The sequence below is a fragment of the Rosa rugosa genome, chromosome 7, assembly GCF_958449725.1.
Source record: "Rosa rugosa chromosome 7, drRosRugo1.1, whole genome shotgun sequence".
Lineage (NCBI taxonomy): Eukaryota > Viridiplantae > Streptophyta > Magnoliopsida > Rosales > Rosaceae > Rosa > Rosa rugosa.
The window spans coordinates 5,545,700-5,814,582 of record NC_084826.1 but is presented as its reverse complement, the minus strand read 5'-3'; the positions used below and the strand labels follow the sequence as shown (position 1 = coordinate 5,814,582).

Genomic DNA, 268,883 nt, shown 5'->3' with positions numbered 1-268,883 from the left:
TGATAGAGGTTGGGGGTTCGAACCTCATGTCTGTCAAGGTTTATATATTTTGTATAATTATTCGGCCTTGCCTAAAAAGGGTATAAATATGAAGTTTGTACATAACATATTGTGTATAGCTCCTGCTGCAGCGGTGGGGAGTTTGGCTCTTGTGAAAGAGGTTGGGGGTTTGAACCTCACCTCTTTCAAAGCTTATTTTGTATAATTATTCGGTCATAAAATGACCATTTTAGCCCTCAAGCTTATTTTGTATAATTAATCCAAAAAAAAAAGAACTGAGGGCATAATGGACATTTTGGTGTCAAAAATTGACGTCAACTGAGGGCATAATGAACATTTTGGTGTCAAAAATTGACGTCAACTGAGGGCATAATGAACATTTTGGTGTCAAAAATTGACGTCGTGTACTGATAGTGGGTCGAGTTTCAGATTTCGTGTACCGAAATGTTTGGTTTGAAACTTTGTGTATAAGAATTATTAGTGGCCTTTACTTGGTGTACTGTTTGCGAAATTTTCCCTTAAAAAAAAGATAAGGTGTGATTAGATTAGATGAGTCCCGGCAACTTAAACTCTGATAAGTTTCCCCATGTAAGAGTATTGAGAGCTAGTGTGTAAGTTAGAACGCGCCCCACGCGCGCGAAGAGAGAGAGAGGAAAACAGTCGATTCGTGCGATCTCTCCCGGCCGAACGCCACCGGCCCTCCCGCCGTAGCGTTCCGGCCCGGGAGAGGATGTTGATATGGGTCTGCAGCGTGTTTCCTTGGCAAGTGGGAGACGAGTCATGCACGGCGTGGACAGATCGCTTCCGATCTGTCCTTCCTGGATCGGGGATGAGGGTAGGCGACGTACAGAACGGGACTGCGGCTTGTCGGCGTTGGAGATCGGTGTGGAGGTTGCGATCTCTTTCTTCTGACCGAGCTGTGGATGGTGAGGGCCGGGCTCCTTTTGAGATCCGGTTTGGGTTCTGGGGTGGCCTGGGAAGGGAGGCGGTGGTGCGACGACGCTTGGCTCCGGCACGGCGGCGTGGCGATCCTGGGAGGCAGTCGGTTGCCGGTGTTGTATCCCAGATGTCTGGGCATGGGCTCCCGTTGCCGAGTTTGCTGCAATCTCTGCCTGGGTTGTTATTGTTGGTTATAATTTTGTTGTTTGTAGGTTTTCATGTTTTTTGTTGTTGTCACCGATTTTCTACTTCTCTAGTCCAGGTCTACCTTCGAAACTGTCCATGTCCTCTTTGGATGGCATTTGTTGCTAGTGCTACTGGTTTTGCTTCGTTCTCCACCACCCTTAAACGAACTTACGCCCGTTGGTGTATTTTCGCTCCCAAACAGCGAGTGGATCGATTTCCGCAATCACACTCTGCTAGGTTACTTGGTGTTACTTGGGCATTCTTGAGCCCTGTGTGTTGTGTCCCAACCGGTGTTGAAGGAAGCAAGACGGTGCTTTGGTGGCTGATACTGTTCAAGCTTGGACATGGTGGCGGCGGGGGTAGTCTTGGGATGGAGCTGTTTTTCCCTTGGTGGCTGCTAGCATTTGTATTAGGGTTTTTCATTTTTATGGTTGGGCTTACAAATTGTATTTGGGCCAAGCCTATTAGAAGCTTTATTTCTATTTTGCTGGGCCTGTGTGCCTTATTTGCTGGGGCTATATGCCTCTTTTCGCTGGGGTCGTTTGTACCTCTTGTATTGTGGTGTATCTTTGGACACATCTAATACAAATTTTATTTTCTTCGACCAAAAAAAGATTAGATGAGTCCCGGTAAGGTGGAGTTGAATAAAAAGAGCACCCGCGCATCGCGCGCTATAAATGGGTGTTGTCAAGCCGGAAAGAAAGATAGAAAAGCTCTCTCAGGGTCGCTGTCAGCCGTCTAGTCTGTCTGCCCAGTCACCTCCACCAGCCTCTAGTTGATTCGATTGATTGACATCAAGGTTGTCAGAAAGGCAGGCCATCTTGTCATCGGAGAGACGGGACTAGACCTCAGTCCCAGTCGTCTCTAGCTCACCTCACTCCCGGAGTTTTGGGCCCCACCTTTCACCGTCAGACGTACTGGACGGGTTGCGTACGTACGTACGCGTCGACCAGATTTGAACCAGATGAGAACTGAGCAGGTGCTGTTTTAGTCTTCGTCTGACTGCAAACTCTATCTTTCTCTGACCTAGTTGGTCACCTGGGTATACAGAGTTCCATTTATTTTGCAATGGCCCCTGTGGGTATACACTGTTGCTTCTATTTTCATTTGTCAGTTTGCTGGGAAACTCGGTTCAAAAAATTACCGTCCTTACTATCTAACGAGGAGAGGCTATGAGAGTTGGGTCATTGAGTGCAAATTAATGCAATAGTGAAAAGGGAACGAGGACAGGCCATCAATGCATCGATCACTAGCTACCATTGTCTTTTTGCTAGGGCAATGATCACGATATTAGTGTTTGAGAATTAGTTCCGTACTCGTGAAGCCATTAACCGGGATCTTGGAGCCTTTAAACTTACGTAAGTAGTTTTTGTTCTAATGTTAATTTTTTTATAAATTTATTTATTTATTTATTATTTTTTTTTTTTAAGGAATTCCTAGGTGTTTCATATTTTTTTTTATAAGTCTCACTTTCTTAAGTAAAACGTTTGCAATTAAGTTATCGTAGTCGTCTATAAATTATAATTTTTTCTCCTCTGTAGAAAGAAAAGCATATGACCTAAGTTGCTGAAGCTCTTCAAAAACCTTAGTTGCTGAAGCATATGACCTAATTTGCTCAACTAATTCTCTCCCTTAGCACCCCATTTTTCTCATTGAAATGGTTCAATACATGTATGATTTCCTTGCCATGCCATCTTCGAAAAGGGAGTTTAACTACAACTCAGCATTTTCCGGTTTTGCCCGAGTTGAAGTTTTGGGTTCTCACTGACCATCCAATCGAAAACTCCATTTCAAGAATGAACATATGATTGGTTTCTGGCTTTATGCATAGAAGCCAACCATATGTTCAGGTTTAGAGAGCACATTGTCTGTGGCTACGCCGGTCCATAGACCATGAGAAAGGAAATCGGGTTGCTATCTCATTAAAACACATCATTAGCTACCTTGGTTTCTTGCAAGCATCCCACTAGAGTTTCCTCTAATGCAGCTACTGCTAGGCGCCCGACCCACTCAATGCCTAGTCCACTACAATCTCTGTTTACACTTTACACACAAGGTCATCTCTCTGCTCATGGGCCAAGTCTATAGACCCAATTGATGGGAACTACCAACGACACCACATGGTGGAAACGACCTCTGAGGCTCTGATTTACTCATGACCTCTGCATCCTTGGTGTTCTTTTACAATGCCGCTTTTCAAAAGGGAAGTAAAATTTGCACTCCTCAAATTACAAACTGCACTCTTTAAAAAGTCTATTTTACCCTCAATTACTTTAAAAAAAATATATATGTCTCTTCCTCTGTTTTTTTTCTTTTCTTTTTACCTCTTCTTCTTCCGGCTCTCTCGCCTCCTTCTTTTCATCTCCTCATCAAGATGGTTCCAATCCACAGACATTCAAGAGGTGAAATGAAAAAAAGAAATAAAAGAGAGAGAAAAAAAAAAAAAAGTAAGTGAGGGCATAATAGACATTTTCAGCAACTTTAACAGAAAATTTTGATTTAACATAAAATTTTAACGGTAGGGACCAATTATGAGGAAATTGAGAGTTCAGGGACTTTTTATGTGAAATTCGAAGGTCAAGGACTGAAACGATGAAACCCTATAAGTATAGGGAGTAAACAGTATTTAATCCAAATATGAATCTGCTATATTAATTTATCATCAACCTCCCCAAAAAGAAAATGCCCAGATTCGTTATAAAATAAAGCAGGACATGATACCAAATCTGATGCCCAGATTTTACATTATTTGAAACACAAATCTTCTAAATTTGATTTTGTTTTCTGGGTTTTGTTATTTTTCCTTCTTAGGTTTCAATCACAATAGCAATTCATCATAATAGAGAAGAAAATTGATCAAAATAGACAAAGATTGTTGGATTGTAAAACCAATAGACAGATGGAGAACGTTGTCCTTGCTCAAAATTTCTACAAGGATCCTTCATGAGCAAGATCCAACACCTTTAACGTGGTTGGCTTCGAGAGCAACCCAAAGAGCTTAACTTCCCAGAATAAGACGAGCCTATGATGGTAGACCAGATGCAACTCAAAAAAGGGAAGACACTACCCAAACGCCAAATTCAGAGGAAGAATTAATCATCTTAGGACTTTCATTTTCTTTGTTGTTTATACATGAGAGATAGATGAGAGTGATGAAATTGAAAGAGGGGAAATAATTTTTCTAGAAAGAGACAAGGAGAGAGTCGGAAACTTTTTCCGCTGTTAGTTCAAGAAAGAAGTTGTGATATGTAAGGGTAATAATGGAAATACATATGAGGAGAACATATACAAGAGTGGGAGTGCATATTGTAATTTGGAGAGTGCAAATTTCACTCCCCTTTCAAAATGGGGATGCATAGGCTGTAGTGCTGTATGCTTTTGTAACATGGCCACATGGGGTTTATGTACTGACTTTTTGATAAAGCTCTTATGAGTGAGTCATTATTCACAATTTTTCTTAAATTGAACAAATATATGGTTGCTAAACAAATGGTCATGGCGAAACATAAAGTAAAATGAATAGAAACTGCTTAACTTATATAAATAACATACTTATCATCTTACTCGCAAAATACTAATATATCATGAAAGTTATAAGTTTGAATATGTGTGTAGACCTATCAATGGACCGGATTTTCATCCGGATTCAGTCTGAATTTGTGGTTATTGAACGGAGTTTGGATTGAAAATTTGACCAGTTGATCCGAATGGTCTGAATCAGTTAATCCATTTATTTAATGATTCAAACACGAATTTTAAGTTAATCTGATCAATTAATTATCCGGTCCGCTTTTATAAAAAATTAAATATACTTTTTTTATAAATACAATATTTTGCTTACCTTAATGTATTATTCTAAGGAGTATTTTGGTTATTTAATTTAACATTCGGTGATACTCTTCATTTTGTTTCAATGTTTTATTCAAGTTTTATGGAGTATGATGATAAAATAAATTTAATATTATTATAAACCGATCATATTAGTTGACCGGGTATCTGTTAATATGCCGGATACATATTTGGATTGTGCTATTAACGATCCGCCGGATTATTAGATCGAGTTGAATTTTGTAGTTATTAAACGAATTTGGATTGAGATTGATATGCTTTTGTACATACCAGCTATATGATGAGCAAAAACACATCAAGTACTCGACTCTCAAACCAGGCAAGAGCCAAACAAACACCATTGGGAGACACTTGAGATACGATCCTACAAGATGGGCCTAAGAGCTAACACAGACATTGACCAGAACCACCTTGTGGGATTTGTCCAATGAAGGCTGAGACCTCACATTTTTATCTTTGGGAAGAAGCATTTATTCTCACATGGAAACAGATAAGGAATGACTCTCAATATTTGCTACATACATTATACGTGCATTTACTCTTATTTACGGTAAGCTGCTATTCCTTCTCCTATCGTTATTCTGTTAATATTTCTACAAGTATTGGACGTTTATAGGCCTGCAACCCCGGTCTTATATGACCTTATGTTTGTCTTAACATGTAGCTTGATGGAATACATAGGCAGCTTCTGGTGATTCTTAGTTCTCTCGGAACACAAACGTAATCATTTGGCTCTTCTGAAAAAAAAAAAAACAGAAATATTTAGCGTTTTTGTTTGTTTGTTAAAAATGTGAAACATTTGGCGCTAGAAGGAGGATCGTCGATGAAAAGAAAAGAAAAAAGAAAAGTTAATATGTGGGCGTTTGATTACTAATCACGCGCACTGTTGATCCAACCCAACAGTCTCAACTCCCAGGTCCGAACCCAACTCACAGAGAGTGACTGCTGATGAAGAGCGCTCCACAAATGTACAAGATGGTAATAACCCAACAAAACTACAACACCACTATTCAATTTACAAAAATGGTGAAAACTAAAACTATAGGTCCCCTGCAGCAAAAAAAACCCAAACTTTAACTCGGTTCTGAGCCACCCCCTCTCATTCTCCAATCACATTGCACCACATAACCCAGTTCGTATTCTTTAAGTCCGGCACGGCCGTCTTGTCGGTCCCAATCTTAGGGTTTGCTCTGGATTTTGGTTGCCTGGTCGTAAAGGTAAAATCTTCATCTTTCTTAATTCTATCAAATTGTTGCTGTTTTTGTTTGGTTTTCTGATTTGGGTATTCGATTTTGGCTTATTGGATTCGAGTTCTGGGATGGAAAGAATGAATCTTTATTACGCATAAGTATTTCTAAGTATTGAGAAGTAAAGAATGAATCTTTATTAGCCTGAGTATTGAGAAGTTTGGAAGGTTGATTTTTGTTGTGTTAGTTTGAAGCTTGCTTGAACTGGGTTTCCAAAATTGATTTTGCATTTCTACCATGATTGTTTTCCCGCTGAATTTATTTATTTTTGGCGCCAATATGCTTTCGGATTATCCTAAAGTCATGGCTGTCTGTTGTTGCATATCAATTTTTATACTTGGTTCTTCTTCTTTTGAGCCAAGATGAAACAAACAAAGTGACTTGTCAGCTCAGTTCAGTCCGAGTTTCAGATTGGTTCAACTTTGTAGGTAGAGATGGTTGTTCAATGCATGCATTGGTTTCGAAGATTTGTGATGGTTGTTTGTATTGTTATGCTGGATTGTTATGAACTTATGATGTTTAATTGTGTGTGGCATTTACCATCACTGCTTATTTGTTGCTCATGACTTACTCAGCTTCCGTTTGTGGGAAGATACGGGCAGCACTAGGATTCTGCTTCACCACCTGTCGCTAGAATGGAGAGTTTCGGCGGCTTGGGATTCAGTGAAGTAAACAGTGCTGCAAGGAGGAAAAGGAGCAATACATCCCGTCGTCCTCGGAATGAGTCACAGCTTCCTTTGGATTATCGTGACATCTCTTCGCTGTCGTCAACTCCTCCTTCAGACGATGTAAGTGCACTGTCAAGTGCTGAGACTAACGATTATTTGTTTAATCACTCAAAAGAGATAAACTCATAAATCAATGAACCTATGCGCCCAATTGCTTCTCTTAGTAATGTTGTTGAATCTGATTCTGTCCAGAATATGATTAAATCTGAGGGAGGAGGATATGTTGAATCTGATGAAGCTTCAAATAATGGTTCTTTTCGAGGCAGTAATGAGCATAGGCATACTGGGATTGATTCCAAAAGGTCGAGCATGGGTGTCCTTGGCCCTGCTAATAGGAAAGGCCCCAGCAAGGATGGGTCTTTTGGTATTGTTTCAGATAATTTAGAGAATAAGAGTACTGTGAAAAAGGTTAAGCTTAAGGTTGGTGGTGTTACACGCACAATTCAGGCCAAGTCTACATCTGGTGGTGCATCTAATGTCGGGTTGTCTTCTACAAAATCTTCTCATATTTCAGATGCCCCTCGACCACGGAAGAGGTTGATTCTTCAGGTTTGTGACCATTGACAATTGCTTTAAGATTTTTCTAAATTTGACATCTGTTGTCAGTAACAAATCTTCATGATGATTTCCTTGGTATTGCAAATCCCACCATTTGGCAAGTGGACATGGAATTAGGTATCATATAGCAGAAACTGCATTTTAAACCATATGCTTTACAAACTTCAGATATGGTGCTGGAAAGTTCATTGTTTAGTTTCCTTTTTCTTGGACATCCTCTGTTTTTGGTCTTGTGGATTCTCATCTCCCATTGGTTAATTAGTGAGATAATGTTAATTAAGGGGAAATTTTATTAATCTAACTAGTAACTGCATCCCTGCTACAGGAAAATTCAGATGACAATGGTTCCTTTGGTTCAGACAAGGGAAGTGGGTTACGAGGGGTTGCATCTAAGGATCCATCTAAAAGTGTCTTTGATCTTGGGAAGGATGATAGTTCAAGGGGTAGGATGCCTGAAGAACCTATTCGCAAGAGCAAACGCATCCCTAAGAGACGTGTGCTGGATGGAACAGTTGATGTTGGCGATGATGATGATGATGTGGAAGTTCGATACCTTGAAAAACTCAAAACATCAAAGAATACCCCAGATTACAGTTTGGACTACCAAGAGGATGAGGAAAGAGCAGTCAGGAAAGAAAGGAAGATTTCAAGGGTGTTGAAGGGAAGTGGTGTTGGCCAGTATAGTGTAGATATGGTAGATTATGGCATATCAAGGTCAGGCAAGGAGGGTAAGAAGTCAAGATCGGGAGGAGTCCTTGATGATACTGATTATGTAGAAGAAGACGAACCTGTTTCTGATGGCGAGCCAGAACTCAAGATCAGGAAGAAGTCGAGAAAGGAGTTTGTTGAGTCATCCTCAGATAATAAGGAGATGACAGTAACTACTCGTCGAAGGGCCCTTCAAACTAGCAAAGATGTCTCTTCCAGCATAGGTGCAAGCGTAATTGAGTTTCCCAATGGGTTGCCTCCTGCGCCACCAAGAAGTAGGTGATAATATATTTTAATTATAACATGTGTTAAATACACACTCACATCTCTCATGATTGTATCTGTTGTTTATTGGTAGAGCAAAAAGATGAATTCTGTGCAGTGGAGCAGCAACTGAAGAAAGTTGAGGCTGCTCAGAGACGTAGGATGCAAGTAGAGAAGGCAGCTAGAGAATCTGAGGTTTGGCTTTCTAGTTTCCTTTTGTCTTCCCTAGCAATGCATATGAGTTACTTGGAATGTATTTGTCAAACTTATTCAAAACCTGCTATTATAGGCTGAGGCAATCAGAAAAATTTTGGGCCAAGATTCCAGTCGGAAGAAAAAGGAAGACAAGATAAAGAAACGGCAAGAAGATCTGGCACAGGTAAACACATAGTGGATAATGCACTCTTATTCTTCATATCATGTCATATAACATTTCCTTTAATTACCTTATGTTGATTTGTTATGCAGGAGAGAGCTGCAAATTCTATGCTTCCATCAGATTCTGTTCGATGGGTGATGGGTCCATCAGGATCGATTGTTACTTTTCCTGATACAATTGGTTTACCAACCATATTTGACCCCAAGCCTTGCAGGTATAGTAGCATTTTGAAATCCTCTGGCTTGCTAAGTGATGCTTCTCTTGGATCTTGGATTAAATATTTCTTAATTTTTTAATGATGAGAGTGCTCTTCTGGTCTAAATAGTAGTTTGTGAAGATCATGTTGTCTCATTCCTCAAACTTCACTTTCAAGCATGTCCTGTTTTGCTGCGGATGATTTTACTTTCTTGCTTTAGAACCCTACCTCTAATGATCTAATCCATGAAAGCTATGCTGATACTATAACTAGGCAACTTATTTTGGGTATATATGTGGATTTCAGTTACCCTCCTCCCCGTGAGAAGTGCGCCGGACCATATTGTACAAACCCATACAAGTACAGGGATTCCCAATCAAAGCTCCCTCTCTGCAGTCTCCAGTGCTACAAGGCAGTTCACGAAAATATGCCTTCTCTATCTGCCTGTTAATTCAGTGAATTCGGTTTTGCAGCGAACCTCATATGTGGATATTCCTGCACTTCATATGTACTCTTAATTTAATAGATGTAGTCTTTCTAAAAACCAAATATGTATATACATTGTAACGTCATGAAGATTGAAGTGATTTTAGCACAGTTACACACATGATATGGATGATAAATAATGAATAAAACCAGTATTACATACGACATGACTCAAAGCTTCCATGTAATACCTCCCATATCTTGTTAACCTTTTGCTCTTTCTAGTTCTCTTTGCTTGGAGAAAATTCGAATGTTCATTTTACAGACACAAAGGTTACATAACAAACCGATGGTTTCTAAGTTGAACTTAAGACTCCGATTAACAAAGACGAGACTTATGTCACTACATTGAAATCCATTTCATACCATTACCACTCAAAGGCTACTCTTTTTTCTCTTCTTTATTTTTGGGTACAAATTACCACACTACTAAACAAATATATGACATTTTGGGCGCAAAAGTAATCAAATAGTTTCAAACACACAACCCAATAAAAAAATAAAATTTCCTTTCTTTCTTTCTTTCTTCTCCAGAAGCATCATCGTCTCACAATCAAAGCGGCCATGGCTAGGGCTCCAAGCAAGCACGGTCGCGAACAAGCTCTGGTACCTCACTTTTACTCTTTACTTTTGCAATTATATTGGTATTGTTATCTTCGTTAAGAATTGGAAATCAGAAAAAAAATGAAAAGCTGAAATCTTTATGTCCCCTATTTCATGCACGGCTTCAGAAACGTAATTACAAAACTTAGATATGTAATTTGGATTAATGTGCTTTATCTGCGCAAGTAAATTTGAGTTTCGGTTCAAGAAAGTTTGCATCTTTATATTTTTGTTGGCAAAGTTATTAGGGTTATAGTTTATAATTGTAGTGTATTGCTTTGTTATTGGGTTGTTCCTGTTGGTCCGATGGTCCAGGATTTCCAGGGGTTTTTGAGTGACTTGCAGGACTGGGAGCTTTCACTCAAGGACAAGGATAAAAAAATGAGACCCCAAGAACCCAACAAGGAAATTCCGGTAATTTTCTTAGCAAACCGGTGTAATTTAGTGGTTTCGGTGCTGCCCATTTACTCTATACTATTGCTTTTGTTGAGAAATCGTTGTGTATTTTGTCTTCCATGTGTGTTCATTCTGGGCCTTGTAAGTGTGTTCATTGTTGCATGTGACATTGCATAATTTGTAATCAGTGTTGGTAGTGTTCTCTTCGATTTGTTACTGATTGGCATTTCCTAATGCTGTTGCTGTTTCAGAAATCAGGAGATTTTGGAACTAGTTCCTACTCGAGGAATTATGATCCAATCAATACTATATCCAGTAGTTTCGGTTCTGAAGATAGTCTTCCAGATGCTGCTTCGGAAAAGGACTTGGTAGGAATTTATAGTATTCTGCTGTAGTTATAATAAGGCTGTCTTGTAAGTATTCGGTCAATCTCCATCCTTATTGTGCTATTGTCTTTTAACTTGTAGGGTAATGAGTATTTTAAGCAGAAGAAGTTTAAGGAAGCTATTGACTGCTATTCAAGAAGCATTGCCTTATCTCCAACTGCTGTAGCTTTTGCAAATAGGGCAATGTCATATATCAAAATCAAAAGGCAAGTGTTATCTTACACCCTCTGTTAGTTAATTTTTGTTTTTATAAATAATCCCTATTTATACTTCTACGAATGCAAAGTTAAACTTTTAGATTATAGATAGTGGTTTCCATATTTCTATGAGGTGTTTTTCTTTTAAGAAGTAATCAACTGAAGTATTTGTCTTTTCCACTTTGTTAATTAGATTCCAGGAAGCCGAGAATGACTGTACGGAGGCCTTGAATTTGGATGATCGCTATATAAAAGCATACTCACGACGTGCGACAGCTAGAAAAGAACTGGGAAAATTTAAAGAATCTATTGAGGGTATGTTGAAATTTGAAACAGCACTATGACTTTGTTATCTGATATACTTGTATGGTTTCTTTTCTGATATATTGTACTTTTGATCTGTCTGATGTAATGAATATAGCCAACTGCAGATGCAGAGTTTGCTCTGAGGTTGGAGCCACACAACCAAGAAATCAAGAAACAATATGCTGAGGCCAAATCTTTGTATGAAAAAGTAAGAAAATTCCTATACATATTTGAAATAGCCGATTCTAATGTGTTTAATGGTATTTCATGAATGTTGATTGATCAATTTAAATTGGCTTATCTTTAGAAAATCCTACCCTCCTGCATGTGAAAACTTTTTTTCTTTTAACTTTGTACAGTTAAAAGTTTTCATATGCAGCAAGGTAGTTTTTTTCCTTTGGTTTCAAGGGGAAAGAGAAAGACAGCATTTTGGTGTTCCTAGATCTGTTACTTTCCCTGCAAGTTTAACTATTACGAACTTTTTTTAGAAGATATAGTTGCCTGGACTTTGTTAGTGGATAAAAGTGGCATTGAGTGTGACTTTTGCGCTTGTTTTGTTAATGGGCCAAATAATAACTTAAGTAAGATGGAATATTTAGTTTAATTAATTTTCAACAATATAGGTAAAGCTGGCTTATGAACAAGTCCTGTTATTACATTTTGAATGGAGTCTTTGAATTGTTTGTTCTCAGAGAATTCTTCAGAAAATTTCTGAACAAGAAAAGCAGAAAGTGGGAAAGTTGAATACCAAAGTGAATGGACACAGCATCCAGCCTGTTTCTAGTAGTACTCAAAGGACAGAAATGACTGCAGTTGAGGATCACACTAAGGTATCAGTAATTAGTACCTGCTTGGTTTTTGTTTGTTCCAAGTGTCTTCTACTCCTCTTCTTCTTCTTCTTCCAATGAGTAAAATTGAGTAGTTTATGAAGCCTTACTTAACTCCATTAGTCTCTTATGCTTCTAATTGGTGGACATATGTGCTCTATGCTTCCACAGGCGGCTTCATTATTTACAGCAAAATAAATTTTCATTATGCCTTTTAGTCTCTTGATAGTTGGCACTAGTCTAATTATGATTATTTTGTAGAAAATTAACACAAGTGGGAAGCAAGCGTCGAAGGTATCGGTACAGGAGCTTGCTTCTCGAGCTGCTTTGCGAGCCAAGGTTCTAGCTGCAGAAAACATCACACCACCAACTTCAGCTTATCAATTTGAGGCTTCTTGGAGAGGACTCTCTGGAGATCGTGCTCTTCAGGCTAAATTTTTGAAGGTCTGCAAAAATTCCATTATGTGTTAGATCATAAATATAGACTGCCAAAATGCAAGATTTGTGTTGATCATTTTTATCCCTGTGTTGGTGACCATGGGTATGGTATCTTTGCATGAACTGTGTAGATTCTGTAGGTATTATTTATGGTCCCTTTTGAATGGTTAGCTAAACCTAAATTTTTACCAGTGATCATCTTTGTCAGTCTGCCAATCTGGCTTGTTCGTGCTAAGGGTCCTCAAAATTGGTTGCCTTTTTATTCCATTTCTGTTAGCAATGTTCAAAGGTCCATTATGGAGAAAGATAGTTGCATTTATAGTTGGCATTTCAGAAGCCATGTTAACTTTCCATTATGTTATACTTCTCATTTCATGTTGTTAATTTTGTGGTTTCCTCGTCTAGGCTATATCTCCCAGTGCACTGCCGCAGATATTCAAAAATGCTTTGACTCTTCACATACTAGTTGATATCATCAAGTGTGTGACAACCTTTTTTATGTAAGTAATGCTTATCTCCGATGAGTATGTTTTCCTCAATGAACTCGATGAAAGGCTTACCTGCACCTTTGGTTTATTTCTTCGTCAGGGACGAAATGGATTTGGCGGTCAACATTTTGGAGAACTTAACGAAGGTTCCTAGATTTGACACACTTGTCATGTTTCTTTCATCCAACGACAAGGCTGGTATGCATATTTTCTCTTTGTTGCATGTAGTAGAGTATATCCTATTATACTAACTCCAATTACCTTGTAACAGATCTTGCTAAGATATGGGATGAAGTGTTCTACAATGAAGCAACCCCCATTGAGTTTGCTGAAAAGCTTGATAACCTGCGTACAAAGTACTGCCTTAAGCGATAATGAAATGCATTGTAAAACAGATAACTCGAGCCATAAAGTTTTTGCCTTCACTCTACCTGTACTGTAAATTGAATTGGTGAAATTTAGTAATGCTCCAGCAGGGAAGTCTCTTTCGTGATTGCAAGTCTGCCAAATTCAACAAAGATGCATATTTGAGAATGGAATTCTTGTCATTATTGTTGGATAGTTTACAAATCTACCCAGAATTTGGTAAATGTCAATTGAGGGAGAAGAAACTAGATGCCATGGGTCTCTTCCCGTATGAGATCTGAACTATGTCTAGGTTCAATTCTCGTGTTTAACTTGAAAGATAATTAGGAAATGCCTCTGATTTTGTGCTTTGTGGTGTTTGAAAATATACCTGATGCTCATTTAATTGGACTAGCTCTAAAGTTCAGAACTTGATATGAAAAGGAAATGTTAGTTATGTCCTTGCTTCTGTGTTGTCTGGGATTTTGTTTTGTTTTTTTTTTTTTGTTTGACTTTGTTAAGGGGAACCCAAAGGCTTCCTAGGTCCAAGATAAACTCCTTCGGCGCATGTGAAATGCTCCAACTGTGCATTGCAGCACAGTGTTATTTCTATTTACAAATTTTGAGAGGTAATTTTAAATCTTTGTAGAGAAATAATTTGATGATTCTCCACAACATTGATATAGGAGAGATAATCATTGCATTTCGATATAAGAGCAACCAAAGAATCGAGGTCATGTCAATTCCGAGCATTATTTGGTTTTTCTTATGCCTTCTGAGCATTAAGTTGCTGCTGCTGATGAACAACTAGTAGTACTACTACTGGATCTTCTGATAAATAATACCGGGGAAAGGCTTGCTGCCAACTTTCTTGATCATCGTCATCATATCCTTGTGGTGCTTCAGATCCCTTGCATAGCCGCCACTCCTCTCATTCCCATCTAGGGTTTCTGAATGATTTCCTTCAGGCCCCGTTTCTCTTGAGACAGCACAGCAGTGCCCCTGTGAAAGAAAAAATCTTAAAACATCTGTTCGTCAACCATACGAACTTCCTGAACAACAAGCTATCCCTTGTAGTTTTTCAACTACTCATACCTTGTTAAGAAGAGAATTAGGTGTTAGATTAAATATAAATATTAGATGACTTCACAAGATAATATAGATACAATTATATGAACATAAAATGAAGAATTATAATTTGATAAATGGATCATGAACCATAACCTGAATGGCCACTCAATCCAAGCCTAAGTCTTCTGCGCTTCTCTCATGTGATATTCTCTTATGGGGCAAGAAAAACTATATTACCGATGATGAGAGAGTACAGGGACCTAAGCCTTATATAGAGGCTTGGATATTCAGTATCCTCCCATAAAAGAAACAGAATCACATTCCAATTAAACCTCTATTAATACATATCCATTTTGACAGACTAACTTAATAGCCAAGTCATATTAGATTTCCTACACTTTATTTATTCAGAATCCACATAAATAAAGTCTCTAGGAGTTAGATTCTCAATGATTCTCTAATTGCTTATTCTGCAAATAATAACAAGTTGTTGTGCTGAACGTGAACTTAAGATATAGTCCAAACATTCTTACAATCTCCCACTTGGACTATCGTAAGTTCACTCAACAAGAATGTTATTGAAAATCAGATGTAGCAATCACTCTGAAGTGTGCACCTGAGAAACATGAGTTCTATGAATCTAATTCAAGACTCGGTCAAACTGCAACCATGACATAAAGCTAAGGAAAGAATTATGTTTAACAAAACACAAGCACTCCAAAACTACTAATGCCACAACTGCAATCCACATGAGTCACCAACAAAGATATGACTGAAGAATACATGTGCTTATGTATGAATCTGAGTCTTAATGCAACATGTATATGGTCCTACCTAATGGTTTTGATCTCCAAAACCTCAAACACAAATTTCCATAGAAATTTAATGAAAGTGTTTATCCATCTAAAAGATGCTGAATTGTTGCCTCAATATTCCGAGAGCAACATAAAATCAAATAGCTAATTTATAATCAAAGCACAAAAGGCCTTTATTAACATTGCAATAGCAATTTACCATGTTAGCATGAGATCGTTAATAGAAACTATAACGAAAGAGAAGTCCAAAGTCAAAATATAACAAGAAGATCATTGATAAGTAGAAGCTATCTACTCCCACTAAACCTGCCATACTTCAATGACATTAAACCAAAACAAACATGTATTCAGTACAACTTAATTTGTAGATAACAACGGAATAACTGTATTGCATAGAATTTTTAATGGGTTTCAAGAATTCTCATTGTAGTGCATCCAAAATAAAATAAGCACTTGTTCAATCCAAAGTAAACCTTAAGACATCACCAACTTCAACAAACGGTTTGAAATAAGACTGATTAAGCCAAAAACCAATTCAAATATCCGAAACTAAAGAATTAAAAAATTTATAGGCTGCAAAATACACAATTCATTAATTTTTATTTTATTTTATTTTATTTTTATATGCAAATATCCTTTCATGCCATGAAATTTAACCATTACTCCCACTATGACAATGAGAATAATGAAAGCCAAAAGTTGCAGATTTAATCAATTATTTAATAAATAGAACAATGTCAAAATCAAGTACTACAAAAGATCCTTATAATAATAATAAAAAAAAAAAGATGTAAACAAGAAAATACAATACTTTCTCCCCCTTTTTAAAATTTTTATTTTTTTATTTTATTTTTATTGTTTTTTATTTTAAACAAGAATCAATTTCATATCCAGCTGACTTGGCAAGAAAACATTTTGTCTATGCAAATATATTCTTTAAAATAACTGAAAATCTGCAATTAATACATGCTTTTGGTGAAAATTTATTGTAACTTCAATGATATTCTCATGCACATAAAATCACAATATATGAGAATAAGTGGTGATAAATTTGTGACTATGCATTTTCCTCTAAAGATAAATCACAATATATAGCAATTTTTGAAAATCTTCGTTCTATCATCATTTGCTTTAAAACAATTTGGAAGCATTAAAACATGCATGTTTGCAATCTTTTACCCAAACATGTAGCCCACAATAGCTTGTAAATTGTGGATTCCAAATCATCTTTCTAACAAGAAATTTATACCACATCTAAACCAGAAACATGTGAATGCATAAAACAAATTGCTATTGTACTCTTTCATATTCAAATACTTAGCATAGTCATTACATTCCAAAAATAATTTCAGGAATAGATTATTTAGAACTTGAAGATAAAGGTGATACTGTTTGCTATATATGTCTTACAAGTAATGAGAAAATAGTAGACACTTGTAACCATTATACAAATAGATGTACTGTATTAAGCCCCATAAGTGTTTTTATCAATGTCAAGCAACACCTGTTGGCACGAAGACTTGACATTCTGAAGTTTCTAATTCACAGAACCAAAATAAAAGAAAACATGTTATCCCTGACACAGTCAACACCTGTTGGCAAGAAGAAAAGATCAGTTATCTTTATATGCTTTCCTTTATTTTGTGGTGTGCTGTTTTGCATTTTAAGAACATGAAGTCATTCCTCCTGTTGGAGATACATTCATGATCCTGCTATGGCAAAGACACAAGTTTCTTGATCTTATAACCTCTATGATCAATGAAGGATCACAATGGCGGTTTGCTGTCTGCAACATGTACCATTGAGACACCCCAGAGACCTAAGATCAAAGTTGGTTCGTTTTGTCTCAATCAAGCACAAGGCTTGATGAAACACCAACTATGCTTACAGTAAAATTTAACAAGACTTAATCTTTGGGAGATATTTTCTATATTTTCTTGACAATAAAATTTTACATAAGCAATTAATATAATGATTATCAACATATGCAAAGAACAATGTAGGATATTCAAGATCATATAGGAGCAGTAAGACAAAAATGTATTCATCAACATATGATCATCACTAAATATCCTAATTAAATACCCAAGGCAGCATGCTTTAATTAAAAATTACATCCTTGACTGCTCTAAGCAATAATTGACAATCAAATATAAAATTTTAAAATATACAGTTTCCAAAGTTTCTTGAAAACATACCTTACGCTCCAAGTATTGCATAAAACATATCAGCGGAAGCAAACATAAGTGCAGCACAAAAGTATCTCTGCAATCTGATTTCAAGAAGTGTATCCTTGACGTCGAGTCTCAAAATAATTGACACATAATCAAAAGCTTAATATACATTCTGACATTAGCGTAAAGTAGTTAATGAATAGACAACCTTGAAGAACTTATTTGTAACTAAATAAATGACACGCATTTAAAAGCATTGCGAATTCATTTGCTTAAATAATATCTCTTATCTGTATAAGAACATATGATCAAAAGAAGAAATTCCAATAACCAATCATAACATTTAATATTCATTTCGAAATTCCCCGAAATTCCACTATATTCATCAAAGCCTAGTTGACGCATGTTCAAATTAAGACACGCTAGCTACCGTAAGCATACAACACAAAAGTAAACTCTCAATGGAGAATATAGTTGTACTCTGATTCCATATGGCATTCACAACAATTGACTGAAGATTAAAAACAAGTGTTATAAGAATGCATGAATTTCTCTGAGCAGTTAAAAACATTCATACCATAAAAGGTTCTCTATCCTGCATAAGGAAAATCTTTGCTTTCAATTGCTACAAGTTAGCAACATATAAAGTGATCACATGTTAGCAACCATGAAGCTAAAATTAAGACAAAATATTTCGCGTAATTAGCTATCAAGCCTGTTATCTATCAACAATAATTTTTATTGCATATTTAATATTGTATATGTCATTGCGTAAAATTTCCCTTCTCTTTATATGCATGTACAAATACGAAATTGACACAATATTCAGGTGCTTTATCTTTAATAGCAAAAAAAATTTAAACCACAAAATTTGGAGGCATAATTAATGATATGAAGACCGGGAGAAAAGACCCACCATATACCAATTATATATAAGTTAGGTCAATTGTCACTACAAAATCTAAGCTTTGAACATTAGCAGTGTTTTCTCTCTTCATAAGGTGATCGAGTCCAGTGTCCCACGATACAAGTCTCGAAAACCATAGCTATAAAGGTTGATGGATCTAGAACTATTGCATTTACCCTTTAGCAACCAAGATAATTAATATGCCCTCATTTAAACATTATATATGTGATGACTAGTGTTTACCAATATCAAAATAATAAATCTGTACTGTTCATGAAAAACTGCCAAGTACAAATATGTCAGTACTGATATGAAATTTCTATATAAACACTTCCATGGTCATAACATTGCCAAAACAAATGCATAAAAGCAAAAATTTGAAGATAAAGAAAATTCAAATAGTATATGTGTGTGTGTGTGTATATATATATTTTTTTTCTTTTCTTTTCACTACTTGGCAAACACATAACCATCGATCAATGAATCAAACGTACAAGTAGCTAGTACGCTATAGGCAAAATAACAGGCTTCGACAAATAGCAAAACCATTGAAACCTACAATTCAAGTTTCCTTTAGTTAAATCCCATAAAAAATTGTTAATAACAAACAAGTCGATTTGGTTTCAACAAACATATGACTAGCATATAACATGTATTGGTAGCATATATAGAAAATTTAGTCCAAACTTACTGATACCACACACACAATATGTATATAGTTATCAATTAAAATGACCCTTAGACAATTAAAGAGGGATCTATAACTATATTGATGTTTACAATATCAAAATGGAGATTCTTTAGCAATTTCCATATATATATTAAGTATATGCTACCTGCACGTTTCTTAAGAGCCAATAAAACAAAAATTTTGGTGTCCAAATTATCAAGCTAATATACATGCTCACAGAAGTAGTGTGTGCCTTAAACATTTATTATAATGATGAATCCATGATATTCAATAAATAAAATTAGTATAATCCCAGGACATATGTATACAAAGTATAACATACTAATAGAAAACCCAGCCTGTGAAACGTATTTTGGTCTTCACAATCATTGCATGTATTTTATAGTAACACAAGCATCATTAATTTTTTAGTAATAATGCAAGTTTATGATTTTATGTGCTCGTATAAATGGTAACAGAAGAGTGCAAGAAAGATAACATGAAGCTTAATTGTGTTACTGGACTGCCTTTTGGTTCAATCATACTCTTCCTCCATAGTGGTGTAAACACTATGCTGAAGCTGCATCCTTAATTGAAGTACACGATTAGATTATATCAACTCAATAAGTCTAAAAACCAATCACTGAGAATAACAATTATGCATGCTTATACATCTATATGTACACACACAAATATTGGGGACAGAGAAATTCAAAAAGTGATAGTAATTGAAATTGCTCATCTGAATTGGGATTGATCCACCGGCGGTTCGCCATCACTTAAATATGCAGCAAGGATAATGGCTCATTTTTGTTTATGAGGTGACATCATCGTTTCACTCCTAACTTCTCTTTCCTTTTGGTCTGCCACGCAGAAGTAGAGAGGAGAATGGAATGCCCAGTTGTTATTTTCTTTACCTCTATTATCGCCCTATTATACTCTTAATGAATCGGTAGCTTCCAACTTTTCAACTCCTTGGTTCCTCGTTGCAACACCAAAAGAAAACAAAAGATTTCTGAATTAGACTATCAATAAAAGATCTATAATTTTGTGAAGTTGGCTCTGATACCAACTGTTAGATTAAATATAAATATTAGATGACTTCACAAGATAATATAGATACAATTATATGAACATAAAATGAAGAATTATAATTTGATAAATGGATCATGAACCATAACCTGAATGGCCACTCAATCCAAGCCTAAGTCTTCTGCGCTTCTCTCATGTGATATTCTCTTATGGGGCAAGAAAAACTATATTACCGATGATGAGAGAGTACAGGGACCTAAGCCTTATATAGAGGCTTGGATATTCAGTATCCTCCCATAAAAGAAACAGAATCACATTCCAATTAAACCTCTATTAATACATATCCATTTTGACAGACTAACTTAATAGCCAAGTCATATTAGATTTCCTACACTTTATTTATTCAGAATCCACATAAATAAAGTCTCTAGGAGTTAGATTCTCAATGATTCTCTAATTGCTTATTCTGCAAATAATAACAAGTTGTTGTGCTGAACGTGAACTTAAGATATAGTCCAAACATTCTTACATTAGGATGTTTATTTTTCTGCCCGTGGCCCAAGCATCTGTAACTAGGGCTACTTCAACTCTTCAAGTGTGTCATGGTGCTCATTTCATGTTGTTGTTTTTGTGGTTTTCTCGTGCTGTATCTCCCAGTTCGGCAGTAATTGATCGATATCATCAAGTGCAAGTTCTTCTCATCTCTGATCCTCATCATCTGTCGGTTTTTCTCAATCAGCCTGATCAAAGCTTGCAGGATTATAGCTTTGGTCTATTTTCCTTGGCAGAGAAGACATGTTTGGCGCGCAGTCAATATTTTGGAGAAACTCCGTTTTTTTTTTCTAGTTAGGGTTCAAAGATTTGACACACTAATCATGTTTCTTTCATCCACTGACAAAGCTGGTATGCATATTTTGATTATTTTCTCCTGGTTGCATATAATAGAGTAGGATATGTTGCTAAGAAAAACTAGAATCAAGAATCACATCCAAAACAAAAACTCTTAGCTTGCTGTCATATATTATCATACCAACTCAATTGCCTTGTAACAGATCGATCTCGTTAAGAATGGGATGAATTGTTCTACAATGAGGTAACGTACCCCACATTGAGTTGAATGAGAAGCTTGATAACCTGCATACAAATTAAAGTACTGCCTCCTCAAGCGATGACGAAATGCGCGCGTTGTAAAACACTAAGTCAGCCTTTCACTCCACCATTACTGTAAATTGAATCGATCAAGGTCTGTTTTATGATTGCAAGTCTGCAGAGTTGAACGAAGATCGGTCCATATCTGAGTATGGAATTTATATCACTATTGTTGCATATATTACGGGGTATATGTATTGTATTTGAATTTTGTGTATGTACAAAATCGGGTATATGTCAATTGAGGTAGAAGAAAGTAGTCAAGAAACTAGATGCCGTGGGTCTCCCCACTTATGAGATCTGAACCCTATGTTCAATTTTCTTGTTTTAACTTGAAATGAAAGTTGGTTATAGTGGAAACTGAAACTCGTGGAAGTGGCATACATGCAAGAGCAGAGATCATTGCTATTCAACGTGCCTAGCTAATTTTATTGTTCAATCATAGTCATATGGGGGTCCAGATTAATTTAGGCCAAGAGCCATACCTATTTTTCTTAATGACACCCACCTATCATCGGCTGCCAATTTAGATAGCACATTTATGCATATTGAGTTGTTTCTACCTTCAAGTAACCATCATCATGGGGTCTCTCTTGAACTGCATGCTCAAGTCCACATGGCTACAATGAGTCATTTAGATCACCATAATGCAAAAGTCTTCTAGGAATCTAGTATTTCAAACACTCAAATTTAATAGCTTGCTAAGCAATTAGACCAATTGATGGCTTATTATACTCAACAATTTCTTAGTTAATGACTAATTGGTTGTCTTCCAAAGCCAGAGCTTCATTACCTAAATCAATACAAAGACTTCAAATAAAATATAATGACTCTTGAACCATATTTCCATAACGTGCAAATCGACACTTCGTATGAATGAAAGCTATTTCTTTGGTCTCAGATATGCGGTGTAATGAGCTATGTGAGAGCATAATCGTGCTAAATTCTCGTCCTACATCTTCATATCTGCATTCTAGTCTTATAAATCAAATATAATCACAACAACAGACATAAGGTCTGATTGGCGAGCTATAATTCATGTGATGCACCCTTGAAGCAGCAGAGCTTACCTCAGTCAAAAAGGTACTTAAACAAAGGCTAGCTACTAATGCATAGATTATGAAAGGTTTTATTTTGGAAGTCCAGATGATCTTCTTGTCTCAGCATCTGCATAAAATATCAACAGAATAGATTCTTGGGAAAGATAATTCATATTATAATTCCCCTAGTCCCTAATTCCTTGTAGTGTAAACTTGATTAAGTGTGAGATTCCTCGCTTTGTCTGTACTCCCTTTGGAGGTTCTGCCATTAACAGTATGGTAATGGCAGTTGTGCTTAACTTATAATACTGTGAAAAGTCCTCACGAGCAGGAATGCAGCCATCTTAGCTTGAATCTAATCTCATTCTCAGGTCAGGTTAGGTGTGGAAATTTTGTTACCTGTTTATAACTTTATATAAAGAATTACTTAGGAGTTGGAGTTCTTTTGACATTTTTGAAAAAATTGACTACTTGCCCTCGTGTTATTATCATGAATAAGTGGTCACAATCTTTGGCTAAATAAGTTCTTTAGTCTCTGCAATGCTTTCAATCACTTTCTTTGGTAAATATATTCATTTCAGATGATTGAAATGTGTAACTTGGATAACAATCTCCTCTTTCTGTTTTTGGAAGCTTGTCTTTGTCCCCTTTTGCAGCATGTTTGAATAATGTAGTGGGTCTTTGTCCAAAAAAAAGAAGAAGAAGAATAATGCAGTGTATGTGGGTCAATTCAATTTACTGTTCTGTCTAGTGGTTTGATGTAAGTTTCTTTTTTATTTGAATCCAATCATTCCAATGGGAAACAAGAAACAAAACATAGTTTTCGCCATTCTAGCTAATTGGTTAGAGGAAGCTTCTTGTTTCTATGAAAAAAAAGAATAGTCCGACTCTCACTCAATTAATTTCATTAAGTGTGTTTCTTTTATTTGGTGGAAGATATCTAAAATTTATATAATTTCTCTATTTAAACCAAATAATGCAAAGAAATTTCTTTTATAAAATCAAAAAGAAAAAGAAAAAAAATGTAACCTCATCGGTAGTTGATAACTCACTCATATCAATAATGTTTATAACTCTCGTCTTCTTAATTTTATTTATTTATACCATATCACACGTGCAACATTTGCATAAATAGAAGATTTACTTTACTAATTAAGCGATCACTTAGTTACCACTAACAACTACCTTCTTTTCAACAAAACTTTCACTTTATGAGACAAAGATCTCAAGTGATGCACAATAGGGGTTCAAAATAAAGGTTTTTGCACAGAAGAGTTCAAATTAAAGGCGAGACCAAATCTAGAAAATCAAAATATTGGCCAGAGTCTTCTTCCTCTTCCCATAAAAATAAATTACAAAAAATAAAAATCCTACCTCGTAGATAGCAAGCAAATTAAATAGTTTTGTAGTCTACCAAGTTCTGACAAGCAGTTCACTTTTTTCAGGTAACGAGAAAAGAAAAAGAAAGAAACACAACTGACAACCCCATCACGTGAAAGAGCTCAAATAGTCTCTCCCATGGTCCTCTTCTTCTCTCTCTCTCTCACTGTGTCCTAATCCACGCGCCCATCTCTCTCTTTCTTCGTTTTGATAGGTTATTTCCAAGTCCCATGTTCTTTCTCTTGCTTTAAAGTTTAAACTCCCTTGGAGGTTAAAGCTTCCACTCCCCAGATCCGTCTCTCCACAACAACAAGGTAAACTTTCTGGCTTGTTTTCTCCGTTATTTATCTATTAAATTACTGTTCTGGGTTCCTCTTTCTTTTCTGTTATACCCCAAAAGGTTCCACATTTACTTCTCTGGGTTTGTCATGGATTTCTGTTGTTGGTTTTGTTCATTTGGTATGTTTTTTTTGGGTTCTGGGTGATATTTTCAAGTGATATTTCTCTTTGATGCAATGTCTATATATGTCTGGCTCATTTGGTTCGTCTCTTCTTCTTATTTGTTATAAAAAGATCAGAACTTTTCTTTCTTTTTTGGATTTCTTGTTGGGTGTTCTTCCTTTTCTGTTTTCAAATTGTACTTGAATATATTGGATTGTAGTGTGCATAGATTGTAGATATAAAAGATTACAACTTTTTATGTATGTCCTCCTTTCTTGTTTGGTATTTGTTGTTAGCCTCACTCTTCCTTTTGTGTTTTCTTATTGTACTTGAAAATATATATATATATATATATATATATATATTTTTTTTTTTCAATAATAAGTGTACTTGAAATTATTAGGTTCTGGTGTTTCTCCTTTTCTGATAGGGGGTTTTCTGTTGGGATGCATTCTTTGTCATCTGGTACATTATAACACATTTTGTTGAGCTGATTGAATTGTGCTCATCTTTCTTGAATATCTCTTCTGATGTAGTGTTTTCTATTTTGTATAGGAAATGGGTATCATATCCAGGAAGATTTTCCCAGCATGTGGGAACATGTGTGTATGCTGCCCTGCTATGAGGTCAAGATCTAGACAACCTGTTAAGCGTTACAAAAAACTGCTTGCAGAAATCTTTCCCAAGTCTCCTGTGAGTATAATGCTATCTTTAACCTATGCTTTTAAGCCATAATGCCCACAGATACGTTTAAATGGTATAAGATCTTGTGTTCCTGTTGAACTTTTGCTTGCAATACTTGTCCGACATAGACACAGATAGTAGTTGATTAGTTGGTAATTTGATCACTTGATCATGTAATCTGGCAGTGGTGCTGCTACCAGGCACTCCTCGCAGGAAAGAAACTTACAATATTCCTTTCCCTTATCTCACATGTCCTGCGATGTAGATATTAGCAAAACTCAAACTTGCCCTTTCAATTGTTTATTTATTATCCCTCCACTTTTTTCTTCTTTTCTTTTCGGTTGGAGGCTATCTCTCTCTTTAGTAATAAGAAGATTGGTTTGGATGCTTAAGAAAGAGATTTTCGTTGAAGCATTTGCTTCCTCTCTCTCCCAATTGTTAATCAAAACTATGCCTTGATGTCATCCATAGTTGGGTATTGCTTCTTCCCCATCTGTATAACAAGTGTTTACATTTATGCCAATAGTACATGGTGTGTTTATGTGTGAAGGGCAATTCTCTCCTGTTAGTCTGTCATTCTAGGGTAAATAGGGACACTAATCAATTGAAATTATGCGTGAATTTTTTATCCTAATTGAGAGTTTAGCACTGTATTTATCAGGTTTATGAGTTTTGAACCCAACAACTCTGTTAAGCTAAAATTTGTAAGCTGTGAATTATTTTTGGATAAGTAGCTAACAACAACAGGCTTCCATAGGAATCAGTCACTTATATGTATATATATAATACTCTGTATAACATCAAACCTATCTACTATTTATGATTCTCTCATCAATTACTGGAATACTGAAGTTCAATGTACTCCAATACTTTCCAGGATGGCCCTCCCAATGAAAGGAAAATTGTTAAGTTATGCGAATATGCCGCAAAGAATCCTTTTAGAATCCCTAAGGTATGAACTCTTTTCTTCCATTTCTTTATGTCTTGGTCAGTAAATGTGAGCTTACTGTAAATTAATGTTCTGCTGATGGGGTGCATCTGTTTCTTATTGTCCTCAACAGATTGCCAAACATCTTGAAGATAGGTGTTACAAAGAGCTGCGACTTGAGCATGTCAAATTCATCAATATTGTTGCAGAGGCCTACAACAAGTTACTTTGCCTCTGTAAGGACCAGATGTAAGTGTGACCTATATCCCTTTCCCTTTCCCTTCTCTTAACAATGTAATTTGTCTTGGAATTCTATTGGTAAATTTTTTGGGGAGACAAAAGGTTTATTTAGAAATATTCTAGCGCGTCTTTGATTGGTTTGGAAACTCTAAACCCGCGTCTGACTCTAAACTTGCATTCTTTAGGGCTTATTTCGCTGTCAGTGTGCTAAACGTAGTCACTGAGCTTCTGGACAACTCTAAGCAAGACGCTCTCCGTATAATTGGATGCCAAACTCTGACGAGGTTCATCTACACTCAGGCGAGTTACAAAAACTATTAGCACATAGCAGAATGCCAGTATTTCATGTGTCTACTCAATGATTTAATGCTTGTCCCTGCAACAGAATCTATGGTTTAGTTAAACAATTCCGTAGGAAGATCTGAATTGCTTTTATAGACCATGTTAGGACCCCAACATAAGGACATTTCCAGCTTTCTAGATATTCAAACAATGCCCAACTATATTTGACAATCTTGACATGGCATAACTCTTAATTCCCATTGAAATAGGTTTTCTGTCGGTCATATATTACATGCTTTGGTTAAGTAGAAGATCCAATAGATACAGGATGGAAAATTATGTGCTAGGACAATGTGTGAGATTGGAAAATGAATTCTCCAAATGTCCTGGATATTAAATATTGACTACTCAATATAGTGAGGACATAATCCTCTCTTTGAATCCACTCTTTGGATATAAATTGTTAATCCTACCTGTGTCATTTCTTATTCTGTTAGTAATCAAATAGATGATTGACTACTCAAAATAGTGAGGACATAATCTTCTTTTTGAATCCAGTCTTTGGATATAAATTGTTAATCCTACCTGTGGCATTTCATATTCTGTTAGGGGATGAATCAAATAGATAATTAGAGTTTTTTTTTTTTTTTCAGTTTCCTGTACAAAGTAAATACACTAGATTACTTCTTTGCTAATTATCAAAATGTGGATGCTTCACTATAAACAGGCAGATGGAACTTATACACACAACATTGAGAGTTTGGTTCACAAAGTATGTAAGCTGGCACATGAGAGTGGTGAAGACCATCAAAAGCGCTGCTTGAGAGCATCAAGTTTGCAGTGCCTTTCAGCCATGGTAGTTATATGATCTGGCCTTTTAAAACTCTTATAGACCATTTCAGTGTGAAAATTGCTTTTTATTTGGATATTTTTAATAAATTTCATCCTTGCAGGTCCAATTCATGACTGAATTTTCATATATTTTTGTTGATTTTGATGAGGTTAGTTCTTTTGACTTACATTCTTGGTTTTTCACTACTATCTATAGATAAGTTTACATTTGTTGACTGCATTATCAGATCTCAAGGGAGCCAGTGCTCCTTCTGTCATCAATATTGAGCATTGCCCTTCTTTTTTCTTGTGAATGCAGATTGTACATGCCACTTTGGATAACTATGAGCCTGATGCAAATGATGATGATGATGATGATGAGGGAGCGGAGTCGCATCATAATTGGGTGGATGAAGTAGTTCGAAGTGAAGGTAGAGTTGGTGCAATTGCCGGTGGGTATTCTAGCCCTAGTTGTAAGGTCATCAGGCCACGGCCAGAAAAAAAGGATCCTTCTCTTCTCACAAGGTAGGAACTTTTGAAACTTTATAAGGGAGAGCTTGTCAGTCAAGTTGTAATTTCAAATTATGCCCTTTCCATGAAATTCCCCTTTTTAATAGTTTTGGGTTCATTTGTTTAGAGAAGAGACAGAGACGCCAAACATTTGGGCTCAAATTTGTATCCAGAGAATGATTGAATTAGCCAAGGAGAGCACAACAATGCGCCGGGTATTGGATCCAATGTTTGTCTACTTTGACTCCAGGCACCATTGGGTTCCTCGACAAGGGTTGGCTTTGTCAGTTTTGTCTGATATGTCATACTTTTTGGAGACTTCAGGTGCCTTAATCTTCTTTCCCTGTTAATGTAGTCTGTCTTGGAGATGTTTCTGCAAATATGCCTGCATGTACTTATTCTTTACTGATTTTTGGGTTTAGGAAATCAGCAGATGATTTTAGCCTATGCAATCCGTCATCTTGACCACAAAAATGTTTCACATGATCCACAACTCAAATCTCAGATCATTCAAGTTGCTAGTGCTTTGGCAAGCCAAATTCGATCCGGAACCGTGCTAGAAGAAATTGGTTTTGTCTCTGACCTATGCAGGCATTTGAGGAAGAGTCTTCAAGCTACTGTTGAATCAGTTGGAGAGCAAGAGTCTAACATTAATACCATGCTACAGAGTTCCATTGAAGATTGCTTATTAGAAATTGCTAGAGGGGTAAATTCTACACTTCTGGTGTTTGCAGTACATGCTTGATATGGTCATTCTATTATTACTGACAACCCACTGTGGTTCCTATTAGATTGGAAATATAAGACCATTGTTTGACATGATGTCTATATCTCTGGAGAAGCTTCCATCTGGAACTGTTGCCAGGGCGACCATGGGATCATTGATGATTGTTGCTCACATGATCTCATTAGCATTGATCTCTTCACATTCACAGCAGGTGAGAGGAGTTTGAAAATGTGTTTCTTGTTGTCAAGTTTTTTATGCACTTCTTCCTGTGTCTTTTTTCCTGGAAAACTCTCTTATGGTGTTGCTTGATTAAAGGATATACTTACATGTCACATTAAGGAAGATCAACTGTTAATTGAATGTTTTGGAGACATGATTTGGATTTTAAATTAGTGGGCATGTAGTTTGACACTTTCATTAGTTATATATCACTTTTAAATTACTCTTATGGACATGTGATAGAATGGTTTCCATAGGAACCACATCTGCTGTATAGGACTTGAAATGCTGAACATTTTGTTTTCTGCTCTTGTTGGTACTACATACTTTACAATCTTCAATCTTTCGTGTAGGTGTTTCCTGAATCCCTTCTTGTCCAGCTTTTGAAAGTGATGATGCATCCAGATGTTGAGGTGCGTGTTGGAGCACACCAGATATTTTCTGTTCTTCTCATTCCATGTTCTAATCGGCCCCGACATGAAGTTGCTCCTCTACAATCTGGTTATGTATACCAGTCAAGAAAAGGGAATTCAAATACAGCATCTATTGCTTCAATTACGGCTAGACTTGAAAAGCTTAGGAGGGAAAAAGATGGCCCCAAAGCAGAAAATCAGGAGACTGATGCTCGTGGTGATTTTAAAGATAGAGATACTGCAGAAGAAGATTGCAAGCAAGGGCATACCCACAAGAGTTCCCCGAACTTCTATAAAATTAGCTCTATTATTGACAAGACTGCTGGGTCAAGCCTAACAGAGCCTGTAAGAAGTTACATCATATCCAAAACAGGTAACATTTGTGGTGTATTTTTTGCTTGCTCTACTAATGCTGTATACTTTTTCTCATTGATTCAGGAACCGTACGTAATGAAGTTTAGTGAGGATCAAATAGCAGACTTGCTGTCTGCTTTTTGGATACAAGCCAATCTCCCAGATAATTTGCCTTCAAATATTGAAGCTATAGCTCATTCTTTCATTTTAATGATAGTTTCTTCTCATTTGAAGGTGATTTTTTTTCATATGTATCTTTTCTAAAGAAACCCATGATTATGATACCCATTTATGCATGTATACACTGTCTTTCTATACATGCATGCAACTCTTACATGTTTCTCTAGTTGCTTATGGAAATTTGTTCATAATTTTGTAGAATCCAAATGGCAACCTTATGGTTCGTTCCTTTCAACTTCTGCTATCTCTGAGGAATATCTCCCTTGATCCTAACAATGGTGAGGACAGTAAAATCCTAAAACAGTTGCTTGGCGGGGATGCCAGTTAATTGGTTTTGTGATCAGGATGTAAATGAACTCTTTTATCTCTTGGCAGGGATGTTGCCTCCAGCTTGCCAGAGATCTATCCTTGTGCTATCGATTGGCCTGTTGATGTTTTCTGCTCAGATCTATCACATTCCTAATCTAAATGATCTGCTCAAATCATTAATACCATCTGATGTGAGCATATATTATCCTGATACTGAATGCTCTTCTTACTTAACAAAATGGGGTCAGCAGTAGAATCCAGCTTTTTAAATATTAGGAATGTTCAAGCTCTTTGATCTTCGAGCATGTTATTGATTTATTATTTGCCAGTGACATAAATCTACTCTTAACAATATCTTATATTGTGCAATTCAGGTTGATCCATATTTGGGAATCAGTGATGACCTTCAAGTTTTTCTAAGGCCTGAGGCAGACATCACAAAATATGGATCTGTTATCGATAACCAGCTAGCTTCATCATTACTATTTGATTTGCGGAAAAAATTATATGAATCTGACGATGTCATAAGGGAAATCTTAGTTCAATTTCTAACAGACATTACTGAGGTAGGATGGTTAACTGATGGACTCGGTTTTTTTCCTTCTCGATCCGCTCGTCTCATTTGTTTATTTTTTCTTGTGAAGATGGAGGCAGAGGCTGTGGCTAACCAACTTTTGGAGTCATTCGTACCTGATGATGCGTTCATGTTTGGTCCACAATCAATGCTTGACTTTGATGAAAATCAAATGCCAGGCCATTCGAAAGAATCACTTTCCTTTGATGGGGTACACTCTTTGCACTAGTTATTCTTGCCACTGCTGAATTGGCATGTCACCTGCGACAACTGAACAGTTATTTATCACGACTCGCAGTGAAATTTAGAGTAATGACATGGCTTCCCAATTTTTACAGGAATTTCTGACAAATTCATCAGTTGAGGATGATGCAACAAGTGAAGCATCAGTTGTTGCTGATTTCTCCCGGTTCATTCCTAGAGTCCCTTCATCCTCTTCTGTCTCCCATGTTATCAGTGTTGGACAGCTTCTGGAATCAGTAACCACTTCCTCCCTATTCTGAAAAAGAAATATTTGTAAAATTGACAGTACTGAACAGCATATTGTTTTTATTTAGGCACTTGAGGTTGCTGGTCAAGTAGCAGGAACATCTGTATCTACATCACCCCTCCCGTACAACACCATGGCAAGACACTGTGAAGCCCTGGGCACAGGCACAAGGAAGAAGCTTTCTAATTGGTTGGCCCATGAACATCATCAAAGCAACACTGTCCGTGACATTTTGTCTCCACCATTTCTTGCGGGTGGATGCACAGCACTCCAGAAGGTCAGCCCATATTTAGTTTTTAATTACGTTTGTGCAGCTGCTATGTATAATTGGTAGATGATAATGCTTTGTTTTGATATTTAACTCTTGGGTTAATGTGAATGCAGTTAATTAATGAACCTGGGGTTACCCAGGGAGCTGCATCGGCACAGGACTCGTGGTTAGCTGCTATCAGGTTGCCTCCTGCTAGTCCGTTTGACAACTTCCTCAAGGCAGCTGGTTGTTAGTCGAAGAAAAGCAATCACTAGTTCAACTAGTGTGATGTAATCGTCTTGTAAAGCATTAGGCAGTTTTCACTTGGGATATAGCTCCAAATTTGGTCTTAGATCTGATAATTTGAGGGCTTCCATGCCCTATGCTAGTAGGTACGGAACATCTAATTGTAATGACCTAGTATTAAGCATGATGTAATATGCATCTTTTCGTCTCTCCTCTCTTAGCTTTCACCCGCCTTCCCTCTCCCTGCCAACTCGAAAAAGGTAGAGCCTACTTTTCAAAATGAAAGAAACATGCATACAGCTTGTCCGAACTTCCATTATTTTCAATCTACGTACTCAGGATCAGTGGATGAAGATAATGGTGGAACTATGCAGACTTTCCCCAAGAGTCATACTCCCAACTTTTTTCTTGCAGAACTGTGATATGTTACAAGTGATACTTGTATGGTTTAATCTACTTTTCTTTTCAGAAAACAAGCACTGTTGGAGGTTATGATAGGCATGTGAGTAGTTCTGTGTGGTCATATCACTTTCACCTGATGAAGCCTACCTATCTGTAATCGTAGAAACCTACTCGCATAGTTTTTTGACGTTAGATTCTCTTATGAGGAAGAAACATCTGAAAATTAATAACCTGATTGACACGTCAAAATAAAGCTTTATCATGTAAGAGGGTCTTCCCTATGAAACAAGGCAAAGCTATACAAATCCAGTCTGGATTCTCTCCCAACCTTTTCTCTTTTGCTTTTGTAATTCAAGGCCTTGAGCTCTCAATTGATAAAGCCAGTGCATGCCTTGAGGAGGAAAGACTATACTTCACATCCCATCCATGTAGCTTTCCTATTGTCAGAACTTATAGCAGAAAGTTTTGAGGTAGGGCACCCATGCCACACAATCCGCGCCCATCAATAAGATTCCTTCTTTCAAAAACCATGTTCAAATTGAATGAGGCTCTAATGAGGATGATTAGAATGAGGTATTTATGAGGATTTTATAATCAATGATTGTAAAATTAACTTTTCGAATACATCTTGTCAAATCAATCACTAAATGTTTAGATATTTATGAGTAGATCATTTTTTGCAAATTTTCAACTAAATTAAAAGTCGTCAAGACATTCATAATCTTGATTTCTCATTTATGAACATGAAAGGTTCATATTTGATAGATTTAGTTTGTCAATTGATTTGATCTAATTTGGTATCTTAACGATTAGTAATTTGGAAGAAAATTTTCAAAGTAATCTACTCATACATCCCTAAACATCTAATTGTTGATTTGCCGAAATTTACTTGAAACCATTAATTAGAATGTTCTCGTTTTAAAAGTCCTCATAAGAACATCTCTCTGTCCATAGCGGCCTTATTCAAGACCACCCAAGATATTACAAGATATATATGTAGCAATTCCTACATCTTTTAGGGTTTGTAAACCGATAAGGCATTGTTTAATGCCTAGCTGAATTGGTGAATGTACTTTTCTATGTGATCCTTCATTTGCGGCCAGCTGCTGTTACTTACTTGTGACTTCGGCAATTACCTCATTTCATAACCTAAATTCTCGCTGGCTTCATCTCCATGTCTGTACTCCTTTGTAGCAAAATTGGCTGAAACTTCACGTGATCCCTAGACCTTGGACCCTGTAACTTTCTGGCTTTCCTTGTACAATTGTTCATGTGTGGAGCAGTATCATCATCATAGAGTTCATTTATTTTTTTGGTGATGTTGAGACTCTAAGTCTCTAACCATAGTAGTTGTCTCTTTCTATAAACTATTGATAATGGATAATCTCGAGAGTTTGGATAACACCTGATACACAACAATAAAAAAGACAACGTCATATAAGGTCCAAAATATATCGGATACTGAGAAAACGAGTCCAAACTCTAAACATATTGATTGACCACACGTGCTAATGGACCAGTAAACTGTAAGTTGTTGGTTATTTAGAATAATTGACACTATAGAGGTCACTTGTTTAAATTATGGGATCGGTAGGGAATAGTTGAAAGATTATTGACAAAAAAAAAAAAATATCATCTTTGCACTAATCCGTGTACAAAAATCGCAAGTTAGAAAATTGAGGATAAGAACATACATATATCAAGCAATTTGTCCCCAAAGATATGGGACTAGAACCAATCTCTAGCTCAAACGAGTAGGACTTACCAAACCTAAACAAACATCAGAAACAAAATATCAAAAGCAAAATCTTTAATACAAAAAGGAAAAAGAAGAAAGAAGTAAGAGCAAGTTCACTAGTTGGGTCATCTATTATTCACTGTTTTTGTGTGTTTATTTTCATTCTCTGAGTCACGAAATACATTGTACCGGTGACCCAGGGGACGAAATACACTGTGCAGGTCACCATGGTAACCCAGAAAGTGACCCAGAGTATGAAGTACACTGTGCTCGTGACCCAAATTATGAAAATACACATAAAAAACAGTGAATAGTAAGAGCCACCGTGAGGCACTCCCCCTCTCCCAATGAGTTAGCATCGTCCTTCCGACAGCACTAACCAGTGGAGTGGCCCTACCCAATATGCAACTACAACAGCCACCTCCACAACTCCACAAGCATCCCAGCCGATCACCGTCCCTCCACCATAGCCCCCACCAGCCACCGTAAACACTCCTCTCACCCATCCTTGAAACATCCATCACCACCCTGGAAAACCACCATCGATATCGAGGAAACCCTCCAGCCAACCAACCCAATCAAACCCAACCAGACTCGCGCCAAAACAAAATTGAAAATTTCACTTACAACCTCGATGTATAAAGAGAAATTCAAGCTTTTTTTTTTTTTTGAATAAATTCAAGTAATCTTATGGCATAAAGATTTCACCACATTTTGAAATAAATAGACTTTACTAATAAAAACAAAATCATTTATACAATGATGATCACACGATCACCACAAACATTATATAAAAAGAGAAGTAAATATATTATACCACAGACAAAGAATGATAATGAAAAGGCTTAACTTATGCGAGGCCAGCGAGGGAAAACAAAGAAACATAAACCCTTTCTCTTATAGGACAAACCAATAATTTGAAAGGGAAAGCCATTTGGCTGGAGTCAAAGATTTGCGGGAGTAATCTTTTTCACTTTGTAGATACCTATAATTATGTAGATTTTTCTTCTGTCTTCTATATACTTATGATCCTAGAAGGTCCACTCCTATACTTTTCTTCTCTTCAAATGGAAATGATTAAAGAAGATTCAATGTGTCTTGGCACTCTAACTAACTATTACAAGATGTTGATTAAAGGAAGAGGCAGTCATTTTCTAGGAAGCAGCATCATATCTGTGTTTAAACTTTTATGTTGTTTTGGGCATCTTGTATTACATCAGAGGACAATGTTTAATAATTAAGAGAAGACAATGTCTGTAAAGTAATCAAAGTTAACAAATTGATGCGGGACACAAAAAAGGAAGATCATCTTTACACATTTTATTGCTCCTTGGAGTAGGTGTGTTCTAAAAAGTTCAATTAACTAAATAGAATGGTGCTTTAGCTCTCTATAAAATAGAGTGCATTATGGGGAGTTTAAAATAAGAAGTGTAATGAAAGAACCATGTAACTATTTCTCAGTTGTATAAGAGGCATGTAGTACTTTTTTCTTTCTTACCTATGAAACTTAAGAGATAATTTGTACAAATTTGAGATAGGTCAAATAAAATTTTATGCTCATATTACTCATCCTTTAGCTCTTTTATCTTCTTTGGCTTACAATGTCTAAAAATACAAGTAATGCATGCTAATTCTTAAATATGTTCTTCAACTAGCTATGAATAACTGGAAGATATATTTACCTGTACAGTAATACTTTATTCTCATGTAACTATGTAAGTCTCTTTAGAGCTACAATTATTAGGGTTGAATTGAAGATGGACTATGTGCTGGTCTTAATTTGTTTAGGGAAGTTTTTATATAACTTAAATTATTTCGTACTTGAGCCATTACTCATCTCTAGGGCTGTCACTTGGTCGGTTCGAATCAGTTATAGGTATTACCAACTTCAAAACCAAAGCTTTCGGTTTCAAAATTGAGCTACCAATTACCAACCAAAATTTTCGGTTTTTAATCATAACTACCAAATTCGGTATTTCAGTTTTCGGTATTACTAACTTTAGAACAACTAATTCTTTGTAATTAAAATTAGAACGAACAAAACTAGGTTCTTCAATTTTATAGTCGTAAACTTGGTACTCATCTACTAATTATAGCTTTCTTTTGTATATATAACATCAAGTTTGAGTCATTTTCAATAAAACTAGGTTATTTAATCATCTTTGACTAGGTTACTTAAAATACATGTACTATTAATGTAGTATATGTAGTAATGTTCATATTATTATGAAAAATTTTATGTTTATTTCTTAATGTATATGTATGTATATTGAAAACCATAGTATATAAAGCAAATATTTAGATAATCAGTAGATTCAGTATTTACCAAAACCAAACAAATTTTTTCGGTAATTTTTTATTTCGGTTTTATCGGTCTCAGTTACCAAAAATTCAGTTTACCAAACTTAAAACATCGGTTGGTATTCAGTCGGTTTGGTACCAAACCAAGTGGCAGCCCTACTCATCTCAGTACTATAATTAGAACTTTCCTTTCGCATACAAAGACGAGGGTACACATACTAGCTGGAAATTAAAGAAACTAGCCAGTTTCAGTGGCAGAACTGTGTTTCAGTCCACCCCCCCCCCCCCCCCCCAAAAAAAACCTTACTGTCAGATATATATACTTATATGTGCGTTGCTGTTAACCAATCTAAGGAAAAACTTTCCATTCATGAAGAGGACCCCTGCCTCCTCCTCCTAAATCCATGTGATAATCGATTCATATATGAAAGTTTAATAAAACAATCACTAATAATAAGAATACAGTAATATTAATTAAAAATCAGGTGGTTTTTCTTTTTTTGTTTGAAATGAGAGTTATTTATCAGTTTATTTTGAATTTATTGTTTACTTATGGATTATATTGAATATTGTTTTAGAGAAACGAGAATTGGGAGAGAAATTAGTCGTGTTTTCATTGATAATAGGGACCTATTTATATAGAGGATTACAAGACATAGAATCAGAGTTGTACAAGGAAAGATAATCGTACAATTAATTGGATATCTATGAATATCTTCGAGAATATCTCTAACTCTAAACCCTATTACAACTAGGTCAAGTAACCTAGAGTTTGGGCTAGACACATATTCTGGATTTACTTGAACACTCCCCCTTGTGTCGCCCAAACGTGGTGCTCCTCTCGTTGCCTCATTAAAAACTTTGCCGAGTAACAAAAACCCTGTGGGACAAAAATAACCTCGGTCGAAGAGGAAAAAGAGCACAACACACCCTTCACGTTTCGAGACCATACATGTAGACATCTCTCCCTGATGACTACGGTCATGGGAATTCGGATAACTTCCGCAAATGATGCTACCAACATGTTTCTCTAAAGTGGAATTTAGGCAATGACTTAGTGAGCAAGCCTACCGCACTATCCTCAAATTGAACCTAGTTCACTTTAATCTTGAGGAGAGTCTGTTGTTGCTGATTATGCTTGGTGTTGTCGCTTTTGATGTAGCCTTATTTCACTTATTCAAAATAAGCAGCATTATCCTAAATGCTCGTAGGCTCATCTGTGGTAGACTTCAAACCACAATTGTTCGAACATGCGTAATTATGGATCCAATCCATAAACATTCAAGAACGACTTCGTGAAGAGCAATAATCTCTGCATTGTTTGAAGATATAGCGACTAGGGTCTACTCTGTAGACCTCCAAGATATCACGGTCTTTACCCATGGTGAACACTTAACCAGTTTGAGAAGACTTTTGTGTGGGTCAGAGATATACCCAACATCAGCAAAACCTTCCAAAACACGTCGTTTTGGGATGAGGATAGTGAACTCAGGCCAGTGTTGGCGGCGTTCCTGGTGTGTGATGGGTCAGAATCCATCGTCTCTCTATAGGGATAGAACAAGCTCATATCAATCGTACTTCTCAAATACCGAAAGATATCTTTTACACAAATCCAATGGCGTCGCGTTGGCGCAAAGCTATATCTAGCTAACAAGTTCATGGAAATGAGATGTCCGGTCTTGTGCATTGAGCTAAGTACAATAATGCGCCTATTGTACTTATGTAGGGCACTTCCGCCTCTAGCACATCTTCACCATCATCCTTCAGACGAAGAGCATCATTTTCAGGATCAAGACTACGGACGATCATAGGGGTGCTTGAAGGCTTGACCTTGTCAAAATGCCTAAGCATCTATCAACATGATGCTCAAGTTTCAAACCGAGACATAATCGTGTTCTCCCGAAATCCTTCATCTCAAACTCGGATTTCAAGTGTTCAGCGGTTTCTCTTAACTCTTTAAGGGTTTCCAATGAAGATCATGTCCAACATGAACCACGATAGAATCCGAAACTTGTTATGGAAACGCGCGGGCATATCCCTTCCCAATCAAGTAGTCACTTTTAGTGAGCGTTTCAACATTATTGTAAACACGCTCCATGGTCTATAGCCACTTGACTTGGGTAAATGAAGTTCACCATGAACCTTCATGTAGATTCCATATCTAGATCCCAATATAGATACGTAGTGACCACATTTGTAAGCTGCATGTTCAGTTATTCGGAAACTACTAAACTGACAGGGTAGTGGAGTGCAATGACATCCATTACGAGAGAATATGTCTCATCATAGTCGATTCCAGGGCGTTTTGTGAGAAGTCTTGCGCCATAAGGCGAGATTGTCATCTCTTTTTCTCATCACGCTTTCTAATGAAGACCCATTAGTCAACAGGTTTTATGTCAGGAGGTGTTGACATCACTGGCTCAAAAACCTTCCTCTTCGTTTAGAGAATCCAAGTTAACCTGGATCACATCTTTCCATTTAGGCCAAATTTCTCTACGTTGGCACTCATTCATCAACGGAGTGTGGTTCGATATCATCGAACTCAACAAACTCATGCGCAATGAAATGCGCAACTACATCATCAATTATGATGGAGTTTCTATCCCACGTCTCATGTACACTAGTGTAATTTCAAAGAGCTATATATTCTCAGGAATAGGTTCTGACGTTGAGGCGTCCCCCAACGATAACCATAATCCGGAAGATTCTCATGAGACGGATTTTGAGTTTTAATGATCAAAGGATTGGAATGTGCCAAAGAATCATTCGAACCCACGGGCCTCCCACGCATCCTAGCTGGGGCCATGGCCTGTAACGCCAGAGTGCCACTTTCTTTGGCTTTGGCGCCATGCCTATCTCCGTGTAAGGTGGCGCTACGTCCTCTCGTAGGGACGTTCATCCTTGCAGCCATATTTGCAGAAGATATGTGTGATCTCGTCACTTTAGTGGGGATCGAGATGAGACATAGTGGGGACAAACCACGACAATTCCTGTCGTTCCTGCTGAACATTCATATTCTTATCTCCCCCTAACGACTCGAAGACTGTCTCATCAAAGTGACATCTGCAAATATCAGTAAGGAGATCGCCTAGCAAGGGCAGCGGACGATAGTTGGAATCTCAAATCCAACGTAGTTGCTCATTCGTTTGTAAGGACCCATCATAGTGCGTTGTGGAGGTGCAATTGGCACATAAATGGCTCACTCAAATGTGCGTAAGTACAAAATACTTGTACCTAGTCACTAGCTGTAGCGCAGAGATACATTGAGTGGCGGTAGGTCGTAGACGAATTAGCATAGCTGCATGCGATATTGCATTACCCCAAGCGGATATAGGAGGTTGGTGCGAATTACCAATATCCTGACTACCATCGACCGTAGTCGTTTCCGCGAGACCATTTGGGTATGTTTATGAGAATATGATGTCCAACATCAGTCCCATTGCAATATCCATCGAAAGTCTTCGATGTAAACTCTCTAGCATTGTCAAATCTAATTGACTGAATAGGATGATCTGGGGAGTGAGCCCGTTGTCATATGATATGTGCGAGGAGTGTAGCATAAGTAGCATTTACAAGTGGACAATGGCATAACACGTGACCAGCATGTTTGTGTGTCAACTAACATCATGAAATATTTAGACGTCCGCAAGTTGGTTGAATCAGTCCACAGAATCCCCACGGACTCTATGTAAGAACAGAATGAGTATTTTCATATCATTTGCATAGGACGGTCTCAGTCTTAATTTCCCTAAGAAACAGGCTTTGTAACAGGAGCGAGGGGCCTTAGAAGCAACCAATAAGGATTTTGGTTAGACCTGAGCGTCTGAAACGCTATTTGAAGCAAAGTTGGTGATTGCAGCATCACCTCGGGCGCCATCACCATGATGGGCACCATCCATGGCATCATGTATAGGGACTGTGCCAGCCCTAGGCTAGTGGTGGACTGCTGCGGAGCCAGAGGCAGCGGTGCCGGTCACACTTAGTCCAGGAATGAACTTTTTGATTCATGCTTGCTTTCGCTCGAGAGAAGGATGTCCATGTGAAGTCTTTAGTAGACAGATCATCATATCATGACTAGGATGACCTATCATGTCGTGACAAAGCCAATATGTGTCTAAATCCAAGAGATCTTCTCTCATAACTTTATTGGATTTAATAGCTCGGATAGTGACATAGAGTCCACTAGAGAGACACATAAACTTCTCTAAGATGCGCCTTTGTTCGCAATCGTTAGAGACATTGAAAAAGAACACATTTCCATTCTTGACATGGGTTTTCGCACGGAATTCGTTGGCTATTCATATGTGCGATTTGCCTTGGAGCGTAGAGAGTTTTTGTGACAGTAATCAAGGTGCCATTTGGCAAGGGGAACTTGGGCTATTCCATGTCCTTGAATTAATATTGATGACCCAGCCATCATAGTCACAAAAGTAATATGCTCAGAATCAAAATGAAGTCTTAATGAAAAGAACTCGAAATTTTATTTATAAGACAACGGAGTACATCATTGTCTCTTAACCATTAGGAGAATCTAATCCAAATGCTAGCTAATGCAAAACAAAGGTAGTCGTTTGACTTCTATCGGTAACTCCAAAATAAATATGACCCGGTGAGTAGAGAGATGTCGGTGGAGCAAAGCTCGCTTAAGTACCACTTATCTCAAAACCTTCATAGACATCACACTCATTTTGAATGAGCCTATGTGAAGAAAAACCAAACCAATGGCATTTACTACAAAGTATATGGCAATTGCCTATTACATCTCTTGGAAAAATAAAGACTTAAACAGAATTGACGATCTATTGATCCCAGCCAGATTTGTAGTCTTTAACGCTTCACTCTAGATCATCTTCTTGATCTTCTTGTTCCACATAGTGTGCGTCTCTTGCTTCACAATATGCTTTGTAGGCGGTGACAATTTCTTCACGAGCTCTACAAATGTGTGCCCAATGATCGGATACTTCACATCGAGAACATACATCTCCTTGCTTAGACCCCATTGATTGAGGCTCTTTGAAAGCGTCATTTAGATGGCTCTTAGTGTTGGTGGCGCCACCAACATGGCCAGAGGCGTTGCCTCCCTCTCTCTTTCCAAATTGACCTCTTCGGTTCTGTATTCGCCTATTTTAGCTGTTCATTCCCAAGTAGAGCGACTATATGGACCAGAACGTCCAGAAGTATCCCTAAGATTAGGGTTTCGCTCTTTGTGCCCTCTCTTGGGGGCGCGACTATAATTGAATTCTAAAATATGCTCTGTATCCACAGATCTCGAATTATAGTTCTTCACAAGGATGTTGTCATGCTTTTCAGCAACATTCATAGCTCCAATGAGCTCATGAAACCTTGTGATCCGTCCTGCAGTAACATCGAATCGATAGTTCTTAGCAACCATCAATGTAGAGACGGGGAAGGTAGAGAGAGTCTTCTCAATCAACATCGCATTTTTGATCTCTTTACCACATAATTCCATTAATGATTTAATGCGAAGTGCTTCCGAGTTGTAGTCAAGAACTGACTTGAAATCACAGAAGCGGAGGCTATGCCATCTCACTTCTAGGTCAGGAAGCAGGGAGTCATGGACGTTGCCAAATCTTTCTTCGAGTGAGACCCACAGCCTTCTGGGGTCTTCTTCATTCATACACTCGTACTGGAGCGAATCATCCATATGACGAGTCATTAGGATGATGGCTTTCGCCTTATTTGCCTCTAAGGCTGCTCTAGTTGCTTCCAAAACTTGAGTTTGCTCAACAGTTAGCACGTCCTAACTAGGCTCGAGAATCATATCCAGGATTCCATCGGCCTTGAGATGCTGGCGAACATCACGAACCCACTTGTGATATCTAGAGCCAGTTGTTCCTAATGGAGCAAAGTCCAATTTGTTAAGGTTACTCATCCTGAAAGAGAACAAGAAATTAGGGTTAGTTTCGAAGCGTAAAAGGCTACCACGAAAACATATAAAATTTCTTAGTGTAATCGCTTCCAAGAAATTAGGAATCTATGAGCGTAATCGTTTCCAAGAAATTCAATTCCAAGCGGTATTGATTAGATCGAAACAATGACCTAAGTGGTCGATCATAAATTCTCTACAAACTCTAAGTTTGGAGATCTCAACAAGCTCCGAGCTTGGAGTGAGCATGAACCCCCATAGTTCGGTTTAATTAGATCTCCCCTATGATGAAGAAAGGGGGGTAGAAGAAGGGAGGTTGCAAGTCCCCGAGAAAATGAATAAAAACTTCGAAAAAACATGAACTTTTAGTAAAAAAAATACCTCGAAATAGGTCGCCAGAAAATTTGACTGGAAAAGTCGCCGGTCGCTGGAAAAGTGGTCGGAGGTCGTTGACCGGCGTTGACCCATGAGCTGACCGAGCTGACGTGGCAGTGGGGTCCAGTGCTGACGTGGCATGCGGTCCAATGCTGACGTGGCCGTGGGTCCTAGGGATGACGTGGTAGTGGGTCCCAGGGATGGCATGGCTATGGGTCCCAGTGATGACGTGGTAGTGGGGTCTAGTGATGACGTGGCATTGGGGTCCAGTGATGACGTGGCATTGGGGTCCAGTGATGACGTGGAAGTGACGTGGCGGTGGGTCAGGTGGGTTAGTGGGTCGGGTCAGGTCAGTGGGCTTCTGGGCTTTTCTTCTTGGGGCTGGGCTCATTCTTCTTTCTTTTTGGGCCAAGCTTCTTCTCCCCTTTTTTTTCTTTTTCTTATTTTCTTCTCTTTTCTGCCGGTTTTCCTGCTGTAAGGTTTAGCTGCAGGTTCAATCTCTTCTAGGCCGGTTTTTGGGCTGTTTCTTCCGGTTCCTGCATCTTTGATTGGATGAGCTTCTTTTGACGAAATTTCATAGAAATTGGAGGTCTGGAAGGTGGTGAACCGGTGGAATATTTGCTGCGGGTTGTATGGATCTTCCGGTGGCCGGTTCGGTAGGTTTCCGGCTTGTTCTTGGAGTAGCGCCGCTGGTTCTGGACTGCTGGGGTCGAGGACTTCAAGGTGTGAGTTGGAGGCAGAAAAGGCTTCAAGGTTTTGTATTCGAATTTGGGGTTTTAGCTTCTTGAATCAGGGTTTGGTTATTTGTTTCAGGGTTAGGGCTTCGTGCTGATAATGTGTTTTAGAGAAACGGAAATTGGGAGAGAATTGAGTCGTACTTTCATTGATAATAGGGGCATCTTTATATAGAAGATTACAAGACATAGAATCAGAGTTGCACAAGGAAAGATAATCGCACAATTAATTGGATATCTATGAATATCTCCGAGAATATCTCTAACTCTAAACCATATTACAACTAGGTCAAGTAACGTAGAGTTTGAATCAGACATATATTCTGAATTTACTTGAACAAATATGATTTTTAATTTATTTTCAATATAGATTTTTTTTTTTTAAATTTATGTCTCGACCCTTAAATCCTGATTCTGCCATTGGCCTCAGTTTTGAGTTTTTTCACTTTTCAGGAACGACAGTGTTTGGTCCCCGTTCAAATACAACTAGCTAGTTCATATGAGATCAAATCTGAGACTAATATATTATCATTATAATTCCCACCACGTATAATGATGAGTTTTGTTCGTTCAGGTCAAAAAGAACAAGAACCGGAGCAGGAAAAATCAAGTAGGAACAAAGAAATTGTTTTGAAATTGAAATTATACGCATTGTTCCAGAGTAAGCAGATGCTAAACCAATCAGATGGTGAAACGTATACGAAATTCAGACTGTCTTGTCAAGTTTCCAAATTCCCAATGCAAATGCAGAGAGAGATAAAGAGGAAAGAGAAGAGGGGAAGGTCTATGTATTACAGGCCTATATGGGACTAGGGTTTCACCTCAAACGTAACCTTGTCAAATCGGAACCTCACCGTTTCAGACAGTGGGCTTATTTGTTCTCTGATATGGGTGTGACCTGTCTCTCACACACGTGGCCACGTACACATATCAACAAACTGTAACAGTTACTTGGTGATTCCTGTTTCATGTTCTTTATATCTCTGTGTTTTCTCTTTACTGAGGTTTTCTCGGAAAAGAAAGTAAGTCTGGTCTTTTCCCTTGCGAAAAAGCTCTTCTTTTTTTGTTTAAACCCTTTGGGATTGGGACTTCTTTCTTCTACGGTTCTACCCCTGTATCTACCTAACCCTCACCTTACAATTAATCAATCTCTCTGTGTTATATATCCACCTTGAAGTTCAGTTTCTGAGGCATGGCGGCTTCCTCTCTCTTTGAAACCTTGAAAGCTATTGCCAGAGCTCTAATGGCTAGCTCTCTTACTTTACCTGCAGATCTTCTGCAACAACACTTTGCTTAACTTCTCTACTTAGGCCTCTCTCTCTCATTAGTTTCTTGGATATCATTATCAACTAGAGATTGAAACATTGTGAGGGATATATTATGGATGATTTTTACAGGCTAAACCCTATGAATATAATATCAAGCTCATCGGAGAATGTGAATCAGGTTGAAAATGATACTAGGAATACTGCTACTTGTGGTGGTGCTGGTTATCATGGTGGTCCATTAATACTAAGTGACGGTAACCTCAACCTCAACATGCTCCAATTTGAAACGGATCAGAGAATGAACCAGCTGATTAAGACCCAGATAGCCAATCACCCTCGTTACCCAGATTTGGTTTCTGCTTACATAGATTGCCAAAAGGTAATTTCTGTTTCCTTTTGTGAGCACGTTACTTACATACCATTATCATAGCTCGGATTAGTTTCTGAAAAATAAAAGAGAGGAGAACAAAATGATAATTTTTTCTTGCTTGAAAGTATACATGGAGGGTTTAAGAGGTTAATTTCTTCGTACTTTGTCTGTAATTATAGGTTGGAGCTCCACCAGAGATGAAAAGCCTACTTGACGAAATAGGGCGGCTAAGCCTCCCCATAAGCACTTGCAGGAGTGAGATAGGAGCTGATCCAGAACTAGATGAGTTCATGGTATAACTGAAATTATCTATTTAATTTCAAGCACCAGATAAAATACTCACTCAGACATTATTATATCCATCTTTATCTTTAATCAATTTATTAATCTTTTGTGGTATCTCATTTATACTACTCATGATGTTTCCATTTGCGTTTCCCAATAAGTCTTTGATCTCTTACTCTTGATTTGTCATTCCAACCAGTTCAAAAGCCCCATTCTTGGAAATCAAAATAAATTGAACTTTATTAGGCTTTTACACCTGAACTGGGACTTGGTGAAGAGTCTCAGTAAGAGTAGGAATGAATTTTGTGAAATTAATGACTAGTATGGCGACTCTTTTGCAAGGACTCATACTGTGGGATTCTTCATACATACAAGGAAGAGCTTTCTAAACCGGTTGATGAAGCCACCGCATTCTTGAGCAACATTGAATTGCAGCTTAGCAACCTCTGCAAAGGCACATTTCAGAAACCCAACTCGGACTATCATTCAACTGGTATGCATTGATATAGTTTTAAGCTTAATAAACGGGATAACCACTCGGCTGATATGCATTAATTTAGTTTTGGGGTTTCCCACTGTAAATCATGACTTTTGGTAATTACAAGATGGTGTTTGATGCCCTAGAAATTAGAAAGAGTCATATCTGAGTGGAAGTGACAGGTAGAAAGTGTTACTTTGAGGTTAGTTGAGCTCATAAATTACACTTCTGGTAGATCAGTAATTACCCATATGCTTCCATTGCAAGTGTTATGTTACCATCACTTATATACTCCCCACGTCTCTATTCTTTGTGTGTAGCCTTGATTATAGGGATTGGTTTTTATGGGTAGACAATAAACTTCCCTCAGTTTTCCCCATTACAAAACCCTAATTTCTATAAACAACATAAGACTATAATTTATTATATTAATAATATTAATTAATAATAATAATAATAATCTATTATTATTATTATTATTATTATTGCTGAAATATTATATTGTAGCTATAAACTGAAAATTCTGAAAACTACAAGAAAAAATAATTCAAACTATCAAGTTATGCTTCATGTTTGAACATTCTGGTTAGTGTTAATGACATTTCTCTTTGTAGTTGGTGAAAGCTATGTTAAATTCAGTCACGTCATGTGGTTGTAAATTTAAGTTAAAATGTCTGCACATAACCACAGTTAAATTTTTTTTTTTTTTTTATATATTTTGGTTGCAGTAACAACAATCGAATAAAGGAAGTGATTTTCATACTTTTGTCACTTTCTAATGTTTTAGTAATTTCTATAGTTCTTTGGAAACTCAGATCAATAATTAAAAGAATGATAGAGTATAAAAAAAGGGAGTTGTGTGAGTGCAAAATGAGAGGAATTCAAGACAAACGGATATATGTTAGAAGAATTAATTTCTAAAACCCTATAAGTTTTGCTTTCTTGATTGATGGTACTTTGAGTTGAAATTGTTCAAGTATTTTCAGATTGAAACAAGGAGGTCTTTTCATCATGATACATGAAGTTTTCTGCATTTCTTGATTATTACTAATTTTGTTGTGATTGTGGTGGTCTAATTTGATGCAAGGGAAGAGACATGGCTACAGTGTAAACAAAAAATACAAAAATTGATTAATCATACATGCAATTGTGAGATCTATTAATTTACTAAATACTTTGTGAAGCTTATATTGTAACAAAACTCGTAATATAAATTGTACCTATGAAGTGGCAAAATGCTTTATAAATAATTCCTACTAATTCATATTACCCTTGCCAGATGAAGCAGTTGGAAGTTCAGAAGAGGACTTTAGTTATGGGGAGGCGGAAGCAGCCGAGGGCCAAGAAATCTCAGCGTTTCGTGCTTGTGATAGGGAGCTTAAAGATATGCTGCTGCATAAGTACAGTGGCTACCTCAGCAAGCTGAAGAAGGACTTCTTAAAGACAAGAAAGAAAGGAAAGCTTCCGAAGGATGCTAGGTCTGCACTATTGGACTGGTGGAACACCCACTATAGATGGCCATATCCTACGGTAATGGATTCAATATATGCCAATTATATCATGGAAGTTAAATATCTAAACTTTCAAATGCAAGTAATTTTTAATGGATCAATTAGTTTCCATTTACTATTATAGTATTATTTATGTATGAATAGGAAGAGGAGAAAATGCAACTATCTGTGGCAACTGGTCTGGACCAAAGGCAGATAAACAATTGGTTCATAAACCAAAGAAAGAGGCACTGGAAGCCATCTGAAGACATGAAGTTCGCTCTCATGGAGAATGTTAGTGGTAGCATCAATGGCGAAGGAGGACCCAGTATGCTATTTGACACTGGATTCGGAAACGATGATATCATGTGATCGATCCATGCATTTGGGAATAATGAGCAGGTTGAATGATGTGAATCATCATATTATCACTCAATAACCATTAGTATTAGTTTTTTATTATCAGCTTGCCTAGCTCTAATATTAGTGATTTCTTTCATCTTTGTTATGTTTGCAATAATTAATGGTAGTAAGCTAGCTTGTACATTATAAGGCCTTATGAACAAGGGTGAGGCTATTTCCACCCTACTATATATTTTATTCACCCTACACTACGTTTTTATGGCCCAAAATTTATAATTTATCCCTTTATAATGTAAAATAGAGAAAAGTAAAAAAAGAAAAAAAAAGTTAAACCCATTAACCGCGGCACCAAAACCTATTCACCTCTCTCTCTGCTTTTTCTTTCTTTCCTATTTGATCTTTGTTTGACCTGGAATACTAGGGTTATAGAAGATGTTTACAGTTTACTGGTTGGATATTAACCTCTGGTAATTTTTGCACTCTCTCTCTCTTCTTTTTCCTTCTTTCCTATTTGATCTTTGTTTGACCTGAGTTGTTTACTTTTTGTTGGATATTAACCTCTGGTAATTTTTGCACCTGTCTTTTTCTTTCTTCCTATGTGATCTATGTACGTCTTTCCATCAAAATTGTACACTGGAGAGAGAGAGAGAGAGAATGGGATGGAATAGATGAAAAATTTTCCGGCAAAGTCATCTCCTTATATATGGTGGAGTTGTTAGTGGATGTGATTTCATATGGTTTTTATTTTTTTATTTTATTAGGGCTAAAGTTGGATTAACATAGCTAAAATTATTATGTAGGGTGAATTAAGTATTTCGGGTGGCAATAACTGCACTCTATGAACAGTTGATTTGTAGGAATTGGGTGGCTCTTTAAATTTCCATTCTTTGGGCCATATCCTTTTCTTGGTGTTGGACGGGCCGAGATAGTTCGTATTGGACTCTCATGATCAAATACCGCCTCTTCAACTATCCAAAAGACGAAAACGGAATAGCATTGTTGCATTGTAAGCAAGTTCCTTTTAGAAGAATCGTTAAGAAAGGTGATGACAAAAGACCATTATCGTAGAAACCAACAAAACCGGACCTTTCAGTATATATTGTAGCTATTTGCCAAAAGAACGTATACATGTGGCTGAAAAATGACAATATATCAGCACAGAATAGACAAAATGTTCTGACCGAAAAAAAACAAAAAAAAAAAAAGAAGAAGAAGATGAAGAAGAATAGACAAAACGTATGAATAATGGGGCGTCCTGCTCCTAGAGAATTGAAGTCAGAAAATGAATCGTGCCAGGCAGTAGCAGTTTCGGGTATGAAAGGCTATATGAGTAGGCCAAAGGCGTGTCTTTAAAAGCAATTCTATGCATGGCACACACTTGGATTCTGGTTGGCGAGATTTTGTCCTAATAAAATCCGAACTTAAAGAACTAGGCAAAACAAAAGGAGTACTAGTTAATTAATGGTTAAATTTTTGTAAACTGCATATTTTTTAAGTACAAAAAAGTGTAACAACGGGGCTTTTGGCATAGCCATGCGCCCATGTGTCTCAAAAAGTTGGCTGAAGCCTCAAGAGGCATATGTGTTGACATCTTTGGAGGTTTTCGAGAGTTGAGGACACTAAATCTCTCGTACCAGATGGAACCACACCAATTATGTTAGCCCATGTCGACACCATGGAGAAAGTCAGAAAGGTATTCACATTCAGAGTTGCAGGGGCTGGAGCAGCGGAGATGACAACATCTCCAGAGCCATTATTTAATTTGTAGGCAATCGAGGATCCCAATTGCATGTTGTGTATGATCCCTTTATACAATTAACTTTCTCCAGGTGGACAAGTTAACCTTACCTTAGAAACCCTAAACCCTGGTAAAATGGACGTGCACCAACTCTACATGGTAAAATGGAAAACTAGCAATGGTATTTCTTACATTTCTCTCGACATTCTCTCACATCTCCCAAAAATGAGGGTACTTCTTCTATGATAATGTCTATGGGAATGTTACCTTAGGATAATGAAACGATTTCGAATTTAGTTGGTTATTTTGTAAAGATGCTTTTGTTTCCTCAGGTAGTTTTTAAACATTGATCAACTTGTCCAAAATTCATACGTAGCTCTTACCCTCTTCTGAAGTTCTGATATTGACACCATGTATTGCTTCATTAATGATGGATATTGGAAAGGTCGATGCATACTCTATCTACTCATCATTATATGCAACAGAATGAATCAATATATGCATTTTATACAGTATATATCCTCTGGACTTTTCTTAGATAGAAGGCATGCGTAACTACGTGGTTGTTTTTATTGAGCAGAATGATGGATGACTCAAAACCAAGGATGAGACTCGTGCAATTATATAGAAAGCCTTATAAATTCTTGCCACAGGATATTGTATTTTATTGCAGTAACCTTGAAAATACTTCACGATAAGTTAAAACAGAATTTTCTGTCGCTCTGCAGTCATTATTAGCTCCACTGTGTCAAAGGTCTCAGTTTTTTCACTTCTGCACGACGGGCACATCCATGAAAATGTGCGATGAGTGTTTTTTTTCTTTCATATTGCTTAGTTTTATTGTTAAGAGAAAGAGAAACGATTATAATCATTTAGAATAACATCACCAATAAAATTAGATTTGAAAGTGTCCTTGGCCAGCAGTTTGTATGTGTGAATTGAAGACAAAAAAGAGGGTTAATTAATTATAGACTTATATCCATTTATCTTTTGGTGACAAGTAACAGCAGAGCTTATATGGCTGTCCTAACTAGCTAATTAATTACGAAAACCTTTGACTAGTTGGAGCTTCAAGAACCATATATATGTGAATCTTTGCTTTCCAGATTGGATGAGATCATTGAAAACAACAAGGATATGATGAGATTGAGGTTGCTGATCAGACAAATTTTCTTGATTATAACCATGAATAAATCCACCCTTAGACAAATCACACATTACATGGACAAAGCTCCACCTAGGTTAATTGTTGTTTTCCTAAAAGATCGACTTGATCTCTATGAGATAACAGCCAATAATGCATGAAAGCCTCCTTTATCTGTCCCAAGAAGGATAAAGATTCATGATTTAGTATATTGCACCTGATGATAATTGGATCGTTGAAAATTTTTATGACTGCTGCCTAGCTAGCAAAAGAATGCTATAGACAACAAAGTTCTGGTCTCAATGGGTCATTTTCTTAAGGTATCCCCCCTCCACTCAATGTGACTGGCCAGAAACCTATTTATCCATACATATGAATATACAGAAAAAGAAAAGAAAAGGGAGCTTGAATAAAATAATGGATTCTAGAGGACGAGTTAGAAGTTTAGAAGAGGAAGATAAAAGACACTCGACTTGATATCAGAAAGATAGGTGTGACAGCTCCATTTGCTAGCATATCGGCGATTATAAGGCATTAGAATGACCGATGGACCCTTATATTGTTACTTTTTATGAACATTTTGGAAAGTAATGTGCGCATATCATTCAAATCAATTGGTTGGAGAGAGGATTTCGATCTTATGAAGCAACCCAATAGGATTCATGATAATGTAATGCATGCATGGCCTAATTGTTAGATAAGCACATTATGCTTCAAAATGCTTAATCATAAAAGCAACATATAATGCAGATTTAGAATTAATTTAAAAACTATCTTATATAATAACTCTTCCAAGTAGAGTTTGATCTGATATCATGTTAGACAAACATCAAAATTCAAGAACAAAAATGATCCCACAATGATATGGAGTTTTGAACTCAGTCCTCCTGCAACCTCGGCTCTAATATCATGCATGGCTAGTTGGATACTCGATTACCAACCTTAAAAATAAAAAATGACCAACAACATATATCAAGCTTACAACAATAATAAAAATTGATAATAAGGATCCAATTTCCATGTAATCTTATTAAAATTAAAGAAGGCATGATACATATTAATTGGATATCTAACAATCAGTAGATATGTGACTAAAGAGGTGAGACATGTATAAAACACATAAAACACCAATTAAATGGACCTTATTTCTAGGGCATGCATATGATTAAGCAACACATGAAAATGACCTCATGAAGAAATTAAAAGAGAGCACTTTATGAAAGCTGCTCCTGATCAAAGGCCAATTCCTCGATCATATTGTTGCCATGATTGAGAGGATTGAAGGCTTCAACCTCAGAGCACTTGTTCGGAAGTTTTACAGTACCAACATTAAGCCCAGCCTTCTGATCGAGCGGCGATGAGTGTATCCCCGCCGGTGGTGCATACGAGGATCTCCGGGCAATCACAACCGAGTTAATAACTTCATCAGTAGGGTGAAACACAGAAAGAACCTCAAAACCTACAAGATCAACACAAGGGTCAATCACCGGATACAGAAAAGCCCTAGCACCATGAGCACTCCTCAGCATCAAAATCGCTCCGGGATTCATGTTCTCGGCCAAGTGCTCAATGATCTTCACCTTCGCAGACTTGTCCATCCCAACCAGAGCAGCAAGAAACACCACTTCATAGTTCTTCAAACCACTCGTGACATCCATTATGTCAGTGGTGTGGAACACCATCCTCTTGGACAGGTCAGGATCAGATTCAACCAAGCCAAGAGCCTTGGAATTGGCCAAAGGGTCGATATCATAGTTGTGGAAAGAGGTAGTGGTGAGGTGGTTTGAGGCCAAGACAATCGAGGTAAGGGGAAGAGGGCCAGAACCCACAAAGGCTATTTTCGAAGGTACCTGAGGAAAGTGTTGGGTGAGGATTGAGTGCTCGAGTTTGCTGAGCTTGAGGTAGTTGGAGTAGTAAGGGAAAATGTCGAGATGGTGAAGAGGGTTTTCATAGGAGCCAAGGATGGTGGAGAAATGAGACTCCAAGAGTCCTTCTGCTTCTCCGCAGAGTCTTATGAGGTTTGACCTTATTTCTTGCACACTTTTGCATAGCTTGGTGACATCGATTGGATTTGGTGGCATGCATGTGAGAACGAGTTGGGTGAAGAGAGTGTTGACATCTTGGGAGGGTTTAAGGCTCTCGAGGCTTGAGATTTGCTCGTAGAGTTCGCAAACTCTTTGGACCAAAGCATCGCCATGGCAGCACATGTCGACACTATGAGGATATGAAGGGAAATGATAAGAATTGAAAAATCAAAGATGAAAGATTATTAGCTTAGCTAGCTCTTGAGAGATCAGATGGTGATCCTCCAGGGCTTTGGAGGGTCGTTATTTATGGGCACTTGTGGGGTCAATGGGTCATTGCATTGTGTTGGTGGCACTTGCATTTTGATTGATAGGATTAATTTAAAATTGAATAGGTTATTGACGTACAACTTTTAAATTATAATACGACATAAATAATATCACACGATCTATGTATTAAACATGAATAATGACGAGTCGAATGAGAGTTAAAAGAGTTTTAAAGCAAAATAAAAACATTACTTCAATACTTTAACTTAGTATTTGGAAAGCATTTGGATTTTTAACCTATTCTCTGGAAACTATTTGGATTTTTTTATATACATGAGCAAATTTCTTGGGATTGGGATGAAGGCCATGATCCCAATGCCGAGAGGCACATTTAAGGTTTCAGAGTTATACCATGAACGCCGCGAAGCCTATCCCTTATATGTCTCTTGAAATTTCCGCAGGCAATTAAGTAGTTACTAGCCGGCCAGTTGCAGCATTTGTGATGGGTCGCTTACATTGAATGCAGAAAAATGAGGACCAATGAGTTGCAGTGGAAAGGTTACGTACCAACAGCCTTGTATCTGGGATTAATATGTATACTTAGTTCCTAATTAATATTGCCATTGTGAAACTGTGAATGATTCCATCTTTTTGTGAAGCTACTATAACTCACAAGAAGAGCAGCTGTTGGATATATATATGTGTGTGTGTGTGGTCAACTTGGAGTTTGGCCATATATATATACAAATATACAAATATAAAACTTGGGAGTTTTACTCAACTTGGATGAGTAAGATGATGAAAGCTAAGCTAGGTTGGATAAAGATTCTCTTCTTCATGCTTTCACACACTATTAAATACAAATATACAAATTTAAATGATATAAAAAGAAACAAAATGAATTTCGATGTTTGAGTGTGTACTGCAGGTCTCTTAAGTTACTATCAGCATCATTCATTTCACACCGCTGTATGCTATAGCTAAAATGGCTATCAGCATCATTCATTTCACACTGCTGCTGCTATAGCTACAATGGCAAATTTATTGTCAACCGATTTGTCTTATCCTATTATCTCACAAACCATGATTTGGTCTCCAAAAATGTATTAATCCCTAATTTTCACCAATTAACCTAAAATAATGTCCAGATAGCGCTTTGATGGTTTGCATTCATGCGGGTGGACTGTTAATTGACATGAAACGATCCCGTTCACATTCCATCCTATACTACCTCGGATCTCACTAGAAGGTCTAGTGACCCGCTCTGATGCCAACACACAAAGCCTATACTAACACATGCAGCTATATACTGTACGTGTTCAACACTTCAACCAACCGTTAAAGTAAATTCTAGGTTGTATTTGGATAACTTATACTGGTGTGATAACATCTGACGTTGGATCTCACTAGAATGAGATCTAACTTTACAAAATTGCTTGGGGCATAAAATACTAAAAACGTTAAGTTAAACTCTGAACCCTAAACTCCGATCTCTAAACTCATGCTTGACTAATTCTACATCTTTTAAAATGTTATATTTTTAGTGCTGATGATGATTATAATAACTAATCAGTGGTCTACGTTCTGCATTTTGGCTCCAAAACTATATAAATAGTACTAGCTATTTGAACGTCATGGCCATAGTGTGTTTGCAAATTGCAAAGAAAAATCTATGCTGTTTCAAGTTTCAGCATAAATTATATCCAACTTCAGCTCTATCAAAATATGTTGACATATCCACTGAGTTGTTAACCAGCCCGGCCTCTGCAAAGTTCCTATAGTTGCTTCCACTAAATATAGTTCTTGTTTCTTTCCTTTTGGCCTAGAGATCATAATTGGCCTTATATAAACTGGATGGCCACTATAATCCCAGTCTTTAAAGCTCCTTTTCCAAAATGGATAGCAACTATAATCCCAAATCTTCAACATTATAGAAATTGTTAATGTGTTATACAAAATTTTTCAAATTCCTATAGCATTTGTTTAGTTTTTCTTATTCCAACTTCAATGATATATAAGTAATATACGTGATACATGATTCTTAATTTCTTCTAGCTAGGTAGTGCAAACATTCTGATGTGCAAATAAGACGAATTGAGAGTTCATGAATATATTCGACTAATTCATAAATCCTTCTGATGATCTAGAACTTGCTCCTGAGTTCTTTTCTTGCATGTCCATTGAAACAAAAAATAAAAGTAAGACCCCACTGAGGGAGGTGGCCGGTAAGCTATCGATGTAGACATTTGATATTTTGAATTGAAGATATGGTTTTTGATAATGTTTTTTTGTCCCTTTGTATTTCTACTACTTGTTCCCTTTGGCCAATTGGGCGGTAATGCGACTACTCGACGTTGAAGATACCTTTTCATACAAAAGCTACTTTGAGAATGATAGGCTGGAAATCACAAAATTAATTATGAAACTTTGTTAATCATAAGAGTAAACTAATTTTGGTTGATTAGTTAGCTTCATTTTCCACTCATAAATGGCAAATTCAAGTCCTTTAATGAAGAAACACTTTGACTGTCTCAAGAAATTCGTCAACATGTTTGCTTCCCTTAAGTTAAACTTCACATCGATCTGGTTGATTCTTCCTCTCTTTTTCTTTCTTTCTTTTTCTTTCGTACTGATATTCGATGCAACTTGTTACCAACAATTTTCTTTACAGAATTTATTTTACAATTTTTGTCCTAAATTTTTATATAATTTCTACCTATATCCAATATTTTTCAATATTTTATTAAAACTGTTTGTATTTTATCCAATTTTTTTACAAACCAGTCCCCGTCCATGAATATATCTATTGAAAATTACTCATGGAATGAGTGATTTGTAGAAAAAAGGGGGGTGCCCGTTTCAGTCCCCTTGCCATAAAAATAAAAAATTTAAGATTAGTCAAGTGATGAAAGAATGATTAAGTTAAGTAACTAAGTTACAGAATTGATTAATTTCAACCTAACAAAAACTTAAAGACAAAGTTATGCCCTGTGTGCCATCATGCACTAATTAAAGGTAGTGCTTCTAAACATGCATAATAAAAAAATTAAAGGATCAATATTAAAGCTAGGAGCGTAGCATATTGGCTGGCTAGAATGAAGTCAAATTCAATATGGCCGTTGAAGCAATGGATGTGTGTCTCCCTCAACCAAAAAGCAATGGCTGTGTGTAAACCACACTTCTCCATGTGTCATACAGTGGCCCTGAGAGTGACGAGCCTCTTAGATCTTGACCCATACTATTCACAAGTCCAAGTAACCCCAGCTCTTGGGCCCTCACATAGCTTTCAAATCTTGATGGACAGATTTAATTAGGGACCATATTCGGGTTCGATTCAAAGGGCAAGTGCATGCAGTTGCTTTCGTTTGTAAGAAGATATATGATGGAGCTTTGCAGGTTACGTGTTCTGTAAAGTGATGACTACTGAGGGTGAAGTTTATATAGAAATGACTCGGAAGAGACTGTATAAGCAGGGATGCGAATAAGAGAATGCGTGCTGTGACTATCGGAGTACATTTTACCATTCTAGAGTTGATGAGAACTCCTGCACACGTCCATGTATAGTTCTATCACTAAATAGTTAATCTGATCGAGAATAGTTTATAGTGGTGAAAGTACGATACAGATCCAATTTCCATTTCCAATACCTTTTGCTGAAGTCTCAGCTAAAAACCGGAAGCAGTATGATCAGATTCAGATATGCAGGCCATAACCAGTGAGAAGTGAAGTCTACTTTCAGAACTTCAAACAGGACATGAATAATTTCTATAAATGCATTGTCACTGATTAACTAAAACACCAGCTATTCATAAGGTATGAAATAAACGAATTGGTTTGTTCACTGAAAATTAAAAAAATCAATGATCCGTTTCTCTGGACCATGTCTTCATAAACTGTGAAGCCTCTAGATGACAAGTTGAGCACCGTATTGGCCTTCTCTTGGATAACCATAACAACCAGAAGAAAAATTACAGCAAAATCGCACTTATATATGAATTTAAAGAAAAGGTCAGTGTAAGAATGGTGCATGCAACTATAGTCTATATGGAAGTACCATCCAACGAACTATACACGGAATACACCAATATGAATGAGTCATATACTGAAACTACACTTATGTGGCATCTACAGAATAAAACTGAGTAAAAGAATCGTAATGATGAACCTAATCCATCCATCTTATAGTTCACAATGCTCATATGTCTCAGAGCTCTTCATTGGAAGATACGTATGAAGACTCATATACGTTAGAATCTTCAGAGCTCGTGTATGCAGGGGCTTCACTGACGTAAGAGTCATCAGAACTTTCATACGGAGGAGCTTCACCAACTTCACTACTTTCGGGTATACCAAAAATCACATCATAGACCATCAATTTAATCCTACCTCTTACCCAGCTGCCCAATTGACTAATGTAAGAATCTTCAGAGCTCGTGTATGTAGGGGCTTCACTAACGTAAGAGTCATCAGAACTTTCATAAGGAGGAGCTTCACCAACTTCACTACTTTCGGGTATACCAAATCTAATTATGTAATTAACTCCACTAATCACATCATAGACCATCAATCCAATCCTACCTCCTACCCAACTGCCCAACTGACTTCCCACAAGATAACCAAATCTCCCAAGCCTTTGGTCTCCTAGAAAGCCTCCAGCATAGGTGCCAAACAAGGTGCCAGTGCCCCTGACGATCCCTTCTGTCACTGCACCACCGTAGTATATAGCTTCGGAAAAGTCCCATCCAGACGAGATTATAGGACCTATTATCCGCTTGGCTTGCCGTTTTGCTAATTTTGCTGCCTTTGCTCCTGCTTTCTGTGCTAGCTTGGCTGCTTCTTTAGAACCCATCCCCTGTGACAATGCATCAGCCAAAGCACCTTCGATTGCTTTATGCCTTGCTGCCTCGACATGAGCAGATCTGATGTTGTTGGCATATAGTTTCACACCCTCTTTCACCCCACAAGCTAGTGTTCCAGAACTCATATCAAAGCAGTTCATAATTGTAAACTTCCCACTCTGAGACGAATGCTCTTCCCCAACCAGCTGCCGACATTTTTCAGCTATATAATCAGAAAATAAAATAAAATTAGTCTATAAGACAATAAAAATGCTTAAAATTGAATATTACTTAGTTAACACACAATGCATTAAAAAGCCTAACACGAGTATAAAAGTTTCAGCTAGACTAATCTGAATAACCAACAGACAGATAAACAGGAGAGGAGAACATAAGACTCCAAAAAGCTAAAAACTGGATTTTGCCATTTAATACGTATGTCTCAAAAGCCTAACACGAATATAAATTACAGTTCTTCCAACAAGATCATTTCGCAGATACTAGGTACTTAAACAATGTTAGCTATAACATTACAACGATAACCAAACACCAAGACCCGAAGGATGGTGATTCATCTTCCTAATACAAGCAACCATTCCATACCGGCATACCCTTTCAACAGAATCATATCAACCATATCATGAAAAGACCAGACCAAAAGGACTCTCAAGTACTGCAACTACATTCTATTACTTCCACACACAACAAAATAGCATAACCACAAAGATTATATAAAACAAACAAGATTACATATCATTCACATTGCAATTAACTCAACCTGATCAAATGAGAGGTTTGCTTAAACAACTTATATGAATGTGCGATCCGGGTTAAAAGGTTTAACAACAATGGACATAACCATGCTATTTCGATTCGAGAACCTTGGAGTTTCTAAGCAACTAAACACGAAATGTAAATGATTCAAGACCCAATTCAATAAAAAGCACAGATCTTTACACATTCAACTGAATTCCCAATTGGAAATAAAATCAACTTGGAATTCTAATTGATATTCGAGTTCGAATTAATCCAATGGAGTTAAAGCAAGTGTGTGTGTGGACCTGTGATACTGAGGACGATGATGCCAGCAATGAAGGCCGCTACTTGGATCCTGTTCATCTGGAAATCCATGGGATTTTAGAGCAGTTTGGAACTCTGAATTGGAATTGGAATTGGAATTGGGGAAGGTTGGAACAACAAGGAAGAATCTCTGAAGCCGTGTTTGTGTGAAAAGTCAAGACTTCCAACATTTATGAACTACAATTAATCAGAGCCGTATTGGGATACATCAGCCATTTGGTGAAACGCACCGTATGATCTAGTTCTCTTTGGCTTTTTTTTCTTTTCATTTATTAATGTGTTTGAAAATTTTATAGCGTTTGGAAGTATTGTAAATCTGGAATGGAATTAGTAGTAGTTTAAGGTGTGTACTTCACAATCCAACAATTATGAGTTCTAAAGTTTCAATACTTCAGAGTACTATAGAACACTCTGTTTTTACTCACATAGGAAAAATATTGAGTGACGATAAATTTTTAGTATTGATACAATTTTGAAAAGTGTAAATTTTCAGTATTTATGAAAATTTCATTTTGAAAAGTGTAAAATTATCAATTTATTCTAATTATCATCTATGACCATTTAGTTTAGTGAACCAAGTCTTCTCTCTCTCTCTCTCTCTCTCTCTCTCTCTCTGTGTAAATAGACTGAGTTCCACTTGAGCACTATTACATAATTGATCTTTCCAGTCTCTAATTATTTTTACAGCTTTATAAACAAGATTGATCTAGACAATTACAAAGCATAGTTGAACAGAACTCTGACCTCCCACCTGTTTTATAGAAGGCACATCGCTGGTAATCAAGTTACAGAGCTTTGTAATTGGAAATACAGTAAATTGGATCCGAAGTATATATACTGATAACTAAGGTATACAGAAAGGAGTCTGAGAGTTGTACCTAGGTTCTTCAAAGTCATTACACCACAACACAATCATTTAATCTCAACCTATAATCAGCTGAATCAAATTTTACCGACCAAGTAACAAAAGAATGGCTGTAAGAATAGTAAACAAGGCCCCATCTTCTTTCCAACATGAGATTTTCTCAGAGCTGGATAAAGCTTGGAGCCATGGTATGATCAGAGATGCTTATGTGCACAACGCTTCTCCTCCTGTTCTTATTCACCACATGTTGTTGACCACCTTTGGATGTATAAGCAGACATGACATGCCACTATAGAAATGAAACACTGTACTGTACAATAATGAGAATGAAACCAAATTCAGTTTCTCATTTCAATGCTAAGAGCTAGAGATATTATACAGGTGCCAATCTATATCAGGAACAAAACCTTTCTTCATCATTTCCTCTTTTACTATTTTGTAAGTAGTTTGGTTTGGGACCAACCCCTTCTCCAACATTTCATTAAGAAGCCCATTTGCATCTTCAAGCTTGTCCTTCTTAGAATATCCCTTGATCAACGCATTATATGTTGCAGTATTTGGTCGCTTCCCTCCTTTCTCCATCAGTGCCCTCAGATTCAAAGCTGCACTGAGGTTTCCTTCCCTGCAGTATCCATCCATCAAAAAATTGTATGTCAAGTGATTTGGACTCAAACGCTTCTTGAACATCTCATCCAAGAGAGTTCCTGCCTTTCTTGACTTCCCTTCTTTGCACAATCCATCTATTAACGTGTTATATGTTATGCGATCAGCTCTCAAGCCATCAACCTCCATTTCATGTAAAAGCTTCATGGCCATCTCCACGTTTCCCTGTCTGCACAAACCAGCAATCCGGCAGTTGAAGGTCGAAGTGTTTGGGGAAACTCCTCTCTCTAACATTGAATTATACACCTCATATGCTTCCTCCATCATCCCATCCTTGGAGTAAGCATCAATTAGTGTATTGTACGTAATAACACTCGGCTCCAAGCCTTGTCTGCCAATGTCTTCGAATAACTCTCTAGCTCTCTTCATCATCTTCTTCTTACAAAACCCATTAATAAGTGCATTGTACGTAATAACATTTGGCTTCAAACCCAAGCCACGCATTTCCCCCAGCAAATCGCAAGCCTTGTCAAGCTCACCACTGCAGCACAACCCATTAATCAGTGAACACCATGTAAACTCATCTGGTTTCAAATCCTGCTTCGTTATCGCCTCAAAAACTTTGACCGCAGCTGGTACATTCTCATCTTTACCAAAGCCACTAATCAAAATATTGTAAGTACACTTATTCGGCCGAATACTATTTGCCATCATTTCCTTCACAATCGCATCAGCTTTGTACATCTTCCCCAACCCACCCAACTTGCAATACCCATCAATCAAAGTATTATAACTAACCACATTTGGTGATATCCCCCAAGCCTTCATGTCATTAATAATAACATCCTTTGCCTCCTCCAATTTCCCAACTTTACACAACCCCCTAATCACCATATTAAAAGTGTACAAATTGGGCCTAATTCTCCTCCTAATCATCCCCCTGTAAACAAATTCAACATTCCCAATTTCACCTTCCTTCACCAAAGCCCTTAACAAAGGGTTACAAGAAAACACCACCAACTTAAACCCATAATCACCGGCTTTCTGAAATGCTTCAACACCCAAATGGGTCTTCAAATTTTTCGCATATGCCAACACCAACAAGTTAACAATAATGGAATTTGCAGCCAAATGTTTACTACCCAACGAAAGCGAGTTAAAAATTGCAGAATTTGATAGCTTTTCATTGCTTCTAACGAACCCATGTAAAAAAGCTCTAATCTTTGAGTACCTTTTGGCTATTGCTAATGAACCCAAGAGTCTAAAAGTGAGTTCTAGATTATGTGCAGCATTGAATTCCTTCTGGCAACAATGTAAGTACCTGAGTATCAGTACTGGGTCTGCTCCAGAATCCAAAACCTGATGAAAAACTGAGGTAAAGTCCGAGTCTTTGAGATGGGTTCTGAGCTCTGACCACCTCTGCTTTGCTAATAGCTCTGAAACCAGTGGAAGATTCAATTTTTCCGATGTGGGATTTCTGGGTATGCAACTTAAAGAGCAAAGAGTCCTCACAATCTGTTTGCTTCTGTGGAGAATTTGAAGTACGGGATGCATTTTGCGCCACCAAACCTACCCTGGATTAGTGTTATATAGCTCTTTAAAAGCAGCAGGGGCAATTTCGTCAATTGAAAAGGCAAGGGTTTATGAAGGGCTTTAGTCTTCAAAACGAAGGCACCCTTCTGAGTTTCTGAACCCAATTCAAGTTCGCACCGCAATGGCGGTTCTCCTATAACAGAGAAAGACGAGAACTTTCCCCTAAATTCAGATTGTTCATTAGAGTTTCAATTGAATTGGGTACCCATTATGTTGAAGCTTCTCTCTTCTTCCTCCTCGTGCCTACAGGCCGGAGCCCACAGTTTGGGCCCTAAATTGGGCGTCCGGCCCGAAATGACTTCGCCGTTACTCCGAGCTCTGAACTCCCTCACCGGCCGGAATCGGCCCAATATGGCTCGCCGGGCGTTTTTTTGCTCGGATTCAAGCGACGGCTCCGATCAAGTTGTTGAGTTGGAGGCCAAGGCTGGGACTGAGGGTGAGGCTGAGGCTGAGGCTAAGGCTTCTTCAGCTATAGTGTCCACAAACCCTAGACCAGAAGATTATCTAACGGTTGGTGAAAGCTTATTCAATTCAAAGTTTGAAACTTTTTTTTTTTTTTTTGGATTGCTGAATTTACATTTTTTGTTTCTGCTATGAAGGTTTTAGCTTTGCCATTGCCGCATAGACCACTCTTTCCAGGGTTCTACATGCCAATTTATGTGAAGGTAGTATTGAGTAGAGTGAAAATCATGTTTGGCATTCATTTTTGGATCACAATTGGTGTTAGCATTTTGGTTGTAGTTGATGGAATTGAAGTAATTGATTGGTGTTGTGGTGTTTGTGTAGGATCCGAAATTGCTAGCGGCTTTACAGGAAAGCCGGAAACGGCAAGCTCCATATGCTGGAGCTTTTCTGGTGAAGGATGAGCCAGGGACTGATCCAAGTTTGGTATCAGGTTCTGATACAGAGAAAAGCATATATGAATTAAAAGGGAAAGCCTTGTTTAATCGATTGAATGAAGTTGGTACGCTTGCCCAGGTATCAATTTTACCCCAAGATTAATGTGGATCAACCTCTTGACTGCATGAATTTCCTTTCGGTTTTTTTTTTTTTAATACTGTTTTTACTTGTCTTGGTATATCAGATTTCTAGTATCCAAGGCGACCAAGTAGTGCTTATTGGTCATAGGCGACTTCGAATTACAGAGATGGTAAGGGAAAATAATCAGTAAGCATGATTATTGAAATGAATGTCTAGATAAGCCATGTCTAAGCCCTTGTGTATGTCTCATGAGTCATTTGCAGATTCTTAAGTGAGATGGCTGCAATATTTTGCTCTAGTGAACCTTTTACTATTCAATATATGCTCCTAGATACAGATTAGTATAGTAGTACTTTTGAGATGAAGGTTGGTAAACTGAGCCAAGTTATTGCTTCTCTACAGGTTGATGAGGATCCCCTGACTGTAAAAGTTGACCATCTCAAGGCATGATGTCCATATTGTACATCTTTTCAATATCAACTTTAACTTTAGGAAGTTCCACTTATATGACAAATTTTTCTAATCCTTTATTCTGATTGGGCTGTTCCTTACATTACAGAATAAACCATATAACAAGGATGATGATGTCATAAAGGCTACGTCATTTGAGGTTATAGCAACCTTAAGAGATGTTCTGAAGACTAGTTCTCTTTGGAGAGATCATGTTCAAACATACACTCAGGTTCAGTTTGTTTTCCATTATGTTGGAATCTCTTGTGGTCTTTGTTCCATTATCCTTTATTTTCTCCATTGCAGCTTTTTTTGCTTGTAATTTCTGCAAAACTTTGGTGTCCCTTCATCATGGTTTTTCCTATAAATAATGTGATGAAGTAACTGGCATGTGACTCAATATTGTACAACAGTGATTGGATTACTGAGAATTGCTTACATAAATGTCCTAGTGACTTAGTGGGTTAATTCATACTTGGTTTACAAAAATTTTCATGATAGCTTTCTTATTCTTTTTACTCTTTCCAATTTGTGCAGCATATAGGTGACTTTAATTTTCCGAGGTTAGCAGATTTTGGAGCTGCAATATCTGGTGCAAACAAATTGCAGTGCCAGCAAGTGCTTGAAGAGCTAGACGTAAGCATCAGTCAATCTTGCTTAGGGTTTCTGGTATCAGAGAGTTCAATCTTGTTTGCTTTTTTGAAAACGTTCCATCCAAGCACTATATGTTGCGACTTGTGAAAGATGTCCATCTTCAAATCTGTTTTGCCATCTATTGTCTAGCCTTTTTATCAAGCTTCTTATATCCATAATGCTTTTGAACACTACAAATTTTGCTCTCAGGTGTACAAACGTTTAAATCTTACACTAGAATTGGTGAAGAAAGAGATGGAAATCAGCAAGCTTCAGGTATGTCATGCTAATATAACTTTGCTGTGTACTTGTCACCTAGTCTCCATTGTAGTTTTATACTCATTTTCTCACTCTCTTTTATGGTTTGTATGTAGGAAACTATTGCAAAAGCGATTGAAGAGAAGATAAGCCGTGAGCAACGCCGCTACTTGTTGAATGAGCAGCTTAAAGCCATAAAGAAGGTATTTGCTCCACTATCAGATTTAACTTTTATGCCATGCCCTGTCAATACTGCATCTCTGTCAGATAGTTTATATAATGACATGTGGTCGCTGATCTTGCTTCGTTTCTTTTTTTCACCCTTGGGCCGTAGTGGAATCTAATTGGCTTGACATGCTGCAGGAACTGGGATTAGAGACAGATGACAAGACAGCACTTTCTGGTTAGTTACTTTTTGTAATCCTTTTTCACTTGTGTACACTGATACACAGATCTAAATATATATATTTATTTATATGTATATATACTGTTGTTCCACCATTTCCAAACTCACATGTGGGCATGTATTGATTGTGCGTGTGGATATGTTATATAAGTTATTATAATGAGAACCTATGAGCTGTTAAAAATGTTATCATGTCCACTATGCATCCCAAGAATTCATATTGCATGTAAAGCTAAGTCCTGTTAGGATCATGCTTGCAATAACGTGGACAAACATACAGCATGTGCTTTCTTGTCATCAGTTCTAACCTGAGTATGACTTGAGCAATTTTGTGGAAGTCATTGGTTGTTGATTCTAAATATTGATTGTTCATATACATAAAGGTAACTAGTGCATCACTTTTGTATCCTATGGTGCAGCAAAGTTTAGGGAGAGGCTCGAACCAAACAAGGATAAATGTCCACCTCATGTTTTGCAAGTTATAGAAGAAGAGCTTGCAAAACTACAGCTGCTGGAGGCCAGTTCGAGTGAATTTAACGTGACACGTAATTACCTAGATTGGTTGACGTCAATTCCCTGGGGAAATTACAGGTTTTTGCACCACTCAGATTAATAATCTTCTTTTTATTTTATTTTAAGAAAAACAAAATTTAGTTAATCTTGTTGGAGAGGATCTTGTTGATAATATGTTGGTTAGACTAAAGGACCATTTTAAACACTCATCCACTTGTGAATACAATAATGCTTTAGACCATCTCTAGACTTTGCCCGTAGTCTTATATATATGGCTGTGGGAAAATAAACAGGGATTGGCTGAAACTGATCAGATGCAAAGTCTTTTATTACCTTTTTATTTTTTCAAACTTGGCTACAATCAACATGGACTCTATTGTTGGCATATCTGTACCAAGTATTTATTTCTGTAATCTATAATGAGATATAACAGATACTAGCATGAAACACTTTTAAGAAACTATAAGAGGAACATTAAGTGAGTTACTGTTGTTTCAATTTTCATTACAAATGGGCACCCTTATTGATTTTCACCTTTGGCAAATTTCCAATATAATAATATCTCCTATCTCAATTCTGATTGCAGTAATGAGAACTTTGATGTTCTTCGGGCTGAAAAAATTCTTGATGAAGACCATTACGGATTAAACGACGTAAAGGAAAGGATATTGGAATTTATTGCTGTTGGAAAACTCAGAGGAATCTCACAAGGTTGCTATAGTTTTATTCTGCCACTGTTATGGCCTTACCTCCTGCCCTTGATGCATGGTTACCTGTTTTTTAGACACTAATCATAACCCTCATTTTGTATTTATTTATCTCATTTGAAAAAATGCTGCAAAATTGTGCTATTTATCATAAGGAGTAATATTGATTATTGATGTTCTGGTTGTATATTGACAGGAAAAATCATTTGTCTCTCTGGCCCTCCTGGAGTTGGCAAAACCAGCATTGGTCGTTCAATTGCACGTGCATTGAATCGCAATTTCTTTCGATTTTCTGTTGGAGGGTTATCTGATGTCGCTGAAATCAAGGTATTTTAGAATATTCTTACACTATGAACAGGGGTCTATGTGCAGCTACTTCTTCTAACTTTATTTGTACAAAATTGCATCCAGGGACATCGCCGAACCTATATCGGTGCTATGCCAGGAAAGATGGTTCAATGCCTTAAAAATGTTGGAACAGCTAACCCTCTAGTTCTAATTGATGAGATCGACAAGGTAATATATTGCTGGTTCTCTTGCTTCGTTTTGTAATTTTGTAACTGAGTGGCATGATATTCTCTTACAAAGATCATACATGTTTTCAAGTTCCAAAATAAATTGTCCTGAAATTGCTGTTTTGTGGCAGTTGGGAATTGGACATGCTGGTGATCCGGCTAGTGCTTTGTTGGAGCTTCTTGATCCAGAGCAAAATGCTAATTTTCTAGATCATTATCTTGATGTTCCAATCGACCTAACAAAGGTTAGTTTTATTGAATTTAAGGCATCATTTAATCTTCAATTTCACCAGTAATATGGAATGAAAAGGAATCTAATACAGGTCCCAACTCTCAACCCAGTGGGAGTTGTGTATGCTTCACTATGCTATCTCCAACTCTGTACTCTAAATACTTAAACATGACAAATTCATCATAAAGAAGATGGAAGAGCTGATAGTATTTTGGGACATAATTTTCTTGTTGTGATATTTGTGTCTGCAGTAGACTCATTTCATATCTTCACACATTCACTTTTGGAGTTGATGCATTTGAAAGTGTCAATCTAAGTGGTGGCATGGAAATAGGATCAAGAATAGTTTCTCATCATGCTTTGAAAATTTTATTGCAGGTTCTGTTTGTTTGTACAGCAAATGTTGTCGAGAATATACCAGCTCCTCTCTTGGATAGAATGGAGGTCATTTCCATAGCTGGGTATATTACTGATGAGAAAATGCACATTGCTAGAGACTATTTGGAGAAGACGACACGTGAAGCATGCGGCATCGAACCTGAACAGGTACCGGTATCCATATCTGTGTGTCTGGCTGTAACTATTTATTAAATTTGCATACTAAAGTATTATGTATTCAGGTTGAAGTGACCAATGCAGCACTTCTTGCTCTCGTAGAAAATTATTGCCGAGAAGCAGGTGTTCGGAACCTCCAAAAGCACATAGAAAAGATCTACCGTAAGGTTTGTCAAAAATATTTGGATGTAGATTATTTTGAAGTTTTATAAGATGGTGAAGCATGAAAACATATATCAATAACATTCTTAAGGTTTTCCAGTGCTTTTCTTAGGTCCAGGGAGCTACTGCTTGCAAAATGATATATGAACTTATGAATGATATGCTTTAACGTATATTTTATATCCTGGCAGATAGCTTTGCAACTTGTTAGGCAAGGACAGTCAGATGAACCTGTAGATGCTGGCGAAGTACAGTCTCCCGTCAGTAAAACTGATCTCCCAGATGAACCTGCAGTTGTTGCAGATACTGATGAAGCCAAAGTAGAAGATTTTGCTGGCGTTAAACAGACTGCAGATGAATCAGCAGAGGGTAAAGACCATGAACATAATACTGAAACCTCTGTGGGAAGTGTCACTATCCCAGATGAAACTGGAGCTTCTGAAGTTCAGGTTGCAGATACTGGTGAACTTATGCATTCAAAGGTACGTTACTGAGTGTAATCTTATTGGGTAATGTGTGACTCATGAAATGTTGTCCTTTTGGTTTGTATTTTTCCTCGTCATTTGCGATTCAATGTTTCTGGGCCAGATGTTTCTACCTTCTAAAATTATCTGTCTATCCAGAAGGATCTGATCGGTGTTGTTTTATTTGCAGGATACAGAAGAAACTCAGAAAATTCAGGAGGGTGAAGCCAAAAAACCAGTTGAGAAAGTGTTGGTTAATGAATCAAACTTGGGTGACTTTGTTGGCAAACCAGTTTTCCATGCGGATCGCATCTATGAACAGACTCCGGTTGGAGTTGTCATGGGTCTTGCTTGGACTGCCATGGGTGGTTCCACCCTGTATATAGAGACCACTCAGGTCGAGGAAGGAGAGGGAAAAGGAGCGCTTCATGCTACTGGTCAACTTGGAGATGTTATGAAAGAAAGTACCCAAATTGCTCACACTGTGGCCAGAGCAATATTGCTCGAGAAAGAGCCAGAGAACACTTTCTTTGCCGATTCCAAGCTTCATCTCCATGTGCCGGCAGGGGCCACACCAAAGGATGGGCCAAGTGCTGGTTGCACCATGATCACATCCATGCTGTCCGTTGCCATGAAGAAGCCTGTCAAGAAGGATTTAGCAATGACAGGGGAAGTAACACTAACTGGCAGGATCCTTCCAATTGGCGGGGTATGTCATGTTTCCTCTATATTCTCTATTTATGAAAATTTTTCTAGTAATTATTTCAGTTTCCTGGGCCTCATCTATCCAATGAGTTTGATGGAAATGGATGTCTGATATTAACTTCCATATTTGTATATTTGCCGTTTTTTGTACATTCTGAATCTCAAACTCATAGAAAGTTCCTTCTTATGAACAATTTTAGGTTAAGGAGAAGACAATAGCAGCAAGGCGGAGTGGAGTGAAGACCATCATATTCCCTGAAGCCAACAGGAAGGATTTTGATGAGCTTGCCCCTAATGTAAAAGAAGGTCTTGATGTTCACTTTGTAGATGACTACAATCAGATATTCGCTTTGGCTTTCAGTGATGACCAGAATCAAGAAAAATAAGCCAATCCTTCCCCACTAGTCCTCAAGAGAGAACTTAAATTGTCATACATCATTTTGCTGCGACCCCCATGTCAGGACCATGCCGGTATTCATCAGGAGAGTCCCAACTCCGAAAGACTCATTAGAGCTGAAATATATCAGTTGATGGGTGTGATGTACATTTTTTTTAAAAAATTGATTCAGTTACCTTTTTATACTTGTAAAATTGTATCACCCATTTGCCCCATTTTTGTAACATAGCATTGTTCTTCAACAGAACATTGGCTGTCTGAGGCGCAAACAAAATGAGGTAAAACAATTCTTGGAGTAAACCTGCTTATTCATTAATAAATCTCAATAAAGATTGGAGTCTTTTTCAAAAACTGGATATGGATGATCCAAACCACCTCAGATTGGTGGTTGTCTGTGTGTCACTTTGGTTGCATATTACCTTTCTCAAAGACACGTTTCATTTTTCCTTTTTAATCCGACTCGGATGGAATGAGGCTGTGTCATAATCTGAGTGCCATTTGACAAGGCCAATTCCTGCACAAGGAAGATCTTCATCTTATAGTCATCGACTCATTGACGCTTGGATTCAAAAAGCAATGATGGGGTCCTGATTAGATTGAGACCCCTTTCCTTCTTGGAGGGTCAGCCTCATTGGGCAGTTTGGGAGTGGGTCGCTAACCTTAATTATGAGTGTCAACTGTTTTTGGAAGAAAAAAGGAAAGCCTTTCCTTTTTCGGCTGGGTGTCACTTTGAACCAGATTGAGACGCGTTCTTGAGTCCTTTGCCAATAACATATACTGTATATTTTTGTTGTCATAGTGCTGTGGGGGCGGTGGTGATGCTTTCTCTATCTCTCTTTCTCTTTCCAGGACACTATTCAAGACCCAGAGAATCAAGATTTTGGCTTTGCCAATTTCCACCATGACATCCACATGTGTTGGTTTCACATTTGGATCCATATCCCTATCAAGTGTTGATAATCCTAAACAACTTCTATGGTGACAACTATAATTTTGGAGTTCAAAATCGAATAACAATTTTATGTTAGCAATCTTACAAATTTTGTCAAGATTTTAAACATTAATGGCATAGAATTCTCTAATAATTTCTCGCTACAGTGATCTTGAATACCTTAATAAGTACTATTATTGTGCTCTAATGTATCAACGATTTGTACTAAAAGTATCAATGAGCACACGAAGTGTTACACCGAAAGCATTAATGTTTTGGACTAAAAGTAGCTTGACTCTATAGTCTATACCTTGTCTTTTAGAGTAATACTTTGATAACCCAACTATAAACAGTATTCTCAGGTATGAATGATTGGTATTAGATCTTGTATGGTATTATTGCTCACAATCACAAGTACTATGAGCATTAGAATATGAATTCATAAGAATCCTACGTGAGATTTCTCCACGTCCACTGAAGTGATGATCTTACATAAACTAGGCAATATCTTTGACCTATAAACACACAAAACACAATCTCAATCTTCCTTAATTTCCTGTGATGTCATATCACGCGTGCGTGTGATCAATGTAATCAAGAAAAGTGATTTGGATAAGACCTTTAGTATGATTAACCCTCACAAATCATTGCCAATGATCAAAAACCAAAGCTCGAATTTAACCTACTTAAAGGCTTAGTTTGGGATTGATTCCTGGAGTGCTTTTGAGATTGCTTCTGCTTTTGGGACAAGAGCATGGTGTTTGGTAAAATTTTTGAAAGCTGCTTTTGGTTGGAATTGCTTCTCTGTAAAGCTGAAATTGAGAAGCTACAATTTGTAGCTTTTAAAAACTGCTTTGGGAAAACACGGAGGAGCTCTCCACTGTTGTTTAATGAAATTGGACTTCCTGCCAATTCTGTCCTCCTGATCTCTCTTTGCCGTCATTATCATTATCATTCCACATCTCCTCCTTCCTCTTCTTCGGTGCCTGGTTCTCCATCCTCTTCTCTCAGATCGCCTTCTTCTTCAGCTCGTCGCTGTTGACGTCCTTCAATTCCTGGATTCTCGCCGGCCTCGCCTCCTTCCTCTGCGCAGACTTTGGGTCTTCTGGGTTATGCTTCTTCTCTGCAGATAGTTAAAGTCCCTGAATTCGATTCAGATAAAACTCCTAGTCTCCAACCCATGTGGGTCTTCTTCCTCACCAGCTATTAATACCCAATTCCAGTCATTTTTTTCTCTCTATGTTGATTTTCAATCAAAGCTCTCAACTTTGAAACCAGCTATTAGTTCCCAATTGTCCTCATTTTTCTTCTCTGTTGTTTTTCAATCCAAAGTTTCAGTCTTTAAATCAAAGCTCGCAACTTTGAACCAAAACCCACATCATGTCTATTGCTTTGGACAGAAATGGGAATAGTGGGAATGGTATGATCCCACGGTCCGGGAGGTTCATCCATGGGATGCCTTGTATTTCGATCTACGACACAAAAGGGTTTGATCAGGATTGTCGTTTGGAGTTGGAGGAGGACTCTAGTATCTCGAGGTCCTCGTCGGTTGGTAATAACAGTGACGAGTCTAATGGGTCGTCGGAGGGTGAGGTTCAGAGCTCGTTTAAAGGGCCTTTGGACACCATGGACCAGCTTGAGGAGGTTTTGCCTGTCAAGTAAGTTAGTTGGTACTTTGTTCTTAGTTGAGTTTTGATTTAATTTGGATTTTGATTGCTTGGTGTTGTTGGTTTGTTGAATTATTGAATTGCGTTTTGGAATTTGGGTTAAAAATTTGATGCTTTATTGGTTGCTTAGCATGTTAGAGGTGTTTGTTAGATACAGACCTGTTTTAAAAGAGTTACTAGCTTGTGGGTTTTCTTTGTTAGTGATTCCATATTATACAGAAAGCCCCAAATGGGATTTGAAACAAGAAAGAAAAGAAGTACCTATTAGCTAGTATTGGTTGGGGTAATAGTTTAATGCTTGCTTGCTTAGCATATTACTAGTTCTTATTGAATAAAAACTTGACTTCGAGGAATTATTAGCTGGTGTGTTTCTTTGTTCATGATCCAATATGTACTCAAACCCCAAATATTTGTATTGGATATTTAGAATAGAAAGCTCACAACTTCATCAGAAATTTGGATTTGCTTGTTTATGCTTTGTTTAGTCTTCGTGAAACTAGAGGGAATGAGAAGAATTTTCTATGTTTGAGCCTTCTGGATGTGGTTGTTATTGTTGTGTTGTGAGAAGTCCCAAGGGAAGTTGATCAAAGCACATTATTGTTGATCAAAACTTGACTTCGAGGATTTTTTGGTGATATTGTTTCCAGCTATACATATCAAATGTTTGTCGAATTGCCTAGCTTAGCATGCATGAACTTCCCCAGTCTGGTTTCTTTCTCTTTGTATTTTAATTTGATTCCTTTTCTGAACTATGAAATCGTCTGCTTTGGTTGTGAAGATTATTCCCAGCATTTTCAATTGATTGGAGCCATTACTTTCTTATTGTTCCTCTGATCGAGTTCTTGAATCAATATGTATTTATATTCTCTGCACTATTTGCTTGGATATATTGTGGTTTTCTGCTTCCTTGTGCTGACACATGCACAAAACTCACACACAAAAAACATGAATATTGGAATACATATTTTGTTTTTGTACAATAATGATGAATGTACTCTGTATTGTATTCTATTAGAAAGAGGGCATATGTTATTTGGTTATTTGGTTTGGCATCTTTCAAGCTCTTATGTCGTAATTCAATTGGTTAGTTCTAAGGTTGCCTTTTCCCAATCTATTCTCAGCGTCCTTATTTCATCCTCTTTAGATGCTATGGTATTTTTCAGTGTCCTATTTTCCTGAATCATGCCTTGTAATTTTTCATCAAGTTCAAACTGAAGGGCAGCAACCTCTTCCTGTAAAGATTGGTTTAGTTTGTGAACAGGTCTAATCATTACACTAGTTTGGTTTGGCATAAATTATTTTGAAGCTTGACTGTCACAGTTTGTGTGCTTGTATGTGTCAGAGTATGACCAAGTTGAGGAAGCTAAACCGAACTATGGCTCATCGCCTGTCCATGCTGACGACACAGGTGTCGCAGTTGGTGAAGATCGAACGCATTGAAACCACGGTTGCCAAGATCGACCAGTTTGCACCTTCTAAACAAGATAAGAGCAAGCGCTCCGAGATTTGACATATTTGGGACTTTATACTCATTACTTTACGAGAGTAGGAATTTGATTTCTTGTGATCATTCTCATAGCATTCTCTGGTTTTTTTAATTCGAAAAACTTATTTCCAAATGTAGTGGTGTGATCTAAATATTTAAATAATAGTCCAACGTCCGAGTTCTCGTGTCATGTACTTGTGTTTTCTCAATGAGATTAGTGATGTCTCAATAGTTGTTTTTTTTTTCCCTTTCCGTAGAGGTGATGAACCGACCGGTCATAAAGAAATATTCAATCATGCACATTCTTCACTCAGGGGTGTTATTGAGCGCACTTTTGGAGTATGGAAAAAAAAAAAGGAGTATTTTACGTGATATGCCACATTTTCCGTATGAAAAACAAGTGAAGATAGTTATTGCTACTATGGCTCTTCATAATTACATAAGAAGATATGCTCAACGAGATATTGATTTTGATGAAAGTGGAAATTATTCAAGTGAAGAGATGGAGGATAATGAACATGATGGAGATGGTCCAGGAAGACAAGAAATAGAAGTGTTAAGAAATGCAATTGCACAAAGTCTAATGAATGCATCTACTTAGCATTTAGTTGCAAATTTCAAGTGATTTTAATATATTTTGTGTAATGGTTTCCGTTGAACTATGGTCGGAAAATTAATCCAAATATTCTAGATGAGATTTTGTGTAATAGTAAAACATAATATGCATATTGAAGGGTTTAAAGTAAATATTTTATTCGGTCCAACCAAGGTTTCAAGAATAATACATGAGAATTTTTTTTATTTGGTATGGTTACATAATCAAAAAATAAAATTATGTATTTTAGTAGCATATCTTAGCATGTATGACCATTTTGGTAATTATACCCAGCCAAAGCACTTTTGCTTTGCAACTTACCAAACACCTAGAAATTGCTTTTGGATCTCACAGCACTTTTAAAAACAGTTTACCAAACACCTCAGCTGCTTCTCCTCACAGCAAGTTCGGAAGTGCTTCCTCTCACAGCAAGTTCGGAAGTGCTTCCCCTCACAGCACAGCAATCCCAAACTAAGCCTTAGTAAAGGAAACCCCTTTGATTCCCAAGACTGGAAAAAACTTCAAGCCTGCAAGAAAAGCTAAAACCCAGAAGGACCCCATTAAGATATCATGCGTGAACCTTCAGGATTAAGCAGTTGGCACAGATAAAACAAGGGAGAAGATCAGAGACCGGGTCCATGATGGGTCATTTTTCCACCAAGAACATGAAAAAGAGAGAAGAATGTTACTGGTTTTTCCGAGTCTCACAGATCGAACTGGACCCTCAAAACCAGTTGAATCTTAAACGATCACTCTCAGAACTTGTGGTTGCTCTTATTGTAATCTAAAAGTTGTGAGATTAACATCACGTGCGCTATTAGTCAAAAGTGGGTTTTATAGTTTTATATCTACAAATCGATGAAAATAGCCCCTATGACATTCAAGCCAAGTGACTTCATATTTTTCTAGCTTTCACTTGAATATGGAAATAGTAGGCGCCTAACTATCATACTCGATAATGGAATTATATATTCAAGCAGCAGCCAACCAGGTGATCCAAACTTGTGGCCCTTTTAACAAGGATCCAATCTAATCCATATATATCAGATATGTCACCATCGAATCCACAACATGCAATGGTACAACTTTAATTTTTCTTCTTAAAGTTATTGTCGTCATCATTCTTACAATTATGCCCGCTTACTTGACTCGAGCAGATGCTCGGATCTATCAAGAGATTTCGAAATAATGAAAAACTTTACGATACATGCAGGACTTGTTGGTAAAGCTCATTAAATGAATATGAAATACTCTTTTTTAGATTACATATAGATTAGGGGTTGTGTATGGTAGTGAGATGTTTATCATACACTTATTTTATATCTAATTAAACAAAAATTACAATTTAGTTGAACTAAATTTATGATATTTACAACAAAGTTACCACATTCATTTAAACTGTTTACATATAATTGAACCAAGTTACTACATTGATAACAATTTATTCATAAACTTGTAAAAATGTCGTAGGTGGAGTAATTACCTCTAACAGAACTAAAATTACACAAACAATGACTCTACTTACTAGAATGACAACAAATTTGTTCTCATACTTGTAAATGTGTGTATGACATGTATGTATCGTAAAATTTCTCATAGATCGATTAGAAGTTGTTGTTGAAGCTCATTAAGTGAATATAAAATACCCTAGGATTACATGTAGATTACTAAAGCGACGTAAACATGTTTATCGCTAAATAATGTAAGGTGTAAAAGTAAACATAAACACAGAAAGATCGAGATATCACCATATTCCCACAAAAACCTTTGCTAAATCTTGTCAATTATTCCTTTGCAAGAATTCCTTAATAGAAGCGGGTTGTAGTATAATATATACCATAAAGAAATATTAACAATCATGAAAGGTGTTCAACGTTTGAATTGATCCTCTCCCTCTCGATCAATAAAAAAGAAAACTGTACATACAATTAGCAGTCACGTTTTACACCTCATTCACCTAATTAGGCATAAGTAGTGAAGCTATAATCTTAGAGCAGCCACCAACTTTAATTGATTACATGAACTTTGATGATGTACCAATCACCAAAGTTTTGATTAGAACATGCATCAACCATAAGTGGATATAGAAAAAGCAGCCCAGTTTTTTCATTTCAAGACTTATATTCTTTTATGCCTACATCACTCATCACTTAACTTCTCTAGTCAACTTGCCATTTGTTATCATTATAAAGTGTTTTTCTTTATTTTTATTGTTAAAATCCCCTTATTGATGTGGGATAAAACTTAATGCTCCTTGTGTTAATCACCCACTAATACGAAATCATCTTCTTACGTCTCTTGAGCTTACATATTGGAGCATTAAGATAAAGCAGCCTTGTATTATTATATGACTCACGCTCATCAAATCTCATAGAGTTGCCTTCACTAATCGATCACATGCCACAATTCTTCTGAAAACAATGATTATAATTGCGCACACAATAAAAATCAACAATCGTCGACCATGTCCCAATGAAAGAAAGAATTTCATAGAACCATTGCAACTGACATTCTTATGTGAGGCTAAATTGTACCCATAATTGGAAAAGGGGATTAGTCTATGGCTCTAAGCATAAAAAGATACTGTGTAAATTAATTAAAGTATTAAACGATTGTTGAGTTCTACTTGAGTTGGTACGAATTCGAAATAGAATGACTCAGCCGATACGCGTTATCATAATACAAGTTACCACATTGTGTATATTGAGTTAAAATTCAGCTCATTCAACACGATATCTTAGAAGCTTAACTCGAATCAAAGATATGAGCATGATAGAAATAAATTTGTATCAACACCTTATCATTTTTCTTTCTCACACAAGATGTGGCATCCAACACTAATGCACAAGTTATTGATGAGGTCATCTCCAATGCTCTTAATCCCAATTCCAAAAACTCAAAATAGGTTAGATAATCACATAATTTCAATCAAATATGATGTGCTAGATGCCAAAACAAGGTGATGTGAAAATGATCTAAGTAAGAAGGTGCTCCAAACATCGGATTCTTATCCAAACTATTAGGTTATGTTTGTTTCACCGGACTGTCATACCTCTCCTTAATTTCTATAAGAGTCCTGGACTCCTCAAGCCTGGATTATGCTATGTTATTCCCTAACCCATGTTTGGTCAGTTAGGACTAAAACTAGAGCCAACACCATTGACATGAAGACCCGAGAGGCTCCAAACGGCAGCTGATTGGAACTCTGCCATCAGGCCACCTCCGGCAGGCGCAGCAGCTGGGTTTGATCCATCTCGTCATCGCCGACGTTTCTCTTTCCTCGGCTGGTCTGGTTGCTGGTTGTGGAGAGAGAATCGGACCTCGAAAATCTTGGGTTCTCCTGCAGTTTCTGTACAAATTCCGGCTGCTCCGGCAATGTTTTGAGGTGCATAAGATATGAAAGTTGATCTGCTCTTCGTGTTCTACATGCTAGTATACATGGTTTTTGAATTTGATAAAATTTTGGAAGACTTGATTTCTGGGTATTCGGCCACCGTTGCTATAACCTTCTGTGGCAGTGATTCTAGGTTCAATTGGGGATAGAAAATGAGGTTGGGGACCTCGGCAGAGACCTCCTGGACAAACCCAGGTGGGCCGACGAAGTCGAGGAGGTAGAGGTCGCTGATGTCAGAAAGAGGGAGGCTTTGGGTCGCGACGGGGCAGTAGAAGGTGAGAAGGAGAGCTTCCATAATCCCATGGTTTTTGGGGGGTTTATGGTAGAAGGTGTTTATGAGAATTTGGGACTCTAGAGTCTCATTTAAAATAGTCCTTGAAGTTGCCAAACATGGGATTAGTGTAACACAAGCTAATAAGGATATCCAATCCAATCCAATCCCATGAAACAAACATAGCCTTATTTCCTTTTATGGAAGTGTTGACTTTTATAGACATTTTGGAATCCCAAAAAATCCTAATTTGCAACAAATTTTACAACTAATACCATACTTTTCCCTAACAAACCAATTAATACAAATTCAATGGAACAAACAATGTCAATAAGAATTCCTAAAGGAAAATTTATAGGGAAAGCTTTGGCTCAAATGAACTCAATTAAAGCTTTGGCTCTAACAATTTATAGGACTATTTTCTTTTTAATAAAATCATATCGATTTGTCATTTAACTGAAATCAAAATGGCTGTTACATACCCTCCTTCTGTCATTTATGGACATATAAAAAGTTGTGGTGGTACCGCACACCGGTACATAGAAATAGGTCAACTCATTGAACACTCCACACTCACTTATTAAAAGCAAGCCTATAAACTATGGATCACTATGATATAGTAGATAGGCAAAGTAAAAAAAAAAAAACTTAAATAAAATTTAGCCCTAAAAGACTTGCCCACTCCCTATGAAGCCTAACGGCCTTATCCTAGCCCCAAAAAGAGCAAGCCAACCCAATAGCCCTAGGCAAGCTTGACTGCAACATTGATTCGACGCTGTCAAGACCACATCGAGGGCAATCGTGCAATTCTTGAGAGTGCCGACGTCCTCCACCTCCACCATAGAGCTGACTCCCAGCAGGGCCACCCAAACCCTGAAACCCATCACCAAATCTTATCGGAATTAGATTGACAAGGGGAGTCTCGTTTTGGGGTTGATCATTCTTGTTCCATCCTTCACCGGAAAATGCAGAGATGTTCCCTATATCAGATATAGCTGTACAACAGATGACCACAGAATTCCTCTGTGTTTCCTTGGTAGATTAGAATAAGTTAGGTCAAAACCCGGCTCGCGAAGCCTATCGTAGCGCAAAAAACCGCCGCAATCACAGGTGATCCTCCGATCGAAGACTATGGCTCTTTTGTAGAAAAACAAGGAATACTTGAACGACAAACGCCTGAGTTGCCATAGATGCCAGCACATGGACGACTCCCAAGAAGTAGGATGACAGTGATGGCTAGGAGCAGTGAAGCCGATGGCTACTAGGGTTTAGGGGAGCAGTAGCCATTCTCTAACTTACTTATTCAGGACTATCAAATAATAGAAGTACAATATGATGGATTTGAAGGGTTCATACATTATTTTTTACTTTCATATTAAGTTGTGGATTGTCATTTTTCACTCTCTCGTACTTATATCTTTAGTAATTGTATCTCATGTGAATAAATTTTCGCAATTACCTCAAAAAAAAAAAAAAAAAAATTTCATACGGTGTATCTGTCCATGAATTAAAAGTAGTTGGGCTTCATATTCAAGATTTATAACATGCTGATTAAAAAATAGACTACAATATCTATCTATCACCACTCTTTTCAACTATCAATAACTGTTTAGACAAATAATTATTACGTACAATTGACACCGGTTTTCTAAACTTTAGTCGCCTGATTCAACATTTAAAATGTATCTATATAATTTTTTTGAATAAACAATAGAAAGATTTTTTTTTTCAACATTATTGCCAATATTATCGGCATAAATCAAATTGTAGAAAGTACCATAAATCCGACACATTTATAAGTGTATAACAAAATTTAAAGTTAGTTACTCTAACAAACAAATCTATACTTCCAATTAGGCTAAATCTAACCCATGAGAATCTACCATTCCAACGTCCATGAAATATGATTGAGAAAAAAGAAAAAGAAAAAAAAAGTGAGAATGAAATTAGAAGGGAAAACGGAAAAAAAAAAAGGAGGGAATTTTGTAGGGCCTTGAAGCAAGTTGAAGAGTCCACGTGGAAAAGACGACCCAAGCAGTCCTGCGTCAAAAAGAGTCCCTGAAGCCGTATATTAACCAGAGTAGAGTCGGCTCTGCTTCATCACCTTCACTCACACCCTCGCTCTGTTTTCTCGCCTTTTTTCTCTCCAATCCATTTTTTTTCCCTTCCAAGGGTCAAACTACTTAAACAAAACACCATTTTGAGACCAATACAAAAATGGATTAGCATACTACTCGAACTCTGGGTTTTGGCTTGGTTTTGTTCAGGTGTTCATCCGAAAATACAGGACAGGAGAAATAAGAAGAAGAAAAATGCTTCAAGAGGTTGGTTTTGATGGGATTTCCGTGACAGGCAATACGGAAAGTGGTAGTGAGTCTTCTTCTTCTGCTTGTTCTGAGCAGTTTCAGAATTCAATGCATGAGTCTATCAACTCTGGTTGTCATTATGATGAAATCTCACAAGCTGCAAATAAGAGGCTTAAAGAAACTCCAATCGACTCCAATGAAAAGGTTCCCCCTCCCCCCTTTTTTTTTTTTGGTAACTATATCTGTATTTATATCTTGGATAGGTCTTGAATCTTGGTTACTTTTTCTGTGGGGTTTAACATATATCATTTAGTGTTGCTTTGAAACTTGGTGTTTTCATGGGGTTTTAATTTGTTTCTTTGGGATTCTTTTATTTTTTCTTTGTTCATGAACCTAAGCATTTTGATGTTATTTGCAATTTTCTATTTTCTTCTCCATTTTCTGTTTCATTGTTTCATGATTTCAATCGTATTCATAGCATGAACAAAAGGTGAACAGAAAAATGATTACAGAGATTAGGGTTGGCTTTCTTTGGTTCAGATTATTTCAGTTGTTTTTGCAGTGTCTTTGTTAGTAATGCATCCGTGTTACTATTACTACGTTTCAAAATTTGTGAACTAACATCTGTGTTCTGTTCTGGTTGTGCTACATTCTTTGCAGGCTCAACTGGCTCAAACCCTTCTAAGCTTACCACCACTTGGTTTGTCACTTGGGAGGACGCCCTCTTTCTTGGACTTGAAAGAAGAATTGCCCCGCAAACGAAAGAGTAAGCGTGCAGCTGAAGTTAACGTTCAATCGATGTCCGAGAAGGAAAAATTGAAAGCTTCTAACTTCTGTGCCTCGTTACTCAGAATTGGTTCATGGCAGGTTGGTAGTCTCGATCTGGAACACTTTATATAGTAAATAAAATGAACTTTTCCATTCAATTTTGATTGTAATATGTGCAGAGAGTAAGTGAACATGAAGGAGACCTGGTTGCAAAGTGTTACTATGCTAAGCGAAAACTGGTGTGGGAAATCTTGGATAGTGGTTTGAAGAGCAAGATTGAAGTGCAGTGGTCTGATATTATCTCTTTGAGAGCTGTCATTGAAGAAAACCAACCTGGCATTCTAGAAATTGAGGTTATGCTTCTTTCAACTAGTAATTAGAATTATACTTTTTAGCAGGCTGCATATTGCTATGGTGTGGTATCTTTGTTAAAGTGGTGATACTTTTGCAGCTAGGCCAGCCACCAACATTTCATCGAGAGTCTAATCCACAGCCAAGAAAGCACACTATGTGGAATCCCACAACAGATTTCACCAGCGGTGAAGCTCTCATTCACAGGTAAAAACATCTTTATTTTTGTTACTGTTACTGCCAAAATACAGTTTTAGTGTGCACAAACAATGAATAGCTCCCGTCTGCACATTTCTGTATTTTGAACTGTTCAAACTGCGAGTAATTGGGCTGAGCTGATGTACTTGTTCTCTTTCTGTAGGAGGCATTATCTTCAGTTCCCGCCTGGTTTGCTTGACAAACACTATGAGAAGCTTATACAATGTGAAAGCCGGTTTTTAGAGTTGAGCCAAAGACCTTTCCCAAGCCAAAGATCTCCGTACTTCCAATCACACGATGGAGGTGCAAATATTTCTTTTGAATTTGGTAGCCATGGAGCAGAAATCCCCTCCAAGTTACCGTTACAATTCCCAATACATCTGGATCCTCAACAAATTCATACATATGAACAAGCCAAACCATCTCTTTGTTACACAGATTCTACTTCACCAATATCAGGTATTTACATCTCCTCCTTCACCGTAGCTTTTCTTAGGCTTTGAACACTACTTAAGTCGAACGACACACTAATGTTGTCTTCCCAAATATTTTGTGACGATATAGTTATGGATTTTTCTTCGCCTTTAGATGAGGTCATCGGCAACCAAGGAGTTGAAAATCAGTGTATGCCATCATCATGGGATCCGCAAGTCATTGCATATCTTCTAGGGAGAGATCAAATTCCAGCACCGGTTTCTACAGCAGAAGCTCAGTTCAATCCAGCCATTCCTTGCCAAAACTTCAATGAACCAATACCTTATAATCAAGAGTCCCAAATGCTGTTCAATATCGAAAAGCAGTTGTTCAGTCACTTGCAGATTCAGTGTCACAGCAATTCACCAGGCTCATCAATAGCATTTCCAGAGAATTTGAATCATGGAGCGATTACTGGTACTAATCAAACAGGCTATGACCAGGAAATGAGTGCTAACACAAACTTGATTCCGGGTGCAAGGGATCATACAGGCCAGACGCTTCCATTAGGCTGGGTGATGGCACCTCTACCAAACAGCTGGGGTATGCCGCCTCAAGTTGTTCCTTCGAGGCACTCAGGAATGCACCCAGCTGATAACAACTCGAGGTATTCATCTTTCAATCAAAATCCAACAACAGATGACTTTGCCGCTTTCAACAACTCGGAGAACCGCTGGAGATGACTGCCTCACAAGGATCAACAAATGGGAAGATCTACAAGGGATGAGTGTATTATATTTCTCAGCTTCAGCCCTCTGTTAGGTTTTTGTTTTAATCTTTTCTGTAAAATTCTAGTTCAGCTAGATTAGGCAGTCTGATGCCCCCTTTAGCTTTAGTTAGTGTCTAGCATTTCCTTTCCGAAATTGATTTACTCACAAGCATTGAGCATTGGCAATGGTTGGTCCTTGAAAATTCTTCATGCTTGGGTTCAAAGGTTTCAGCAATGATCACACAATTGAATCTGGGTCATTGTACACAAATAAAACAAAAAAGAATCATATATATACAGAGGCACACCTGATAAATTGCTTTCTGTTACAATATGAAAGACCCAAATCACAGTGCCAGAAATATAGAGAATGCCAGTGTAGAAGCATAGTCTCATCTACCTGGAAGTTCAAAAAGTAAAAAGGCTAGCTCAGCAACACACTCAACTTGGGTCAGTCATTTCTCCTACTGTGAAAATATTGACACCATAACTAGACAATAAAGTTTCAAGAATACAAGATCATACATGGTGCAGAACCAAGAGACTGCAAGATTTGAACCAGTAGCTCCCTACCGCATAAACAAAGTGGCTTGAATCAGCAAAATCCAAGTCTTCAAACTTGAGGGTCTTCGGCAATAGCTACAGGACCTTCTTCAGGCCTGGCTTCAACTTCAGGCTTGGCTTCAACTTTTAGGTCCAACCCTGCAGGAGGTTCTCCATCTCCTTCTCCTTGTGCATTCACCTCACTGAAACTCCTCTTCTTCGAATTCGACCTCTCCTCCTCAGGCTTGGCTTCAACTTGTTCATATTCACTCGCCGCCTCCTTTACCTTCTCTTTCCCCTTCCCCTTCCCCTTCACTTTTCCTTTCCCATTCGCCTTCCCCTTGCCCTTGGCATTAGCATTAGGATTGGCATTGTCCTTAACATTAGAATTGGCATTGTCCTGAACACTGGCATCGGCATCTTGTTGAGGAGGAAACAGGGGCGGTTCGCGGCCGCTTAGCTTGCAGAACACCCTTTCAACAGTTTGATTGATTTCCTTTCCCATTCCATTGTTATCCAAAATCAACTCCCAAACCGACTTGGAAGCCTTCTCCAGCACTTGGGTCTCAAGCTCCTGCCTCAGAGCATCAAACAGCTCTCTTTTCGTCTGCTTCTCGGCCCCGGGAGTGTTGAGAACTCGGCTTTGCTCCGCCATTTTGATAGTCGTGCTCTTCAGCTCTTCCTGCAACCCACCACCACCGTCATCAAAATTTACAATTGCAGCTCCAAATTGATCAATGTAAACAGAAAAAGATGAATAGGGAGAGAGAAAGAGAGGGAAATTTACATTGGCTTTGAGCTGGTTGATGATCTTCAATCTGAGAGAGTCAATGGTGCCGTCGTTCATTAGAGACTCCAATACATCTTCTGGGCTTATCACCGAAGAAGAACCCATTCTTCAATTCTCCTCCAATTTTGCAATTACGAAACCTCAAGCCCTAATTCTCCGATTCCGATTGCGCGCGCTCTCTCTCTCTCTCTCTTTCTCTCTCTGCAAGAGCCCTAATTTGCAAACCTTCGTGTAAAACGGCGTTATAGCTACAGTTTCGATTTGGAAAGTTTCAATTTGTATCATGAGAATGGGCTTGGTCATGGGCCTTCACTAGTAAATTGAGCCCAAATGCAAAGGTAACTATGTAGTTCCAATCCAACAAAACTAATGACACATTTTACTTGCATAAAAATGTAAAATTTACATGAAAATGAAACTCCTGACTCCTGAGCATAAGGGATTCTGTTACCTCAACGTGATCGCACCCTAATGGAATGTGGTAACTTGCATTTTAATTCTTCTATTAGTAAGATACAGAATTTTGCTACACCGAGTAAATAAATGTGACATAAGAGGTATTTAAAGGTTTATTAAGTGAGGTTAGCAAAGGAAGTTTTGGATGGAAATCATGATTTTGAACAAATCTTTCTTTTTTGACACATATTTTTGTGTGCTTAGCATTATTTTGTTCTGCATGGTGTGGACATCATTAGTCTCGCTTGCTTGCATAGATAAGTTAGCCTGTCTAGCTTGTATGGACGTGCCTCCCTAATTTGCATAGATTGCTTGCAAGAGCTTGCCTTCCCAGCTTGCATTGCATACTTGGCAGGCCACACCCCCAATTCCATTTATTTTATGATCCAAGTTTCTTAAACCAAAAGGTTATAGTGAGTTAATAGATTGAGGGTGTGGCTAGTCAAACAGATTAATATATGTTTATGAAATTGATTTCAGTTGACTGGCCACACCCTCAATATATATCTGTTTCTAAAACTCACTATTAGAAGAAGTCATAAACTGAAATCAATCTCATAAACTTCAACGATATCTTCTTTTGTTCAAGAATTAATCAAAGCCTTTTGCCAATGGCCTGTCAACATCCTCCTCGGCTGGAAGTGATGAGGCCTTCCCAATGCGAGGCATTAATGCTAAGTACTACTAGAGATGCAAGTTTGCTATGCACCCAGTTCGAGTTACAAATCAAAGCAACACTTGGGATACATTCCTTCTTCCATATCACGACTCGCTGGCAGTGAGGAAAGATGGTTCGGCAGGCGGCTCAAAAGCTACTATTTCTGATATATCAAAGTCGCTTTCCCGCCTAGAAGTTCCAGACAAGGCTCGTGAATCCCTGATAGACAAAATATTACTAGAAGTCTATAATGCTACTCCTCGTGATAGCAAGGCGAGAGTGACTATGGCGGTGTTCATAAATGTTTCAGTAGCGCAGAGCCAACGTACTAAATTTTAGGGAGTTGTATGCATGGTCAGTGCTAGGGCACCCAATTTGTATGGATAAGGAGATTATGGTTGGTTTAGAAGAACATGGACATGTTTTTTTAGTTTCTTTGATTTTATCTGCTTGGATTTTTAATTTTTTTTTCTTGTACTTTTAGTTTCGAATCAATGTGGCAATTGCTTTTTTTGGGGTACTTTTGTTCAGACACTGCTGGGATTCCTCCGCTAGTGTGATCTCCTTTGTTGTCCTTTCTAAGTTCAAGAACTAGGCCCAAAACTTCTCAACTTAAACTCTCTAGCAATTTCCCTCCCGCAGTGATATTGGCTTTACTAGAATGATATATATGTCCGGGCGTATTTCTTCTAAATGCTTTGAGGCGTGACTTTTGCTTAAGCTTTTACTGAAATAAGCTTATATTATTTCATTACAACATTAGATTGTCACCAAAACTTCTCTGATATCAAAGAATCATATCAAGTACTTAGACATTCTATCTTTTCACTGAATATACAAATGGCACATAGCGTACTCCTGTTGGCTTTGAAGGGTTATCCTTCCGCTGATTGTTCTGCTGTCAAATGACTGAAATCTATCACAATTTTGACGCATTGGCATGCAGCAAATATTCAGCTTTGCTAAAGATATGCAGGGTTTATTTCCAAATCTCGAAACAAAACTCATTTAGCGGTCATCTTCATCTTTATCCAAGGAAGCTGATAAATAACTCAAGATAAAACCGTCTAGATCTCCCTCAAGGACAGAATCAGGATCAGAGACTTCATAATTGGTTCTGAGATCTTTCACCATGCGGTATGGCTGCATCAAAAGCAGCAATTTAGCAAACAAAAGTTATTGCGACTTAAATTGTTGATGTATATTGTTGATGTATGACCGGAAAAAGAAGGGCTTGTTAACAATCGGAGGATGGGCATACCTGGAGCACGTAGCTGCGTATCTGGCTGCCCCAGGTTATATCAGTAAGAGATTGTGAATATTGTGCATTCTTCTGAGTCTGGCGTGCCATTTCAAGCTGGTCCACTCTTGCTTGGATAACAGCCATTGCTGAAGCCTTATTCTGATGTTGTGATCTGTGCATTCAAGAAAAAAGAGACCTAGGTAATTAGGGATAACATTGGCAATCCTTAGTTTCAACTCTCAAATATGGAAAGCAAAACATGAGAGGTTAGGGTTGCACAGACATGTGTAAGCCTTTCGTACCTTTCATTTTGACAAGTGGCAGTTATTCCAGTGGGAATGTGAACAATCCTCACAGCACTATCAGTCGTATTAGCGTGCTGGCCTCCAGATCCCCCCGAACGAAAACGCTCGATACGCAGATCAGATTCATTAATTTGTACATGAGCAGATACATCTCCCAGGATTGGAGTCACAGCGACAGCAGCAAATGAAGTATGTCTGCGCTTATTACTGTCAAAAGGTGAGATACGTACCAACCTGTGCACTCCTACTTCTGCTTTGGCATATCCAAAAGCATATTCACCATCAACTTTGATAGTTGCCCGCTGCAAGAATAGAATGATCTGAAGTTAAAAACATAGCACCAACCTACTATAACTTCTGATTGAAATAACCCACAAAAATGGAAAAACTAAATTGCACGCCAATCTCTAATTTAAAGGCTTTATTAGTGTTCAATATGAAACGAGTGGCCTATCAATAAGAAAATTTTCCTTTATTGGTAAGTAACTACTAGATATGTTTCAAGGATTCATTTGACTAATAAGAAGGATTGGTGATGAATGGTAAGAAGGTGAACCTTGATTCCCGCAATCTCACCAGGCATTTCATCCACCACGGTCATTTTATATCCACGGCGTTGAGCCCACATTTTATACATCTGCATGACCATCGCTGCCCAGTCATTGCTCTCTGTACCCCCAGCTCCCGATTGCACCTACATTACATGACAACAATGAAAGGTTTGATTATCGTATATCGAGCAGAAATGCCAAAACTATGGCCAATATATGTTAAATATAGGAAAATTTGAGATAGAAAAGCATCTCACATATATCACAGACCTCTATATAACATGAGCAAGGATCCTGCTCCCCAGCTAACAAAGCTTGGGTCTCTTTCTCCTTTGAAGTTCTTCTCATCTCAAGTAAAGCCTTCATGGATTCCTGCAAAGGAGAATCCAGGTAACTAAAAAGCACAATGCATGCTGTTCACAGTGTTGAAAGTTAAAATACATTACTTAAAAGAAAACTATTTAACTTCTATGGTAAGGATTGAACTTTCAAGAACTTAACCATTGCTTTTTGGCATTAATGTACAGTGTTACATTTATCGAAGGCTCAACCTAACAGAGGAAAGCAGCTATTGGATTCATTTCTACAATGTACCAATTCTATGTTCTCCATTAAACTACAACCAGTTCACATATCAGAGTACATCCCAAATCTAGAATAGTCAGTGAATAGAACAGAAAATTGTTGCTAATTGTTCAAGATGGCACAAACCATGTAAAACATGCCTATGAGAAGTATTGAGAGCCCACCGATTCCAACTCCACGTCATTCTCCTCCCGAGCAAGCTTTATCATGTCCACATGCTCAAGCAATTCCTGCTCAAATGCCTTCACTTCTTTCATTTTTCCCATCAGTGAACCATGCTCGCGACTTATCTTCCCGGCATGTACAGGATCATTCCAAAGGTCTGGCTTGTTCAGCTCCACTGATAACATATCCAACCTCACCAGCAACTTCTTCCACTGTCACCACAAACAAGAACTTTGCACTTCAAATTCAAGTCATATACAAACTTAAAACCAAAAGTTGATTATTGATTAGCAGCAAAGTTGTAATGACAGTTGCTAAGTTTAAACTCACTCTATCACATACAAAGTGCATTAAACCAAACGATGATTAGCAACGAAATTATGCATAAAAATGAGACTCATAAATTACATAAGGACAACAACAATCAGTGATTTGAAGCTGTACCTGCAAACGCTTCTTAATAAGATGAACTGATTGGGCAATTGCAGCAGCGTGACTCTTCCAATCACTCTCATCCTCTGCCATAATTGACCACTCACTATTAAGGATTCGATCAACTGTGAGCCCATCAGCGGTCGAAGGCTCCTGAGCAGCCTGAGTCCCATAAAATCGAACCAAGCTACAAGTTGCAATTCCACCATGAAACCCACATAAGCTTCTCACAACTGGAACCCCCAAATTAGAAGAAAGCCCAAAACTTTCACCGGAAGCAATTGAGTTTTTGATGTTCTGGAGAGACCCAGATAGGGTTTTAGAGGTTTTGGGTGAAAATGAAGAAGACCCAGGATCCAAAACCCCCGGAATTTCAACTGAGCTTGTGACATTCTGAGGTTTTGGGGGTTTATTGAGATAACCAAATTGAGATTCAGCTTTAGGGTTTCGGCAGAGAACCCCCCAGCATCTACTACTACTTGCTCTTTTTCTGAACAGGAAAGATGACATTTTTAGGGTTTAGCAGATTTTCTTCTTCTCCAGGGTTTTAACCGGAGCTCCAATAAATTTAGAAGAAGACCAAAACGACGACGTTCAAGCACATAAGCTCGCGCATTTAAGCGCAAAACGGCGTCGCTTTATTGACAAAAATGTCCTTCCCTCTTATTCTTCAACCCGCCAATGTCTTCTTCACCCCTAAAACCCTCACCAGCTTCCCCAAAGCCTTGAGCTCAATTTCAATGTCAGACCAACCCGAACCCACAAAACCCACTTCCCAAAATGCCCTCCAAGCCACGCAGAATTACCCTGTGCCCCTCTCCCCGCCTCTCCCACCCATCTCAAAGAACATAGAGCTGGCGAGAGCCATGTCCGCCTCTTCCAAATCCAGCCTCTTTTCTCTGTCGCGGGACGACGTCGTTTACGAGGACCAGTGGCTCATTGTTGTCAACAAGCCACAGGGGATTTACTGTGAGACTGTGCTGGAATCGGTCCCTAAGCTTCTCTTTGACTCGGCCGAGTCAGGTTTGCTCTCTTTTTTTCTGGACCGTTCATCTTTTGGGTCAGCTTGTTTGTTCTGTTTTGGATATTGGGTAATGGTTAATTGCTCAAAGTTAATAACTTTCAGTCCTAGTTAACTCAGTACATTGGGATTGACATGTTGGAATCGCTATGCTAATATGTAGTTGATTAACTTGAAGTTCAATCTATTTAAAGGTATCCAAAAAGTTCAAATTTTTAGCTCTGAATGCAGTTTTTCATGGATTTAGGTTTGATTCAAAGCATCAAAATGTGCTAGTGCCACACATTTGGTTATGTTCAGGAAAAGCTGTGTAGTGTCATTAGATAGTGAAATGCTCCCTACTTGAACTATTGAGAGGGTAGAGGATAGAATAGGAGCTTGAGTTTTTATTACACTCTTCCATGAATATTGAGTCGAGTTCAAATTACCAGTTGCAGGGACTGAAGCTATAGTGCCAGAGCTCCATCTTGCAAACCGTCTTGATCGGGACACTAGTGGAGTAATGATAATAACCAAGTCACATAAAGTAGCTGCCAAACTTGTTAAGGCATTTACTGATCATAAAGTTTCCAAAACGTACATTGCACGCTGCATTGGCTCAGCTCCGAAATGGGAAAGAATCACTGTTAGATCGGGTCATGGTCGGTCAAAGTTTGGGGCCTGGAGGGTGTATGCTGCTTCAGATGTAGGCCGGACACTTCCAGGTGGATCAGTAGTCAGAGACATGGAAACATCATTTGAAGTAATATCAATAAATGGACAAGGGATCTTCAAAGAGCCATCTGAGTTTAGAACAGATGAAGATAATATTGTAGTAGTTGAAGAAAAATCTGTAGTAGATGGAGATGCAAAGAAGGATGAGATTCTGGTGAGAGCACGTCCTCGGAGTGGAAGGACGCACCAAATCCGCTTGCATTGCCAGTATCTTGGAATTTCGATAAGAGGGGATGTTAAGTATGAGGGTGTCTACGAGTGGAAAGGGACAACATATGAAGGCCATGAACTTCATGCAGAAAGCTTGTCTTTGGAGCACCCTATTACTGGTCTTCCTGTATTATTTCGAGCACCCCTACCATATTGGGCCAGCCAGGCGTTGCAGCCATAGTTATGTTTGGAGGTTCTTGGTGTTACATGTCCCGTTCAGTTTTCATGCATAAAAGGAGAAGTTGTAGGATATAGTCTTGGTGTAAATCACTATGTACTGACTGCAGTTGATTCAACTTGAAGGGAGCTGAAATTTTTAGACTTTGCCTGTTTGCAAACCCGTACCCTTATTCACTTCATTACAATTAACTCTCGAGAGAAGGTCTGATGCCAAAATTGAGCTGTCATATGCCTCGAGTTACCGCAGCAGCCTCCTCGTCGCCTGAGCTCCTTATATTCAATTTTGATTGATCATACAGGCAGAATGGTTTGGAATTCAAATGTCATGAGTCATGACTACTCTTGTAAGTAACAAATTGCCAGGAAATTCTGATATACCATTTTCTTTTCAAATTTTTGTGCGCATAACTAGAATTTGCGATTGCTAGCTTGTGTTGATGTTGTCAAACTTGTTTTCCCTTAGATTCATGTATAAGTTCATCTCATAGTTGCTAAGAAATGAAGAAATAGGCGGTGATGTGTCATTATTATCATTATGTATGCTGAGCAGTATACAATTATATGCATGTAGTGCGTTGTCAACAACTATATGAATCATGAAGTGGGACAACAACACTTTACAGGAAGTTTACGATCTTTTCTTATCATTTTGGATCTTCTAGCTGAAAATTTAACCATTTATATGATTCTTTTTGGAGATATAATTATCTAATAGAGAAACGTAGTGTGCTGAACAAGGTAGAAATATCTGACTCAGTAGTTGAGCTCCAAGTCCTTTTGTAGCCTGTGAAAGTGAAAGAATCCGTGACAAATTCATGTTGATGTTGATCATATATAATATTGAATTCATGTTTGGAAAGACAAAGACTTTCAAGGTTTGTGGGTGTAGTTAGGATTAGGTTCATTTAGGATAATCAATTAAGGGCGGTAAACGTGTTACTTGGATAGAATAAGAGAATATAAAATTAAGATCTTTTACCCTTTTGCCAAGAATAGTGCAGCAAGTTTGATTCTTATTTTTGGATTAGTGAAGGCTTATCATGATCATATGGAATATTGTAGGTTCATTAGGTTTATAGACTAGGATATAGAACAAGGCTCCACAGAAATGAGATTTCTTCAATTCATTTGTTATCGTTACCCATTAGTAGTTGGTGGGGAGGCTTGGGCAAATGTGTGCTTACCAAAGACTTCATCAAAATGGTGAAGTGACCCAAGAAAAAAAAAAAGACCACCGTACTTCAACCGGCTTAAAATTCCCTCCATCTAAGAAATCACTTGCTTGGTTATAAGCACACGCTACTAAGCTTGGGAACAAAAACAATTAGGTCCTAGACTTCTCCAACCACAATTGAATTAGCTTGCACTTTCATATTGTTAAAAAATGTTTCATATTGATGACAATGACAGTGCACAAGCTTGACCCTAATTTTTAGGCAGTGTATCTACCTTCAAGGCCAAGAAAAGGATAATTTGCAACAATTATGTCGACTTCTTTATTTTTCTTCAATTTTCTTTGCACAAATGTTTCTTTACTGCAACTTGAATTCATTTGGAGTTCAAGTTAGCATCACATTGTACATTAAAAACAGTTGCTTAAAGATAATAAAAGCTTCCAGAAGAAAATGGGTGAATAATTCAATTTGAATTTGTTTAGTACTCTTCAAATTACGACCAGACTTTGAATTCACAATTTTCATCCTGGATTTCAACCAGCTTAAATCAGCAAGCTGAAAATGCTAGAACAAGCTAAAACTGTGATATTCCATACAACAGTACTAGTTTTTTTTTACCCAAAAAAAACAATACTAGTTCAATTTTGATTTATGCACAAAATGACAGAGATGGTGTCTTGACCTCATCGCAAACGCATTACAAGCAGAATGACAAAGTTGGGTTCCTAGAAATGGCACAGTAAATAGTTTAAACGTTTTTTTCTCTAATGTCAATTATCAAATTGAAGATATGCTCAGAATGTGGAAAAGGTGCAACTTTCATTAACATAATAAGAATAAGAAAAAAAAGGTGAAGTATTCTAATATATGAAATCCAAAAACTTGGAAATTTTGTGATCTTGTGAGTAATTATTGAGTTCATCTTTATCCATGGGGCTGTTGCTGATAAGACCAAAGTTTATCCATCAGTGAGAGAAAAGTACAGATCTCCCATTAATGCTGTGACAATACCTCTACCAATTATTCAAAACAACCAGTTATACTCAGTCCAAGCTTAGGAAAAATCTTCCCCAAGTCCTACCTGCCTGTCAAACAAGCTAGCTTTATAGATTCTTATGGACATGCAAAGCAATTACCGACACATATCATTTGGATAACACCTTTGTAGTTTTTAAGAGGCTGTACATAAAAACCCACCGTTGCTTCTTTGCCATATATATGAATGCTCAGAGAGAAGCTTAGAGAAACTTAGAGAAATCTACCTTTTGTGTTGTTTCATATTGTTGGAAATGGCTTTGCTGAGTGAGGGCCTAACTCAGGTTCTGATACCTGTGGCTGCCTTGATTGGACTTGCTTTTGCTTTGCTTCAGTGGTTTCTGGTTTCGAAGGTGAAGGTGTCTTTTACCTCCAGTGATGGAAATGGCTGTAAGGACAAGTTGATCATGGGAGAAGAAGAAGAGGGTATTGACAACTTTTCGGTTACCCTCAAGTGTGCTGAAATTCAAAATGCCATTTCTGAGGGTGAGCTTTCTCTCTGGTCCTCCTCTCCTTCCTTTGTTATCTGTCTTTTAAATCCTTGTATTATCATTGTTATGCTTAAGAGGAAACACGGCGACTATTATAAAAAGTCTTTGAGCTATCATGCTAGTTTCATGGTGTTTTTACACCCTGAAAAGAGTAGGAGCTAAGTTCTTGCTGCCCTTCTGTGAAGGATCAGTTTTGTTCTTTGATTTTACTTTTACTGTTGTTTTATGTTAATATTTGTACATTCTTCTTTCCTTTTCCTTTTATGTACTCTGTTGAAATTTGATCTTTGAGATGGCCTTTGAAACTTTGAACCCAGTTGGCAAATTGTACATCAATTTTAGGGTCCCCTTTTGTCTTGTGCATGATGCTCTTTTTGGCCACACCTTCATTTTTTACATATGTTAAGTATGATTCTAAAGAATTATGAGCTATCATGTTAAGGGAGTTGGTGCTTTAGGGAGACACAAAAATAGAAACAGATCCATGAGACTCCTCATAAGTTAACAGAATTGGAATTCAAAAACACGAAGGGAGGCATGTCAATAATTTGATCTTCTATGGCATATTGGCTATACATCAAATGCATTAAAATTCAGCACTAAACTATGATACAAGTTTGTGCAGTATATAAGATTGGATCTGGATTGAACTTTATTTGACTCTGATGATGTTGATCTTTGTAATGTTCCTAGGGGCAACCTCTTTCTTATATACCGAATATAAGTACCTCAGTATCTTCATGGGTGTATTTGGTGTTGTCATCTTCCTCTTCCTTGGTTCTGTTAAGGGCTTCAGCACTGAAAGCGAACCCTGCACTTACAACACAGGGAATATGTGCAAACCAGCTTTAGCCAATGCCTTCTTTAGTACTGTTGCGTTCTTGCTTGGTGCTCTTACATCAGTCATCTCCGGTTTTCTTGGGATGAAGATTGCAACGTATGCCAATGCTAGAACAACTCTTGAAGCGAGGAAGGGTGTTGGGAAGGCTTTTATCACTGCTTTTCGGTCTGGTGCTGTGATGGGATTTCTTCTTGCTGCCAATGGCCTGTTGGTTCTGTACATCACTATTAATTTGTTTAAGCTGTATTATGGGGATGACTGGGAAGGACTGTATGAGTCGATTACTGGTTATGGACTTGGAGGTTCTTCAATGGCATTGTTTGGAAGAGTTGGGGGAGGTATATACACAAAAGCAGCTGATGTTGGTGCTGATCTTGTTGGGAAAGTTGAACGAAACATCCCCGAAGATGATCCACGAAACCCAGCTGTAATTTCCTGACTAGTTGATTACTCATTTCTTGTAAACTATTGCACTGATTCGCTAATTCTTTGTTTCTTATTCAGGTCATTGCAGACAATGTGGGTGACAATGTAGGAGACATTGCAGGCATGGGATCTGACCTGTTCGGATCATATGCCGAGTCAACTTGTGCAGCATTGTTTGTTGCATCTATATCCTCCTTTGGTGTCACTCATAACTATGTAGCCATGTCTTATCCCTTGATTATAAGCTCAATGGGGATTGTTGTTTGCTTGATAACAACCCTTTTCGCAACTGATCTGTTTGAAATTAAGAACGCGAGTGCAATTGAACCTGCCTTGAAGCGACAGCTTGTTATCTCAACTGTTCTAATGACTGCTGGGATTGCTGTGGTCACTTTTGTAGCTTTGCCATCAGAGTTCACTATGTTCAGTTTTGGGACCGATAAGACTGTCAAGAACTGGTATGCCTCTGTCAGGCTCCAACATCTCGTTCTTTCCAAGGCAATGATTTTATTCTCCCATAATATATAATATTTGTTATTTGAATTAAATGTGGCCTGCAGGTACCTTTTCTTTTGTGTGTCAATTGGCTTGTGGGCTGGTCTTGTTATTGGATATACTACCGAGTACTATACTAGCAATGCATACAGGTGAACCATTTTCTTTTAGAGTTATAATCACAATGCAATTATTCACTCATAGTCTTCAAAACTCTGATGCTTATAATTACCATGTTCAATTGCAGTCCAGTGCAGGATGTGGCAGATTCTTGCAAGACCGGTGCTGCAACAAATGTGATCTTTGGTTTGGCTTTGGGTTACAAGTCAGTTATCATTCCTGTTTTCGCCATTGCATTTGCTATATATGTCAGCTTTAGCTTGGCTGCTATGTATGGAATTGCTGTGGCTGCTTTGGGAATGCTCAGTACTATCTCCACTGGTCTTGCAATTGATGCATATGGCCCCATAAGCGACAATGCTGGTGGCATTGCAGAAATGGCTGGGATGAGCCATGAGATTCGTGAAAGAACAGATGCTTTGGATGCTGCTGGAAACACCACTGCTGCTATTGGCAAGGTGAAACAGTCAGGAGACCAAGTATTGACTATGATCATTTGTATCGCTTCTTCATTTGATTTTGACATTCTTTTGCTCTTATGTGTCAGGGTTTTGCTATTGGATCAGCTGCTCTTGTTTCTCTTGCTTTGTTTGGTGCCTATGTCAGCAGAGCAGGAATAGAAACCGTTGATGTGTTGACCCCGAAAGTCTTCATTGGCTTGCTTGTGGGAGCTATGCTTCCATACTGGTTTTCAGCCATGACAATGAAGAGTGTAGGAAGTGCAGCACTCAAAATGGTGGAAGAGGTTCGCAGACAATTCAATACTATTCCGGGGCTCATGGAAGGAACAGCAAAGCCAGACTATGCAACATGTGTCAAGATTTCTACTGATGCTTCCCTCAGGGAGATGATCCCCCCAGGCGCTTTGGTCATGCTTACTCCTCTCATTGCTGGTACCTTCTTCGGAGTAGAAACTCTTGCTGGCATTCTTGCTGGTTCACTTGTTTCTGGTGTTCAGGTAGGTGACCTTTAACTGAAGCTGTTCAATTTTCTTATAGTCTTTCTTTAACCATTTCTTATACTAACTTGGTTTTCCTTCTAGGTTGCCATTTCAGCTTCAAACACTGGCGGGGCATGGGATAATGCAAAGAAATACATAGAGGTAAAGCTTTTGTTCTTGCTACTTATGGTTCTGTCATGTTCAAGTGATCGAGTTCCATTTTGAGTCATTCTGATTTCTTTCTTTTATGTGCCTGCAGGCCGGTAATTCCGAGCATGCCAAATCCCTGGGTCCTAAGGGTTCGGATCCTCACAAGGCGGCTGTGATAGGTGACACCATTGGAGATCCCCTCAAGGACACTTCTGGTCCTTCACTCAACATTCTCATCAAGCTCATGGCAGTTGAGTCCTTGGTTTTTGCACCATTCTTTGCAGCTCATGGAGGCCTAATCTTCAAATGGCTATGAGATGGAGCTGTAACAGAAATCAGGTTATCTTCGGTAAATATTTACTGGCTGAGCAGTAATGCCATCTAGTTACCTGATGTAAATTAAGTAAAAGCGGTATCATGCATGGCTACTAATTTCCAATTTTACTAAACCTAAAATGATGCATATATTGGCATCATCCCTTCTGAATTTCTGTATCTCAGTCTCTGTATCATGTATGTATATGGCCAGTTCTTGTGAGTTGAATCCGACGCTTAATATCTCATATCCATCAACTTCATTATCGAGATGTTTGCTTAACTGCTTCATATCAAGGTTAAACAACCACTAACCCGAACAAACCGTAACTTTGTAGCCAATTATAAAACAACCGTAACTTAAAGAGTGTAGTATGAAGATTGAGGGCACTATTTTGATGGTTCGACTCGAGCCCTCGACTCTAGTAATCTCAGGTACTGCTTGCAATGGCTTAGTACAACAACACTATACAGTGCTGAAGCAGATGTGCTCGGTGCTCACAGCTGAACCAAGGTCAACTATAGCACTAGTAGTGAATTGGATTTAACTGGGTGCCCTGTGACTGTTTGACAATAATATAATGAGGTTTTGAGTGACTTCCAATCTAAGCATCCAAAGTTGCAGAGCAGAACAAAATGAGTGCCGGCCCACTATGAAAATATCAAAGAATTAAGCCTGCTAGGACTGTGGAGCTAAGTGCCTTTTTGTATGTCCTTATTCTAAGCAACGTCACAATTATATGCGAATATTTCTAGGAACGTTTATTGTTTATGCTCAATCAAGATCAGGGACAAACCTGTTGATCTGAAGGTTGGTGCTAATTGAACAATATAAGATATATCCGTTTTTTTTAAGAATAGAAGAAAATTTATTAATTCAAGAGATTACATCAACGTAGATGATACTGTAAATCTCAACTACTCAAATTAGAGAAGAGGACCTACTCATACCCCTAATATAAAACAGCAGTTATAGATACCATGAGCCTATAGTGACTCAACTATAACCTACAAACAATCAACCTATCTTAGGAGTGTCAATACATTCTTACAGCCAACCTCATGAAGAGAGTAACCCCTTCCAACACCATATACCAAAACCGCCAGTATACGTGTAGGGGCATCTCCTCATTACATTGACAACAAGAAAACATCAAAATGAAAACAACTAGTCCTTAGAGACATGAAACCAAGACAAACTAAGCCCTTGCTCAATTGAGGAAGGACTTATTATACCTAACCAAAAACCAAAAAATAAAAACCTACTAACACAAAAGAAAAGGCTGTCACGAACCTCTTTCCATTCCCTCAAAGGTGATTCTAGCTTCCTAGAAACCACCACATTAAGATGGAAGCTTGTAAGGACGGTAAACTCAAATCTAAATTTCCAGTTTCTAGGCCATGGATAGAGGCACCACGAGCCCCAACCCAAAGAGAAATCTCACTATTCCTTTCCGTAGCCACCAAACCCATATCAAATCTCAATAAAACCTGATAACACGTTTGCGAGTCACTTAGTTACATACTGTCGACAAAATTCATAAGTTATGTCAAGTACTTGTCGAAGATGAGATGTTCTTTATTACTACTTAGCACATCATAACTCATTAGGCGCATGATCATGGTTCATAAGTCATAACCATGTAACATTACTTGGCAAATAATGTTTGCAAAAACTATAGCATTGGAGTGTGGCCTAAGACTTTCATAATGGTATGGCACAATTGGGAGGTCCATGCCAAAGTCCCATAAAGGAAAGTTGAATATGAATAACCTTTTTGTTCCTCACAAAAGAGGCTCAGCAATCTTTTTTATTCTAATCCTAGCTTAACCTACCCTAATCTGCAAATTAAGTATTAAAATTTTCTTCGTAATCCTAGCCAAAATGGATTACGAAGATAAATGTCATCAATGCCAATCAGGATTTAGTGATTTACCCATTTTGAACTTTTGGTTGTAAACCACCAGACTACCCAATCAGGGTAGGTAGCTGCAGGGGCACTTCCGTAAACTCACATGGCCTCACACCTACGTGTCGCGCCCAATTGTTGCAGTCTCCATTTCCGTTAAGGCCCAATCCCGCACCGCCATATCACACCAATGACCAGCTGAGCTGATGTGGCGATTTCCCACTCGTCCACGTCATCGAACTCAGAGTCTTACCCGAGCTGAAATGAACTTTTTAACCGCAGCAGTAAAATCCGAACCGGTAGAGGCTTATATAACGGACCCCCGATTGCTACGACTCTCACTCTGTAGCTGCAACTGTCTCTCTCTCTCTCTCTCTTCTGCGTGGTGAAAACAATGGCGTCTAGGGCTCGAAATCCTAGCTTGGCGTCCTTGATCCTTCTCTCTCTCCTCGCCGTCGCCTCCGCCAAGGTCTTCTTCGAAGAGAAATTCGAAGGTATACACAAATCTCTCTCTCTGATTCTCACTCTGTATCTGTATGTGTGTTCGATCAGTGTTTGTTTGCATTTTCGGTGAGGTTTTGTGTGTGATGTAATTGCGTTCGGTTTATGGAGGATCGATGTTGACTGTGAGTCTGCGATTCGATCTGGTTGTTTTTGCATCGTTGATTTCTGTGCGGAGGTGTTAGGGTGAATTGAATTTACTGATGTGGCATGGATCTGTTAGAAATTTGATGTATTGTTGAGTTTTCAGCTTGATTTGTGGTTTTTGGTTATGGTCATAATTGAAATGGTGAATGTGTAAGTGTACGTGTACGTTTATCTGGTCAGTGACTCAATAGGAGTTGTAAGGTTTATGCTTTTGCTTTATAGTCAATACACGATTGGCACCGGATGGAGATATCAGTAATTAAAAGGTTTATGGTTCGGTTTCGGTTCAGTGGTGTTTATTCTTTGTGTAGTGGCAGTGTAGGAGATAGTCCCATCCAAAATGGCATCATGATGAGTGAATGTGTGCTGTGTATTTGAATTTCCAGGGCTTGGTAGGTGAAAAGGAACTTTGAATTGATGCTTGTTTCTGTTGCTGAATTTGTCAATTTACCAATAAAATGTTTGTCAACTCAGTGCTGGATTTTGTTGAAGGCTAGAAAACTGAATTGGTTTTCAGCTTTGGTAATTCAATGAGGAAAGCGACATGTCTTGGTCAGAGCAACAGAGACATGGAGTATTAGTGTCAACTAGTAGCATATCTCGTTCAACTAGGATAATAATGACTGTAAAAAGCAAGTGAATAAGTTTATTTCCATGGTAAATGTAATATTTCTACATCTCTGAGCTCTCTAGCTCTTTTGCGGTAAGATATTTTTCTTGTTCTGTTATCTGACCTTCATTTCTTTTGTTTTTCCTGTATGATTTCACAGATGGATGGGAGAAACATTGGGTTAAATCTGACTGGAAGAAAGATGAGAACCTAGCTGGGGAATGGAACTACACCTCTGGCAAATGGAACGGCGACGCTAATGACAAAGGTAGACTTTTAAACCAATAATGTCTGCGGATTTCCTTGGTTGTGTTTGAAACGTGTGGAATAGTGTCCGGATGACCATATTCACTGACTTTGGTTCTTGTTCCAGGTATCCAAACCAGTGAGGACTACCGGTTCTATGCCATATCAGCTGAGTTCCCTGAATTCAGCAACAAGGATAAAACACTAGTGTTCCAGTTTTCTGTGAAGCATGAACAGAAACTTGACTGTGGTGGTGGCTATATCAAATTGCTCAGTGGTGATGTAGATCAGAAGAAGTTTGGTGGGGATACCCCATACAGGTTTGTGATCTCACCTTTTGGTTTGAGTGTCAGCTCATTTTGTTTCTGTAATTCAATTTCCTTACCTCATTTAAATTGTTAATATTGATTTATTATTGGTTTGCAGCATCATGTTCGGGCCAGATATCTGTGGATACAGCACCAAGAAAGTGCATGCAATTCTCCACTACGACGGAACAAATAAATTGATCAAGAAGGATGTACCTTGTGAGACTGACCAGCTCACTCATGTCTATACCTTTATCATCCGCCCAGATGCTACCTACAGCATCCTTATTGACAATGTAGAGAAGCAAACTGGTAGCCTCTACAGTGATTGGGATCTTCTTCCTCCAAAGAAAATCAAGGATCCCGAAGCCAAGAAGGTAAATCTCAACGGTTTTTATTTTATTTTTATTTCAACAAAGTAATCGTTACTGAAAGGTTGATGAATGAATATTGACTATCTATTGTTGGCAGCCTGAAGATTGGGACGACAAGGAATTCATCCCAGACCCTGAAGACAAGAAGCCAGAGGTAGTCTCCCAGTATAATAAGTGTAGTACTTTTTTATGGCTTATATGTGGTGAATATAACAGCCATACCGACTCTTATTGTCTATTTTGTAGGGATATGATGACATTCCCAAGGAAATCTCAGATCCCGAAGCCAAGAAGGTAATGACTCCACTTGTGGTTTTGAAATATTGCACCTATATTGCAGAATAATTTTGTTGCTCACTGACGTGGTTTGGTGTTTCAGCCTGAAGATTGGGATGATGAGGAAGATGGTGAATGGACAGCCCCAACCATCCCCAACCCTGAATACAAGGGTGAATGGAGCCCAAAGGTTTTTGAAATTCTGATTTTTTTTATAATAGGCTCATAATGTAACTTTTAGAACAGTTGTTCATGATTTGCTCCCCTTCCTTTCAGAAAATTAAGAACCCCAACTACAAGGGAAAGTGGAAGGCACCATTGATTGACAACCCAAAATTCACCGATGACCCTGACCTATATGTTTTCCCCAACTTGAAGTATGTCGGAATTGAATTGTGGCAGGTAATTTCATTTCTTACTTCCTAGTTTGCTATTTGTATTCCCATGATATTCACATTCTGATCATCATTATGTGTAAAGGTGAAATCTGGAACTCTGTTTGACAATATCGTGATCACTGATGAGCCGGAGTATGCCAAGCAGCTGGCTGAAGACACATGGGGAAAACAGAAAGATGTATGTTTATCTTAGATACCACTGCCTAGCTGTTTTTACGATGTGCTTTTAGATTTCTTATCGAATTCCCATGAATTTCTTCAGGCTGAGAAAGCAGCATTTGAAGAGGCAGAGAAGCTTCAACAGGAAGAGGAGTCCAAGGATGAGCCAGCTGATTCTGATGTAAGCCTATAAACCATTACCGGAAAAATCTTTGTTTATCTTCTGTGGTCCTAACTGTGAACTGTTACCTGAAAGGTCTTGGATTTATCATGTTCTTGTGTCTGTGGTCCTAACTTTTGCCCTCCCTGTGTTTTGTAGGCTGAGGATGATGAAGATGATGCTGAAGAGGACTCTGATGCTGAATCCAAACTAGAAGAGGCTGAAGAGGCCGTGGAAGAGGCTGCAAAACATGTAGGCTTTCTTTCTTTCTTGCACATTGTTGTTAGTCAACTCAACCGCATAATTAGTACGTTAACTGATCGTTTTGTGTTTTGCGTTTTCAGGATGAACTGTAGGGAGAGAGCTATGCAGAGTTTTAGAGATAAGCTTGGGCCAAGGGCACCCATTTTTTTTTTTTTCTTTTCATTTTTTCACTTCTTATTTGTTAGCTGTAGGAAGAGAGAACTGTGAGAGGGAAGATACTGCTGAATGTTGCTTATTAGCTCTTATGTCTTAAAATCTTCATTTAGCTGCTGTTTGAGCCATGAGAACAATCATGAGTTATTGTGATGTGGTTTTCATAATCAAAATTCAGGAAAAAAAAAAAAATAGTTTTATGACTTCTGAGACTCTTTTTTATCTTTATATTGCTATGTTTCCTTTGTTTGTCCAATATGCATGTCCTGTTTTTGGTAGGGAAATCCCACATGGGTCCCACCTGACACAGTGTTAGTATGGGCCCACGTTTTTTGGGTCCACTTCTGTGGTCGGTGGCACCTGAGGAAAGGCTGGATAGCTCTGCAAATGAGATTGGAAAGATAGAGAGAATTTTCTGATAGATCATCGGAATAGTCTGTTTATGGTAAAATTCGGACTGTTCTGAAACAGAGAAGCAACTCTCTCAGTGTGGACTGGCATTTATGGAGTTTTGAGGAAACAAGTGTGGTCCTATTTATCAACCTACACCTGTCACCTTCAACCATGACATCGTCTGTGATGGGTGGTTGGAACTTGTGAGTTGTGAGCAACTAAATTACATCTTTCAGTAAGCTTTTATTGAATATGGGTTTCAGTGACCGTCATCTTTTGCATTTTCTTTGGCTGCGGAGGACTCTGCTGCAAAAGGATAGGCCAAATACTAGTTTCAAAGGTATAAAAACTGTGTTGAATCGGGATATGTTACAAAATTCATGGAATGCAAAGATATGATATCAGCCTAGAAGAACATCAAAACTAATTTCCAGCAGTTATGTACCATAATGACTTTGCTTTTACATTCTTTCGAAACAGAAAAAAAATGACAGGATTGTAGTTCAGAAGTGTCACTTGTTGTCAATCAATGGAATAATTTTCATCAAACTGTCCACCTGAAATGGTTTAGTCAAATGGAAATCCATTCCTGCTTCAAGTGTCTTGCTCACTTTCTCACTCATTGCATGAGCTGTTAATGCTATAATTGGAAGATGAATGTCATACTTCTTTTCCTCCTTCCTTATCAGTCTTGTTGCCTCATATCCATCTATTATCGGCATCTGTAGAAACAAAAACGATTATAAGAATTACATAACATATACGAAGAATAGATCCTAGAAGACATGTTTTCAATTATATTTTCATACTACCTCGCAATCCATGAAAATATAGTCGTAAGGAATGGATCTAGTCTTATCCTCCTCACTGTGATCACTTAGAGCTTTACAAACTTGATCAAACGCCTCTTTCCCATTCTGGCAAACTTCAACAACGGCTCCCAGTTTGCGAAGATTTGAACTAGTAATCCTGCGCAACACTTCATTATCATCGACAACCAAAACTTTCTTTCCATACAACAACTTCAGACTACTATCACTTTTTTCTACATCACCTTTATCTATGACTATCTCTACTTGTTCCACCGACTTGTCGTGTTGCGCTTCTTGAGTGTCTACTTTTCTTGTTTCGAGCCTTGGTAAGTTACACCCCTTAAGTTCAGGTATTAATCCTAGAACTTTGTACAAGCGCGATCCATGAAATGGTTTGTATATGATATAATCATTTGGAAGGGCAAGCTTATGCTCATCTAGCTGCATTGTGTTTCGCGTGATTGAATTGTCTAACCACACAACCTTGCATTTAGAACTTTGAATGCCTTTCCTGAAGTTAGCCACACAGTCATATAGCTCAGAGAAAGCACCAGCATTTGTGTCAACCACTATTAGGACAATGCCTGCAAGCAAGCTTCTTGAGTTGGTCTTTTTATCTTCTTCAATTTCCTTGATACTTTGAGACTCATCACTTGGTCTTGAATCGGAGTTGTTGGATGGAGATGTGTTTATATGTTCAAGAAACTCTGATGGGGTCTCCGAATAACTGAAATAGGAAAGGTCTAACTTGTGTTTGATCTTCCCAAGTGTCGGAACAAGTTGTTTAGCATGCTTTACAGTGGTAACTTTTATGTTCAAGTTTCTGATATACTTCACCAACACCTTTCTTCGTTCATTGCCTCTTATAAAGAGTACAACACGAGATCCTTCTAGTTTAGGTGAAGGTGGCAAAAGGTGTATTCCAAAAGGTCGAAGTGGCCATTCCTCTTCCATTTCACCGAACTCTGGTTTATATGTCTGAAGAGAAACATCAAATCTGAAGCAACTTCCTCTCTCACCAGCTTCTTTATCAAGAATTTTTATCTCTCCACCCATTAGACGCACCTACAAAATTCAATTCTGTTTTATAAATATGCAATGTCATATCAAACTTAGGAGATCGACTTCAACAATAAACGAAAAAAATTTCACAGAAGAACAAACTACTAACACTAATATCTAGTTAAACCGGTAATTAAGCAATTGGTTAACAAAATTCTGTCTACAACTTGTTAATTATTAACTTGAAAATGTTTAAGAGTTCTGTCTAAAAAAGAATATATCTAAAACTTATCACGAGATACGTGTTTGAGAAAGCTGGGAAGTTATCATTGATAAAATCATTAAGTTATTGCACACAACAACTTTAACAAGTATATAAAAACTCTCACTGATATATACCAATTCATAGCTAATTACGGCTTTTTTTTTTTTTTGGGAATAAGTCAAAAAGCTAAGTTTAAATAACTTAAAAACAAAAAATTATTATGTGTTAAAGCTCCAGAGATTGTTCTAAAAAAAAAGTCCAGAAATTTACTTACCAAAGATTCAACAATACCAAGTCCCAAACCAGAACCTTCTTTTCCTGTAGCATTGTCTGTAACTTGAACAAAGTTTTCAAAAACAAATTCTCGTTTGTCTTTAGGAATTCCCTCGCCTGTATCATCGACCTCAATGACAAACTTTGTGGTATTAGGGTCTTTTTCAGCCCTATGAAGGACATTGAAATCTTCCTCTCTCTTGTAAAACCACCATGGCCACTTCAACATACGACTACGATTAGAAGCAATTATTGAGTTTTCATAACTTGTTTTCGCAACCATGGCACGAACTGTGATATGACCTTCGGATGTAAACTTCACAGCATTACTAATCAAGTTGCACAAGATCTGTTTGAGTTTTCCTCTATCACCCCTTACATGACATGTTTTGGCAAGTGAGTTGTCACAAGGATCAAGCAATATATCTACATCTTTCTTTATAGCAATAGGATAGAACATATCAACAACGTCCTCGAGGAGCTGAGCTAAATTGAATTCTTCTATTTCAAGTTGCACTTTCCCAGCTTCAATTTTACTTATGTCCAGAACAGTGTTCAATATGCCTGCATTCAGTAGTTTTGTTGTAAATCAAACTATTATAGACATAATTATATATATATAAACTTATGGTAATGTTCTTATAATATTTGACATGTCATGTTACCAAACTACTAATTTTCCCTACACATTTTAACAAGAATCCACCAAATTCATGGGCTGCATTTACAATTTCACAACATAATGCATTTTTACTAGTAAAATGGAAGTCTACTTACCTATGAGGTCCTTTGTACAAGTATCCATTTGTCTCAAGTTGATTGCTAGCTCAGATTCTGGTTTGGCATCTTGATGACACAACTCTATCAAACCAGTGATGGCTGCCAAAGAAGCGCGCACATCATGGTTTGCTCTACTAAAGGCTTTAGTTTTGTTCATACTTTTGCGCTCTGCTTGGCGAGTTGCACCTTCTTGTTTTATGATACGTGCGCATAAGATCATTTCTCTATTTGCAGCTCTTATTATCCAGAATATAAAGAAGCAAAGAGAAATTAGAATTATGCACAACAGAAGCCCAAGTAAAGCTCTATATATGTAGACTTTTTTCAAAAGTCTATTAAATGTTGGATAAGTCAGTACATATACCTGCAGGAAAGAAAAAAAAGAGGTTCTTAATTATATCGGTCAAATTAAATTGATAAATACACAAACGCATAAAAGGGATACGTACCGATGGGATTCCAACAATCTTGAGGGTATCACAATACACTGTGTACTTTATTCCATTTATTTTCAATAAATGACTAGATGACTGATTGCATAAGAATCTATCAACAACACCTATTACAACACCATAAAGATTCACTGCTTGCACTGTAACCGTGTTGTTGCTTATCTGAAATTGGGTTTTGGGAAGTTTTGATTGCACAATCACTTGGCCATCTGAAGTAGCTAGGTGAAAATAACCGTCATGAAAATCTACAGCGTTAAAATGATCAACAACAACCTGTGCTTGCATACCGAGCGAAACCACACCTCTTCCGTCTACAGCAACACTACTAAAAAACAAGCTATTTTGAGCTCCATCACATCCGGTTCCTAACCAAGAATACCCACTCGTGTTGTTTAAGGCTTGTTGGAACCAACTAGCATTTGGTGTGAACATAGAGTTTGAATCAATATTTACTGCAACACCATATAACATCCCAGTGTCCCTATTTACTGGTTGAGTATACCAATTTCCAGAAGATGTAGTATTAGAGAACACTACAGTAGTTTGACTACCCAATCCAAATCGACCCCATTCACGATATTCAGAGTTGTGAAGTGAGAATAATAGGTCATCCATTCCAACATAAGTAACCTGTGAGATGTGTGCAATTGTCGAAAGTGCTAGAAACAATGTTGGTGCAACCTGAATAAATATATTTTCAACATTAATATTATGATTCGATCATATGAAGCAAAACAGTACTTACCAAGCATTTATAAAAACGTGTCATAATTTAGTACTAACCGTTGTTTGGATGGTACTGAAATCTAGTTCAGTTCCATTGAGTGATGAACTCAAAGACCTTGCCAGTTTTATTGTTGACGGATTTAATGGACTTAGCAATTTTGCAGTGGAGTGGATGCTGAAATTTGATTTGCTGAGTGCTTCATGTGAGAAGAACATTATACGGTTCTCGATTGTTCTTGTCATCCTAAACAACATTGAGATGATCAAGCATGAAGGGACCTGCAAAATAAGCTTATTAGTTTGTAAAGTACCCTAATTTGTATAGGCCTCATAAGTTGAAATATATATACAAATTCCTTAATGTGGAGAATTACTACAGTATTTTCTAATCACTAAAAATATATATATATATAAAAAAGTACCAGAACAAAAACAAAACACAAAAGTCTTGAACAAAGCTTCAATATTGAGTGAGACTTCATTATCGTAATAGTGGAAAGCCTGGCTTTACAATCTGCATTTCATGGAAAATGAAAAATTAATTAGTAATGTCAGATGCATACAAAAGCAACCAAATATGTATGTAGCAAACTACTATATATGATACATGTCCTGGATCAAGAGACACATAATTTTTCACAATTTTTTACACGTCATGTAATTCTCTTAGATCCAAAGACATTCGATGGTCAAAATTAAGCATGAGAATGACATGTCATGAGGAGGTTTCAGTTGAGGCAGAGTTCAATGAGAAAATTATTGAACGAAGATGGAGCTTGGTGAAGACTAATATGATTATCTACTCCAAACCTTAATTACCTTCTCTAATTACCTTCTCTTCTTATAATAAGAAGAAACTGCGGATAATCCTTTTTGTTGCAAATCCGTCGCACTCAAAACCAGAGCTAAACAGGAGCACTCTCCAAAATAAAAGATTGTGGAGAAGTCTTTGAGAATCCAGAAGGCCAAGGAAATGCAGGCAGACAAAAGCCAGCTAAATAAGAAATGAAGCAAAAGTCTTTTGATTTATAAGATATGCATGAGCAAGTTGCAGATAATCTCGATTGATACTCAGTACAATGCAAGAGGACTCTTGTTAGTCCAATCCCATATGAAGCATTTTGACTAAAATCCAATACTAAATAAGTAGGAGAGTGTAATTTGGAAACAAACTCTTCTACTAAATAAAATCTCTGAAATTTTTCCAAAAACTAAATCTGATCAAATTTTTTTTATAAGTTGTAACGTAATTAATATTCATTCATACAATGGATCTCCCGCTGTTCCAAGAGTCCAAGTGCAAGTATATTACCTATTTTGTTTTGTTAACATATAACAATCTGTTCTAAGCATTTCTTTACGTGTCTATTGTTGAGCAGACAATAATATTTGACTTCCGACTTTTGGTGCTGTTTGGCTCCAAAACCAGTCTGAGTAGCAAATTGTCTCTTTTGAGTGCGCGAGCATCGTCGGGCCCTTGACCTGACTTCTTACCAAATGTTGTGGACGAGGAGAGCACCAACCTCGTCACTAGGTTCTTTTCTCTGCCTTTCGGAAAAGAACTTTCGCTTTATAGATAAGGACTTGCGGCGTGATCTCTTGCGTCACCGAGTCGATATTTAGTGTTGTAGACTAAGCAGAGCAATCAACGGGAAGTAAAGAACTTTCGCCTTATGGATAAGGACTTGCGGTGTGATCTCTTGAGTCACCGAGTCGATACTTAGTGTTGTAGACTAAGCAAAGCAATCACCGGAAAGTAGGAGAAAGTACGGGTTTGCTAAAGCGTGACTTTAGCTTCGCTGGGTTGCGAGGGCGTTACCCTTGCTTCGCTGGTTTCAACTAGATTGAAGGTAGGTTTGCTCCAGAGAGGCTTTGATAATCTGAGAGATTAATGATTGAGAGGTTGTTTTTCTATATCGTCTTTCCTCTATATATATATATAGGCTACTCGCTGCAGATTCTCCTTCCTAATATGAATGAAATACTATATTTTAGGCCCACAGTTATTGGCCTTGAATCAAATCAAAACACTTATTAGTTTTGATAAAAATGTCGTAGGCAATAAGTAATAATTACCTGCCTCTTGACATAGCTAGATTATAGGCAAGATTAATTGCCTCTTGGAGTCTTGGACGTAATATTCTTGGATGCAAACTGTTGGATATTCTTAATTGCATACATATCTTCGTGAGGACTCTGTAGCTCAATGGTATATGCAATCAGGAAGGATAACATTATATATATAAACCTTGTTTATTGCAATTAAAGGTGATTGATTCCTTAATCAATAAGAGCCCATGCTTGCACGTCCACATCCTTCCCTCTTGCTCTTGGTAAGCAAACCAACTATCCTTAATTATCAAATATTTAATAATTAATAGTAAATCAGGGAATATTCAGATTAGCTCCGAGATTGCTCGATCTCAAAGCAGGCTTATTTAGCCTCTAAATAATATATTTCGAGCTTATCGGAAATATATAGCTTGAGCCACGGATATTGGCTCGGATTCTCTTGCATTCCACTCAAGATACCCATTAAACACTCATTGACATATGACAATTGTATTTGATTTACAGTTCAAGAAGCAATAGTATCGCTATCGCTGAGCCGAGTTTATCTTCAGTGGACTGGCACAAATGACAAACATTTCATGGAGGGGATCGAATATTTAAAAGAAATCTACATGACAAAAGCTATAACCCGTTCCCCTGTTCTAGTGAAAAAAAAAAAAACAAGTTGGAGGATTAAAGCAGTCTAGAAGAGAATTCTGGTACACCAATGTAGAAATTCCTAAGGTCTTCAAGCAGAGCACTACCATATCCTCATACATCCTCATGGCCGGATAATCATTTACAAATAAATGATATACTAGTCATGTACGTATGAACATGATTGGGCTGCCATCATCGATTACAAATAAACGATCTGAATAAACATATTAATATGTTTAATCAGATTATATTTGACAATTGCACACCCGGTTAGGAATGCAAGAGAACAGGACTCTCTAGAAAATAGGCTTCTGTGAGGCTCTAACACGCGTCCATTCCCCCTCAAACAAACTCTACCTTCATCAACTACTTCCTAACGATATTTGGCTCTTGCTCTTTTTTGTGTCTTCTCTCATTTTCTTTCTTGCATTTCAGACGTTGATCTCTTTCACTGAATACTTGAACCATTATCACTATGGCAAACCAATCTGAACCAAGCACTGCTACCAGCACAGATGATCTGAAGTTGCACCGGTGGGCGGTATGGGCCATCCCACCGGATAACATTTGTAAGAGAGTTAAAACGGTAATGGAGGCCCTCCGGAAGGAATTTGGTGGGCCTGAGGTCGAGCCCCACATCACCGTTGCGGGCTCCATTCTCTTCAATCGCTCAGAGGCCATTGAGAAGTTCATCGGTGCATGTAATGAGATAAACCCCTATGTTTGTCAAGTCGATCAACTTGAGACTAGCAAATTCTATTTCCAATGTGTTTCCCTCGTCTTTCAGACAGATCATCAGGTAATTGAGCTAATTGTTGGTCATTCTGCACTCTAAAATTAATGTTTATTTATTTTGAAATAATTAAAAAATCACAAGAAACTGTAAGTAAGAATGACATCTAGTGTAAATTAATTCTTTAAACGATGGTAACAACATAATTTGATTTTGTTCTCAGTTGACACAGGAAACTGGACTCTTGGCTGCGCGTATGTATTGCAATAGTGGTAAGATCTTTGCAACAATTTTCATGGAAAATCACATATCACATTACGTACTATATGTGGTTAACATCCTTTTTTTTTTAATCAAGATGAGTAATAAATTGGATTTCTATTCTGGTTCTTTGATCGATGCGCAGCTAATATGCCACATTTGAGCTTGTTCTATGGGGATCTTACAGATGAAGAGAAGAAAAGAGCAGTAGAAATAGTGAAGAGTGTCGATGAGGGACTTTGTACCATTAGCTTCACCATAAATCGGGTGCAATTGTACAGGGTTAACTTCGAAGATAAAACTCAAAAATCTTGGGAGATGGTTTCTGAATGCAACCTTCGACCCAAAATCTAGAATATATGCTTGTTTACAGCAGCCTCATATTGTAATAACTAATAAGAGTACTGTAATTGCTCGACTGTCTCTTGCACCATCATCAACAAGTACTAAAGTTCTACAAGTTTTCATGTCATTTATGATGATCAACGTACGTGTTCTTATTGCATGTCTATAACTCAATGCTAAGTTAGGAGATGTAGAAATTACACCAACATTTGAAATATAATCCGTTTGATTAAATTTACAACAACAAAAAAATTGAAATGAAAACATTTGCCAATCGATGCACTTTTGAGCAAGGAAAATACATAGAGGGAATGAGATTTTATGATGTTCAAAGTATTCGAAGTTCAACTTATATTATGTGCTAACTATAGCAAATTAATTTTTCATCGAATCACACAAATCATATTGCTGACCTTGCGGTAGCCCAATTATACTCTAAGAAATCAAAAGAAAAAAGAAAATAAATAGGACTCAAAAGAAATTTTCTACCCTTAATTTCAGTCATTCAAGTACACCTTTGGCTTTTTCACCAACTCTCTTCTCATGGCAAACGTAGAACCAACCACCGCCGGAGACCAATGGTCGTATTTTGTGGGAAACGTGTTGTAGTTTACCTTATTTTCATTTTTCAATTTTGATTGAAATATGGAACATGTTAGAGTAGTTCTGGGGTGTGTGGAAGCTTACTTTCTAACAAAGAATAAGGGTCTTTCTGCTGTTGTTCTTGGTTTGCTTTTTGAATTGAATAGACGTTACATTTTTTCACTGAAGCATAAATGTTAGTGATTACTAGTCACTACTAAGTACTATTTCTAAATACTTGGTAAACTAAGGTTAAATTTATATGCCATTAACAACCAACGACAGTAAGTACTCTTCTGAAAGTTGACATATCCAATTTCACATTTAGAAGCAGTGAATTCTTGTTATTTGTTAATTTTCTGAGCATTAAGAGAATGAAGATTTTAGATTGCCATTGCTGATACTGCTCACTCTGAAAATTTTGAATTCATTTAAGCATGAAGATCGATTACTGATTACATGGATTTGCGATTTGTACTGCAGGTAATATGCCACATCTGAGTCTCCTTTATGGGGAGCTGACAGATGAAGAGAAGAAACGAGCTCAAGGAAAAGTTAGTGTTCTCTGTTCTGGATGAGACCATTACCAGCCTCAATTTCACCATAGATCGCCTTGCGTGTACAAATGTCACGATGAAGACAGAACTCAACAGTCTTGGGAGAAGATTCTTGAACTCCTCCTTAATTAGGTTCTAGTTCAATATTTGAGCTTCTCGCTATACTAGTTGAGCCTAGCGAGCAGTTAATTGTAATTCAACACTTGAGTGTGATCTATATAGTTCGATACAAATACAGATGTTGAAGTTTGATGCTATATAGGTTTTGGATGTATATGTTTTTTAATTAGCAACTCTGTAGCTTCATGTTTGATGCTATATAGGTGTTGAATGTTTATGTTTTTTAGCAACCAGAGGTCATGATCATCCATTCTGCGTAGGAATAAAAAATGGAGAGCAAATGATAAATTAACTAAGGACAAGAACTATGCTTTTGATTTGTGTCAATGTGCATGATAGTTTTTTGCAGCTTTTGCTTGGCTGTGTTTTCTGTTTCTATGTATAGTATTTTGATCAATGGAGTTCGAACTTAGAACCTCTTTCAAGGATGGGAAAAGAAATACAATGATACTACGAGCTTTAGAGTTATTGTTTTATTAGGTCCCTTTTACTCGGACTATGCATCCACACATGGTGAAGAAAATTTAAACTGAATTGAGCTCTATTTTTTAGCTTTTTCATGGAGCCACATACATTTATCTCAGTATCAGCTCTTCATGGATTGCCACTTACTGTTTCTTACATAGATCACTCCCAAATGAATTGTTCAGAATCATCCTCATTGAAGCTAACATTACGGTAGAGTCAAATTATCAATGTACTAGGATTTTTTCTATTGAGTGTGCTTATTTTAAGAAGATTTTCCTTCCTAAGAAATTAATCTTGGCATTTTCTCTGATCCACCACTATTGTTCTTCTCGATCTAATTATCAGTCTGATGCCATCCCAAGAACAAGAAGCATTGGAAGCGTTCAAGGATGCGCAAGAAATGCACATGTATGCAGTGTGGGCTCTTCCACCCACACATGTGCTCCCACGAATCAAGACGGTGATGGAGGGCCTACGGGCCGAATTCGGTGGGCCTGAAATCGAACCTCACATCACCGTCTTAGGATCCATGTTAAGGACGGAAGAAGATGCGATCCAACAATTCAAAGATGCTTGTAACATTATCACCCGTTTTGAATGTAACGTCGATCACATTGAAACTAGTCGGTTTTTTTACCAGTGTGTCTCCCTCATCATTGATCCAATCGAAGATGTAGAGCCCTACATTTAATCATCATATTATATGGATTAAGTAGGTATTTCTTTTAGTTCATACTGCCTGCTAATAATGCATGTACATTTGTTTTCTCAGTTATGGGGTGAAATCGGGCGCTTTGTTAGGATCTTCGAACACACTTTCCGTAAGTTGAACATGTAACCATGCACAAATGAATGAACTTATTCGGACTTTGGATGTAGAGAAATATTGATGAACCATGATTCTTGGATGGGCCGATTTTTTTTTTTTTTTAAATGTTGTTCTTACCTAGTGACATATATTTCATGGAATGAGAATATTAATTTGATTTCTGATTGACGTGATGCAGCTTGTTGTCCACATTTGAGCCTCCTTTATGGGTATCTAACAGATGAAGAGAAAAAAAGAGCTAAAGAGAAAGTTACTACTATCGATGAGGGCTTTGCTAGCCTTAGCTTTGATGTTACTCGCTTTGTATTATGCAAGATGAACATCCAAGATAAATCTCAACACTCTTGGGAGAAGATTCTGGCAATTGACCTCCAACCATAATTAGTTAGTTTCCACAATATATGCTTTGTATGCAACTTCATAATCAAATAATTGTATTATGATTTATTCAAAAAATAATTGTATTATGACTACTCTCTCTAGTTCTCAGCGGTATTTTTAATACAAAAACATTCATAGTTTTAGATTAAAACATTGATGCTCATCCATTTAGGCCAATAACACACAATTTTTCGTGAAAGTTGACATTCTCAAAATTTTTTAAGAAATTCAAGCAAGTGACAAAAGATAATGAAGATCTAGAAGAGATACTACACTAATTTAAGAAACGTGCATTACCACTCATAAGATATAATAATCTAAGAGATAATTAAGAGCTAGAGTGATAGAAAAAAACAGTCTCTTAAACCAATTTATTTAATCTGAAATCTGAGATCATTGTAAAAGAGGTTATGGTTGCTCAACATATATGTTTTGAAGTTGAGAAAATGGAAAACTCATAAAGGAAAAAGATTTTGACCCGTGGTCTTTTGGACTCGATCTAACAAGAGAACTTCAGTAATCACAATGAACAGCACAATTCGGCTTGTGTGCGTGAAGCGTGTCAAACCTCTGAAAAACTCTATAGCACACAATTTTTCATGAAAGTTAGATGCTTGAATAGTGGAATTTTAAGGAAATTTATGTTGTAACCCTAAGAAACCGATCATACATAGTTGGAGCATTTATTTTAATTTTAAAATAGAAAACTATTTCATCCGTCGCCATTCGCCAAGTTCCTCGGGAGAGGTCATTTCCCAATAATGAAAAGAGTGGATAAAGCATAAACTCTTCTATGGACCTAAATCAATTGGTTTTGCATATCATCTCCCTACTACAAAGTACAAACAAAAATAAATAATATAAAGAAGTTGGTACCTATTTTTTTGAACACAATAGAACTTGGTACCTTCAACTATCGCAATAGGGGGTCGTCCCTGAAAAAAGGCATGCAAAAGAATAGGACTTCCTGAAAAATGGGATTCTATTAAGCTCTCAAGAGCAATGCTTCAATCTCTTTCTTTCTAACCATAAACTGTGATCATCTCAAAAGCAAGAAGCTCCTTCCTTCCTACTCGAATAATTTGTACTCTACGTCTTCCTCTTCACTTTCTTCTACGTTCATTATATATTCAATTCGATCTGATGCCAATTAGCCCTGAACAAGAAGCTCTTGAAGCGCAGAAGGATGCGCAGGAAGTGCACAGGTATGCGGTATGGGGCCTCCTACCAGAGAATGCGAACACAAGGATCAAGAAGGTGATGGAGGCGCTCCGGGAAGAATTTGGTGGGCCGGAGATCGAGCCCCACATCACCATAGTCGGATCCTGCCTAATGACGGAAGATGAAGCGATCGGCTCATTTAGAGAAGGTTGTAACTCGGTCAAGCAAATCTATTGCAAAGTCGAAAACTTCGAGACTAGTAAATTCTATTTCCAGTGTCTTTCTCTCGTCATGGAAATAACCGAGGACGTAAGTTTGTTTTTTATGTTAATGATTTGTTCCATAATTCTCTATCTCTCTTAGGTCTTCGCTATAGCCTGCTTGAGATTTGATGTAAAATAATGTACTACCTATTCTTTCTCAGCTAAAGGCTCAAACTCGTTGGTTTGCCGGATGTATGAATCGCCCTTTCCGTAAGTTATTTACATTTTCATTTTCTGTAAAATATTGTATGTGCAAAAAATTAGCAAATAATTAATTTGCGGCTGCACACTTGCCAAAAATACTCCGAAGATCAAATTTGCGTTGTTCTTCTTTGAACCAGGGATTTCGAGATGAGTTTATGTAATGAATGAGGATTTGTTTCTTGGAATTGATTGATTTTATGTGAATTTATGATGCAGCTGCTATGCCACATTTGAGCCTCCTATATGGGAATTTGACAGCTGAAGAGAAAAAAAGAGCTAAAGAGAAAGTTCTTGCTATGGATGAGAGCATTGCTGGACTAACATTCCTCTTAAGTAGGATGGCATTGTACAGAGTCAACTTTGCAGATAGAACTCAAAAATCCTGGGAGAGGATTCTTGAGGGCCACCTTCGAGTCAACTGATTAGTTCTCCAAAGTGAATAATGCTTTACAACTTTTACAACTTATAAATAAGGCGTTCAGAAAAATTTGGGGCAATTTAATTGTACCTTTGAAATGATATGTATAAACCAGATTGTTCGAATTATGTAATCGCATTGTGTGACACAGTGATCGATGAGACTCACTGGTATGTGATAGTTCCATTGATACATTATAAATTTACAGCATGAAATTTGACATATACCAAAAGAAGAAAAAGTTACCAATTTATCGTACAAAGTACAAACTGTCTAATTCTACCAAGCCCAAGCCAAGAAGAGAAATTTGCAAAGAAGAAGAAGCAGAGAAAAACAAGATCATTTGCTCCCACAATTTGTTTTCGGCTTCTTCACAATCAACACAGGACACTTCACATTCTGTGCACAGTGGTTGCTCACACTTCCAAGGAAAGCCCTGCAAAAAGCAAATAGCAAATTTCTTTCAATACATTCTTCAAAATGGTTTAAAATATTTTTAATCAAATTCAATGTTGGTTCATTTTATTTTAGTCCTCCTATCGATCCAGATACTCTGGTTTATGATACAAAACGATCACACACAAGAATGTGGTAGAATTTTCGTCAAAACACAACGATGTAAAAATACGCTTAGTATTATTTAGTGACATTATAAAATATAAATGGGTGGGAACTGGGAGTCGTGAGTTACAATAGACTAATTATTTTATAATGATCACACAAAAAAATGAAAAAATACGGAAAAAAAAAGTTACACACTACTATAACTCTGTAAATCTACTAATTTCCACCATCAACTCAGATTAAAAAGTAGATCTAACGGTTGAAAACTCAACAAAAGAAAAAAGAGTTAATGGGGGGGGGGGGGCCTACCTCTTGATGAGACCATAGCCATGACTACCCATGACAAGAACATCAGCACCGATCTGCTCCACCAGATGGCAGATCACATCCCTCGGATCACCATTCTCTACTCTCGTCTCCACCTTAACCTAGCCCAAAAGGTCAAAACAAATTCAAAACAAGCCAAATGACATTTCAGCCCTCACACAAACAAAACAATGACACTCACATCCTGCTCAGGAAGAACATCCCTGCACATCTTCTTGGCCTTCTCGACGACGGAGCTGGCCACCTGGCCGCTGTACTTCTCCATCGCCGCAAAAATATCAGTCGAAAACATATACCCTGTATCGCAACCAAAATTACACCACTGAATCCCTTACCATAAACAACCTCAAACAATTAGCAAAAATACCTGACGGACTCTCTCTCCTACCTGTGCCATCTAGGGGCATGTACACAGCTTTCGGGGGCTTAACGTAGACCAGGATAAGGGTATCTTTGGAATTTTGAGAAACCACGTTCTTGAGGCACCAGGAGAGAGCGTACATGCTCTCCTCGCCCTCGTCGACTGCCACCAGGATCTTCCGCTCTGTCTCTGCCACCTCAGCCATTTCGTTGATCGGAAAGTTTTATTTCCAAAGTTAAAGAAATATGAACTGATCGAACTCTGAAAAAGTTTTGGAGAGAGGTAAGGAGGTGAAGTGGTTATTTATAGTGGGAAAGTTGTGGTTTTTTTTTTTCTGTTGGCGGTTTCCCGGTTTGGGCTTTGTTGGGTTTGGTGGTTTTGAACTTTGAAGACAGTGGGCTTTACTTTTTCAGCTGTCTTCTTCGAAGGTTATCTGGTTTTGAAGGTTCCGGAGAATGGTTTCAAGGTTTTGAATTGGATAAGCCTTCCCATTATTAAACATCTGGCCACAGTTATTATATATATAGAAGATTATCTTCCTCATAAAGAACAAAAGTACGCCCCAACGTCAATGAAAGAATTTGTGCTTGATTTAAAAAATTGTGATCTTTTGTTAATGAAAAGCTACTATTGTTTACTCGTAAAATTACTGATATGTGAAAGAATGTACAGTACGTCAACGTATTGGTGTATCAATGGTAAATAAATTTTTCTAAATCCAGTAATAGATCAATTTTCCATGGTAGATTGCCAGATTGGCTTGAACTAATTAAGCTGATCTAATCTACCGATGCATAGTGTGTTTGATTTTTTTTTTTTTTGTTAAAGGAGCAAGTCTCTGTTTAAATAAAGGTTGTTGATATACTTGATCGATGCGCCATAAACAAACCCCGGGGTTTTAAGCTCAATTGATGTAACATGTAGGTATAGCCGTATAGGTACGGTGCAAGCAAATCTAAAGAAAATTCTCCACCATGAAAGGTACTAATTAGTCTCATATATAAACCTAACATTGTTTCTGTTTTAGGGAATCGATATTTGAGAGAGAATTTGTTGTACTTTCATTGATAACAGGGGCCTCTTTATATAGAGGATCACAAGCAGAGAGATAGATTGTATATGGAAACATAATCGTACATTGATTGAATATCTACTAAAATTCTCCGAGATTATCTCTAATACAAACCCTATTACAACTAGAGTAAGTAACCTAGAGTTTGGGCCAGACACATATTCTGGATTTACTTAAACACTCCCCCTTGTGTCGCCCAAACGTGATGCTCTTCTCGTTGCCTCATTAAAAACCTTGCCGAGTAACGAAAACCCAGTGGGACAAAAATAACCTCGGTCGAAGAGAAAAAGAGCACAACACAACCTTCATGTTTTGAGATAAACATGTAGACATCTTCCCCTGATGTATGCGTCTCCCCCTGATAACTACGATCATGGGAGTTCGGATAACCTCCTCAAACGATGCTACCAACATGTTTCTCAAAAGTGGAATTTAGGCAATGACTTAGTGAGCAAGTCTGCCACATTGTCCTCAGATTGAACCTAGTTCACTTTGATCTTGAGGAGAGTCTGTTTTTGCTGATTATGCTTAGTATTGTCACTTTTGATGTAGCCTTGCTTCATTTGTTCAAAACAAACAACATTATCCTCATAAATGCTCGTAGGCTCATCTGTGGTAGACTTCAAACCACAATTACCTCGAACATGCGTAATTATAGATCCAATGTATAAACATTCACGAACCACCTCGTGAAGAGCAATAATCTCTGCATGGTTCGAGGATATAGCGACAATGGTCTGTTCCGTAGACCTCTAAGATATCGCAATCTTGCCCATGGTGAACACATAAGCAGTTTAGGAATAACTTTTGTGTAGGTCAGAGAGATACCCACCATCAGCAAAACCTTCCAAAACACCAATGTTGTTTTAGGATAGGGATAAAGGACGCAGGCCAGTATTGGCGGCATTCCTGGTGCGTGATGGGTCTGAATCCATCATCTATTTGTGGGGACAGAACAAGCCCATATCAATCATACATATCAAGTATCGAAAGATATCTTTACACCAATCCAATGGCGTCGCGTTGGCGCAGAGCTATACCTAGCTAACAAGTTCACAACAAACGAGATGTCTGATCTTGTGCATTGGGGTAAGTACAATAATGCGCATATTGTACTTAAGTAGGGCACATCTTCTTCATCATCCTTCGGACGAAGAGAATCATTTTCAGGATCAAGACTACGGACGATCATGGGGGTGCGTGAAGGCTTGACCTTGTCAAAGTACCTAAGCATCTATCAACACAATGCTCAAGTTTCAAACCGAGACATAATCATGTTCTCCCAGATCCTTCATCTCAAACTCAGATTTCAAGTGTTCAGCTGTTTCCCGTAACTCTTTAAGGGCTTCCAATGAAGATCATGTCCAACATGAACCGCGATAGAATCCGAAACTTGTCTTAGAAACGCGCGGGCATATCCCTTCCCAATCAAGTAGTCACTTTAGTGAGCGTTTCAACCTCATTGCAAACGTGCTCTATGGTCTACAACTACTTGACTTGGGTAAATGAAGTCCACTATGAACCTTCATGTATATTCCATATCTAGATCCCCATAGAGATACGTAGTAACCACATTTGTAAGTTGCATGTTCAGTTATTTGGAAACTACCAAACTGACAAGGTAGTGGAGTGCAATGACATCCATTGCAAAAGAATATGTCTCATCGTAGTCAATTCCAGGGCGTTTTGTGAAAAACCTTGCGCCGTAAGGCAAGATTGTCATATCTTTTTCTCATCACTCTTTCTAACGAAGACCTATTAGTCAATAGCTTTTATGTTAGGAGGTGTTGGCATCATTGGCTCGAAAACCTTCCTCTTCGTTAGAGAATCCAACTTAACCTGGATCGCATCTTTCCATTTAGGCCAAATCTCTCTACGTTGGCTTTCATTCATCATCGGAGCGTAGTTCGATATCATCGGACTCAACCAACTCATGCGCAATAAAATGCGAGAATACATCATCAATCATGATGGAGTTTCTATCCCACGTCTCATGTACACTAGTGTAATTTTCATAGAGCTCTATATTTTCAGGAATAGGTTCTGACATTGAGGCGTCCCCCAACGATGACCATAATCCTGAAAATTCTCATGAGACAGATTTTGAGTGTCGATGATCAAATGATTGGGTTGTGCCAAAGTATCCTTCGAACCCACGGGCCTCCCACACATCCTAGCTGGGGTCATGCCCTGTAACACTAGAGTGTCACTCTCTATGGCGTTGGCGCCATGCCTACCTCCATGTAGGGTGGCATTGCGTCCTCTTGTAGGGACGTCCATCCTTGCAGGCATGTTTGCAGCAGATATATGTGATCTCGTCACTTTAGCGGGGATCGAGATGAGACATAGTTGGGACAGACCACGACAATTCCTGTTATGCGGGTAGGAGAGAGAAAGAGAGAAAGGCTAGGGTCTCTGCCCAGCCGGATAAGAGAGAAAATTTGTGTAGTGTCATGTTACCGAGAAGGCACAAGGGGCAAAATTGGAAACAAGTATCTAAAGAAACATATTCACATTGCTATGTAAAGGTAAACACACGTGTCTGATAAAGAAGTGAATCTGGATCATCCAACCGCATAGGTGCGGTTGCATAAAGCATTCCCCACTGGACAAGATGGTACCCGGACTTTCAAACGAATCAATTAGGTATCTGAACTTACAAAAACGCATCATTTAGGTATTTCTGTTAACTTTCCTTCCAATCTTCGTTAAAATTAGAGGTAAATTCGACATTTCAACACACTTTTCACATCAAAAAGATATTTATACCCTCAATAATTAGACAATAAAACCATGAAATCTAAAAACCTCTAGAATTGGAACACGACCAACCCTAAATACCAAAGGAGAGACCGATAGATAGCTTCCAATTTGGTTTACCTTTTTCTTTTCTTTTTTTCACTTGAAGGATTCTAAAGAAAAATAAGAACAAAAGTATGTGGAATGTCTGTTTTGCCCTCAACTTTAACGGAGAGTGGATGGAAATTTGACGGAAGTACCTAAGTGAAGTTTTTTGTAAGTTCAGGTACCTAATTGATCACTTTGAAAGTTTGGGTACTATTTTGTCCGGTCTATAAAAGTTTAGACCCTGCCATATTTATAACCCAAATAGTTTTCTATAGTAATAGACTAGAGTTATGCAGTCGTTGACTAGCTTGAATTCAAACTGGCCTAATCTACCACCATATGGAGCTTTGGAGCAAGTCTATGTTTGATTGAAGATGATCTAATTGATATACCACTTCATAATATATCGTAAACGACCCCGTTTAAGCTAAGATCAGAGTAAATTAGTAAAACATGTCGGTATGAGTGTAAGCAAATCTAAAAAAGAAAAAAAATTCTCCACTATGAAAGTTATTAATTAAGTAATTAGTCTTTGGATATAAACCTAACATTGTCTCTTATTCTGCTCAAGAAATGACCAAAGGAGAGAGTACTATTCAAAGTCCAAAGGAAGAAAGGAATTTTTACTAAAATCTGTATAAAATATAGACATGTCCCTTTTTATCAGATAAACAACCCAAATGCTACAATTAGTCTTTCGTGAGTCGAACTCACAACCTCCCACTTACGAAGTGAAGACTATACCTCTCTTTATAGAACTGGAATAATCTACATTGCAAGGCGTCCTAAGGACTATAGGAATCATATATAGAATCTCATATCTCTAAATATCAATCTTCACATTGTAGAGCTTGGATATATCACAGGGAGCAGATGGCCACAAACTAACTAAAGTGAAGCAAAAAACAAAAGTGGCATCTACTTTAATGAGAATTATCTTTCATTTATATATTTTGATTAATTAAGATATATTTTTATAATAAAATTAAATCAAAACATTCCTTATGTCCAGTATCATTTGGTCTAGTAGTATAAGTCTTCAATTTATAAATAGGATATCATGAGTTTGACTCATAATAGATTAGTTGTTGTATATGAGTTGTTTATTTTATAAAAAAAAAAATCCTTATAACTACGTAAAGGCATAATCCAATAGTAATAGCAATTATTTAATTTCTCATTCTTATATTTTACTAAATACACAACTCAAAGTACTAAAAATATCCACTGATGGAGAAAATTCTAAACCCTAGCCACTTCGGCATTGGGTCCCAACATCGGAGCAAGTCGCCGACCCTAAGCGGAATAATCCTCTCCGCAACGCGTAGCTTGTGCACAGCCTTCCAATGTCAACCATGTTTGACGAACACCCGATCAGATCTGCAACATTCCGGGGTGCGAATGGTCTTGCACCTCTCAGAGAACAGCCCTTGCCGGAGTGAGTTCATTAGGGAGAACGACTGGAGGGTGGCTATCAGTTGGAAAATCCGACCAGCGAGGGGACGCCTCAAGGCCCTGTGTGGATGTGGTGATCCTGATCAGTCACCGGCTATTCCGACCGCCGCTGGGTGGAGATCGAGGCTTGGGTTGCAGAGGACGACCATCTTTGGTGGGGCTTTGATGCAAGAATGGCTTGGGCTAGATGTCTAACACAAAGGCAGCGGCAAGATACTCGGAGCTCCGTTCTAAGATGATCGTCGTGCACCGTTCTGCCAGTGCGATTATGGCGTCAAGTTCGGCGGTAGGGAAAACGGGTCACGTCGAAAGGGAAGTTGGTCTGAGGACCTGGCTACGAGCAGTTTGGCAGTAGGTGGACGAAGGACGACGACAACGTCGGCTATGATGGGCAACGAGGCAGAAGTGGGGGTGCCCAGATCATTTTGGGGGCCCACATGGATTTGGTGGCCTGAAGTAGTCTGGGTGCCCAAATCAAAGGGGTTTGGGATGTTCAATGCTGATAACTGATAAGAGTACCCTTTGGTTTTGGGCTCTTTGGTGGACCAAACTGTTGGGCTCGGGTTCTTTAGGGTTTCGGCTTTGGGATCCAGGAGGATTGACTCAGACAATCATTTTTACATTCCTTCCAAACCTCCGAGCCCAAGTGTTATGGGCAACGAGATATTTTAGTTTAGTTTTATTTCTGAACTTTGCCTAATTACTATGTGTTAATTTTCATAGTTCTTAGAGCATCTCCAACCATTTAGCTATAAGTCATTTTGACTTTGGTTTTTTGGTAGAGGGATCTCCAACCATGCTCTTGCTTTAGCTATTTTGACTCTTGAGCCATAACTGGAGTCAAAATGACTCAAGTTTGTAGAACGAAAGCCAAATTTCTTTGGCTGAAAAAATGGTGGGCCCCGTTGCATGTGCTACATATTGTAGTTAATTAATTCTCGAAAATGATTAATTTATTAAATGATTAATTTATTAAATGACTTTGGCTTTTGACTAAAGATGGTTGGAGATGCAAAAATTGAATGAATAGTGATGACGTTAGGGGAGTCATATTTTGCATATGGCTTTGGCTTTTGACTAAATGGTTGGAGATGCTCTTAGGCTCGTTGAATAAGTGAGCACTGGTTGTCTAATACCACATCCTAAACTTGCCCTTGAGTCTGGCAAGGAAAGGTATGTATCCGTGCCATTCTGGCTTGAGATGAATGAATTACTTGGTTCAAAAAAAAAAAAATAGCAATTAGGTTTTTTTTTTTGAATAAAGTAATAGCAATTAGCTTAATCGCGGTAATGAGGTCATTGATGAGGGAGACTAGTAATTTTCAAATGTTGAATCAAATGTTAAATTTAATTCATGATAGTGTGATACAATGTTTTTTAAAGATAAATAATATATTACAATCAAAGTGTTACAATTTTTTTTTTTTTTTTCAGATTGAGGGTATGCCAACAAAATTTTGACAGTATATGATTTTATAGAGAAGGTTTGTGGTGACAAAAGATTCTTCGCTACATGTGTATTTTTTTTTTTTTTTCAAAGTCAAGATATGCCAACTAAATTGAGAAGGATTTTGGAGATGGCCTTATAGAGAAGGATTTTGGCGACAAAAGTTTCTTTGGTACAGGTGTGTTTTCTTCAAATTGAGGATATGCCAACGAAATTTCGACAGTACATTATTTTATAGAGAAGGTTTTTGGCGACAAAAATTTCTTCTTTTTTTTCAAAGTGAGGATATGCCAACAAAACTTCAACAATACATTATTTCATAGAGAAGGTTTTTAGCGATAAAAATTTCTTGGAAATTTCGACATTACATGAAGGTTTATTTCACTAAGCAATATTGGACGGCCAAAATGGCTCCAAATCTCCAATGAGATCCCAAACCGTGCGATTGGAAGAGAAACAAAACCCACATAAAATATAGAGGAGAATAGTTGAGTATCAGCTAAGAAAGAAAGACTCTCTCCTCCTCTCTGATTTGGAGCGATTTTCGATCTGTGCGTGAAACAGCTATGTTCTTGTTCGATTGGTTCTATGGGGTTCTCGCGTCGCTAGGCTTGTGGCAGAAGGAGGCCAAGATCTTGTTCTTGGGTCTCGATAATGCCGGCAAAACCACCTTGCTTCATATGCTTAAAGACGAGGTCTTTTGCTCTCTATTTCAATCCTTTTCATTTGATTTGTAATCTTGGGTTGTTGTTTTTTTCACTGTTTGGATGATCTTTTGGAATTGTTGGTATTTCGATTTTGATCGAAATTTCAATGTGGGTTCTGTTTGATTGCTGGGAAAGTCCACAATTTTATACAATTTGTGTTTTCTGTTCAACTATAAGCATAGAATTGATTCAAAGATTTAAGCTTGACCTGAAATATCTTTTTCATGTTATAGAAGCTCTGTCACAGAGAGAATCAGTAAAATGTTGAATAGGAATCAGTAGCATTTTATTTGATTTTCTAATTCTGGGTTTTGCTTGTGATGGGCTATTGCAGAGATTAGTTCAGCACCAACCGACTCAGTATCCGACATCTGAGGAGTTAAGCATTGGGAAAATCAAGTTCAAGGCTTTTGATTTGGGCGGGCATCAGATTGCTCGCAGAGTTTGGAAAGACTACTATGCCAAGGTATTATTGACGATATAATGTCAGATGATATACTCATAAGGCAACTGGTTTTCTGTGTATATGAACTGTTTTGAGCTTCAATTGTGATAGAAAGTCGGTTGTGTCGATTGTTTCATTGTTTGTGCTCAATGGGAGGCGTGGTTCTTGTATTTGGCAACTAGTTATTGCAGAAATTAAGGGTTAAGGGTCCCAGAGTCAATTTCAAATTGGAAACAATGCAAATAATTGTATTTCTGTTTTTCTTGTTTAGTGTTTTGAATGCGCATGCGCATACAAGATTCTAATTTTGGTTAGCTAGCTAGATGACAATACTCACCAGCCACATTAATTGTTAAGTCTTGGGATCTTTGTGCCTCCATAATCCCAGATAAAAGTTTTTGTTTTTATCTGATTCATGGGAGGCAGATATAAATAATGGCAGTTCGCTGATAGCAACTTTTGTGTTTAGAAGTATGCTAATAGTAGCTCACCAGACACACATCCTTTGCTTTTGGAATTTTCTTTATGTAGATGGAAAAATAGTTAACCATGAGATAAACTTGTGTTGTCGACTACTGAGTCATGGAACCACTTTGAAGGAGGACTTTCTTTAGGGAAATTGTACACAGTAGAACTTGGGAGATGTAGTTGTGTATGTTGTATATGTAACCGCCCCTTATAGTGGGGAGATGTAACAGCTGCCGACTGACTATGTGCTTGTCTATCTTTTGGAATATCTCATTGAAATTTTTTTGGATATGACTGATCGTCTTTGAATGAATGGTATAGCTTGAGTCTTTGAGGGTAAATTCCAAGTTTTGCTGTTTTCTCTTACTGAATTCATATTATTTTCTCTTTAGGTTCTGCTCATAAGAAATGCATTTTGTTTTTGTTTATAAAGGTGGATGCAGTTGTTTACCTAGTGGATTCTTATGACAAGGAAAGATTCGCGGAATCAAAAAAGGAGCTGGATGCTCTCCTCTCTGATGAGGCATTGGCCACTGTACCATTCCTTATTCTGGGAAACAAGATTGACATACCATATGCGGCATCAGAAGAAGAGTTGCGATATCACCTTGGTCTGAACAACTTCACCACAGGCAAGGGTAAAGTGAACTTGGTAGACTCGAACGTGCGCCCTCTCGAAGTATTCATGTGCAGCATTGTTCGCAAAATGGGTTATGGAGATGGATTCAAGTGGGTTTCTCAGTACATCAAATAGGAAGCACTAGACAGTAAAGGCCACTTGTCTCACCCTTCATTGTTCTTTCCAGTTGAACCGAACTATTATTGTTGGAGATACTCTGTCGCTTCCTTTTTGTTATCATGAAATGACAAAACATACCCCATCCATGTTATGATGAGCAAAAGCAATTGACGATTTGTGCTCTGATCACAAGATACATTTTCTTTCAAATTTTCTATATCCCTACTCTATTGCGAGAACACTTCAGTGTTTTAGGTGCATCTATGCATCAAATTTTAGGTGTCCTGCAGTTTATACTTCTAATGTATTATGTATATCTAAATCAAATAATAATAGATAAATAGGCAAATGTTTAAATAAAAAAATATAGATTATGAGGAGCTTCAAATATATGAAATCTATATATTGCTACCCCTAATATATTCTCGAAAAAATAAGAAAGAAATTTCATTAGAAAATGAAGGCAAAGAGTTGCCTTTCGATCTCTACTGCTACTCATAACAATTCGAAATGTGGTGATCACCTTATTTTGCTCTGGATACCTTCCTCTGCGCAACACAGACAATGGGTGCAGCACCTACTACCACTCTTCACACTATATTCATCCACGCCTACACAGGCCGGTGAGTCATGGAAATGGCATTGCTACGTACTGTTATATAAAGCTCCTCGATCGATCATCATCTGCACACTGCTCAGTGTTCATCATCATTTCATCAATTAGTTAGAGTTATCCTTAGTGTCAGTAATGGAAATGGCATTGCTAATTAAGTACAACTGCATGTAGTCGCTCCGATCCGCTGCTTATTTCTGTTTTTTCATCTAGGTGCTAGAGCAGCAATCAGTACGATTATCTTCAATTCGTGCAACAATATCCAATAACCTTCTGATTTAATAATGAAGGTTGTACGTATTCCAGGTGCATCTCTCCCAAGACTATCTCAATCCATGGTGCGATCATCATCTGTGCCCTACTCGATGTTCATCATCATTTCATCAATTGGTTAGAGTTATCCTTGGTGTCAGATATATATGGAAGATCTTATGTTGAACCGAGTACCATGGATGAAGAAGACCTTCGGGAGAGATGCACTTGGATTGCAGTTTTGATTGTTATAGCAGAAGGTTATCGGCCATTGTTGTACAAATTGAAGATAGTCATACTACAGGTTGCCATCAGAACTGAAGGTGGTCGTAAAGCAAAAAAGTTTATACAAAAAAAATAAAAATAAAAAATCTGTTCGGTATTTCATTGTTCCGCAAGTCCATGCATATTATAAAAATTATGTTGTACGAATACTAATTAAGCTCATGGCACATGACAGGTGAAAATAAGATTAATGATTATTTAATCAAAAATAAAAATAAATATTCAATTGACATCAGAAACACTACAGCTTGCCAAATTGCGGAAGCTTTGCAGTGAACCTTGTTATCGGCCAACCAACTCGAGCTGAAGATATATGGATGGAATAGGAGGTTCATAAAATGAAATTCTAATATGTAAAATATATAAAAATAAGGGTAAAGCTTAGTTTAACAATTGCAGGGTATAGCTTAGTTAGAATATAGTTTGGCTTTCCAACAAGTATTCCAAGCTTGCTTAACATAACTTAGCAATTGCATGAGTTGTCTCTAAGGTGTAATGATTCTTGTTGAAAAGGAAATGAGTCCATGTCTATGCATGTCATTCTGAGCAATCTGAAATTTAATCCAAGAAGTTACCAACATTTCATGTTTCCAACTTCTCCTTAACGTACTTTTCCAATTTTACTCGTTGAGCATAATTTCGATCCAATTAAAGAAAAGATTCCTTAAAGCACTTCTTGCACTACTTTGCTTTCTACCACAACATGCAATCAGTATAGATTGCCTTTTAAGATCTAGCAAAAGAATATTGTTATTTTATAAGATGACATAAGATTTTTACTCCCAAAATGGTAATGTACGTTCAAAGACTAACTACAAAGTTGGTGGCTTACATTACCAACTTCACTCCTTACAAGTCCATTTGTCCCCCAACCATTTTCTGCTATAACTAGCTCAAACCACCAAGGCACCAACTAATCTCTCTTCCTTTTGGTTTACCAAGTAAAGTGGCAGTGTCTCATGCCTAATGCCTTATTAAAGAGATAAAAACCATCCACTTCTCCTACAATACTGCTTTCAAAAATCAGTTTCACATAGCTTCACCATTATAATGACTTTCTTTAATCTCCCTCCAAAACACAAGTTCCTTGGTTTCACTCTTGTTCTCATTGTTGTATTTTGCTGCTTCTCAGGTTAGATTGTATTTCGTGCCGCTCTCTTCCATTTTCTAACTTTTTTCCAGATAGCTTGATAATCATCGTATGATTGTTTGGTATATATGGCAGGCTATTCAGCAGACAACCCGGGGGAAGGATTTTTCAATGCCTTAACGTGCTTCAGCAATAAGTTTGTGAGTCCAAACTATGTACTCAGTTCCAAAATTTTCTTTCTTTTGGATATTGTGAGTTGATTATGAGATGTAAGCTGTAATCTGCAGATCTATTCCTCTGGTTGTGATAAAGCATATAGATTGAACGAAAGCGGAAACCTTAATGTGCCTCCTGATGCACTTGATCTGTTCTGCCATGGACCCTGTCTGGCTGAGACACAGCAAGTGCTGAAGTGCGTTGATAGCATGTTATCGACCTTCATTTTCAATAATAAGGCTACACTACCAGATATAAGAGGTGCCCTCCATGACGGCTGCAGCTATACCAGCCAAAGAGGTAATCTACATAATAAGATAACAGGTGTAAGATAAATACTCCACTGCCGGATAGCCTGACATGTTATATCGCCAATTTGTTGGACCATTGATTACTTGAAAACTTAGAGTTCCATATTAAGTAACAGTCTGGCAACATAACATGTCACATATCTAGCAAGAAAACATTAGCGAATATAGAAACTATGGCTCTTATATAAATGATTTTCATCGATCGTGTAGGGAACTTCAATGGTTTTGGACCTTTCGGTGAGTATATACAAGGCGAAAATGCTGCAGGGAAGCTACCAAATTTAGTCACCTTCCTCTTCACAATCTTATGTATTACAGGCTGTTGTCTCTTCTTCATCTTATGGTGACTGACTATCAACTGCCATATTATGATATTTCAAGTTGAAACCATACAATACATTATATATGTAAAGATATATATATATATACACACACACACACAATCTGTCTCAGGAACGGACGTCCGTTCCTTAGCTAAGGAACTTTTCGATCACATTTTCACATCTTAACCGTTCAGTTTCTAGGTCCTAATGTATAGATCACTTCTGCAAAATTTCAGCCAATTTGATGATCGTTAAGGCATCCAAAACTGCAATTTACCATTATAAACACGAACGGTTCCGGTTCGACAGATTCGGTCCGTTCGTGTAAATTGCAGTTTTGGATGCCTTAAGATCATCAAATTGGCTGAAAATTTGCAGAAGTGATCTATACATTAAGACCTAAAAACTGAACGGTTAAGTTGTGAATGTGTGATCAAAAAGTAGAAAAAAAATGGAAATTCGTTTCTAAGCTTAGAAACGGACCTCCGTTCCTAAGCAAAGTTACACACACACACACACCAGTTTAATCTGTGTATGGCTTTCATGGCTTTACATGAAATCTCTGAGGATCATTTTACTCCAATTGGATTTCAACAGTAAAATTGTAAGCAATTTCTGGCCTACAAAGCAGTCATAATTCAATCATTTGGTTTAAGGAAAATCAAATCTTATCCAAGGATGCAGATCCAATTGTCTTAAGTTTTTAACTATTAACCAAATTATTAGAGAAATTTTTGAAAGAGTTGCTTAAGATAAAATCACAAAAATGATATAACTTAAGGTAAGAAGCTCACATAAATATCATCGAGATTATGATCAGAAATGAATTAAGGAAAATGGAAAGACATAATTAGAAAATATTGTTTGTGTTAATGAGGAGGAATTTTTGTTAGTGGACGGAGGATTTTTTGTGATTTGCATTTCAATTCTTTCCAATTCCAACAAAAATATCAATTGCCTTTGATAATTTCTCGTTTGACAAGCAACATACTCTCCCAAAATTTTGAATCAAATATACAGGGATTCCCCTTCAATCTCATTCATACAATATAGCTGAAGTTTAGGGTATGATAGAAATGAGTAATGATTCTACATTTAATTGGGGTTTAGGCTTAGGTTTAGGGCGCTGTCAAATAAAACATAAACACAATACATATGATATCCAAGAACCTGATCACCGTGGAGTTGTACTACCGAATATATATAAACACAATATATATTCGGTCCGTTCGTGTATATAATGGTAAATTGCAGTTTTGGATGCCTTAAGATCATCAAATTGGCTGAAAATTTGCAGAAGTGATCTATACATTAGGACCTAAAAACTGAACGGTTAAGTTGTGAATGTGTGATCGAAAAGTGGAAAAAAAATGGAAATCTGTTCCTAAGCTTAGAAACGGACCTCCGTTCCTAAGCAAAGTTATACACACACACACACACCAGTTTAATCTGTGTATTTCATGGCTTCACATGAAATCTCTGAGGATCATTTTACTCCAATTGGATTTCAACAGTAAAATTGTAAGCAATTTCTGGCCTACAAAGCAGCCATAATTCAATCATTTGGTTTAAGGAAAATCAAATCTTATCCAAGGATGCAGATCCAATTGTCTTAAGTTTTTAACTATTAACCAAATTATTAGAGAAATTTTTGAAAGAGTTGCTTAAGATAAAATCACAAAAATGATATAATTTAGGCCTCGTTTGTTTCGCGGATTTGAGGACTTGGGAAAGGAAAGTTATTCATTTCCTTTGTTTGGTAACTACAAAGTCCGGAAATGTTTTCCTGACATAGGGGAAAGTTAGGAGTAAACTCATTCCACTCAAACTTCATGGGATTGAGTTTTCCATCTCATTTCCCAGCATTAATTGCAATAATTTTGGACAATAATACCTAGCATTAATTGCTTGAGTAGCCTGGGTAGTGTTGAAAATTCATTCCAGGTTGTTTTTATTTTAAAATAAAAGGGTATTATTGAAATATTGATATATTTTTACTTTCCTTTCCTGCACCAACCAAATATCGGAAGGGAAATCAAATGATTTTTCCTGGATGCTTTCCCTGCTTTACTAAACACAGGAAAGGAAATTTGACAGGAACTTTAGTTCCCTTCCCCACAGGAAAGACAAGGGAATCGATTTCCCTTCCGTCAACCAAACGAGGCCTTAAGGTAAGAAGCTCACATAAATATCATCGAGATTATGATCAGAAATGAATTAAGGAAAATGGAAAGACATAATTAGAAAATATTGTTTGTGTTAATGAGGAGGAATTTTTGTTAGGAAGATTTTTTGTGATTTGCATTTCAATTCTTTCCAATTCCAACAAAAATATCAATTGCCTTTGATAATATCTCGTTTGACAAGCAACAGACTCTCCCAAAATTTTGAATCTTGTAATTAAAATCAATCATGACAAATATACAGGATTCCCCTTCAATCTCATTCATACAATATAGCTGAAGTTTAGGGTATGATAGAAATGAGTAATGATTCTACATTTAATTGGGGTTTAGGCTTAGGTTTAGGGCGCTGTCAAATAAAACATAAACACAATATATATTATATCCAAGAACCTGATCACCGTGGAGTTGTACTGCCATGTCTTGCTTAATCCCAAAATCAGATGATAATAAGCTTCCCACATCTTCTAAGAAGGGTTGGAAGCACTTGAGACGTATATTCAAATCCTTCAAGAACAGTGATGACTACTACAACCATTATTATCAATACCATGTTCACTATGATGACTACAAGAAGCAGCAGCGCCGCGGCAGCGGGGCAACCAAATCATCAACAGTTGAAGCACCAATGGTGCATCACCAGGCTGCTGCTGCACGTGCTTTTACCAGTACAAGAGAAAGTGCTCATGTTCATCATCGTAGCAAAAATGAACCTCGGGATCGAAATGCCTTGGGAGATCATGACAAAAATGGGGAGGGTGTTGATGTTGATTGTGAGAAGTTCATAGAGTGGTTCCGCGACGGGTGGAAGCTTGAGAGACAAATTTCTGCTGAAGAGTTTCGCGACATGCTGGATCGAAGTGCTTAGGGTTTTGGGAAATACATACAAGTATAGGGTTTAGAAATTGTAAAACTAGCACCTGTTGAAGAGTTGGCTGATCTACCACTCCGTGCTGCTTTACAATTTCGAAACGCAAAGTTACTTCTAGTCTCTGCATTTCCCTAGATCGTTTATTTTGTTCAACTTGTAGTCCATTTTACTTTGATTGATAAGTTCTGTGTGATTTTTGCCAGACACAAGAACTTCTTTCAGAGTGTGCAAGTTATTATGGTGAAATAATACTTCTAAACAATAGATCTTTTGTTCTTTGGTTAATGTTATTCGACTCTACATTGTTTATAGAAGTTTGAAAGCTTCAAATGCCCTAAACCCTGAATCTAGCACTTCTTAATCAGACTAATGATTTCAACTTTGCAGACTTAGAATTTGCAAATCTCTGCAAATTTCAACAGAACATTTTAGATTATATTCTAGTTACTGATGCAGTAGACATTGAAGAACTTTCGGGAAATTAGACTACAGATGAGGCTTTGATGACTGCAGGTACACTTAAAAACCGTTTTCTTTCTGTTTATGACTTTGCAATGGTTGCTCATGAGTGTGATATTACTGTCAGGTTCAATTTGTCAGTCATCGATAAAATAATGTAAGAAGACCATAATTCTAAGATCCAATCCGTCATCAAAATGAATGAGAACCCGATGCAGCATGAGTAACTCCCTTTTCCATAAAACCACTATCAGTAAAGTATGCAAGATTTTGAAGTTCATGAAATTACAATTTGTACAAGTCTCAAAACCTACATCAAGTGGTTCATGCAGTAAAATTGACCAATAAAGACAACAGTGTCAGTAGAGGCATGAAGATTGAATTGGCACGAAGAGATCACTTCTTGGATGAACCGAATCCACCAAATCCCATCATTGCTGCAACGTCAGGGTCAATTTCAATTTCCTCCTCGTCTACCTTCTCTTTCTGAACCCAGGAAAGAAGATTCAAAAGAATTATTATAGAAACGAAAAAAAAAAGTAGCATGATATTGATTTTTCAACTCGGGCCAAACAAAGATTAAAAAAGTACAAGAATCAATTCTACCAACCTTCTTCTCTTTCTTCTTTTCTCGACGTTGTCGCTTCCTTTCCTCTTCTTCTTGCTGCTGCTTCAAGATCCGTTCATCAAGATCTGAGAGGGAAAAGGATTAATCGGATTTTTTACCACTCACCCGAATCTTAAACATGAAATAATTGGTCTAAGTCTCAACTTAAGTCTAAAATGATTCATTTGCTTCTCAGTGCTGCAATGTCTTACCTTGCTCAGTGAAGGGCAGATCAGTTTTCCGCTTCTTGAGCTTTTCAAATCGACTCTGGACCTGCATACCATTAAATGAACTCACAGTTTAAAATACAAAATATTTACAAAGATGCAAATATGTCCTTTAACAAATTAACAGACGAAAGAACTAATATGATTTCTACAAGTTCTGTGGTTATCTTCTTACATCTCCAGAAAGTCGCATATATGTTCTAATTTTTCTTTGGTCTGAAGGAATGCCCTACATTTGGATTTCTGTGTATCTATTTCCAATCTTTAGGTAATCAAGATGCGCCATTCTCAATAGATAAATGATTCTTAAACTAACCTGTTCAAGAGATGCCCGCTCTACCCGCATAGACATACCCAAAGCTCTTTGATCTACAACAATGAAAGTAATTATTAAACAGCAACCACAAAAAGATACAAAGGACAATAGAAACATTTTTAAATGAGCATTTATATGGAGATTACATACGTTTTTTGCCATTGATATGATCCAAGTAGTTTGCAGAATCTTTTACAACGCACTCACAAACTGAACAAAAGTATCCAGCCTGCAAAGAACTCAATCAATCAAAAAGAGACAGAGGAAACAAAATGTTGCAGTAACAAGGCTAGAAAATGACTCGGCTCAGATTCACTAAAAGATACCCAAGAAAATATACAAAGTCTTTGGTGAGCACAATTAAATTTAGGTTAACTGCAATATGATTGCTGGCCTCTCCAATCAAATATAAAAAGATTGTTTCAAAACTCTTGATATCTTTCAATTTCAATCTGACTACCAATTTGTGCAGTCAACCTAAGTTGTGGTCCCCCAAATAGTTGGTAGTATTGGCCATTGCATCAAAGCAAGACAAAATGTCGGAAATGTGTAAGAAAATTTAGTCACAGAGAGAGAGAGAGAGAGAGAGAGAGAGAGAGAGAGAGAGAGAGCACTACTACATCCCAGTTGAGTTCTTGGGTTAGGTCTAATAACAACCAATAATCTAACTACCTGAAGTATAGCTCAGTAATGCTTCCGGAAGTATAATATGATTCATTTATAAAAAATAAAGCCTTTGACATGTAAAATCATGCTCATCTTTTTAACACAGAAGGTGAAAGATCTTCATCATAACATGATTTATCGGATTAAATGAAAATTTAAAAACTATTCAGCTGTCTGAATCAAGAAAGGGAAGAACCAGAAGTATGAACAAGGAGAATGCAAATCATATTATTGCAAAGAACTATGCAAACATGGCAAGATTTTACCTGCTGGCTTAAAGGTGCTATTGGAGTAACAACCTGCAAAACACAATTCAATGAAAATGAAAAATCAAACACTGACACTGAAAAAAAAAAATCAAAATATTTATTTTATCAAAGCTGTAAGCAACATAATATCCAAATAAAGAAGCTATACAAACTACTGAATATATGGATCATTTGGGATTGTTTCTGATACTACTAAATCGAGTAGGGGGGATAGAAAAAGTATTTCTGTACTCCCTCTTCATATAATATTTTGCACTCTACTTCATTAATCAGATTTTTCCGGGCACAGTGTCCTAAACTCTAGACTCTTGAACTTGATAGGCCAATAGCTGGACGGTATCCATAACACGACCTGGGTATATCCACTGCATCCACCGCTTCTAGTATCATTATATTACAAAAGATAGCAAAGTGAAAACAACTGAAACAATATCTTTTATACGTATCCTGGTATAGATAGAATCTTTCGAAACCTGATATATGCCAACTTCTTTAAGTAACATTAAAAGTTGTTCGGGAAACCAGAGAAACCAGCTCCAAACAGTATCATTTAGGAAAAACAACGCTCATCTATCATCCACAAGGAACTCAAATGTTTCTGCTAAGTGCTAAAATGAACACATCTACTATCTCAATTCACCAGGACATTTAAATTCATTCATGATAGCTAGTCAATCCATGACAGTACATGTGACAAACTAATAAGCCGCAACAGAGCTATCCAAGTCCAAACTGGGCAATAAATTTTGGTTACCTGTGTTTTCCCCAAGCGAGATTCAAGGTCTACTTCATAATCCCTGTGCTTCAATGGCTTCCTCTGCACCGGAGGACCTTTCGCTGCACACGAAAATCAAACACACAAACCAATTTCAGTCTCCACCAAACAAACCAAATTGACCCAACACAAAGAGGCACCAAAAGAAAAGACTAAGCAAACTCACATTTCGACTTACGAGCTCCCTCCTCCTCCTGAAACCACAATGCAAAACCCCAAAATTAAACAAAGAAAGCATATCACTAACATCTCAATCAATGCCATAAACAAAACAGCACTAGGGTTTGGAAAGTAGAAACCTTTCTTTCACGCTCGCGGGCTTTCTCAGCATACTCTTCAAGATCGAATTTCCTTCTATGAGTATTATCTACTCCGACAGCCTACACCCAAAAAAATCAATACTTTACCCTAACTGCGCCAATTGATTAATTCTCAGTGAAAAAAAAAAAAAAGTGAGGGTTAATTGGATGTTGAACTTACACCATTGCTGGCCATGGCTACGCAATTCAATCTATGAGCTCAATTGGAGTTCCGTCCCTCAAGGATGTGATTGAAATTTCGGAGAGACAGAGATTTGGAGCTAGGGCTAATTTACCAGAGATTCGAGTTTATGAAAATAGGATGAAGATGATAGTTATGGTCGGTTATTTAAAGTTACAGAAGGGTTTAATTATTTATTTTTCCGAGACAAGTAGCAAGATTGGGTGTTTGGTCTAGTGGTATGATTCTCGCTTCGGGTGCGAGAGGTCGCGAGTTCGATTCTCGCAACACCCCTCGGTTTGGTCATTTTGATTACCCGCGTTTTTATTTCTTTGTTTGGTCCAAATTAGACAAACAAAAAGTATTACGTGGTCTTTTGACCACTACGTGTTTTTGGCAATAAGATGGCACCTGATTGGTTCACCTGCCAGAGGGTTGCTTTTGATTGGTCAACTGTAAAGAATTTTAATTTTTTTTCATTTTTGGAAATGAATTTGCTCACCTTCCCAATCAACGTTTGCCACGTGTTTCATAGAAAGAGTAAAATAACCTTCGAAACATCGTAAAATACATGGCAAAATTTTACTGGGGCATTGACATCATATAACCATATGAGTAAACTTATTCTCTCATTTCGTCAAAAAAAAGAAACTTATTCTCTCATTTTCATCGTCATCGAATCGTCCAGATCATTTCACCGTTTCGGATCGCAACGTTAGTATTATTAGGGCAATATAATTATAAATTTACTCATTTTTTCACACCATAATAATAATATTGCGTGGTCATACACAACCACAATATACAGTAATTACACGAGACAAACCTTAAAATTTACCGCCGGTGTAAACAATTTCACGATGAACATTAGGTGTTGTACCTTCCACTTTACGTTAGAAAAGATCATTTTTTTTTCCTTCAATTTGTGCTTTTATATTTTCTAAAAAAAAAAAAGCAAAATTGGAGTCTTACGTAGAGGAATATAAAAACAGAGCAGGGAGAGCACAGGAGTCCTCAGAAAAAAGAAGCAGAGGAACGATGAGCTCAAAGACTCTATTCGCTATCGGAGCCCTAGCAGCTCTGCTGTTTGTGTCATCGGTTTTCGCAGACGACGTCGTCGTGCTGACGGAGGACAACTTCGAGAAGGAGGTCGGTCAAGATCGCCCTGCTCTCGTCGAGTTCTACGCTCCCTGGTATTCTCTCACTCTATCTCGATTTTCGATTCTAAATCATCAAATTTAGCTGCTCTACTTATACAACGATCAGGTCTGTATATTATTATTGATCCAGACGAATCTAAACCAGTTAGGAGATTAGTTTAGCTGAGTGTAAGAATCGGAATTATTTGAATTTTTGTAGTTTGATTTTTCTCGAATAACGAATGGAAATTATATACGTGTGAATGATGTCAGCTATGGTTAATCTGAGCTTGATCGATTGGAGATCTGTGAAGAGCCGATTTAGAATTGTAGATCTAGCAATGATTGTAGTGTTCGATTTCTTAATCTTGTGGAAATTGAAATGATGCTGTTATATATGCGGATTAGATTTCAAGTTGTTACCTATGAGGCTTTTAACTTGCATCATTTCGTTCCGATGCGTTTTGTTTTGTTTTGTGCCACAACTTTGATTGTTTATGCTATTGTTGCGTATTTTGCATTGCAGGTGTGGACATTGTAAGAAGCTTGCCCCAGAGTATGAGAAGCTTGCCGCAAGTTTCAAGAAAGCAAAGTCTGTTTTGATCGGAAAGGTAACTTGTTTGAGTGTAATAATTTGGGTAGTTAATGTCCTGTTAAATTTTGTGTCTTGGCGGATTCATCTTTTGATTTAGACTTGATTTTGAGCTGCCTTGTGAGTTTCAATCATTGATACCTAACTGATTGCAATGTTCTTTTACTTCATTTGATGATTCTCAATAGGTGGACTGTGATGAGCACAAGAGTGTTTGTGGCAAGTTTGGAGTTTCTGGTTACCCCACAATCCAATGGTTCCCAAAAGGGTCCCTAGAACCCAAAAAGTGAGTGTCTTTCCCTAGCTTAGTTCACCATGAAAAGTATGGAAGGTTTCTATTGGATAGTTTCGCCAACCGTTTCTGAATTGATGCTCATATTATATGTTTCACCATCCTTGTATATCTTGATAGTGCTGTGGTAGACACTTTCTGATTATGAGTTATACATGTATTAGGTATGAAGGTGCCCGTACTTCAGAAGCTCTTGTTGAGTATGTGAATAAGGAAGCAGGTATTAGTTTCACCTTGTAATGCTCTTCTCTTCAATAGACTAAATAAGCTTGTCGATATTCTGTGGACGAGGTTTTAAATAATTTTTCTTTTTCATTATATTTTGCAAAGGATATTTTGATAAAAATAAAAAATAAAAATTTCAAAGGATAATGGTCCATATTCCTTAAATTATTCTTGATCTTTCAACTTCATGTTTGCAAACAGGGACCAATGTGAAGATAGCTGCAATCCCATCCAGTGTTGTGGTGCTTACACAGGATAATTTTGATGATGTTGTCCTGGACAAAACAAAAGATGTACTGGTGGAGTTCTATGCACCATGGTAAGATCATATCTTAGAATTTCCTTTGGTGATGATGGTATCTTGGTGGAATTTAATTGGTAGTTTGCATCTTTAAAACAAATTTTCACCTTCTGCCCCTCTTTATCTTTTTGTGGCAGGTGCGGACATTGCAAATCCCTTGCTCCTGTAAGTTTATTTTGCTACGCAACGTTTTTGTTGTTGCACCCCAATCCAGTGCGGGAACAAAAGCTGACCTGATTATCTTCTGTGTTCTACCAGACTTATGAGAAGGTTGCAGCAGCATTTAAGTTTGATGGAGATGTAGTGATTGCTAATGTTGATGCTGACAAATACAAGGAGATAGCTGAGAAGTGAGTTTATTGTATTTTGGTACATTTTTACGGCTTTTACATGGACAAAATATGATGGGGGAATTATGTTGGAAAGAAAAATGAGGGTTAAATACATGGCCTGATGCAAAGTCCTGTGCAGGTATGGAGTGAGTGGATATCCTACATTGAAATTTTTCCCAAGGGGCAACAAGGATGGTGAAGAGTATGGTGGAGGCAGAGATTTAGAAGATTTTGTAAATTTCATCAATGAGAAATGTGGGACTAGCAGAGACGCGAAAGGGCAACTCACTTCCAAAGTTAGTAACATTTTAAATTGATTAACATACCTGATCAGAATAATGTCATTTCCTTATCAATTATATTCTCTTATGTAGGCTGGAATAGTCGCACATTTGGACGAATTAGTGAAGGAGTTCGTGAAAGCTGGCAGTGAGGAGAAGAAGGCCATCGTTTCCAAGATCGAAGAGGAAGTTGGAAAGCTCGAGGGTTCTGCTGCAAGGTCAACACAATCACTCCGTATTTTGATAAAGTTTCTTTTTGCACATTACTTCAATGAATATGCAATTAGAATATTTTAGGGATACCAGCCAGTGAATCTTTTGATGGCTATCTTAGATATATTCTAAGCCCATCATATCCAAATGTTCACAGTTGATTTTCTGATCACATGTCAACTTATCTTTCTGTTTAACAGATATGGTAAGATCTACGTGAATGCTGCCAAGAAGTCTTTGGCAAAAGGTGGTGACTACGCCAAGAATGAAATTCAGCGGCTTGAACGCATTCTCGAAAAGGTCTGATCCTTACATTGGATATTAGACTTAATTGCATTTGTTATGTCTTATGATCAATATCATTGTTGTTACTGCATCTTGAATGACATGCAAGGGTTACTGATTTGAACTTGCTTCACCCTTCTTTTTCTGTTGGTACAGTCTGTCAACCCGACAAAGGCTGATGAGTTCACTCTCAAGAAGAACGTTCTATACACCTTCGCTTCATCTTCATGAAGAGGCACTTCCTCACTTCCAGGGAAGGCTATGTAGTAATTTTAGTTTGGGGGAAGTCATCTCCCAACTTCTGATCGTCTTCAAAAGGATAGTGTTTCCGGTGTACTCTCGTTGCACATCTTTTGACTAAACATTTTTGCGCTTCGAGTTTATTATTCGTAGAAGAGATCGAATAGCCAGATATGTTAACAATAATTTAGTGTTTTTGCATCATCAATATCTTATGAACTGAGGACTGCAATAGCTTGTTTCTTCTTGAATGTTATGTCTTCAATCAGACTGCCCTGTACCGTTAGGTCTAGGATGATCACATGATCAGACGGTACTTAACTCAATGTCGCAACAAGCATTGAACTAGAGCTTTGACATAACCCCAAGTTCCTAAACTACTACTCGCTGGTTCTTGAGTAGTACTGTAGTAGTGTAGAGAATAGGATTCTCTGAACAGTTTCGAACAGTAGTGACCACTCGACATCCCAGTCAGAAAACGTGGCTGGCACCACTTTTTCTTCTGTGTGGGCTGTGGCCTCTATCGACGTTCATGTGAGTCATTATTTAAAAGGGAAAACAAACAAAAAGTGATACCCCAGTCAGACCTTCATGTATTAGGAGGTATGAAGTATAAGAGGTAACCCAACACGATTTCGAGACTTGCCTGGCTTGTCAGAAGATTTTATCTTCCCGTTGGTGTTTGCTTTTTCCTTTCAGAAGCGTGGGGTAACCAATGAACCATTCCAGCAATGTGGTGATGACAATCAGACAACGAGACCAGAAATATAATGCTTGCGCAAAGTTCTATAGAACATTAATGTACCGATACATAAGTATACTTATTTTGACACATCATATCAGTAGAGTAGTCACAAATTAATCCATTAATGTATAGAATTAGTTTACCTCTAAATCAAACTACTCTACTTAATATATCACTTATTTTGACACATCACATCAGTAGAGTAGTCACAAATTAATCCATTAATGTATAGAATTAGTTTACCTCTAAATCAAACTACTCTACTTAATATATCGGTACATTGATATACTACAGACAAACTCTAGTGCTATGAAGTATTGAGACTTCAAAGTCGGGAGCATACTGTATTAGTCACTGTTTACTAATTGGTGAAGTTATAATTCGATCAATACTTGCATTGTATAACCGGTTGACAATTAGATTCTACGAGAGAGAGGTGAGCATTGATTCTCTAGACCATTATCTACCCTTTCGAAGTTACCACCTGAATATAAGTGGCTTAGTGGTTCTTGTCTAGTTAGGTGCGCTCCCCAACCTAAGTTCGAACCCCGAAGCTGTCAAAATGGCCAGACACTGTGCTGCAATGCATAATTTGCGCATTTCACATGCGCCGAATAAGTTTATCTTGGGCCTAGGAAGTCTTTGGGTTCCCTTTGACAAAGTCAAAAAAAAAAAAAAAACTTTTGGCACTCTATGATATTCCAGAAATATCATATAATACAGATTTGCATTGAAAAACTACTAAATGCCATATATACCATAGATTCAAAGCTATAAAAGCAAGAACATCCATGGGATATGATTTATGATGAATGTGGGGAATGGGACCATTTGTGGTAACAAAAAGCCCGAGTTATGAAAGAAATGCAATGGGACTGAAGATTGAACTATTTGTGAAACTGGATTTTGTGTTTCAAAACAGTTGCTTTCTGTACAGCCCTATACTTTTTTTTATGCCAGCATAATCCATTGTAGGAATGCATAATTAAAATCTGGATAATGAACCCATGAGCAATAATGAACCTGGGGACCATGATGGGATTTTTGCTGCTGTTTTCTCCAGCCTGAAAAATTATGTGTCCCCAGCATAGTAATGGACTTGAGGACCCAAATCAGATCTCAGAGTTACCAATTCTCAAGATTTTCCATCATAGTCGCCCGTTCAGCTTATTTTTTCCGAAGACTTTGAGCATCCAATTCAAAATCGAATTTGGAGTATTCAACTCACAATAGATTTTACATCCAAACAAGGAAAAATTTCACACATGGTCACTCAACTATGACTCATTCGACACTTTAGTCACTGAAGTTTCAAATATATTACTTTGGTCACTCAACTATTACACTGTCAATCACTTAAGTCACCCAAAGAGTATTTTTTATAATTTTTTTTAATGAAAAAAATTAACAAAGTGACTTAAGTGATTGACAATGTAATAATTGAGTGACCAAAGTGATATATTTGAAACTTCAGTGACTAAAGTGTCGAATGAGTCATAGTTGAGTGACAATTTGTGAAATTTTCCCTCCAAACAATATATTCTCGATATAGGTGAATTGTAACGGTGATGTGAGGAGTGGATGAATTGTTTCGGTAACATAGGACTCGACTCGTATGTAACCCAATTTTGATACTATTAGAACATTATAGCATCCAAGTATCCAGCTCAAAAGTTCAAAAAACCAATGGATTCTGGATAAGTACTTTAATAAAGAGTTTGTGCTAGACTTCATGTTATCAACCAAACGTTATTTTCTCAATCTGGATTCTGGTATACTACACTAACAATTTCAATATCTTGAATTATTTTCCAATTCATGGGGTCACTTGAAGAAATTTATATTAATCAAGTTCCCCAAAGAAGCATCCAAAAAGAGATAATATGAGGGATCTTAATTATTTTGACTAGGAACATAGTTCACGAGAATGTCTCATAATCTCAAACTCCTCCTTTATGTCTATGTGAAGGAAGCACCATGTCCCTCTTTGTAAATTAAGATTTCAATTACACTTTAGTAAAGTCCGTATCTCTAATTAGATCTTACCTAGTTCGTAGGTGTAAATGTTTACAAGATAAAAAGCAGAAATGATGCTACTAGTACTAGACAAGTTTGCTTTTTAGAGTCCCCAAACAAGCAACACCATCCAAAAAGCAAGTTGGGTCACCTCAAAAACCCAACTACCATCTAATGCAAATATCCCAACACTACGTGTTCTTAATCACTATCATTCATTTTCCAGATGTCCATTTACTTAATGATGCAATTAAGCCCCAACTACCAAGATATGTGTTATTTCACCCTCTGGGTCACGAGCACAGTGTTCGTGACCCATAGAATGAAAATATACACTATAAAACAGTGAATAGTAAGTGACTCGGTGAGCTAACGGGTGAACGTACTCTTAGAGCCTCGGAAATAATGAAACCCCGGAATCAAGAGCCATTAGATCAGTCGCTGTTTGTGTTTGAGGTGTGTCCTGTACAGTGATCTAATCTTACAATGACTAATCAATGGCCCAACTCCAGAGATTAAGCATAAGTTATAAGTTTTAACAGAAAAAACCTTGATAGTACAAAACCATCTGTACCATATCTAGTTATCATCTAGCTGACCACATCTTTTGTACTGGCTCTCTTAACATGATATAAGGTAAGCAATATCAACTAGATCATGTGGTAGATCTTCGGTCTGATAATTCAGGTTCAGATTCAGTAAAAGTATCCAGAACAAAAGTAATAGATATATATAATCATATATAATTATATAGATTTAATTGATACCAACATCATAACCAGAGTGACAGTGCTACAGAATAATTTACAGTGAGCTAGGGCAAAGCATCATGTTACACATTGTTGCTGGGAATAAAAGAATTATCCCACAATTTCATCATACCCCCACAGACTACTACTGCAGATCTTCTCTTTCAGACAAAAAAAGAGATCTTTAAGAGCTAACCCACCAAGAGGATCACATAAACAATCCTCAACAAAAGAGTAAACAAAAAACCCAAAAAGAAGATTAAAAAAAAAAATCTATACACTTCCTTCCATAACATAAACTTCTTAACTTTTAACCGATTAGTTCTTTTTACCTGGAAGAGACTGGGTTTAGTGCTCTAGCAAACCCAGTACTCATGGCAGCTCCATACCCCTTTGAGCTAAAACCCAAGCATCCAAGCAATCCTTGCCTGTAAGGCAAGTAAGTCTTCTTCCTCATTTCCTCCGCCTGAGCTCTGTTGGCAGTGTAATGCAGCTCGTGAAGCGACGGAGCCATCCGCCGCTTCCCGACTCCGTTGGCTGGTTTCCCGGCCACCGGCTTCTTCCCCGGAGCAGACCCACTTGCCCCCTTCGCTTTCTGGGTCGCGGGCTCCGTCCCCAAATTCAAAGACTCCTTTTGACTCCCTCCCTTCATGGGTTTCTTCTCCTTACCACTACTCGAGAATGAGATTGTGGCCCAGAATTTGTTGTTACTCCTCCCTTCACTTTTACTCCTGTGGAGAAAATCTTTCAGAAACACCCATCTTTTCGAGTTTCTTCCAGCTGAGGATGATCTTGAAGACGAAGCCGACACCGAAGGAGTAGTCTCCAAGCTCCCAACTTCTTCCTCCTCCTCTTCCTCCTCCTCCTCCTCCTCCTCACCATTCTCCGGCTTCTTCTTCTTCTTCCCCAAATCACCCTCCTTCGGATCTTTCGCAAAGCAACAGTCATTATTACTGATTTCATTTTCGCCGTAAATCTCGCAACCAAAGGGCATGTTTCTCATCGGAGACATGGATCTCGTTCTCCGCCGCAGAGACTTGTCCCTCATCCTCAGATCTCTGCCTCTCAGCGGCCCGAACTCGAATAGATCATCCCCATCTTCCTCGTTGACAGCTTGCAACGGCGCCTGGGGCTTTTCCAGGTGGGTGGAGAGCTTCATGGGCCGGATCTTTCCATTCAAGAACAGCTCATCTGCCGAGCTCATCGGCCCGGTCGCAGTAGATCCATTCGACCCGAATCGAGCTGAGAACTCGAACTCCGACGCCGCCGTATCAAACGAAGAAGAGTTGGGTGAGTTGAGTGAATTTGAAGAGAGGACAAAGTGCATTGGGCTCGCCGGTGCACTGTAGAAGAAACCGCTGATGGGTCCGCGGCCGGGGCTGGAGGGAGCGCTGACGTAAGGGGTGGAGCAGTTGCTGTCAATGTCTTCGTAGAAGAAATGGGGGTCGTGGGTTTTGTGGGTTTCGCCATTGCTAGGGTTTGGAAGGTCGAGGTTTGGTTCAGGGGTTGAGCTATGGCCATTGTTGGAGGTTGGTTTGAGCTCCATTATTTTCCAAGAGTTTGTTGAGAGCAGACAGAGATGCTCAGAGAGTCGGAAAATATAGTATGGAAGACTGGGGTGGTAGGATTGGCCCCTAGAGTTGGTGTTTATTACGTTGATGCCATGGGTCTTCTTAACGTCCGTACTAGAGGTCTAATCTTTTTTTTTTTAGTTTATAATTATTTGGGGTTAATTAACTTGACAACCACATCAGTCATAAATTAATTGAAAACAAAAAATGAAATGAAAATGAAATGCATGATTTAGAGTGAGACAGTGGGTGTGAGCTTTTTGGAAAATTCCTAAACTCAAGTAGCAGTCAATATTTTGACACCAAATTGTGAAAACACTTTTGAGGCATTGTGGACCACTAAACCATCTGGTTTTGCTAATAATTGGAACTTGATTAAGAGAATCATAGTTGTCATTAATTTTCTCTCTGTTTTTTGGTTCTTCTTGAGAAAAACTCTTACGTACAAGTGAAAAGCCGAATCAGATATCATATCCAACAGTCATGTGGTTAGTTATATATGACAAAAAAAGAAAACGCTTAAATTACACATGATAATGTACGTGTTGCTTTGTTACTCCAATCTCAGATTCGTCAACGAATATAGGGACAATTGTTAAATGTAAGATTATCTTTGCCTGTTGTAACGTTTTCTTTTTATTCTAATGCTCATTCAATACAAGATTCTGTGTCTTGGCTTGTCTTTGTTTTAGATTTGTAACGCGATAACATTCCATCAGGACACGAGACCTGAGTCTCTGTTCTTATTCTCTTCATAATCGCCTAAGAATCTTACACCCTTAAAAAACTTGACTCAAATATTACAGGTGGAGGAATTACTTATTTCTGGTTAAGGTCATTCTTTGAAAGCAAAAACTTAGACGAATAAATACATCATTGTCAATGAGGTTCAAGTGATATTCTTGTAAACTAAAAAATTATAAAAATCATTATCGACATGTTTCTCAATCCTTATCAAGTATGAAGGATTATTACGTGTAGTTAACAAAGAGTTAGGATGGCGTCATTTTCTTCAGGGGTTGAAATGTGTCCTCATGTAGGAGTCCATGGAATTCATATCATTGAAGATATGGTGAATTATTTTCAAACTGTTTCCCTAAATTCCTACTGGTGAGGTACGCACTGATTACAGGTCTACATCAGAACATATTAACACTTACAAATACTAATTCGTAGAAATACCTCTACCCAGATATTGTACATATTATAAAGTCCATATTTAGTTATTTTCAAGTGCTTATTAAACTAATTAGTCAATGATTAACTACCAACAGATTCAGCAAAACATAGAAAAAAGAAGAGAAGAAAAGTCAACTACTGTAAACCCTAGCGTTGAATGGAATACATTTTCAATTTAAAATGTTTTATTAAACTTAATTATCAAGTGGAGCAGATGTCTAGAATTCTTTCTTCACATACAATCATAGCGAAATTTATACTCAATATTTCTTTTTATGTGTAATGAATTAAATTCATGTTTAGTTGTGCATGCGAAAATAAATATAATCGTTTCATGTGACACACATAATCTTTAATGCAAAATCAATGAATAATATAGACCGAATTTATGTAAATCTTCAAGTAATCCACATGAGATTTGTACCCTAAAACATGGTTTAAGAGACAAAAAATGCATTAGGGGATGAATTATCAGGGAAAGAATGGAAAAGGAAAACCCCATTGAGAGAAGAAAAGGGATCGACTTGGGAAAATGAGAAAGTGGAGCTCAACCTCTTTCAGAACACACAATAATAAATTTCTGGAGGCAGAGACACCAGACATGGCCGCACGTCACCTTATATTATTTACTCTATCTTTGCTTGTTCTCCTCTCCTACCTTTTCCCCTCTTTAATCCTTTCACCTACAAAACACAGACGTTAGAGTACCGCGGCCATGGCCGTCCGATTGTCCTTGAGATCAATGATCCAGTTTCTTTTTTGTTCTTCATCTCCTTTAAACATGTTATTTAATTGTCCACATTTTGTTTTCTGGTGAGTGGTGCCTAAATTTGAGAATAAAAAACACTGAAACGGTTTTGGACATTACCCTTTGATCTCCAAATACAAGGCATATAGCTCTCCTCATAGGATCCTAACCTTTGGCAGCTATTCCAAGGCTAGGGTTCTGCATCTTTAGGTTTAGCCACCAATAGCTATTGTATTTAACAAGTAAGCCCTATGGTTAAAGTATAATATGCGAATCAGAATGAGGATAAATATACTAGTTAACCTAGTAATCTGTAAACATTGTTTGATGGGGTTTCTTTTCAGGTTTCCCTCTACCCAAGAAATAAGAATATTGGTTAAGACGAGAGAGAGAGAGAGAGAGAGAGACAGAATATCAGCATTGGCCATACCCATCTGGTATGGAAGAGACTCAGGAAAGATGCACATCTATATTTTTTGGTTGAAATGGAAAAAGCCGGAAACTACTCGTCAACCTCTTGTGCAATACTATGTTGGTGTACTTGGGGTCAAGAGTGGAGATCAAAACAAAAAATACCGAATCTGTAAAGACTGTAAGAGAATCTCTAACAGATCAAATGAAGACTGATAGTAATAATATCTGATCAAATTTGAAGAAAAATTAAGCTCAAATAGAGTAATGTAAGATTAGACTAAAAACTCAAATAGAGTAACTAAATCCAAATGAAGTTTGATATTACGAATTTATCTAATAATCTAGGGCTTGTCAACAAGACAAGAGCTACACTATCTTTCTTAAAATTTTAGCTGGCATTATTGGAGTAGTAATTAGTCTAATTAGTAGCCAAGTTTCACCTTCACAGTTTCTTTGTACTACCTTTTATTTATAAGTGACTTGCAATGGTGGAATACTATAACAAGTGGGAGATGCATCTTGCTTTGGTGACAAGACCACATCACAAAACCAGTATCAGATTCAAGGCTAGACCACTTAACCACCACGAGGCTGAAAGAGTATGGAAGTATGGATAACAAAAAAGAACCAATCTAGTTTTGACAAAAGACTTGAGCAACCACCATGTGGGTTTAGCCAAACCTGCACATGTTGTGTTTTCTGAGAAATGTGAATCTCGGGTTACTGTACATAAATCACAAAAATGTTATTTTTCACATCCACAAGCTTCTAGTCAATGAGCCATTAAATGATACCCATGAATTTATTCATCAATCATCATCATTAGGGTGTTATAATATAAGGGTTTTGCATACAATCAACTTTTGGCATCCATGAATTTCCATACCAGCAAATCCAGCAATCCATGGTGGTTGTAGCTTTAACTTTATAAAGATGTAGGCTTTCTTAGGCACTACATCAATGAAAATGAGGTAACACTGATATGAACTCTTTTGTTTGTATCTAAACAGAAATGCAGAACTAATCACTCAAAGAAGTAGAAAGCAGGCCCCCACTTGAATAACCATCTTGATGTGCCTTTGCAAGCTTTTGGTGACACATGATTATCAAGATGATAGATTCTTCATGATGGGTCTATTGTGGTATTTACTATTTGGTTTGTTAAGATTTGGACAATCTTTTCCCTGCCAAGGTTAACCTCTTTAGAAATCTGAAGTCAATGAGAGGAATTTTTACATATTTCAAGTCTTCTAAAAATCAGTTAAATTAAAAATTATTCAGCTATTTGATTACTATAATCTATTTCTGTTTCGGATGGCCAAACCATTTTCATTATAAGTATTTTGAAGAGATAATTTTAAGAAGAAAAAAAAGAGACAAGGATTTAGGTTATTGAGATTGTATTGTGTGTGGTTTTGCAGTGTCAATTAAATGTAGTGTCTGGCTTTTTTGTGGGTTATATAGCAAATATGTAACCACCGAGTACATTAGTTGTTATAGCAGCCCCATAAATGTTGGTCTGTGTTTGCTACTTTGCTATATAAAGGCATAAAGCTTAGGTCTTCTTTTAACATGTTATGGTATAAATGAGAAGTTACTGTCCTGCAACCCAAGTAATTAATAGTCATCTTCAATGTGGTGAACTTATTAGGAAAATGCTGCTGCTGTTCAATTATACAGATAGCCTTGTCTCCCGCAAGGAGGAATTGCACTTGAAGACTATGACACTTCGTTTTCAATTGGTTCAATAAGATCCTTCTAGCTGCACAACTCTGCTTCTCTGACCCAATAAAATTGCATCACACTTGGTTCTGGTTCAGTTGCTTCGGTTTTTAGTTACAGAACTAAGGGAACAAGTATCTGGGTTAAAGTTTGTTCATTTTCCCCTAAATGTTTACTGCTCTTGTTATTGGAGACTTTTCATTTGGGGTAAATGCCTTTTTCTTGGAGGCCATGACAGTTTCTCCGGAACCCTATTTTACCATGGAAATTTACTCTACAACTCTACTAGTCAATTTCTAGTCTGAGCAGTACTGGACCCTTCACTGGCCAGAGGTCAGATTGGTACCATTGCAAAGCTTGAAAGTACCAGAAATCACATGGTTCATTGATGAGATAAAGGGTCCTGACAACAGACCTTAGTCTAATTTACTGTTCCTAACAAACCCAGGATCCTCAAAAGGTATCTGAGAGGTTAAAGATGGAATCTTTTGTGTAGTAACTTTACACAACTTTACATCCCGTAGATATTGCACTGTGCAGCAGTAATAATAAATATGAAAGCTCCACCAGACCAGTACTTTTGGAGTAAGGTATACCGTATAACCTTCCCATAACTCCCAGTAAAATAATAAGAAGTTCTATACTACTCGAAATTACACGATGACGATATACATAATGTGCTGTAGATTCTCAGCAAAGATAAAATAATGACTGACTGAAAATTAGATCAGAAAAAAGATTATCATACATTATCCACCAGGTAAATTATTCAACCTGCTATGATACATTGCAATGAACTTCATAGTACAAGGTCACCTTAGGAGGGTCTAATACAGCAGAAAATCAGATACTAACTCATCTACTAAACAACCTAGTATTCCCTTCTCAATCTCTACAGCTTCCTCAAATGCTTCAATCTCAAAGTCGAGCCATCTCCCACGCTGAGTGCTCATGTCCTTGTCGACAAGGTCATCGGCCATCAAGTCCCCCATATTTTTCCAAACCGAAATCTCTTTATACAGTTCCTCAGCCAATGATTCCTTCCTCTGCGACAATGTCTCCCATCTATCCCATGCTTTCCAGCTTCCAACAACAATTTGCCTGCATCTGTTGTGCAGGCTTTCGTTTACACTGTCAAACAAGAGCTTCTGCTGGAGCTTCGGATACTCTTCTTGATAGTGTAAATTATCAAAGAGATTTGGGGAAATAGCATAGTCGGCATCACCCAATGCAAAATCTTCAATCACTAAGTCCACCTTGCTAAGTATATACTGCACATATTCTCGTTCCCAATCGTTTGATTGATTGGGAGAATGAAAACCAAATATTCTAGTCATATTTTTTCCACTCACTTCCCAATAGAAGGCCGAGTCAGATAACTCGGAAGCACCACATGGTTGGATTTCAAATGTGGAGAATAAATTGATTTGATCTTGAGCTTGAGCAAATGAACACCTCTCACTCTCACATCCTGTAAATGGAGAGCATAATACACATGTTCAGTCATTTTTCTTTCAGAAGTGCATGTATTCTTTCAAAATATTGTAATATATGCGGACCATACAAGAGCCTTCACCAAGCTTGTCTTCTCTAATTATACCATAGGGAAAATTTTGTTTTTTTTAATCGACACTTATGTTTATGAATGTATGTACTGAAAGGTAAAATATAAAGGAAGAGTAAATCTACCATTGGCACTGCTTCTGTTATCTGTGCAGCTTCCACTCTCAAATGAGGGTCCAAAAACTGAAACTGGGTTAAGATGATAATTAAAATCCTTTCCAGTTCCACTGTTTTTGCTGCTACTGCTACACTCTTCCATCCCTTCTGGTCCCTGAAATTGTTCAACAGAACGTGATTAGCGTCTTCATGATGCAAACATGATAACTCGGCTCTTTTGATGAAAGGCATGTTCAAATTTATTGCAACTAATTGAAATAGTATATCCTTCAGCAATAACTTCTTGATCAAATGAAGATTACTAATACTAAAGCTAACTTCATCTCTAACATCTTCGCTCTGTATAGGGCATTTGAACTTTAATAGAGAACCTAGACTGGTGAAGTATGATTTCATATTTTAAAAATGCATATATGATTTTAATTTGGCAACAAAATAAATTGCTTTACGGTCTGGTTGCCAAAACTAATCCAGTCTGAATGGTCTAATATCTTGTTTAAGTGATTGCATCTGTGCAGGACCTACCCACAACCCAAATATTCATCCACATGATAAATAATTTGCTCAAGTTATCAGAAGGAGTTTTAGGAACAACATTTGATTCGATCATTGTTTATTTATTACCGCAACTAACTGATGTACATATTTAGTTTCTGGGTTCAAGGAAAACCACCATTTAAACATTTAGCAGAAACAATTAAGTCCTTTGAAACACCTTAAAGTCCTATGTCACTCCATCTTAAAAAAACAAGGATACAGATCATGATTCAAGAACATTAAGAATAAAACAGTAGCAGGAGAAAAATTTAAACACAAAAGAAACAAACCTGCCACTTTTGGTTTACATCAGGTGACGGAAAATCAAAGTCCGCTATGTCATCAACTTTATCTCTGAGCAAACCAAGTTCGAACTTCTTGCCTCTTGATGTGGTGCTTGCCTCACTGGAAACCAAATCTTGCAAGCTAGACGAAGAACTAGCAGAAGTCCCTTCACCAAACAGGTTATGCTGAGATGACTCAACTTTGCATGTCAATTCTTGAAGCTTTTGTTCCAAAAGAACACTCAAAGCATCACCACCAATCACATTCAATCCAGGTGAAGAAAATGTAAAATGCTCTGGGTAGCTGTGCTGATCATTATTACCAAAAGAATCAATACAAAATCTGTTATTCATACTCACAACTTGGCCAGTGGACTGCAATTCAGAAATGGATTTTTTCAGGGGAGACGTGAATGTAAATGAAACAACATCCATGTCTTGTTTTCTATTATCCGTGCACAAATTGGTGTACCCCTCCATTGCAACATTACATTTTACAGACCTTTCATCCTTACCGATCAATCCATTATCAGCAGCAGTTTCTTCTAAATGAAAGTCCTGACTAGCAGACCGTATCTTCCCAGACACATCTTTAACTGTGGAGAATGAGAAGTCCTTTCCGGTAGCAGTTGCCACTGAGCCCATCTTTCTTGATCCAGTTTCAGAGTTTATAAGAACCTTATTTACAGTCCTATTTGGCCGACTAGAGCCATTAGTTGACCGCATTCTTCTAGAAGGTTGATTAGGAACCACATTCTTTGAAGTCATTTTATCTCTGTTAGATACACAATTCTGCTTCTGGTTGTTCTGCTTGAGAACACTTTTGTTGCTGACAGCAGAAGTTCTCTTATGCACAGGTCTCTGTGTGCTTTGCCGGCTCTTGGAGAACTCAATTTGTTTGACCTCATTCTGTTCCTTCTGGTCTGCGAAACTCCTATTACTGAGAGGAGGGGACCCTTCCTTTCTCTGAACATTGGCCTTTGCTTGTACTGCAAGTGGTACGGCTTTTCCCTTATTCCTTATATCATTGTAATTCTGTTTTTCTGAATCCACAGAAGCCTTGGGTACTGGTACATTATCTGACCCATTATAGCTCCTGTAACCAGGCCTTCCTTTCATATATTTAGTATCACTAGGTCCCTTGGGTCGTTCAGGTCTTGATACTTTAGACACAACTTCCATTTTCTCTTTCAAATCCCGAATTCTCAATGGAATTGAAGATGATCTCATAGATGACATTTCGCTCTTGGAAGATTCTCTAGGACTTGTCTCAATCATCTTTGCAGCTGCTTCCATTATGTAAGCTGCATTCTTTGTTGGGATGAAGCCAGGAGTCTTGATAGGTGACAAAAGCTTATGGTGAGTAACTGGAATTGACTTGGCTGATTTTGGAGGCAAGACTTCTGTTTGAAATCTCTCAATTGGCCGGTTTTGCACCCTCTGTGCCCTAGATTCTACAGGATTCCTTGAAACTGTATCCAGCTTGTTGGGCATATTCATGTAATCCATGGCATAAAAATCACCCCACAAATTAGGATTGACCCTGTCATGATGAGGTACTCTAAGTGAGTGGGAGTCGATTGATAAGGTAGAAGATGAATCAGTAACCGTTGAAGTTGGCAATGAATCAAGACCCATTAATCTAGCAACTACCCCAGGGGCTCTACTCCCACCTCCTTCATCACTAGTCACTGACGAAGCACAATTCCAATCGCTGCTTCCTTTATTACTTGAACTTGCTCCTTTCTCATCCACCTCAACCTGGAAATATACCCATAGTATAAAAAAACCAGATTCTTACCAACTATACCAAACAAACAAAAAAAACACAAGAGGAAGACAAAAATGAGAGGGTAGAGAATCATTTCCTACCCTATTGAGCCGTGTCTGCGAGAAATTCTCCACATTCTCTTTTCCTTGCTGTGATCCTTTACAGTCAAAATGGCATTAAAGTAAGGATTATGATCAACTAAGAAACACCTACTGAACAAATATGCAAGACGCATACCCAAACATACATGAGAAGTTGATACCTACCTGATGATTCAGAATTGCTGGAGAAGAGCTTCTTCCGAGATTTGCCATTCCAATCAAATAAATTGAAAAACCCTTTTGAACGTTTTTTCTCAACCTCCATTTTCTCATCTGCAAACCCATAAGAGTTGGTGATTTTAACTAAACAATGTTACTAAACAGAACCCATGTTGCAATTTATACAAGAATTTGCCATGCTTCAAACCTTTAGATTGCAAAATCCGACCCAACAAAGAATGTGCAATAGAATCGAAATAGCACAATATCAACAATTACTTATCGCAAGATCAACACTACCTACATTGCTCTGTCACAAATTAAAAGAACCCATTAACTCCTAAAGCTCCATTTTCAGAAACATATAGACAATAATGACCATTCAAAATTTGCTTACATAGTGCCACATTATTGAAATCAAGAACAAATCAAATCAGAATAAACCACTAAGGACATTTTCAAATGAAAAGAAAGTACAAACCACAAACCATTTCAGTCTCAGTCTTACCTAAAATTCCTCCATCTGCCAAAGGCGCATTCTCCAAACTTCAAAGCTCACTCCTTTACTTCACAGAAACAACAAATCACTCAAATCTCAAACTAGCCAGAATCAGAAACCAAGATTTAAACACCTTTATTCAAATGGGTACCCTCCAAACCAATCTAAACCACACCCAAGAACCCACATTCCCCAAAACCCAAGTTCCTCTCTTTTCTCTATTTGGGGTTAGCCCTTTGCACTAAATAACAAGCACAGTGGGAAATGGGGAAGACAATAAGGATCTGAAAGAGTAAAGAAAGAAAAAGTTCGAGTCTTTAAAAATGTGAGGAAGAGTCAAAGTGGGAGAACCAAACTTGCAGAGAGTGAGAGACAGAGTGACCCAAGAAAATAGTAAAGGTTTTAAATTGAAGAACAAGAAAGGTCTGAGTTGAGTAAAGAATCGAAAATGAGAAGAAGAAAGAAACACAGAACAGAACAGAACAGAACAGTGGTGGTGATGAGAGCTGTTCTGTTGAGTGGCTGATGAGACCTGTGAAGTATCAAAGATTTCAACTTTTTTCTTTTGGGAAATATTTTTACTATTTTTGATGTACCCACTAACTTATCAGTGCCATGCCACGTGTACTTATTCTTTTGGACGAAATTTCAGTCCCCATTTGGGGAATTGCCTTGATTGGAGTTCAAAAGGAAACTCATTCTCCAAAGAAACAAAAAAGAGTTCAAAGGGAAAGTGGGAAACTTCTTCTTCCTCCAATTTTTAATTTTAATTTTTCATGGAAAATGAGGTAAACTTTGCTTGGACATGATCTAAATGTGTAATTTTCGTGCCTCGGCATGTGCATCAATGAAACTGTCTTTTCAGTCAAAGATTTGGAAATTGAAAAATTGATCCATAAAAAACACAAATAGAAAATACAAGTTTTGATCACATAATTTAAGCACATTATAAAACTGTTTTGATGAAATTGAGAGATTGACAAATATCAACAATGACGATCACCTCATGAATGTTATGTGACAATTTTTTTATTTTATTTTTTGAAAGCACTATTTTTTTTTTTTCGACTCAAGAAATAAAATTGTAAATCATCTATAATCATGATCGGCTATGATATCATTCGAGGCATGACTAAAGCACCCATCTATGCAACCAAAAATGTATTGTACATTATTGATCTACAAACATTACACCAGGAGAGTAATAAGAGATTAAAGGATAATGAAGTGGTCCAAAAATGGGTTTCTGTTGTAGCTCTCCTTCATCAGAGCTGTACCTTGTATCTTTTAATTCACAGTTTTTGGAGGGTGATGGGTGGCGACCTTAAGCATGTTGCCAACTTCAAAGCTTTTCTTTGCTGCTTGTTCATATTCATGCTACAGGTCCACTCAAAATTCATTGTATAAAAAATCTGCAATAATTTGACAAAGAAACAGCATTAGTTTTGCTCTGTCATGGCGAGATTTTGTGGCATCACTCACTAAAACAAATGAGTGGCCTGTACTTGAATCCCTTTCACATTCAGAGAGGGGGAAAGACCAAAACAAATGACTTCAGAGTGGTTGGATTTCAGAGACAATGAGTCCCACGCCAACATATTATTTTAGGGTTGTTAGTATGTCATGGTCTACTAGAATCTAAGGATTTCTTAATTATCATTATTACATTAACAAAACAATATTATGTTAATCACAATGGTTGCATGTGCCTTTTGTCAAAATCCCCCAGATCTTTCTTGTTTGTGGATCATACTACTTAGATCTTATACTTGATCAAACTGAATAAGTATTTTTCCATAACTACAAAACCGACACTGTGACAAATTGACAAGACATTTGGGTTGGCAATGGCATGGCAATAAATTAGTAATTGAAGTTGCCTAAGGTCAATAGGCAAAGGCTCGTGAAGAAGAACCACAAAACCTTGTTTCTGCTTATTGAAAGATTGTGACTCGAGTACAGCTCAGCTTCTGTAACCATAAATCCAAATGAACACAGTTATTGAATCTTCTATTAAACAAAGTGATAAGGGGGGAGGGGGATTCGAACTTTGAATCTCGAGAGTAGGGGTAAATTGACATAATTTCGTCATATCAGTCATCAATTATACAGGACATAAAATTTGAACGGTTCTGAGCTAAACAAATCAGTGCTGATACAGACATTGAAAAACCTACTTGACAAGCACATAGAATGCTACATACATGACAGGTAAAATCTGAAGATCAACATATTCTTTACTTACATCATATGCAGACACCATGGACCAAATTAGCAAACTAATGTCTGATACTCTGATGACAATGAAGTTGAAATCAGCGTCAAAAACATAACTAGGAAGTCTTGAGACAGTTATCACAAGGATTAGATCCATTTTTGCAGGCGTTTTCATCAAAAGACTCTCCGAAGTGTTTGAGCAACATTTGTCTCCGACACTGAGCCTATATATATCAAATCAAAGAAACCAACAACATTTCCCGTCAGTATAAGTGACATAAAGAAAAAGGGCTAGAATTACTTTGGTCAATGTAAGAATAAATATCGAAGTTAACACCTTTAATTCACAATACTCTTGCATTTTCTGAGCTTGAGCCATAGCTGCCTTGAAGCTTTGACTTTTAAATCCTTGTCCGTTTCGCAACATACATACAACCCGACTAAAATCCTTCTTCTGGTACAGGACAATGCATGCTGAAGGAAGATCATCTCTGCCAGCCCTTCCAGATTCTTGATAGTAGCTTTCAATGGATTTGGATAGACTGTTGTGTATAACAAAACGCTAGAGAAAGGGAATAAAAGAATAATTTCAAAAGTAGGTCAAATATATGTGTGCTAAAAGCATGATTTTCAGGTGACAGAAAGTATGATGGTGCATGAGTATAGCAAGAAGCACAAATGATGTCTAAAAGTAATTTTCCAGTTTGGATGCTCCTGTCACTCTATAGAGAGAACATTTTCTTTCGTGAAATACAGATTTTGCAAATGACCAAGCAGCATTTTTAAAATATACAAAAGAGCGACAGAGTTAGAAAATGCAAAGTTATGTGGACTTACAACATCTGGCTTGTCTATTCCCATCCCAAAAGCAATTGTAGCACATACAATTTGGATCTCTCCTGTGTACCATTTCTTTTGGACAGCAACTCTTTGGCGAGCTGCCATCCCGGCATGGTAATGCGCTGTCTTAATCTTAAATTTCTCATTCAGATATTTTGAAACCTCAACAGATTCACTTTTGGAGAGGCAGTATATAATTCCACACTGGTTCTGAAAACGGCTCATCAATAGTTGCCCAAGCTGCTTTAGTGCTTCCTTTGCCTTACCAATCACTTCATATTTCAAATTGGGTCTGTCAAAGCTCCTTTCAAGGACAAGAGCATGGGGAATTTTCAAAATTTTTAGTATGTCCTGCAAAGCATCCACGGAAACATCTTTACTTCATACAGGAGATAAAAGCAAATCCACAAATTCATAATGGCAATCAGCTTACCTTACGAACTGGATGGGTTGCAGTAGCAGTCAATGCCATCACCGGAACATCTCGGAATTTCTGCTTAAGACAACCTAATCCCTTGTAATCTGGACGAAAATCATGTCCCCATTGGCTAGGAAGAATGATTGGAGAATATAAAAAGAGATTAGGGGAATGCTTTTGTTAATAAATAGTTTTGTAAGAGCAGCCAATATAACATCTATTGTTCAGGAGTTTAGGACCACTATAACAAATATTCATATCATGAACTAAGCCAAAAACCAGACATATAACTACTCTACCTCCTCTATTTTTATTGGTTTTATTGGAAATTCTTATGTATCTTCTGTTTACTATTTGTTGGAAACGGTTGTTTGACTTATGTATGGCATACAATGCGAGACAATGGACCATAAAACAGGTGTAAGGAGCAGGCTTTTCTACAAGGATGGACAATCCCAGATAAAAGTATCCCGCTGATAAGCCAAACAATCACCATTGAGACCAAAACAAAGGAAATACCTTACGCAGTGCGCTTCATCAACAACAAATCCTGCTAGCATCCCCTGCAATTTAGTTCAAGCACCAATTACATACATTACAAAACATATGAGTTTTTGAGAGCTACTGCCAGTAAACATGTCAACATGGTATCGATACAATCAGTCCATAACCTGAAAAACCTCACCTTCAAATGCAAGCATTCTAGAACCTCAAGGAAACATGAGCTTCCAGCAATTCTCTCAGGAGTCACATACAGAAGCTTGCATGATGGCTTATCTTTCCTATAAACAAGAAAATGAAAGATAAATATAAGAAGGTACTCATTGAGTAACCGAGTATTGTATGTACTTTTATCTTGGCAAGACTCCAAGCGCGCTAAAGATTGAAGCAAACATAAATGTTATGTGTAATTCTTATGGTGCATAGAAACTGTTTTTATTTTTTATTTTTTAAGAAAATTGGTGGAAGAAAAGAAAGCAACATCAAAACCATATCTTAAGAACATAAAAGTACACATGAAACTCCCCAGAGTCCCAAAAGTCCAAAACAAGTTTGTCATTGGGGGATTTATATATTGATCTTGAACTGAGAAAAATTATATATTTATATAAAGGAAACTAAAAGTGACTTATTTATTCAAAGAAAAGAAAAGAACCTTGCCTCAGCTCTTGGAGTACAGCTGCTGCTTGGGAAGCAGTTTGCTGAGAATTCAAAAAAGTTGCTGGTATACCAAACTTGAGGTTCAGAGTTACTATCTGATCCTGAATAAGAGAAAGCAGTGGAGAGACAACTATTGTCACACCTGGTTTCAGGGTTGCAGGAAGCTGTGCAAAACACAACAATATACATGAGTAAATAACTGTTTCTAATACTGAACTACTTGAACAACTATTAGTCATTTAAGGAGCTAGTTATCAACATCCAACTTATTAGGTTACTGCAAAAAAAATATCAAATGGATTAATTTGTAAAAAAATTCAAGATTACAAACAGATAAGCAAGCAAAGTCCCGCAGATATAGCCATATTCTATAGGAAAAGAGACATTACCTGGTAACATAAGCTTTTACCCCCTCCAGTAGGCATTAGGATAAAGCAATCTTGCTTTGCCATGGCTGCTTTACAAGCCTGATGCTGCAATGGTCGAAAGGTCCTATTACCAAATATTACAACATTGGCCAGCTCAGCATCATCCAGCAACTGTAGTTCTTCATAAGGAAGAGTCTTAAATTCATCCTTTGCTGTTCGAACACACTGCTTCTTACTAGAAATTGATGGAACTCTGTCTCGACTAATGGTGCTTTCACAACCCTACAACAAAAACAAACTACTTCAGCATTTGGCACTATTTCTTTATTTTGTTTTTTTAGACACAACACCTCAGGGGATGTACAGGATTTCATAAGTAAGTTTATGATGGGCCTGTCTTAAGGTTATTTATTTTCGTTTGGGATTGTGATTAATACTTCCTTGCAAACATTAACTAAAAATAACAGAAAACTGCCACAACATTCAAAAAGCTGAAATCAGATTACAGACTGATAAAAAATTCCTACAGAAATCAGACTAACGAGTGAAAACAGGAAAAGTTGTTCTTACCCTTGATCTTTCCATATTCTGGGGTAGGGCAGAATTGCTCTGCACAGGACATGAAGAAGACAAGGATCCATATGTTCTTCTTAATGGAGTTCTTAATTCAAAGTCTTCACTGTCACTCGAATCCAGGACCAACAAATTTGGGTACTTTTGACGTTCAAGTGAATCTTCTGGCATGTTGGTTTTGGCACTAGCATTATCATCGTTACCTGCTTCATTACCATTTCCAAACATGTTATTCAATGCTCCACAAGCTTCAGACTCCATTGCTTGTAAATCATCCCATTCTTCAGTGTCTTGAACGGATTCAGCTAGTTGTGAAAGAAACTCATCACCGCAATGCTCCACAGTAATAAAATCTAGGCCATCTTCACCTAAACAGAAGACCAAAGAAGCAGATAACCAAACAGTAATTTGGTCTAAAAAGTAGTCCATTTCAATACAAGGAAACCGAAACAAAATGTTTCTTACAACATAACAACAAAGTCATTTCCCACAAATCACTTAATTTCTAAGCACATTTCTACCAAAATAGACACAATTCATCTTCTCAGACACATTCAAATCCAGAAAAGCACCCTAAATAATGAACTTCACCTGAACTTCAACAGTACTTTGGTATAAAAAGTAAAAAGCTTTCCATACTAGTTAACATTCCCACCAAAAGAACACACATTGGAATCAAAAGAAGCACAACCCAATTCGATTCCCAATCACTTCCATCTAAAAAACTTTAACTAAAAGCAAAACCCACCAAAATTAAGCACCCAAAATAAGCAAGTCTTTCACTTTCGTACTGAAAATCGAAATGGGTATTAGACTAGCGACGAAAACGAGTACCGTAGAGATCAACCATACGATCCAAGCACTTGTTGGCCGATTCTTCATCGAACCCAAAATTAAGAGCCAAACTTAACAGTCGAGCTTTCTCCATTTCCAGATCGTGGCCGCCCATCCTTGTCCGATTTCTCGATTGCTGATTGGGAATTAGGGATTGAAAGCTCTTATCTCCCGCGCTAAATTTGCTTAAATAAGGCGCCAAAATGAGATACTCTTCTTGCTTCCTAGTGGGCCTCCTCTAGTTTTCTTCAACAAAATTTGTTGGTTCCTTTTTTGTTATATTTTTTCATCTGAAACTCAGATTAGAGGTAAATGCTCATAAACGGTTAACCGTATGACTACACCAGTTACAATCCTATAACAATGTTTTTGACAACATATCGGCACAAGTCTCTCACTTATAATCGAGAGACAGTGAGTTCGACTCAAGAATGATTGGTTATTGTTTAGCTTGAAAAATAACAAAATTTTTCTCAATTGTTGTCTTATCGGCACAAGTCTCTCACTTATAATCGAGAGACGGTGAGTTCGACTAAAAAATGACCGGTTATTGTTTAGCTTGAAAAATAACAAAAATTTTTCCGATCGTTGTCTTATAGACTCTGATTTTTAATTCTCATGCATGGTCTTTTACTCTTTTTGGGTAGTTAACGAGAAGTGAAAGAAAGTAGAAGCTTGAAGATAATTGGAGTGTACAAATGTGGAAAATGGGTTTGTAGAAATCACTACCTCGATCAATATCTTAGTTAAATTTGTAACTCTACTATTATTCGACGTGTCTTGTAGCGGTGTCTATTAATTGGTTGCATGACTAAAGTCTAGAGGATCACATCGCATAGTGTGGTCGCGGTCGATATCTTCAATTTCGTAAAATGATGCTCTATGCATGACCTTAAATCTCAAGTTAGTAATAGGGCCCTGCCAGGGCAATAACCACAAATTTACCCAATTCAAAAGCTTAAACTATTAAGAAGATTATCGAGTATTACAATTTTTGGCGGTTGTATAATCACAATGATTCAAGTAGTTGGGAGATTTTGCATATTAAAATGACTCTGAATCCATCACTATATTCAAAACTCGAGTCTATAATCTTTTCTATATAAAATTCCAACGTTTTATTTAGTTGCAAACTTGTAATTCAATCATACAAACCCTTAACGTATCAATAAAGAACAAAGAGAATGATCCCAATTAATTATAGAACATTCGGGGGAAGCATGTTGAGAACCAACTTGCTTTACTTACATTGCATGAAAAACTAATCATGAAAACTCTACCGTCCTTCTCATACAATTCAATTACACAAATCTTTGATCCATTGATCAATCAAAGTTTCAAAAGTTACTTACAATTTCAAGGCATTTCTTCTTGAACCAGCGGTACCCTTTCTTCAACGACATCTTCATCTTCCCTTCAGCACCATACAACTTATATTTAGCAACCCTTCCTCTTCTCTTAATCTCTGCATCATTCCACCACAATTTGAACGGCTTATTCTTCGACCTAGGCACCTCCAGCACCTCTCTATTTGGCTCTGCCTTCCCAAACCGGCTTTCATCACGTTGTTGTTGTCGTCGTCTAACCCTTTCTATAAGGAAGGGAGGAGGATTAACAGAAGGAGGAGCCCATGACAAGTACTGAGATGAATTGTACCTGTCTACGTACATTGTGCTGTAGTTTTCGGTTAATCTCCTCACGTTCACCATCTCTAGGTTCCGGCCAGTTCCCGCATAGGAGCGGTACTGGATCTCCTCCACCATACGGGGCGGCCGGCTCTCTCCCTCTCTGTCTCTCTGGAGATATCTCCTCCTATATGATTGAGAGAGACAGAGAGAGAGGCAGGAAGAGGGGCTCAGAGACTCATTGATTGTGAGCAATAATAGGGTTTTGTTTTCCTCCTTTATAATACATGAAAGGGTGGTGGAGAAGTGATTAGAGTCTCCCGTCTTCTGTTGAAGACAGACGCAATTTTTGTTGGTGCAAGTTTGTTCTGGTTCACAGTTTTTTTAGTGCCATGTCAACATGGTTAAATTAGATGGTCAATTAGTTAAGTCAGTATTTAATCGTCTTATTTGAAAAAAATGTAAAATATCAGTTTGTTATTCGAAAGAACGACGTTACTTTTAGTAAAAGGAGAAACTAATCACAATCCAAAACAAAGGCATCACGGACTAGTCCTGGGGTCTTGGAATCCTAATACCTAGATAGACGTATGAGATAAACAAACAAGTTTATGAGCAGAACATGCTGAATATAAAACGAGAGGGTAAGAAGAAAAGTTTTCTAACAACGAGGGTAAGATGACAAATCCTCGTTAGGAGGTAGGAGGGTTTCAAAGGCAAAATATTAAAACTCCTAGTTTGATTCCTTATTTTTGGTACTTGGGAGTGGCCTAGAGTCCTAGGCGCCCAATTCACCCTAAACCCTTGCATAATATTTAAGTAACTAGTTCGAAAACTGGCACACAAAATGCAGAATAGTTAAATTAATCATCTAATAGTTAAACACTCTCAATTAAATGGAAATATTTACAGGTGATTACAGCCTAATGCAATGGCAAAGGGTAATTATCAACTAGACGTACAGATAACTAAATTGCTAAATGCTCCTTTGTCTGAGCTTCAGAAGACTCCTTTCGACTTCCCTTCTTGGACTTCTTGATGTTATTCATGTCGGAAACCTATGTTTAACCCAAAAGGAATGGTTAAATGAAAAAAATTAGCATGCATAAATGTCCATTCCATTTGAAAAAATACACACATACGGATCAGAAAAAAGGTTCGGTATTTTCACTTACAATGCAGGATTTCCACTCGAGTTTTCCATGTCCCTCTCCATCAGCAGGCTGAGAATGACCGCGAACGTGGCCAAATATGTGAACCAGTACAGCTGCATCGAGAGCTGCATATTCCAGCTGCAACAAGAAGATTGCATTTGTTTATTTCATGATTACCAATGTGACGTACAGATCAAACAACAAAACAGCAAAAAGCTACCTGATTGGGTGTTAGAGGCCGTTGCTCCCAATTGCTGTTCCTTCTTGTCTTGTTCAAACCAACTCCAAGTATTTTCTGATGTAGTAATCACAGATAAATTGAGTCTAATCTGTAGTCACACTAAGCAGTAAAAAAAAACAAGATTCCTATATATTCACGAATTCCCTTTAAAGTACCTTTGCAAGCCCGGATAGACCACCCCGAGGTTCTTTGAACACATTCTGAATGTCCAGTAGCATCTGATAGTGCTTGAAACACTCTAACTCTTCATATGACTGAGCCAGCTGCCTCATATCACATTGAAAATTATAGCCTAGAGAGAGAACATTAGTTAAAACCTAAAACAGAAAAGATACTTTGCAGATCATGTGCAATTATGTGCACTTTCGAAATACTATATATTCATATATGTGCGTGCGCGTGTGTGCGTGCGCATTCCTCTCTTTTTTTTGCAGAATATGTGCACTTTCAAAAAACTATATTTCAAGTGAAGCTTTTGGATTTCTCATACCAAGTTTTAGGATCCTAGGAGACTGTAGAATACGAGTTAAGCTGTCATCCAGAACATCAGGCACGTCTTCATATAATTTGATCAAGTCAAGTATGAAAACCATCTTATCAGAAGCAATTTGCATAATAGAAACCTGAAATGTGGAGACAAAATTAACTCATTAGTACCAACTTACACCCGAAAACAACTGCACCTGGGGAAATACTTCAGACATGTAAGATAAGACATAAGATAACCCCAATTTAAGCCGGAAAGAGACTGAGCATGCCAAATTTTCTATGTTTAAGTTTATAAATCATACAAGGTGTTGAATGCAAAACGAGCAGGAGAAAGCCAGTAAACTTATAAGACTCATATTTGTCTAATGATACACGATTATCTCAGCACCTTACAAGTACAGTTAAATCTATCAGAGGTTGAGAAGAACAGCCAATATGTAACTAAGAATGAGAATCAATCAGCTATGGATTACCTTGTTTGGTTTGCAACCTTTTACATAATTCGGTTTCCATTCACAATCAAGACCAACAACTTTGCATTCCTCAAGATGACAGGTTGCCTTACGCAAAGCATTAACTTCATCAACCCAAATGACACCTTCTACAACTAACTCATCCAGATGCAAATAGCGACTATGGAGAAGGCTTGGCTCAGGCACTACATCAAAGATCAAACAGAATGATATACAAGTTACAACTTGGAATGGAAAGGACCCAGAAAAAAGATACATGCTAAATTTCTATTGCCACAGATTCCTATTGCGTATTTCTTTCTAGAAGCAGCAAAACAACTAGCAGCATTAAGGGAAACACGTAGGCTTTTAAGATTGACACCTTCCACATGTCCACACAAGATAAAATAATTCCACAAATAAGTGCAAGAACTAGGACTGTAATGACAAAATTTAGCTGTACCTTTGGCATTCAAGAAACCTTTAAGTGAATATCGATCACATAGTTCATCAACCTTTTCTGAGTAACCAGCTTCCATGGCTAAATAAACCTATAAAATAATAAAGAACAACAATTATGAAAAACAACAGTTAACATATCACATAACAAAAAAAAAAAAATACACATCACATATCAAAAGTGATCATGACTAGTGCCAAAAGCTACAGACCAGGTATTCAAGGAGTTGTCTATTACTCTTTGTCTTTGCTTCTGCAACATCCCAGCATCCTTTTTCTGCTAGTTTCTTTAATGAGCTGAAAGTTGATGAGTATTATTGTCAGGGAATGGGTGATGAGGAGGTACTTATTGAAGGAAAATCTGAAGAAGAAATAAATAATACAGTTCTTGGCAAGAAATGCTAAAAAGTACCTCTCTTTATACTTGTGATGAACGTCGGGGAATTCCTGTCGGAGATTGTTTTTGTGTATAATCTCGTAAGCATTCTTTAGCATGTTTCTATCAACATACTCTTGGACCAGAACACATAACATTGGCTTTCCGATGAATGTTGCCCACTTCTCTGCTGCTTTCAATTGTTGGCTTTCTATCATACAAAGCAGAAAAGATTTACCAGACTGGCGGATAGAGAAGTGCGCCAATAGAGTAACCGCAGTCATGTATGTTTGAGACTCTATCAACTGATATATATAATCCTCAACAAATTTTGTTGCCATGCTAAAAGTGTCATCATTTATTGCATTTGGGCACAAAACTTTTTCAATATTCTCTAACTGAACATCAAAAACTTCAAGCATCTTCTCAACTATCCTCTCATCATGGTTGACAGAGCCCCCAACAATATCTAGAAATAACTGGGCAGCAAGGTCTTTTGCTTCCAACGAGTCCCCCGCGGAAGTTTCTTCTTTTAGGAAACGACGAAGAGCAGATATAATTAAATGACTAAACCCTTCAGAGTATAAGTCAAATATAGGCAAGACATAGAGGCACTGAATAACAAAAGTAGCTGGTCCAGGTTGGGGATCATTGCGTAGCACTAGATGGACCTGTTCTTGAAGAGCTCGGAACTTCTTAGTTGCCTTGCATGTGCCTAAAAATTCAATGAGAAACAAGTAAACACGAAAGAAGTATATCCTGAAAAGCTGAGTAGAGTAAAATCTCTTCACAAATTCTTAAATTGGCGTGGGAAGAAAAAAGACAAAGAAAAAGAGTAGCGTAGATTGGAAATGTATTTGTAAGGAAGAACGAGAAACTTTAGCAGGATTGAACCAAAGTATAATACAGAATTTACCTCACAGCTCCATATGATCTAACCTCAAGAAGTGTATAATCATTCATGAAAGCAAATTGCCTTTTAAAAAATTGGAAAACAGTAACAGTAGCTGGTAAGAGTGAACTTAGATTTTAATGAATACTAAAACTTCTAGATGCATCTTGACCCTGTATGCCAAGATTGGCTCGCGGCATAAGTGAAAAACCAGTACAGGAATTTGAACTCACGATTCAACTCATTACCAGAAGGATGAAACTAGGCATTGAGAAAATGAGCATCATGTGGTAATCGACTAGACATCAAAAGCATAACAAGCCACCTAAGAACCAAATCTCTAGTTGAGGCACAAATAAAGTCCTTATGTGTAACTTATGAACAAGTAAAGAGCAGATCCTTGAACCTAGGTGTTCAAGTGTGTTACTGTTACTGTTACTGTTGCTGTGTTCACTCTAAGAGATAGTATTTCACGGGCAAAATATAAATTAAGTGATTGAAGGAAAAGTACCCTTACCAATTAAGTAACATTCTTTCAAGAGGTATATGAACACCAATGGAGAAATGTGCGATAGATCAGTAAATCCATGCTTGCAAATAGTGAATGTCTGATTACATTTGCCGTTCTGGCTGTTATATGTGGCAGCCCTTTCCTCCAATCCCATCGCCAGAATAAATCAGTGCCGGTCCTCAAAACTGAACCAAAAAGTAGTTTGAAACATCAAGTGAATTACACAGCACATATCACAGTTATCACTACTTCAATAAAATAGAACAATCTCACAACAGAAAGCCAACAACTTACTCTCTTACTTGGTTTCGTATAGCACATCCGGTGCAAGTAAAGCCAGCAGTAGTAACCAAGAAGTCAAAACTCAAACCCTGTGAAGAAAAAACAGTTAGCCACATTATCAACTACACAGTTTAATTTACTCTCTCTTAATAAAAGAGTCAAAACAAAAAAGGGTCAATGGGAAAAAGCCTGAAAAAGGAAGTTAACACTGTATACAGACAAAAGATGAACACAAAAATCTACCAGCAAAACAGCTGCTCTATAATATCAAAACATTATTCAACTCCAAAACATGCAAGATTCCATTACACATTTTTCTCAACAACCAAATTTCAAACAATTACAAATTTCTCATCCCAACAAATGAATTTGATAAAAGAAAAGGTCAGACTTAATACTCCAGCCGACCAAGTTTCGAGCTTTGACCAAACCATTCACATACAAAAAAAAATCACACACACACAACATGAAACATACCACAATGTTTGGTTCATGATACAATCTACTATGAATTTACTCGAAATGTGTGTCAAAAGTTCCAAAATTTTCGCAACAAACCAAACACTGCCTAAAACTCACCGGGTTTTAGTTCCGTCTCCGAACTCTGGCTCTGAGCTTTGTTCAAATTGGGCCCTCAATGCTATACAAAACAGAGCTCGCAGAAACGTACCATTCTCTCTCTCTCTCTCTCTCTCTGTAAAGCTTCCGTCTTTGTTTTTCTTCCTACCCCAATTCTCTTCTGTACTTTATATATACAGACCAATTTATACAGGGAAATTCTGCTATTGGTTAAAAAAACCAATTAAAGTAATTATCTTTTTTTTCTTTTTTCTTTTTTTTTTTTTGGGTCAAATTAAAAGTGTTTATCCACAAATACAGAAAAAAAATGAAATTATACAGTACGGGCTGGCCCACTGGATCTTGCGAAAGTGGCAGAATAAATTAATTTTTTTTTTTTTTTCTGGGGGCTAAACGGATCTTTATGTAGAGAAAAGCTGCATGCTGCGGCGGATGCCAAGAAGAGGTCAAGAGGAGAAGGGCCTTTCGGACCTTCTGCATTTTCTGGGTTTTGTGAAGAACTGCGAGTGCATGATGTGTCATACAGGTGAGGTGTAGAGCATCAGTTGTGCTTACTAAACAACATGATCGAGGGTTCTGCGTTGGGCGTGCTTCTAGCTTCTTCATGCATCACGGTGTGTGCTGCTGTGTATAATTAGACAATGGAAGGCAGGCAACGGATAAGATTTGTTATTCCAAGTCAAGCTTCTATATATATAATCTATTGTACTCGATATTTCGTTTAAGATATTGCAACCACCACATACATTATTGGATAGTTTTATGCGCAAGTAAAATTGTATGAGTGCGAAAGATTGTCTTCACTCGCAATATATAAGAGTGATTTCCTTTATGGAAGAAATACAAATTAAAATCCATACTCAGCGGCGTGCTCACTGGAGACTCGCAATATTAAAACTCAGATGGGAGAAAGACTGCAATTTTTTTTTTTTTTTTTTAGGGCACACTGCTTCTCTACAAGGAAGAGACATAGAAACACAAAATCCTATAAACTTAGTCCGACTTGGAATAATAAACTCATGGACTTGGTCATAACTTCAATTTCGAGGAGTTTAACAAGACTCAAGTTTAACTTAGATGGAGCTTACTTCGCTCACTATGGCTGTGTTGATCATCGAGTTTTTAAAGATCAACGTTATCAATGAACTAAATCAGCAGAACTGTTATCTTAATCATGGAGGGATATCATAACAAATTTAATATATATTTAGAGCATAAAATCCCGGTTTAAGATGAAAAGCCTATTGTTCTAATTTACAGCAATAATTTTCTTTATTTACGACAATCAAAACTGGTTTCACCTAGGAAACAGAGAAAATTGTACAAATGCATCCGTGCCAAAAAAAACATCCTATATATTCTACATTACCAAGCTTCCATTTTTGGATTAAATCAAAGAACTGCCCAGGATGCTGAAGCAATAAGCAAATTATTCATGATTCATTATTGCCTCGTCTGCAACTCCTTTGCTGCATTTAGTATTAATTTCTTGGATGTGACTTTAGAGCTTTTAGTGACAGAACTTTTAAAGCTCAGCTTCACCCCCTCATGCATATTTGCAGAAACCAATAATTTACTTGCTGCATTGATTCATAAAGCTCCTCACTTTTTTCTCTCTTTTGGGTATACATATATCGTGGAGATTTTTTATGGGACTTTCTGATACACATATCGTTTAGATCCTAGCGAGAGCTAGCTAGCTATACCCTATACCCTAGTTTATGAACCATCAATATTGACACGTCCAGTACAGTTACCATGCCTGTCTGTATAACCACAACCCAACAAGAACAAAACAATATCAACTTTGGAGATATTTATCAGTTTTTTGTTTGGTGCGATGTTTGAATAAGAGGGAATTGGGGGTAGATCTCCATTTCTCAGATTTTTGCCTTTTCGATCTCACTGCAGTTTGGATTTCGGTAATTTCCAGCCAGTTTTTTTGCGAATATGATTCTTGAAGAATAACATATGATCGATTTCGATAATTAGACTAGATTGCAGTGCAATCATAACGATAGTTGAATAAAAGTGCTACAAGTGCACTTTGAAATCTAACTTGATCAATGCAAGTCTTATTTAATATGCAAGATAATCATGGTATGTGTGTGTCGTTTTGCGAAATGTGGTCATAAAGAAAATCACGGGATTTATGAATCCGTTGTAAAAACAAAGCATGGAGGAAGCTGATGTGTGATTGTGGCGGAGGTTTAGATTTGAAGTTCCTTTTGCAGTTTATTTCAATTGTTTCCGATAAGGATAATTCTTTGCAAGTATGATATTTAAAGAATGACTAGAAAAAATGAGCGTTTTCGATTATTAGACTAATACTTCTGTATAGTATTTTCCAAAATAATTTGAGACTAAATATGCGCAATGTTCATGATATGTGTTAGCTTGCAAAACATTGTCAGAAAGAAAATCATGGGGCGACTTAATGTTTTGCAATAAAAACAAAGATTTTAGGAGGTGTGATAACCAACGCAATTAGTGGTGGAGTTTAGGATTTGATGCATGATTTGAAATTCATTCATCATTCCTGGGACAAAAATGTTCAGTTAGCCTGTCTACTCTCATCAAACTATTCACTGCTATTATCTTGATCATGTTGTAATGCACTACCATAGTCACTATCCATATAAGTTTGTTTGTTTCACTACAAAACGATTTGCCTTACTTTAATTCTTGGAACAAGACAAATGGCACTGGATTGCTAAGTCACCAGCTAGCGACCCCTACAGTACTTGCTACTCAATCTAAATGTTAAATCCTATCATGAATTCATCATTATGACTATGAACTTGAAAAAGGACCACTCGTGTGTAGGGTAAGGTTGCAACTTGGATAGATTTAAGGGATGAGAGGAAGCATGAGCCAAGTGATCGACCAAGTCATGTTCACCTCAATTAATTTGGGTGAAGTTCAGATTTGGGGTTCGAGCAATCAGAGTTTAAGCCTAACTAGCTCGAGTTGAACTTTGGGTTTGGCCATGCATACTCAGTGGTGTAATAAGATTTGATAGATCCTCATTCAAGCTAGCATTTGCATAAACTATTAGCTGGATTACCAGTCTCCAAGAAGAGGATAACCGATAACATATATATGTGGTGCCGTGGTGGAGACAAGCCTCTCATTATGTGTTTCAGTCAGCTTGAAACATTGTCTTTTGGGTATCTTCTGTCTAGATCTCTCGTATATGCTCATTTGTCCTTACCCAGTGCCCACAATGCATTGATATAATCTACGAGGCCAAGTTTGTTAATCTTCTATTTGTCTATCTCCGACTAGCTGTATACAATTATGTGACGAAGGAGACAAAACATATAGTCACATAAACCAAGTGCCATGAGAGACAAACATAATCACATAGTAACGGGAGAATCAAACATATATATAGTTATATACAATCTGCATGATAGGATCGAGACAATTACTCGATCAATTTGGTGGAATGGATAGATCCATTTGACAAACTTTGCTTGTTATTCAACATCATACATATTTTCATCGGAAATATTGAAGTAACTTCGAATTAAGGACGATAAGAAAAGCATATATATGACCCATGCACAGGGATATAGCGAGACAAAACACACGTAAATGCCAAGCCAAATTACCGTCAATGGCCCTACGTGCTAGCTAGTACACGATGGATCCTACATGACCAGTAAAACCCCATGTCATGTTGAGTAACTCGGTGACAAAAACTATCGATCTGATCGTTCATCCTCACGACCTACAAGTCCCATCCTTACAGTGGACGACGGTCTTGAATCGGAATTTGACATAGCTTTGAAGGAGATAGGTAAGTACGAACTAGTCTTTGAACATGCACCTCCCCTAGCCGTAGATCTAGCTTGCTAGTTGCTGCATACGTTTCTCTCGTTTAAAACATGCTGCATAGATTCTAGCCTCGACAACACATGCATTCAGGTCCTTGCACTATAATTATCATCCATACCGACCATACGTACGTACTGTTTCATGGTTAAGGTTCCAAGAATCCAAAGCCCCAATTAAACATCTATGCACAACCCACTATTACTGAACGGCCTCAATCCCTAGCAGTTTGGAGCCACGTATAACAGTATAAAAGCCCCTGTATAATCCACAGTTCCTAGAAACGCTTAATAGAGTATAAATATTTTCAAGTTTACAAATAGAACAACAAGTCGTTGTAGTATAGTGGTAAGTATTCCCGCCTGTCACGCGGGTGACCCGGGTTCGATCCCCGGCAACGGCGATTTTTACAAATTTTCTTTTAAAACTTTTTATTTTTATTTTTTTTGGTTAACTATTTAATTTTTTATACTACAACAAGTCGTTGTAGTATAGTGGTAAGTATTCCCGCCTGTCACGCGGGTGACCTGGGTTCGATCCCCGGCAACGGCGATTTTTACAAATTTTCTTTTAAAACTTTTTATTTTTATTTTTTTTGGTTAACTTTTTAATTTTTTATACTACAACAAGTCGTTGTAGTATAGTGGTAAGTATTCCCGCCTGTCACGCGGGTGACCCGGGTTCGATCCCCGGCAACGGCGATTTTTACAAATTTTCTTTTAAAACTTTTTATTTTTATTTTTTTTGGTTAACTTTTTAATTTTTTTTAATGCGCACGCACAACTTTGATTGGTTACTTACCTCTACATATCAGAACCCAGTGAGAATCAAGGGTAGCACTACACCATCACATGTTCTCAGCCAAGCTGGAGTTCTAAACAAATTGAGAAAGGCAGCGAGCAAATATTTGTGTCTCAAGATTGAATACAACCGAGTATAACTGGGCAAGCAACTACTTTCAGCACCAGCATCAAGATCTTGATTAAACACACTAACTACATTTTGCAATTGCTTCCATGTATGATTGGTTGATTGCAAAACTGAATCTTCATTCAAAACTTGTTTTATCTTTTTCTTTTCGCCTGTACATAAACTCGATCTGTTACTATCTGTAAGGGGTTACAACTTTCTCTGCTAAACTTTAAAACCAAATATAAGAGTAACTATAGCTCCCAATTCCCTAGCCTGTTCTTTATTTGAACTAACCACATTGCTGGGATTATACACATATCAGCGCCAAAAACGGACCCATCACCTCTGTCAATGGTTCATTAAAGCTTTCCTTCCCCTTGGGCAACTATCCTTCCATGGTGTACATTCGCTATATAATGGTCATGTGATCTGCTGTCTGATTACTAAGATTTCACATTGCTAATCAGAGATACAGGTTCAATGATCCACAGGCAGCATGGAACCTTGACTGGGCCGAATGTCATATGAACTTTTGCAAGACATCAAGCAACATCTTTTATGCGAATATCCATCATATCTGGAACACTAGAAGGAGCAACAATGAGCAGCTCTTTAAGGAATACCTGGAGACAAAATAAAAAAATAAGTTCTTTTTTAAACATATCGATGAAAGTGTAGTTAGATATGAAAGTTTAAAAGAAGAAACTTACCAGTTTGAACTGTTCCAATTCTTCTCTTAGTTCATCCTCAATATCCTCAGCTAGAGGGTTTACAACATGTAAAGAGGTTTGATCTTTTACACCACAGCTTACCTGACAACAACACTGAGTTAATGATAGAATGATACAGACAGGGACACTGGAAAAGAAATTGCTTTAGTTAAGAAGCACTAGAGATTTGGTCAGTCAATTAGCTATGGTAGCTGAAACCTTGATATAACATAGGGCTTTGCAAGTTTGCATGCATTCTGATGAAAATACAACAGCAAATGCAAAGCTTCAGACTGAGCAAGCTTATGCCTAACTAGAATGCATTGTATATAATTCATCACGTCCAAAGGTCTCTTTGCTGCATTCTTACCATTAGATGAAAGGATCCAATGGCAACAACAAACAATTTTTTTGGGCGAAAAAATTGTATAGATATGAAAATATTGATAATTTTCTTTTGAAAGAAAGGGAGTGAAATTGGCACCCCGCATTGCATTCCCTTTCTTCATTGAAATAAGGGGGTGATTTCACTCACCAAAAACAATAATACTAATCTAACATTAATAGTACAAGATATGTTTGGCCTCTGTTGTTTTATCACTAGGATTCTACAACTGCAGAGACAAAGAAACCTACTTTATAAGGGTCGGAAACCAGAGCAGAGAAATACCAGATTAAAACCTTCATAGTTTGAGAATTCCATTTGTTGTAGTGCAAAAGAAACACGGATAATTGTGCATAGATATCTGAATTTCTTTGTGATCTGTAAGTAAAATTAGATAGTATGCATAAGCAAACATAAAAGAACAAATAAATATTGTTTTCAACTACATATATAATTGAAAGGGGAAAAAAAAAACACAGGAATACAACTTTATAGTTCTGTAAGAAGCTACCTCTCTTGGAAACTGTTGAAAGCAAGTAGGATCAAAGATTGGTAATTGCTTCCTATGATGTCTTGCAAGTAGTGCTATTAGCTGCAGAGATTTCTATCACTATACAGAATGTACAAACCAGGACAGAGCACTTGAAGAAACATTTGACATACCTTAACCTCCTCAGAACTGTAACCATGGAGATGCTCGCCATTCTACACCAAAGATTGAGCTACTCAATGAATTAACTTGGAAATCTATACTGGTGCTGATTCTCAGTGTACATCAATTATATCATTAAAAGGAAAAAGCATTACCATGATAATACAATAAGAGTGCCTGTGGTAACCTTTTTTCCCAATGAAAACCCCAATATTGTGAAGCAAGCTTGCAGCTTCAAGATATTCAAGATCCTTGTCATCTAAGGAGGCAGCATGATTATCAGCTAGGTCATCACATTTTCTTAAACCTTCAAAAATCTCCTGCAAAAGTCATCTATTCAAAACACTGGACGTTACAAAATAACTCAATCTTCTCAATATGAAATTTTATTATTTTAACATGGATATACATCTGCTTTGGTTGTTCATTAGGCTTCATTGCATTTGAAAATTAAATCCTCAACAAAATAGAGGTGTGACATATAGCATCAGCTATGATGCAAGTGGCTCTATACATACTAGAACGAAGTAACCAGATTATTAGAGCGCATATTTCCCAAACATTAACACAGGATTAAACATATGGGATGATATCTATGATATTAAAGCTTTAGCTGGTATCTACTATTGATCACATTTATCCAAATCTACACAAAGACTGTTGAAAGTCAAGAAATTCACTGAAAACCTTTGCAATGATGGCACACTGAGAAGCAGCTTTCATCCTCTTCTTGCCATTATACCTCATCGCAAGCCGAACAATAGATGACCACCTTGCATTGGCATTCAGATCATAGCCACCGTTAACCTTAGCCAAACTTTCTGCAATTACACCTTCTGCCAATGCATAACCAGAAACCTCCATTTCCTCAATTCCAAGCACCTCAAATATCTCCTCCAACAACACAGCCCCAGCAACAATAAACTCAGACCGCCTTTCGAAGAACTTTTCTCTCCTGATCTTCTCTCCCTCTCCTCCACCACACAAACTCTCAACAACACCCTTCACTTCTCCTCTACTCAACCTCCAATCTTTCCTACCATCCCCAAAAGAAGCCACATTGCTAACCTCAATCACATTGCTCTTATTCACATACCCATCAAACACTGCCTTCTCAACTGCCTTAATAGTACCAGAGGACCCAACAACAACTTCAAAGCCACAATCTTTAATCTTCCTAACCAACCCAGATTCTTTAACAACCAACCTAATATGCTCCCTAATCTGAGCAACCTTTTCTTTATTGTTCCCAAATTTCTGGGTCAAATTCACATGCCCCAACTTCAATGAAGCCCCAAAAACAACTTTCCCCTGCTTCCCAATCACAAACTCAGTAGACCCACCTCCGATATCAACACCCAGAACCAATTTCTCATATATAGGCCAAAACTGAAGTATACCCAGATACACAAGCCTAGCTTCTTCTTCACCAGGCAACACATCAACCTCCAAACCTATCTTCTCACTAACACATTTCAAGAACTCACCTTTATTCACAGCCTCACGCACAGCTGCTGTTGCAACACAGCGGATTTGAGCTTTGCTGATTTTGTAGGAGATCAATGTGTTCTGAAACTTCTTCAGGGCCTCAATAGCAATGAGCTGAGATTGAGCTGAGAGTGTAAAAGGGGTTGTGGATGATGATGTGTCACGGCCAAGAACCACAGGCTCTCTGAGATGATCAATGGTGAGGAACTTGCCATCTGGGTAGGCTCGGATTATGATCATCTTGAATGAGTTTGTGCCCATGTCAATGGCTGCAAAGAGTGTTGAAGAAGAAGAAGAAGCCATGGGCTTTGGTATGTGGGTCTTTGATTTTGTGACAGAACTTGTAACATGGGACACTAAAAGTCCTTTTCCATTATCTTAAACGCACTTTTCCAAGGCTTTGGAATATTTTGGACATAGATAATGCGTATGCACTATACATGAATGTCGTGGATTATGATCTTATTTTGGATGATCATCCATTTGATTCTTTCTTTCTTTCAGTATCATTTGATTTTTAAACCCTTCACTTTTTCGATATTCCAAAAGGATCTCTCTGTTTTTTAATTGCATGATTGTTGGAATATTTAAAAATCCGATTGCTTTAAGATGAAGCATATAACGGCATAATCTTTCTTTGTACTTTGCCGTCTTTGCGTTTAGTACTTGAACAAGTGTTTTAAAATGGTATAGTCAACGAAATTCTTTCTGGGTCTGAGGGAAGCATATAAAATTAGAGAGGCTCTAGCTCCTGATCGGTTCCCAGAATCTTCCCGGAAACAGGGTTCTTGGAAAAACTGTATCGCCGGAAAGTTTCGCAGAATCTGCAACCGCCCCCACCAACCCAAGCCGCATTGAGTATTGACTAAACCACCCAAGCACCAGTCTCACACTCAAAATTCAAAAAGGACTCGAACTTATATAATTCTCTTCTACCGTTTTTAATGCAACTATACGATCAACAATGTCCACGCGGGCAGACAAAGATTGTGACATACTCAAGTTACAGGAAGCTGCAGTTGAGATTGTGTGAGAAATATTCTAATATATATTACCGCTCGATCTTATATTATTGAATGCGACTTAAAGCGCTTCATAATTGTACATGTTAACTCAGTTGTTGGACCAAATTTACCGAGCTGAACTTTAAACCCTAAACAATGAATTAGATTCTTTATCAATTGGATCTTATGTTGTAAACTTTTAGGGTTTCTCTAATTTTACTACTTCTACTTCACTACAGAATAATATGGATATTCTCGTACTTTTGAACATCGTCATTGGCTGCTCTGTGTTAGAATTTCTCCGATTTTACTACTCCTACATCACCATGGCATAACATGGATCGATGATCTCGTACTTTTAAACATCGTCGTTGGCCACTCTGTTTTGGCTAAAAAATGACACCATGTTTTATATATGCACGTTGTGGGGGTGGTCAACGAATTTGACCCTGCAATCAAGGCAATTAAAGAGAAGTAATGACAATAGTAAATGCAACGGTTAATGTAGCTGTAAATGCGACGATAAATGCGACATTCAGTATGACAATCATGGCCGCCAATAAGTGACGGTTATTGCAGGAGTAAATACGGACTTAATGGTGGCGTGCCGCTCAAGTCACTACGGCTTGCTGTGCAAGTTTACTTGCAGCCCACGCCGAGGTACACCTATAAATAGGCTGCTCGACATCAAGGTAATGCATCGAATTCCAATTCACTCTACTCCACTACTAAGAAACGTACTGACTTAGGCATCGGAGAGTTTTCTGCAGGTACCCCCCCTTGTCCTCGAGCCGACGGCCAAACTCCAGGTCAACGCTCCAAGGAAGCTTCTCGATTGTTCCCGGTCAGCTCTCGCTCCAGTCCGCATTAATTGGTGAGTCAAACTCCTCAACGGAATTTTTCTGCACCAACAAGTGGCGCCGTCTGTGGGAAGCACTTTTCCCTAAAAAGTGATGGAGGGAGCTGCGCCATTGGAAATCTCATTTCCGTCACTAAGGACTGGGAGTGATGGAATACAAGCCCGAAGTAATAAAAGTTTGGACGTACCCCGATCCTAATCCAAGATCCAAACTTGCCTCTGATTAACGAGTTGTAAAGGCTGCGGATGAGACAAGGCTAGCGATGGTGCTTGCCAAACCAACAGATTAATAAGCACGGGCGCCGGCGGCGCCACCGATAAAGGCTTAAGCAGACCTCACGCTGAGGGGGCAAGCGACACACTTATTGGATGAATAAGAAGAGCCAGTACAGACCAATCCTCGAGGGCTCTAAGGAAGCATGTGCTGAGGAAAGTGATCGATGAGCGTAACCAGGCCGGCCCTCGAGGGCTCGCAGCTGAAATCTAATGGCACATCGGTGAGTCTTTATACAAAGTAGCAAATGGGCATCAACCCAGGTAACACCGATCAGCATTTAGCAAATACTCCTGTAATTTTCGTTTACAATTCATGTCGAAATGCGATTAAGGGCAATGGACAAAGTGACAGAATTATTGCTCGATTAGCAAGGGCGACCTCATGGACTACACCCTCGCCGGCGGCGAGGGTGGGATAGCGTGCCTCACCCTCGCTGCATGCGGGGGTGGGATGATGGACCACACCCTCGCCGGCGGCGAGGGTGGGATGGCGTGCCTCACCCCTCGCCAAGGGCGGGGGTGGGATGATGGACCACACCCTCGCTACAGGCGAGGGTGGGATGGCGTGCCTCACCCCTCGCCGAGGGCGGGGGTGGGATGATGGACCACACCCTCGCTACAGGCGGGGGTGGGATGGCGTGCCTCACCCCTCGCCGAGGGCGGGGGTGGGATGATGGACCACACCCTCGCTACAGGCGAGGGTGGGATGGCGTGCCTCACCCCTCGCCGAGGGCGGGGGTGGGATGATGGACTACACCCTCGCTACAGGCGGGGGTGGGATGGCGTGCCTCACCCCTCGCCGAGGGCGGGGGTGGGATGATGGACCACACCCTCGCTACAGGCGGGGGTGGGATGGCGTCACTACAAAAAATAATTGCAATGGCCACCCCAGTTAGCATCGGCGCAAAAATGCCGTCGCCATTGGTCATAGATTTGCTACGGGAAACAAGGCGTCGCAAAAAAAAAAAAAGTTTGCGACGGCAAAAGAGAGCCGTAGCATAAAAATGCTTCAATTGCAACGGCATTAAAAATGCCGTAGCAAGATTTTTCCTAATTCTTGCTTCACTGCAGGTGCCGTAGCCTTTATTTACTTTTCAACTTATTTTCCAGATATGTTGAAAAGCAAACTTAACCTAGCTCCAAGGCGCCAAGAGACGAAAATTAGGCGCGTCTATCTTTTAGTTCCCGATGAACTAAACACAAACTCCCTGAGATTTGAAACCTAAACGCAAACTCTCTTCTTCTTCCTTAAACATTCAACGCCTTCTATTCTCTTCTTTTCTTTCTGGGCTTAATCAAATTCCAAGGTAAATCCCATCTCTTTGTTTCCAATATTTTCATTCTATTCGATCCCTCTGTTCGATCCATCTCATACTCCATCTTCCCCTCTCCTAAACCCTAAAACTTGTCTGCATCCGAAGAACCTCATATGCCATAGTCAGTACTGACCTTCTCTTTCGATCTCTCAAGTTGGGTGCAATTCGCTCTCTCAGTATCTTCTCTCTTCCATCAGTGGTTCAATTCGGTGGGTTCAATTCACTCTCTCAACTATCTTCTCTCTTCCATCAATGGGTTCAATTCAGTTAGTTTAAATTATGAAATGGAAGAGTATGATTTCTGTAGTCTGAGAGGAATTAACTATAGAAAATTTGTCTGAAATTACTTTTGATTTTGCTTATTTATGGAAGAATAGTTATGTTTTTTGGTTTTGGATATGTCAGATTGGGTGTTTCGTTGGTTTTTTTTTTCCGATTTTTTGGATTGGGTGATTAGTGGTTTTGAGTTTGGATGAAATTTTTTTTCAGAGTTTCTCTACAGGCATAGTTGTATTGGTTTATCAAAGTTTGCATTTTTATTGATTTAGAGAGACGATAATGATAATCAACCCATCAGAAGTGAATGAAAGGATTACTGAGGAGTGTTCTGATATGGGTTTATATGAAGAATAATGGAAAACAAAGGGTTATAGTTTTGGAACTGTATTTGAGTTTAGAGTGAATTGCAACATGTGATTGAGATTCTAAATGGTTGGTTTGGTCTTTTTCTTATGAGTGAGTCAGTTTAGGCTTTTGCTGAAATTTCGTATACTTGTGTTGTGCCATATTGGCTCAAGAGATACATGGGTTCCTTGTTTGTTCCATAGCCATCTTGGTAGTACCTGGTTGTTGACAGGAGTTCTTGTTCAGTGTCCGCTGGTGTTTGTGACTTTTTAAAAATTTGAAGAATATGTTGCTTCCATTAGTTTACTAAGGGACTAGGGATTCTAATATCATTCACTTGCTGTAGCCTTCAGGCAGTGGGCCATTGCTTCTGCAAAGCTTCCACATATGCATGTTTCAATTTTTTTTACACACATATATAATGCTCGGTTGATGTGTAAATATGCTTTGAAATTGCACTACATATCTACATTTATTGATGGAACCTTGGCATTTGGCAATATGAACTTTAATTATTTCATTTTTTTTTTTCAGGATATAATTTATCAGTGGATCTGTGGGAAACAAGAAGGGGGATCTAGAGTTGCAACAGGCGATATACTCAACTACCTTCAGGTTTGTTGCTAAAAACTTGTCTTTAACAATAATGTGTCATAGTGAACTTAAATGTGCCTTGTTAGAGACAGTAGGCATCTATGGACGCCAAATTCTTGTTGTAGTTTTATGATGCATTTTTTTTTGTGTGAACTGTTAGAGAAAGTACTTTCTAACTAAGGTACTGCTATTTGATTGCAGCATATTAAAAATTAACCTTCAGATCACGTTTCTTCTTCAAATTATTTCTGAAGCATTATTTGTCCAACTGAGCAGCGAACAGCATTTAATAAATTAATAGATTTCTCATAGAACTGGTTCATTTGAACCAACGACAAATGACCACTATGATGCTTCTAATCTGAAACTACTTACTGGGCATTTGCTTAATAAAGAGTTAAAGACAACGAAATCTACCATCTTTGCCCTAATATGGGCCTTTATACTTTAAAAAATGGAGGATTATTAGCTAGCACTTAACTGTTAGAACTGGAAATCTTAAGCATTGTCCTTGAACCATTAGGATCAAGAGAGTCGTGTGTCTTCCTCCCCATCTTCCGAAGTTGACAGACCATTTACTTCTTGCTTGTCATCCCAGTCACCATCTTGTAATGGAAGTGTCTCAGACCACTGCCACTTCTTGAGCTTTTTGTTGTTAATGGAGTGACAAGTCACCGCCAAGAATTCATCCCACTTGAACTTCATCAGTTCCTGCTTCTCCTCTTCAGGAAGCTCAAAATTTGGCTCCCTCCCACACATGAAAGCAACCCTATCGTACAAATGAGCAGGTGGATTTGGGACCTTCTGTAAAAACAAAATTTGAGCTATTGATCATTAATCAGGTTATGTTATTGGACTTTAGCAAAATATATAGTAGTATTATTTGTGGTGGTCAAGCTGAACTTTTAGGAATTTTTTCTTTTATTTTTTCTCACTAAGAATTCAAGAGATCTTCATTTTCATTTTTTTTTTCCTTTTTTTTCGTTTCCAAAAGAAGGGAATGAAATCCATTGTTGGCTTTAAATTTGGAGAATGGCCACTGTTCTAACTTTTTGACTCCAAAGTTTGCTTGAATCTTTAACCATCACATGATTACCTTTTCATAACTAGCAACAAAAAGCCCATTCTAATGTTTTGTCATCTTCGATCATGGGGCAATGCTTTGTTTATTCAGCTTTTTTCCTCTGATGAATAAGAGGCGTTACTATATGCATTCTTTTTTTTTCACGATCAGGACTGGATGATTATGCATTGTGTGGTTTGTTTGGTGGTCATCAATCCATGGATTGTTTGGAAATCGTCAGCAAAGCACGAAAGAGTTTTGTATTGTGTTTGGTTCATGCATGTTTACTGATTTTGCTGAATTTCATTCCCTTTCAGTTAATTGGTTTTGTTTGCCTGAAGCACTAAAGTTTGATACTTCATAACCTGTTTGCATCTTATTGTTTGGCTTTGCAGGTTATTTGCTTATCACTTGGAGGCTAATCTGCTCTGTCCTCTATTCTCTATCATCTATCTTCCACTCGTCATAGAAAATTCAAGGTAAGCCTCAACTTTTTTGTGTCTTGGATGAGATTATTGGGTATAAATGCAGTAGCTATCTGCTTTATCTTTTTTGTTTGCCGCTTTTATATATATTTTTGTTTAATGTATTTTTGAACAAAGCTTATCTGTTTATTGGAACTGGAGTATATGTTCTTTGCTTAATTAATTACCTTCTTTTAGGGACTGAACTAGCTGATAGTAATTTTATACTTTTGATGTTGGGAATTTATAGTTTTTGTGTTGTATTTTGATGGCAGCTCAGTTGTAGGCAATGTTTGTTCACTTTGGTTAATTGTTTGAAGTCCTTTGTTTGGTTAGTAGTCATGGTTATAATTTAATAAACTGTTTTTTTCTTGGTTATTTGACGTAGATGTTGAATCTGATTGCTTAAGGAGAAATATGGACAAATCATGGATAGATTTAGCAGATAGACATTCTCTAGCATATTATGATGCAATAGATCAATTTTTGACTTTTGCATACATCAATAGGGATCTGGGTTCAAGGATTTATTGTCCTTGCAGAAAGTGCGAAAATCGTTATCTCTATGTAAGATTAGTTGTGCGGCAGCATCTTCGTGATTATGGTTTCTTTAAGAAGTATAGGAAATGGGATAAACATGGTGAGCCTAATCATTATGTTCATCCAGTGGATGGAAATCAAAATGGTATTGGGTTAGATTGTTATATGGAGGATGATATGGTCAGACTTGTCCAAGAAGCTTTAGGAGCTCCTAATGTAGGAACACATGATCAGACTAGTGAAGAAAACTCAACTAATCCTAATGTAGGGGCAAACGAACCTACCAAGAAGTTCTTGAAACTTCTTGAGGATGCAAACCTTCCATTGTATCCGGGTTCTAAGAGACACACAGCTTTGTCATATACAGTTCGTCTTTTGCAAGCGAAGGTGCTCCATGGATGGACAGATAAATCCTTCAAAACTTTACTTGAGATAGCAAAAGAATCTATGCCTGAAGGTGTGCAACTTCCCAAGTCATATTATGAAGCCCAGAAGTTAACAGAAGATCTCAGATTCACTTATGAAACAGTAGATGCATGTCCTAACAGTTGTATGTTGTTTAGAAATGAAGACATAAATTTGGATGAATGCAGAATATGCAAGACATCTCGATGGAAAGATAACAATGGTAGTTCAAATGATGTTGCAGCACTTGGGAAACGAAAAGCAGCAAAACAAGCAAGATATTTTCCTTTAAAACCAAGGTTACAAAGGTTGTTTATGTCTTCAAAAACAGCAAAGCTTATGAGATGGCATGGAGAGGAAAGAACCGATGATGGTGTGTTTAGGCATCCTGCAGACTCTCTTGCATGGAAAGATTTTGACCAAAAACACACAAATTTTTCGGGAGACATTCGCAATGTAAGGCTTGGGTTAGCATCTGATGGATTCAACCCATTTAGGTCTATGAATATAGTTCATAGTACCTGGCCTATCATATTGGTTCCCTACAATTTACCACCTATGATGTGCATGAAGCAGCCCTTTATATTTTTATCTGTTCTTATTGATGGTCCTAAGGCACCCGGTGATAAAATTGATGTCTACATGCAGCCACTCATTGAAGAATTGAAGGAACTATATGAAGATGGTGTAGAAACATTTGATGCATTCAGCAATGAAATGTTTAAAATGCATGCTGCATTGTTGTGGACGATTAATGACTTTCCTGCCTATGCTAACTTGTCGGGGTGGAGTACAAAAGGTGAATTTGCTTGCCCATCATGCAACTCTGAAAGTGGTTACCAGCGGTTGAAGTTTGGTAAAAAAGCTTCATACATGACTCATCGGCGGTGGTTACCCTATGATCACAAGTATCGAGCAGATTCAAGGTCATTTAATGGCAATACAGAATATAGAAGGAAGCCTAAAACTTTATCTGGCGCAGATCTTCTTGCACAATTGGAATCAAATGGTGTTCTTACAGAGTACAAGCGGGAAGATCTAGAGCGAAGGAAGGTGCTTGGGGTGCAAAAACCTGATAATGATCCTTTGATGAAAAAGAAGCATAATTGGAAGAAGAAAAGTATATTTTATGAGCTTCCATATTGGAAAGACAACCTGATACGTCACAACCTTGACGTGATGCATATAGAAAAGAACATTTGTGATAATGTTCTTTTCTCAATATTAGGAGTTGCTGGAAAGTCTAAGGACAATTTGAATTCTCGTCGTGATCTGGAACTTATGGGAATTAGGGAGCAGTATCATCTAAAGAGGAGAGAGTCCGGTACAGAGTATGCTGATCCTGCTGAGTTTGAGATGAACAATAAGGGGAAAGATATGTTCTTTTCAGCCTTATCAGGATCACGAATGCCAGATGGAGCTGCTTCCAATATTGCACGTCGAGTACGTTTACATGATCGTAGTATTGGAGGTCTTAAGAGCCACGATAACCATATTCTATTGCAGCAACTTATTCCTTTATTTATAAGAAGTTCTTTACCAGAGAATGTGGTTCAGGCCTTGATTGATCTGGGTAGTTTTTTTAAACAGTTATGCTCAATGGATAATTGTGCAGCAGATCTAGAAAAGGCTCGTGCTCGTATAGTGCTGACACTTTGTGAACTTGAGAAGATATTTCCGCCATCATTCTTTGATATAATGGAGCATTTACCAATTCATTTAGCTGATGAAGCATTAATTGCTGGTGCTGTAATTTTTCGGTGGATGTACCCTATTGAGAGGTATCTACTGACCTTGAAGGAATATGTGCGGAATCGGGCTTGTCCTGAAGCATCAATGGCTAAAGGTTATTTGATGGAAGAGTGCATGAACTTCTGTACTCAGTATCTCAATGATGTGGAAAGCAAGTTTAATAGACCAGCAAGGAAAAAAAATGATGACGATATAAACAAGGGAAAAGACTTTGTACTTGAGGAAATTACTCGAACACAAGCTCATCGATGGATCTTATTCCATACAGAAGCAGTCACACCATTTCTCAAGTATGTCATGTTGCTTATTGTTTTGTTTTTTTATAATCTGCATATAATCAACAATATATATGAGAAGTAAAACATTTCTTAGAAACTAAGAAACTTAGTGGATAGTTTCTGAGTTTCTGGGCAGAAAAGTAATGATGTTCTTGTTACTTTGCAGTGAACATCTTATTACTATTCGACGACAATTTCCTGCTGCAAATGAACACTATGTTCAGAGAGTTCATTTTCGGGAATTTGCAAACTGGTTTAAGGAGCATGTATGTTGCTAGCTATAATTAGATATATTTAGTTCATCTTTCGGTCTCTTATAGTGTGCAGTTTTTAACTATTGTTTACCTAAATCAGGTTATCAATTTGCAAAGAACAAGTTCTGTATTGTTAAGTGAAGAAGTTATTGCTTTGTCTAATTCTCCTAGTCCATCAGCAAAGAGATTGACTTCTTACAATGCGAATGGGTTTTTCTTTCGAGTGAAAAGTCTTGATAATCATCGCTCAACACAGAATAGTGGTGTAACTTTACAAGCAGACAAGAATCTTTCTATTGACTCTTCACCATACTATGGGAGATTGACAGATATTATCAAAATCTCTTATGGTATTGATATCAAATATGTTTTGTTTAAGTGTGATTGGGTTAATCCTGCTACAGGTATAAAGTTAGACCATTTTAACTTTCCTTTAGTTAACTTCAAGCGTTTGTTGTACAAAAATGATTGCATAGGGGATGAACCCTTCATATTGGCATCTCAAGCTCATCAAGTTTGGTATGCTCTAGATCCTTCAGGGCAAGAATGGCTGAATGTTGTTGACATGCCTTCAAGAGACTTATCCCTTGTGCAAACTAACAATACTGAAGAAGCTGGTATTTCAAGCGAGTCAATGGATGTTGAAATGGATGATTGAGACCGTAACTTGTAATATAGTAGATGTAGGTTAAGATGGCACTTATAGGTGCAGATTTTTGTGTGCATAGGTCTTTTTTGTTTGCTGGAACTTGGTCTTCGTGTATGGAATATATGGTATTAATTACGGTCTTTTTTGGGCAATGGAATGTGATTCTGTCATTTCAATTTATAATAAACTGTGGTATTTCTGTCATATAAAACTTGTTGGTTATTTCGATTCGAAACATTATGTTCTCATATAATTGTAAATGTCCTTTTTCAGTTAACCATGAAGAAAAGGAAGATTGGTCGACCGCGCACCATGGCTGAATATTTGAGTTCCAGCAGCTCTCAATCTTCAAGCAACAGCATTTCCTCATCACAACAGCCATCACAGTCTTCAAGATTGTCACCACCATCTCCTTCCCCTCCACCTCCTCCTCCACCGCCTCCTCCACCTCCTCCACCTCCTCCACCACCGCCACCCCCTGCACCACCATCTCCACCAGCAGGTAACTCAATATCTAATATATTTGTAATGTAGTATCTTTTTTGTTTTAAAGTTACAATTTGATATTGAAAAAAAACTTGGTTAGAGATGGAAGTACAAGCTACTGCTGAAAGTTCCAGAGGTCAAAATAAGGGTATCTCAGAATGGAATACTGGAGTTAAAGTTGAAATCAAGTTTGATTCTACGTTCCAACCTGTGGGAGATAGGGCTGCCCAATTAAAGTCGCAGTTAGGACAAATTGTAAGGGATGGGCAAAGAATTCCCCTTACAATAATTGATTGGAAGTCTGTTGGAGCTGAAGTGAAAGATGGAATATGGAAAGAAGTTAAGGTACATATGTCATTTATATTTGTTGGTAAACACTAGAATGAAAGAAAAAAAAAACTTGATTCCATGTATTTGCAATTAGTTTTTGGTTCTGATTTGTTTTAAAATTATAAAGCAAAAGTACTAGTTTCAAGTATAGACTAATCCTAACCTATCAATGTTTCGTAGGATAATTTGCTCAATGTTCCAGAAGGATATAAAACTGTATGTTTGAGATGTTGCAATAGTCTGTGGAAGGATCATAAAAGCAAAACGAAACTCAACTTCTTTGAGAAAAACAAAGAAGATCCAGATATTCTTTCAAAAGTTCCTGCCAATATTGTGACAGAGCAATGGAGTGAGCTAGTTGCCTATTGGAGTAGTGAGGAAGCTAAGGTATTAGTGGCACAATATTTATAAATAGATTATCGAATACCAGAATCACTATTTGTTTTAACCTTGAGATTGATGTTGCAGATGATAGCAAGAAGAAATTCTATCAATAGGGAGCTTCGTGGACCAGTTCATACTACTGGTCGAAAACACTTTGCTCAATTACGATTTGAGGTATTCCACTTCATTCTACATTTATGTGTTTCTTCGGTAGGAGATGAGTTTCTTCTTTTTTCCATTTCATCTATAAATTTGGTTCTTGTATTGAAATCTGAAAATATGGAAATTTGGACTGGAATATAGATTCAGTTTGCTATTATTTTGCATTCGATAGATGGAGCAAAATGGAGAAGAAACTGTTAAGATGAATGTGTGGAAAAAAGCACGAGACCAGTCAAAACCAGAAGTAGTTGAAGTCATTGTAAGCTTTATTTTTAGTATATTGTATGATAATGTTTCAGTTTCTAATTTATATGTTATTTTCAAGCTGGTAATTCTATACTTGAATGTAGGAAGAATATGAAAAACGACTTTTATTAGAACCTGAGGACCAAAGGAACCTTCAGGCTGTCAAAGACCGTATATTTCATGAATTGATTGGAGAGGATGGCCATGGATATTGTCGCACCTATGGATCTGGCGTGCCTAGAAGATTTGTCTACCTACATGCACCAAATTCCTCTGAAACCACTGATGATATAATACAGAAAGTAACTGAATCTGTGGCAAAAAAGTTTCAGGATCAGCTTAATATGCTACAAGCTCGAATTGATTTTTTGGAGAACAAAGAGAAGAGAGGCACAGATCAAAATGGACAGGTTTGTCATCACAACAATAATTGTTTGAATATTTAGCTCTTATTTGATGTGCACAATTTATAGTTCTGCAAATTGTTTAGTTTCGAAAATATATCAGGTAAATTGGAAATGCCATGTGTGAGTTTGATTGGGGAAGGCCTTTAGTTTGATTTAACACATTTAGGCTACGTTTAATCAGAATACATGTGAATGCATATAAGTTTAGTGTGATTGAATGAGTTGTAGTCTAAATACTTGCACTACTATGTGAATGCATTTTAGTGGTCGGTTTTGTAGCTTACTGTGCATGATTGTTGACAAATCTGCATATTCAAAAATTGCTGTGCATGATTATTACCAACTCAGTCACAGAAAACCAGAAACAGTAACTTTTAGCGCGTTGTAGTTGATGTTCAGCAAGAAGTCTTTGCAATTTTACTGATAATTGAGCTTCACAGTAGCTTGTTCAGCTTCGTTCGATTACTTCTGTTTCCGGTATTCAGGATATTAATCTTTGTTTAATAATGCACATAATATGTTCGATGAAATGCCTCAAAGGACCAATCTTCATGTATTTTGAATTGCATGGGTCTTGATTTTTGGGTTCCAGATCTGAGCTGGCTTGTGATATCTCTCTAGATCTTGATTTTGCTATTTCTTTACAATGCCTGCTATATCTGATGTCATTTTGCTTTGGTTGCTCGGCAAATTTGTTTAGGATTATGGATTAGTAAGTTACTCTATAGCTTATTGTTTTAGATACTTGTGTTTTGTGATCTTAGTTCATATATGATTGTGAATTAGAAGAGAAGAGATCACTCTTTAGCCATTTGTGTTCTGTGACGTGAGTAATCAAATCCTTAATGCAATAGATGTTTCTCTGTACTTTAACTTTATATGGTGTTGCTGCATTACATTCTATATTTTTCTTACTAATTAGTACTGCATTACCTTCACTGTACCAATCAACTTGAAGCTGCATTACGTACTGACACTTGGTTTGAAATTTCCTCTCATACTGCCATATTCTCTTTGTAATATGATTATAAAAAATGATGCAACCTGCGAATCTGCGTGTTTGGTTATTGGAATTGGGTTATGGTGTGATATTGAAAAAGGGTGATATGCAAAGCCATACATGATATATCTAATTTTTTTTTTTGATGTCTTAGGTTCCAGATGCAACTAGTGACCATGAAATTCGGAGGGAGTCTATAGGAGAAGAAGGGAATCCAGATTCAAGCAGTGATAGAGCAATGGGCTGAGTTTCAATATGTTATTGCATATTTTTGTTAAGTGTTACTCTTGGTTGTCTTCATTAGGAACTTGGTTTTGGGCATAACTTAATTTGTACTTCTTCTAATTACCTATACTAACAGTGCAACAACTTAATTACATTGCAATGAAATAGATGAGTTAATGAACAATATATGTGTTGTGTATTGATATTTTTATCCCATTTTTGGATATTGCAAAATTACAGGTTTTGTTAAAAAAAAAAAAATACTGGTTGGCTACTAGCATCGGTGAATTGCCGTAGCCAAGAATATATATTTCTATATAACACCACACCGAAGCTACGGCAACGAGACCGTAGCAAAATTTTCTATTGAAAAATTGGCGGGAAGCAAATTAGTTTGGCAGCAAAAAAAAAATTGGCGGGAAAAAATTGGCGGGAAATAAATTTGGTAGGAAATAAATTTTGGCGGGAAGTAATATAATTATCTTAATATTAATTATGCTGCGACGGAAATTTGCCGTAGTATATTTTGCAATGGCGACGGCATTAGGGGTAGCATGAAACCGTAGCAGAGTAAGTGTCGCAAAGCTCTTTGCCGTCGCAAAAGTGGTCTGCGACTGCATTTTGCCGTGGCTAAAAATATTGGCGACGCCACCAACGGCGTCAGAAGCTTTGCCGTAGCAGAGCCGTCGCAAATGCTTTTTTACCACGGCAAAACAGATTTTTGCTACGGCAGTGCGCCGTGGCTGTTGCAATTTTTTTTTGTAGTGCGTGCCTCACCCCTCGCCGAGGGCGGGGGTGGGATGATGGACCACACCCTCGCCGGCGGCGAGGGTGGGATGGCGTGCCTCACCCCTTGCCGTGGGCAGGGGTGGGATGATGGACCACACCTTCGCCGGTGGCGGGGGTGGGATGGCGTGCCTCACCCCTCGCTGTGGGCGGGGGTGGGATGATGGACCACACCCTCGCTGCAGGCGGGGGTGGGATGGCGTGCCTCACCCTCCTTGCGGGCGGGGGTGGGTATGAACTGGTTCCTCGAGCAGGACAGTCGTGTTGATTCATAGGAGCTGGTTCCTCGAGCAGGACAGCTGCCTTGTTGCTTCAAAACTGGTTCCTCGAGCAGGACAGTTGTGTCGAGTCGTAGGAGCTGGTTCCTCGAGCAGGACAGCTTCCGTATTGCTTCGAAACTGGTTCCTCGAGCAGGACAGTTGTGTTGATTCATAGGAGCTGGTTCCTCGAGCAGGACAGCTGCCTTGTTGCTTCCAAACTGGTTCCTCGAGCAGGACAGTTGTGTTGATTCATAGGAGCTGGTTCCTCGAGCAGGACAGCTTCCGTATTGCTTCGAAACTGGTTCCTCGAGCAGGACAGTTGTGTTGATTCATAGGAGCTGGTTCCTCGAGCAGGACAGCTGCCTTGTTGCTTCAAAACTGGTTCCTCGAGCAGGACAGTTGTGTTGATTCATAGGAGCTGGTTCCTCGAGCAGGACAGCTGCCTTGTTGCTTCAAAACTGGTTCCTCGAGCAGGACAGTTGTCTTAATGGTTACGAATTGGTTCCTCGAGTAGGACAGTTGCTTTGATACGAAGGACCTGGTTCCTCGAGCAGGACAGTTGCCCTAATGCTTCAGGACTGGTTCCTCGAGTAGGATAGTTACAGTAATGCTCCAAGCGGGACGGCGTGCCTCACCCTACTACGAGATTGATAGAGGATGTCAACTCCTCAGAGCCTGGGGGCACTCCCATAAGCTATCGCCAGCTGGTAACCCAGGTTTGGTTTCCAATTCTCCAGTACATTGCGTTTTGTTTTGTTTTTCTCCCTGAGCGACTGCGCGCACAGAGAAGAAAAACAAGGGGGCATGTTGGGAATGTAAAAACAGTGCTCGAAGAGGAGAACTCTCGAGGAGGCAAGTTTTTCTCAAGAGGAAAACCTCTTAGGAAGCAAGTCTTTTCTTAAAACGAAAAACTCTCAATAAAGCAAAGGCTCGTGGAGATGAGTTTCTCTCGAGGAGGTGAATTCTCGAAGAGACAAAAAAGTGAACAGGTAAGCTCTCGAGCGAGCAATCGAGCAAAGCACTCAAGGTAAGTAGAGTGAACAGGCAAGCTCTCGAGGGAGCAATCAAGCAAAGCACTCAAGGTTAGTACATGTGATTGGTAGTTTAAGGCATGTTGGTAAATACTTGAGGAGGCGGATAAGCGAGGGAACGATAGTGTCAATCGTTCAAAGACGATTGAAGAGAAAAGTACTCAATAATGAAGAAGGCATGTCAAAAGAAACGTATTACTGTTTTATTAAGGCTCATTACAAATATCAGTAGTTGGGACAATCCCGAAGGAGGAATCCAACAAGGGTAAGAGCAACAAGACTACGAGAAAGAAAGATGAGGAACTCAGAATGCGGAACAAAGGAGCAAATGAAAGCAACACTTGTCCTTTCAGACATTCATTTAGATCGAGGGGTAGAGGACATTTCCTCACCCCCATGGTCATGGCCCTCCGAAGCGCTGGATGCTGGTGAGGGGACGTCCCCAGGAAACATGCCTCGAATGGGAGAGTAGCACATAGGGGCAAATCCGTAGTAACGGTCGAATTCGTCGGGGCCAACATAGCACCTGTCCTCCTCTCTGGTCAAGGCTTGATTCCACCCCAGCAGAAAATTTTTGGCTGATACGCGCTTCATCTGAGCAGCCCCTCTCTCGAACTCTTCCTCCTTGCTCCGAGTTACTAAGTCCAAGTCGGCTTTCAATGTCGATATCTGACGATCTTTGTCCTCGAGGAGGTGACTTAGGTCCACCATTGTTTTCATCTGTTCGTTAAGCTCCTCTTCCTGGGATTTGAGTTGGCGACTCGCCTCGTCCAATTGTTGTTGTTGCTTCAACTTGAAGGCGTCGAGGCTGCGCAGGAAATGGTGAGACGCCATGAGGGCCTGTACAGGAAGGAAAGAACTAAATGAATAGAGCAAAAATCATTTGCGTCAAGGAGAAAGTAATGGGAAAAAGGAAAAAGTACTCACATCTAGCTGAGAAGCGCACATGTCATTGTAAAGCTCCGTAGGACTCATAGGAAGCAGTTCTGAATTGGGGCTCAGTGATGCAAAGGCACTGGCTACCGCTGACGCGGCCGGACCATTGGCAAACAAGGATTCTCCTGCCAGAACATAGGAGTTGTCGCGTTTCTTGAAACTTAATTCTAGGACTTTGGGTGGAGGAGGAGGCATCATGACCGACTGGGTCGCCGAGGACGCAGGGGCGCTTCGAGGGGACGGATGAGAGATGGTAGCTAGCACGGGTGGCGGAGTAAGATGAACCCTCTGCAGCGGAGAATGCAACGAAATGTCTCGAACCGGTTCCACTCGAGAGGAATGGGATGGGCCATTGCCAGCTACGAGATCTCCGACCTTACGTTTTCTCACCTTCCGAGGAGGAGGAACCGATTGAGGTAGCTCCCTTACCGAACAAGACGAAACTCCTTCATCCGAAACGTTATCCTGGGACCCTCCTTCCTCTACTTCAAGGCTTTCTCCTGCTTCATCCCCCTCGACAGTGACCACAGCCGAACAAGGAACTATTAAACGAAAGGTGTCCTTGACTTCGAGATACTCAGCAAATAGTGATTCGCACTCGTCGGATATGTAGAAATTGTCCTCAATCTGTACAACATGAAGCGCTAGTTCCTTCCCAGAGAGCGCATGGTCGATATATTCTTGGTAGCGGCCAAATAAAGCTGATGGGCGGTTGGATGCGGCCTCGAGAAGATTCTCACGAGTTATAAACTGAGAAGGAAACCACTTTCTTTGCACAAGGTGATTTTCTAACCACGCAATACGGCTGGGGGGAAGATTGACCTTGGCTTGAGAGAGTTTGTAAGCTGCGATTGAAACAAAAAAACGAGTGAAAGTTTATCGGCAGGCACCGTAGAGGGAATTAAGTACGGGGAGAAAACGGTAAAGATACGTACCAAGGTCGTCTGCGAACGCTCTCGGGGGCAAAAGATCTAGCTCAGGGGAGCGCCATCCACCAGTGATCAACAAGGCCCTGGATTTCCATCCTCGATAGTTATTGGATAAACCCCCGAACACCTTCATCTTCGGATATGGAGTAAAGTTAAAATATCTGAGTTTACCAATCCTGGCACAATTGTACAGATAAAGAAAATCTGAAAGTCCTAAGGAAACCCCCCACTTCCAACCCATGATTAAAAATGCAGATAGAAGAAGATAAGCATGCGGATTAAGTTGAAGTGGGTGCAAACCAAGTACGGCCCACATGAGTTGGAAGACGGGGTGTACGGGAAACCTGATAAATCTCAGGTGCTGAGGAGATAAAATCAAGGTACCAACGGGCAAGTTTTTGCCAGTGTAAATATCGGCGTCCGCAGGAACAGGCAAGAGCTTAACAGATTTCGGTATGGAGTACTCCTCGATGTACTTTTCGATGTCGCGATCCGTCGGTTTCCAAGGCACGGACTCCTCAACTCTTTCTGGAGTTTTCTTTTGGATTTTTGCTGAATCAGTGTGCTTGATGCGAACCATGGGTGCGGGAGGCAGAAACTACGAAGAACAAAAAGGTAGTTAATGTTCCTACGCATAAACGTGCAAAAGAAGGGAAATATATGTATCATATATCATAAGATAAAATCAAATAAAATGAAATAAAAGAAATAAAAAGGAAGAAACAGAAGACAAAGAAAAGAGAAGTACCAGGTCGGGTTCGAGCTAGGGGGCACGGACAGGTGAGGGAGGCTGACCGGCGGGGGAGTCGCCGGCGAAACTCAGGAGCACCGACCAGGGCCTGGGGCGACGTGGGTCTGCTGCACCAAGGATGGGTCGTGCACTGCTAGGGCCGTGGCCGGATCGTGCGGTGCTAGGGCCGTGGCCGGATCGCGCGGGGCTGGAGGCCGGGCAAAGTGGTGCTAAGACCCGACTGCGGGCTGGAACGGCAGCACGGCGACGAGGCTGGGCCGCACAGGTCTGGGGCCGATCGGGGTGTAGGCGAGCCGAGATCGAGCAGCTGGGGTCAAGAGTAGGCGTCGCCGGCGAAGTCGAAGATGGTGTGAGGAACCAACTGAAATTGGGATCTTCTTTATAGGGGTAATGCAGCGATAAATCATGGTATGATCAAAGGAGAATCCAGAGATTCTCGCAGCAACAAGGAGTCGGAAAATCCGGCCGGAATCATGCCGGATCCGGGTCGGAAGGAGGCCGGCTTGGGCCGCGGCGGAAATGGAGGCAAAACAGGGTCGGGGACCTATCCGGGTCGGGATGAACTCAGGCCTGGGGGTGGGGTAATCGGGTCGGGTCTGACCCGTTTCAAAAAAAAAAAAAAAAAAAAAAAAAAAGGAAAAAAGAAGAAAACGAAAATTGGGCCTGGGTCGAGCTAGGTGTGACTTGACATAGGCTTAGAGGTTGGGCTGGTGAAATCTGAGGCCTTCTTTGGAGATGGTTTTCACAATGGGTGTCCAAGGGAGAAGCATGGGTGTCCAGAGAGAAGTCCAGATTTTGGGAAATTTCCTCTTTGGACAAATGTCCAAAGAGAAAATTTGGGGGCATTGTGGGGGTGGTCAACGAATTTGACCCTGCAATCAAGGCAATTAAAGAGAAGTAATGACAATAGTAAATGCAACGGTTAATGTAGCTGTAAATGCGACGATAAATGCGACATTCAGTATGACAATCATGGCCGCCAATAAGTGACGGTTATTGCAGGAGTAAATACGGCCTTAATGGTGGCGTGCCGCTCAAGTCACTACGGCTTGCTGTGCAAGTTTACTTGCAGCCCACGCCGAGGTACACCTATAAATAGGCTGCTCGACATCAAGGTAATGCATCGAATTCCAATTCACTCTACTCCACTACTAAGAAACGTACTGACTTAGGCATCGGAGAGTTTTCTGCAGGTACCCCCCCTTGTCCTCGAGCCGACGGCCAAACTCCAGGTCAACGCTCCAAGGAAGCTTCTCGATTGTTCCCGGTCAGCTCTCGCTCCAGTCCGCATTAATTGGTGAGTCAAACTCCTCAACGGAATTTTTCTGCACCAACACACGTACTCTGTAGTATGAGCTACAATTACAAGTACCCTTCCACTTCCCTAGGTTATAGCGTTTCATGGAAATTCAGATTAAACTTCAGAGAAAAGGCTCATTTCTTTTCAACTCGACAATCCTTTTCGTATCGTCACTTTAACAAACATAAACAAACGCGTTCATCATAGAAATTCTTGCCTGCGCTTTCCGGTCACCTTCATATCTATACTCTTGTACGCGTCGCGTCCACGTGGAAATGCCTCTTTCTCTATCTAAAATCTAATCACTCTCTCTCTCTCTGTCTCTCTCACATGACTTTTTCCGTCTCGTATCTCTTGGATTATGCTCATACTACAGTTTGTGATTTGTGCTAGTGTGACGGTTCGAGTACTTTTCAATCCCGACGCGTTTCGTTAGTTATAAACAAAGCTTTATCAGAATCTTAAACTTGTTCTTTTATTTCATTAAATGAGACAAAATCACAGACAAAGCAGTCATCGATCAAACCCATAGCTCGAGTCACTTTGTTATTTCCAAACATAGTGGTTAATAATAATAATCTATGCTTGACTTTTCATGATTTGCGTGTTTTTTTGAGATTACTACCACGAAGGTTCCTTGTATCTTCTTCCTCTACTACGGTCAATCCCTGGTTCCTATAAAAACCCCGAGAGTGCGTTGGTTCTGGTTATTGTTGGTATCGATTCCCTTGTAAAAGAAGACTTGCAAAAAAGTAGCTTTTTGATTCACCAAAAAAAAAAAAAAAGTGGGTTTTTGATGGTACCTAAGAGGCATTTCAGGGATGTGGAGGGTGAAGAGTTTAAGTTTCCGGTACCGGAATCGAAAAGGAGACCTCTTTTTAAGAAGTGGGTGGTTTTAGTTTGAGTAAAGATTGGTGCTTTCTGTGTGGTTTGGATGGTTGAATTTGGTTTTTGATTCTGGGTTTTGTGTTCATATTTGTGCAGTGTTGCTAGGGATGTGATGAGAGATGGTCCATTGAATGAAAAAGCGTGGGAAAATTTCTTCAGAACAGTGGTAAGATTTGACAGTAATTAACATCATCATTTTTTACTTGCTGTGTAAGACGGTAAAAAAAAAGGAATGTTCTCTTACCCCTTACCAGCCGTGTTCCCCTGGTCAGCAGCTTACCATGGGGAATATGGTCACTCACCGTCCGATTGAAATCGGACGGTTGACAGTTAAGTGATGAAATCTGAGATGAGAGCTGTCAACCGTCCGATTTCAATCGGACGGTGAGTGACCATATTCCCCATGGTCAGCTGCTGACCAGGGGAACACTACTGTACCCCTTACATGGGTTGCTTTGCTGTCCCAGTTCTATTGAGTATTGACCGTGAGGTCTTAAGTGTTTGATGAAACGCTCCAATGAAACTCTTGTTGACCGTTAGGTTTAGTTTAATTGGTTAAGAAGCATATACCTGACTTTTTCAAAGCTGATTTTACTTGGCAACTCTGTTTGAAATCCTTTTCTGGTTGTGATATTTGATACTGATCGATATGAATATTGAACTTCTTTGTTGTGTAGGTGCGAGATGAGCTGGAAAATTTGCTTGTTCCCTACCTGAGGGGATCTTCAAGGTTAGCTCTTTATTTCTTTAATGACTTTAATCCTTTATCCAAACTCCACAGCTTCAGATTACCGCGCTGAAAAATTTCTTACGGAAAATGTTGGATTTGTTGTTAATCTTATAGCAGGCCCCCGCTTCAAATTGGAGGTCCAGCTGGAGTAAGAGGCTTACAGTTGCATTTCATCAACAAACTGCCATCAACCATATTCACAGGCAGCAAGGTGGATGCAGAAGACCAAACACCTCTTCAAATTGTACTACGTGATGCTGCTACGCAGAATGTAGTCCGTTGTGGTCCCCTAGCTTCAGCAAAGATTGAAATTCTTGTTCTGAATAGCGAATTCGGTTCTGATGATCAAGAGGATTGGACCGAGGAAGAGTTCAGCAATGGTCTTGTTCGAGAACGAGAAGGGAAAAGGCCATTGGTGACTGGTGACGTGACTCTTAACCTGCGGGATGGAGTGTGTTCTCTAACTAACATTGTCTTCACTGACAATTCGAGCTGGATCAGAAGCCGAAAGTTCAGACTAGGAGCTAGAGCTGTGCCGAAAAATCCTGCTGATGAAGCACGAATCAGGGAAGCTAGAAGTGAGGCTTTTGTGGTAAAAGATCACCGCGGAGAGTGTAAGTTATATATTGATCTTTACCAATATAGAAACATAGTGTCTCCTTACTTTCTTCTCTTGTGCTCTATACTAACACTCGTCACAATATGCTCATTCAGTGTACAAGAAACACCACCCTCCATCCCTGAGTGATGAGATATGGCGCCTGGAGAAGATAGCAAAGGACGGCGCCTTCCATAACAGATTGTTCAATTGTGGAATTACTTGTGTGAAGGACTTGCTGCGGACTTATGTGAAAGATCCATCCTCGCTACGGAATGTAAGAGTCTCATTTGTTTCTGTTAGAATATGAGCCTATAATAGCTTGATGAATTTTTTAGTTCGATACTTCGATTATTCATCCACTTTTCATAAAATGCAGTGTTTTGCTCCGATCTCAAACAAGGCATGGTATGCAATCTTAGATCATGCATTCAAGTGTGAGATAGATGAACATAAGCTCTATGCTTACCATAGAGATGATGTGACCCTCCTGTTCAACATAATCTACAAGTTCAAGGGAGCAGTAATTGAGGACCAATTCTGTACTCTGGATCAACTCACCCCACCTCAAAAGGTATGTTTACACTTACAAAAAATTGGTTCGGGGTTGTATAATTGCTCGTGTTATGTTGAGAAACTGATTAACTGAGTTCCATTTTCAGGTTATGGTGGAAAATTTGAAGCAGCAGGCGTATAGAAATGAAGTTAATATGGTCCTCATAGATGCTTCGACTGTGTATGGCATTTCAAGGCCTTTGCCGAGTCTACCAGCAGAGCCATTCAATAATCCAAACTCAGATCCGCAACAATATAGTTTCCAATTCCCACAGCAAGGTAAAAACTAGGCCAATATGGGTTATCTAAGCTAGTACTTCATATGTCAAATTGCATGCTATGAACTTGCCTCATAATGTACTTGCACTTTATATGTTGTTGGTTTTCTGGTTTCGCCTTTCTATTTCGACAGTTGTCACTTGTGGTTTTCGAACTAAGTGAGATCAAATACTTTGCGCAGATGTACCGCCAATGCAATTGGGTTTCCCCCACGCATCACCTTCGACTTCATATCCTTATCAAGCAGAAGGAAGCAATCAGTTCATGGTTTCTGTAGCACAAACTAGTCATCCAATGCAAGTGTTCGCTCCAGCACTACGCAACAGTTTCTCAATGGAGGAGTTCAGCACCTTAAACTTCAATGCAGAAAACAGTTGGCCTCCAATTGTGTCAACTGCTCATTTAGGCACTACTGAAAATTTTTTACAAACATCAACTTGGTCTCCAATGAACCCAAACTGGGGGGGACAAGGGAACGGATTTTGCGATACTGGCATTCCTGGTTTTTTACATAACGCAGGGACTATAAAGAAACCCAAGGCACGCTGGTGCAAGCTTCGTGCCGCCATTAAGTGGTGGGTTTCGGTTAGGGCTAGAAGAATGGCAAGGCCTCTGTATTTGGCCAGCTAGATCAGTGTTAGTGTTACTACTCAGCCTTCCTTTTTAGTTGCTATGAACCACTAGTTGTAAAGCAGTTACCCAAAGTAAAGGGGTAGGCTTTTCCTAGATGTGTTAGACTTAGTTCCTCACTAGTCTATTTTCCTTCAGTCTTCTTCTTCTCCTTTAATGTATAAAATGTGCAAAAAGGGGTTCGAAAGTTGTTATACAAAGCTGGCCATGATGTACATAGTGTTGAATTGATCTATGTAAAAGTGGTTTCTGGAAAAGATCTAATAATATTCAGTTTATTTGTTTCACTAGTAGTCTCTGTAGAATGAGTACATTTTCTGTGAATTGCACTGTAAGTTACTTGCTGCTCTTGATGTCTATGATATCATTGCACAATGTCTTATAATTGGAAAGTTAATTTCAAATTGTTATTGAAACCAAAACCCTCATGATCAAGTTAAAGTAGCATTTGAATCAGCTTTGTAGAACTAATATAAACCTTTAAATGATCTACAGTTAGTCTCAAACTGACGCGTGTTTGTAGTTGAAAACAAACTGAATTGGTCCACGAGGCATTGTTATATTGCTAATTCATCCAATTTTTCTTGTTTTCTTGTTGTTTTTGCACGGTATTGAGTATCCTACCCGCTATTCTAATGATTATGACTAGAAATTTGTAACTTTTTTTATGTTATCTTGTCTTTTTACAAGGTGTTGAACATCCCATCTGCTATTTTAATGACTATGACTATGACTACACACGTAATATTTAATTTATTTTGTTTCACTAGTAGTCTCTATAGAATGAGTGCATATTAACAAGTAAGTCACTTGCTCTTGATGTCTACGATATATAATTGAACCAATCCTTTGTTATAATTAGAGAACTTGTTCTCAATTGTTATTGGAGTTTTTCTATTGGAACCTCCAAATTTACTCACTTAAACTCTATGCTTTTTACACCTCTTATCAAATTTTCAAATACTAAATTTACTCACTAAACCTCACTCATATAATTTGCAAACAAATTATTATCTTTAAAATAAAAAAATTTAGTCATTTCAATGATTTAATCACTCTATAAATCTTAACTAAATATACATTTCTTAATCAAACTTGAGTTTCAAAAATTAATGTCTAATCAATAAGAAAATGCAAGGAACTATTATGTTTTTTTTTTTTTTTCTATTTTAGCTGTGCAAAAAAAAAATCATTTGTTTTTATTCTTAAAAAAAAAATCATTCGTTTTTTAATGTTTATTTTTTTCTGTATTTTTTGTACCACATGATAAATATAATGAATTGACTTAGATTTAAGTCATAAATCATAAGAGGATTTATTTTGTTTTCCCTCACCAATATGCGTTCAACATATATATCATACATTTTTATGTCACATGATCTTAATTATATTTTTAATTCTTATTAAATATATATGAATGCTTTAATGAGTATGTAGTGAAATTGGAAAATGAAAATAGATAAGGAAAATAATAAGGAATACAATCTAATATTATTGAATTAGAAAGTCTACATAAAATAAGTATAATATTTTTTTGGTATAATTATTGTCCTTAATAGTCATTTTATAGTAGGTTATATATGTCATTTAATAATTCATAATAGAGTGAAGTCAAGTGAGCAGATTTGGAGGTTCCAATAGAAACTCTCTTGTTATTGAAATCAAAACCCCAATAAGCATTCAAAGATTTTTTTTTTTTTTTTTTTTTTTTTTTGAGAATGCAGTTAGTGGCGGACCTAGAAAATTAGTTATGCGGGGGTGAATTTAAACCATAATAGCTAATGAAAATTAAAATCCTGGTCCACCCATTTCTAAAATATAATTTATGCAAAAAACATATGAAAATAAGGAGAAATTTTTATGATATTAGATTAAACATGGATGAAATCATCAAAATCATGACACTTGTGGGGGCAAAAGCTGCAAAATACACTTTCAAATACATAAAATTGTCCAGAGCTTCTATATATATGAGTGTGTACGTATATGATGATGCAGTGTGGGCGGCAGCCCCCACTAGCCCTATGCTCGGTTCGCCAGTTAGGGCTGTCAATGGGTCGTGTTGAGTTGGGTTCGTGTCGGGTTAAGGTATTTATCGTGTCACAAGAGACAAACTCAAACCCACTCAATTTAATAATCGTGTCAACAATTTAAACTCAAACCCAACCTATTTATTGAACGGATTACCCGTTTCCAACCCGCTTAACCCATTTAATAAATAGGTCGTGTAGTGTTAGACAAAATGACTAATTTAAAGGTTAACAATGTGACCCATTTAACTAAAAAAAAGCATAAATTGATTAAATTCACTAAAAACTCTACAAGACGAATAATATAAATAATTATGTATAATTAATAAATAATTAAATCCAATAATTATAAAGCTGTTGTAGGGAATCGATATTTGAGAGAAAATTGCTGTGTATTCTCAGTAATAATAGGGGCATATTTATATAGAGGATTACAATGCATAGAATCTGAATTGTACAAGGAAATATCTCTAAGATATTCTCCAAGATTATCTCTAATTAAAACCCTATTACCACTAGGTCAAATAATCTAGAGTTTAGGCAAGACACAATTTGGATTTACTTAAACAAAAGCAAAATATTTCAAATTGTTTAATCCTATCAAATACTCCCAACGTCCAAAATTTCAAGAAGAAGTACAGCATAATTGGGTTATACGGGTTCACTTCGTGTTAGCCTGTTGATCCGTGGGCGACCAATTTATTAAATGGGTCATGGCGGGTTGACCCACGGCTGACCGGCTTTTTAATCGTGCGGGTTCAACCCGCTTTATTTCATGCGAGTTTCGAGTTGTGTTATCGGGTTATGTTGGAATTGACAGCCCTACCGCCAGTGAATGCATTCAAAGCAACTTTTTAGAACTAATATAAACCTTAAAATCATGGGATATTGGCCCAATGCCCAAATTTGAGCCAATATACTCTCACTTACTCCACTAAGAGTTTTTTACTCTCATTTACCCAATTTAATATTTAATGACAGTTTTGCCCTATCAATTAAACTAAAACTCATCGTTCTCTCCTCTCAGACTCTCTCTCCTCCCAGACCCAGTCACCCAGACTCTCTCTCTCTCTCTCTCCCACCCCCTCAGCGCCGTCGTCGAGGCCCAATCCGAGGCCACCGGAATCGCGCCGTCGTCGACACTCAAATCGGTCCGGCATCAAGGGGCTCTCAATCTTTTGTCGTGCAGTCGTCGAGGCACAAATCAGTCAGGCATCAAAGCTCAATCCTTAATCGGATTCATGATTTCGCTGTGAAAAACCAAAATCAGAACTAACCCAGTAGAAGTCTCAAGGTCACAGAAGAAGAAGAAGAGATTAGCACCTGTTGTTGTAGATGAGTTGGTGAGAGGGAAGAGATTGAGGTGGCCAGCTTGAACGGCCATTGAAATACACGGAGAAAAAAAGGCTTGCTATGAAGCAAGCGTTTCTCTCATCGGTGTCGGCACTTTTGGGTTGAAATTATGAAATATTATGTGGGTCTTTGTCTATGTATCATGCGTTTTTGCCTTTCTGGGAACTTGAGTCTTGTTTTGAGGATAGCTAGAAAGAAAGGAAGGAAGGAGGATGACAACACGTGTGAGGAGGAAATGAACAAAAGGCATGCAATAGAGGTGGCAAGCCTGGATGGTAGTGTTTATTTACGTTTTGGTTTGGGGGATAATAAAATGTTGTCAATGCTCAATGGGCTTGTGGATTTTTATGGGAAATGTCGGACTTAGACCAATCCATTTTTCTCATTCTTATTTCAGGGGGCAATAATCATATTACTGGAGGCAATAATCATATTATTAGGGGGCAGTAATGTTTCTACTGGGGGCAATAATCATATTATTAGAGGGCAGTAATGTTTCTACTGGGGGATAATAATCATATTATTAGGGGGCAGTAATCATATTATTAGGGGGCAGTAATCATATTATTGGGGGCTACTGGGGGCAATAATAATATTATTGGGGAACAATAATATTCTCCCGTGACTTATGAGATCTCCAACGAGCTTTTTGAGAACTTCCGGCGACTTGTAACGGGAGTCCGGCGAGCATTGACGGGACTCCAGTCAAGTCTCCGTTGACTTCTCTCTAAGTGACAATGGGAGAGAGGGCAAAATTGTCTCAATAATATATACAAAATAATAATAAAAAATACTTAATTGAGTATTAGGGTAAAAAATATATAGTTTGTTGGGTAAGTGGGAAATCTTATAGTATTTACAAATATTCTAATTAAGAAAGCATTATCGATTAGTCTCAAAGTGTCTGTTGTCGGAGACAAACTAATTGGTCTACAAAATATTGTTCGACTTCTAATTCTTCCAATTTTCTTGTTTCCTAGTTCTTTTTGCACACCTTGAATATCCCATTTTAATGACCGTGACGGCGTGACCACAGGCAAACAAACGCGTAAACATTCCGAGCATGTTGTCTTCACTGTTGGAAGACCTTGGGCTTGGTCGTTAAAGGACCATTCTGTTCGAAGGCCCAATGGCAAGAATCGTGATTACCGGTAACACCGGGCCCTTTTCCGCTCCCTATAAAAATATCCAGCCACCTGTCCACGTAAGCATTTGACTCGCGTTCGCAGAATCGTAATGATGGAAAAAATCAAATCTCTCGAAGTTTCCTTCGTAGTATCTCTGTAGAAGATATTTTCTCTGCCTAAACAAAAATCCGTCACCAAACAACCACAACAAAAAAAGCCCAGACAAAACACACCGGCTCTCTCTCTCTCTCTCTCTCTCTCTCTTTCTATGGTCTCAGATTGAAGAAGCTCTCTGATTTCAATTTCCAGTTATGGACAGGGATGGAGGATCCAACGGCGGATCTTGCTACTACTCCGTCCTCGGGATCCGCAAGGATGCCTCCGTCTCTGATATCCGCACCGCTTACCGTAAACTCGCCATGGTATTAATCATACGTCGCCGTTTCTTCAATTATCGTCAATTTCCGAAATTGATTCTAATTTTGGATTTGTTTTTGGTTTGGTGTGAAGAAATGGCATCCGGATAGGTGGGCCCGGAACCAGAACCCGTCGGTGGCCGGAGAAGCGAATCGGCGGTTTCAGCAAATCCAAGAAGCCTATTCGGGTAAAACCATCCATTACAACGACGTCGTTTGCAGCCTTTTTTTTTGTTTTTTTTTGTTTTTTTTTTGGGGATTTGATTTAACGGACGGCGGTTTTGGTGGCGCAGTTCTCTCGGATCAGGGGAAGAGGTCAATGTACGACGCCGGGGTCTACGACCCGCTTGAAGAAGAAGACGAAGTTCGTACCTTCTTCCTCCTCCTCATACTGCCTAGGCAAATGTTCGCCGTACACGATGCGCGGAACTGACTAAAACGACGTCGTTTCCATAGACGCGGTAAAAAAAAAAAAAAAAAAAAAAAAAAAAAAATCAGGCCTGATTCCGCTTTTCGTACGGTGAATGATTTGCATCGGTTTTCGCCTCTTTTTTTTTCATTTGAGCAATTTACTTTTTTGCCCTTGAATAATGTAAAATTTGTGTGATCAGGAATTTGGGGACTTCATGCAAGAGATGATTTCCATGATGAACAGTGTGAAGGACGAGGTAGATATTTATTTATTTACCTATTTTTTTCCTTATTTGTTAGGGGGTCAAATGGTAATTTTCTAAATTGGAGTGAGATATTTTTAGGGGGACAGTTTTGAAGATCTCCAGAGGATGTTTGTGGAAATGGTTGGTGGAGATGGGAGCCACGGAATGGGGTTTGACATCGGCGGCATGGATTCAACGGCCGCAAAGAAGGCACGTGTCGGTTCGTCCAGAAGCAACTCTAACGCCGCCAATCGGGGCACGTCGCGGTTCTAGCGCCGCCCTACCGGATCACCGGCACTTCATGCCGTACAATTTGACGATTTAACCACACCTGCCCATTGTGTCTCCTTTATTTGATTTAGTGGGAATTAGCTTTGTATTAAAATGGGGTAGGGTTATTTCTAGGTAACTTCGGCTTGGTCTGTAGCAATTGTGCGTGGGTTGTCACAAAAAGCTTTGCAGTGTTGGTACTTTTAGCAATAAAATTTGTTTCTTTGGATTTCTTTTGCTTATTTTATAGGGTTTTTGTCCATTTACCCTAGGCCTGGCAACGTGCGGGTATAGTGCGGGTACGGTGCGGGTTCTTAACGGGCCGGGTTTTTAACGGGCCGACCCGGTAAAAACCCGTTAAGTTAACGGGTTTCGCGGGCTAAACCCGGCGGGTTTGCGGGTTTTCCATTGGAACCCGTTAAAACCCGTAACAAATTTTTTTTTTTTTTAAGCAACTAGAACCGGTTAAGACTTATGTATATAAATTTTTTTTCCCAAATCCATTAAAATCCGTTAAGACTTATGTATAAATTCGAAATTAAAGTTCATTGTTCCGAGATTTCAATTTATTTTCTCTTGACATCAGCCTTTGGCAATTTGAAATGGATAACTTATATGCCACAAACTATTTCGGTAAAAAGTTGGGAAATGCTCAGTAATCCAAATAACGATACACACTAGATTACAATTTCTCTAATCCACAAGACCCTATAGTATCAGCAGCTGTTTAAGTATAAAACATGCAGTCCCCAAGCACAGTACAGTCAAAATCCCATAGCCAGTTACAACTTACAAGAAGCATTACAGTCTTGCCTTACAATTCCAGTCTTCAGAAATCAGCAGCTTGAAAGAAGTAACTGCATTGAAAGAACGGTGCCCATCACTTGGCAAACAGCTCCATCACACTCAGACCTTCTGTCATCCCTTAGGTTATGGTACAGTGACCAAAGTCGAATAGCTCAAATCACAAGGACAGAAAATGAGCTTAACCCAAAAGATTTAACAAACCAAAATAACACTTGAGTTTATATTGAAGATAAACATTACATCCAGAGTTAAATATGTTAAAATCACAAATCCATGTGAATTATTGAGAGGATTCAAAAGACTCAGATAGATAACTGCATTTAAGTCTTCTATTCACACAGAGATCATAGAAAAGTTCATGAGAATCAAAGCAGTACAAGGGTTCCATAACACCATGTCTTTCTCGTCAATTTCTACACAAATCAGCCCATTGCAAGAACCCACAAAAACAACCATATAAACTGGCATGGGTGTTCAATTAACTAAAACCCAGAAATCTATGACGTTAAACCCAGAACAAAAACCCAGAAATCTATCACAACAAAAACTCCATCATTCAAACCCAGAACACACTCAGATTTCAGATTATAAAATGCAAATACCCAGATACAAAAACTGCAAGGAATTGAAGAAAACCCAAAGCAAAAGACAGATCCATGCAATACCTTGAGAAATTGGGCGCGCAGAGAGAGATGAGAGATATAGAGAGAGAGAGAGAGAGTTGGGATTTGGGTGACGGAAATGAATTCACTGTGCTCAGATTGGGTTGCGTTCCAGAGAGAGAGTTGCGTTTTTTGTGGTTGCTGAATGACAGAAAGGGTCGAAGTGGGTTTGTTTGGAAGTAAACGGGTTCCAATGGGTTCCAGTGGGTTTAGCACGCAAGGCCCGTTAATTTGCGGGCTTTTTGCGTGCGGGCTTTTTTAGCACGAATTTAATAAATGGACGGGTTCGTGCGGGCTTTTACCGTGCGGGTTTCGGGCGGGTTTGCGGGTCACGGGCTCAAATGCCAGGCCTAATTTACCCCATTTCTAGGGATTTTTTTCCCACTTACCCCATTAAGTATTTTTAATTCTCTCTTACCCAATACACTCTAAGGGAGTCTTCCCTAATACCCCATTAAGATTTTTTTTTTGTTTTAAATTTTTTTTTAATACCATTTTACCCCTCACCCCTTTGTTACTTAGAGAGAGAAATAGAGAAAATGGAAGAGAGAGAAACCATAGGAGACTTCGCCGGAATCCGGTCAACTTTCGTCGGAATCCGGCCAACTTTCGCCGGAATCCGGTCACCGGCTGCCGCCACCGGAATTTGCTGAAAATCTCACCGGAAAGTTTTTTTGCCCCCAATAGACATCTATTGCCCCTAATAGAGGGGCAATAGACGTCTATTGCCCTCCAATAGACGTCTATTGCCCCCTAATAGACGTCTATTGGCCCCCAATAGACGACTATCAGCCATGTATTGCCCCCCAATAGACGACTATCAGCCATGTATTGCCCCCCAGTAGACGTCTATTGCCCCCCAATAGACGTTTAGATTACCGAAATGGTAATTAATCTTCCTAAAACTACACAAATAAAACTTTGATTAAAGAAAAAAAAAAAGGAGATTACATCAATTCAAACGTCTATTGCCTCCCAATAGATGTCTATTACCTCCCAATAGACGTCTCTCTCTCTCTCTCACTAGTCCAAATTCAAATTTAAAAACGCATATTGCCCCCCAATAGATGTCTACTGCCCCCAATAGACATTCAAAAAAAATTTCCCTTTCTCCCTGCCCCATTACTTAACAAAAAAAAAAAAAAAAAAAAAAAACGGAAGAGAAAAATTGATTTGGCCACCCAGAGAAATACTCTCTGCACCAAATCGAAGCAAAAACCCAGAAATCCGGCCAGACGTCACCGGTGGCTGTGCTTGCTGCTCTCTACAATCCTCGAAATGCTAGCAAAATCCTCCTCAGTGAAAACGGCGTCGTTATAGGGGAAGGTCGATCAATCCGGTTTTCTCCTCATCCACGATTGCCAACGATCGTGCAATCGAGGCTGCAAATGGAGATGTGGTCCTCATCAATCCTAGCCAAAGATGATCAGATCGGCTTTCTCCTCGTTGGCTGAGCGGTCGAAGTCTTAATCGGAGTTGGAGGCCGAGTTGTTGAGGTTGACGACGATGGCAACTGAGCGGTCGAGTTCAGAATCGGAATCGTTTGACGGCGACTGCAGTCGTGCTCGACGGCGGTGAGAGAGAGAGTTGGTGACGATGCCGTGGTAGGCGGCCCGACTTTGGTAGTAGGCGGAGTTGGCGTCGGGGTTTTGCAGGGCGGGGAGAGGGGGAGAGAGAGAGAGAGAGAGAGAACGCAGATCGGAGAATGAGAGAGAGAATCGGTGTCCGAGGGGAGAGAGAGAGAGTGAACAGAGTGGCGCAGTTGTAATTCTTTAATTGGGTGGAGGGTAAAATGGTCATTTGGTGTTAAATTGTGTATGTGGGAACAAAAATCTGATGCTGGGGTAAGTGGGATAAGTTTTGCTTATTTTGGTGCTTTGGGTCAAGGACCCTATTTTATATGTGATTCATAATGTTATCCAGCTATTTCTTTTGGATTATATAGTCGAAGATACTTGTCATTAGGTGTTTAAACATCAACTACCTTGGATGCGTATGTCACACATCAAGAGAGTTGCGAGGAATGTTGTCACATTTTATATGTAAACTATGATGGTGAATTGTTATTATAATATTATATGAGCAGCTTTGAAATTGATTGGTGAGATAGATAAGCTTTTAAAGTGTTCATCCAAAAGGGAATTAAATTAGGCAATCAATCCAGGTTGTGGGTTTTAATAGCAGAAGCAGAGGCTTCTAGGTCTTCCAATAGGTTTGTTGCTTGTAGTTGGCTGCAATGGGCTTTCTTTCTTCTTTTAGTCCATTGAGTAGTTCACAGTCAAATCCACAAAAGATGGGTTTTCCTTAAATGCATTGTTGGGCTGAGTCACGTCATGAAACTCGTTTCGGCCCGGCACTAATAGTCATTTTTATTCATTTTTAAAGAGTTTCATAATACCTTTTCTGAAAAAAAATTATAAAAAATGAAATAGAACTAGTTTTACGGTTTTACCTTTACTTTCTTATAATCTTGGTATTTTGGAGACTTTGAGCATTTTCATGATGACGAGAATGAGGCCCCATATGTTTCTAACTTTTTTTTTTTTTTTTTGGCATTGAAGAAACATTACAGAGGAAACGAACAAAGGAAAGAAACAAAGAAAGCAAGAAAACTCCAAAGGCACAGCTAAGGAGGGGGGGCCGCAGCATCGAAGAGCAAAATACGCATAAGGGAGGGGGGAGGATTGGAGTACCAATCAATAGGACACACCCTGCGTAAAGCCATGGAAGCCACTAGATCAGCAGCACCGTTGGCTTTTCTACTGACCCAACGCCAGTTAACAAGATGGAAGCGGCCGGCAAGAGCTCGTATACGAGCAACAATTGGGGAAGCCGTCCAGCCCACCGTAGAAAGGGGATTTTGCAGAGCCGAAATCAGAGATAATGAATCAGATTCCAGCAGTAGAGAAAAGAGGGAGAGGGAGGAGGCTGCGATGAGGCCAAGCTCAATAGCCATAGCTTCAGCAGCCAAAGGAGAGGAAGAGAAGTCAAACCTGGAGGAGCCCCCCACAATGATTCCAGATGGATCACGAATCACCACCGCCAAGCCACAAGAGTGCGAATCTTCATCCCAAGCCGCATCCGTATTAATTTTAAGAGAACCACATTGAGGGGCAGACCAATGGGTCTCCTTGGTAGACAGATCAGCGACGCAAGAGTGTCGTGGGGAAAGCAACTTGGGAGGGATCTGAAGGAATTCCCCTGATGCAGCGAAGGCTAGGGAAGCGACAATCGAAGGATTATAAGGAACTTGCTTGAAAATGAGATTACACCTGTATTTCCAAATATACCACAAGAGGAAAGCAACATGGGTGGGGAAATGAGCATCATCCAGAGCTAAACCATTGTCAGAATTGAACAGCGCCAACAACCAATTGTCAAAGGTGGTAATTCCTTGAGTGTCAATACGGTAGGTGAGAGGATGAGAAAACCATGTCAGAATAACCAGAGGACAGAGAAGTAACCCATGTTCAATCGTCTCCGGATTAGAGTCACAGAGAGGACATATAGAGGAAGTAGTCAAGTGTCTTCCAAATCTGTTTGAGTTTGTAGCCAAAATGTTGGATGCAGCACGCCACAAGAAGAACTTGATTTTGGATGGGGCACGAAGTTTCCAAATCCACTTCCAAACTTGAGGATGAATTTGGTGAGACTGATGGGGGTGACAAATGAGAGTGGGAATGGACCTTGAAACGGCGAATTTATAACCAGATTTGACTGTGTACTCCCCCAAAGTGGATGCAGACCAAATGAGCTTGTCCAAGTCCAGAGGGGGCCCAAATTGTGTAGCACGGATAGCACTGATTACCTCAGACGGAAGAAGTACTTGTAAGGCGGGCAGATTCCACACATTTTCAGATCTGTTAATGAGTGAGGAGACCGGCGTAAAAGGAGCATGAGGGGGCATAAGGGAACTTAGATTAAAGTTCGGATGTCGTGGAATCCAATTGTCACGCCAAAAATTGACATTCGCCCCAGAACCGATTTGCCAAAGAGAGCCAGCAGCAATGAGAGATCTACCCTCCAGCAAACTAGACCACGCCCAAGAAGGGGACGGACCTCGAACTGCCTGGAGAAAGGAACAGTGTGGGAAGTACAAACTTTTCAAAACCCGAGCCCAAAGCGCTTGAGGATTGGATAATAGACGCCACCCTTGCTTAGCTAGGAGAGCAATGTTGAAATCTGCAAGGTTGCGGAAGCCAAGACCTCCAACTGATTTTGGGAGGCCAAGCATATCCCAATTCTTCCAGTGAATACCCGACTTGGCTGCACTACTCCCCCACCAGAAATTGGCCAATGAGGAAGAAATCTTATTACATACCGATGTTTCTAACTTTGAGAATTTAAGTATATTCTACCGATGTAGGGTCAATTCTAACTTAATCATCAATTAAAAACAGCTGGTAATACTAAGAGACTTAATATATATAGAGAAATGCCTCTCTAAATAAAAAAATTATCAAGGATCAAGTTCAAACAAAATTCGTGAAGTTATACCAAGATAAATTAGGGGATATCGATTAATCTAAGCTTGCAAAAGCCATCTTGCAACATAAATTGAGTTCGTTTCCATTTTCAACCTCCACGAAACTCCCGGGCCTAAAGTTTCATGGTCAAAATGTGATGTAATAAGCATATAAATGCACGGGGGAAATTACATACAAAAAATTGTAATTTAACTATTATAACGTGAAAACAAACACGTGTTTAGCCAACTATTCGTTTTAGAAATATAAATTATTTGTTAAGAAACTAAATGCTTCTTATATGAAAAAAAAAATTCACTGTAATCCGTCTATGTACTTGGAACCTTTTCGCCATTAAATCCAATATCGGAATATGCCACGCCCTACATAGGTGTCTCTTAACTATTTTTTAATTTTATTTAAAAAAGAAGAAGAAAAAAGTCTATATTCAAAACCGGACCGGTTCAGGACTTTAGACCGGGTCCGGCCCGGTTGTTGGCTGATAAAAGTTCCATATCACCCCTTCTCAGACAATTCGACCGAGACATTGACACTTTTTTCCCTCATCTTCAAATTCAAACCCGGTGGCAATACCCGTAATATCACGCCGATCCGAGCCCAAAAGTGGACCACCTCCACTCCCACAAATGCTATAAAACCGGCCTCTATTCCCATCCCTCTCTCTCACTTCAAATACAACACCCCTCAAAATCCCGACTCTCAACGTTCCCTGCCTGCTGTGCTCTCTAAAACCCTATTCCTCACTCTCTCTCACTCTCTTAGGGTTTCGATTTTATATTCCGCATCAAAACGATGTCGTTGAGGCCGAACGCGAGGGCTGAGGTCCGCCGCAACAGGTACAAGGTGGCGGTGGACGCGGAGGAGGGGCGGCGGCGCAGGGAGGACAATATGGTGGAGATCAGGAAGAATCGCAGAGAAGAGAGCCTCCAGAAGAAGCGCCGCGAGGGGTTTCAGCCGCAGCAATTGCCGGCTAATCTTCAGTCGCCGGCGCTGGAGAAGAAGGTAATAATAACCTAATGCTTAATTTAGGCTTCGATTCGATGGTCACTGCTTTCAGTTCTTATTTGTTTGTATCGTTTTTTGGCCGAGAGGAATTGTAGTGTTTCTGTTCGATTTTGCTGATTGGATTTACTGATTTAGCTGAATGTGTGCATACTTTTTGGTGAAGCTTAGGATAACTTTTTTACTCTGAATATGATTTTGCTTTAGTTTGTATCGGAATCGGATTCGACTAGTTTGTATTGAAGTTTCGTGGTTTCATAGGTTTGTTTAATTTGTTAAGTGAATGCCAAGTTCAGAATCAATCAAACTTGTAAGGCTGCGGGTTTGCATTATATAATTCATGGTCAGGGATTGAATAGTTCTCTAGTTCGTTTCGGGGGATCCTAATTTCAGGAGTCAGGCGCTTTCTAGTTTGATTATGTTAAGATTGCTGGCGGACTAGTGTTTCAATCTCTTGGATAGTCAACTCCTTATTGAATAATGAGAAAAATGCTTCTTTTTTTCTTTTCTTTTCTTGTTCCTGTGCTGATTGCTCATTGGCGGAGATGTTTTATTAATCTTATAATCATTGTATGTCTCTCTGCAATTGCACACAAAAGTTTAATGCGACCTTCAAGAGTTGGAAGTGAAGTGAAGTTGTTAGTATGTCTTGCATGCAACATATTTTAATTATGCTCTTATGTCTCTTGGTGTTTCTGACTTATTTGGTATTACATACTAACAACGTTATATTTTTCAATACAGCTAGAGCACTTACCGTCCATGGTTGCTGGTGTTTGGAGTGAAGAGGGCACTCTGCAGCTCGAGGCAACTACTCAGTTTAGGAAGTTGCTATCAATTGGTGAGTGAAAGCATATATAACGTTGCAATTTTTTTTTTCTTTCCTTGTACTAGTCTATTTAACTATTTCATTGTTTTTCTGTACACTAGAGCGCAGCCCTCCAATTGAGGAAGTTATTCAATCTGGTGTTGTTCCTCGCTTTGTGGAGTTTCTAATGAAGGAGAACTTTCATCAACTTCAGGTCAGATACCTCCCATTCATTATGTATATTGCCTACTTTAATGCAAATGTGTTAAGAACACTCTCATTGGCCTCAATTTTCTGCAGTTCGAGGCAGCTTGGGCTCTCACAAACATTGCGTCTGGGACGTCTGAGAACACAAAGGTGGTTATTGAACATGGTGCTGTTCCTATCTTTGTCAAATTACTGAGTTCTCCAAGTGATGATGTTCGTGAGCAGGTATGAATCGGAGAGCTAGCTTAATCTACTCCTTGTCTTGAATTTTCTTTTGTTGCTTGTCATGTATATCATTTATTACTTCTGAACTTTCAGGCTGTTTGGGCGTTGGGAAATGTTGCTGGTGATTCCCCAAAATGCCGGGATCTGGTACTTGGCAGTGGAGCTCTGATTCCATTGTTATCGCAGTTGAATGAGCATGCAAAGCTCTCTATGTTGAGAAATGCTACTTGGACATTGTCAAACTTTTGCAGGGGAAAGCCACAGCCTCCTTTTGATGAGGTTGGTGTTTTTCTGATGACTTGAAATAATTAGTCAATTGGTAATGTCCTAGATGGCATTGACAGTTCTACCTGATTTGAATTTTTTTTTTTTACGATGAATAATATTTGCTAAGTAGTGCTTTAAAAATGTACTTTTATTTGATGGGTGTAAATCTTTATAAAGGCGTTCTATTTGTTTTCAGGTTAAGCCAGCACTTCCAGCTCTAGCTCGTCTGATTCACTCAAATGATGAAGAAGTCTTGACTGATGCGTGTTGGGCTCTTTCATACCTTTCCGATGGTACTAATGACAAAATTCAAGCCGTTATTGAGTCCGGAGTATGCCCCAGGCTTGTTGAACTTCTGCTGTGAGTGTTTTCAATTCCTTGTTGGAACTTTTTGTTTTTTCGGTCTTCTTATTATCTTCTTTAAATCCTAACTTTCTCATAATCTTTTCAGCCATCCATCTCCATCCGTACTCATCCCTGCTCTCCGCACAGTCGGAAATATTGTTACTGGTGATGATATGCAAACTCAGGTATTTGTTGCATTTGACCTTTTCAGTGTCTAGTTTTCCCTTGTAGATGTTGGTGTTTTATAGATGAACAAACCTAATAAGTGTTTACCCTTAATAAAACATTTATGTGAAGCACCTGCACTTAAAAGAAACAGACACACCCAGGAAAAAGAAAAACCATAGATCAGCATAATACAATTTTGGTCTTACTGGTGTGCCAGCACTTTTTTCCTTTTCTTTAATTGCTTATCCATAGAGCATGGTGATCTTCTTTGTTGTTTCAGACTATGTACCCTTTGCAAGGCATTGTCAGACCCACCCTAGCAGTTGATTTTGAATCTCAGTCTGTCTATGTGAATGATGTCTTTTGTCTTTTGATAGGTGTTTGGATGGTTGTAACATTAACCAAACGTTGGGACCAATTGGAAATTTTAGAAAGGGAGGAAAAAGAACAAAATTGATAAAACTTGTGTGCTTCTACGATCTCTTTTATACTGATCCCCTCCCCAAAATTGCTTATCAGACTTTCTACTTATCCCCTTCCACCTCTTGAAAGTTTATTAAGCACATTTGAGGAATGAATTGTTTCTGTGTATTTCTATCTATTGCTCATGACAACTGCAGGGAACTTCTTCTATGCAGTGTCATTTTTTGCATCAAAATTGACTGTTGCACTTGATTTGTTTTTGGACAGAATGCAAATAAATAGCTGATATATTCATCTTTACATTGTGGTTACCATATACCCAAATTCAGGGTTTCCATTTGCTGCATTTGGTGATGATAAGCTGTTGTTTATTTCCAGGTGATCATCCAACATCAAGCTCTTCCTTGTCTGCTGACCCTTCTGACCAACAATTATAAAAAGAGCATCAAGAAGGAAGCTTGCTGGACAATTTCAAATATCACAGCTGGAAACAAAGAGCAGATTCAGGTAACAGAGATTTCAAGTTTTCGGGAAATAATCAAGTGATTTTCATTTGTTTTATTGTTTATATACCCTGTCATTTAGGCTGAAATTTCCAATTGGTCAACTCTGAATTTCAAGTTTACTGATGTTAGCAATACTTTTGGAACTTAACAGGCTGTAGTCGACGCTAATATAATTGGTCCACTCGTTCAACTGCTTTCAACTGCTGAGTTTGATATAAAGAAAGAAGCTGCATGGGCAGTATCAAATGCGACATCTGGTGGTTCTCATGATCAAATAAAGTATGGAGTTTTAATCTGTTAGTTTTATTCCGAAACACTATGCTACATCTTAGACTGCCGATTAACATTATTTGTTTGGTGACAGAATTCTTGTAAATCATGGGTGTATCAAGCCATTGTGTGATCTTCTTATCTGCCCCGATCCAAGAATTGTTACAGTTTGTTTAGAAGGCCTGGAGAACATCTTGAAGGTTGGAGAAGCTGAGAAGAATTTGGGCACGACAGGAGGTGTAAATCCCTATGCTCAGTCAATTGATGATGCTGAGGGGTTAGAGAAGATTGAGAATCTACAGACTCATGACAATACTGAAATTTATGAGAAGGCAGTTAAGCTTCTTGAGACATATTGGTTGGAGGACGATGACGGTGATGAAACAATGCCACCAGGTGACGTTCCAACTGTTCCTGCTGGTGGTTTCAACTTCGGAGGAAATGGTCCAAGTGTTCCATCTGGTGGATTCAACTTCAGTTAGAGGTGATACGCTGTTTTCACACAATATATACAGTTCTTGGTGTTTGGAACTGGAATGGTGTCATGATGTTATGTATTTGTATGCCATCTTATCAATTGCAGAAGTTACCCTCAATATGCACTCAAGTCCTTGAGTATGGCCAAGGCAATAGTCCAGTCCAGTCAGGTCAGGTCAGGTCAAGCGTCTTCTTATGTCGGGTCTCTTTAGGGTTGAATTTTGGGGTGGCTGGTTCAGGTGTATTGAACTACTGGTATAAACTGGGATATACTATATGAAGAACATCTGCATTCTGCAACAAGATCAAAGGCCGGAGATTTTTTGTTTCCTTTTTGTCTTTTTCTGTTTTTGGGCAAAGCAGATGTCGAGTCTTATTAGTGATATGGGTATTATATGGTTTCACACAGGTGGTTTTGGACTCCCAAACTTGGTTTAAATTTGGTCCTGAAGTCAGTCCAATGATTTCTTTTCCTTTTCCATTGTATTATGTAGTGTGTTTTAAACTGTCTGCCCCTGTTCTGGTTTCAAATTTGTTGGTCAAATATATTTCCAAATGGTATACGTTTATTGGTCTGTCTAAAGTCCAAAAAGCTTTTATGAGTTTCATTCTATCTTCATAGATTAATGGCTTAGTATGGTGGTTAATGCAAAATTCTTTGCTTAGGTTGATTAAGATGTTGATTGATGATGAGAGCGACAAGCCTATATGACATAAAGTAAAACAGTAACGGGTTTCGTTTTACGAATGAAGTCTAGGCGTAGCTGGGTGACCTTCTCTAGTTAATTGTCTATTCTGAAGAAAAGACTGAGATTTGAGAGGCTCACCTTTTGATGAAAATTATGAGGTAAGATAAAGCCAATTTCGAGAAGTAACCAACTCCTTCATGATTACGATTTTGTGGCTTATTTTCAGCTCTCCCTTACCGGAATGGTACGTTACTTAAAACCACTAATTTGGAGAAATCGTTTGTTTTATGCACTAATTTAGCTAGTCGATTCATGATAATACGGATATAAGCCAAAGTAGGACAAATCGTTCTTTCATTATTCCAACTAGACCGACTCCTTGTCTTGTAACATAGCTTTTTTTTTTTTTTTGGTCGTATTGTAACATAGCTTTAGATTGCTTTGAATAAGCATATATATATATATATGTATATATATATATATATATCAATTGGGTTCATTAAAGTGTGTGTTTATGATTTCATCTCTCACTCCTTAAAACACTGCGTTTTCGTCACCAATTATTTGAGGAGGTCCCGGGAAATGCCTCACTTTTGAGGATTCACGGAAATGATATATGGCAACCTGTTCTGCTTTATTCTCATATCCCTCTGCGGGTACTGAAAACCAAAGAACCCAGTCCCGGACGGAAACGTGTCCTCCCTCTTCCCCCAAACTGTGGCAGGTGTACGCCACCAATGGGCAGTATGGTAATTTTGCGAGAGACACAAAACCCCTGCCAAAGGTGACCGTAGGATTTTGTGTTTTTATCCCACTGACGACCTCCAGCGTTAGTGTGTGTGTGTTGTAGTGATGCCACTTACTACTGAGACCACTGCAGCGACCTGACCGCACTCTGTCTCTGTCAATTCTCCACTCCTCTCTCTCTCTCTCTCTCTCTCTCTTTCTCTCTGGTTTTAAAAATATGGTGCATGAGGAGTCCATGAAAACCCATTAGCCCAAAACTTGATCACTCACTCACTTCCTCTCTTTTTCCTTTGAAATTTTGAGCTAGTCTGGTTTTGTGGACACCATGATGAATTTGAGGAGCAAGGTGGGTTTTGTGGCTTACTGTTTTTCCTTTCCAAGTTTGGGTTTTGGGGTTTGGAAAATTTTGTGATACAAATGTTTGCTTTCTGTTTTTGCTCCAAATTTTGGGTTTTGGGTTCATGCATTTCTGTAACGTTTGGTTTTGAATTTGGAAAGCAGGGATCAGTGGCTCTAGAGGGTGCTGAGAGGAGCTGTGTTGACTGCAAGGTGACCAGGACACCATTGTGGAGAAGTGGGCCGGCTGGTCCAAAGGTTAGTCCCACTAGAACACCCACCAACCATTTATTGGTTTGTTTGCTTGTCAATTCCTCATGCACTTTTGGTTTTTGATTTTGGGATTTCTCTGCAATTTTGTTTCGTTCATGTTATCCGTTGCTGACACCACCCCAGTTTTTTTTATTTGTGTGTAAAAGGATTTTCAGGTTGGTTTTGTAACTTTGCTGGCTGGTTTCAGTTTCTCTCTCTTTTGATGATCACATTGCTGGTTTGTGGTTGATCATCTCTCTGGTTTTCCCATTTGATGATTCTACTTTATCAGCATCTTGCTTTGGCCTCTTTTTCAAAACCCATGTGGAGGATTCAAAACTCAAAAGAAGGAGATGACCCCTTTTGGTTATAAAGTTCATGGTTTTCTTTACCTGCACCCAAAAAGAAAACCCACTTGTGAATATTGTTCCTGGTCTGTTTTACCTCACAAGCAGAAACCCATTTCCAGGACTAGAAGTAGAACACATTTGGTTCCATTTGTCTGATAAATCATGGGAATTCAGTGGTTAATTTTGCCGTCAGAGCAAGACCCATTTGAGTATTGTTTGTTATTGATTTGTCATTTGCTTTCCCCATTTATGATTGTGTGTAACGAATTGGCTTTTAAATGGTTCAGACCCTGTGCAATGCCTGCGGCATCAGGCTGAGGAAACGACTTGCCAGTCTGAACCCAGAAGACAAAGCAAACAAGGGGAAGAGAAAGAAATCCAGAACAGAAAGAACTAGGCCAACAGCCTCTGTCTCCACTAATGGCTCAACAACAAACACTGCTGCTGGTAAAAGCACTTCCACAACAGCCAAAAGTGCTTCTCCTCCTCCTCCTCCTCCTCCTCCTGCTGCTTATGGCAATGCTCGTGGCAGTCGCGGCACATACTTGCTCAGGGCGGTGAGGATTGTTGCGAATAAACAGAGAGTGGTGAGAAAGTTGAGGTGGTGCTTCCAAAGGAGGAGGAGGACTAATTTTAGGAGGACTGGTTTTTACTTTTTCGACAAAAATTTGGAACAAGCAGCTGTGGCGGCATTGCTAGCTCTCTCATGTGGCTCCGCTCTTGATTGAAAGAGAGTAACACTGTGAATTTGTGGAAGGCTTATGGAAGAGTAATATGAAACTCTCTGACCAAAACCTTTTGAGATAGTTACTTTTTACTGATTTAGAGTAAGGGAAACTATGATATTTACCCTACCCTTGTTGATGGTATTTTGGTGGGTTATTTAGTCTACAGAAGTGTTAGTATTTGGAGGAAGTAGGAAAAGGAAGGAGGTAGTAATCTGGGGATGTCATGGAAGTAGAGAGGAAATGGAGGGAATGACATTCCTGTATTTTGGGGGTAACCAGCTCAAATTATATATTGTATATGGTAACTATGGGAAGAATGTGAGTAATCAATGAAGATCTTATTACGTATTCTGTTTGCCAAATTTTGTTGTTTATATTTGGTGTGTCCGACCAAGATTCATTTACGTATTTGAGGGATGTTGGGACCAATTTCAATCTGGGTAATGGGCTGTGACTAGTAAATGCTCCTTGGAAAAGATTAGTGTTATCTGTGATGAACCTAAATGCACATTCCACGCTTTTGTAGAGCAACCTAAATCACAAAGATCATTCATAACCTCTACTGGTGAAAGCCGGATGAAATCTCCCTTCTTACTCCCAACGCACTGCAACTCTTTCAGTGGGAAGCGGTTTTGTATTGAGGCATATGATTAAGGCTCGTTTTGAATTTGCTCGTGTAGTTATGCTCTTGTTTTGCTCTTTTTACTAGAAGTTAATAAAAACGCATTTCATACTCTAAACGTGTTTATGTCAACTCTAAATCTATCTCAAACGATCAAACTAGTCTTGAAAAATCAACCGGTTTTTTTAAGAACTTGGAACTTTGGAAGTATTGATTCAAAAATTCAAATACTTTTGAGTTTTGAGTCTCACCTCTTTTGATTATTTTGCAATTGCTTTCCACGGATCTGGTAGCAAAGCTGACTGGATGTACAAATTAGGCATTAGTCCAATCGAAGGCAGTGGGCTAACTTGTAAAGCCGTGGCTGAAGCTGCCATAGATAGAAGATTCATGCTTACCAAATATTTAATCATGTGGCGAGTGAAATCTTGGTATTTGGGCAGGTTCCTTTCCTCTTACAAAAGCTGTCTTAACCCCATTATAGCTCTAGTCAAATCCCACTCTATTGGTTCTCAGAAAACCAAGTCCCTCTATTGTTTTTTATCCATAATTAATTTTACCCTTAGGTCTGGACCTGTTTTTTGGGCCTGGGCTTGGAATTGGTTGGGTTCCGACCCATATTTTGGCAGGGGCCCGGCAATTTCACTTTGTTTTTCTGTTTGTAGATTAAGTGCGCTCCAGTGTGGTCGTTTTGTTATGCTTCAATTACAAAGCACTGTTGATGTATTCTAAAAAAAAAAAAATTTACAAAGCACTGTTGATGAATGATGTCGGATTACACCCGAATCTATCTCAAGTATTCACTCAGTAAGAGGTGGAGTTGACTCAAGCACATGTACTTCCTAGGTTTAAAGATATGATCCGGTTGGTATGCCGACGGCCCTGTTCCACTTGTGTTGGCATTTTGTCGGTTTCTGAGTCTCCATGGTTGGATTGACCGTTTTTCTAGTCTCGTGGTGCGGTGGAGATTTGTAGCTCCTTTTTCGTCCTATTGGATGATGGAAATTAGGGTACGAGTTGGCCAAATAGTGGCTTCTGCTATGTAATGTTCTTTCTTCTTGTAACAATTTCTTCTATATGAATGAAATGCCTTCATTGGATTAAAAAATAAAAAAATATCGGAGAAAAACAATAACATGTAAATATTTAACTAGAGAGAAAAGAGTTGTAACTTGCTAGACATTGCTTTAGTTGTACCACTACTTGGGTTAATCTCGGTTGCTTGCCCTACAATCTCAAGCAAGGTATACTGCATCATCATATGCTTCCATGTGAATTAAGATACCACTATTGACTTGAACCATGCCATGTTCCACCACCAAAATAAGTATCAAATATTTATCATTATTTTTTTTTTCAAAGTAAATTATATGAAAAATTGTAAAAAAAAAAAAAAAAATGATATGTTCTACCAATTGTAAGATTATAGCATGGGAAAATTTTAATAAATAAAAGTTTAGACATGATTTGGCAGTCGTGGCATTGCTGTGACATATCAAAGTATGTCAAACTTTATCAAGATCCTTTTTCATTGAAATTCTCTTTTACCATAATTTCACTGTTGGTAAAACATAAGTTTTAAGAGCTGCTCCAAGTGATCAACCTAAAAAATTTCAACTTTGGAAAATCATACAAAAAATTTAGGTTGAGATTTTTGAGTTCCGTTAGTTGCAAAATTACTTTAAATCATGATTTAGAAGTGAAAAAAATTGGTTAGAAAATCAAATGTGCAATTTTTGTCGAAGAACTGTGTGCTATAATCCATAATTTTAATTTTTGAGTAGAAAATCATTGTTCTGAACAAATTTAATCTTTTAATTTTTCTTATAAAAGTTTCAAAACTATGGAGTAAGGACAACATATAACATCTTGGCATAGACATGAACACTGTTATGAAATAAGAAAAATCAAGTGTAGAAGCTAAAGCACAAACATAGCCCTCTTTTTCTTTATTTGATATTGGTGGAAATAATAGGAATTTCAATGATATCCCCTAAGATTTTTCAGATAAAATAATAATAATTAAAATTGGTTCAAAAAATCGTGGGTGCAGTAAGGTGGGCGTTTGTTTGCCCTGTTAAAAAGAAAAGGATATAGTGCAAGTAGAGAAAGAAGGGAGCCAAAACCGGATCGAGCACGCGATCCGCAAGCTTGTGAGAACTTCCCTCTCTTCCTATAACCATCAATTCCTTACCACTCTCAACTCCACACGACTCATTTTCCATTCTCTCTCTCTCTCTCACTCTCTCTATAAATTAAACACTTCATCTTTGACATTTCTGCAAATGGGCTCCGTTTTCCAATTCCAGTAGTTGAATTTGGCAGGCAAGTCTCTCTCTTTTTGTTGCTTTTGTTTGTGTTATTGATACTCTTCTCTTTTCTCAATCAACGAATGTTGAAGTAGCAATGTTGTTGTTTGCTGTTGTTCTAGGCATTGATTTTGATGCGAGTATGTAGTATTATTGCTTTCAGCTACATGTTAATGGGTTTCTATTAGCTTCCTTTGTTTGCTGAAATGGGTTCTTCTGTTTTGCTTTGATTATAATCTGAGTTGTTGTTATTGAGCTTAAAGGTCCTACCTTTGCTTTATCCTTTTGCTTGCTTCGTTTGGAGTTTATGTGAATGACATTGGATTTTACAGCTCGGTTGGTTTTGTATAAGATTAATGAACTTGGATATTCCTGTAACGGAAATTTGATGAGAATAGAGTTAAGAAGGTTTGAAAGTTTGAATCTTTGATCATGTATCAGTCCGTACAATTCAAAAGAGTGAGCCGTTGGTTTCCAGAATAAAAGGGAATTTTTGTGTGTGTGTGATGTAGCTACCGTAATTGGCATTCAAATTTTGTTATGAATATCCAAATTAAAATCCACTTATTGGTTATTTGAGGTAAAACTGGAATCAGTTTAGATTCCATGGTGGAAACTTTTCGTGATGCGAGTGGGGTGAACTTTATAGAGCCACTACCATATTTTTGTTCATGTTATATCCCTGCTGTACTTTGCATTTGATTTGATAAACCATGCAAGGTCTGATATAAAGATCCATACTTTAAAATGGATTAGTATCCACTTATCCTTGGTTGAGTCATGCTATTTTAATATGCTTTTCTGGTTATTGAGGTAGTAATCGGATGCTTATTGTCATTATTTTTTAAGCATATACTTCTTTTGCGTCTTTGTTTTCAGGTCAAGGCATATTGCTCTTTATTAGGTTGTGAACTTTCCTTTGATGATTATTGAGTCCAGATGAGAACCTTTTCTTTATCAAGAGTTCCCAGATGTGGACTTTATAACTTAGCTCAATTTTGGGGTGACAACTTCCACAGTTCGATTAGGACTTGTGGATACAGTTCTAGTTCTAAGCTGCATAGTTTCAAAATTTATGCGCTTGATGGAGGAAACAGTAGGAAATGGACTAGAAGGCCTCTAACAACAAATACAGAAGGAAGAAGCAAAACTGCCCAACACAGCAATCCCAGCAAGATTAGGCAGGAATTGTTGGATGTAACAGTTTCAACAAGTGCTACATTAAATATAAGTAAAATTGATGCAAGTCAATATGAAAAGATTCAACACCAGGACATTCGAGAATTGATAGCTGAGAATGAAGATTTAGCCAATCTAGTGACAGTTATCGTATTTGATATTGAGACTACTGGGTTTAGTAGAACAGATGATCGAATCATAGAGATTGCACTTCAAGATCTTCAAGGAGGTCAAAACAGTACTTTCCAGACACTGATAAACCCTGAACGTGATGTTCCATGGAATACAACCAAAATTCATGGAATTTCAACAGATATGGTCAACAAACCTGGTGTTCCAAGGTAATGTTTCCTGACAGCGTTTTTTATTGTCCAAGATTTTCCCCCCTCTAGTATAGTGATCTGTTCAAGAGTATCTGAAGCCTTCCATTTGAGGTCTAATTGTTAAAATGAGTTTTCTTTTAATTGGAAACATGGGTCCTCGGTTGTCTGCTGCTTGAGAATTGATTATCCAAAAGTTACATATAATGTGATCAATGTGCATTTTTGACTATAACCATAGGCTAGGTCTGTGATAGCTGAGCAAGAAGACTATAACCAGTAGGTGAAAAGATCAATGGAGTTTCTTGGTCTGCACATTGTGCGCGCACATAAACCAAGTACTTATTTGGTTCTGTAGTAAGAACAAGCCCTTGCATCATTTTAACTTTTACTGTAAAGAACATCAGATATGCTCTTGAGTAAACTCAGGAGGTAGCAGCCCTTGAAAGAGGGGTGGCGGGATGCTATTGTGGCAGTGGTCCAATCCCAGCCATCCATGGGTGTCTCTCCCCATGTGGAATCACCTGTACTCAACTGGATGGCTGGGATCCTCCAAGGCCGTGCATATCACGTTTCTATATATTACAGCCATGGTAGAGCTAACTTTACTATGCACAAAGCATTATCTGTTTGCCAGTGGATCTGTTTTGCCCAATCAATCTGAGAAGCTGTGCACTAATGTAACTAGCATTGATATTGCTTGCCACCAATTGCAGAGAAGCCTACTTACGGATTTCCTGCTGTGAAAATCATGCAGGATGAAGGAACTTATACCAATCTTACTCAGCTATATCAAAAGCCGTCAAAAGCCGGGTGGTTATGTAATGTTGGTTGCTCACAATGGTCGTAGTTTTGATGTGCCCTTTCTCCGTAGTGAATTCTGTCGTTGCGGCGTAGAGTTTCCTTCAAACTGGCTGTTTGCAGACAGCCTTATTATGGCACGGAAAGCAATGAAGTCTACAGGTCTGTTTGTGGGTGTGTGCACGTACACTCATGCTTGGCATATATTTGTTGTCAATGGGATACTAAAGCCTTCATGTTTACTCTGTGCAGGATCAGAAGCTTCTTCAAAATCATTAAAATTGCAAGACCTTCGTGCTCACCTTGGGATCCCATTGGTTGGTTCAGCTCACAGAGCCATGTCAGATGTGGTGGTGTTGTCAAAAGTGTTTCCCGTATTAACTTATCTTCTGAAACAGACACTAGCCAACGTCGTCGTTGAACAATCCTTCTTACTCTCGGACCTCGACAATCCAAAGAAGAAGAAGAGTTCTGGGTAGATACGCCCCTGCTTGGTACTAACATATTTTCTTTGCAACCTATTATCAAACGATCTAGTGGCAGAATAATATGGGATGCCTCTTGAAGAGTTTGAGATTAGAATTCAAGATTCTTTGAGGATGTCAATGACTCCAGTTAGGATAGGGTTGAAAAAGAAAAATGTTTTACCATTGTAATTGTAATACATTCTTATAGATACAGTCATTTATTCAATCATCATATTATCTGGTGTACGCCTGTGTTGGATGGGATTTACAATGACAGAATAATAAAGGACTGCAGCCAGAATCTGTGTATGGACGCTTGTTTCTGTAATTTAGTAACTCAAACCAACTCAAAAATTCGAAATCGAAAAGATTGATTTTGCTGCGATTTGAAAATAAAAATAGATATTTGGCCAACTTTTTCTATCCTTTTCAATATCAATTTTTTTTGGTTCTCAAACATGTTTGATTAGGAAAATTTATACGATGCCTAAACACATCTAAAACAATGAAGATCAGTTCTATGCAGCGGTACGTTAGTTGGATAATCATGCAATTTCCACAACTATGAAGTTGGAGGTTTAAATTCCTGAAACTTGATTAGCAGGCCTACAATAATTTCCATAGCTACTCTCTAGCAGCTGATGCTGTAAGCACAATTGCACATTAGATGAGCCGCATCACATAATGTTGAGGAAGTTGGGGGCCACAAATTGATGTATTGAAGTTTTATTTGAAACAGTAAAGTAACTATGAAACAAATAAAAGCCCCTCATCTTACTCGTATGGTGCTGGGGAAGGAAAGCACCAAAATCCCGGACAAATGAAGTCAAAAGAATCAACATAGATCGATTGGCAAACACCCTTCCTCAAGTAACAACATACAATATGTGCTCTATACAATTTCCAGGGCATTCATTCCCCAACCAATCGCTACCCTCCCCCCTCCCTCTGTTCAATAATACCCAGAAATATGGAGGATACAACAAAATAATCACTTTTATGAAGTATATCTACCTATGGCACGCCAAAACTCCTCGTCTTCTGCTAGGGAGAGTATCTCTTCTCGTGTTGAAGCCTCTCAAGGAAGGGTTATGACAATCAGAATGTAACCAAAATCTGGAACCGACTATCCTGTCAGATCAAAAAAGTATCTCCTTGAGGACTAGGAGCACCAACATGACAGCGCACATGATTACAAGTACTGTAGCGCACATCACCATTCCTCCTTGTTTCTGTGTTCTCTCGGCCTGTAAACCCATATTTCCATTAGGTCAAACACAACGACAAAGATGCTTAAACAACTTACAGCTGAAGTACAATGATCGACAAAAGATGGAGAAGGTGGTGACCTTTTGCAATTGCTTGAGGCCATCCTCAACTGTACTTGCAACATTCTGTATGTTGTAGTCTATCCTATCAACAATAGTTCCCTGTTTGAAGAAAGATATTTAGTAAGAGACTGAATATTCCTTGAATTTCAAGTGCTGACAAGAGATTGGTGTTAACCTGGTCTATCACTAGAACTGACAGATCCTTCATAATCTGGGCAAGCTCATTCACAGATTCCACAACCTGTTGGAAAGGGGAAAGGTATTAGTTAGTAGTGAAAAAAAAGGCAGGATCAAGCACAGTGCAATAACAACGTTCCATGTACAAATAACATTCACTTGCCTGATGAATCTCTCTTTCCCTTTCTGCTGTGAATGCTTCATGTTTCTTAATCTGGGCCGTCTCACGCTCATGAAACATCTGAGAGCATTTTTACTTATTATCAAAAACCATTCAACCAAGGTTAAAGTGTTAAAGAAAGTATTAAAAAATTGATTTCCAGATACATGCTTCTTCTTCTTCTCTCTCTTTTTATTTTTTTTATTTTTTATTTTTAAGGATTCCAATTAGATACTTGGTTCTTCATACTATTCATGATTGACAAGAGCTTAAATAATTAAAAATGAGAGAAACCATACTATTTCATCCAAATCATCACCATCCATTCTTGATCTACTTCCATTTAGGTTCATCTCAAGGTCGTCCCCATCTTGACCCTACATACACCAACAGTTAATGAGTGATCAATACCCAGTGAAGTAGACCTCCTCATGTACTAAATGAATAAACCTTATGCAAAGTGCCAAAAGAATATGGCAATATAACATATGACATATGAAGCCAGATTAACTATATACAAACTTGAATGGTCAAAAAGGTAAAATTTCTTCACAAACCTCTTTTTGCTGTTTGAGGCGTTTCAAATAATTTGATTGTTTCTTACGAAGCTCATTAGAGAGGCTCTGAAGGTCCGTAGCAAGAGATACCTGCAAAACAAACAAACAGACAATAGCACTATTCTTTGAGATAAGTTCATTTATATCAAAGGCCAGAATGCAAAACCCTGGAATAAACCCATCTTAAGAAATTCTACAACCAGTTTCCTAATGATCATTCATTTCTTTCTCCTCAATATTGGCGAAGGTGTTCAAGTAAAATCTGCCAGATGCCAGCCTGGCTATTTTCTCACCACCGCCAACAAAGTGAAGAAGAAAGAAGAGATGCCCGTATTCCCATTTCCAGAAACCATCAGTTAGCGATGAGGATTTAGAAGTACAAGGAATCAGTGATAATCTAAATTGTGGCTTGTATGCACTCATGTTAAAAAACATGGAATCATGTCCAGCAACAAGAGGAGAGAAAAATCAAGAATCAAAGACAGAAAGCTAAGGAAAAACAAGCGTTGTTGTGCAATAGAGCTAACATTTTGTAATGCCAAAAGTATCTAATGGTTATTGAGTCATACCTGCACGTTCTTTCTAACATTTGAATCTTCTGAAGGCCCAGCTGCAGCAAGTCTTTGTAGTCTCTTCTGAGATTTCGTTATTAATCCAGTAATCTCTTGTGTAAGACTCTCAATCAAGCGTTGATCTTCTTTACCATCTCCAAAAGATGGCATTAAAGCCTTTGCATGAGCCTTGGACAGCTCAGCCATTTTTACCCGTGCCCGCTGCACATTTACTGCTATTTCTTCAGATACATCCACCCATGCTGGCGGTAGACCAACAGTAATTGCACCCCTGCTGCAGCCAAAAGAAATAAAACACACCATCACACATCTACAACCAAAACACAAAAATTGCATACTTGCACCCACTGATTGCTATTATGTGCACAGAATTTAGGGGGAATAAAAAGGGTAATGTTCCCCACTCTCAGAACTATCGACATATCACTCCTCATTCAAAATAAATTATAAGGCTTTCCATAGACTTCACAGAAAAGCAGGATCCTAAGCCATTTCAACAGCTCATATTGCTAACTTGTTGAAACCAACTCAAATCACAACGATAATTTCCAACAAATGATCTCCGTAAACGTCAACTCATCCAATCCTAAAGTCTGTCGTTACAAATCACTTCTAACTTCATTAGTACCGTAAAGATTATTCCTTGAACATTCAAACAACCAATGCCGAAATGTTAAGAACTCTGATCTAACAATCCAGCCTTCAATTCCTATCTAAATGCTCTAATTCAATGTCACCTAATGTGCATTCAGTTCAAGTAAACCACGCATTCCACACTTGCAATTCAAAATCCCTAAACTTCAATTCAACTTGATTAATTCAAATACAGAGATAGAGATAGAGAAAGAGACCTTGAATTACCGGGATCTTCAGTACTGAGCGGAGCATAGGATCGATTCTTATGCATAAGCGAAGACAATTCGATGACGGGACCTCCGGCGCCGGAGCTGGTGGACGCCGAGGCGGAGGAGCCGACCGGAGAGCGGACGGTCTTCAACGCATCCCGGTACTTTCTGTAAAGCAAAGTCCGATTCCTCGTCGCCATGGGCGGAAAGCTGTGATTCAGATTCGGACTTAAAAAGCTGTAGATCGACTGGAGAAGCTAGCTCCGGTCATGAACCGGAGGAGGGGAAGGTCACGTGATCGGAGATCCGGGGAAGAGGGGGGGGGGGGGTTGCAGCGACGGTGACGGCGAGTCACGTGCCCCGGCGAATTTGGAATGGTGGTCTAAATGTGAAGGATGGTGATTGTTATGTGGAGGACAAGGTTTTGGTCCAGTTGGTTACATTCGGCGGGTGCAAGTAAATCAGGGCCAATTACTAATAAATCCCTAATTTTGGGGTCATTTTGTTAATTTACTATATACTTCTTGGAGAAGAATTCTATTACAAACATTACCCCAGTAATTTTTTTTCTTTCTTTTTTTCCTTATCTGAAAATGAGATCAAGGACTCAAAGTTATGTGAAATTCGAGCTACCCTAAATTCAATTAAAATTTGAAATTGAACTATTAATGAAATTCGTTTTATTATGACTAGCCCTTTAACATGTCAATTGGTTTTTATTTTTTATTTTTTTCATTAATGTTGCAACAAATTTTGAGGAAGTTTCTTCTTTTTTTATAAGAGGTATTGCAGTTTTTTCAAATATGATATACTCTATTGACTGTCTTATCCTCATATAGAAATAATTTATTTATTAATATTTATATTATGTGAGGGCATATATGGTATTTCAAAAATTTAACCATTCACTCAAAAATTGGCTTAATTATATAAGATATTATGTGAGGGCATATATGGTACTTCAAAAATTTAACAATTCACTCAAGAATTGGCTTAATTATATAAGATTTTAAGAGTGTTAATTTTTTTTTTATAAAACATAAATGTTCAGGCAAAAAAAAAAAAAAAAAAAAAACAGACAAAAGCTATCCCTGAATGATAGCTCGAACCCAAGACCCAAATGTTGTAGGCAAATCACGCTTCCACTATGCCAGATCAGTCACAATGCATCTAAACAAACTAGAACATATATAAAGCTTACTAGGTCACTGGACCCAGTAGGCCCCAATGTGGCTCCGCCACTGAGTAGAAATACATCTCAATTTACTATAAAGGAGATATAGATGCAACCTTTGTTGTTAAAACTTTTATCATTAGATAGGTGGAGACCGATCAAGATATTTAAACCTCGAGTGTGAGCATATCGCTCTCACTTATATGGAGATCAAACTTTAACAAGTTGAGACAATTATAAACTCTTTCATGTATCATGTCTTATCAATAAAAGTCACCTTTCAGCTTATATAATATTTAAAACATGAACTAAGAACAAACTTAAAGTTTTAAAGATATGTTTTTCTATAGACCCCGCACTATTGGCTCATACGACGTCTAAAATACATCTCATTGCCACTATAAAAGACCATCTTAGACTATTGTTATGGGCAACATTTTAACAGGGAATCTGTCTTAGGTGCCAAAACAATGGACCGAGTACTTGATTTTTGTCGACGTTTGTTACTTTGTGTTTGGTACATGGATTTTGAATACTAGATTGTTTTAATTAAAAACCGACCGACCCTAAAAAGGTAAAAAGCACCTTGGTTGTTAAAAAGTAACATTCCCCCCACGCGCCAAATCGAGGTCTGTTAAGCTCGTCACTGTCACACACACCTGACAGTCAGAGAGACATAGACAGAATAACAGACAAAGAGGAAAAGAGCTGTAAAATTCCCCATTTGTCACATTCACCGCACATTCCCAATTTCTCCCAACTCATCCTAAAATTTACCCAAATACACAAAACCCAATTCCAATTCGTTGGACTCCTTTCCTCGGCCACCGCCTTCATCCTCGTCGTCGGTTTCTTTCTCCAGCTTAAGCCTCCGTCTTTATCCTCAAATTCGATTTCTTTTCTTTTTTGGCTTTGTGAATCTGAGAGATCGGAGCAAAGCGATTAAAAGAAAACAGAAATTAAATTCATAAAACAAAGACCAAGACTCAAAATCATGGACGGTGATTCATGGAGCGCTCGTCTTTCCACCGCCTCAAAGCGTTACCAATCCGCTCTTCAATCTCGATCTGGTTAGCTCCTCTTCCATTTTTTTTTTTCGATTTTTTTGTTGTAAATTTTTCTTCTTTTTTGATTTGGTTTTGGTTTTGGTTTAATGCTTTGTTGGTTGCTGATGAAAGGTTTGAAACAGCTTTACTTTCTCTGTTTTGGTTACCGCTATCTGTTTAATATGGGATTAGAGAAAGTTTGGGTGTTAAATTGTTACTGTGGAATGTAAGGGAGAAAAGTTTGAAGCTTGATTTTATTTTTCCGCAGAAAAAGCTTCAATTTTTATCACTTCCCAGCTGTTTATGACCTATGAAAGTAAAATTAGTGATAATAAGTTAATAACCCTTCACTAGATTGAGCTTCTTATTAGTTTTTTTAGTGGCCAATCACTGGATTGAGCTGAATTCAACTACTTGGCTTCAGTTGTGTTGTTTCTTCAGTTATCGACTATGTTAGATACAATGAGTGAATGAGGAATTGTTTTAGCATTGAGGTGTTGTTTGTTCCCTTGTTCCTTTGGTATCTGAATCTTGGGGATGTCGTTGCCTTTACTCAGCCGATCAAACGCCTATATTTTTAATGAATGAATGTCTACTAAAACATGGTTTTATGGGAATGCAGATATGTTCATGGGATTTGAAGAAATTGATGGAGATGACGATATAAGGGAGGAATTTCCATGCCCGTTTTGCTCAGAATACTATGATATTGTAGGATTGTGCTGTCACATAGATGAAGAGCACCCGGTGGAGGCAAAGAATGGGGTAACACTCTTTTTTCTTATCCATCGAGAATAGCTAATCTTATTATATTGACCGAAAAGTAAAGTTAATTCTACTTCCTTCGATGCACATGATTAATTTCACCTTTTCTTAGGTATCTAGTGAGTAGTGAATGATTTTTCTTAAAAAAAAAAAAAAAAGTATGTTCAACTCCAAGCATCAATTTAGTAGAAGGAAACTGTTTAATACAACCTTTCTTAACTGTAGTTACAAAATCCTTCAATCTAAACTCTGCTAGCTTTCAGATGAATGGGAGGGATATAGCTTGTTATCCCAGCTTCTAAATGGTTGACTTTAGCCCTTGAAGAATTTATATAGTTTAAATGTCCAATGCTATATTACTTGCTTCATTTGGTATTGGAGTTCCTCTTATGTTTTGAGTGGTGAGAATCACATACGAGACTTTGGTCTTGGTTCTGAAGGATAAATTCTTTGGAGATATGCAGCATATTATATACTACGAGTTTCCAAAACCATAGTTGATGTGAACTTACATATAATCTGACCCACAAATGAGCTTTATACTGATTGTTCGATGGGTTTGTGCTGGAAATGAGAGGCAAAGGGAATTTTCCCCTCCTGAGATCAGAGTGTAGTGATCTGGTGGGCAAAAATTTGAGAATTAGATAACTACTTTTGTTGTGCTAGGCAAAGTTGCTAAGATAATGTAGTTGTGACATAATACATATTTTTTTTTCTCCTATCCCATGAGGATGGTTCTTTTTCAAGCTTAAGTTTACTGGAGGTGAACACTTTTTATTTGCAGGTGTGCCCAGTTTGTTCATTGAGGGTGGGGATTGATATGGTTGCGCACATTACCCTACAACATGGAAATATATTCAAGATATCCTTCTCTTTTTAGTTATTGTGTGTCGCAGATTTTTTTCTGTTAATTTTTCCTGCCATAGTCAACTTTGTGGTTCAATGCAAATTTTTTGGGTGTTCCACCCTTTTCAGATGCTTTCTGATATGAGTGATATCTCGTTTTGTCAAAATGAACTTTGTGCTTCACTGCATGTTTGTAAGTATTCCATTTGCCATTTGTTTGCAAATATATTTTCTCTATGTAGTCTGACAGATATGATAAATGGTTTAAAGTAGAATTTCTTCATTTATTCTCAAGAACAGTCTCCACTAATCCCCGTAACTGAGTCACGTTTCTTCCCTAATTGTGAACACCTTCCAGAAATTCGAGTTGGAGACTTCAAAACTTGTAGATCATTCATATAGGTCAATTGATTTGCCTTAGTGATGATTACTTCAAGTTAAATTAGGACGTTTTCTTCTTGGTTTTCATCATATGGCTAAGATTTGCTGCAATATTGATCAAGTGAAGATTTGACCCAATGCTCTGAATTCCTTAACTATTGATTACATGCAGCGCAAGAGGAAAACACGGAAAGGTGGAGCTCATTCAACACTGTCATTGTTGAGGAAAGAGCTGCGGGAAGGAAACTTGCAGTCTCTTTTTGGGGGCTCTTCCTGTTTACTTTCCTCATCCAATGTAGCAGCTGATCCATTGTTGTCATCATTTATTCTACCCATGGCTGATGATTTTGTCAGTGTTCAGCCTCACTTTTCAACGGAAACAAGCTTAGCCAAGAAAAGCACAGAGAAAGTATTAGAACGGTACGTTATTAAATCTTCAACTGCTTTTGATGTACACCTAAAACTTAATTCGCAACTGGCTTGAATTCGGACCTTCTAACCTAAGGACTAGCTGGATGCCTTGGCCAATTATTTTTCTTTTTGTTCAATCTGCCTTTTCTCTGTGAAAAGTGAAAAGTGAAAAGTGAAAAGTATAGAGAAAGATTGTTTTTTTTTTTTGGTTCCTATGGAAGTGTGCATTCACACAAACAAACAGTGTGCATAGGTTTTAGGTTCTGTGCTTGAAATCACTTTTAAGGGGCAGTCAACACAAACTCTGGTTGTGTTCATACTTCATATCTTTTAGGTGCCCTATGCTTATACCATGCTTAATCATTATCTTTCTTTTTGGCAAACTATATATGTTTGACTTTCATGTTCGAATGAATGATTAAGCTTAATACCATTAGGATTGTTGCACATGCAAATTGTGTTCGGTTGATTTTTCTCCCAGTATGCTTGAATTTTGTTGGTCTTTTTCATTTTACCATTGAAGTTCTTAGGTCTGACACTTACTATTTGTTGTCCAGAAATGTGAAGTCACCTCCTTTGTCTGTCAAGGATAAGGAAGAGAAAGTAAAAAGATGTGCATTTGTTCAGGGGCTGTTGTTGTCCACCATCCCTGATGACAGGTTATGAAGTTTCTAGAGGATGCCGCAGGAGTTGAGTTTCACAATCAAGAGCCCCTGCCTTCTGTTCGTTGTTTGTAGCAAGTATGCCAATGTATGAAACACACAGTGTGTGTCGAATAAGCTGTAGGAGAGTGTTGAGTGTAATTATGTGGCATGTCAACTTTAGTTTATAGGCCTGAACAAAACTTGATACCATCAGTTATTTTCAGGTCGTTATTAAGTTTAAAGGAAAAAAAAAAAAAGTAATTTCTCTTTTCATTATTTCTTCCCCTCGAACCCCTTCTTGCATACAGGTTCCAAGGGTGTTGCTTGCTTGGAGGAATGGAAATGATTCCATTCTTTGAGTGAAAACGAACGTGGATTCCATTTTGTTGTTTGGTTATATCATCAGAAACAAAAACTAGTGCAGAACTATAAGAATTAATAGAATTAAATGTGTATATGATGTGAAGGTGGTGCGGCCATTAGTGGTGAAACTTGGTGCTGGTTGTTAGGTCACAGGCCAACCATCTCCACTACCTATCAACCAGAAAACAAAAGCCCTTTTATACTTATATTAGGGATGGTGGTTGGTACAGTTGAAGAAACAGGACCAAACATTTTGAAGCAAAATAATTGAGAGCAACTGGCACTGAATTATTTGAATTATGCTATCTAAACAATTGGATTGAATATGAATGGAGTCGTTTGGAGTTAAATCTATAAACAGGTTAAAAGAAACCGTTTTCTAAATTCCTAACAAAATGGGGAGGGGCAAAAGCACACCCTTGCCACATCAATAACTAAAGAGCTAATCTCAACCACGGCGGTAGTTTGTATTCCATGACCCTCTTTACCACGTCCTCAACGAACTGTGCAAAACAAGATGAACAGCAACCTCTCATCAGACTTGTCTTTCCCGCCATTAATTCAATGTGAGGGCAGGGTGATGAAGGCGGCACAGGAACTACCTCACTGCCTGTGTGCTCCAGTTCACATGCAGCTAGGACGGTGTGCATAGCACTCCTTGCGATCTCCTGGAAAGTAGTAGAACTTTGGCCTGAAACACAAGAATACCAGTTTAAGGTTTTGAAACCGTCATAGGCACTTCAGGCTGTCTAGCATGCAAGAATCATAAGAATAAACGGCTGGATTCAGACAAAGGCAATGTAGAAATGTCTGTCTGAACCAAACCGATATAGCTTAAGAGTTCAAAACTGTACTAGGTGATGATACATAGCAGTTGAAAGCTCCACATACCTAAATCCCTATCTCGGGATAAGTTTTTTACGTGGCTTATGACCAATGATTGCAGTTGTTCCTTTGCTCTGTGAAAATCACTTGGTCCCATAACTGTATTGGGGGACACACCACCATCGGATATACTGCTGAAGTGAGGGGGACCTGATATTGTATTCTCTGTAAGTCCAGGCCATAATGTTCCATTGCTAGGTCTATCAGCAGAAGTTGTAGTTGGATCCTGGACTACTTGCCTTCTCTGATGGCTTGATGTTGACAAAAAGATATCATTATCCTGCACTTGTAGTGAGGGGTTTTCTTGTAATCTCTCCTCAAAGAATGTGTGAAAAGATCTGTCCATTCCGTCTGTCCTTGTATGCTGAACTACTGTTTCCCTCCCCTGAGCAGTTTGAGCATTTAAGACATCAGTACTCAAATTAGCAGATGAATTCCTCTCATTTCTACTGGCCAAATAATTCATTCTATTAGCAGTAATCAATTGCTGAATATGACGGTGCATTAAACGTCTTCCTGACAGAGTTGGTGCCCCTGCCCCAGATCCCGGGGAAGCTACTTGAAAACCTCCAACATGAAACCAAGGGGAGGAGGAGTTCCCAAATCCTTGAGTAATATAGGGACGAGGAGAGGACACTGAATTAAGGTCTATCTCTAAACCTTCACCAAAACTTACACCCGGTGATTGTCTATTAGGCAAGATGTTGTTTGTAGTTCTCTGCTCACTTAACCAACCTTGAACCTGGGAACTTGAGGATCCCAGAGCAACAGGTCTACAACCATCACAGTACCAATTACCTTCAGGTACTTCCCGCCCAAGACCAACACAAAAGGTGTGAGCAGGTGAATCACACACATCACACAGTAGCATGAGCCCATCATCTCCACCTTCATGACATTCTGTACAAATCACATTCTCATAAGGGTCAAGATAACTTCTCAGTTCTTCTTCTGTCGGCTGATAAACCTGCATAGAGAAATAAACCCATCTGAGAAAAAAAAAATCAAATAAAAAAAATACAAAATAAAGCACCACACAATGTAAGTAAAGTGATAAGGTACCTGATCACGCTCAGGGACTGTTATCACCACGTCTCTCAAATCAGTTCCTGCTCTTGTGGGTTTACTAATTGCTTTAAACCTCTGCTTGCATAACGGGCAGCGAGATTCCACTTTGCCCCATTCCATGATGCAGGAAAAACAAAAATAATGAGTGCAGCAGTCTAGTGTTCCCCTCACTCTTCTCTTATCTTCCTCAGAGAGACAAATTCCACAGACCTGCTTAACCACCTCGACCTTCACTTGCTCAACCTTTTCTTTACCTTTCCTACCAGGAGGCTTTCTTGGCAGCTCTACAATCTCTTTCTCCTGAATTTTGTCAGGCAGTAATGGGCTTCTCAAATTAGGTTCCAAACTTCCGCACAGCTGCATGGCTTCCCTCACTTGCTCTCTCTCTTCCTCAGAGATGGTGTAATCACAGTCAGATGATCCAGAAGACACAAAATCTGAATCGGATGGAGCAACAAATCTCCTCCTTTTGTTTGGCCTTTTTTTCTTGTTTTTCTCTCTAACAGGCAGGTTACTGTCCATAAAATCACCATCATCATCATCAGATCTTACTTTCCTCCTCAATGTACGATTCTTTTTTTGTTTCTTTCTCAAAGGCTTCTTTGATTTTCTTCTTATAGGAACTTTTTTCTTCAAACGCCGCTTGCCCACTTTCACATTAGTTTTCTTCTTTTTCACCCTTGATTCTTCTTCCAATTCTGAAAAATCATCTTCATCGGGTGTAAATTCCTCATCGTAGTCGTCGTCGTCATCTTCTTCATCATCATAATCCTGATCTGCCATTTCTTCATATGTAGCCCTTCTCCTCTTTTGTGATGTTTTAACCCTATTTTTCTGCCTTCCAGAGAAACCGTTTTGGGACTTTGATCTAGCCACCTTCCTCACCTCTTTCATTGCCTCTTCCTCTTCTTCTTCTTCCTCCTCCACCCCAAACTCCTCCAGCTCATCCTCCTCCTCCTCCACAATAAATAAAGCTTTACCCTTTTTTGCTCTTGATCTACCGTTCTTTCTCACCTTTTTCATTTCTTCCTCATCTTCCTCCTCCTCCTCCTCCTCCATAATAAATATATCTTTACCCTTTTTCGCTCTTGATCTACCGTTCTTTCTCACCTTTTTCATTTCCTCCTCATCTTCCTCCTCCTCCTCCAGCTCCTCCTCCTCCTCTTCATCCACAATAGATCTATCAATAAACTTTGCTCTTGATCTACCGTTCCTTCTCACCTTTTTCATTTCCTCTTCATCTTCCTCCTCCTCCCCGTCCACAATAAATCTATCAACACCCTTTTTCGCTCTTGATCTACTGTTCTTTCTCGCCCATCTCACTTCCTCTTCCTCTTCCTCCTCCTCCTCTGCAAAACTACCAAAGCTCTCTTCTGATGCATTCCCATCCAACGAGGAGCAATAATCCTCCTCCAACTCCTCAGAAACTAGCTTTTCTTCATCTGAAATCACATAATCTTCATCCGAATCATCTGAACCCTTATAATCTGACCGAATCCGTGGCTTGACTCTTCGCTTGGAACTAACTTTCCCTCCCTTTACCATCTGTTTCTTGCACCAAAAAAAGGCCAAAAACCCACATATCATTCCAATCCCCAGATTCCCAAATCCAATCACATTAAAAATAATAATAATAATAATTGCTTCATCAGAATTTTGCTGATGTCCGGTTTTCTTATTAATCAAAATCAATCAATCAAACATTTCCAGTCACCGATCTGCTATCAGCATTGAAATCCCAACAACAACAAAAACCCAGATTCGTTTTTCCTCCAAATGGTTCTCAACTTACACCAAAATTCATGAAAAAAAAAATTGAAAATTTACATCCTTTTGACTCTGTAAACAGCCACTTCCTGCCCCTCTTCTATTTTCTTCAGCTCTAATTTACCCAAATTGTACACAAAGCACAAATTCCCAATTGAAAAATCAAATCTTAACAAAAAATTCTCAAACAAAAAAAAAATTAAAAATCTCACACTAAAAAAAAAACACATAAAACAAAAACCAAGACCTGGCCTTTACAAACTTCTCAAATCAGATTCCAATCCATGCGAAAAAAAAAAAAAAAAAATACCCACATATATACACACACAAATTTTACAGAGAGAGAAACGTGGGTACCTGAGATAGAGAGAGAAAGACAGCACCGGAAACAATGGTCAAAAAATTATTTCTCTTTTTTTTTTTTTTTTTTTTTTTTGGGGTGGTTTTATTTTTGTTTTATCTGCTGCTGCTCTGCTCCTCCTCCTTCTTCTTCTGCTCTCTGTGTATTTTTTAATTTGCACATAAAAAGATTTATACTTGGGCCAAATGAGGCGTTGGCACTTATGGCGTACGCAACTTGCCTCCCATAGTTGGATGTTTCCTATTCCGGAATTACGAAACTGCCCTCCTCTCTCTCTCTCGGGAGCCGTTATCGTACGTTTAATATCCTTTTGTGAGTCATGGTGCATTTTAGTGTTTACTGCAACGAACTGACTCCCGGGATTTTATTGGCGTCTACCTCAAAACAGCCCTTTTCCAGTTTTCCCCCTATTCTCAAAAACTTAACTGTTTCTTTTCTGCAGTTATTATTTTCCTTCCTGGCAAATCACAACATATTCTCTCTTCCTCCCTTTTTACCCTTTTTTTTTCTTTTCTTTTCTTTCTTTTTAATAATTTTTGGTGAATTAGAAAGACGATAAATTATAGTTTGACCCATGTCAAGTGTGAAGCGTTTTTTTACTTTTGCACCTCGATGTTCAAAGGGTCTCGATTCAGTCTCCTGCTCAGCTGTTACGTCAAACGTTACAAGCTGTCACGATAAAAACGAGAGTTGATGCGTTATCGTCCAGGGTATACGAACTGAACCGATAGTGAACGAAATTTGGGGCGGATAAAGAACTTATTAGTGAAGAGAAAATGTTATTTTGCTGTTATGATTCACATATGCAATTACCAAAACAATATTAATTGTATAGTTAATGAGTCTGTATGACTAAAAACGTAAATCTTACATGTAACACCCCAATAAATAACGTCTACCAGTTAAATTGTCATAGAGTATACCGAGAACAAGAAAAAACAAAGTTTTAGACGACTATTGCTAACAATGTAGAGAATGAGGTAGAAGAAACGTACTCATCCACAATCTATCCTCCCATTTTCCTATCTTCTTTACTTTATCATTCTAATTTGGCCGTATGTGGTGAACAACGACTGTCTTGTTGTGTCTTTGTCGTCTTCTTAATATATTTATTGTTTCAATAATTTTTATTCAATATAATTATTTAATAAAGAAAAGAAAATCAAAACGGTCATAGAGTAGGAATTATTACAATCGATAGCAAAGAGCGAATAACACCCTAATTTAGGATGTAATTTGCAATTAACCTATTATAGAAAAAGCATCCAATAAAACATAATTCTCTTTTCTGTTTTACATTTTAAAAAATAAACCCAATTGTATAAAAATCTACAAACAAGGAAAGCCGTATCATCCAAAACCCCTTTATAGGAAGCCATAATTTTGTAATTAGAAGTGTCCAATTACACAGATCTTCCAAGACACATTTCCAATGTCCAAATCTGATGGAGAATCATAACCTATAAAATACATTTATAATGGATTTAGATTTAGTAATAGAGTTAAAGACTTGATTAATCAAGTGTTTGTTTTTATTATTCCTTTTGCTGTCACCATTATTGATAAATAAATAATTCCTCTAATTGTTGACACCCCACCAAAATGTGTACTCACCCCCACCATTACAAAATGACATAAACATAAAGCTAGAGTACATTATCATATCTTTAACTTTTTTTCCTAACCTGAGCAGGTAAAACCCAAACACATTGATCATGTTTTCAAAAGTTCATAATTTCTGATGCAAGACATGAGGTAAAGAATGCCAACATTGATTTGATAGCTTTTAACAGTTGGGAGGAAAAGGTACAAAACCATTGTGATTAAAACCGAATTTTCTCCAAGATATTTTGACAGACAATGCTAGTTTAAAATCAATCAACAAAAACTATTAGATAAAAAAAAATTAATTGCAAAAAGATAGTCAAAATTTCATGTTTCAAATGGTAAACCTATTTGGACTGATACTTGGGTCTGAGTTTCTAACTAACCGTGGACCTAAAGCAAGGTTGGTGGAGCTAGCATTTGGGTTGGGCTAACACGTTTGGATTTGGGCTGGGCTAACACGAACTGAACTTCTTGCTTGAGCCTTTCCTGCTCCAATGGTCTTTCATTGATGAAAATCCAGCCCACTTAATATAATTTCCAACCCCCAAGGATTTGTTTGGACTTTCATGTGGCATGATTTAGAAACTTGGATATGATGATATGCATATGGAGGTAACAGTCAAAATGCTGAGATGTATTACATTATGCAGGGCATCTTTAAGGAGAGTTGGGTGGTGAAGTTGAACGTGGATGAATAAGCGATTAGGTGGTGTTGGAGATACTATTTTCGATAATAGTGAGATTTCCATAATAGGATGCCATATTGGTAAGAGATTAGGTATCTCGATCTCCTACAAAAAGTGAGATTTCCACAATCTTCAACGGTTAAAGTTTGCATTTGAGAAGTGTGTTTTTGAGTTTTGAGTTAGATGCACATGCGGTTGTCTTTGCTTTATTAGAGATGGAAGAGTGTTGTTTTACTTCCGATGAGAACCTTATCGAAGAGATCAAATGACTCTCTCAATAGTTTGATCATTTGATTTGTCTAGCTATGCAGTTTATGATGTAGCACATTCTATTGCTATTGTGATTTGACAGGAGTAGCTACCAGGCTGGTTGATCAAAGTTCGTGTCAATGCTAATGCTGATCGATGTTTCATAAATCATGTTCTAGGTGTGGAGTGGTACTCTTTTCTTTGCCAAAACTGCTATGAGCAAGTCTTCAACAAGGCCAACTTCAAAGCGTTCGACGCATCTTTATGTAAACTTTCCAATCTATTATTGAATTTTTCATTATCAATACAATTGTATAATTGATGCACAAGTAGGTTATTGTTATATTAATCTTGGATCACCTTTCTTTTAGGAACAACTCACGATCAGCTTTCTTTACTCCCACCATACAAATATGATAGCACTAGAAGGGAGTTGAGTTGTCCAATTCAGCGACTCCGGCTGTTAGGCATATATAAGCCCCTAACCACTCAAACTTGTTAAGCATAATACCCAAACTTTAGGGACCATACTAGTGAAGAAAGATAGGATATACAACAATTTCTGCCCCTTAAAGAAGAACATCGAAAGCTAGCTTTAAAGCCAAAGCCCTTGATTGATATTGAGCTTATCTTTACCCCTAGCTAGTCAAAGCTCCTTCGGGCATGCTAGATTTTGGTGAGGAACTATAGGACCAACAGACAAGAAAATGTGGGAAATATGACCAAGTTTTTGTAAGTGAAGGTCAATCACACCAAGTGAGAGAGAAAAGGTACTCATAAGTTAGTTACTTACTCATAACTTTCTAGCTTTTACCCTCCTCCATCTTATTTGGTCGGTCCAGAGAGTGAGCTATGCAGGCAAAGACGTACATGAATGCATTATGGATATCGATTGAGCTGTCATGGTTTTATGGGGAACTGTCATGATATGAGTTGCTTAATGGCCTTACCCAGGCATTACATAGATATGATGTCACTTTTCATCCCGTTTTTGTTTCTTTGTTTCTGTTTTTTTTTTCCCATTGAAAAGCCACAATATATAACATAAGTTTTGCCATCATTATTCTATCAACACGACAAAAATTTCAGTATATTCCTGAACGTAACAATATATCATTTTCGTGCAATGATAAACCATCCCTTCTAATGTTAAGTAACTCTGTGTTTTGCCACACATACTGCATGTCATGTTCGCTCAATCACCTCTTACTATTTTTAAAGCCAATTAACAATAAACCACCCCTTAATAATGTCAAGTAACTCCTTGTTTTGCAACATTGTCATGTTCGTTGGATCACCACTTACTACTTTTATAGCCAATGACAAAGGGGGATTTCTCAAGTCGACATCTTTCGATCTAGAGAGATCCCTGGATAGGTCTACTTCTCATCCCCTCACATAATTTAAGCAAACTGAGCTTGCTAGCTAGTTGATCGATTGGCTGACCCATGACATTACTCTCTGCTAGCTAGGTCTACATGAAAGTGAAAAGAAGCTAGCTTAAACGTGCTAATTAAACTTTGCATCATGGCTGCTTCTAGAATTAGTACGTTTCACAAACACTACTTCAAATGATGGTCCATACAAGTACGTTTTGGAGATGTATAGCTAGCATTGACGTGATTTTACTAATTTTCATTCCTGTCCTAACCAGGAGATCATGCATCTTCTGTGAGAAAGACACTAGTCATCATCTTCGTCCGTCAATCTTGTTACCTCCAACGTAACTTTCAGTAAAACTTACCTCGACTAGTTAATCAATGGTAAGATATATATATACCTTGTTGGAAATTTTATGATTTAAAATTAAAATGTATTTAATATTTCATTATTTATTTCGAGAGTTATTTTCATTTTGTGTTTATTTATGTATTTATGGTTTAACGGTTTTATGTTTTAAATATATGATTATTATTTTACCGTTATATGGTTAATGAGACTATTGATGATCATGGTAAGTGTGGCCTATATAAGGGTACATGGCTAGAGTTGGAAGGCATGTGTCGTTGGATATATTGTCAGATATGAAATATCGAGATGGTTGGATACATATGAGAAATATCATGAGAAGAAAAGGCACTCCACCATCATGTAACCACTCTAGCACAACACCCTATCCACCTAAAGTCCTCTTCCATATTATACATATATCTATGTTAAATATACACCGCTTTGAATACATGGGTGATTAAGGTTCAATGGAGCTTCTTAGTTGCACGGCGAAGCTCGAATAGTTGTTATATCATGGGGGAAGTTCGTCATTCAACCTTGTGCAGTAGGTGACGAATCTTCTTTTAGAACAGTGCGCTTGCACGCCTCAACTCGATAAGTTTTCCTATATATAAATTATCTATATATTATTACTTTTTTTTACTTTTATTTTGTTTTCTTATTCTTATTCTTATTATTATTTCTCAATATATTGTCATATTATTTGTATTTTAATTTTACAGAAATTGTGTCCCATATTTTTTACAACATACCTCAATTAAGAAATTACTGCATATACACACACTCTTCAAGTTTTTGTACACAGAACACCATATATTAATCGATCCAATAATAAATATCGGACCCTGATGCCGGTGGAAGTGATGCTGATGTTTGATCTGATTTTGTCGACGTGATTTAGCCGGACCGGTGGAGCCCATTTCTTTGCCAGTGTTAGTCGGCCGGCAGTCCTAACTTTAACAAATACAACATATGCCGGCATGGAGCTTCGGGTCCTGCCCGAGCTACTTTTGGGACCCATATGCCTATTTGTCAATGTTAACAGTAACGAACTTTTAAAATTGGCGCTCCGAACCTGTTAGGCTCGTGTGCTAACCCAACCGTAAGTTTGAATCATTCAACCGTTTTGGAGGGAACGGCATATGAATTGACAGCACAGCCCTTCAATTTTACTTTATTTACCGTGATGCTCATATCTATGATTCACTTCGCATGCAAGGCGTGGCGTTTCATAACCATTTTGGTCCGGTTTGATGAATCGTTAATTACACCTCTCAAGACTACTCGATTCTAGCCGCCTTATCGATGTCCCCTCCCTATCTCAATTCTCTCTTGTTTCTCCTCTATTAATTCTATCTTTATGTCTTCTGTGGCTCCTTCATATATATATGCATCAAATTTGCGAGTTTCCGGCTGAGCCGTGGTCGACAATTTGCTCGATCTAAATGGGTTGAAGAATTGACCTAGATTTCATCAGAAAGTCTACCATTACAATACCTTATAACCAATATGGTTGGTATGGTTATCCACCAAATAACTTCAGTTTCAAGATAAACTCTATCATAATGTGCTTTAACAAGTATGATCGATCATATGTGCAATTCTAGTATAGTTTAAAGTACATTTGGTGAGATTGGTTAAGATCACACTTACCCTAGCTTAATATCAAAAGTCCTGAATTCTAATTCGACTTGCTCTTCAATCCATTGAATGTACTGAAAAAACTAAAGAGAGGAAAAAATATATCACAATTTAGTTTGAAATGGATCATAATAAGTTAATTATAAATTACATTAAACACTTAAAATAAAATTAAGATCATGTGCATCTTCTCCTAAACCCACCCCACTTCACCCCCACCACAAAAGCCTAGAAGAATCTTGGACTAAGCAACTTTTCCATAAAAACATCAAAAAGATGAAAAATATTAGCATATATATCTTAAAGATATATAGGCTTGAAATTCAAAAAGCATTTCTTCTATATGACTGCAAATGGCCTAAATCATGAAGTGGTGCTCATATCATGTGCTCTTACTTGCCTTGTCCATGTTAATAAGTTAACGGGTCATCAATCATCCTCAGTGTCAAGCGGAAAATTAGAAGATAAGGGTGGTGGTGTCCTCCTTCAATTTCCTTTTCATCTGTTTGGGTTATATTTGATTGTTTTGCTAGGCAAGGCTGCTAGGCTAGTCCCCCCTCTTTACCCTTTTTCCTTTTACCCTAATTATAACTGGTCCTGTGTATAGTATTAGATGTTTGATCACAGCCTTTTTGGGGTAGCTTCATGATTGTGAAATTCTGTGTAAGATATAATTAAAAGTGCTAGCTCATGAATATTAAGTTAGTTAATTTCAAGAAACATTATATAAAGGCCCTAGTTCTCATTTCTTGGTCAAGTGCAATGGTACTAATCATCATTCTAACTTTTGAGAAGTGAATTATTAATTGTTTTCAAAAATGATTAATTTCCCTAATAACCATGCTCGCCTTTACAAATAAGCAAAGACGAGGGTACCCAATGAAAAGAATGAAATGGCATCTTAAAAGACATTTTGGACTGTTTCTGCTACTAAATTATATGCACTCACCTGTAATTAAGTATATATGACCTCTGACTTTTGTTTATACTTATTTAATGTAATATCAAGTAGGTGACCAGATCCTCTTGAACAAAATAAGTAGATGACTAGGTCAATTTAGAACAATGAAGGTCATTGTGTATAGGGTTGTCAGTTGTGTATATTTGACATAGAAGGAGATAAATGTGTCAAGACTCACAACTATATGAATCAGTTGAAAGAGTTCTAGGTTATGTTAGCTCAATTACAAAACAAAAAGAAACCCTAATTTAAAACCATCTTAAGTAAGATATTTTGATAATGTGAATCACATCACTCTTACACAAAAAACATATATATAATCTATCAAAGTAGGATACAAGAGATATAATATTTATCTATAAATTCAATCCCTTGTGAGTTCAAGGAACTACATCTTAATCCTTTTTTCATATAATATTAATTTATTTAGTACAGATTTCGATTTGGTATATGAAAGGTAACGATTTTTCTTATTTAATCAAAGAAGCTGTAATTTTTTTTTTCTGTTAAAATTAACAGCAATACAATAATACACACATACATATATATATATATAAACCCCACCCTATATAAATATATATTTCATAGTATTGGATGATCACCATCTCTAAAAAAAAAAAAAAACTCAATTCACCAAAAAGGGACTGATTTTCTTTTTTCTTTTTCCAGCAAAAACTCTTTAATTTCTAATTTTCCTAATTGTCTGTAAAAGCTTTTGTCGTGTTGTGGAATATAAACCGTTAAATCCCATCTCTCCGGGAGGCTCGGAACTAGGTTCGGTGTAGCTTTTTCCTTTCAAGATTAGACAGACAACAAGCTAAAACAGAGAGATGGAGAGAGAGAGAGAGAGAACCCAAGAAACAAAGCTCAGAAAAACCAAAACACAGACACAGAAAGTGAGGGAAAGAAAATTATCCCAATTCCAATTTTCTCTCTCCCTTCACTTTCCATTACTCCTTTTCTTCTTTTTTTCTTTTTTCTTCAAAATAGGACCTAATCTTCACAGCCAAGTCTCCCTCTATATCTAATTCCAGTTTCTCCCTAGAGAGTTCAACCAATGCTTCATTCTATAACACAAAAATCCCATAACTTTTCGGGGTTCCCATCACAAATTTGTGGTCTAGCTGCATTGTTCTCTAGAGAAGTCTAAACTTCTGGGTTAATGGAGAGGAATTGAATTTTGAAGTAAATTTGATTTCCTGGTGGTAATGGCAACGGAGCAATCATTGCCTTTTAATGTTGCTTCTGTGGTTGAAGCCGTTCTCCAACAGCATGGGACTCGTCTCAGCGATGTGGGATTGGCTTCAAGGAAGGCAGAGGAAGCTTGTAATATTCTTTCCTTTATTTTCTACTTTTTCTAATTTATTGGTTCTTCATCTTCCTAGGTGTTTTCTGGAATATGTTACTGAATTTTCTTGATAAATGTACGTGGTGAGGTGTTAATTTTAATGGAAATGTACTGCAAAGGAACTTTCTTTTTAATACCTGGAATGTTTTAATGAAAGCCAAATAATCCAATTTTTCATAAATGGTTAGCTTTGGTTATCTCTGTCTCTAATTTTTATTGATAGAATTGAAATCATGGGAGGGTTAGTAATGGGTGAGGAATAGTGGAATACTACCATTTGGTTTAATGCAGCTAAATTTGGAAACATAACTTGAATACATAGTTCTGTTGCTTTATATTTCAATCATCTTGGAGATGAATTTTGATATCATGAGTATCAAATATAAGTTATTTAACACACCAATTCAACAGTAGAAGCTACGTTTTCTCAGCCTATGACTTGAATTTCAATGAAATGTAATGTAAATACTATTATGCAGCTGTGAGAAGGTATGAAGCAGCTGGGTGGCTTAGAAAGACGGTTGGAGTGGTGGGCGGTAAAGATTTGCCAGCTGAGCCCTCTGAAGAAGATTTTAGGCTTGGATTGCGAAGTGGAATAATCCTTTGCAATGTTATTAACAAGGTTCAACCCGGAGCTGTGGCAAAGGTATGGATCAACTTGGTTTCTATTTTGTCTTTGTTCAGGCTCTTTTATATGTTCCTATTTGTTTATCGAATGGTTTGATGATCGAGGATAACTGCCTATTTGTTCTTAGGTTGTTGAAGGCCCTTGTGACTCCGTGCCTATTCCTGACGGGGCTGCTCTATCAGCATTTCAGTACTTCGAAAACGTCAGAAATTTCCTTGTGGCTGTGGAGGAATTGGGGCTTCCAACCTTTGAAGCCTCTGATTTGGAACAGGTTGGTGCTAAGAATACATTTATGGCTGTGCACTTGCAGATTTTTTGTTTTTGTTTTGTGGTGACACTTATCCAAATTTTGAGTTTACAGGGAGGAAAATCTGCAAGTGCAAGGATTGTCAACTGTGTTCTAGCACTAAAATCATATAGTGACTGGAAACAAGCAGGCGGAAGTGGATCATGGAAATTTGTTGGAAACTTGAAACCACCTATCTCTGGGAAACCCTTTCTGCGAAAAAATTCTGAACCATTCATGAGTTCCTTTACAAGGACCTTATCATGGAGTGAAAGGTCGCAAGATAGTTTCTCCAGTGAAGATCCCAATGAAGCAGTTAGTGAGATTTTCTGTTTCTTAAATTTTCTTTTACATTCATCAGATAATAGAGTTTCATTGTTTTGTCTTCTAATTTTCAGAGTTCTTCTCATTCCTTACACATGCTAGTACGTGAAGTTCTTTTGGACAAAAAACAGGAAGAAATTCCATTTGTAAGTATCTTAAATTATACTGATGTGGATGGGAATCAACGGAAATTAAATCGAATTTTTGTCATGAAAGTAACTGTGGAGACACTTAAGGTTGCTTCCTGTTATTCAGAAAAATCAGCATTCCCTTCCGATATATTGTGATCATTTAGTGGATTACCACATTTGTTACTCTAAGGATAACATTGTTGCTTATATTACTACGTTTCCTATTTTTCCTGAGCATTCTGTTTTACTCAGGGAAACCATTTTCTGTTGCTTTTGACAGATTGTGGAATCTATGCTGAGTAAAGTAATGGAGGAGTTTCAGCATCGGCTAGCAAGCCAAACTGAACTGGTAAGTAGCTGCCTGTCCTCGAACAATGGCTTACTTTTTCATGTGCTATTTTTCTTCTTCTTTTTCTTTCTGAGAGCTCATTGCCTCCTTAGTGTACATTATATATGTCGGGTGACTAAGTTCTACTCTGGTTATACTTGGATCCTGCTTCCCGACCAGTTTTGGACTTCTACTGTTTTGTGTCATTGTCTTTAGGAAGATGAAATATATGTGCAGTTTCACTATTAATTACTAGGTTACTATCAAGCTTCCATGGATGATTTACTCTGTTTGATAATGGCAGGTAAAAGCACCTTCCAAAGATAGCCCTGGCCCTGACTCTGACTCTCCATCTCTTTCTGAACCTGGTTCTGGTGATATCAAGGTATGTCTGCATGCATTTAGATTCTCATTCACCATACTGTTGTGAAAATGTAGAAGACTTGATTCAATGGGATAGCATTTTGTGTAACTTTGATTGATTTTGCAATTGGTGACATTTTCTTTTACTGATGGATGATTTAGAATGAAGAGAAAGCTGCGAATCAAATAAAGAAGGATGATTGTTGCAATCAAACATATGACCATCAAGAGGGATCAAAAGGCCAGTTTGTGAAACATAAAATGTTGGTTGAACAACAAAAGAAAAATATTCAGGTAAACTGCAGTTGTATCATAATAGCTACTCCAATACTGCAATCTGTCCTAAAGAAGTACTGGTGAAATTGGTGCTAATATCCTGTAGGAATTGAAACATAATCTATATGATACAAAAGCAGGAATGAAGTTTCTACAAATGAAGTACCAGGAGGATTTCAACAGCCTAGGTAATATATTTAAACTAAAATCAGTTTTATTCTTTTTCTTTCCAAATTCTTAATGATGCTTGAAATTTATAATGAGCAAGGAGATCCCTAACTTGCTCATTATAAATTTATAATGAGCCATCCACAGCAAGTACCATAATTAGTTTCGCAATGTAGGTATGCACCTGCATGGTTTGGCTCATGCAGCATCAGGATACCAGAAAGTTCTTGAAGAAAATCGCAAGTTATACAATCTGGTGCAGGATCTGAAAGGTAAGTTTCTGGTCCTCCTATGTAAATCAATCCCTATATGTTTTCTACAAATTTAATAGTCATTAATTTTGTTTAATTAGGAAATATAAGGGTGTACTGCCGAGTGCGTCCTCTGTTGCCTGGGCAAACAAATCGTTCCAATACTTTTGATCAAATAGATGATGGAAAAATTACAATTGTCACCCCTTCAAAATATGGCAAAGAGGGGCGGAAATCTTTCAGTTTCAACAAAGTATTTGGGCCATTATCAACCCAAGGTTAGCTAGCTAGTCTCAAAGTAGGTTCACTCTCAATCATACTTGTCAGCGTATTCACCATCACTTTTCTTTCCACGCAGAGGAGGTATTTTCAGATACGCAGCCTCTCATTCGGTCAGTTCTTGATGGTTACAATGTCTGTATATTTGCTTATGGACAAACCGGGTCAGGAAAAACTTATACTATGGTATGACATGTGAAATTATATTTTAGATGATTTCATCATATAATGGGTATTGATCCTGAAAAATTATAGACTAAACTGTAGATTTATTTTGTTCACCACCAATATAGACTGGACCGACTGAGGTTACGGAAGAAAGCCGAGGTGTAAATTACAGAGCATTGGGTGATCTATTTCAATTATCAGAACTGAGAAAGGACACCATTCGCTATGAAATTTCCGTTCAGATGCTTGAAATTTATAATGAGCAAGTTAGGGATCTCCTTGCTGTGGATGGCTCTAACCAAAGATATCCTTTCTGAGTCCTGACCTTACTTTACTTTCTAGATTGTACGTGATGTTCCTTTTAGTCATTAAATGCATATCATATTCCTTTGTGACCTTAACTCCAGCTTACATTAGAAATTCGAAATAGTTCTCAAAACGGCATTAACGTACCTGAAGCGAACCTTGTACCTGTATCATCAACATCTGATGTTATATATTTGATGAACCTTGGGCATAAGAATCGTGCAGTGAGTTCTACAGCCATGAATGACCGGAGTAGTCGTTCCCATAGGTAGGACATCATTAGAATATTAATATGAGAAGTACTCCTACATTTGCATAAAAGCTATATACATTGACTTCCTTCTGTTATGATAAACAGTTGCTTGACAGTTCATGTTCACGGAAGGGATCTGGCATCTGGAAGTATTCTTCGTGGTTGTATGCATCTAGTTGACTTAGCAGGAAGTGAAAGAGTTGATAAATCCGAGGTGACTGGTGATAGATTAAAGGAGGCACAACATATTAACAAATCTCTCTCAGCTTTAGGAGATGTCATTGCCTCTCTTGCTCAAAAGAATTCACACGTTCCGTATAGAAATAGTAAACTCACACAACTACTCCAAGACTCACTTGGTAAGAATATTTTTAATAACCTTGAGCTTACGTGGAAAACTCTCATTTATGGTTGTCTTCTTTGTAATTATTTGATTGGTCTTTGTGAGATCAGGTGGGCAGGCAAAGACACTCATGTTTGTTCACATTAGTCCTGAGTATGAAGCTCTTGGAGAAACATTGAGTACCCTCAAATTTGCAGAACGGGTTTCCACAGTTGAACTTGGTGCTGCTCGAGTCAACAAAGATGGTGCAAATGTTAAAGAGCTGAAAGAACAGGTGATCTTTGGCTTTTATGGTTATAATCAATTGTATGTGCAACCTCTTTTTTACTGTTTATTCTTTTTATATCAGATTGCTACTCTGAAGGCAGCCTTAGCACGAAAAGAAGGTGAGGGAATGCAGTTGAAAAATTCGCTCTCCCTAAGCCCTGAAAGATTTAGAATGAATTCTGCTGGCTCTTCGCCTATGCATCCAAGAGGGAAAAGTACTGGAGATTTTTCCGGTGGTCGTAAGCAACCAACGGAGGATTTTGGAAATATAGAGGTACATGGCCAAGTAAATAATATCAATACATAGATCAAAATTTTATTTTATCAATGGTCTCTAATCACTTCATTTTGCTTCATAATATTTGGATTCACCAGGCTCGTAAAACCTCTACATCAAAGCCAAAAAGGAGAAGTTTGGATCTTCAAGACATGTTGATGCATTCACCTTCATGGCCACCGGTTGGTAGTCCCAAAGTGAATGGAAAGGAGGAGGATAAGGAGTTATTTTCATCAATTCCTGGTGATTGGGTTGATAAGGTGATGGTGAACAAGCTTGAGAGTAAAAGTAGAGAACAAAGTCCATTAAGATCATGTTGGGATCATGTGGACAACAGACAGCTACCAGATATGTTTGGTCAGAGTCGCCTCTCACACCCTTCCATCATATGTTCAACGACAAATAAGGAGGAGAGTCAAGACTTTGACGAATCTGATGATCAACTTGATGCTGCAACTAGTGATTCTTCAGAGCCAGACACGCTTTGGCAACTAAATGCTCCTATTAAAGCTACAAACATTCCAAATGGGTTGGGAGCAAAACCAAAGAAAACTAACTGCAGGCCGGTAAGGAGCCCAGAAACTAGGTAAACTCTGATTCCCATGAGTTAATAATTACATTTATCTTTTAAGTTGCATTATCTGATGGTTTATTCAGATCGATGCACGTACTACTCTTCCCTAGATGTGTTCTGATACAATATTTCACTTATCTTATTGTTGTTAACAGAAGTTTCATTCCATCACTACTTCCTTCACCGTCGCGAAAACCGCCCAATGGTGTTAGTCAAGCTTTGCCTAAGAGGCATTCAGTTTCTGCTGAAGGCAAGCGAAGGTATGGGAGTGCAAAGTGATGATGAGTTTACTGTTCATGGTGTGAAAGTTTGCAAGATATATAATTTTTTTGGGTCATTTTTGTGTATTCGTGTCTATAGAGGAACGGAGAGAAAGTGAGAGAAGTTTCTAGATATGTATATTTGAAATGGCAATTATTTTAGTTGCCTGAGTTTCTGTCGCGGTGATCATAAACTAAAAGCAAAAATTGACTTGGGCATTGCCTTTGTAATTAAACAACAAAAATTGACTAGCTTTCTAGGATATATGAGAATATTCAAGTTAACCAACTTAATAAGCATCCGAAACAAAAGTTTCCAACAGTTAGAAACTAAAAACAAACAATTTGTATAGCAATTTGGAAACCAATTGTTTGGCTACAATGCGAGATTTGGATTCTATTGTTATGCCAAAGATATCATATATTTGTTAAGATTAGTATCCCCAACTCTTCAGTCGTCTTCTTTCTGTTCCGCTTTTTTCTTTCCTTTCTTTGCGGTTTTGACGGTTGAAATGTGAAACCTTTCTAATAGAGGCTCAGGCCTGCGTGTTTCCCGATTAAATGCTCTAACGCAAATAAAACCTGAAATGAAAAATTTTCAATAATTATTGAATGGGTACAATTACCCTAGTTCTCTTTTTGTTTCTTGGAATTATTAGTGTACACGGAAAGCACTAAAAACAATTTGACATAAGGTGAAATTCTCCTCATACTAAATTGTCATTAAAAAAAAGTTAATGTTCTACAAAAATACTACTAAGTTCGTAGCAAAAGTATCATAAAATACATATTTAATTGTTAATTAGTTGCAGTTTAAAGATTTTTATAAGTTTTCTTTAGAAGTTTGTTAAGGAAAAAAATTGAATTTACAAGTTATTCAAACCAATTTATGTTTCAGTTTTTTTTTTTTTAACGAATCAACGAATAAAAAATAATGGTTGATTGAGCTACTTTTATATCATTCATTATGAAGTTATTAACTAAGTATTACAATAGCTATTAAGTAGTGAAAAACTATAATACATACCTTCCTTAAAACACATCGCAACGTCATATGTTGATAAGCCTGCAATAAAACATTAGTAATTTATTTTCGTAATAAATAGTGATATTCTTGCATGATAGAATCTCTTTACATACATTTTCATACAAATCACACAAAGATCATCTTTACACAAATATTTATTTACCTTTAAGAATTGCACTTGTTGATGTTCCAAAGTATACATCTCTTCTCGTCTGATCCCATAACAAATCTCTATGAACGTTGATGGGGCGTATACTGGATTCATGATCCGCAAAAACCTACAAAGCAATAATTTTCATGTACTAGCATATAATAGCTTAATCTAAAATATTATTCATTTTATTATAGTTTGCAGTACATATAAACTATGAACTATTGGATAAAGCGTAAGTAAACTCACCTCATTAATTTGAAAATATGTACCGTTTAATGGAAAACTTCCCCTCATTGCTGTTCTACAAGGTATCTGTTCATGCATTATTATAATTTATTATATAATTGTTTAAAATATCTATTAAAAACATTTAACCATACACATGACTCATGTGTATTGCTCACCAAAATTGTTCCTTGAACAGTATTAGCTTGTGTTGAAAGACTGTTACAAGAAAAACATGTCTTCTCACCATCACATGATGAATCATTAGATCCCTTGCAACTGCATCTGTTTTGATCAGGTGATTGAGATACTTTTACCATTTGATCTGAAATTGACATATTCACAAGTAACTTATTAAAGCATATTCAAATATAGTTAGGCAACTCTGAACCTAACATCAATGTTTTTAGTTATCAAAATAAGAATTTTTCACATATGAACATTTCAAGGTATTTTATATGTCTTTCTCAAGGTCATACCTGATGTGCACAAGGCAAAAAGGTAAGGACTATTATCATGAGGGTGACGTCTCTCTAGTTGTAGCTACAACATACATATTTACAACAATTAAGTTGAGATAATTTACAACGGCCGGGGCAAAAATTGAGTTTGTGAGAGAAAATAATAATTAACTTACCTCTTTAAATAAAGGGCCTTGATCTTTAATCTCGTAGCTGCATGATAGTTATAGTTAACTACAGTGATATATAATAATACGTCATTCTTTAAATAAATGTGAAGCCCAACTTACACTGAGTGTTTTGTCCTCAAACGGTCCACTTCTTTTAGTCTACGAGCGGGGATGAAAGCAGCATCTTCTGGAGTCATAAAGGGAACTAGTGTTGAGATATCACTTCCTCGAAATGTATTCATATATGGACTTTTTACGAACTCTTTAAAAGGATCATCAAGGAATAAATCTTCAATATCTCTTTCCACATATTCTGGTTCCGGAAATGACGGTCGAGGTGATGCTGGTTCTTCAATTATCGGTTCACAATCTTTTATTTGATATTCTAATTTAGTAGTGTCCTCAAGATATGATTGTGATGCTGCATTTACTGGCTCATACCCAGAAGAAAGATGATTATTGCAAATAACCACATCAGTTTTCTTTTGTCCTTGCTTCTTCATTGACTTCGGTAAAGCAGCATATTTTGAACTACATCAAATATGTGAATTAGATTTAGACCTCAAATTATTTCAAATGATATTAGAATTTACAAATTGTTGTCAAACATACCCGATTTACACACACACACAATAAAAACATGCTACACAATTTAAAAAAAATTATAAAAATGTGTTATGAAAACTTTATTAGTTATAGCAGCAATTTCTAATTAAAACATGCTTTATTGATTTCATGCCTTTGAGGTAATGAAAATTCTTCAATTTTGTTTTTGACCTAAACAATGGGCACCTCTATCATGTGAGGGACCAAATAAAAAACATCAAATACAATGAAATTTGAAATGACTAAGTTTGGATTAAATTCAAAATTAAATAATTGAATTTTGGGTATCTTGACATTTAAGTTTAGTGGTAGAATCATATATAACTTGTTAAATAAACATTAACATTAATGGAAAATTCGGAAACCAACCAATAAAAGAATAGCAGAAGTCGACATAAAGTAAAATAGGAGTGCGAAAATCACTCTTCTTTATAATTATCTAAAATTCCAAGATGTGCAAACAAGAAATAGGTATAATTGCATATATTGTAACTTGTTTTTAATTGATATTTACGTTTTTATAGTTTATGAACAAATGTGATTTCCAAAATTTTAATTATATAAGCTTAATTTCAAATCTTCATCGTATGATATTAAAGTATAAGTTAACAAATTAGAAAATTTGAACACACCTTGCATATGCACTAAGATAATACTTGCACTCGTTCTTCATTGGACATGAATGACAATTAGGTTTACGTTTGGTACAATAAACCTGCATGAATATTATAAATATCATTTCATAAATAAAAGGCATTAATTTCCTCTAAACTATTGAATGTCACAATTTTGTAATATATAAACCTGCATGAATATTATAAATATCATTTCATAAAATAAAAAGCATTAATTTCCTCTAACTATTGAATGTCACAATTTTGCAATATATATTATAATTTTGCAATATATATTATCAAGATGCATACCTTTCCAAAGGTTATCATTTGATAGTGTAGTTCATACCTGTATAAATATTAAAATATGAGTCTAAGTCCTTACGGAATATAGTTTCATAAAGGAAAAAATTTGTTGATAAAAGAAAATTTTGAGAATTACAATTCTTCGAACTTCAATTTCATTAGCCGAGGCCAAAGATACTTTTGAATATTGTCCATAACCGGCATCCTACAAAAAGTATTGAGTTAGTTATACTGAAAACACAAATTATTTGTCTTATAAGTATATTGTTGACAAGTTTATAGTATTTTTTTTCATAAGAAATAATTTTTTATATGTCTTGTAAGTATATATATTGTTTACATATTTTATTCGTATAGGAATTTTTTTTTATGTCATGTGAGTATTTTATTTACATTCTTGTTCGTATATACTTACTCTTCTAATACGTGTATCTGAACATCTTCAGGTAATGGTTGCATAGGCACCCACCCTAAACGAATGGCTATCCTGCCAACATTAACGTCCACCTAACAGAAAAAAATGAATAAGTATTTGAACTTTATAAACATATAACATGACTTAAACTATTTATCTCATACCGGGAAGGCTATCTGCTTGAGTGCTAAAAGGCGCACGCACTCTACACTTTTCAGGCCAATTCCCTCGATATTAGTCAAATATTTCCTACAAATATAGATTAGTGAATAATAAAAAATAATTGGTAGAACTGAATAAAAATATTCAGTAATTTAAATCTTGCATAAATACTATACATACCTTGCTAGTTTGTCTGGAGCCCATCTTAGCCACTCAAGGTTTATTTCTTTATGGTCTTGATTCACGTCATTAAGAAATTTCTACAAAACAAATAAAACGAGTTAGTTCTTGTGGTCGTAGAAATGTTTCTTTTAACTCTCAGCAAACTTCTCTCTAACTTTATTGTCTTGAAATTTAATTTTTGTTATATATTTGACCATGGTCATCCAACATCGATCAAGTGGAGAAAATTTAAAAAAAAAAAAAAAAAAAATTGGCCTGCTGACCAGAGATTGTGTGATCACTCACCATCCGATTTCAATCAGACGGTTGACAACTCTCACCACATATCTCATCACTTAGCTGTCAACCTTCTGATTTCAATCAGACGGTGAGTGACCACACAATCCCTGATCAGCTGCTGACCAGGGGAACGGGACTGATAACTGTATACAGCCAAAAGATAGAGAATATTTTTCATTTATCATTTTTTATTTCAAAACCCAAATTTGAGCATATGAATTATTAATCACCATATAACATCAAAATATAAGTCTAGCTTCCTAGATAACAAGCGTAACTCACTGCTGACATTTCAAAAAGAAAAAAACAAAAACAAATGTAAACATAGAACTAAAACCAAGAGACATCCACTAAAAATATCACCAATAACAGAATAATAATTATAATCTCTAATTATTATTTTTGTAACAGTAAATCTCATAAAAGTTATAAGAAAAGAAGCATCGAATTAGCAGTAACATATACTTTGATTATACATGATGCCAAAGTCAAATTCAATATCGCTGCAAAACAGGGTTCAATCACTACTATTCATACATAAATAAAAAGAAACAAAATAAATAAAATAAAAATGGCGTTCAACCTCTCAAAAAGAAACAAAATAAATAAATAAATAATAGATTGCGTTCAATCACTAAATCGACAAAAAACTGGGAAATTTTATTTTTCTTCTTTTGCTTTCAGTTTTTGTAATTACTGGGTCTTTAGTTATCTTCTTTTTGCTTCTGTTAATCGTAGTTTCTGGGTACCAAAAAAAGGTGAACTACATAAATGTGATTTTGGTACAAGGACCAAGCATTAACAATCAAACCGACCAGTCAAAAACTAATCAGAATTATTAATTTATCAAGAAACATCTAATAGTAAATAGTCCTTTGGTAGCAAATCATAAACCAAGAGTCCAAGACCGGATCCAAAATGCAGAAGAAGAAGAATTGAAGGAAGCTGATAAGCAATGATGGGCAGAAAGTGTTAATGGGTTCAATACAATTAAGCATAAGTGGTGATTATCTGAGAAAAAAAATTAAGAAAAACAAACCAACCTATAAGAATTGAAGCAGTAACCAACAGAGAGATTCAGTGAAGAAGATAGAGACTCGAAGAAAAAGGGAAAAAAAAAAAAATCTCTCAGCTGCTTTCTAAAAATAAAATCGTGGTTATTTAACTCTTTTTTTTTTTTTTTTTTTAAATAACCACATTATAAAATCTTACCAAACACATAATCAATCCATAACGGTAACTAAAAGTGATTTTATTCCCCACAGCTCAATACCAAATGGAGCCTAAGCATATCCCAATATTATCTAAAACGCTTATACTTTGAAGCAAATTAACAAGGAAATAAATTGTATTTCAGATAATATAAAAAAGAAATTATAGATATTTGTTTTACCTTTATTCGATCTGCGATGACACGATGTTGTCCACGTCCTTTGATGGCTTCAGCAATATCACCAACATCTGCTTGTCTAACGGCCTGCCAGTCTACCGAATCCGCCATGTGCCTGATCTTTCTTTCCTTTTCAATGTCTCTCCTATAATAATCCCAATCAGGTTTTCCATTCACCATAGCACCCTCATTATTTATTTCTCGAGCATCCACCTTCAACTTCTTTCTTCTTTGCTTTTCCTCATTGAAGTAAGAAAGCGAATTTTCAGTAATAATATCAATCGAGCAGTCAGGCTTATCAGATGGCATGTCCACGTAATAATCTTGACCCTCAAAATTTTGCTGCAACTCAACTTGTTTGGCTAATACCATTTCGCAATCACTTGACTTCTGATTTTCGTACTTCATTGTAGTTGTGGCTTCTTGTGTGAACGACTCTTTATCAAATACCATGTTACTTCCAACCAATTTATGGCTGCCACTATTTATATCTTCACAATATGTTTGGTCATTTGATTGTGATTCACAGCTGGACTTTGAGATTCCACCCTCTACTAATTCCTCAATTTTAACAATTCTTGATTGCTCACAACTTGGCTCTGAGTTTGCATAAGTTAATTCTTGGTTACAACTGGGCTGATATGGGAAAGCTGCAGCGAGTGATATAAAGGCAGAACTGTAGAAAATAAGATTAAGTTAATTAGTGGCCTAATCATCCTCATAATCATAAAAGCATATATGACATAACCTAATTTACTGAACTTTACCTGGATAGATGATCTGATACGTTCTGTGTTAAAAAAACTCCGACTATCGAATCCATAACTGATCCATCCCATTCTGAAAATTTTCTATTTCCTAATCATAATATAAATTAAAGCGATAAGTTTGATTTTAAACTGAAGAGAAAAACAATACAACAAAAATAGCATGAAGTACATTCTCAAAACAAAAACTAAATGTAAATTAGGGCCAATTTAGAAATAAAAGGGAAGAAAATAAAAATTGTAGAACAGATGTCCCATTAGCTTATGGGAATATATGGTCACTAAGTCGACTAAATGAGAATTCAACATCAATTTTCTTGTATAAGTCTATTTGTCTAATCAAATAAGATGATACTTTCATAAAAATTAGAATAAAAAAAAGACAAAAATATGAGGTATTACCAGTAAGTGTTCACTAAATTATAGTGCTTAAGAACCTGAATTCCCAAGCTTTAAGAGGCTTGGCTAGAGCAAAATAAAGTTCACTGACACCGCATGATCTATATATGGTCGTGGTTTAGAACCAAGTAATATGAATATAAAATAATTGTAGGTGAGTGATTTGTGTATATAATTATAATATATTGCCCTGTTTATTGATTATAATGTTTTTTTTTTAAAGAACCAATGGATGTTTTGAAGCTAGAAGGCTCTGTCTAAAGCCGATTTCTCTCTTTATTCCTCTGTCGATCAAAATTTTTTTACTAACCATCTATGAAGATTTTACAGTGTATTTAAAATCAAACATCAACATTTATTTTTCCCAGAATTCCTCTAGTTCCTCTTTCTTTATCTATTTTTGAAGGCAACTTTCATAAAAGCATAAAAGAAGCAAGGGAGCGATCGATTATAAACCCAGAACCAACCAACTAATCGAATCGCATGAGTAAAAGAAGTCAAAACTTCCTTTTAACTGATTGTATATTTTTCTAGATTTTTCCAAGGAGAAAGGGTTGGAAAGAGAATGAAAGAAAAAAAAAAATTGGTCAAACGGTCGTGGTGAGTAGATATTAGCAACCCATCCATGAAGTGACATGGTGGTTTGTAAAGAAAGAGATAGATGATAGATCTGTGGATGGGTATGAAGGAGAGTCTCTACATGGTTGCATGCAGATGAGAGAAAAAGCATGAAGATGAAGATGGTGTTATCGAGAAGCAGTAAAAGTAAACATATATTAATATTACTTCCTAACTGATTACATGAATAAAGGTTTGAGATCGAGTTGCTAGTAAAGTACATACCTTGAACGATGCACATACGAGTTAAAAATAAGTCAATCCGACCCTGAAAGAATTGTCTCTCCTTATCCCAAAATTCAGAATTCGGGTCATGTTTGTCCCCCTCCTTAACTTCATTTTGCAATTGAAGCTTCCATGGGTGAGCTAGTTCACCATGTTCTAATTTCTCAAGCTTTTCTTGCCTCCTTCCCTTTCCCTTTGTCGTGGCTACCATACCAAGCTCACCATTTGCACTGGCTACGATACCCAGCTCAACATGAGGACCATGTTTCTCATTTTCTTGGTAACAAACAAGTATCCCACGGTTAAGTTGATGTTTTTGCACAACATTGATATTATCTTCAAGTATATCTGCATTGATAATTCAAAGATATAATTGAGCAATGTGAGATATTTATTATTCTAAAGGGTAATAAAGGAAAATTGGTAATTATCAAGGAAACAACGGTGAATCAATGTTAAGAAATGAGGCACATAAGGACTAATTAGAAATTACTTAAAAAAATAACTGCTTTTAACAAAATAAATGTAACTAAAATTCAAGGAGAGAAAAAAACAGAAACGTGATGAAAGCAACTTTGGACCCAAAGAAAGACAAAACAAAAGGAGAAATTTAGCATGAGATTAATGAAATTGGTTACAAATTCTTGGTTGTCATTGTCATTGCAATTCACAGTCCAACTAAATTTAAAAACACAAAGACTAAAAGATGCAAATTAAACAAAAAGGAATGATTTTAATGCCTTTGTAACTGATGAGCAACTCATAGTATGCCTTAATTTGTAACTTAGTAGTTGTTCCAATTTACAGAAACTCCCATTGATTTACATGCATGAAGCTAATAAGTTATATTTTCAAGTATTAAAATTTCTTTGGTTCTTTTCTCTTAATTTACACGTTTGTCTATTTGATATGAAATGTCCATTGAGTCTTTGATTTCTCAACATATATATCACTCTCATTTTGACCCACACAGATCAATAGCAGTACTCCTACTTACCAGAATACCAGTTATACATGCCTTTCTTTCTAATGAATGAACATAATCTAATTTTGTAGCTAGCTATGTTAACAATTTATTTTAGGACAGGCCACAACAATTAATTTCTTTATCATATAAATATAAAAGTCGAAAGAAACTTAAAAAATGATGTAGACCGACTTATTTGTCTGACATGATGAATAAAAAATAAATTTCACATACCTGTTGATTTGAAGAACAACTCAAAACTATCACTTTCCAGTAAGCTCACCATTCCTGTTAAGCTTTCTTCAATGTTCAATACTACGAAAAAAAAAACATTAGTCTTCTTCATAGAACTTTCCTTCAAAAAAGTGAAATAAAATTCTATATTATAAATTACCTCCTGATTCGGTGATGAAGCATGGAGACAACTGCTTTTCGGTGTTAAAGATGTTGCGCACTTCCTGTTGACTGATTTCGTGGGCAGTTCTTCTCTTTTTATTGCGTCTCCGTTTAAGATAGTTTGTCTGAAACTTGCTAGCTATTTTTTTCCACACTTCTACTTCCCATCTCCTCCTGCCCATCCTTTTTTTCTTTTTTATTTTCAGAAGATTCGGTTCCATTATTCTACTATAGTCTTTCACTTCCCATTTCTTTCCCATCGTCGTCCTCTTTTTCTTCGTCAAAAAATTTAATCCTATATCAAAATCAATGCATTTTGTGATGCAATGCTCCACTGTCTTCTCTGATATGATGCGGGTTCCATCTTTAGAGTGCTTTTCTATGTCAATGCTTGAAATTTCTCCCTCTGATACAATAGGCTCCAAATCTAAAGGAACTCGGTCATGGTTGAGGTTGATTGTGCTCGAAGACTTCTTCAATGACACATTTTTCTTCATTTTTGGTGTTTTGAGCTTCATCCTTTCATTGTTTTTGGTGGGAGTCTTGGGTTCCATTCTAGGTATAGGCCTTCCTAAATTACGTACCACTTTTGGCCGGTAAACTTTTTTCTTCGGCCTCTTGAGTCTCTTCCGTGGCATTTGAAGTGTAGCAGCATGTAGTTTTCTTTTTAAGCTACCAATATAATTTGTATCAGCAATATTGTACTTGCCATCAACTAATTCCTGATTCTTCAAATTATCTGCAGTCACAAACGTACACTATATTAGTGTATGAACAACATTAATGAATAGATTATGGACAACACTATCTCAACATCATGTTTACATACAAAATAAAAAAAATTAAAAAAAACCGGTGCTCAGCGGGAAACATATCAGAGACAAGCTATGGTACCTACCATTATGAGATACCCTCATTTACAACTATTTGAACAAAAATTTACAAGTATTTGAACCAAAATTACAACATTGAGAACAAAAGTTACCATATTCATTTACACTATTTACAACATTGAGAACAAAAATTACAACATTGACAACGAATTTGTTCAAAACTTGTAAAAGTGTTGTAAGAGGTGTAATTACCATTATTAGAACAAAAGATTACATAAAGTAGGACTCAAATTACAATTTTGAGAACAAATTTGTTCTCACTTTATAAGTGTGGGTATGGGATACATACCAGCACACTAGAATTTCCCAACATATCATGCCTGATGTGTTGTTTTATAATAAATAGCCAAGTTTATTGCTCAAAAGAAGTACTAGATTATTCTACAAACTACAAACTACTTGAGAAATCAATCAATAAAATGATATAATGATGTTGACGGGGCCATAAATATCCTCAATAATCTGGTTTGGGTAAATCATAGATATATTAAAAAAGTAAAAATTAAGATCAGGTTAATTAATAATGTATAGAAGATTGTAAAGAGTTTTATTAACATCACTTACATTGTGACATGGATTCAGCAGCATAACCAGGTTGCACAACTGGCATGAAAGAACCCTCTAAGCTGCCAAAACCGCAACTGTGATTTTCAGGATTTTCGGTATTGGAAGATGACTGAGAACTTGGAAGATTATATGTCAACACTTCCTCATCCTCCCTTGCAAGATCTTCTGTTTGCAATAATGCGGCCCTATAACCATAAGCAAATTCCTCAGTCACCCACTCCTCCCACACAGGCTTGTTCAAATCCAAGGAACCAATGGAATCCAAAATCGTGTCCATAAGTCCACTGCAATCCACTACCTCGTCGTCCATTGCAGACAAGTCCTCTGCAATCGGGTTCTCTTTGTTTTCCTCTAAAGAATTTGTAGGGGCAGTAAGCATAGAAATCCCGCTAGAACGTTGTCTCTGAGTTTTCTTTGCAGGAGTATCTGGGATCTGAACCTGAACCCGTTCCATGACACTGTTGTCTTCAGACCCAACGTGCTGTCTCTTCTGCCTCTCGTAAACACTGAGAGAAACCAAGCAAAGACAGAAAAGAGAGAGAGAGTAATCAAGCACTTTCCAATTATTAACACAAAGTCATCAAACTAATCAAATTAAAACATAAAGAGTACTTTGAATTAAATCACTACTCAAATAAAGGAGAAAGCAAGAAAGCTTTACTTTGACAACGGTGCCATCATGTTCTGTACTACTGTTGATTTGTGGTTTGTTTCGAAGAGTTGGAAAGCCACAGCTCCTTTTCTGAATGAAAAAGAATAATCGATATCAAGAGGTAGCGTGGTAAACGGTAAAACCTAGATAATAAACGAGTTTTTGGGGATGAATTTGAATATCGATGAGATTGAGTTAGTTTGGGATATTTGATACTCTGCTGAATATATCTTTGACCTATTTGACCTAACGTAACCTAAAAGTCAAGCGACAGAAACGATTGTGCAAAATATATTTTTTTTAGATAAAAATTTGTGTAAAATAAATAATCCAGTTTCCTTGGTATACTTGGATTGGTATATATGAGATAGGTTTATTCTTAGTCATATTCTAGCTAAGCCCTAGCTATCTGAAGAGTGTTACACAGCTACCGGGATCCTTTCTGAATCGAAAGAGGACATCTATGCCTCTTCCTTATCGTCGATCATTACAAGTCGGCCTGATTCAATAAAGTTCTTTACTTTCCACTCTTTTTCAATAAACTAAATGCTAGAACAGAGTTTCTGTTCTCACGTAATATTATATTACTACAATGATCAGAATCGATTTTCTTTGCTGGGAAATATATGATTGTGTTCTCCAATTAAAAAAGGGTATGTGCCTTTTATCAGTATTTTAAGTCACATATGACATAGATATTTGTCGTGCGTGCCAACTTGAATCTTACTATAAACTTTAAAGGATAAAATATGTAGTGTACCCTATCTTGAGTCATAGGTTTGAGTTCAATCTCAATTTAACCAATGAAATTTCAACTAAATAAAGGTGCTCGATTAGATTTTTTCTCAATTTTATAACTTTACGGACGACGTATTTGTCCGCAATTCTTCTTTTAATTTAACATATATTGTAGCCAACCTCCAATTTGTCAATAAAAGGTATTCACCAATTTTTTTTCTTATAATTTAACACTTTTGCTGATCGACGACTTTGTTCAATGAGATATGTGATAGATCACTTATTTAGTTAATTTTTTAACTCATTCTTTTTGTTTTATGATATTGATCGACATGTCTACATTCAGTAGTCAAAATTTAGTACAGCGTGACTCATAAAGACTATAACATTTCCCTTAACACTTGAACAAATAGTTTCAAAAAGTACTTAAAAAGTCTCGTTTTTCTCTAAATTCAATGTGTCACATGGACTTTCACTGTTCAACATGTTTTACAACAAAATATTCAATTAGATTCTTGACTTGTGTTTTGGATTTCATATCTTGTTTATGAGCCGCCGAAGTCTATCGGTAAAAAATTTGGCATATACAAAATGTCGCTAAAAATAAATAAAAGTAAAACGTAATTGATTAAACACTTTTACCGACTATTCATTTAAAGATAAAACTCATAAAAGTATTTCACTAAAAATACTTCTCTTACTAGTATTAATTGTGTGGTGTTGATGGACATGCATGTCTACCTCAGTGGTTAAAAATTTAATCCGCCAAAAATACCTCATTTTCTTTTCCAAATTTGCTGTGCTCTTTACACATGAGCTTTCACCATCCGCCGTACTTGCATATGTGCCGCCGGTTCCATATCTCGACAGCAAAGGTCAATTATGTCTTTTGATACTGTCAGTGTGCATCTGCCTCTAGAAGAACTAGGACATAAGTGTCATTTTACACCAGACTTCTGCTGTGTGTTGCTCAAAACACTCTCTCTCTCTCTCTAGATTTCTCTTCCAATCAAATCACAGAAATTTGTGACTTCTCTCTCTCTTTTAGGGTTTTATCAGAACCAGTGAGAGCTCAATTGCTATGAAGGATTTGTAGATGGACTTCAGTGTGTTAAGGGTTCGATCTGTCTCTGCCTATCTGCGTTTCAGCTGGGTGTTCTAAGGTACTTGAATATCTCCAATTTTCACTTAAATTTCACAGCTTTAATTGTTGTCTGTAGCTCAGATTTGGCTTAATTGGTCCTCTTTGCGTATTTGAACTTGGATCATATACGATGGCTTTTCTGGGTTGTTGTTTTTATTGGATTGCAGTATCTAGAGGAGCTAAAGATTTCACCTTTTTGTCAAGTTTCTAATTCTGGAGTTTACTGTTTATTCAAGTTTGAGAATTTACATTTCTGGATGCGGATTGGTGTAAATTGCATTACTTACTGTAAATTTTGGTTTTGGTACATGTGAACTGACTTTGATTTGCTGGGGATGTGGTTTTGAGAAAATGGTTATGAAATGTGTAACATTCTACTAGCAAGAAGAATTCTCTTTCTTCTGTACTGTGCGTTCAATTGGTTTTTGTTTTTGTCTAGAGTTGTTTTCAGGTCAACGTAGTTTCCAGTTTACACACCTTTGTGTTGAGGAAGCAGTGAATGGCTTTTCAGTGATTGTTTACTTGTATTGAAACTGAATTGATGAATTTTCCGGAGTTGGTTTAATGTATGCTTGAAATGTTAAATGTATGCTCAACTTATATCGATCTTTATTCATTTCCGTTTTTTGTGGTATGTTGTGGTTGTGTGACTGTCATTCTGAAATTTGAGGTGGAAAACATATAATTTGTTAGTCAATATACGAAGTAGTTAGTACGTGTAGATGTACATTGTAGGCAGTGAAGTTCTGACAAGAGTTTGTTTGATTGTTTGGGTAATAGGTTTTGGCACTTGTCTCTTGAAAATGTCACAAGGACTAAAATGAGTCAGACTGAAGTAGCGAGGATGAAATCTCCTCTTGTTCCACTTGCAACATTGATTGGGCGTGAGATTAGGGGCGAGAAGGTTGAGGAACCCTATTTGAAGTATGGGCAGGCTGCTTTGGCAAAGAAAGGAGAGGATTATTTTCTGATAAAACCAGATTGCCAAAGAATTCATGCTAATCCTTCAACCTCATTTTCTGTTTTTGCGGTATATTATATTTTATCCCTGTATTCCATCTTTTTGCTTACTTAGAGGCCAACTGATCTCTTATGGACTGAAGCTGAGCAAAAAGACAATAAAAAATTAGAATAGTTAAAGGTGAAGTGGGGTCCTTTACAGTTATATTTGTTAGGTTAAATGAACTCCTATATTTTCTCAGGTTCCAAAAAGGTTTGAAAAAAGAGCAATCAAAAGTTCAGTAACTAGTCTTTCTTTTGCACCAAATAGGAGCATCTACATTCTTTCTGATACTAATTTGAAATTATTAATTGGCAGATATTTGATGGGCATAATGGTAACTCAGCAGCTATTTATGCAAAGGAGACTTTATTGGATAATGTTTTGAGTGCTATTCCTCAAGGTAGCAGTAGGGACGAATGGCTTCAAGCCCTGCCTCGGGCACTGGTTGCTGGTTTTGTGAAAACTGATATAGAATTTCAGCAGAAAGGCATGTATCAATCTTTTTTGTTTTTGGTCTCTTTTCTTATTTTTATAATGAGTTTTTTTCTTTTGTGTTTGTAATTGCTACTGTTTGTCTTACTTTTATGATTCAATATCGTTACAGGGGAAACATCTGGTACAACTGTTACATTCGTTGTAATTGATGGTTGGACTGTGACTGTGGCATCTGTTGGGGATTCTAGATGCATATTAGACACCCAGGGAGGTGTTGTTTCACTATTGACTGTTGATCACAGGCTGGAAGAAAATGAAGAGGAGAGGGAGCGTGTGACAGCTAGTGGGGGTGAAGTAGGAAGGCTTAATGTCTTTGGGGGCAGTGAGGTATTGCATAGTTTATTTTGTTCGTCCTTGTTATTTGTAAACAGAAAGGCATTTCAATAGTAAATTATATCTCTAAGGATTTAAATTTTTAATGTATACAATTGTTCACAGGTCGGTCCCCTACGCTGCTGGCCTGGTGGGTTATGCCTTTCTAGGTCAATTGGTGACACAGACGTGGGTGAATTTATTGTCCCAGTACCACATGTCAAGCAAGTAAAGGTGAATTCATTTTGTGATATTGGCAAAGGTTCTCTCAACTTTCTTTTCATAGAAAATTCTGATTCAATAACTTCTTTTCCTGGTTATGTAGCTTTCAAATGCCGGGGGAAGACTTATAATAGCTTCTGATGGCATCTGGGATGCTCTGTCTTCTGATATGGCTGCCAAGTCTTGCCGAGGATTGCCTGCAGAGCTTGCTGCAAAGTTGGTCGTTAAGGTAATGCCTGAGATGACTTTATGTACGCGCCCAGAATAAAAGTCTGATTTTACTGATCTAGTCCCAATACTTTGTTCTTCTGTAGGAGGCTCTGAGGTCAAGGGGTCTGAAAGATGATACAACCTGCGTAGTTGTTGACATAATCCCATCAGACCGTCCTGTCTTGCCTCCAACTCCGAGGAAGAAACAAAGCATGCTCACTTCACTTATTTTTGGGAGGAAAAGTCAGAATGGGAGCAAAACAAATAAGCTTTCAGCGGTGGGAGTTGTGGAGGAACTGTTTGAAGAAGGTTCAGCAATGCTCGCTGAAAGGTACTTTACTTCCTGGGTTAACTAGCATGGCTTATACCTAATTGCTAATGATAAGACAGCATGAACTGGTTGGACAAACTAAAAGAAGCATGATGAGAAGCCACTAAATTGGCTGGTTCTCTACCACATTCATTCTTATTGTAATTAGATCATGTGCTATAAACCATATGTCGTATTTTGTTATGATTCACATGAGGTCTTTTGTCCAAAAAGGGCAACATGATTGTTTCTTTAATCTTGTCATTTTGTGGTACAGCCTTTAATTTCTCCCTTTTCTCGACCGACTTACAGGTTGGGTAAGGATATTCCTCTGGATGCAAATTCTGGTATTTTCCGGTGTGCAGTCTGCCAAGTTGATCAGCCCCAATCAGAAGGTTTATCAGTAAATTCTGGACCTTTTTTCTCACCATCATCAAAGCCATGGGAAGGCCCCTTCCTCTGCACAACCTGTCGGAAAAAGAAAGACGCCATGGAAGGAAAAAGAATGAGCACACCCACAGTGGCTTTGTAGTAATATATCTGATTACATATTTTGTTGTATTTTTCCTCCGGCAGTGTGAGCATGCTTGGTTTTCGTTTTTCAGGTGGTGACTGTTATAGATGTGTGTAAGAAATGAAGTCGAGATATGCAGAGTAAGTAGGTATTTTTGACTTGTCAGCAGTTTGTGTCGATTCTGGTTTGTGCTCAGCTGTTGGACTGACTGACTGATAGCAGAAGTGTTATCTAACAGATGTGTTTGAGATAGTTCGATCCCTAACAGCTTTAATTTGCAATTAAGTTGAAGTTTGCAAGATGGATACGCAGCAGCTTCCTGTACTCAGTTGGAAACTAGCTTCTAAAGGCATTCCAACTCCTTGGTGCTGCCTCTAATTCTTTTGTTTGAACAATGAAAAAATATAATCGATTCGAAAAGGTTGCTAACAAGCGTTTGCTAACCAGATTTTCCATTTAGTGCGAATGTTAATACTCCATTCATTTGTCTTTGTATATGAGAGGTTTTTTTTTTTCTATTTTTCTTTTTTCCATGATATGCTAGGGATTGGTAATCCCGTATTTAACACATACGAATGATTTCTTTGGTGTCCGAAATAGCAAAAATTTCATTCTACTCTTCAAGAATGGTTTACTGTCCCATCTGTAAAATGAAGAGTATCTACTGAATGTTTGGAAAGTATGTTTTTTCTTCCAGATTTTATTATACCTAGAACCTGAAATAAAAACAAAATGAGTGCCGAACAAGAGATCGACGTGTTATTTTCTAGAATTAGGAAATATTGTACATGTACATGAACTTCATGTCATGAACCATAAGCAATTGAAGAACAAGAGAAAGGTAACATAAGCATAGCAGTAGGACATAAAGTGGTGACAACTTGCCAGGAAATGCATACATTTTATTAAGAGGAATGCAGTGAGGTGCTGAACTCAGTCAATCGGTTAGTTAGGAGGCAACCATTGAAGCTCAATTCCATAGTTCCAGTTATCAACTGGATCTTGAGGTCGAATATCGACAACAGAAGTATAAGCAGTGCAGCCTCCAAGCCTGACCCTGATCATATATGAAGATACGAAGGAATCCTTCAAGAAGTGGCAGCAAAGGGTACCTCTGCATGCCTCAATCTTATCCTCAAACTGCCTGCAGAAGCTGTTTGAGGAACAATTTAGAGGCGTGAGGAGAATAGTATCCGAGCAATTGAACAGCATCACGGTGTTACGAGTAGAAATGTTGAAGGGCAAGCGCTCATCGAGTATTAAGCCTTGTGAAGAGAAATCTGAAGAATAACATGTAGTAGTGGCTAACAGATCAGGTGGGCTGTATAATGAGCTTGTTGGCACTCAAGTCGATGCTGAGGATCTTGTACTTAAACCCTTCAGCTGACATGAACTGAAGTTCATTGCCATTGTTGCAGTAGATTTTGTATCTAGGGTCTCCACAACTATCATCAGTGCTAAAAGGGTCTGGAACTTCTAGGCTACCACATTTTGGGCAAGCATCAAGATCAGCTGATACATGCCCCATTTTGGTGATCATGATAATGATCACCACAAATAACATCGAAATTATTTCGAGTACTCTACTAGTGCTGGTTACCATAGTTAAACCTAGCTAGATCAGAACTTAAACGCACTAGAGTAGTACTCTACAGAGACAGAGTTGGCAAGAAAGCTGTGAAAAACAGTAGAGACAGATTTGCTGGAAGTGATGATGGCTCTATTGATCTGTATATCATATATACAAGAATACAGCTTGATTCTAGGATACAAAAGGAAAACTATTCTAGGCCGATTAATGCCTAATAATATAGAATCAATGTGATGATACATAATGAATGATACAGAATGAATGTGTTGAATGTTGACAGCTACACCAAGCTGATTTTGCTCTACTTTCTGACAAGCTGATAGCTCAGTCTCTATTTATGCAAAATCTCGGACATATAATACTCGTTACGTGTTATAATTTATAACCATCAAGGCAGTGTGTGGCAACAAGTGTCAGTGTACAGAATTTCATCGAGCTAACAAACACGTTTACAAATCCTAATCACCAGAGGATTTAATATTAAAGCCAATGGCAGCACGGCACCCATGAATGGTGAAGCTAATTAGCTACTTCAAAGCTAGCTAATTCAATTTAAATTGTGTCATTCAATGGAACCTGATACATACAGCAATCATGCATCTATATATGGGATATATATGCACTGTATCTAGATTTGGGCAAGCACCAAGATCATTGATGCATGCCCAATTTTGATGACACATGATCATGATCACCACAAAAGATATCGAATCTGTTTCGAGTACTCTAGTTTTCATAATATCAGAAATTAAACAGAACACAGCAGTGGTCTGCAGACGTATTATACCAAGTATGAAAAAGCTTTCACCAATGACAACCGCAGCAGCTGTCAGTGTACAGAATTTCATCGAGTTACCAAACACGTATACAAATCCTGATCACCAAAGGAATTAAATCAATTAATATGAATGGCACCCATGAATGGTGAAGCTAATTAGCTACTACGAAGCGCTATTTCATTTTTTGTGTCATTCAATCGAACCTAACAGATATAATACACACACACACAATGCATGTATATATATGGATAATATACATGCATATATTATATTGTATTGTTTCGAGTGTTTTAAACTTTCAACAGTCCTTTCCCTTCACTTACCA

At 37.8% G+C, this 268,883-nt stretch overlaps 41 protein-coding genes, 5 non-coding genes and 2 pseudogenes across 65 annotated transcripts; 30 read left to right on the top strand and 18 right to left on the bottom strand.

The window, feature by feature from the left end:
* Positions 1 to 5,989: 5,989 nt before the first annotated feature.
* Positions 5,990 to 9,705, top strand: LOC133720538 (uncharacterized). 2 transcript variants are annotated; one of them, XM_062146890.1, is made up of 8 exons: positions 5,990 to 6,191; positions 6,814 to 7,009; positions 7,142 to 7,498; positions 7,833 to 8,490; positions 8,574 to 8,674; positions 8,769 to 8,858; positions 8,948 to 9,072; positions 9,361 to 9,705. In XM_062146890.1, exons 2-8 carry the CDS (start codon positions 6,857 to 6,859, stop codon positions 9,503 to 9,505), a joined length of 1,629 nt encoding a protein of 542 aa, XP_062002874.1. In that variant the 5' UTR covers positions 5,990 to 6,191; positions 6,814 to 6,856; the 3' UTR covers positions 9,506 to 9,705. The 2 variants fall into 2 exon arrangements, with proteins under 2 accessions (XP_062002874.1, XP_062002873.1); XM_062146889.1 differs by having other exon boundaries at positions 5,991 to 6,191; positions 6,797 to 7,009.
* A 277-nt stretch (positions 9,706 to 9,982) lies between these two features.
* On the top strand, positions 9,983 to 13,983 carry LOC133720536 (uncharacterized). 3 transcript variants are annotated; one of them, XM_062146887.1, is made up of 11 exons: positions 9,983 to 10,146; positions 10,489 to 10,557; positions 10,791 to 10,907; positions 11,007 to 11,131; positions 11,316 to 11,437; positions 11,554 to 11,636; positions 12,121 to 12,258; positions 12,517 to 12,699; positions 13,099 to 13,193; positions 13,282 to 13,379; positions 13,453 to 13,983. In XM_062146887.1, the coding sequence occupies exons 1-11, from the start codon at positions 10,105 to 10,107 to the stop codon at positions 13,554 to 13,556; spliced, it is 1,176 nt and encodes a 391-aa protein (XP_062002871.1). In that variant the 5' UTR covers positions 9,983 to 10,104; the 3' UTR covers positions 13,557 to 13,983. The 3 variants fall into 3 exon arrangements, with proteins under 3 accessions (XP_062002871.1, XP_062002870.1, XP_062002872.1); XM_062146886.1 differs by having other exon boundaries at positions 10,459 to 10,557; XM_062146888.1 differs by lacking the exon at positions 10,489 to 10,557 and having other exon boundaries at positions 9,985 to 10,146.
* A 9,877-nt stretch (positions 13,984 to 23,860) lies between these two features.
* Positions 23,861 to 31,650, top strand: LOC133721455 (protein SEMI-ROLLED LEAF 2). 2 transcript variants are annotated; one of them, XM_062148077.1, is made up of 20 exons: positions 23,861 to 24,078; positions 24,761 to 24,898; positions 25,767 to 25,841; positions 25,951 to 26,066; positions 26,243 to 26,357; positions 27,067 to 27,195; positions 27,293 to 27,340; positions 27,490 to 27,695; positions 27,808 to 28,004; positions 28,103 to 28,386; positions 28,472 to 28,618; positions 28,980 to 29,384; positions 29,478 to 29,627; positions 29,773 to 29,851; positions 29,949 to 30,073; positions 30,257 to 30,448; positions 30,527 to 30,667; positions 30,795 to 30,935; positions 31,014 to 31,223; positions 31,331 to 31,650. In XM_062148077.1, exons 2-20 carry the CDS (start codon positions 24,764 to 24,766, stop codon positions 31,448 to 31,450), a joined length of 3,015 nt encoding a protein of 1,004 aa, XP_062004061.1. In that variant the 5' UTR covers positions 23,861 to 24,078; positions 24,761 to 24,763; the 3' UTR covers positions 31,451 to 31,650. The 2 variants fall into 2 exon arrangements, with proteins under 2 accessions (XP_062004061.1, XP_062004062.1); XM_062148078.1 differs by lacking the exon at positions 23,861 to 24,078 and adding an exon at positions 24,588 to 24,670.
* A 12,192-nt stretch (positions 31,651 to 43,842) lies between these two features.
* Positions 43,843 to 47,386, top strand: LOC133721894 (homeobox protein knotted-1-like 1). The gene is made up of 5 exons (XM_062148660.1): positions 43,843 to 44,526; positions 44,697 to 44,810; positions 45,145 to 45,295; positions 46,560 to 46,810; positions 46,936 to 47,386. Exons 1-5 carry the CDS (start codon positions 44,260 to 44,262, stop codon positions 47,140 to 47,142), a joined length of 990 nt encoding a protein of 329 aa, XP_062004644.1. The 5' UTR covers positions 43,843 to 44,259; the 3' UTR covers positions 47,143 to 47,386.
* A 3,625-nt stretch (positions 47,387 to 51,011) lies between these two features.
* LOC133721504 (nicotianamine synthase) lies at positions 51,012 to 52,323 on the bottom strand. The gene has a single exon (XM_062148132.1). It carries the CDS (start codon positions 52,220 to 52,222, stop codon positions 51,230 to 51,232), a length of 993 nt encoding a protein of 330 aa, XP_062004116.1. The 5' UTR covers positions 52,223 to 52,323; the 3' UTR covers positions 51,012 to 51,229.
* A 3,945-nt stretch (positions 52,324 to 56,268) lies between these two features.
* LOC133721076 (uncharacterized) lies at positions 56,269 to 58,406 on the bottom strand. Its single transcript, XM_062147592.1, has 2 exons — positions 58,209 to 58,406; positions 56,269 to 57,370 (listed from the first exon to the last, which is right to left on the bottom strand). Exons 1-2 carry the CDS (start codon positions 58,276 to 58,278, stop codon positions 56,514 to 56,516), a joined length of 927 nt encoding a protein of 308 aa, XP_062003576.1. The 5' UTR covers positions 58,279 to 58,406; the 3' UTR covers positions 56,269 to 56,513.
* A 951-nt stretch (positions 58,407 to 59,357) lies between these two features.
* On the bottom strand, positions 59,358 to 61,271 carry LOC133720448 (pentatricopeptide repeat-containing protein At1g09820-like). Its single transcript, XM_062146749.1, has one exon. The coding sequence runs from the start codon at positions 61,247 to 61,249 to the stop codon at positions 59,450 to 59,452; it is 1,800 nt and encodes a 599-aa protein (XP_062002733.1). The 5' UTR covers positions 61,250 to 61,271; the 3' UTR covers positions 59,358 to 59,449.
* An 82-nt stretch (positions 61,272 to 61,353) lies between these two features.
* LOC133720447 (lon protease homolog 1, mitochondrial) lies at positions 61,354 to 68,606 on the top strand. Its single transcript, XM_062146748.1, has 20 exons — positions 61,354 to 61,798; positions 61,888 to 61,953; positions 62,075 to 62,266; positions 62,373 to 62,438; positions 62,672 to 62,713; positions 62,829 to 62,951; positions 63,257 to 63,355; positions 63,563 to 63,628; positions 63,727 to 63,813; positions 63,974 to 64,013; positions 64,436 to 64,607; positions 65,116 to 65,240; positions 65,433 to 65,563; positions 65,648 to 65,752; positions 65,883 to 65,996; positions 66,362 to 66,529; positions 66,604 to 66,705; positions 66,892 to 67,182; positions 67,355 to 67,873; positions 68,070 to 68,606. The coding sequence occupies exons 1-20, from the start codon at positions 61,499 to 61,501 to the stop codon at positions 68,253 to 68,255; spliced, it is 2,994 nt and encodes a 997-aa protein (XP_062002732.1). The 5' UTR covers positions 61,354 to 61,498; the 3' UTR covers positions 68,256 to 68,606.
* Positions 68,607 to 69,952: 1,346 nt separating this feature from the next.
* On the top strand, positions 69,953 to 73,427 carry LOC133722324 (uncharacterized). 4 transcript variants are annotated; one of them, XM_062149206.1, is made up of 2 exons: positions 69,953 to 70,855; positions 72,185 to 72,540. In XM_062149206.1, the coding sequence occupies exons 1-2, from the start codon at positions 70,578 to 70,580 to the stop codon at positions 72,372 to 72,374; spliced, it is 468 nt and encodes a 155-aa protein (XP_062005190.1). In that variant the 5' UTR covers positions 69,953 to 70,577; the 3' UTR covers positions 72,375 to 72,540. The 4 variants fall into 4 exon arrangements, with proteins under 4 accessions (XP_062005190.1, XP_062005192.1, XP_062005191.1 ...); XM_062149208.1 differs by lacking the exon at positions 72,185 to 72,540 and adding an exon at positions 73,315 to 73,427 and having other exon boundaries at positions 69,955 to 70,855; XM_062149207.1 differs by lacking the exon at positions 72,185 to 72,540 and adding an exon at positions 72,608 to 73,151 and having other exon boundaries at positions 69,961 to 70,855.
* Positions 73,428 to 78,641: 5,214 nt separating this feature from the next.
* On the top strand, positions 78,642 to 81,667 carry LOC133722496 (uncharacterized). 2 transcript variants are annotated; one of them, XM_062149383.1, is made up of 6 exons: positions 78,642 to 79,120; positions 79,577 to 79,783; positions 79,864 to 80,037; positions 80,136 to 80,242; positions 80,397 to 80,692; positions 80,822 to 81,667. In XM_062149383.1, exons 1-6 carry the CDS (start codon positions 78,923 to 78,925, stop codon positions 81,388 to 81,390), a joined length of 1,551 nt encoding a protein of 516 aa, XP_062005367.1. In that variant the 5' UTR covers positions 78,642 to 78,922; the 3' UTR covers positions 81,391 to 81,667. The 2 variants fall into 2 exon arrangements, with proteins under 2 accessions (XP_062005367.1, XP_062005366.1); XM_062149382.1 differs by having other exon boundaries at positions 78,644 to 79,120; positions 80,798 to 81,667.
* Positions 81,668 to 81,683: 16 nt separating this feature from the next.
* Positions 81,684 to 82,985, bottom strand: LOC133722497 (uncharacterized). Of its 2 annotated transcripts, XR_009852797.1 has the most exons (3): positions 82,747 to 82,985; positions 81,942 to 82,641; positions 81,684 to 81,816 (listed from the first exon to the last, which is right to left on the bottom strand). XR_009852797.1 is itself a non-coding variant. In XM_062149384.1 (2 exons), exons 1-2 carry the CDS (start codon positions 82,852 to 82,854, stop codon positions 82,030 to 82,032), a joined length of 720 nt encoding a protein of 239 aa, XP_062005368.1. In that variant the 5' UTR covers positions 82,855 to 82,985; the 3' UTR covers positions 81,684 to 82,029. The 2 variants fall into 2 exon arrangements, 1 of the variants encoding a protein (XP_062005368.1); XM_062149384.1 differs by having other exon boundaries at positions 81,684 to 82,641.
* A 1,642-nt stretch (positions 82,986 to 84,627) lies between these two features.
* LOC133721978 (peptide chain release factor PrfB2, chloroplastic) lies at positions 84,628 to 87,787 on the bottom strand. Its single transcript, XM_062148761.1, has 7 exons — positions 87,157 to 87,787; positions 86,712 to 86,924; positions 86,233 to 86,334; positions 85,968 to 86,105; positions 85,409 to 85,713; positions 85,125 to 85,278; positions 84,628 to 85,006 (listed from the first exon to the last, which is right to left on the bottom strand). The coding sequence occupies exons 1-7, from the start codon at positions 87,652 to 87,654 to the stop codon at positions 84,872 to 84,874; spliced, it is 1,545 nt and encodes a 514-aa protein (XP_062004745.1). The 5' UTR covers positions 87,655 to 87,787; the 3' UTR covers positions 84,628 to 84,871.
* Positions 87,652 to 89,889, top strand: LOC133721979 (RNA pseudouridine synthase 1). The gene is made up of 2 exons (XM_062148762.1): positions 87,652 to 88,167; positions 88,597 to 89,889. The coding sequence occupies exons 1-2, from the start codon at positions 87,795 to 87,797 to the stop codon at positions 89,268 to 89,270; spliced, it is 1,047 nt and encodes a 348-aa protein (XP_062004746.1). The 5' UTR covers positions 87,652 to 87,794; the 3' UTR covers positions 89,271 to 89,889.
* Positions 89,890 to 91,536: 1,647 nt separating this feature from the next.
* LOC133719684 (pyrophosphate-energized vacuolar membrane proton pump 1-like) lies at positions 91,537 to 95,505 on the top strand. Its single transcript, XM_062145854.1, has 8 exons — positions 91,537 to 91,965; positions 92,664 to 93,238; positions 93,316 to 93,695; positions 93,798 to 93,884; positions 93,980 to 94,310; positions 94,400 to 94,810; positions 94,895 to 94,954; positions 95,052 to 95,505. The coding sequence occupies exons 1-8, from the start codon at positions 91,734 to 91,736 to the stop codon at positions 95,256 to 95,258; spliced, it is 2,283 nt and encodes a 760-aa protein (XP_062001838.1). The 5' UTR covers positions 91,537 to 91,733; the 3' UTR covers positions 95,259 to 95,505.
* Positions 95,506 to 97,498: 1,993 nt separating this feature from the next.
* On the top strand, positions 97,499 to 100,966 carry LOC133721658 (calreticulin). Its single transcript, XM_062148337.1, has 12 exons — positions 97,499 to 97,661; positions 98,586 to 98,693; positions 98,799 to 98,991; positions 99,098 to 99,356; positions 99,451 to 99,507; positions 99,600 to 99,647; positions 99,733 to 99,819; positions 99,906 to 100,031; positions 100,110 to 100,205; positions 100,290 to 100,367; positions 100,506 to 100,598; positions 100,691 to 100,966. The coding sequence occupies exons 1-12, from the start codon at positions 97,562 to 97,564 to the stop codon at positions 100,700 to 100,702; spliced, it is 1,257 nt and encodes a 418-aa protein (XP_062004321.1). The 5' UTR covers positions 97,499 to 97,561; the 3' UTR covers positions 100,703 to 100,966.
* Positions 100,967 to 101,112: 146 nt separating this feature from the next.
* Positions 101,113 to 105,682, bottom strand: LOC133722717 (histidine kinase CKI1-like; annotated as a pseudogene).
* Positions 105,683 to 108,593: 2,911 nt separating this feature from the next.
* LOC133719998 (cyclic phosphodiesterase-like) lies at positions 108,594 to 109,677 on the top strand. The gene is made up of 3 exons (XM_062146195.1): positions 108,594 to 108,977; positions 109,135 to 109,183; positions 109,318 to 109,677. The coding sequence occupies exons 1-3, from the start codon at positions 108,654 to 108,656 to the stop codon at positions 109,524 to 109,526; spliced, it is 582 nt and encodes a 193-aa protein (XP_062002179.1). The 5' UTR covers positions 108,594 to 108,653; the 3' UTR covers positions 109,527 to 109,677.
* Positions 109,678 to 111,326: 1,649 nt separating this feature from the next.
* LOC133719717 (cyclic phosphodiesterase-like) lies at positions 111,327 to 112,549 on the top strand. 4 transcript variants are annotated; one of them, XM_062145884.1, is made up of 4 exons: positions 111,327 to 111,454; positions 111,590 to 111,917; positions 112,017 to 112,065; positions 112,252 to 112,549. In XM_062145884.1, the coding sequence occupies exons 1-4, from the start codon at positions 111,336 to 111,338 to the stop codon at positions 112,452 to 112,454; spliced, it is 699 nt and encodes a 232-aa protein (XP_062001868.1). In that variant the 5' UTR covers positions 111,327 to 111,335; the 3' UTR covers positions 112,455 to 112,549. The 4 variants fall into 4 exon arrangements, with proteins under 4 accessions (XP_062001868.1, XP_062001871.1, XP_062001870.1 ...); XM_062145887.1 differs by having other exon boundaries at positions 112,017 to 112,078; XM_062145885.1 differs by having other exon boundaries at positions 111,390 to 111,473.
* Positions 112,550 to 113,414: 865 nt separating this feature from the next.
* Positions 113,415 to 114,680, top strand: LOC133723928 (cyclic phosphodiesterase-like). Its single transcript, XM_062150798.1, has 3 exons — positions 113,415 to 113,924; positions 114,040 to 114,088; positions 114,299 to 114,680. The coding sequence occupies exons 1-3, from the start codon at positions 113,598 to 113,600 to the stop codon at positions 114,502 to 114,504; spliced, it is 582 nt and encodes a 193-aa protein (XP_062006782.1). The 5' UTR covers positions 113,415 to 113,597; the 3' UTR covers positions 114,505 to 114,680.
* On the bottom strand, positions 114,659 to 116,160 carry LOC133723929 (universal stress protein A-like protein). 2 transcript variants are annotated; one of them, XM_062150799.1, is made up of 4 exons: positions 115,759 to 116,160; positions 115,573 to 115,688; positions 115,374 to 115,492; positions 114,659 to 114,936 (listed from the first exon to the last, which is right to left on the bottom strand). In XM_062150799.1, exons 1-4 carry the CDS (start codon positions 115,955 to 115,957, stop codon positions 114,840 to 114,842), a joined length of 531 nt encoding a protein of 176 aa, XP_062006783.1. In that variant the 5' UTR covers positions 115,958 to 116,160; the 3' UTR covers positions 114,659 to 114,839. The 2 variants fall into 2 exon arrangements, with proteins under 2 accessions (XP_062006783.1, XP_062006784.1); XM_062150800.1 differs by having other exon boundaries at positions 115,780 to 116,139.
* A 6,843-nt stretch (positions 116,161 to 123,003) lies between these two features.
* LOC133722516 (GTP-binding protein SAR1A-like) lies at positions 123,004 to 125,173 on the top strand. Its single transcript, XM_062149399.1, has 3 exons — positions 123,004 to 123,268; positions 123,615 to 123,746; positions 124,627 to 125,173. Exons 1-3 carry the CDS (start codon positions 123,140 to 123,142, stop codon positions 124,945 to 124,947), a joined length of 582 nt encoding a protein of 193 aa, XP_062005383.1. The 5' UTR covers positions 123,004 to 123,139; the 3' UTR covers positions 124,948 to 125,173.
* On the top strand, positions 124,107 to 124,225 carry LOC133724002 (small nucleolar RNA snoR83). Its single transcript, XR_009853421.1, has one exon. It is a non-coding gene; the product is annotated as a small nucleolar RNA snoR83 (small nucleolar RNA).
* A 1,855-nt stretch (positions 125,174 to 127,028) lies between the features above and the next one.
* Positions 127,029 to 128,237, top strand: LOC133720022 (uncharacterized). The gene is made up of 4 exons (XM_062146222.1): positions 127,029 to 127,214; positions 127,308 to 127,372; positions 127,460 to 127,688; positions 127,910 to 128,237. The coding sequence occupies exons 1-4, from the start codon at positions 127,133 to 127,135 to the stop codon at positions 128,044 to 128,046; spliced, it is 513 nt and encodes a 170-aa protein (XP_062002206.1). The 5' UTR covers positions 127,029 to 127,132; the 3' UTR covers positions 128,047 to 128,237.
* A 3,513-nt stretch (positions 128,238 to 131,750) lies between these two features.
* Positions 131,751 to 135,055, bottom strand: LOC133721123 (uncharacterized). Its single transcript, XM_062147649.1, has 10 exons — positions 134,876 to 135,055; positions 134,695 to 134,775; positions 134,562 to 134,589; positions 134,375 to 134,457; positions 133,618 to 133,650; positions 132,836 to 132,914; positions 132,686 to 132,738; positions 132,355 to 132,415; positions 132,146 to 132,228; positions 131,751 to 132,021 (listed from the first exon to the last, which is right to left on the bottom strand). The coding sequence occupies exons 1-10, from the start codon at positions 134,888 to 134,890 to the stop codon at positions 131,932 to 131,934; spliced, it is 606 nt and encodes a 201-aa protein (XP_062003633.1). The 5' UTR covers positions 134,891 to 135,055; the 3' UTR covers positions 131,751 to 131,931.
* Positions 135,056 to 135,097: 42 nt separating this feature from the next.
* Positions 135,098 to 135,169, top strand: TRNAP-CGG (transfer RNA proline (anticodon CGG)). The gene has a single exon. It is a non-coding gene; the product is annotated as a tRNA-Pro (tRNA).
* A 689-nt stretch (positions 135,170 to 135,858) lies between these two features.
* On the top strand, positions 135,859 to 139,026 carry LOC133722338 (probable protein disulfide-isomerase A6). The gene is made up of 11 exons (XM_062149222.1): positions 135,859 to 136,068; positions 136,541 to 136,625; positions 136,795 to 136,892; positions 137,063 to 137,118; positions 137,325 to 137,442; positions 137,562 to 137,589; positions 137,683 to 137,774; positions 137,896 to 138,052; positions 138,131 to 138,255; positions 138,451 to 138,550; positions 138,692 to 139,026. Exons 1-11 carry the CDS (start codon positions 135,914 to 135,916, stop codon positions 138,764 to 138,766), a joined length of 1,089 nt encoding a protein of 362 aa, XP_062005206.1. The 5' UTR covers positions 135,859 to 135,913; the 3' UTR covers positions 138,767 to 139,026.
* Positions 139,027 to 142,607: 3,581 nt separating this feature from the next.
* LOC133720726 (uncharacterized) lies at positions 142,608 to 143,870 on the bottom strand. Its single transcript, XM_062147180.1, has one exon. The coding sequence runs from the start codon at positions 143,829 to 143,831 to the stop codon at positions 142,614 to 142,616; it is 1,218 nt and encodes a 405-aa protein (XP_062003164.1). The 5' UTR covers positions 143,832 to 143,870; the 3' UTR covers positions 142,608 to 142,613.
* A 4,742-nt stretch (positions 143,871 to 148,612) lies between these two features.
* Positions 148,613 to 153,517, bottom strand: LOC133721798 (uncharacterized). The gene is made up of 6 exons (XM_062148521.1): positions 152,960 to 153,517; positions 152,458 to 152,565; positions 152,293 to 152,348; positions 150,427 to 152,181; positions 149,609 to 149,753; positions 148,613 to 149,390 (listed from the first exon to the last, which is right to left on the bottom strand). The coding sequence occupies exons 2-6, from the start codon at positions 152,555 to 152,557 to the stop codon at positions 148,747 to 148,749; spliced, it is 2,700 nt and encodes an 899-aa protein (XP_062004505.1). The 5' UTR covers positions 152,558 to 152,565; positions 152,960 to 153,517; the 3' UTR covers positions 148,613 to 148,746.
* A 1,418-nt stretch (positions 153,518 to 154,935) lies between these two features.
* On the bottom strand, positions 154,936 to 159,667 carry LOC133721526 (ATP-dependent DNA helicase Q-like 1). Its single transcript, XM_062148167.1, has 10 exons — positions 159,362 to 159,667; positions 158,525 to 158,895; positions 157,976 to 158,236; positions 157,582 to 157,750; positions 157,111 to 157,202; positions 156,945 to 156,988; positions 156,441 to 156,555; positions 156,005 to 156,358; positions 155,505 to 155,729; positions 154,936 to 155,391 (listed from the first exon to the last, which is right to left on the bottom strand). The coding sequence occupies exons 1-10, from the start codon at positions 159,474 to 159,476 to the stop codon at positions 155,284 to 155,286; spliced, it is 1,854 nt and encodes a 617-aa protein (XP_062004151.1). The 5' UTR covers positions 159,477 to 159,667; the 3' UTR covers positions 154,936 to 155,283.
* Positions 159,668 to 160,524: 857 nt separating this feature from the next.
* LOC133723317 (uncharacterized) lies at positions 160,525 to 161,251 on the bottom strand. Its single transcript, XM_062150130.1, has one exon. The coding sequence runs from the start codon at positions 161,122 to 161,124 to the stop codon at positions 160,699 to 160,701; it is 426 nt and encodes a 141-aa protein (XP_062006114.1). The 5' UTR covers positions 161,125 to 161,251; the 3' UTR covers positions 160,525 to 160,698.
* Positions 161,252 to 161,825: 574 nt separating this feature from the next.
* LOC133721128 (uncharacterized) lies at positions 161,826 to 166,593 on the bottom strand. Of its 2 annotated transcripts, none has more exons than XM_062147660.1 (12): positions 166,422 to 166,593; positions 165,863 to 165,931; positions 165,567 to 165,745; positions 164,194 to 164,872; positions 163,994 to 164,078; positions 163,786 to 163,873; positions 163,344 to 163,528; positions 162,872 to 163,004; positions 162,537 to 162,673; positions 162,361 to 162,435; positions 162,162 to 162,278; positions 161,826 to 162,044 (listed from the first exon to the last, which is right to left on the bottom strand). In XM_062147660.1, the coding sequence occupies exons 3-12, from the start codon at positions 165,712 to 165,714 to the stop codon at positions 161,955 to 161,957; spliced, it is 1,737 nt and encodes a 578-aa protein (XP_062003644.1). In that variant the 5' UTR covers positions 165,715 to 165,745; positions 165,863 to 165,931; positions 166,422 to 166,593; the 3' UTR covers positions 161,826 to 161,954. The 2 variants fall into 2 exon arrangements, with proteins under 2 accessions (XP_062003644.1, XP_062003643.1); XM_062147659.1 differs by having other exon boundaries at positions 165,855 to 165,932; positions 166,424 to 166,592.
* A 3,999-nt stretch (positions 166,594 to 170,592) lies between these two features.
* Positions 170,593 to 170,664, top strand: TRNAD-GUC (transfer RNA aspartic acid (anticodon GUC)). The gene has a single exon. It is a non-coding gene; the product is annotated as a tRNA-Asp (tRNA).
* Positions 170,665 to 170,741: 77 nt separating this feature from the next.
* On the top strand, positions 170,742 to 170,813 carry TRNAD-GUC (transfer RNA aspartic acid (anticodon GUC)). Its single transcript has one exon. It is a non-coding gene; the product is annotated as a tRNA-Asp (tRNA).
* Positions 170,814 to 170,890: 77 nt separating this feature from the next.
* On the top strand, positions 170,891 to 170,962 carry TRNAD-GUC (transfer RNA aspartic acid (anticodon GUC)). The gene has a single exon. It is a non-coding gene; the product is annotated as a tRNA-Asp (tRNA).
* Positions 170,963 to 171,113: 151 nt separating this feature from the next.
* Positions 171,114 to 174,953, bottom strand: LOC133723815 (uncharacterized). The gene is made up of 7 exons (XM_062150681.1): positions 173,608 to 174,953; positions 173,076 to 173,240; positions 172,932 to 172,973; positions 172,780 to 172,860; positions 172,554 to 172,646; positions 171,884 to 171,985; positions 171,114 to 171,796 (listed from the first exon to the last, which is right to left on the bottom strand). The coding sequence occupies exons 1-7, from the start codon at positions 174,709 to 174,711 to the stop codon at positions 171,716 to 171,718; spliced, it is 1,668 nt and encodes a 555-aa protein (XP_062006665.1). The 5' UTR covers positions 174,712 to 174,953; the 3' UTR covers positions 171,114 to 171,715.
* A 6,072-nt stretch (positions 174,954 to 181,025) lies between these two features.
* Positions 181,026 to 184,495, top strand: LOC133722716 (uncharacterized). The gene is made up of 3 exons (XM_062149590.1): positions 181,026 to 183,595; positions 183,750 to 183,849; positions 183,938 to 184,495. The coding sequence occupies exons 1-3, from the start codon at positions 181,026 to 181,028 to the stop codon at positions 184,493 to 184,495; spliced, it is 3,228 nt and encodes a 1,075-aa protein (XP_062005574.1).
* Positions 184,496 to 194,417: 9,922 nt separating this feature from the next.
* On the top strand, positions 194,418 to 197,686 carry LOC133721875 (calmodulin-binding protein 60 B-like). Of its 2 annotated transcripts, none has more exons than XM_062148617.1 (8): positions 194,418 to 194,604; positions 194,704 to 194,773; positions 195,285 to 195,337; positions 195,455 to 195,951; positions 196,052 to 196,212; positions 196,315 to 196,509; positions 196,598 to 196,769; positions 196,951 to 197,686. In XM_062148617.1, the coding sequence occupies exons 1-8, from the start codon at positions 194,516 to 194,518 to the stop codon at positions 197,397 to 197,399; spliced, it is 1,686 nt and encodes a 561-aa protein (XP_062004601.1). In that variant the 5' UTR covers positions 194,418 to 194,515; the 3' UTR covers positions 197,400 to 197,686. The 2 variants fall into 2 exon arrangements, with proteins under 2 accessions (XP_062004601.1, XP_062004600.1); XM_062148616.1 differs by having other exon boundaries at positions 194,421 to 194,604; positions 195,452 to 195,951.
* Positions 197,687 to 202,098: 4,412 nt separating this feature from the next.
* LOC133722173 (uncharacterized) lies at positions 202,099 to 203,480 on the top strand. Its single transcript, XM_062148994.1, has 5 exons — positions 202,099 to 202,331; positions 202,420 to 202,513; positions 202,619 to 202,689; positions 202,937 to 202,993; positions 203,081 to 203,480. The coding sequence occupies exons 1-5, from the start codon at positions 202,221 to 202,223 to the stop codon at positions 203,252 to 203,254; spliced, it is 507 nt and encodes a 168-aa protein (XP_062004978.1). The 5' UTR covers positions 202,099 to 202,220; the 3' UTR covers positions 203,255 to 203,480.
* Positions 203,481 to 209,857: 6,377 nt separating this feature from the next.
* LOC133722171 (importin subunit alpha-1b-like) lies at positions 209,858 to 214,235 on the top strand. Of its 2 annotated transcripts, XM_062148992.1 has the most exons (11): positions 209,858 to 210,209; positions 210,954 to 211,050; positions 211,140 to 211,231; positions 211,318 to 211,449; positions 211,543 to 211,728; positions 211,913 to 212,076; positions 212,168 to 212,246; positions 213,031 to 213,159; positions 213,310 to 213,437; positions 213,523 to 213,912; positions 214,012 to 214,235. In XM_062148992.1, exons 1-10 carry the CDS (start codon positions 210,000 to 210,002, stop codon positions 213,908 to 213,910), a joined length of 1,605 nt encoding a protein of 534 aa, XP_062004976.1. In that variant the 5' UTR covers positions 209,858 to 209,999; the 3' UTR covers positions 213,911 to 213,912; positions 214,012 to 214,235. The 2 variants fall into 2 exon arrangements, with proteins under 2 accessions (XP_062004976.1, XP_062004975.1); XM_062148991.1 differs by having other exon boundaries at positions 213,523 to 214,235.
* Positions 214,236 to 214,788: 553 nt separating this feature from the next.
* Positions 214,789 to 217,360, top strand: LOC133722172 (white collar 1 protein-like). Its single transcript, XM_062148993.1, has 3 exons — positions 214,789 to 215,687; positions 215,843 to 215,935; positions 216,567 to 217,360. Exons 1-3 carry the CDS (start codon positions 215,667 to 215,669, stop codon positions 217,005 to 217,007), a joined length of 555 nt encoding a protein of 184 aa, XP_062004977.1. The 5' UTR covers positions 214,789 to 215,666; the 3' UTR covers positions 217,008 to 217,360.
* A 2,360-nt stretch (positions 217,361 to 219,720) lies between these two features.
* LOC133722319 (exonuclease DPD1, chloroplastic/mitochondrial) lies at positions 219,721 to 222,937 on the top strand. The gene is made up of 4 exons (XM_062149199.1): positions 219,721 to 219,954; positions 220,818 to 221,458; positions 222,195 to 222,400; positions 222,491 to 222,937. Exons 2-4 carry the CDS (start codon positions 220,878 to 220,880, stop codon positions 222,715 to 222,717), a joined length of 1,014 nt encoding a protein of 337 aa, XP_062005183.1. The 5' UTR covers positions 219,721 to 219,954; positions 220,818 to 220,877; the 3' UTR covers positions 222,718 to 222,937.
* A 512-nt stretch (positions 222,938 to 223,449) lies between these two features.
* Positions 223,450 to 226,779, bottom strand: LOC133720743 (syntaxin-43). 2 transcript variants are annotated; one of them, XM_062147205.1, is made up of 8 exons: positions 226,354 to 226,779; positions 225,500 to 225,773; positions 224,931 to 225,020; positions 224,673 to 224,750; positions 224,377 to 224,454; positions 224,212 to 224,277; positions 224,055 to 224,135; positions 223,450 to 223,952 (listed from the first exon to the last, which is right to left on the bottom strand). In XM_062147205.1, the coding sequence occupies exons 1-8, from the start codon at positions 226,545 to 226,547 to the stop codon at positions 223,845 to 223,847; spliced, it is 969 nt and encodes a 322-aa protein (XP_062003189.1). In that variant the 5' UTR covers positions 226,548 to 226,779; the 3' UTR covers positions 223,450 to 223,844. The 2 variants fall into 2 exon arrangements, with proteins under 2 accessions (XP_062003189.1, XP_062003188.1); XM_062147204.1 differs by having other exon boundaries at positions 225,500 to 225,776; positions 226,354 to 226,778.
* A 1,484-nt stretch (positions 226,780 to 228,263) lies between these two features.
* On the top strand, positions 228,264 to 231,887 carry LOC133722264 (protein DEHYDRATION-INDUCED 19 homolog 3). Its single transcript, XM_062149107.1, has 5 exons — positions 228,264 to 228,591; positions 229,190 to 229,332; positions 230,117 to 230,196; positions 230,728 to 230,979; positions 231,528 to 231,887. The coding sequence occupies exons 1-5, from the start codon at positions 228,516 to 228,518 to the stop codon at positions 231,634 to 231,636; spliced, it is 660 nt and encodes a 219-aa protein (XP_062005091.1). The 5' UTR covers positions 228,264 to 228,515; the 3' UTR covers positions 231,637 to 231,887.
* Positions 231,888 to 232,265: 378 nt separating this feature from the next.
* Positions 232,266 to 236,213, bottom strand: LOC133722263 (uncharacterized). Of its 3 annotated transcripts, none has more exons than XM_062149105.1 (5): positions 236,055 to 236,213; positions 235,152 to 235,475; positions 233,925 to 235,040; positions 232,869 to 233,829; positions 232,266 to 232,668 (listed from the first exon to the last, which is right to left on the bottom strand). In XM_062149105.1, exons 2-5 carry the CDS (start codon positions 235,473 to 235,475, stop codon positions 232,412 to 232,414), a joined length of 2,658 nt encoding a protein of 885 aa, XP_062005089.1. In that variant the 5' UTR covers positions 236,055 to 236,213; the 3' UTR covers positions 232,266 to 232,411. The 3 variants fall into 3 exon arrangements, with proteins under 3 accessions (XP_062005089.1, XP_062005090.1, XP_062005088.1); XM_062149106.1 differs by having other exon boundaries at positions 233,925 to 234,944; XM_062149104.1 differs by having other exon boundaries at positions 233,925 to 235,475.
* Positions 236,214 to 243,773: 7,560 nt separating this feature from the next.
* LOC133721785 (kinesin-like protein KIN-14I) lies at positions 243,774 to 249,940 on the top strand (annotated as a pseudogene).
* Positions 249,941 to 250,117: 177 nt separating this feature from the next.
* LOC133721784 (protein ROS1A-like) lies at positions 250,118 to 261,046 on the bottom strand. Its single transcript, XM_062148509.1, has 20 exons — positions 260,586 to 261,046; positions 259,127 to 259,867; positions 258,967 to 259,047; positions 257,766 to 258,113; positions 256,524 to 256,614; positions 255,760 to 256,432; positions 254,085 to 254,164; positions 253,907 to 253,991; positions 253,743 to 253,834; positions 253,464 to 253,532; positions 253,334 to 253,370; positions 253,040 to 253,122; positions 251,922 to 252,332; positions 251,808 to 251,844; positions 251,650 to 251,713; positions 251,350 to 251,495; positions 251,192 to 251,257; positions 250,955 to 251,069; positions 250,792 to 250,830; positions 250,118 to 250,346 (listed from the first exon to the last, which is right to left on the bottom strand). Exons 1-20 carry the CDS (start codon positions 261,040 to 261,042, stop codon positions 250,216 to 250,218), a joined length of 3,846 nt encoding a protein of 1,281 aa, XP_062004493.1. The 5' UTR covers positions 261,043 to 261,046; the 3' UTR covers positions 250,118 to 250,215.
* A 1,895-nt stretch (positions 261,047 to 262,941) lies between these two features.
* On the top strand, positions 262,942 to 266,473 carry LOC133721433 (probable protein phosphatase 2C 5). Its single transcript, XM_062148050.1, has 8 exons — positions 262,942 to 263,141; positions 263,903 to 264,152; positions 264,441 to 264,612; positions 264,730 to 264,947; positions 265,059 to 265,166; positions 265,258 to 265,383; positions 265,469 to 265,695; positions 265,987 to 266,473. Exons 2-8 carry the CDS (start codon positions 263,943 to 263,945, stop codon positions 266,204 to 266,206), a joined length of 1,281 nt encoding a protein of 426 aa, XP_062004034.1. The 5' UTR covers positions 262,942 to 263,141; positions 263,903 to 263,942; the 3' UTR covers positions 266,207 to 266,473.
* Positions 266,474 to 266,910: 437 nt separating this feature from the next.
* LOC133721434 (wall-associated receptor kinase-like 20) lies at positions 266,911 to 267,993 on the bottom strand. The gene is given in 2 exon segments (XM_062148051.1): positions 266,911 to 267,487; positions 267,489 to 267,993. Coding segments are annotated over 2 exon segments (657 nt in total). The 5' UTR covers positions 267,792 to 267,993; the 3' UTR covers positions 266,911 to 267,133.
* Between the last annotated feature and the right edge of the window lie 890 nt (positions 267,994 to 268,883).

What these genes read in the sequence shown, in the direction of transcription:
- LOC133720448 (XM_062146749.1), bottom strand. Translation starts at nt 61,249, where the DNA reads ATGCATCCCGTACTTCAAATTCTCCACAGAAGCAAACAGATTGTGAGG.
- LOC133723929 (XM_062150799.1), bottom strand. Translation starts at nt 115,957, where the DNA reads ATGGCTGAGGTGGCAGAGACAGAGCGGAAGATCCTGGTGGCAGTCGAC. An exon ending in TAGGAGAGAGAGTCCGTCAG is followed by an intron (nt 115,689 to 115,758) that starts GTATTTTTGCTA and finishes GTTGCGATACAG; the next exon opens with GGTATATGTTTTCGACTGAT. An exon ending in ATGTTCTTCCTGAGCAGGAT is followed by an intron (nt 115,493 to 115,572) that starts GTGAGTGTCATT and finishes CTTTTGGGCTAG; the next exon opens with GTTAAGGTGGAGACGAGAGT.
- LOC133722516 (XM_062149399.1), top strand. Translation starts at nt 123,140, where the DNA reads ATGTTCTTGTTCGATTGGTTCTATGGGGTTCTCGCGTCGCTAGGCTTG. An exon ending in TTCATATGCTTAAAGACGAG is followed by an intron (nt 123,269 to 123,614) that starts GTCTTTTGCTCT and finishes GGGCTATTGCAG; the next exon opens with AGATTAGTTCAGCACCAACC. An exon ending in GGAAAGACTACTATGCCAAG is followed by an intron (nt 123,747 to 124,626) that starts GTATTATTGACG and finishes TTGTTTATAAAG; the next exon opens with GTGGATGCAGTTGTTTACCT.
- LOC133720538 (XM_062146890.1), top strand. Translation starts at nt 6,857, where the DNA reads ATGGAGAGTTTCGGCGGCTTGGGATTCAGTGAAGTAAACAGTGCTGCA. An exon ending in CAACTCCTCCTTCAGACGAT is followed by an intron (nt 7,010 to 7,141) that starts GTAAGTGCACTG and finishes GATTCTGTCCAG; the next exon opens with AATATGATTAAATCTGAGGG. An exon ending in GGCAAGAAGATCTGGCACAG is followed by an intron (nt 8,859 to 8,947) that starts GTAAACACATAG and finishes TTTGTTATGCAG; the next exon opens with GAGAGAGCTGCAAATTCTAT.
- LOC133719717 (XM_062145884.1), top strand. Translation starts at nt 111,336, where the DNA reads ATGGAGCCACATACATTTATCTCAGTATCAGCTCTTCATGGATTGCCA. An exon ending in TCATTGATCCAATCGAAGAT is followed by an intron (nt 111,918 to 112,016) that starts GTAGAGCCCTAC and finishes TTGTTTTCTCAG; the next exon opens with TTATGGGGTGAAATCGGGCG. An exon ending in GATCTTCGAACACACTTTCC is followed by an intron (nt 112,066 to 112,251) that starts GTAAGTTGAACA and finishes GACGTGATGCAG; the next exon opens with CTTGTTGTCCACATTTGAGC.
- LOC133721978 (XM_062148761.1), bottom strand. Translation starts at nt 87,654, where the DNA reads ATGTCATCTTTCCTGTTCAGAAAAAGAGCAAGTAGTAGTAGATGCTGG. An exon ending in GTGAGATTGCGGGAATCAAG is followed by an intron (nt 85,714 to 85,967) that starts GTTCACCTTCTT and finishes CTATTCTTGCAG; the next exon opens with CGGGCAACTATCAAAGTTGA. An exon ending in GCCACTTGTCAAAATGAAAG is followed by an intron (nt 85,279 to 85,408) that starts GTACGAAAGGCT and finishes TTGAATGCACAG; the next exon opens with ATCACAACATCAGAATAAGG.
- LOC133723815 (XM_062150681.1), bottom strand. Translation starts at nt 174,711, where the DNA reads ATGGCTTCTTCTTCTTCTTCAACACTCTTTGCAGCCATTGACATGGGC. An exon ending in AGTGTGCCATCATTGCAAAG is followed by an intron (nt 173,241 to 173,607) that starts GTTTTCAGTGAA and finishes TGACTTTTGCAG; the next exon opens with GAGATTTTTGAAGGTTTAAG. An exon ending in ACTATGAAGGTTTTAATCTG is followed by an intron (nt 171,986 to 172,553) that starts GTATTTCTCTGC and finishes TGTTGTTGTCAG; the next exon opens with GTAAGCTGTGGTGTAAAAGA.
- LOC133721128 (XM_062147660.1), bottom strand. Translation starts at nt 165,714, where the DNA reads ATGGGATTGGAGGAAAGGGCTGCCACATATAACAGCCAGAACGGCAAA. An exon ending in GACAACTCCTTGAATACCTG is followed by an intron (nt 163,874 to 163,993) that starts GTCTGTAGCTTT and finishes ATTATTTTATAG; the next exon opens with GTTTATTTAGCCATGGAAGC. An exon ending in GTCTATCCGGGCTTGCAAAG is followed by an intron (nt 162,436 to 162,536) that starts GTACTTTAAAGG and finishes TTACTACATCAG; the next exon opens with AAAATACTTGGAGTTGGTTT.
- LOC133722172 (XM_062148993.1), top strand. Translation starts at nt 215,667, where the DNA reads ATGATGAATTTGAGGAGCAAG. An exon ending in TGATGAATTTGAGGAGCAAG is followed by an intron (nt 215,688 to 215,842) that starts GTGGGTTTTGTG and finishes TTTGGAAAGCAG; the next exon opens with GGATCAGTGGCTCTAGAGGG. An exon ending in GTGGGCCGGCTGGTCCAAAG is followed by an intron (nt 215,936 to 216,566) that starts GTTAGTCCCACT and finishes TAAATGGTTCAG; the next exon opens with ACCCTGTGCAATGCCTGCGG.
- LOC133722324 (XM_062149206.1), top strand. Translation starts at nt 70,578, where the DNA reads ATGTCTATTGCTTTGGACAGAAATGGGAATAGTGGGAATGGTATGATC. An exon ending in GAGGAGGTTTTGCCTGTCAA is followed by an intron (nt 70,856 to 72,184) that starts GTAAGTTAGTTG and finishes TGACTGTCACAG; the next exon opens with TTTGTGTGCTTGTATGTGTC.
- LOC133721784 (XM_062148509.1), bottom strand. Translation starts at nt 261,042, where the DNA reads ATGGAACGGGTTCAGGTTCAGATCCCAGATACTCCTGCAAAGAAAACT. An exon ending in CAGATACACGTATTAGAAGA is followed by an intron (nt 253,533 to 253,742) that starts GTAAGTATATAC and finishes TACTTTTTGTAG; the next exon opens with GATGCCGGTTATGGACAATA. An exon ending in TTGAGGACAAAACACTCAGT is followed by an intron (nt 251,845 to 251,921) that starts GTAAGTTGGGCT and finishes ACTATCATGCAG; the next exon opens with CTACGAGATTAAAGATCAAG.
- LOC133720536 (XM_062146886.1), top strand. Translation starts at nt 10,105, where the DNA reads ATGGCTAGGGCTCCAAGCAAGCACGGTCGCGAACAAGCTCTG. An exon ending in TCATATATCAAAATCAAAAG is followed by an intron (nt 11,132 to 11,315) that starts GCAAGTGTTATC and finishes TTTGTTAATTAG; the next exon opens with ATTCCAGGAAGCCGAGAATG. An exon ending in TGTGTGACAACCTTTTTTAT is followed by an intron (nt 13,194 to 13,281) that starts GTAAGTAATGCT and finishes TTTCTTCGTCAG; the next exon opens with GGACGAAATGGATTTGGCGG.
- LOC133721979 (XM_062148762.1), top strand. Translation starts at nt 87,795, where the DNA reads ATGTCCTTCCCTCTTATTCTTCAACCCGCCAATGTCTTCTTCACCCCT. An exon ending in CTTTGACTCGGCCGAGTCAG is followed by an intron (nt 88,168 to 88,596) that starts GTTTGCTCTCTT and finishes TCAAATTACCAG; the next exon opens with TTGCAGGGACTGAAGCTATA.
- LOC133722716 (XM_062149590.1), top strand. Translation starts at nt 181,026, where the DNA reads ATGGACAAATCATGGATAGATTTAGCAGATAGACATTCTCTAGCATAT. An exon ending in GCAGTCACACCATTTCTCAA is followed by an intron (nt 183,596 to 183,749) that starts GTATGTCATGTT and finishes GTTACTTTGCAG; the next exon opens with TGAACATCTTATTACTATTC. An exon ending in CAAACTGGTTTAAGGAGCAT is followed by an intron (nt 183,850 to 183,937) that starts GTATGTTGCTAG and finishes TACCTAAATCAG; the next exon opens with GTTATCAATTTGCAAAGAAC.
- LOC133722496 (XM_062149382.1), top strand. Translation starts at nt 78,923, where the DNA reads ATGCTTCAAGAGGTTGGTTTTGATGGGATTTCCGTGACAGGCAATACG. An exon ending in CAATCGACTCCAATGAAAAG is followed by an intron (nt 79,121 to 79,576) that starts GTTCCCCCTCCC and finishes CATTCTTTGCAG; the next exon opens with GCTCAACTGGCTCAAACCCT. An exon ending in GGTGAAGCTCTCATTCACAG is followed by an intron (nt 80,243 to 80,396) that starts GTAAAAACATCT and finishes CTCTTTCTGTAG; the next exon opens with GAGGCATTATCTTCAGTTCC.
- LOC133722263 (XM_062149104.1), bottom strand. Translation starts at nt 235,475, where the DNA reads ATGGTAAAGGGAGGGAAAGTTAGTTCCAAGCGAAGAGTCAAGCCACGG. An exon ending in CAGTCCCTGAGCGTGATCAG is followed by an intron (nt 233,830 to 233,924) that starts GTACCTTATCAC and finishes TTCTCTATGCAG; the next exon opens with GTTTATCAGCCGACAGAAGA. An exon ending in ATCCCGAGATAGGGATTTAG is followed by an intron (nt 232,669 to 232,868) that starts GTATGTGGAGCT and finishes CTTGTGTTTCAG; the next exon opens with GCCAAAGTTCTACTACTTTC.
- LOC133721076 (XM_062147592.1), bottom strand. Translation starts at nt 58,278, where the DNA reads ATGGATTTCCAGATGAACAGGATCCAAGTAGCGGCCTTCATTGCTGGC. An exon ending in CATCGTCCTCAGTATCACAG is followed by an intron (nt 57,371 to 58,208) that starts GTCCACACACAC and finishes CTGATTATATAG; the next exon opens with CTGAAAAATGTCGGCAGCTG.
- LOC133723317 (XM_062150130.1), bottom strand. Translation starts at nt 161,124, where the DNA reads ATGGTGGAGGAGATCCAGTACCGCTCCTATGCGGGAACTGGCCGGAAC.
- LOC133721455 (XM_062148077.1), top strand. Translation starts at nt 24,764, where the DNA reads ATGGGTATCATATCCAGGAAGATTTTCCCAGCATGTGGGAACATGTGT. An exon ending in AATCATTAATACCATCTGAT is followed by an intron (nt 30,074 to 30,256) that starts GTGAGCATATAT and finishes TGTGCAATTCAG; the next exon opens with GTTGATCCATATTTGGGAAT. An exon ending in TTCTAACAGACATTACTGAG is followed by an intron (nt 30,449 to 30,526) that starts GTAGGATGGTTA and finishes TTTCTTGTGAAG; the next exon opens with ATGGAGGCAGAGGCTGTGGC.
- LOC133721894 (XM_062148660.1), top strand. Translation starts at nt 44,260, where the DNA reads ATGGATGATTTTTACAGGCTAAACCCTATGAATATAATATCAAGCTCA. An exon ending in CTTACATAGATTGCCAAAAG is followed by an intron (nt 44,527 to 44,696) that starts GTAATTTCTGTT and finishes CTGTAATTATAG; the next exon opens with GTTGGAGCTCCACCAGAGAT. An exon ending in CAGAACTAGATGAGTTCATG is followed by an intron (nt 44,811 to 45,144) that starts GTATAACTGAAA and finishes CTCTTTTGCAAG; the next exon opens with GACTCATACTGTGGGATTCT.
- LOC133721504 (XM_062148132.1), bottom strand. Translation starts at nt 52,222, where the DNA reads ATGTGCTGCCATGGCGATGCTTTGGTCCAAAGAGTTTGCGAACTCTAC.
- LOC133720447 (XM_062146748.1), top strand. Translation starts at nt 61,499, where the DNA reads ATGTTGAAGCTTCTCTCTTCTTCCTCCTCGTGCCTACAGGCCGGAGCC. An exon ending in AAGTTGGTACGCTTGCCCAG is followed by an intron (nt 62,267 to 62,372) that starts GTATCAATTTTA and finishes TTGGTATATCAG; the next exon opens with ATTTCTAGTATCCAAGGCGA. An exon ending in ATTCCCTGGGGAAATTACAG is followed by an intron (nt 64,608 to 65,115) that starts GTTTTTGCACCA and finishes TTCTGATTGCAG; the next exon opens with TAATGAGAACTTTGATGTTC.
- LOC133723928 (XM_062150798.1), top strand. Translation starts at nt 113,598, where the DNA reads ATGCCAATTAGCCCTGAACAAGAAGCTCTTGAAGCGCAGAAGGATGCG. An exon ending in TCATGGAAATAACCGAGGAC is followed by an intron (nt 113,925 to 114,039) that starts GTAAGTTTGTTT and finishes ATTCTTTCTCAG; the next exon opens with CTAAAGGCTCAAACTCGTTG. An exon ending in ATGTATGAATCGCCCTTTCC is followed by an intron (nt 114,089 to 114,298) that starts GTAAGTTATTTA and finishes TTTATGATGCAG; the next exon opens with CTGCTATGCCACATTTGAGC.
- LOC133721526 (XM_062148167.1), bottom strand. Translation starts at nt 159,476, where the DNA reads ATGGGCGGCCACGATCTGGAAATGGAGAAAGCTCGACTGTTAAGTTTG. An exon ending in AGAATATGGAAAGATCAAGG is followed by an intron (nt 158,237 to 158,524) that starts GTAAGAACAACT and finishes TTTTTGTTGTAG; the next exon opens with GGTTGTGAAAGCACCATTAG. An exon ending in ACTCCAAGAGCTGAGGCAAG is followed by an intron (nt 157,203 to 157,581) that starts GTTCTTTTCTTT and finishes TTTATAGGAAAG; the next exon opens with ATAAGCCATCATGCAAGCTT.
- LOC133720726 (XM_062147180.1), bottom strand. Translation starts at nt 143,831, where the DNA reads ATGGAGCTCAAACCAACCTCCAACAATGGCCATAGCTCAACCCCTGAA.
- LOC133722497 (XM_062149384.1), bottom strand. Translation starts at nt 82,854, where the DNA reads ATGGGTTCTTCTTCGGTGATAAGCCCAGAAGATGTATTGGAGTCTCTA. An exon ending in TCAACCAGCTCAAAGCCAAT is followed by an intron (nt 82,642 to 82,746) that starts GTAAATTTCCCT and finishes GGTGGGTTGCAG; the next exon opens with GAAGAGCTGAAGAGCACGAC.
- LOC133721875 (XM_062148616.1), top strand. Translation starts at nt 194,516, where the DNA reads ATGGTACCTAAGAGGCATTTCAGGGATGTGGAGGGTGAAGAGTTTAAG. An exon ending in ATCCATCCTCGCTACGGAAT is followed by an intron (nt 196,213 to 196,314) that starts GTAAGAGTCTCA and finishes CATAAAATGCAG; the next exon opens with TGTTTTGCTCCGATCTCAAA. An exon ending in AACTCACCCCACCTCAAAAG is followed by an intron (nt 196,510 to 196,597) that starts GTATGTTTACAC and finishes TTCCATTTTCAG; the next exon opens with GTTATGGTGGAAAATTTGAA.
- LOC133721433 (XM_062148050.1), top strand. Translation starts at nt 263,943, where the DNA reads ATGAGTCAGACTGAAGTAGCGAGGATGAAATCTCCTCTTGTTCCACTT. An exon ending in TATAGAATTTCAGCAGAAAG is followed by an intron (nt 264,613 to 264,729) that starts GCATGTATCAAT and finishes ATATCGTTACAG; the next exon opens with GGGAAACATCTGGTACAACT. An exon ending in CACATGTCAAGCAAGTAAAG is followed by an intron (nt 265,167 to 265,257) that starts GTGAATTCATTT and finishes CTGGTTATGTAG; the next exon opens with CTTTCAAATGCCGGGGGAAG.
- LOC133721123 (XM_062147649.1), bottom strand. An exon ending in GGGAGCTCGTAAGTCGAAAT is followed by an intron (nt 134,458 to 134,561) that starts GTGAGTTTGCTT and finishes TTTCGTGTGCAG; the next exon opens with CGAAAGGTCCTCCGGTGCAG. An exon ending in TCTGCCCTTCACTGAGCAAG is followed by an intron (nt 132,229 to 132,354) that starts GTAAGACATTGC and finishes TTTCCCTCTCAG; the next exon opens with ATCTTGATGAACGGATCTTG.
- LOC133720743 (XM_062147204.1), bottom strand. Translation starts at nt 226,547, where the DNA reads ATGGCGACGAGGAATCGGACTTTGCTTTACAGAAAGTACCGGGATGCG. An exon ending in GTGATGATTTGGATGAAATA is followed by an intron (nt 224,455 to 224,672) that starts GTATGGTTTCTC and finishes AAATGCTCTCAG; the next exon opens with ATGTTTCATGAGCGTGAGAC. An exon ending in GCCTCAAGCAATTGCAAAAG is followed by an intron (nt 223,953 to 224,054) that starts GTCACCACCTTC and finishes ATGGGTTTACAG; the next exon opens with GCCGAGAGAACACAGAAACA.
- LOC133720022 (XM_062146222.1), top strand. Translation starts at nt 127,133, where the DNA reads ATGACTTTCTTTAATCTCCCTCCAAAACACAAGTTCCTTGGTTTCACT. An exon ending in TGTATTTTGCTGCTTCTCAG is followed by an intron (nt 127,215 to 127,307) that starts GTTAGATTGTAT and finishes TATATATGGCAG; the next exon opens with GCTATTCAGCAGACAACCCG. An exon ending in CGTGCTTCAGCAATAAGTTT is followed by an intron (nt 127,373 to 127,459) that starts GTGAGTCCAAAC and finishes TGTAATCTGCAG; the next exon opens with ATCTATTCCTCTGGTTGTGA.
- LOC133722338 (XM_062149222.1), top strand. Translation starts at nt 135,914, where the DNA reads ATGAGCTCAAAGACTCTATTCGCTATCGGAGCCCTAGCAGCTCTGCTG. An exon ending in GTCGAGTTCTACGCTCCCTG is followed by an intron (nt 136,069 to 136,540) that starts GTATTCTCTCAC and finishes TTTGCATTGCAG; the next exon opens with GTGTGGACATTGTAAGAAGC. An exon ending in CTCGAGGGTTCTGCTGCAAG is followed by an intron (nt 138,256 to 138,450) that starts GTCAACACAATC and finishes TCTGTTTAACAG; the next exon opens with ATATGGTAAGATCTACGTGA.
- LOC133719998 (XM_062146195.1), top strand. Translation starts at nt 108,654, where the DNA reads ATGGCAAACCAATCTGAACCAAGCACTGCTACCAGCACAGATGATCTG. An exon ending in TCTTTCAGACAGATCATCAG is followed by an intron (nt 108,978 to 109,134) that starts GTAATTGAGCTA and finishes TTTTGTTCTCAG; the next exon opens with TTGACACAGGAAACTGGACT. An exon ending in GCGTATGTATTGCAATAGTG is followed by an intron (nt 109,184 to 109,317) that starts GTAAGATCTTTG and finishes ATCGATGCGCAG; the next exon opens with CTAATATGCCACATTTGAGC.
- LOC133722171 (XM_062148992.1), top strand. Translation starts at nt 210,000, where the DNA reads ATGTCGTTGAGGCCGAACGCGAGGGCTGAGGTCCGCCGCAACAGGTAC. An exon ending in GTGATGATATGCAAACTCAG is followed by an intron (nt 212,247 to 213,030) that starts GTATTTGTTGCA and finishes GTTTATTTCCAG; the next exon opens with GTGATCATCCAACATCAAGC. An exon ending in GGTTCTCATGATCAAATAAA is followed by an intron (nt 213,438 to 213,522) that starts GTATGGAGTTTT and finishes GTTTGGTGACAG; the next exon opens with AATTCTTGTAAATCATGGGT.
- LOC133722319 (XM_062149199.1), top strand. Translation starts at nt 220,878, where the DNA reads ATGAGAACCTTTTCTTTATCAAGAGTTCCCAGATGTGGACTTTATAAC. An exon ending in AACAAACCTGGTGTTCCAAG is followed by an intron (nt 221,459 to 222,194) that starts GTAATGTTTCCT and finishes AAAATCATGCAG; the next exon opens with GATGAAGGAACTTATACCAA. An exon ending in GAAAGCAATGAAGTCTACAG is followed by an intron (nt 222,401 to 222,490) that starts GTCTGTTTGTGG and finishes TACTCTGTGCAG; the next exon opens with GATCAGAAGCTTCTTCAAAA.
- LOC133722173 (XM_062148994.1), top strand. Translation starts at nt 202,221, where the DNA reads ATGGACAGGGATGGAGGATCCAACGGCGGATCTTGCTACTACTCCGTC. An exon ending in CGCTTGAAGAAGAAGACGAA is followed by an intron (nt 202,690 to 202,936) that starts GTTCGTACCTTC and finishes TTGTGTGATCAG; the next exon opens with GAATTTGGGGACTTCATGCA. An exon ending in TGAACAGTGTGAAGGACGAG is followed by an intron (nt 202,994 to 203,080) that starts GTAGATATTTAT and finishes AGATATTTTTAG; the next exon opens with GGGGACAGTTTTGAAGATCT.
- LOC133719684 (XM_062145854.1), top strand. Translation starts at nt 91,734, where the DNA reads ATGGCTTTGCTGAGTGAGGGCCTAACTCAGGTTCTGATACCTGTGGCT. An exon ending in GATAAGACTGTCAAGAACTG is followed by an intron (nt 93,696 to 93,797) that starts GTATGCCTCTGT and finishes TGTGGCCTGCAG; the next exon opens with GTACCTTTTCTTTTGTGTGT. An exon ending in CCACTGCTGCTATTGGCAAG is followed by an intron (nt 94,311 to 94,399) that starts GTGAAACAGTCA and finishes CTTATGTGTCAG; the next exon opens with GGTTTTGCTATTGGATCAGC.
- LOC133722264 (XM_062149107.1), top strand. Translation starts at nt 228,516, where the DNA reads ATGGACGGTGATTCATGGAGCGCTCGTCTTTCCACCGCCTCAAAGCGT. An exon ending in CGCTCTTCAATCTCGATCTG is followed by an intron (nt 228,592 to 229,189) that starts GTTAGCTCCTCT and finishes ATGGGAATGCAG; the next exon opens with ATATGTTCATGGGATTTGAA. An exon ending in ACAGAGAAAGTATTAGAACG is followed by an intron (nt 230,980 to 231,527) that starts GTACGTTATTAA and finishes TTTGTTGTCCAG; the next exon opens with AAATGTGAAGTCACCTCCTT.
- LOC133721658 (XM_062148337.1), top strand. Translation starts at nt 97,562, where the DNA reads ATGGCGTCTAGGGCTCGAAATCCTAGCTTGGCGTCCTTGATCCTTCTC. An exon ending in CAGATCCCGAAGCCAAGAAG is followed by an intron (nt 99,648 to 99,732) that starts GTAATGACTCCA and finishes TTGGTGTTTCAG; the next exon opens with CCTGAAGATTGGGATGATGA. An exon ending in AGGGTGAATGGAGCCCAAAG is followed by an intron (nt 99,820 to 99,905) that starts GTTTTTGAAATT and finishes CCTTCCTTTCAG; the next exon opens with AAAATTAAGAACCCCAACTA.
- LOC133721798 (XM_062148521.1), bottom strand. Translation starts at nt 152,557, where the DNA reads ATGGAGGTTGAGAAAAAACGTTCAAAAGGGTTTTTCAATTTATTTGAT. An exon ending in CAGCAATTCTGAATCATCAG is followed by an intron (nt 152,349 to 152,457) that starts GTAGGTATCAAC and finishes TTGACTGTAAAG; the next exon opens with GATCACAGCAAGGAAAAGAG. An exon ending in TAACAGAAGCAGTGCCAATG is followed by an intron (nt 149,391 to 149,608) that starts GTAGATTTACTC and finishes CTCCATTTACAG; the next exon opens with GATGTGAGAGTGAGAGGTGT.